This window comes from Lutra lutra, chromosome 12 (assembly GCF_902655055.1).
Source record: "Lutra lutra chromosome 12, mLutLut1.2, whole genome shotgun sequence".
Lineage (NCBI taxonomy): Eukaryota > Metazoa > Chordata > Mammalia > Carnivora > Mustelidae > Lutra > Lutra lutra.
The window spans coordinates 13428102-13716459 of record NC_062289.1 but is presented as its reverse complement, the minus strand read 5'-3'; the positions used below and the strand labels follow the sequence as shown (position 1 = coordinate 13716459).

The following is a 288358-nucleotide window of genomic DNA, read 5'->3' as shown; positions in this document are numbered from 1 at the left end:
GAATGAAAGGAGACTCCCTTAGATGATGCGCGTGGACCCCTGTGAGCACACCTCAAGTGATTTTTAGACAACACTGATCACAACTCAGTCACGTATAAACCACGTCCCACAGAAACGAAGAGATCATTCCACATCGCCAAGTAAGGATTTGCATGGGCGATGTTTCCTTCTTCCTGGCCCTGATGGATTCTAGAAGAGTCCTGGGGCTTTAAGAATCCCGCAAAAGGATTCCAAGAGTTCACCAATCTTGAATGCTGGCCACAGACCCTCCCTCGGCCCCGCGGTGTGCTCACAAGGAAAACAGCCCCCCAGGCTTCGGGTGCCAGCCGCTGCTCCAGGCACACACCCCATGTGCGATTTCACTTTATTTCCACAACCACCCCTGCTTGAACCCCTCCTCACAGGTGGGACAAGGGCAGAGAGCTAAAGAGACCTGCCCCAGAGTAGCCCCCCAGTAAGTGGCAGAGCTGAGATGGGAGTCCATGCAGCCTGGCCCCAGGGCACATGCCAGCAACAGAGAGGCTCAGTTACTCACCCCTTGAAACCCAACGAGAGCAAGGATGATTTAGAGGGAAGACGGGGAGGCAGGCAAAAGGAAATCCAGGTGCAAGAAACAGGGGTGAGCAATAAACTGAAGAGGAGAGGCGCGGTGCTGTCTTCCTCCTGTGGTTGGTCCCGGGGCTCCCATAACTTCCAGCCACCGTGAGCAGCACGCGCTCTCCCAAGAGAGAGGGGGACCCCCGGGTTCCAGGCTGAGCACTCAGCCCCCGTAGTTCCTACCTGGGGCAAATAACTTTCTCTTTTTTATCATGGTAAAATACACACTTTTTATCATGGTAAAATATACATTATCATGGTAAAATACACATTTTATCATTTTTTTCTTATGTTTTAAAGTGCATGAGTTAGCAGCATTAACCACGGCCACCGTCCATTTCCAGAACTTTTCATCATCCCAAATAGAAACTCTGGACCCAGTAAACAGGAACGCCCCACCCGCCCCCACGCCCATAACCCCTGTTCTACTTTCTACTGCTGAGAACTGGACTAGTGTGCGTAGCTCGTGTAAGTGCGATCATGCAGTATTCGCCCTTTTGTGTCTGGTTCATGTCGCTTAGCATGATGTCTTCCAGGTTCCTCCCCATTGTCCATGTATTAGGATCCCATCCGTGTTAAGGTTCAGTAATGTGTGCATCTACCACACGTTGCTGATTCAGTCATCTGTCAATGGGCTGTTTCCACCTTTGGGCTGTTGTGAACAGAGCTGCTGGGGACACTATACAGGGACCAGCTTGAGACCCTTCTTCCAAGGTTTTGAAGTCTATGCCTCGGAGTGGAGTTGCTGGGTCATATGGCAATTCTGTGTTTAACATTTGGAGGAGCCGCCAGACTCATTTTATTTTTAGACATTTTTTTTTCTTCTCTCAGAATCCTGGGCATAAATAAGCTTCCTAATTATTTCCCTGGGCCAACAAGCAGATTTTTCCAGCCCATTCTCCAGGAAGCATCAGCCCTTGCAATGTTCCTTAGTCCAAGGCTCCTCGCGGGGGTCTGCTGAGTGAAATGCAAGCACCTGCCCATATGTCCTCTCCCCTCCTTAGCTTGACTTTGCAACAGCCTTTGACCCAGTGGACTCCTCTTCCTTCGAGAGCCACTTTTCACATCTGTTTCCTTTACAGTTGCTCCCTCTCTACAATATAAGTTCTGTGGGACAGGGACATTTTTTTCTCTTATTTTCTATTATATTCTCAAAGCATAATATGGTATCTGGCACATAGCAGGTGCTCAAGAAACACTTGGTGAAGAAGAGAAAGTAAGATCTACTTCTATAGCCTTTCTATACGTTGTCTCATTTCATCCTTGTAACGCTCTCTAAAGGGACACTTAGCCCTACTTCACAGTCAAAAAACAGGACCAGAGAGTTTAAATCACTTCCCCAATGTTGGCATGACTAGAAACATTTATTTTCTACCTGTAATCCAAGTGATAATGGCGAAAGTGTGCACCAGCGTCACTGAAGGAAAGTGGTTCTCAAAGGACCCCCCAGCTATTCCTGAGGCCCTAAGGAGGCTGCCCCTGGCAGTGGGCACGCTCTTGCCCCTTCCTGAGTCTGGCCTTGAGGACCTGTGGCAGAACTGCCCTCCAGGCCCCTCAGGGAGGACCTTCTCCATGTTCCACACAATGCAGAGGCCAGGCAGTGACACTTAACGGAACTGTCCCGACAGTGTGAGGATAATGAAAGCACCAACTGGAAAATAAACTACAAACATCCTGGGGCTCACACCTGCACCCAGCGCTCCTCATGGTGCTGCCCGGCCTCACTACCAGCCTGGCCCTTGGTCCCCCGCTAGGCCAGGCAGCTCAGCCCCACCAACACAGCCGAGCCCCACCCCCAACCCCAATCTTAGTTTGTTCCAGCTGCCATAACAGAGCACCGCAGACGGGCTGGCTTAACCAAAATGGATTCTCTCACATTCCTGGAGGCTGAAAGTCTGAGATCCAGGGGTCACTAGGGCGGGTTCCTTCTGAGGCCTTTCTCTTGTAGAGAGATGGCTGCCTTCTTCCCGTGTCCTTGCATAGTCTTCCCTCTGCGTGTGTCTGGCTATAATCTCTTCTTCTGAGGATACAACATAACGGATTAGAGCCCCTCCTATTGACCTCATTTTACCGTAATGGCCTTTTAGAGCCCCTATCTCCAGATACAGTCACATTCCAAACCACTGGTGGTTAGGGCTTTAGCATATAAAGGGGGGTGGGGACCAGACACAATTTTGCCCAACACAACTCAGCCCTGAGTGCACTTCTCCACTCTGTAGGAGGAGGGCACCATTTTGCTCCAAGTTGCATTAATCTCGATGACCTCCTCCAAAGATGACTGCAAACAGATTGATTCATCTCAGTTCCTCCTATCAAGTGGGGAAAACGCTCAAGGCACACGGTTATGTATAAAAGAAAGTGTGTCTGGTGAGGACGATGAGCTAAAGGTGCCCACTGAGCTGTCAGACTGTAAGGTCTTCTATTCCCAAAGTGTTTCTGCAGAATACGAGTTATGAGATGATGTGGAAAGGGGGCAAAGTCGAGGTAGGACGCTGAAAAGGGAAGTCTATGCTCAGTCCGGAATTCTGCTCCTCCTAGAATCTGAGCCCCTGAGTTTAGTCCCGTGAATGAAGCTGCTGCCTCTCCTGGGGGACCGAATACCTTGTTCCACACGTATCAGTGCAGGACCACAAAGCACGGCTTTCTTCCTCTCCTGGAACCATAAATCAAGGTCTGTTCTTCACTCATCTGCTCGCCAGCTCTTGGCGGCGTTCTCTGGACCTTGGGGCTCTTTGAGTACTTACAGTCTTTGTTCAAATAAGCAGCCTCCTGATGGCTGGCCCAGATGTGAAGCCCACATCTGGAAACTATCCCTTGTCTTGGCCCAGGCGTTCAGGTCTGGGAGGCGTGTGTGTGTCAGGTACACCCACACCCTGCCTGGGGATCCACATACAAGGCCCGGGGCAGGACAGAGGTCTTGGAGGCAGGCAGCTTGGACTGGAGACAGTGTGTTGGGTTAAATCCCAGGGGGCAGTCATTTGGAAAATTCTGGGACCTGCCAACACAGGGGTACTCCTATCCGATCATCCTTCCTTGGTTTTCTTGGCAGGACCCCGGGTGCCAAGCCTGCCGCAAGCATCTAGCATGCAACCCATGGAACTTGTTGTATCTTGCTGATGCCCCGATTTTGGTCCATGGATGGGAAATGGTTTTCCGAGCTTGGGACCCAGTCTCCTAGTTTGGGGATTTATACCTGAGATTTATGGTGCAGGCATGTGAGTGAGTTCAGGGGGCTCCTATTCTTAAAGAAAATGCTGTGCTATGAAGCCAAAAACATAGTATGACTTACTTTGGACCAACAGAAGGAAGGAAATGCTCTGTTCACCATTCCTAAGGAACAGCGAGCACCAAAAAGTGGTTTGTGTGCCAGAAGGAGGGGGCATTTCTCCAGAGTTTGAGCAAGTGCTTATACCAGGTACTTGGGCTGGTCCTCACTCACAGATTTAGGGGGTCTGACTGACCCTATGAACCAAAAAGATCCTCATGGATGTGCCTGCCTGACCTCACCACCACCACCTTCTTCTTTTTCTTTTTCTTTTTCTCCTCCCCCTCCCCCTCCTCCTCCTCCTCTTCCTCCTCTTCTTCTTCTTTTTTTTTTTTACCTTGAATGCATTTTAAAATTTCTCAAGTAGAAAGAACTTAAAATACAGATCAAACAAAAAAAATTATTCCTCAAATTCCAACAATAGGGATAATTACTGTTAACATTTCAGTATATATATGCCAATCCATTTCTCCTATGTATGTAGAAATACTTCCAAACTAATGAAAGGCAACTGTATAATACCATACTATAATACCATTCTATAACCTAATTTCTATTAACTATCTCATATTTCTGTATCAAAAATATACATCTGTGGTCTTCACAGCAGTACTGCTGCTCAGGAGAGCGCTAAAAATCTGAGAAGGCATTTTTAGTTGTTACAATAATGGGGGGTCAGAGGAAGGGGTGGGAGATAAGTGATGGGTGGTTAGAAGGGAAGAGACCAGGAAATTAGATTTTCTACAATGCTTAGTTCATCTCTAATTTGTAATGTCCTGATGGATGTTCATGAAGGTGGGGGAAAAAAAATAATGATTTCAGCTCAAAACCTAACTCCATTTAACATATAAACACAAAATTTTTGGCATGATTTTAGTATACCCCAAATTTTATAACAATGCAGCTCATGAGTTTTGTTTTGTTTACCCTTTTCACTATGAACGGTCAACTCAACCATTTGGGAATCTCATCAGCAATGGCAAAGCCACCCGTAACATCTGAGTCACCAGTACAACCACCGGGATCTCTCTGTGTGTGAGTCATTGCTTTCATGGTGATTATGCATACCTGGGAATACACTTATTCAGCCTTTTCTTCCCTAAAGTCAGATACAGAGAGTGTCTGTAAGCATTTAATGGAACTTGGTCTTCTATCAAATCCCAACTTATTTAAATGCAGATTCAAGCACCTGGCTTCTTCATGTTATCTTCAAATGTAGTTGTACCTAAAAATTTGCAAATTGAAACTATCATCTGCTGGCTCGCCACCCCTGGGCTAGAAACCTCCACGCTACGGCTTCCAGATTCCTACCCCTCTGACTTCTCTGAGGGTCTACAAGTGGGAGGCACTGGGGGATAGAAGTGATCAGGGAGACACCATTTTCCCCTGTCTTCTGGGTTATGTGGTGTGGACGGTGACAGCCACAGTGGCCTTGTGACCAGAGGCCCTGGGTGACATCATTTTCCCCTTTGTTTCTCCAGCTCTAGGGAGCAGTGAGTCCCTATAGCTTTTAATCCTGTACAACCCCCCCTCCCTTCCTCTATACGCTCTTCCAGCCCTTCCCAAACCTTATAAACGATTCCCTGGAATAATTTACTTCTGTTTGAAATACTTAGAGTGGTTTGTTTTTCTGACTGGACACAAAAAGGATAAAAAACACTTAAGATGTTATTCTGTTTAAATTGTTTATATTATAGTCAGGCCATTATATCCTTTTTTTAAAAAAAATTATGCACTTGGCAGTGAAAAGGTACAAACTTTCAGTTATAAAATAAAGTCATGGGGAGGTAGTGTACAGAATCATGATTATAGTTAATAATACTGTATTGCAAAAAAATAGTAACAATATTATATTGCACATTTGAAAGTTCCTAAGAAAATAGATCTGAAAAGTTCTCATCACAAGAGAAAAATCTGTTATGAAAGTAAGGTGATGAATGTTAAGTAGTTACTGTGGTAATCATTTTGCAATCTATACAAATATCACATCATTATGTTGTGCACCTAAAACTAATATGTTATATGTCAACTATTCTGCACTTAAAAAATTATGCACTTGGGTCAATATATTACCTATGAATTTAATTTTGGGTCAGCAAAGAGCGGTATTGCAAAATATTTATTACTGTAAAACAGTGGTGTTGGAAGGACCAGCAAGGACGTGGAGACAAGGGGAAAGCTGTGCTTTGTTATTGGGAATATAAATTGGCACAGCCTTCATGAAAAACAGTATGGAAGTTCCTCAAAAAATTAAAAATCGATCTCACCACGTGCTTCAGCAATCCTACTTCTGGGTAAATACCCAAAGGAAATGAAACCGGTGTCTGTGAGGTGCCTGCACTCACTCCCAGGCTCATTGCGGCATTGCACAGAGCAGCCGAAGATAGTAGTGCTGTACGCCCGCCAATGGGTGGACGCCTAAAGGAAATCTGTATCTATCTGTAATGGAATATTATTCAGCCATGAAAATTAGGACTCAGAAATGCTGGCAGAGGAATAGAGGCCTAGGAGCTGGGGATCGGGTAAGGTGGGGAGAAGCTGGTCTTTGGAGCCACGCTTGGATGGGAGGTGGGTAAGTTCCAGGGGATTTAATGCACCGCGGGCGACCGCGGCTAACAGCACTGCACTGGGTATTTTAACTGTGCTCAGGGTGGGTCGCAAGTGTGCTCCCCACGCCAGAAGAATGGTCACTGGCGAGGTAGTAAACGTGAGTCAGCTTCGTGTGGTGATCGTTTCACAGCGTGCAGCCTATTGCACTAGCACACGGAACTCCTTAAGCACGTGCATGGGGGAGGGGTGTCAGTGAGACCTCAGGGAAGCTGGCAAGGATTTGTCTGAAGAAGTGTGGAGCCTGAGAGCAGAAAACAACTCCTCTGTGTCACCAGCGGCTTTTCCACAGCCCGTCAATGCCCCTATTTCAGGACGCCGACGCACTTCAGTGACTCTCCTCGTACTTACGGCTCTCAGACCATTGCCAGGCCCGCGACGACCGCGCCTAACAGAACTCAGTTTCGCTACAGTCTCTCCTTCCTGGATGTGCGTTTTCTTAAGAAAGACCAACAAAGGCCGCCCTCGGGGAACGCACGGCGGTAGCCCGCGAGGCTGGGGCGCTGGCGGCCTCGAGGGCGGGGCCGCGCGCACGGAGCACGCAGCGGGCGCGTCCACGCCGCTCTGCCCGCGGCGTCGTCGCCCGGAGCCCCGCCCCTGGCCGGAATCCCTCCCCCGCCCCCGCGCTCTGCGCAGACGCGGTGCACACGAGCGCCGCTGAGTGAGGTCCGCCACCGCCTCCGAGGTGGCAGGGTAGGGTGTGGTGGTCCGACTTCGCTGAAGCTGAGGCAGGGAGCAAACGCAGAAAACACACTCCGGCCCTTGCTCGATCTCTGCCTTGAGGCCAAGGTCGTCTCTGAGCAAGGGATTTTGCTTTGGCGCCTAGGTTCTGAAGATAGAGGTCTTTCTTCTAAAGGGAGCTACCATTCTTGAAAGGGCTTCAAGAGTCGCTGCAGAGACGCATAAATCTTCCAGCTTTCAGCACAAGCCTAAGGAGAGACATATCTACTCAACTCTTCATCTTCCCACCATATTTCATGATCTCCACCCGAAATCTTGTGAAATCCTTGGCTTCCCCTTCCCATTCACCCACCGGATCCAGCCACTCGTCAAATCTAGTGGTTTGGACAGCCAGGGGGTTTCTAGACGTTGTCGCTCTCTCCATCCCGCCGTCACCTTGCTAATTCTAATTCATCCCAGGGATTACTACAAGAGCACCCACTGGCTTCATATTCCAGTTGGAGTAAGCTTTCTCAACTCAAATAAATGACAGCATATGGACACTGACGACTCTCTGGGCTTCCTAGTTTTAAGATAAAGTTCAAAGCCTGTAATAAGTCTCAACTAGACCCATTCCTTATGTCTTTAATTTCTTCATCATTTCTGTATCCTTTATACTCTACCCATTAACAGACAAACGATTCCAGTTGATTGACAATAACATTAACATCTAATTTGTGGGGGAAAGGCTAATATTAAATAAAAGGCAACAATAGCATATAAATAGGGGCATCTGGGTGGCTCAGTGGGTTTGGCCTCTGCCTTCGGCTCAGGTCATGATCTCAGGGTCCTGGAATCGAGCCGCCCAAGGGCTTTCTGCTCAGCGGGGAGCCTGCTTCCCCTGCCTCTCTGCCTGCCTGTCTGCTTATGATTTCTCTGTCAAATAAATAAATAAAATCTTTAAAAAAGGATAATTATAGCATACAAATAGGGGCGTGCATGACTGGAATTTAAGCTTTCTACATTTCTCAATAGTACCTCAAAGTTACTAAATTTTGTTGAGTATTCATGCTAACACTTGAGTAACCACCAAAGACCTATTGCACATAATTTCCAAACAAAATGGAGAAGGGAGAAATAAAATGATAAAAAGAAGGAAAATATTTCTAAAAGCAAAAGGCCAAAACCAAGAAGACAGTAGAATATATAAATAGCACAGAGATCCAAATATATCAGTAATTACTATATATATAAAAGGACTAAATTCTCAAATGAGAAGATGACGATTATCAGACTGGACAAAAAATAAAGTTCAGCTATATGCTGCTTAAATATGTACTTAAATATTTACTTCTGTTTAAATAAGAGTAAGAGTAAGAAAACATAAGAGTAAGAAAGATTAAAAGTCAAAGGATAAAAACATTACATACTAAGAAAAATAACTGACCAAAAGATAAATCAAATAGTAATATTGACATCAGAGTAAGTAAACTTGAAGATGAAAAGCTTTATTAGAGATGAAAGTCATAACATCATGAATAGTAAAAAGTCCAATTTTTCAGAAATATGTAACAGTTATAAATTTGAATGCAACTAACAGCAGAATATCAAATATATATATGCATATATATATACACATATATATATATGACAAAAATCAATGGCTTTATGGGAGATATTGCTAAATTCACCATCTCTCTGGGAAATTTTAACACACCTATTTAGTAAGTATTTTAAAGGACTGACATATAGACCATAATCTTAAATACAAATAAGAAAGGAAAAACATAACTAAAAACACCATGGGTTTGGAAGCACTTAAAAATTGTTCACATACTAAAAACAAAATTAAATTGAAGTTAGAAAATATTCAGAACTAAACAGTAACTAAACATTATGTATCAAAATGTGTCAATGCAGCCACGGAGGTATGTAAAGAAGAGTTTGACAACCTTGGATGTTTATATTAGAAAAGAACAAGATCTAAAACTTAATAAACCAAAGAGCTAACTTTTCAATGAGAAAAAAAAAATAGCAGCATAAGCCCAAATAAAGAAGAAAGACAGTAAAGGGAAAAGCAGAAATTAGTGAAATAGAAAATATATATTAGAGAGGATCAACAAAACCAAAAGTTGTTTTGGGGCAGGGAAATATAGCAGTATTAACCAAGAAAAAAAAAAAAACGCAAATAGTAATAGAAATTTTAATTAGCAATAATCGCGCCTCGGATAAACCTCATTGGCTACGATACTGCCACTGCGCAAAGCTAGTAATAGAAATTTTAAAAGGATTATAACAATAGGAATTTCAAAGGTGCTGCAGATGTTAAACAAATCACCAGAGGATATTATTAGCAACAGTGACTGGTCATGTTGCCAGTTAGTGACCTTGGATCAGTCTATTCCTTTTTTTTTAAGGAGGTTTTCTGTGATTTTAAAAAACATTTTGTTTATTTTAGATTTTGTTTATTTATTTGAGAGAAAGAGGAGAGAGTACAAGCAGGGGGAGTGGCAGATGCAGGCTCCCCGCTGCGCAGAGACCACCCCCCACCCCCCACACCAAGCTCTATCCCAGGACTCTGGGATCATGACCTGAGCCAAAGACAGATGCTTAACCGACTGAGCCACTCAGGCACCCTAAGAATATTTTATTTTTAAGTAATCGCCACACCTAACGTGGGGTTCAAACTCACAGCCCTGAGATCGAGAGTCACATACTCCACCAACTGAGCCAGTCAGGCACCCCAGTCTATTTCTTTTCCAATAAAATATTTGAATTAGTCTTTCTCAAATAGTCTGTAAAGCAGTGCTTCTCACAAGCTAATGGGAATTTTGTTAAAATGCAGATTCTGATTCAACAGTTCTGAGAATCTGCTTTGCTAATAAACCCCCTAAGTCCTGTAGATGTGCTGGTCTGTGTTTGAGTAGGAAGGCCTTAAGGCATTATCATCCTATACACCGGTATTACTGTCTTTTTTGACCAGTTCTATCCTGCATTCCCTGCTGCCTTTTTTCCAACTCACTCCCAAACTCCCAAATCCTTCCCCTGCCACCCAGATACAGTAAGGCTCAGATTCATCAGAGTGGAAACCTTAAATAACCTTTAAAGAAGGAGGAGAAAAACAAAACAAGCCCAGTACCCTCTAATTTTACTACAAGTTGCAACTAAAAGGACATCGTTCCTAAAAGAGGACACCTGCAATTAAGCCCCTTTTTGCTTTTTGTTTTGTTCTGTTTAGATGAACCTATTTACTCTGTATTATGGGAAATGGGTGAATTGAAAGTGCTATGTAGACATGATACCTGCCAATAATTCATTTGTAATGACACAAGATAGTATAATGCTTTCGTTGACAATAAGCACCTGAAAATTCCTCTTTTAATTATGTAAGTGGAATCTCTGTTTGTCTTCATACAGTGTTTCAGAGGCTTATCTTAATTATCCCAATATCATTCACAGTTGGATAAAAAGTCAGTTTGATGTGCAATGTGGGAGGAAAAAAAGTCTCCTACATAATGCCATCTAAAGCATGAACTTTAACTTCAAATTCCCTTTGTGCAAGCCAAGGAGAAATTGATGAAGTCATTTTGCTTGAGTACACACAATGAAAACTTTCTTTTACTTGCAGTTTCTAACAATAATAAGGGTTGTCGTCTGTAATATTTGAGCCCAAGGCTGGAGGGCGAAAGATATTTATACACATGTCTGTACAACCTGGCAAAGATTAGTTTTCTGTTCCCACATACCTGGAGCCAAGCAGAAAAATAAAACAGGTTGCTCTGGCATATCCTGGAAAATGTGTAAGCTTTTTAACAAAGCATGACATTGTCACTGGTGTGACCACCACCCTGGATATCCCTCTTTCTGTTGCTGCTGGCTCTTTCTCAATGTCTTCACTCCAGTCTTAGGCCAGGGCTGAATGAGCAGGAGAAGACTGTGATAGAGGTCAGGACTGTCACCGGAGCATTACAAGTAACAGGCCTGCAGGAGTGGCCAGTACTCATGCCATCGTCAGCCCCCTTCTCATGAGCTGCACCTCAAAACAAAACTCGCTCCAGACCCAAGTAGGACATTTACAAATCCCAAGCACCCAAGATAAACAGTTACACATCATCCTAAGACACAAGCACTAGATAATCTGAGTGAAAGACCCAAGGCCTATACCACAAAGGCCCTAGCCACTGAGAGCACGGTTTTGTGGTGACCTCCTCTTTGGCCGTGGAACTCCAGCAGAGACATTTGTGATGAAGGCCTGGCTGGGCACAGGATAAGTGGGAAACTGCTTTCCATGCAGACAAATTTCTCAAGGCTGTGTTTTCAGAAACCTACTACAGTTTTCAGACCTCTCAATAAACTTTCCCAAGGAAGTCTAATCTAATACCTACTAACAGACTTTTTTCCATATCTGGTTTTAGAATTGTGACCCAGAAAAGCAGTCATATGAAGGTATTTCCTCATGAGATTCGCCTGATTATCCATGAGGTAGGATTGCTCCAATCCTGAGCACCGTGAGGCCCAGACAAGACCCAGGATTGTTCCATTCATGCCGAGTACTTCAGACTCCGAAGCTCATGGGCTTTCTGCTTCCCTACATTGTCCATCTTGCAGTAACATAACACGGCAACTCACAGATGCATTTGTCCCTTACAAGTGCTAGCAAGCTCTAGACAAAAGTCACAAAAATCATACTGTCAGACCATACCTAGGAATAAGCCTGTTCTTCCCCAGAGGTATGGTCTTTATGCGTTACATAATCTAGTCACCGAAGTCTTTTCAACAGAATCATTTGTTACTCTTTTCAAGGCCTGCGAGAGGGGAGAAGCTGTTTCTCTTGTTCACAGCCAAATCCTATGACCAGGTAATTCCTGGTACATAGTTTGTGCTCAGCAAATATCTGTGACTCTTTGCTTCACAACTACCTGTTGAAAGAATTCATTGCTGCATGAAAAACGAGTTCATGGAAGAACAGAAAAGTCAGCTGTGAGGTCATCCAAAAGATCTGGGTTATGTCATAAGCCTAGTTCTAGGACGGCCCATATGGGGAGAGAAGGGATGGCCTAGTTAATATGGTAAATCTTTGGGCAAGAAATTGTTTACTAGTGTATTAATTAGAAAACAAAATTATGAAAATATGTATCAGACCCAATTGTTCAGTATTGTTTACCTCTTTCTAGAAGCCTTCACTGAATAACCATACATGTTATTGGTCAGTCCCTCAGTTTCTGAGCCTATTTAATTACTTATTCAGAGTCTACATATCCCTCAGTTATTCATCCACAAAACATTTAGTGGACATTTTCTAGAGACCAGACATTGTAGTTATAAGGGGGAATTAGGCAAAACCCCGGGGCCCAAAGAGTCCATAATAGGTGCACAGACAAGTGAACCCAGTCACGTGATAGACTTCTGGTCAAGGTGGTAGAATGAGTACATGTGAAATGTCCTCTTTCTAATGTTAAACGATATATTGTAGCACATATATTTAATAAAACACAGCCATGGCAGAAGGTATCTATTTAAAATTATAGTGCACGGTCATTGCATTAGTTTCCTAGTGATGATACAACAACATAGCACAAACTGTGGGGCTTAACCCACAGAAATTTACTTCTCACACTCCTTGAGGCTAAAAGTTCAAGATCAAGGTGTCGGCAGGGTTAGTTTGTTCTGAGGAAGCATCATGAAACTCTAGACCTTCCAATCAGCTTTTTAGAACTTTGAACTTTGAACTGGACACCCGAGGATCCTCAAACACACAAGGAGAACTGTAATGTGAAGAAGGCCCAAGTAAACACCACAAAAATGAAACCAGAGGAAATGGAACTAATCAGAGAAAAGAGAACATTTAAAAATAGCCCCAAACAATATTTTTAGAGCAAGAAAACACTGCAGCTTTAAAACAAGGGTAAAGCACTATAAAATGGTAACAATTAGGGGTTAAGAATAAACTCGTAGAAATTTAAAACAGCAATGCAGCCAAAATGAAAATATTCAACATGGGGTTTGGTAGATAACACTGAATAAATTCTTACAAATGCTAAAAAGAGGGAAAATATGAGAGAAAAGAGAAGAGGCAAGGAAGTTTATTCCAGAAGGCCCAACATCTGACTAAAAGGAGTTTCAGAATGAGAGAACCGAGAAAATGGACAGGAAAAAGTTATTGAACATTTTCTTGAACTGGGGCACAGACCAGGAGCTGACCGAGTAACCAGCACAACAAAGGGAAAAGATCCACACCAGGTATGCTGCTACTGACAATAGAAATAAAGGAATGTTCCCTAAAATTCTCCAAGGCGAAAAGAGAATAGCTTGACGTCAGGCTTCTCAACATTGGATGCTAAAGACGGGGAGGTCCATGCCTTCCAAATCCTAAGAGAAATGGTTTCAGTCCAGAACTTGGTTCCCTGTTAACCTCACTCAGATGTGAGGCAAAACAGACTTTCAGGCATGTGACAGGACTCAGAATCTCTACCCTCCGTTTCTTCTGTCACAGGAAGTGGGTGGACTTTTATGCTCTGGAAAGATGAAGGAGTAAACCGAGACAGACAAAGAAGTGAGATCCAGGAAAGGGTGGGTGTCACCTAGGAGAGGCGTGAGGAGAAATTTCAGAGAGAGAGAGAGAGAAGAGCATTAGGGCCGACCTGAAACACCAAGATGGAGAATTCAGGGGGACACGACTGAGAAAGGGGGACTCCCCAGGATACCCGAGATGGTGGGTCACTAGGGCAAGATAAAAGACAGACGGATGATAGAACTGACGGAGTGTTTGAAACCAAATGAGTAATACCCACATCGCCCGAACATGTGATTTAATTTGAAAGAGTGATCAGTCATAACAGATAAGAGATACCATCTAGAATGGATGAATCAAGGACAAGCCACGTATGCTTATTACCTAGTAAGGTAAAGGCAGTTGCCGGAGGCAGTGGCTGAATGAGTTCAAAGCAGTTGTCTCCAGGCGGCAGAGCTAGTGTGCCAGAACGGGCAAGAAGGGGTTAAGGATTGCCATGATTTATTCCAGCCTTTGGGAATGATTTGATTTCCAGCTCTATGTATATGTGACCTGGATAGCACATTTAAAACTAAAGAGGAACAAGCCCAGCGTGGTTAAGTGCTCCAAGAGGGAGGGGAGGAAGTGGCTCAAGCCGTGAGTGTTGCATCAGGAGGGAAGCTCTCCTTGAAGAGGTTGGTCAAGGTAACGGATGCCGAAATCGAAGGCCTGTTCCGTTCATCTATTCATCCGTCAGGCTCCAGACCATGTTCTAAGTTGTGCGTCTGTCTCGGAGTAATGGGCCGAGATGCTGTCTGCTCTTCTCCCCAGCTGCCCATGAACAAGGGATGCTCACGTCTTCTCTTACATCCCCGCATAGCACTTTGAATAACCCTGTGCTGACATGGCCAGTAAAGAAATCCTGGGCACAGGAGTTCATGAATGCACGAGACCCCTAAGCCGGGCGGTCCACAGCCATGTGAACAGGCAACTAGTTGTGAGGATAAGGAGCAGCTTCTGGTTGGGAAGTATAAAGAAATTTCTCTTCTAATCAAACAGCAACAAGTTGAGAGAAAATGGAGAAATCCAACCTCCCAGACAGATAAGCCCCAGATCTCCACCTAGCTCTGTAACTGTATGGCATTAGTTGTCATTTCATTTCTCAATATTACAAATGTCTCATCCAGGGATGCCTGGGGCGCTCCATTGGTGAAGCATCTGCCTTCAGCTCAGGTCATGATCCCAGGGTCCTGGGATCGAGCCCCGCATCAGGCTCCCTGTTTAGCGGGAAGTCTGCTTCTCCTTCTCCTGCTGCTTTGAAACAGAAGCTCAGGGAAAGGTGAGAGAAAAATTGTCCCGTCTTGTCTCAAGAAACCCGTGTCTCCCAGAACCATGGATTTCAAAATTTTCTCTTGTAAGCTCATAGAATAATTCAAACCAAATAAAACCGGATTCCCTCTCACCATTTTTCAGTTGACATTCAAAGTGTTCATTGTAAGTTACAACAGTTACAAAAGATAGGCTTTCCAGTGTGTTGTAAACACTGGCATTTGCGAAACAGATGGTTGCAGAACTTTTAACTATACAGCATGAAGTGTAAATATCAGAAGAGTCAAAAACCTCCATCATTCATTTAAAAAGGATGTGAACCACTCTTGTTCAACTCTTAACACAGCTGTGTCGTTCCCTTTTCTCCTTGAACCCACACTTCTGCTTCTCCGACAGAATTTTACTCCCATGTAGTAGGTAGCTCCCAGGCAGTAACTGGTCAGTACTGCGCATCTCCGACACCGATCTAGGCATACACACTGGAACCTTAAACTCTTTAAATAGTGACCTTAAACCTTAAACTCACTTTAAATAGTGACAGTAAGTGACCTAGCATTCCTTTCTATCTGGACTGACTGACTGCCGCAATCATTATTCGCTCAACATAGATTGAAACACTGTAAGTATATTTCAAATGTTGATCTATAATTAGTACATACAGAAGTAGAATGTTCCTGGAAATGTCTCTCTTCAAGAGATGCATTCATCCATAGGTGAACATTACTGATGGCCCGAGCGAGCCTGTGTTCGGCTTCAACTCTACTCCCAGTTTTCTTTCTAACGTGTGTTAAGTTCTACGACTCTGACAGATAAATAGCCAGCATTTTGTACAGCAATGGCACTCTGTTCTTGAGCTCCTTCCAAGGGATATTTCAAAAATCACATACTAATCCATCTTCAAAAATTACTTTTATTAATCTATCCCTTGACAACTCAATTAGGTCCTCCTCCAATTTTATTAAAAACCAAAAAAAAAAAAAAAAGGGAAAGAAAGAAACCATCCGATTTACAAAAAAAAAATACATTATTCCATCATCAGAGTCATTTAGTTTCTCAATTTTGGGAAAATATAACCAAACAGTTTCGACTGAAGACTTAGTAAATGATGATTAATTATACCCATTATTTTTTCCCTTAGGCATTTTATTTCACCCAATATTACCAATAAGATTTTTAAAGATCTAAATACTGTTAATTTCACTATGCCTTTAACAACAGAGTGTTTTTGGTAAAATGCTCTTACCTCTTCAAGGGCTTTAAAGCTATTTATTTGGGATGTGGGTGCAACCCTTGGCTCATTTAATTTACAGAGATGACTGTCATATAAATGAATTGACAAAGTCAGTCCTCATTGTCCAATCAATCAGCCAAATTAGACTTCAGCCTTCTGTTACAAAGAATTTACCTTCCTTCCTCAGTTCCAGGGAATGTGTTCAGATGTGTCTCTGGGATCACTTCTCACTTTGCAGAGAACAGTGGAAAGAAAGCGTGGAGCCCTGTCCCCACTGCCTGTTTTCCTACTTGTTCGCTTTCTGTCCAATGACAAGTGCTGTGCCAATAGTTCGGGGATGAAAGAGGAGATATCCTTAAAATAGTCCAAACAGTTAATCTGGACTGAAACTCCCACCTCAGCAGCTGTGCTTCCCTTGAACAGAAATACGAAGAGACAGCACGTTTAGGATGCCTGATTAAATGCTAATTTGCCAGATTGCCCTTGGCTTGATGCAGCACTCTAGTTTTCTCATTCTGAGGCACACATGAGAAGTATGGAGGAGGAAGGGCGGTTGGAAGGGGGAGACTGGCCAAGGAGAGCTAGTCCTTTCTCGGGCAGGTCATTACCAGACAGAATCCCAGGGAAGTTGGGGTTTTGAGAATCCATTTGCCTTACCCGAAGTCTGGAGTGTCTCCTGCTGTGCGAGCCCAATGACTTGCAGGGGAAGTTACCAAGAGTTGGATTAATGAAAATGCACCCCCAGATCCCCAGCCTCCTTGGGAATCCTCCTGGTCCTGATCCACCGGACAGAGTTTCTAGCACCACACTGGAGGGGAGGAAGTGGCCCTTCTGCCCATCCTCTAAAGATTATGGATGAGGCCCAGAGGCTCCTGATGTCCACTCCATGCCTCCCACCCAGACCCTCTCCAACCCGAGGCCCATGGCGGGGAACAATCAGGTTCACAGTGCCTTGGAAAGTGCACTACAATGTCCCAAGAGGTACAAGTTAGGGTCAAATGATTAAAATATGCTCTGATCCTGGGACACAATAAGATTACTGAAATAGTACGGCAAATTTTAGTTCAGCCTAAAGAAAGTCCAAAATATTACTGGTCGAGGTTCTAAACCAGACTATGGAGAGACTGCTAGATTCACACATTAGTGGTTTTGTTCAAGGCATGAAAACCCCAGGAATCCAGAAAAGAACACCCCAATAAAGCCACATGGGGAAGTTTTGGCTCAACCCGCCTTCAGAAGTCTTTGGAAAAAAGACAGCAAACCACCATGAAACTTTTCTCTCCTGGAGCAGAGGTTAGAGCACCTCTCCCAGGAAGGTTTTGCTGGAAGTTAATTATGGAAGGAGCTAAAAAGGCCCAGGAGCGCCACAGGCACCCCCCGCGGCCAGCACTGAAGGGAGATCAGCTCGCCTTGAACTGGCTTGGAGGACGGGGAAGTGGGAATCTGTAGGAGGCAAAAGAAAAGAATGTGCTTGTCAAGTTTCCGTGTCTCAGTGCTTCTGAAAGAGGTGGAAATTATAGCTCCAGTCCCTTCACCATGGGAACATCTGGAATCTAAGCACTTCTGTGCATATTAAGAGGACTATTTATAGTTTTCTACGAATGTTAGGGAAGGCAATTATGTAAAATACTACTGTATTATTAGGTATTTGAAAAATACCAGGCTTGCAATAACTGCAAAGAACTACAAGCAATTCAGACTTCCACGAGCTGTCTACCCCAGGTCGGAAAGTACTGGTTTATCTTCCCGAGGCAGCGGCACCTCCCAACAGCAGCTCAAGTCTCTGCTGACACTGATAAGTGATGTCACCAGGCATGTCCACCCTGCCTAAGTCATGTAGGCACTGGTTCTACTCTCACACCTAGCCGAAGGCAAATGGGAGCCCGAGTCACCTCTGGGATCATTTGGAAAATCCCCCTCTCCCCCCTCCTCCCCACTCTCCCCCTGCATAGGAGGGTGGCTGCTCAGACTGAGAGGAAGTGGCTGTGCACCCCATGAACCCCAGCTAACAGGGCTCCCGCCCTTGAACACCACGCCGGCTGCCCAACATCTTCTGAGACTTGTCCTCAGCTTTCTTAGATATCTACATCTCATCTTGGCTTCAAAGCCCATTTTTAAAAAAAATTAATTACTTGAGAGAGAGAGAGTATGGGGGGGAGGTGGACACTGAGAGGGAGACAAGCTGAGTCCCCGCTGAGCAGGGAACCCATTGTAGGGCTCCATCCCAGGACCCCGAGATCACAACCTGATCCCAGCCGGAGCTAAAGGCAGAGCTTAACCGGCTGAGCCACCCGGGTGGCCCCAGCCACACTTTAAATGCCTGGTTGTCAAAGGACGTTTCTGTTGCGGCAGAAAGTTCTATGGGACGGCGCATGTGAGATCTGTCAGGAGGGGGCATTCAGTACTTGATGAATCAGAACACAACACCGTTCGGGGGAAGGTCTCACATTTACTACTGAACCGACCTACTGGTGTAGAGGGACGGTCACAGAAAAGTCATTTCCCTGATAAAACGTGTCTGTTGGCCAGGGAGGAGGGATGCTTACGGAGTGATGGGCTGGGAACATGACACCGTCGTGCGGCTTCAAAACGTGTGTCAATGGTGTGGGGAGCTCACCTGTGGCGCCTTAGAGCCCCAGCTTGGCTCCGCTCCAATGCCTCCTCCGGGCGCTCTACCTGACTGTGCGCCCAGCTTCCATCCGAATCCACTGGGGAATGCAAGGATTTGGCTTTTCTTGTTTCTTGGCCAGGAAGCACTTGATGCCGAAAGTTTCGTAAGAAGACATGGCGAGGGACAGTCAAGCCCACACACCAGGCGGTGAGAAGGAGCTTCCAAGCACCCTCTGGTGCGTTACAGCCTGTGAGACTGGGACAGCAGGCACCGACACGTGTGCAAAGCCCCCAAGGTTCAGCTGCGTCATTGCTTCACTGGCTTTTGGACAAACTTGTGCTTGTAGTGCCCTCTCACGTTTCTCAGGAGCTGGTGGGAGGGCGGGAGGAAAGTCGGGGAGAGGCCTGAGCCTGAGCTCTGGTGGGACTGCCCCGTTTCCAACCCTCAATGGCCTTTCACACACACTGGGTATTGGGAGAGCCAGGGTTCTGGGCCTGACGGGTCTTCAGCTTCTCTAGGCCTTAATTTTACCGGTAACATCAGTGCCTGGGGATTCCTGAGATCATTCTTAACCCCGAGTTCCTTATTGGTGAGATCAAGCATGGATATTTGGCTCATTCGAGCAACATCTCTGCAGGGGAGGAGCTCCATCCCGCACTGTGCAGGAAGAAATCAAGAAGCCAGAAAGTGGGGCGCCTGGGTGGCTCAATGGGTTAAGCGTCTGCCTTCGGCTCAGGTCAGGATCTCAGGGTCCTGGGATCGAGCCCCACATCAGGCTCTCTGCTCGGTGGGAGCCTGCTTCCTCCTCTCTCTCTCTGCCTGCCTCTCTGCCTACTTGTGATCTCTCTCTCTCTCTGTCAAATAAATAAGTAAAATCTTAAAAAAATACTTTTAAAAAAGCCAGAAGGTACAGGAACAAAGATGGACATAAGTACACACCATGGTATTGTTTAAAATAGGAGAAAGCTGGAAACACTGGTATGGTTAGATAAATGATGGGCCTCTCAGAAGACAGAGTAATACACTACCAGGAGGGATTACATGTGTGTAAGTATAGGCAAAAAGGTCGTAATATACTATGAAGTAAAAAGAAGCAGGCTATAAATAGTACACACAGCATATTCCCATTTTTGGAAAAAAAATATACAAAATACATATGTGTGTGTTTTGAAAGGAATCCTAGGAGCACCCAGGTGGCTGAGTCAGTTAAGTGATCAACTCTTGATTTCGGTTCAGGTCGGCGCTGGGTGTGGAGTCTGCTTAAGACTCTCCCTCCTTCTCCCTCTGGGCCCCCCGTTTCTCCCGCTCCCTCTCTAAAATACATATATACATACATAAGTACATAAAATTGAAAGAATTTTTAAAACATTAAAATGTTGACAGTGGTATTTCTGGGTTGTGAACGACTTTATAATAATTTCCTTGCACTTGTTTGTACATCCCCTAATTTCCCCTAACTTATTTTCTTTAAGAGAGGGAGGGGGTTTGGAGGGGAGAGAGAGAGAGAGAGAGAGAATCCCTAGCAGGATCTCTGCCTAGTGGGGAGCCCAATGTGGGGTTTGATGCTACAACCCTGAGATCATGACTTGAGCCAAAATCAAGAGTCAAGCTTAACTGACTGAGCCACCCAGGTGCCTCTCACCTAAATTTTTATATCAGAAAAACAGCATTAAAAAATATTTTATTTATTTATTTATTTGAGAGAGAGAGAAGGAGAATGAGTGGGGGAGGGAGAGAATCCCAAGTGCACTTGGCACTGAGCGGGGAGCTAGACTCGGGGTTCGATCCCACAACCCCGAGATCATGACCTGAGCCGAAAGCAAGAGTCAAATACTCAACCAACTCAGCCACCCAAGCACCCCAGAAAAATATCACTTTAATTAAAAAGTTAAGCATGTAGGGCAAAAGAGTTGCTGAAATGAGGCAGCCAGAGGCATCCCAAACAGATCTCCAAGTCCCAAATCTCTGGGGGTTCTGAGCACCAAGAGCGGACACACCCCGGGAGCATGCTTTCCAAACCAACCGACTGAGAGGATTCACTTGGATCAGCCTGTGGGGAGCCTGGTCCTGCAGCCCCAAACCTATGTCTTATGAATCCCACCGAAATCCTTGGCATCCAGGAGACTGAGAAAAACCGACCTAGACGTTTTTCAGAAGCAACTGAGTTTAAAAAAAAAGAAAAAAAACTTACGATGTGGGGCGCCTGGGTGGCTCAGTGGGTTAAGCCGCTGCCTTCGGCTCAGGTCATGATCTCAGGGTCCTGGGATCGAGCCCCGCATCGGGCTCTCTGCTCTGCAGGGAGTCTGCTTCCTCCTCTCTCTCTACCTGCCTCTCTGCCTGCTTGTGATCTCTCTCTGTCAAATAAATAAATAAAATCTTTAAAAAAAAAAAAACTTACGATGTTATCTAGCTATTTTTTACTTCTTAATTTACCTTTTTCTATTTAAAATACATGTATCGAGTATCTGACAGTATCTGTACACTGTGGTAATCACTTTAAAATTGTGATCTTTTTCTCAGGAATTGCCAAACCATTATAAGTCTTAAGGACATTTTTATTTATAACTGTTTTATAACTTTATATACAAAGTTTTATAACTTTCCACAAGTTTGCCCTGGTCTTTTGGTCATTTGATAACTGATGTTGAGTTTAATTTCCATACTCTATTGCATTTGACCAAGAATAAAGGATATAGAGGGGAAAATTCCTAGGTCACAGAGCCTCTGTATTTTACACAGAAGATTCCCACTCACAATTCTATTGTTAGCAATGGACAAAGGCTAAGATGGGAGTATAATAACACGTAATAATAACTAGCAACTGGTTGAGTGTTTTCTGGGTGTTAAGTCTATTACATGTATTTTCTCATTGGACGAGGTTGCTCATAAGGTGGCTCACCCAGTAGAACTCACGTTATGCCCGTTTTACCAATGAGGAAACGGAGGTTAGTGAGTGGTAGAGCTGAGAGTCAACACTGTACCTTGAGAACGGCATAAGTAGTCTGTGGCCAGGGGTTCACGCTGGACACAGAGAAGCTGGGAGGACACATGTGGGGCCACTTGCCAGGAGCTCTCCATGTAATGCCAGAGTCCTACGCTCAGGTTTGAAATCTTTACTGCCAAAGTTAGAGTAGACATGTGTACATGTGTGTACACATAAACATATATTTTTATCCAGATATATATACAAATTCAATACATATGTGCATCCCACTCCTCCCCATAAACCTGGAAGCACTACTTCTAAATCACCACCATGGAGGGTGTGTTGGTTTCCCGGATTTCTTCTCGTTTGGGTGATGAGTGGCTGATGCCATTCCTGGTCTCTCCAGAGAGTGTTCTTAAGGAGTTGGCATCTTCTTGCTTCCCTGGCTGGGTCTCTCACCCTTTTTGTGGGACTCGAACAGAGGACACTAACCACGGGAAAAGGAGAGCCCCCTTCGGTGGTTTGGTCCACAGCCCGCCCCAGGCGCGCACATCTCCTGAAAGGGGACAGGATGGGGCAGGCTTTCCAAGGTACCGCTGGGCGTAGGGAAGATTCTGACACATTCACAAATCAGAGCTGGAGGCTGGTCCTTTGCAGCCTCATTTTCCGAACCCTTTGCTACTTCTTGAACATCCCCGTTAGAATCAAGACCAATTTTCTAGAACAACTCATGACAACTCACAACTCTTGCAAACTTACCCCCTTTCTGTTGCTCAACAAAGTGTTCCTTAGGACTTTTCAATAAAACTGTGACCCTTGATCTCACGGGGAACGTGAGTGTGCCATCTCCAGGGTCCTCCTCCCCCTTAGCCTCTGAAATACACAATGAATGATGGCTAGAAAGAAGAAATTAAATTTGACAGTAAAACTGTAGAGCCGTGAGAAGGGAAAAAGAGGCTCTGGAGAAAGGTTGTCTAAATCCTGTTGACCTAAGAGTGAGATGGAAAAACATAGGTGTGTAAGGAGGATTACAGAGCTATTAGGGGATTGGTCATGAGAGCGGCAAACAGACCACTGGCTCCAGACGGAGCAGAGTCGCATCACCATGGCAGAAAGAACTAGAAACTATGAACTCGAGAAAGAAGGTCAGGGACGGCTTATGCGATTTACTGTCACCTGGAATCACCCCAGTCCTCTGTCGCCTATCAGGTTCCACTGACGGGCCCTTGTTTGTGGAATTCTTGTCTTTGTGAAAGAGGAACAAAATCACAAAGGCCAAAGGTAACGACATTTGAAATAAACTCAAGCCACCTGTTCTTAAATGCATCTTCTTAACTTCAAGACTCCATTTTATAATTTTATAAATACTGAACGAATATCATCCCCACCCCCAATTCTAATCTTTCATTTTAACAGTTGAGGATGGGGCAGCCACTTGGTTATTATTTTTGTAAATCAGAAATATGACTTAAGCCATCAAAAATGTGGTCACATCCTCAATCAAACAGAAATGCAAATTAAAGGTCTCAGAGAAACAGTTTTGGAGAAATATCTTACAGAAACGGTATTTGATATTCAAAATTTCCCAAGGAACCTGAGTGCCAGGGTCCCGGGCTGGCCTTTCTTCCAACTGTCAAATAAAGCCCAGCTGATGTAAGGGGGGCAAATCCTGCTGGATCTGGGGCGGAGAGACACGTCATCCTTCCTGTGGTGTCTCCTCTGTGTTCCAGAGAATCAAGAACATCTCCTTGAGCAGGAAACACAAGACCCGACTTCCTGCCATCCAAATCTGGAGCTGGAACGTTCCCCTTTTGGAGAGAAGGTGGGAAAGCTTCTCTATCGTGGCCTCCCAAAGAGAAGATGATTTCCCCAGGAAAAAGTCACCCCTAGGGTTCCCCTGAACAGTAAATTCTGGCATAGCATATTAAACTGCACCCCAGGGGCCTAAGGGAATTATGGAAACTGCCTGATTTACTTTTACAAAGTGATTTACACCCGGGAGTATCATCTGTCTCAATCTATCTGAAACGTCTACCGAACAAACAAGCGCCTTCTAAGGTGATACAAAGCAAGGCGATCTCCATGCTATGGTATTCATCATTACTCCCTTCAGCTCCCCTCAACACAAGCTTCTGGAATTTATGCTGTCACAGGAAGACTGTTTTCTCATGTAATATAATAAAGAGAAATCCAGCCAAAGAAGAACCTCTCTCCCTCTCGTCTTTTCTCTCCTTCCCTAGGCACAACGCTGAGAGGCTCCGAGGTGGCCATGCTCTCAGACACTGCCGGGGCGATTTACAAAGGACAAAGGACAAAGGACGTGAGGCTCTCGTGCCCACCAAGGACAGAACAAAGGATGTCTTCGTTTCGACATGACTGCCCACCATCTCACTCTCCCCCGCCCGTCCTTTGGTTCTGCAATTCGATTCATAATGGAAAGGTGAATCTCAAGTTCAATTAGTAAGGCAATTCATTACCTTGCAACCAGAAACGGCAGCTCAAAACTGATTTTAAATAAGATCTGTCTTCTGCGACTTCATGGAGTGAGACTTCAGTTCACAAAACTCTTTACCAATTTAATATTATCGTGGGTATTTCCCAAAAGGGTATTTGCTAAAGTTGTTGCTGCCAGAAGCAGAAAATGTGGTTCACATAAAAGCAGTTTTATTTATACAATGAGAGAATATTTATGTCACTATTATCGATTAAATGTTCAGCCCATTTTCTTATCAGCAGAGTATCTCCCCAAAATGAAAAGTGGTGATAAGAAACTGTGTGGACTGGAACGTCCATCAGGTTTGACAGAACTAGGCCTGCATTTAGGAAAGATGCGAAAGTCTGGAAATGGCTGCCCAAAAGGGAAACATCTCCTCTGTAGAGCTGATCATAAAAAGCGCTGATCAAACTCAAAATCGTAAGACACACTCATGCAGACTTCTTCAGACAAATTACGTCTCTTCCTGAAAGTGGGTCTTTTTTTTTTTTTTTAAAGATTTTATTTATTTATTTGTCAGAGAGAGAGAGGGAGAGAGAGCAAGCACAGGCAGACAGAATAGCAGGCAGAGGCAGAGAGAGAAGCAGGCTCCCTGATGAGCAAGGAGCCCGATGTGGGACTCGATCCCAGGACGCTGGGATCATGACCCGAGCCGAAAGCAGCTGCTTAACCAACTGAGCCACCCAGGCGTCCCGGGTCTTTAAGTCTAAAATGTCAACAAGGACTCTAGCCATTTCAGAGGCGCATTCAAAAAAACTTTTTCCTTCCCTACCCTCCAGTTCTTCCCAATACAACTCAGTACAAGCCCACAGCCTGCTTTGGGGCTAGAGGCTGCCTTGTTTCTCAGCCAGCAGGAGGGAAGTCTGTTGAACTGATTTCCAAAGTACAAGCAGCAGCTCAGCCCTTGGCTGGGCACGAATGGCAGCAGATACAGGACTCCCATCATCCGAGCAGGAGGAGCCTGGGCAAGGTGGCCCATGACCCCTGGACCAAGGACAGAAGCCATATCTGCAACCCCACTGCCTCTAGTTCCTTAGCAATCTATCTCAGTTTGGAATCTGGCTTCCAAATTCCTAGGAAGATTGGGTTTTCCTGTTGGCAAAGAGCCGCCTGGTTGGGTTTGGTTTGGTTTTGGTCTTGGGAGAAGAGATTCCAGATTCTGTGAAAGATAAGCAATATTAGTTCACCCCCTCCACAGTACTAGAGAAGCCTTATTTCTTATGACTCATTAAAAAAAAAATCATAAGAGCTGCTGTTCATGAAATCTGTTTTGATTTAATTTTATTTTTTTAAATTTTTTAATAAACATATAATATATTTTTATCCCCAGGGGTACAGGTCTGTGAATCGCCAGGTTTACACACTTCACAGCACTCACCATAGCACATACCCTCCCCAATGTCCATAACCCCACCCCCCTCTCCCAACCCCCTTCCCCCCAGCAACCCTCTGTTTGTTTTGTGAGATTAAGAGTCACTTATGGTTTGTCTCCCTCACAATCCCATCTTGTTTCATTTATTCTTCTCCTACCCCCTTAACCCCCCATGTTGCATCTGCACTTTCTCATATCAGGGAGATCATATGATAGTTGTCTTTCTCTGATTGAAATCTGTTTTGAAAGATACGCTGGGCTTTCATCGCACAGAGAGGCAGTTAGAAAATAGAGATTTGTACACCGTGCGGTTTATGTTTTATTTTTTAATTTTTTATTTTTTAAGATTTTATTTATTTATTTGTTAGAGAGAGATAGAGCATGAGCACAGGCAGACAGAGTGGTAGGCAGAGGCAGAGGGAGAAGCAGGCTCCCCGCTGAGCAAGGAGCCCGATGTGGGACTCGATCCCAGGACGCTGGGATCATGACCTGAGCCGAAGGCAGCCGCTTAACCAACTGAGCCACCCAGGCATCCCATATGTTTAAAAAAGAAGTTGGCTACAGAGCGATCAAACTTAGCACTGGGATAGCCAAAGATTACCTGCTCTCCGACACGATGCAGTAAGCACACACGTCCATCACCTGTAGACACTTCTGGCCCGAAATGTTTAACCTGAGTCTAGTCATCAGGGAATGGTCAGACACATCAAGGATGTGGGAGATTCTACAAGACAACTGTATGAATTAAACAAACAAACAAACAAAAACACAAGTAATGTAAAATAGACAAAGACGACAAAATGAAAAGCTAGAGAGACTATTCTAAGTCAAAAATTTTTGAGACTATAAGAGACATGACAACCAAAGGCAATGTACGAACCATGGCTATATGATGAAATTTCTTAAAGCAATAAAAGACATTTTATACATATGTATTTATATATATATTTTTAAAGATTTATTTATATTATATAGAGGCAGTGCAAGCAGGGGAAGGGGCAGAGGGAGAGAAGCAGACTCTGCTCTGAGCGGGGAGACCAGTGTAATGTGGGGCATGATGCGGGGCTTGATCTCATGATCCTGAGATCATGACCTAAGCTGAAACCAAGAGTGAGCTGCTCAACTGACTGAGCCACCCAGACGCCCCTGAAATACATTTTATAAGAAACTCTTGTGGTAGTGGACTATGACTGGACATCAGATATTATTAAATTAATGTTAGTTTTCCTCAGTGTGATAACAGTATCGTCGTACCGGAGAATATCCTTTGTGGTAAATGATTGCTGAAGTATCCAGAGGTGAGTGTCATGATGTCCGAAACTTTCAAATGGTTCTGCCAATGCATATGTATATAAAAGAAAAAGTCATATGCTGTCTATGGAAGAGGTAAGCCAGGCTGTAGTTTTCTTGAAGGATTGAGTATATTCTGAGGAACTCACCTGAGCTGGTTTTCACCTTTGCTCCTGGCAGCAGATACAAAGAATGCTCGATGATTTGATTCATACCTGGGAATGGATTTAAAATTGCAGCTCTAGGGAACCACATATGCAAATTTAGGTGCCAGAAGTGAATCTATCTCTCTCAGAAATGGGACTCTACTAGTAGCTTTATGGACTATAGGTGGCTGAGTCTTGTTTTAATTTCTCAGTCTGAACGGAGAATCAGTCCTGTTTCAGAAGACTGGAGGAAGACCGGTAAGGCTTGTCAAAGTCAAGACCAACATGGTGGATGCTAGGACCATGGCCTCTGGCTGGCATGATCATTTCCATTTGAAAAATATGAAGCATCCTCTTACTCTTTTGAGGATGGACTGGGAACAAGAGGAAACCACTTCTTTTCAGAGTGGCTTTCCATTTCTCACATGTCCCAGGCATGTTTTGGAAGCTGGAGCCCAACCACCCTTCTGACCCCTTCTGCACAGGCCACCGTGGGACTGCTGATCAACCCGGAGAAGGCTGGGAGCGAGACGCGGTGAGATGTCGCACTGTTGGTGGACCAGCCAGCAGCAACTCAGGGCCACCACCAGATCTGAGATTGGGGAAAAAGGCACTGGGTTGTAGTGGGCAATTGTGCAAACATTAAAATAAACGCTCTTTCAGTTTATAACCCTGGACGGTCACGGGACACCCTAAGAGGCTACAGAAGCATTGGTCCAGAAGGAGACACACACATGCTTTTGTTTAAGACAACTTAGCTGAGCCGATTTCTAAAAATGATAATAATTTGGTTGAAAATGAATAATCTCTAATCACTGTTGGCTTTGTGCTTTTTCTTTTTACAAATATTGCCGATTTTTCCGAATAAAAGGGCATTTTTATTTTTTTAATTTTTTTTAAAGATTTTATTTATTTATTTGACAGAGAGAGAGAGAGAACACAAGCAGGCAGAGAGGCAGGCAGACAGAGGGGGGAAGCAGGCTCCCTACTGAGCAGAGAGCCCGATGTGAGGCTCGATCCCAGGACCCTGAGATCATGACCTGAGCTGAAGGCAGAGGCTTTAACCCACTGAGCCACCCAGGCGCCTCTAAAAGGGCATTTTTAAAACTTTTATTTCTTTAAGCAGTTTGGTCTGTTTTTTTCCAGAATTTTTCCAGTTGTTTTCCTCCTTCTCCCCCCTCTCCTTTATCCTAATTTATTTTCATCCAGTTATTCTGGCTTTGTGTTGGTCTGTGAGGGCCAAGTTGGAAGCAACCAAAACGTCCAACAATAGGCGTCTAGTTGGAAACAACTCAAAATCTAACAATAGCAGACTGCTTAAATGTGATGGAAAAGGTGTTTCATATTATGCACAAAAACTTTTAAAATGTGAACTGGTAACTTGTAATACTCCATTTTCCCCAATACTAAAATTTCATGAACACATTCCCGGATAAGCAAAGCAGGTTAAAAATTTAATTAGAAAACAACAACAACAAACGAGCATTTAAACCCTGAAAAGTTCCAGATAGGGTTTTTTTTTTTTTCTATTTAACCGTATTTGGTTTCAAATTATTGTTATTTTTATAAAATCAGCTAACGTTCAACACATTAAAAGAGGTACTGTCAAGCAAAAAGTATTTCTAGCCCTCCTGTGGCAGCCACTATTGTTATGTTTCCAAAAGGCTGATTTTCTGCCACTGAGTGGGGTCACTCGAATTCCTTCTCTGTTCCTTCCGATGGAGGAATTAGGGGCGGAGTTGGGGGCGGAGCTTCCAGGCAGAAAGGTCCTAAGGCAGCAGGAGATGCTGGGCTGAAGCATGGAACACAGGCCAGGCTGAACTGACAGGTCTGGGTGTCTCTGGCCCAGAAATTAAAGGCGATGTCCCAAAAGCAGCAAAGTAGATAATGGGGGGCGGGGAGAGCCAAGATCTGGGTTCTGAGTCTTGGTGAACAATGACAGGTAGGGAATCGGAAGAGGGAACTTAATTAAAGCCAAGTCTTGGGGTGGCGGTGGGGAGTTGGGGGGCAGAAGGGGCTCAAAAGAAGGCAGAAATTATGTTAGCACTGCATAGGAAGTGAACTAATCCTTGGGTTTTCAAATTTATTTCGATGTTTGCTTGCGCAAATATTAAATCAGTAGGCAGAATTAATGGAAGAGGTAAGAGCCGAGTTCCTGTGGTCGGCGGACTCTGAGGGACCTCCGTGGGGGGGGGGCACCCCTGATCCCTGCCTCTTGTGGGAACTACTGGCTTCATTCTCTCGTTTATTAAACTGTGCAACTGAGGTTTAGGGTTGGATAGAATTTTGCTCAAAAGAAATAAAAGGATCTAGCTGTGTCGGATTAGATCATCACTCCGGCTTTAACAAAGAGGTTCTATAATTTAGTGGATCCTCAAATCTCCTCCTTCAGAATCAAGAGGGTAGAGGTCTCTCACCTGTCTCCCCATTATCCAAGCCAGCCCCTCCTCATCCCTGAAGGACTCATTCAATGGCATCCTCACCTGCTTCAACTTCGAAGTGTTGACTTCCTGCCCCGTGTCCTCTGGACCCAGTCCCCCTCACTTACTCTGTCCTGGCTCCAAATTCTCTTTCATTACACCTGAGCCTTCCAAGGGCTGAGGCTATGTTTCATGATTCCACACAGTACTGGACACAAAGTAAGTGATTTATGTATTAAATTGGCTTCAAAATAAACCCCTAGAGGATGAAGAGCAAATGGATAGAGAAAGAAGGCAAGACAATGCATCCGGGATGAGCAAGCAGGACAGAGGAAGAGATCTACGTGGCAGATGGACATCTTGAGACACTAATTTATGTTTATCCTCACTTTGATTTTCCTTACCCTTATTCCCAGCAGGTAGTCACAGCAGGTAAGAAAGTGGGAACTCCTTCAAGACAGCCCCTTCTTGGCTACTGCTCTCCTTGAGGAGCCTGTGCTAGAAGTGGGTATCTGTGTGGAAAAGGAGAAAGAGAGAGAGCTCTAGATTAGGAAGGGCAGAGGTTGCTGAGCTGCCCAAGTTGTGCTCTATCGGAACTCTTTCCACTGCAATTACAGACTCTGATTTAAATAGGCTGACAGTTGAGAATTTCATGGCTCACGAAATTGTGGATCTAGCTTCAGGCATGGCTGAACTCTAGTGCTCAGAAGGACTTGCTGTCTTTGGATCTCTCTTATGGTTCATCTGCTCATGGAGCTGGCTTCAGTCTTGGGCAGATTCCCTCCGCGGAGGAGAATCCACTAAGGAAAAGTCTACAGTGCACCACGCTAAAGCCCAGCAGACAGAAATTCCCATAGAGGAATCCCAGGGGCTGAATTCCCATGAGTAGGACTGGCTGAAATCTTGGGTCAGGAGTTCAGTCAATCACTTATTAACCTCATCCATTCCAGGGTGGGGAGAGATGGTTTCCCAAAGAGAAACTGAAGTGCTATTGCTGGAAAAAAGAGAAATCTATCAGGCAGACAAAACTATCAGAGATCCACGGACATATTAGGTACAAGCTAACACCACCCAAGGAATTGACAAAGCCTCGGAGGAGAATAGCAGCAGGTGGTAGCCTATGGGGGCTCAGACACTCCCAACCTACGCGGAGATCCCCGTATTCCATCTGGCACAGGACCTAGACCAACTGGATACCCATATGGAAAAAAATGAAGCCCAACCTCTCTCTCACTCCAACTCATCTTTAAGGGACTGCTCAGGCTTGATCCTTAAGGATATTATCAATCCCTTAATAGACAGGAGCATAAATGTCCCACTTCCCACCTTGCCCTCCCCTCCTCCCATAATTTTTCAACCTCCTGAAAAAAAGATTCTTTTATAACCACAGGGAGGGGAAAATCTCAGGAAAGACTTGGAATGGTCTTCTCACCAGCATGGTAAAAAGGAGGTATAAGGCCTCAAAGGCAAATTGAATTTTCATTCAAGAAAATAAAACAAGCATGTCCTTCATTTTATTTGTGGAGGAAGATTTATGCTTGCCATGCTGCTTACTTACAGTGTTTGAAAATATTTTCCCCCAAAGAACTATAATTCAACAAGCATGTGCTTTATTTTCTCAAAACCAAGCATTCCTTCTTAGTTCCTTTTAAATAAAGCCCAAGGGTGAGGAAATCTTGAAAGGCCCACTCTCTAGGTAACTGTGTTGCTCAAAAATTACATGTTAATGGCTCCAGAAACAGACCCACCCATATACAGTCGACTGGTTTTAACCAAGGTGCCAAGTCAGTTAATTGGTGAAAGGTCTTTTTAACAAATGTTGCTGAAAAGCAGACACGATGGGGGAAAAAATGTACCCCAACCTCCACCTTGCTCCATAAATAAAAATTAATTTGTGCTGAATTACAGACCTGAATATAAAATCCAGACTGTAGGCTAATGGAAGAAAATACAGGACTTATGATCCTGTGGCAGGCAAAGATTTCTCAGATAAAACCCAGAAACCAATAATCATCAAAGAGCAAAACTGATAACTTAGACATTATCGAAATTAGAAATTTCTGCTCATCAAAAGACATTATCGAAATTAGAAATTTCTGCTCATCAAAAGAAAATGAACAGATGAGCTTGCACGGGCTGGGGAAAATATTTGCAGCACAAATATCGGACAAAGGACTTGACCCCAGAGCTTATAAATCAATGGCAAAGAGACAAATGATCCAGTTTTTAAATGAGCAAGACCAAAATAGACATGACACAAAAGAAGATGCACTAATGACCATGAAGGCAAAATTCAAGGACAAGAGGTCACACTTCCTTCTGTCTCAGAGCCTTTCAGATGTGGCTCGCCGGTGGAGCTCAGAGGTGTTGGTCTTTGAATCCTCGTTACATCTGGGACAGGAAGAAGCATGAAATCAGCCATTTGTTCGGCACACATTCCTCTTGCAGCTCAATCAAAGGTCTAAGAGCTCGTAGCCCTCCCCCTCTTCAGACAGTGAGTTCTAACCCGTGCAAGGTGGACTCCCAGGGAATGTGTATACAGCAAGTAACAAGGTCGCTCCTGGGCCTTCCTCCAAGAGCTTGCTGTCTACTGAGGGACAGAGGGCAAGATAACAACAACCGTTTAGCAAAGGTAGCTTATATGGGGTAGATGTCACTGGGTCACTGATGTTCTGACCTGGTCTTCAAGGACAGAAGGACAATGAGCAATGTATATAGGAGAGGAAATCAGTTTGTCTGGAAGAACTGATGTGTGGGCTGAGAGGCAAAAGGGGTCCGGGGTGGGGGGAGAGTACCCAAGGTGGTGAGGGGTGAGCAAGGTCTCAAATGAGTGACAGACATCTGGACAGATGGCGGTGCTAGCAAAACTAATCAAACATTGGAGTAAGACCGAAGGGAATGACCACACTGCCGTGAGTCTCCACCTGGGACCTTGCCAAAAATGTCTGACTTGCGCACAACAGCGGTTCTCCGAAGGTCAAGTGCGAGTGTTAACATAAAATGAGTTTTTACAGTTGTTAGAGATGTGGGTTCTTTTGTTCAGGTAATCTTACTCATCTAGACTGCTGGCTGACAGGTAGTTTTTAGTAATACATTATAGCTTTATTGTTGCTCTTCCTCGACTAAGTTTTTTTCTTTTTCTTTTTCTTTTTTTTTTTTTTTAAGATTTTATTTATTTATTTGACAGAGAGAGCCAGAGAGCACAAGCAGGGGTTGGGGGCGGGGGAGGGCAGAGGGAGAAGAAGGAGAAGCAGCTCCCCGCTGAGCAGGGAGCCCAACCTGATGCAGGGCCAGATCCCAGGACCCTGGGATCATGACCAGAGCGGAAGGCAGATGCTTAACGACTGAGTCACCCAGGTGCCCCCTAATTTTGTTTTTCATCTTTCAGAGACAGCATGCCTTTTTCTCAGCAGTATATTCTCTTGTTTTGAGAGTATTTTCATGAGTATCAGTTCACCGGAGCCTTCCATTCAAGAGGGCAGGCCGAGGGTCGGGGAGGCCCGGTGAGCTGCCCACAGGTCCTACGACTGGGAAGGGCAGAGATAAGGACCCAGGCCTTCCGTTCTCTACACTGGCCAAGAATAAGACATTGGCCTGCATGGGCCTTGGATGCGGTCATGGTCTTCCGTTCTCCTTTGATACGAACCTGCTGATAATTCCTTCGAGATGAACTGTGTTTGGCGATCTCGGTGGGTGCCGGCTCCCTGCTGTAAAGCCCTAACAGCTCTATTGGGTAAGACCAGCCCTAATTTATTGCCACTTTAACCTCTCTGTTGCTCAGGCAACTAATATCCTGACTTCAGACTCGGGCTATTTTAGTTAAGTTTAAAAATTTATGACCTTACAACCACTCAGCCCATCGCTTTGCTCATGTCCTACTCCTATGAGTCACGCTGACCCCCTAAGAACTGCCTTGAACTCTAAATTAACGGAGGCCCTGTGGGGCGGGGCCTGTGAAGAGCCTGGCCCGGTGCATCCTGACTCACGTACCCGGAGCGGCCTGTCACCTCCGTGCTGAGCTCACAGGACAGAGCAGACAGAGCGGACAGAGGGCCTCTCTGGGGAGATCTTTCCAGGGCCCATCCTTTACTGCAGGGTCACAGCTACCGAAGATTAGGCATACTGACTCCACAATAACCGGAGGGCACATGGCGACTCTGTCACAGAAAAGGGGAGCCAGTGCCCTGGGTTCATGAAGAAATGAGCACACAAACCCACTGCGTAATGCTGACTGGGGAGGTGGTCTTGGCTTTGTCCTCTCCCTCGCCGCCGGTGGGACATACCAAGTCCTTTCGCTTCTTTAACCTTCTTTACTGAATTGTCCCTTTTCTCCCAGCACCCCTTGGCTGGACAACTGTGTAAACTTCTGGTCTTCCTGTCTCTAGCCGTGCTGGCACACCATTCATGTAACCAGCCTTCATGCCCATTCTGCTCTGTCCTCCGTGCTGGGGACACTGTGTAGCTCACAGTCCCGTGGAAGAGGGGGACAAGTGCCAAGGGAGCACATCACTGCAATGCACTTAAGAGACCAGAAGCCCGGGGACTGGGACCATGTTGGTCGTATTCTTCGACCTGAGCAATTTTTTTGCAAGTTATAACTAAACATATGCTTAACAGCTCTGAAAATCTTCAGAAGGCAGGGACTGAGTTGGCAGAGGAAAGGCTGGGCCAAGTAGAGGACAGGGGACTCTCTGCAAGGAAGAGACACTGAGCCTGGCAGATTGCCCACAAGTTCTGCATCCTCCAAAGCCCTTCCTGGCCATTCCAGTCCCTGGGGACTCTTCTCTTCGTAAATGGGCACTTTAAAACATTTTGGCACTTCATATCCTTAGTGGCATTGTTTCCTTTTTTACATGGATGTGTCATGTGTCCCTAATTAGAACACAGTCTCTTTGAGGGACCAGAATTCATTTCCAATATGCAAAGACCAGGTATTTGTAACAAAGATTTTATTTACTTATTTGACACACAGAGAGAGAGATCACAAGTAGGCAGAGCAGGCAGAGACAGAGGAGAAGCAGGCTCCCTGCTGAGCAGAGAGCCTGATGCGGGGCTCGATCCCAGGACCCTGAGATCATGACCTGAGCCGAAGGCAGAGGCTTTAACCCACTGAGCCACCCATGTGCCCCAGTATTTGTGACTTTTTTTTTTTTAAGATTTTATTTGTTTATTTGACAGAGAGAGATCACAAGTAGACAGAGAGGCAGGCAGAGAGAGAGAGAGAGAGAGAGGGAAGCAGGCTCCCTGCTGAGCAGAGAGCCTGATGTGGGACTCGATCCCAGGACCCTGAGATCATGACCTGAGCCGAAGGCAGCGGCTTAACCCACTGAGCCACCCAGGCGCCCTATTTGTAACTTCTTAATGGGATGTATTCTATGTGGGGGAATGCCTTTCTGTACAATTTCTTGACTCATAGGACAAAAGGAACAATTCCCTTTAAATACCAGTTTCTCTGGGACCAGTAATTGTCAATTTATAAACCTTTAGTTACTTGCTAGAGTCTGGGATGGGGTCAGAAAGAAATTCTAAAGTGCCAAGTATAATTATCGATTGTGGTTCGATCAGAAATGTGAACAAAGTATCTTTAAGTAAAAGGGAAACCATTATTTGATATACCCAACACTTTGATTTCAAAAATACATCACCGAAACTAAAAAACAATTTTAGATAGCTTTAATACTAGCGAATACATTACTTGTCAGTTTCAGCAAATAACATATCAAAGAGATCTCACGAGTATAAGTACAGCAACTGATGCCACGTAGCTGGCACTCTCACGAATTTAACTCCCAGAGGACTTTGTTCTACGAATTTGTGGGTCCTCACATTTTTTTTCACAGTTCCAAAATAATTTGCTTTTGTTTGACTCTGGAATGTAATTCCTAAAAGACTCAGGTGACTTCAATATGTGGTATTTAAAATCCAAATTAAAGAGATTTAAAAAATTAGAACTTGAAAGATAAGATTTGAACCTTAAGCCTCAAATAGTCGTCATGTGTCTGTTTATAACAGAAGGGATTTCCTTTTTTCCCCCTTTCTTTATTCATCTCAACTTAAGTAGAAGTCTATTATAGCAAAAATGCAACAGTGGCATCCTGTGGTTTGCCTTGTGAATGACAAGTGTGTGTCACAGCTGTGGCCTTGGGAGACCTGGATTTGTGTCTACAAATTGTGGTGCAAAGAACATGGCTGTACCAGTGGAAAAAACAACCATTCATTATTTTTAAAGACCTAAAGTCATTACAAATGAATCTTTGTGGACTTTTATCTTCATTTCAGAAGGCTGAAGTGCATGTATAATTTAAAACTGAGTTGAAAATAAAGCTACAGGAATTTACTTAAAATTTTTAAAAAGATTTTATTTATTTGACAGACAGAAATCATAAGTAGACAGAGAGGCAGGCAGAGAGAGAGGGCGGGAAGCAGGTTCCCCACTGAGCAGAGAGCCTGACGAGGGGCTCGATCCCAGGACCTTGAGATCACAACCTGAGCTGAAGGCAGAGGCTTTAACCACTGAACCACCCAGGTGCCCCTTAACATTTTTTTTAAAAGCTTATTTTTTGGGGAATCCAAGAAGGGCTTTCCCTCTGTAATTTTATACAGAAAGTATGCCATTATTTCTCGCATGATGTTATCGCCACATCCTATAATATAGAGAGTGAAAGGCGAGTTTGTGTTTCTCCCATTTGTAACAGAAAAAGAGGGGGCACATTTAACAAATGATAATTCCTATGTCAAGTGTGGGAAATGGTGTAGAAAATCCAGACGGACCACTAACAACTGCCAACTTTTTTCCCCCAGAAACAAAATGCAAGTAAATCTTTGGTGTTCTTTGACTGACAGCCTCAGTGGCCTTTCTCTCTACCTCCAAACATCTCTGTCATAGTTTCCTGTAAAAGCTTCCAGCTTCTCACCTGTTTGGTTCTTGCATTTTTAACATCTTCATAAATAACCTGGGTTGCTTTATTTTATTTAAAATTTTATGTACATAGAATTCTGGTGTTCACACTCTATATATTTTTATACTCAAGATGCAATTGAATTCTCATAAATGTCCTCCTTGAGTGAAAAAAATGTATAGACTAGGAATACCAAGGGTGCCTGGGTGGCCAACTAAGCATCAGACTCTTTATATCAGCTCAGGTCTTGATCTCATCGGGGTCCAGTTCAAGCTCTTCTTGGGCTCCATGAAAAGGATTCTATTTACGTAGTCTTTTAAATAAAAAAAAATATATAAATAAAGGCATTTGGATTTCCACTTTTGAAAATTACCTGTTCTCATTTTCCCCCCACTTCCCCATTGGGGTGTTTCTATTCTCTTCTTTAGGTTCCTTCCCCATTACATATAAATTCCCTGATAAAATAAATAAATATTTATCAATTCTTTTGTTATGGATTCTGCAAAATCACTTCTCCGAGGATTTTTTTTTTGGTTATTATTATCTCTAATTTTGATTATGGTATATTTTGTTATAAAAATGCTTTCAGTTCAGAAGGGGTTGTATGTCCGTTACTGTTCTTAGTTGTAAACAATGGACTCTAGTCTGACTAGTTTAAGCAGAGGAGAAATTTATGCAAGACAAGTGCTCACACAATATCTGGGAGTGATGAGCAAAGAGGCCTCAACTTCAATGAAAGGATCATTCCCAGAACCAACTAGCTCTTTCAGGAATCTGCCACCAGTCCCAGAACCACACCACCTCTGCCCCTCCAAGCTCCAGTGAAACAGTGGAGGTCTCCGGGGGTTCCCCGAGGTCCCCCGAGGTCCCCAGTCAGCCTGCTTCCTCACTTCCGCCTGAGGCCTTCTGTGGTGTCTGATTGGCCAGCCTGGGTCACATGCTCCACCCTGGTCGGAAGCAGTCTGGGTAAATACTGCTTCCTTTGAGAAAGCAAGCCTCCCTGTGTAGGGAACTAGCACAAGGTGGCCAGGGTAGCCAGAAGATCTTGGTGCATTCAGGAATGGTATATTCACTCTAGGTTGTAAAGATAATCTCCTACACGTTCCAGTAGTTTCTATGTTGTAGGTCTTCATGTAGAGGTCTTCAATTCCTCCAGAATTTGTTTTTTGCATAATTGTCATAGGAATCTAATGAAGAGCTTTCATCCTTTCCTCACTCATCTCTACCTTCACTGCTGTCATACTCCATTTTCCTGTATGTACACGGGGTTGGAGTGGGCGTTCTATTCTGTTCCAGCACGTGCTCCCCGGCCCAGACCTCCGTATTTTCACTTCTGTAACTTGGTTTGCTATCTGCAGGGCAACTTGTCTGCCCACCTCACTGTTCTTCTTTTTCAAAATGATATTTCTTTTCCTAATTTCTATACGAATTTCATAATCCATTTAGAAACTCAAAAAATTCTTCAGGTTTTGTTTGGAATTTAGTTACATTTAGACAGAACTGACATTTTAATGCTTTTGAGTCTTTTTATCCATTACTCAGATCTTCTTTTATATCCTTAATAAAGTTTTATAATTTTTTCCATAAAGCTCTTAAACATTTTATGTGATATGTGTTCCTTGGGTTCTTAACAACTTTTGCTGCTGTTGTGAGTTGGCTGATTTTTTTTTAAATTTTATTTTTTAATTTGTTGTTGCCGAAATATAGGCAAAGAAACATTGAATTTTATATGTTGCTCTTGTAATGAGCAACCTTGCTGAATTCTTTTTTTCACTTCCAATAGTTTATCTCTTGATGTCTATGCATTTTTCTACGCCTGAAAGCAGTTTTTCATTTCCTTTCTGAACGTCACACATTTTCCCCTTTCTTTTTCCTTCTTTCTTCCTTTCTTAGTACATTTGCTAGTATTTCCTGCATAGTGTTGAGTTGTGTCAGCAATAAGTACTGTTCTTGCCTTGTTCTTGCTTTTAATGGGAATATTCCAGAACTGGAATGTTACTGCTCTAGGTTTTATCAGATTAAGGAAGTTCCTTTCTATTTCTAGTTTTTCCAAAGAATTTCTCTTTTAAATAAGAGGAGATATTAAATTCATAGAGTAAGACATGTTATATTATTTCTGTTTAATCTGCACACATGGTAAACTTTCACTGGTGGTTATTTCTGATGTTCTCACAATCTTGGGATAAACCCAAACTAGTAATGGTCATTTAAAAAAAATACACAGGTTGGATTTAATTTGCTAACATTTGTTTAAGACTTTCAGTCTCCACATATAAGGGGTATTACTATACAGGTTTCTTTCTCTTCTACAGGCTTACATACCTCAGAGATGCTGCGGATGTGGTTCCAGACCACCACAATAAAGCAAATATCACAATAAAGTGACCCAAGTGAATTTTTTGGTCTCCCAGTGCATATAAAAGTTATGTTTATACTATATTGCAGTTATTAAGTGTCAAATAGCATAATGTCAGAAAAAACACATACCTTTATTAAAAAAAATACTTTTATGACTAAAATATACTAATGGCCCTCTGAGCTTTCGTCGAGTTGTAATCACCCATCACAGATCACCATACCAGCTATAATAATGTAAGTGTTTGAAATATTGAAAAAAATTGCCAAAATGCAACACAGAGACAGGAAGTGAGCAAATGCTATGGAGAAAAAGGGAACCTGTTATAGACTAGTGGCGCGCAGGAAATACTGGTGAAGATGTCAGCCTGCTTTTCCACAACTGATCACAGGAATGAGGTTGGCTGCATAGCCGTTCTCTCCACATTGTCCCTACCTTTTGCCAGCATTTCAGCTGGCTGAGATTCGTTGCTTGCCCAGGTGACCCAAACCCTAGTCTTGAGGAGTAGGACTCCTTGGCAATTCCGCCCATATGGAGATGATGTAGTCCTATGCTACCCTTGACCATGGGGCAGGCAGTACGTACAGACACCCTAAGGCATACACCCCCAGCTTCCATGAACACTGTGCTTGCCCCTCTGTGTGGTAGCTCTCCTAGCTGCCCTCGACAGATAGCCCCAGCCCTCCAGCGATCACCCCTTTTCTTACCCCTTCATGGCTTCAGGACAGTGACATGCCAAGTGGCCATTTTAGTTCCAATCCAGGAGAGCTAGCGATGGGTCCACTAACAGAAGATCAAGAGAATCTACAGCTGTGGGGATTGTCACCTGTGCGTGTTAGGACGCTGGGGGAAACTGGATGTGCAGAGTAGAGCTCCAGCTCTTTGAGGCATCAAACGGTCTTCTCACCATTCCACTCCTATTTTTCTGATGGATATTCCCCAAGAATTGGAAACAGGTCTTCAAATAAATACATGTACACGCATGGGTACGCACATTTGTAGCAGCACGAGTCACAATCGCCCAAAGGTGGAAACAACCCCAGTGTCCACCAGTGGGTGAACGGACAAACAAACGTACAGATGGTGGACTATTAGCCCCCAAAAGGGATGAAGGGTCCATACACGTTACAGTGTAGACGAGCCCCAAAATTCTCACGCCAAGTGAAAGAAGCCGCACGCGCTCATCGCTTCCTGCATGATTCCACTGACAGGACGTTTCCAGAAGAGCTAAGTCTACACAAACAGACAGCAGACTGGTGCTTGCCAGGGGCTGGGAGAGGAAGGATGGAAGAACCATCACTTACTGGGGAAGGGGTTTCCCTCTGGGGTAAGGAAAATGTTCTGCAGACAGAAGTGGTGGCTGCACACCACAGGGAAGGTACTGACTGCCACGGACCTACTTGCTTTCAAAAGGTGAATTTTAGGTTACGTGATTTCACCTCAACAAAAGCAAACAAACAAAGCCCTCTTTGGTCCTATAATCACTGCACATTGAAGAGACAGATTATTCCCAAGCTGTATTTCCTCTCCTAGATGTCCTCTTCTCTCCCAACCCCCCCTTTCTATCTTTTGTGGATACCTCTGATTAAATGTAGGTTTGGAGCTGCTCATAATTTCAGGATAAATGTTTTAGATCAGATGCAAAGGTACCTGAAAACAGAAAAACAGAGATGGATAGAGTCAGCATGCCTCTCTAGTGTCACAGACATCTAGACACACTTTTGAGAAGGCTGTGCTCTTAGTGACTCTAGATAAAACCACTTTTGTTCATCATAAAATTATCATTTCTCAGGACGCCTGGGTGGCTCAGTCGGTTAAGCCACTGCCTTGGGCTCAGGTCATGATCCCAGGGTCCTGGGATCGAGGCCCACATCGGGATCCTTGCTCGGCAGGGAGCCTGCTTCTCTCTCTGCCTCTGCCTGCCTCTCTGCCTGCTTGTGCACTCTCTCTCTCTCTCTCTCTGACAAATAAATAAATAAATTAAATCTTTAAAAAAATGATCATTTCTCCTATGCCTGCAGCCCTATGAGACACCTGTAACCGTGCAGAACCACTTCAGGTGAAAAGGGACTTGAAGCTAAAGTAACAACCTAAATGTTAGAGGGGCACCATCGGGCCATTTGAAGAGCTGAAGCTCTGGGAGTGGGAGCAGACCCCCAGAAAGCACAGGGGCCCTTTCCATAACGAGCCCCCCCACTTCAGGACCATAATACAGACCAATTAGGTGGGGGCAAACCCAGACATATTTCAATTTGTCAGAAGCCTTGCTCTGTTTCCCCCACACGTTTGGGGTCTGATAAAACCCATACATGGTCTGGCCCAACACATTCTTCTCGGTATTGACATCCCGAGGGGAGTTTTAACGGACATTTAATCCTGTTTCTGGTTCATTTTCCCTTAACTCATCAAAACAAGGTTATGAACGATTGCTTTGATCTCTAATAGGACCTGTTCACGAGAGACATGAGGCCATTACTTTCAAAACAGAAAGCTATGCTTTGCCAAGAGTTCAGGGAGTTAACAGCATGACGTTGAGCTGCATCAGAGCACCTGACCTTTGAGAGCCAACTGGGTCCTAAACTTGGCTCAGGGAGGCCTCCCGCCCTCCAGCCTAATAAAGCCCATTAATTAACTGTCAGACCAGCTGTGTAACAAGTGAACTTTTAGTGGCTATGCCATTTTCTTGGTTCCAGGCCAGAAATAATAGGTATAAAACTTACACCATTAGTGAGACATTTCTGAGAGAAATTAGCATTTGCATAATGGAAGGTTGCCTTCCAAATAAAATGTGCATTGCGGGGCACGTATTTTTTAAAAATTAAAATGTAAATAAATCTGTTCACAGCAGCCTTCTTTGGGTTCTTACCAATACCATACAGTCTTGAGGATGAATGACTATGAGGCTCCAATCAGATTCACTTGAACTATCTTCTGATGAGATCATATTATAAAAGGCACTAGACGGGGGCATAATTAAAGTTCTTTAATTTGTCAGGAATAGAAACCACGGCATGCCAAGTATGAACAAAAAGAGGACTTTGTCGTAAAGATATGGGGGGTATCTCAGAGCGGTGAAGAATGAGCTAGACATGACCTTTAGGAAGGGCAGGAGCAGGAGGGCAGCTCCTAGCATTTCTCATTTTTAGACTGAACTGAGAATTACAAGCAGAAACTTTGCAGAGGATTAGATGTGGGACAAGATTCCATGAAATGTCAAAAGGACAGGCTAGGTAATCCCAGCTCTCATCCCCCTAAATGAGGTAGTTAAGTATTTAAATGACCAGAAAAACTCTTGGAATCCAATCCCAAAGTGTCCTTTGATGTCACCACTTCTTTAGCTCAGACACCTGGACACCCAACATCTGTTTGAAAACCTCCCATGATGGGACACTTCCTACTTAAAGGATGACCTAGTCAATCATTGGACCATATGAAACATGAAAAGGTCTTTTTTAAAAAAGATTTTATTTATTTATTTGAGACAGGGGCAGGGAGGGAGAGAGAGAGAGGGAGAGAGAGAAAGAATGAGCAGGGAGAGGGGAAGGGGGAGCAGGAGAGGCAGACTCCCCGCTGAGCAGGGAGCCTGACACGGGGACCATGACCTGAGCTGAAGAGAGATGCTTAACCTACTGAGCCACCCAGGTGCCCCGAAACATAAAAAGGTCTCATACTGAAGTGAAATTTGGGTAAACTTTGAAATTTGAAATTTTGAAATTTGGGTAAAATTTGAATTTACCCTCTGATTCACTATCTAGACTCTGAGCAAACAGATCAATTCTTATGCAATGTATACATGATAATCTTTTATATGTGAAGATGAATCCATATTCTGTCCTCCCAGGGTTTTCTCCTATTCTGGCTACGCATGTTTAATGGCTTCCGACAGTCTTCATCTAATGGATTTTTTCGTCCTGTCCAACCTCTTCTACCCATCATTTAGTCTCAAGTGGTCCTCTTCAAATGCAGCAACTAGGATAGAATATATACTCCAGACATGGTCTGAACAATAAACTGCTATTAATGCGGCTTTGGACTGTATTAGCATTATCTTGTTGACTCACACTGTGCTTGTGGGCCGTGCGTGAACTGTTGCTAAATCCGTTCCCCCTCGTAGACTTTTGTGCAATTAACGCTTCCCGTAGTGCAGACAGTACAGGATTCAGGTCGAAAAGGAACACTGAGGAGTTATTGTTTAAGTTACTATTTTTAAGTGTCACCCTGCCTTCTGTTATATTAACTATCTTCCCACCACCAATTGATAGGCATGGATTCTAACTCTTACTCCAAGTCATGGGTTTAAAAGAAAAAAAAAGTAGAGCTGAGCAGGGACAAGAACAGAGCCTTTTGATCTGGACTAGAAACGTCTCACCAATTAGCACTGAGGAGTATTCTTGGCGTAGTGCCCAAATGCAGGGTTTTTCAGAATGTGTCTGATGAAGGAACTGTTTCTCTAAATATTAAGATTGACTTAAAAGAACAAAACAAAACAAAATTTCCCAGGTGCCTGAGAGGCTCAGTCGGGTAAGTGCGTGACTCTTGATTTCGGCTCAGGTCATGATCTCAGGGTCATGGGATCGAGCCCTGGTGGGGTTCCACACTCAGTGGGGAGTCTGCTTCAGATTCTCTCTCCCCTTTCCCATTGCCCCTCCCCGCCCCATCCTCTCTCAAATAAATGAATCTTTAAAAAAAATTAAAAATGAAAATAAATAAAAAATCTAAAACACCCCAAAGTCTCAGAGTATAATTATGCCCAATGAACTGTTAAGAACATGGAATGCTTATATCTGTACACACAGACACAATCTTGCGGAATCCCATAACACACGGTTGGGAAACACTGCTGACCCAATTCTATCATCCTGCAGCGTGCAAGCTGCCAATCTGTTCCACCGAGATTTAAATGAGCAGCTTTATCAAGCCCTCTGCTCTCATCAGTGTATCCTCGGGTCCACAGCTTCTGTGCTTCCAATCTCTGAGCTCTATCAAAGGAGGAAGTGAGGAAAGAGACTTAAGAACTGAGACAAAGGACTGAAGAATGTATGTTAAAGGTGTAGGCTGGCTGCGGGATTTCAACCACACCAGATCCCAGATTTTTTTTTTTAAGATTTTATTTATTTATTCGACAGAGAGAGATCGATCACAAGTAGGCAGAGAGGCAGGCAGAGAGAGAGGAGGAAGCAGGCTCCCCGCTGTGCAGAGAGCCCGATGCGGGGCTCGATCCCAGGACCCTGAGATCATGACCTGAGCTGAAGGCAGAGGCTTAACCCACTGAGCCACCCAGGTGCTCTGAGATCCTGGATCTTGAAATGGTCAAAACATTATGTTGAAGAATGAGAAACAAAGGTTCAATCAAAGGTTGAGCCAATCGACCAACTTCGACCCAGAAAAAGCATAGAGGTTGGGACAGTTTGGTGTAGTCAAGAGTGGAGACAGCTGGGTTTTAAGTCAAAATCCTAAGAAACTTCTTTCTCTCTACCCGCTGCTAATACCCTGCTGTCTGCCCCATTGGGGTCTAGCTATCTTTGTTCTTCTAAGCTAGGGCCGACAACACAAACTCCTTTTGTTGTTTTTAGGGTATCCCATGGGCCTTGATTCCTCGGGGGCTCTAGCCTTCCTGACATTCTTCTCCCTCTCCCTCCCTTCCTTTCTTAGTCATTTTTCATTCTGTCTCCCCTCTTGCATCTTTGCTGCATATTTTAATCTTTTACAAGTTTTATGTACTCAGCAGCACCTACATTTGTCCTTGGACCATTCCTACTCAAGCTGCAGTACCCTACAGCTGGATTTCTTTGTATAGTGAACGTATTCCCAGAAAAAAAGAAAGGGAATTTCAGTCAACTGGATTATATGTGTAACACCATGGGGAGTTTGAAATGTATAGATACTTCTGATGGGATACTTCTTCTATAAAATTGAAGAATGCTTTTGTAAGACAAATAACTTCTCATTTGCCCATTTTATAAGTTTGTAAATTTAGCTTTCTTAAGTCATGGTTAATCTAAATCAAGAGACATTGCATCTTCAGGTTTATTAAAGTACAATGTATCTGGTCAGTTGACCAGAATTCATTGATGTGATTTCATAACTGAGTTCCACTTTACAGTATGATTTAAGTTCCACACTTCGTAAATTAAATGAGATCATTTTATAAGTACTCATGGTACTGACTCAATGTGTGATGTGCGTGACGGATAATGAATCAACACTTGCCCAAATGGTACTTTCTGTTGTTGCCCTTCACACTGCTTACTCATTCACCAAACTCCACTGAGTTCCTAGAATATTCTAGAAACTTGGAACACAAATGCCCCTGGTTTAATTCACAACAACTGCTTAGAGTAATTCACTGCCAGGTACCCAATCCTACGTACCTGTGCATATGTTAATTACTAATTAGATGATCCAAGGAAACAAGCAAGCCTAGAAGCATTCCGGAATCCAGCCAGAAAAAAGTACAGATGAGAACTTCACAGATGTTGGAACACCACCATGGGCTCCTTCCTTGCACCTGGAAAGACCAAGAATCAGTGGCAAGTCCATGGGAGAGGGACAAGCAGAAGTCCAATTCTGGCCGTGTCTCAGCAGCCAGAACAAGGAGAAGAAATAACAATGTATTAGAACCTGTACCCCGTGAGCCAGCCGCCATTCCAAGCACTTGGCTTGTGCCGGTTCATTCAGTCCTTATGACACCCTCCAGAGGTAGATGCTGTCATGGTTTCTATCTTGTAAATGAGGCAACTGAAGCACAGAGAGGTGAAGTATCTTGCCCAAGGTTGCACAGCATGTAAATGGCAAGGCTGGGGTCCATCCAGGCAGTCTGACCCGAGAGCCCATGCCCGGTTGGTTACGGGCTCAAAGTGAGGTGACAACTGGTAGAAGCTTCTGGGCTCTGTGACGCTGCACAAGCCCAGGGATTATTATTAGTGCTGCACATTGCCCGCCTCGGACAGTAGACTCACCCGCACACGAGCTCCTGACTTACCCAGCCATAACTTAATCAGATGCTTACACACACCCTCTACGGTTGGAGCAAGCACACAGCAAACTGAGTTCTGATATGGTATGCAACTGAGAGATGGAAAAAACCCAAAGAACTTGTGGAGAAAATAGATTTTGCCCTGGGACTTGTGATGGAGCACCTCAGGTCAGAGGGGCCTCAAAGGCTCCCCGACCAGAACTCGCCCCCCACTCGACTACCTCCCACATCCCCATAAATCTGAGCACGCTGCGTGTCTGGATAATGAATTAGAGAGTGGTATTGATGGGTGTGTGCCCACGAGACAAGGCCTATAAAGAGTGACTCATTAAACCCACACAACCCTTTACCGCTGACAATATCAAAGCTGGGCGCGTCTTTCCCCAACCAGACTGAACCACAACTCCTCTGCCGAAAACATGCTAATGGCTCTCCTGTGCCACCAGCTAAATTCTCCCTGTCAGGCTCAAGGTCCTTGGGGAGTTGACCCCTTCCCACGACTCCCCCGGCAGGCCCTAATTCTTGCACATTCCGGGGGGCTCCTGGTACCCCTTGCCTCACCCTCTTGCTCCCCAGGTCCAGCTTGGCTCTGCTGCCCACAGTCCAGGCCGCCAGACTGGCGGGGCTGGCCTCTGCCCTTACCCTTGGGGCTCTGCGGAGCTGTGGTCACACAGCGGAGTTGTCTCCAAACCCCACCAAGGAGGGGAGGACACCCCGTGTCCTGCTGGGTAGGGAGCTCACTGGTTCTGGAGCCACGCTTGTGGGAACAAGGGGGCTGGAGCTGGAAGAGGAGGCTCCGAAGATATTACTAAGAACCCAATAAAGGGGTGCCCATGGTGCCTGGTAGGAATGGGGGGGTGGACTTCCCAGAACAGTCCTCTGACTCCTTCATGGCGTGCCCCCACACACCAAGAGCCCACTGACCACTCCTGAGCCCCAGAGAGAGGAAGGTGAGGTAAAGTACACGTCAGGTGGGCAACCAGGTGGCCCCCCACGCTTGTTCTCAGGTCACGGTATTCTCCTGCATTCGCCCTTCGTTCAACAAGTCAGCCGTGGGCTGTGTCCCAGGCACCGAACTCTGGGCTGGGACCAAAGGGAAGGACAGGCCCTGTCCCCCGGGACTGCCAGGCCCCTGGGGGACACGGGGCTGATGGCTGGAGAACAAGGTGCGGGGAGGGGACAGAGGGACTCCCGGCCCCTCCATCCAGGGAAGTGCTGGAACTGAGGCCTCAGGCTGGCCCGGGGCCCTGAAGGCAGCGTGGAGGGCAGAGGGCCACTTCCAGCTGGTCAAGGGTGAGCGTGACTTCTTCCACATGTGGCCATCCCAGGCTGCCCTCCCTCCTCTGGGCCATTCCCTCCATCTCTTCGGTTCATTCCACTTGTCCGTGGGGTCCACCCCACATTCCTTCTCCTCTAAGAAGCATTTCCTCCTCTGGCTTCCAGCCGGAGGGAAAGCCTCCCCCTTCCCTGAATTTCTGCAGCCATAAGCACCTGTGGCATAAAATCAAGTGCTTTAAGAAACTGCTACATTTGGATTTTTTTTTTTTTTAATTGGAAACTACTTGGGCATAAGGATTAGGTGTCCTACTTTGTTTTATCCCCAACAGGGCACAGCACAGAGTCAGTGCCCCACACCTATCTGCGGCTGATAAACACACTGCAGAAGAGACTCTCTGCCTCTGTGTGTCTGTCTCCTTGCCTCCGGGGTCCCAGCGGGAAGACCGCACAGGCTGGCATGACCCACGCTGTGTCCCCTTTCTTGGCTTGCCCAGGAGAGCCTCTCTCGGGGGAGCTGCTCTGGAGGAGGGAAGCATTTTGGAGATGGAGGGCAAAATCAGGCTGCGGGCTTCTGGAGGAGGCAAAATTATAATTTGCATTTTTCTGTGGAGTGAGAACTCTGTAATTTAGGATTTTGCCTAATTGCTGTTTAGAGTTCCCAGGGACTGTCTCTCCCCAGGCGGCCCCGCGCTGCTCGGAGAGGTGGGCTATTAATGGCTCTGCTCTCCACCTCCATCCATCTGCAGCTGAAGGTAAGATGACTCAGACGGGGAGCGGGTCAGCCCTGAGTTCTGCTTCTTTTTTTTCTAGAATCCTGATTCATTTGGCCCCTGGAAGAGAGGGAGTGAGCAGTGCCGACGCGATTGAGGAGCCGTAAGCACAGAAGTGCAGGCGGTGGCTTTGGTCTGTGGCCACTTGGATCTCAGCTCTGAGCAGCTGGTGGCCAGAAATGAGGGGACGGGACGCCAGAGGTGGGCACAGCGCGTTCTCACTACAGCTGGGCTCTCCTTGCGTGTGTGTGAGGCTGCAGCCTCTCTCTTTCTCGTTTCCACTGTGGACAGTTTGGAAAGTCACCCACTTACTTTGCCAAGTGATTTTTTGCGTGTTCCTAAATGGTAGGAAGAATGACAAGCAGCTGCTGGGGGACCTGGGGTGGGATCACGTGCTCACAGAGCCCCGTGCTCCCTGGGATCCCCACGCAGACTCAGACTCACCCAAAACAAACCCACGCTGTCGCCCTCTGTCTGAATTTGGGGTATCACAGCAAAAGTTGTTGTTGTTGTTTTAATAAGGGCACGTGAAGAGAAGAAGTTAGGCCACTTGTACCGACTGGGCAAACACCTTGGCAAAGAGAAAACGATTGCACTTTCTAGTCAACTTTTACAACTGGCACCCCTTGTGGTTCTAAGTTCAGGCCACAGATGTTAAAGCCACAGGGAGCAGAGGCCACTTTGAGAACATCGTGTTCGCCAGCTGTCCTACCTCCTGGGCCATCGCAGGATCTGGAGCCCTTCCTGTTGGGCCAAACCTTTCACCCAGGTCAGGCCTGGCAGAAAACGAACATTCTGCAAGTTTTGAGTTGTGGGGGGGGAGCACATCGGGCTTTGCTACAACATAACACAGGGGTACACACAGAAGAGTGAGTGCGTGCACGTGTGGGCGGGGATGGGCATGCAAGGAGGCTGGCACTGTGGACAGGCAGGGAGTTGTGTGGACAGCCAGCTCGCTCAATACTGCAAAGGAAGGACAGCGGCTCCTACTTCCTGTTTGCCTTCTCGGGGCCAGATGCCATGCACACATTGTCTCAACCGAAGCTCTCAAATAACTCGGTAAGTGCCACAATCCCATTTTATAGATGAGGAAATACGGATTCCTTTGTCACTGGCTCGGGCTGCCTTCACACACCGCGTGGCTTCCCTCAACGCTCACGCTAGGGCCTGGAAGTCTGAAGTCAAGGGAGCCACAACGCCATGCTCCCTCGAGATTCTGGACAGAATCCTCCCTTGTCTCTTCCTGCTCCTCGAGGTGGCGGCTGTGGCCTCCTGGGGTGCTTTTTTTTTTTTTTTTAAGATTTTTTTTTTTTAATTTTTTTTTTTTTTATTTGACAGAGAGATCACAAGCAGGCAGAGAGAGGCAGGCAGAGAGAGAGAGGGAAGCAGGCTCCCCACTGAGCAGAGAGCCCGATGCGGGGCTCGATCCCAGGACTCCGAGATCATGACCTGAGCCGAAGGCAGCGGCTTAACCCACTGAGCCACCCAGGCGCCCCTCCTGGGGTGCTTTCTTTGCAGCTACATCCCTCCATTCTGTCTGTGGCTCCCTATGGCCCTCTCCTCCTGTGTGTCCTGGCGTCTGTGTCTCCTCTTGTAAGAACCCAGCTCATATTGGAATAAGCACCCACCCTCCTCCCATAAGACCTTACCCCAACTAATTACACCTGCGTGACTCTATTTACAAGTAAGATCACATCCTGAGGTACTGGGGTGGGGGGTAAATTTTCGACGTATCTTTTTTGCAGAACATAATTCATCCCACAGCACATACGCACAGTATCTTGCCTCAGGTAACACTCCCAGCAGGTTCACAGAAAATCTGAACCAGCACCAACTCCCGAACTCTTTTTCTTTCCCGTACGCTGATTTATGCAATGGCATTAATTGATGCATGAGAGATGCTCCAGTTTATTCTAGCTTTGTATTTTCTTACCCACAACCCGCTTTGCAGCTCCAGTTACTGGTCCCTGCAGTGGGGAGGTGAGAGGGAAGATGGCGGTCAGGGCTGAGGAGGTGAGTCAGGCTTAGGAATTGTGTCTGCATCAGAGGCCCAGTCAGGAAAACAGAAACTTCAGTCAGTATTCCAGAGAAGATTTAATACAGGAATTTGGTTATCAAAGCATCAGAAGGACTAAGGGAAGAAAGAGTGTGAGTGAGAGAGAGAGAGAGAGAGACGACAATAGGAACAAAAAAAGAGAGACTATGGTAGGAAGTCATGTGGGCAATATGGCAGCCTGGGCTTTGAAGAAACCTCCCTTACCTAACTTTACAAATGTATGGTTAAGGGAAAGGTAAAGAAAGGGAGACTGTTAAACCCCTGAAATGATGTCGGAGAAAACCAAAGCTGCCATTCACCTCACAGGCATTTTCTATCCACAGTGTTCTAGACCTTGGGTTTTAAGAGGTTACAGCTCTGGCAGCAGTGGGTAGAGCCGAGGACCACACAAGCTGAAATGTCAGATCAGAGAAATCCACCCGAAGCCGGGGCCTCTGACGAGTGCCACTCCTGAACTAGGAAAAAACCACCAGACAGAAGAACAATAAGAATGCTTGCTTGTCTAAATCTTGGCTCCCAGTAAAGGAAGACACAAAACCAAAAGTCTCCTACGACAAGGCTCCCAAAATGTCTCCCAAGAAAGTTCCTAACCACAAGCCTACACTCATATGGTCTGTGGCCACACTTCACAGTTTTCAAGGCCCTCCCAAATCTTAATCCCAAAATTTTAAGAGGATTCCAGGCTCACAGCATCCCATGTGGCAGGCAGACGCAAACACAAAACCTCTCCTGAAGGAACACACCTCAGATCCAGGCTCACCCACAGGTATAGTTACAGGGGACATGGTTCACAACAGAGATCGGCAAACATGGGAGGAGTCATCATACGTAAGAGACGACAGAACCAGCAGCCACAGAATAAGTCACAAAGATGGCAGGTGTTAGAATGATTAGAGACCAATGATGAAACTGGTGGGTTCCATGCGTTTAAATAAACAAATGCAGGTTAAATTATAATAAACAACAGACCATAAACCATGACTCAGCCTTGTCTAGGAGGTATTGATTGCAACGGGAAAATGGACGTTGGCTGCGGACAGCCTCATTGTGTTCAGAGAAGTCTGACTTTCTCCAGGAGGTTAAGTTGAAGACCAGGTGCAGGGCGGGGTGTGAGGGCGTGTCCCTTTGGGGACATAGGCAAGTAGCATTACTTCACCATAACGTGTCTCCAACTGGACATGACTGGAGAGATGCTGAAAAGACAGAATATTTGGGGGAGGGCAGGGAAGTTCTTCATTGTAAAGAGAGAGGTGGGCGATGGGAAGACGGCATAATGTATCCGTATGTGGGGACCATATGTGTGCAGTATGGTGGCCTCCCCTGAGAAGGAAGAGAGCCCAGTCTTTGCTCCCTGGCACTACCTGGTTTTGTGGGTACCTGATGAGGCTCAGTCTTGGACCCTGGGGTTCCCAAACTCCCCTGCCAGTCAAGAATGAGATTAATTTTTCTGCCAAGGCCAGTAGAAGGGAGGTTTAGTCTCATTTATTTGGGTAAAGATATGTTATTTCTTTCACATCTGAGTTTGTGGAATGAGATTCACACATACCATACAGCACTAACAATCTCTCTACCTCTGGGGAATTTAAAAAAAAAAAAAAAGCTTTTCCCTATTTATGCCTGGGGGACAATCCTGGCACTTCCTATGCAGAAAAAGGGGGTGCCTGCCTCTCAGAATGAAATTCTAGGTCCCCTGTGAGCTGGCTACAAGAGGGGCAAGGCTTTCTTTTGTCTCTGGTATTTAGGGAATTGTAAAGCTGGTGGGAGGGCAAGAATAGGAAGGAAATTCGTAAGATGATAGGAAGGTAAAAATACCAATACACCTCCTGATTACAGGCTCTCAGCTCTCCCAAGCACTTGCCCTATGAGTGACTTGGTTCCATGAGGGTTGGAATAGATAGCCTGAATATTCCATTTCATGTTTAGAAACAGAACTAGAAATCAAGTAGCCTGGTCTCATTTCTTTAATGTTCGGTTCATTTAAGATGCTCGGGATATGTGATCCAATGTCAATGCCTTTGACGACCATTGTTAAGGAATCACTGGCAGAAGTAATTTCATCCCAGAGCTATTCTGTTTTGGCAGGATTTCTGGTTTCAGCTATTAATTTTTTTTTTTTTTTTTTTTTTTTTGTACTGCCTCTTCCTGGTTGAGAGAGCTCTTTAGGTTATAGCTGGTAGCAGGAAATTCCTGCCCAGGAGAAAATAGGTTAGTTGCTTGGGAAAAGAAAGTTCCCGAAAATAAAAACCTTTGAGATTTGTTTCTTTGCATTCTATTAAAGCATTCCTAAGCAGGATTTTCATACTTCTTCTATGATAAGCTTGTTTTTCTTGATGGAAAGAATATTAGGAATAAAAAAAAAAAAAAGGAAAGAAGGGAAATGGTCATTTAAAAGGGAGTATTTGGGGGCACCTGGCTGGCTCAGTCGGTGAAACACATGACTCTGGATCTTGGGTTCACGAGTCCGAGCCCCACACTGGGCACAGAGCCTACATTTAAAAAACGAAAGAGGGGCACCTGGGTGGCTCAGTGGGTTGGGGCCTCTGCCTTGGGCTTGGGTCGTGACCCCAGGGTCCTAGGATCGAGCCCCGCATCGGGCTCTCTGCTCAGCCGGGGGCCTGCTTCCTCCTCTCTCTCTCTGCCTGCCTCTCTGCCTACTTGTGATCTCTGTCTGTCAAATAAATAAATAAATAATCTTAAAAAAAAAAAGATAAAAACGAAAGAAAGAAAAGGGAGTATTTTATCCATATGCTCACTTCCAATAGCTGAAGAGAGGAAACGTTGGCACATGAGCCTCCAAATTCACGTGGCTACTCTAACCTCTTGTCCTCTTCGAACAGACAGCGGAGGTACAGTAAGAAGCTCTTTGCTTATCTTCGATGCCAGGGATTTATCCTAAGAACTGACTTTGGGCATGTCGGTGAAGTGCTGCGGAGCCTGAACGGAACCATCAAAAATAAATGTTTAACAGTCTCTTCCCACAAGGGGCACTGACATACTGAAAGGAGGCATCCTCGTGGGCAGAATGAAGGCAGGAGGAGTGCCCCCTCCAGCTCGCAGGTTCAATTCATAAATCTCCAGGAGCCTCGGAGCTACAACCTTGGCAATTCCCATCTCCCACCTAGACTACGGCACTGATCTCCTGGAAACGAATTATGAACACGAGTTTAAATTTAAATATTGTGTCGCCCACATCGAATGTGCTTTCTGTGTCGATACTGGTTCAAGTGGACATGCCGAGTTGCAGATCTGGCTCCATTGGCAGAGGCCTTTAGCCTAATCAAGAAATTTATGGGCAGACAAATATGCTAGGGAGCCAGACGTCTTCTCTAAATCGAGACATCACAAGTCATTTAGCAGCTGATCTACAGTGTCCCCGAGCTTCCTTGAGGTCAGTTAGAGGACCTTATCCATTTAGTTCAGCTTTATGACTTTAACAAATGACTTGCTGGGGGGTTTTCCTTTCTTGCTTGCTTGCTTGCTCGCTTGCTTACCAGAACTAATAAAAACTTCATGGAGATTTAGAGACACCTAATGAAATCAGGAGCATTTGATTCCCTGCCTACCTGTTCTAGTCTGTGTTTGGAAATTCCATCCCCAACTTTGAAAAACCGGATGGACACCAGTGAAGGATTTGGGTGAATCACAATCCGGCCTCCATGGACGCAGGAGACTTTGGAAGGTAGGAAGAGTGACATCATGGTACGTCTGATGCCTGCCACTCAGCCTGGAGCCAGCCACTCACGGATGTGGTAACTTTTCTGGCTTCTGCCTCTGAAAACATGAGGTAAAAGCTGGTGACTTTGCTGGTATTTCAGACAAAGAAATGAGGGCATGGATTAAAACAGACAGGGCTCTAAAGCTTTAAGACTGGCAGCTTCAGGTCAAAATTCCAACAAAAATAGTTTTCAAGCTTGCCCTCCCCTCCCCCTTTATTAAGGCAACAGGAGAGTTGAGATCAAAAGTTCTACATAACCCCTCTCTTTGGCACAGTTTACAACATTCTTGGCAAGGCTCTGATCTCAGGTGACATTAAAGGTGACTACAGAGATATATACACGATTAAGTCAGCTTATAATTAATTTCTGTTAGATTTACTAGTTTAACTGCATGGGGTTAAAAGCTTCTGCAAGACAGAGGATACCAAAAGCAAGTCGATGATGACAAATGACACAATGAGACACAAAGTGCTAATTTCCTTAATATACAAAGAGCTCTCACAATTGAATAAAAAGATAAGTTAACCTAATCATGGGCTTTCACATATGTTACAAATATTTTAATCTGCCATGACATTTATTCTTTGATTATATTATTCTGCAGTTTTCACAGGCTTGTATTTTATGTGCTTAAATCTGTATGTCTATCCCCATTATGCTTCGAAAGACATGCCTCATTCTGAAAATCATCTATTTGATTTTGAATTTAGGAGGCCATTAATTTCCAATCCATCTGTAGAATTTGTGGTGGGTGGTTAATAATACAAACAGACTCACATTTTCCAAAATAACTGGCCACATTGTTCCAGTTTCATATTTATGGTCCTTTTTTCCCCCACTGGTGTGTAGTGTAACCTTCATCATATATTAAATGCTTATGTGTGCTAAAAATAAAAAGTAATTTCAGTTGAGTGCTGTGAATTCATCAGTGGTACTTACAGGGGTGGGGTTTGCAACATGTGGATGTCCTTCCTTTCCCCTCGGCCCTACCCCCTTCCTCCCCAGAGACTGAAAAGAGAGGGAAGGAAGCCAGGGGAACATTAAACAAGGTCTGCCATTCTGGATAATGTCTATGAAGAAAATGAGCAGGCTGAGGTTTTATGATTTATACTGCTTCGAGAACCCTTGAAAAGTAGGAGCGCCATGCACTGAGCCTTCATTCCACACCGGGCACTGTTCTAGTACTCACTGGGAAGACATCAGTCCATCCTCATGGCCACCCACCATGTGGCTGCTGTGATCATCACTCTGATTTTACAGAGGACGCACCAAGCCCAGAGATGTCCTGTCACTTTCCCCAGAACCCTTTGGGAGGGCAATGGCCTAAAATGTGGCTCAGCCAGCCCACCCACAAAGGTGATGGGAGCATTCCCTTCCTTAAAACACTTCCTCTCAGCACAGACAAGTGTCCACAGACAGGCTGAGGAAGGTCCCCGCAGATGGGACCTGGGGAAAGCGCTATCACGTGGCTGTGAGCCTGAGCTTGAAAGTGATCAAGCCAGGCGAATTCTCTTCTGAGAAAAGCAGACCGCCACTCATTTCCAGGTACTCATTTCACTCCTGCCTTTTCACAGCAACTCTTCTCCTTTCCAAGAAAGCTAAGAAGGCAAGAGCTTTTCATCTGTTGGCTGGCTTAGGAGGGCAGGGAGAAAACCTTTCTACCACGAGATCCCACGGTAGCATGGACAATTCTGGCTCTGAATCTTCGGAGGTTGGCCTCCGGGTGTTTTCATTATTTATGGTCGATGGTTGAGTCGGTGGACTCTCACTGAGTGTCCCCATGGCCCAGTAAGGAGCCAGGCAGGGGGCAGAGGGTAAAGTGGTGAGATAGCCCCAGGCCATGACTGTGCCATCTGGCCCCTGTGATGATGGCTCTGGAGGCTTCTGCCTTGGGAATCCTTTGCTTCCTCCAAAATGGGGCTCTGTTTACAGAATTCAGAAGCAGCACACACTAGATTTGAATCAGACATCAGGACTTGCGGATTCCTGGGCCCGCTCTCCATCTTGCCATCTTCACAACCATACCCTACTCAGTGTTCTTCTCCGGACACTGCGAACACCAACAGAGCTCTGCCTTTCTCTCAAGGTTACTGCAAACCCCAAGTGTAGGTGAATGTTTTCTGTGGTGTGGAAGCTGCTAGATCGATACAAGGTTTTGCTATGGGAAAACAAGAACTGGTGATGATCCGTCTGCTTTGGCTTGTCGGTGGTGATTGCAATCGTGTGTGTGTTTGGTGTCATTCTTTACCATCTTGGTTCGAAGGGACTGGAGTGGCTGGTTCCGGCCCCGGCTGGCCAGTTGGCTCCAAGTCAGGGAGACACAGTCTCGCCTCATGCCTTGCAATCACTTCCAACTCTCTGAGGAGGAATGGGCTGCTTCATTTTTTTGTCCGTTCAAACCACATCCTGCCCATTTCCACCTTCCAGAAGACAGCTCGTGACACTGGTGATTTTAAGATGCGGCAGGCTTCTTGGTGAAGAGATAGCAGAAGCCTTTTCACAGAAGTGAAAATAATTCATCCAGTGGTTAACGTGTCAGGTCTGGGCATGAAGTTTACCCCCCACCTCCAACTTGATCCGCATCCCTGATTTGGAGAGTGAATTGCTGTTCAGTATTCTCTCACTATCTTGACCCTGATAGCTTTCTGGATAAAAGCAAGCACGAGGCAGGCAACACAGGGCCCACCAGGAGAGGGCTGCATGCTGTCCGGAGCTGAGGGCCAAGGCAAAGACCGCAGTAGTTGGGAAGGAACCTCACTGAGCTTTTAACCAGTTTACAGATGAGGACACATCCTCATTGTACCACTGAGGAAACTGAGTCCTGGGAGGCTCAGTGCTTTGACTGAGGAGACAGAGGCTTTTAGAAGCAGAGTTTGGACAGGTACCTTGGTCTTGCAGACCCCTGCTTGAGCTCATTTTAAACAGACCAGCTTTACCCATTCCTGCAACTTAAGGATTACTGGAGTTGGAGAATTGGACCTTTTGATGGGCTGGGGCCGGGTCACATCTCACAGCTGCAAGTTGTGAGAGACTGAGGACAGAACCAGCACCAAGCAGCCTGGGAAGCCACCAGGCAAGCAGGGACAGCAAATGAAATAAATGTTTTGGAAGACTGTGACACTTGAAGAAGAGGAAAAGGAGGAGGGGGACGAGAAGCCAAGCATTATTATGCAAGTAGTCGTTATTAGAAAACCATAACTTTGGAATTTTTAAACCGATGGAATCTTTATTCTTAAAGTGCACGATCGTAGACACCACACTCTTTCCGTTGTTCACATGAGGCAAGGGAGAGGGGTGGATGGGACAGCCACGGCCGAAAGCTGGGCTGTAGAAGGAATCAGACCGGGGCTGCTGGAGTCCAGGATTCGGGGCCAGCCTGAGGGGCAGGGATCCGAATGCACACCCCATGGCCCCAAGAGGTCCAGTAGGTGCATGTGACCTGTCTCTGTGCCTCTTCTGGGAGGCCGTGGGAGAGCCGACACAGCCCTGACTGTAGGAAAGAGCAAATTTTCAAAGACATCTCCCCCAGAAACTTCTGACCTTGGACAGTGTTTATGGCCAGGTCGAGGGCACCCCTTATCTTTCAAGGCTAGAAGGCGGCTTGTAAATGGTTGACTTATTAACTCAGCTTCAGTTTTCAGTGGGAAGCCAAGGCCTGAATGGGGTGGGCGCCCGGGGCAGCTCTGGGTGCCCCTCAACTCCAGTCTGTGGGCCTCTAGCTCACAGCCTCACAGTTCTCCCGTTGGCAGGGAGCCCAGTGCCTGGATGCAGAAGGCGCATGAGGTTGGTGGGGGGGGTGTTGCAGGGCCTCTGAGCAAACAGCCAGCACCTGGAAGGGTCCATCCCCGACCCATCCCAGCTCAGAGCAGGAGCTGAACACAGCCCCGTGGTCGGGCTCCTTCCCCTGCAGCGGTTTAACTGACAGCCCAAACAAGAGGCTGGGCCGGGCTCAGCTTGCACCATCGACCACAGTGCCAGCCGAGGGAGGAGACGAGCCTTTTCCTACCCCTATGGTCAAAAACGAATTTCCTTTATGGCTGTCCTCTCCACCCTCTCCTGTATATCCCCTATTTTTATCTCAAGTTGGTTTTGTGTGTGTGTGTGTGTGTGTGTGTGTGTGTGAGTGTGTATGCGCGCGCGCGCGCGCGTGTGTGTGTAGGATGGTGGATGATTCTCCTGGCTTCCTTTCCTGACTCAAGATGTGCTGGGGGCTACTGGTCACCCTTGACCAACATCGGTCACCTCCAGGTCCCAGGACACAGGTGGGGACACAGGTGCCCTGTGGGGATGACCCCAGCCACCGGGCAAACAGTGAAGTCAGGGTTGGGGCATGTTCAGTGCGTTCATGAAGCCTTTCACTCACTGCAGAAGGAATATTCTCTCTGACAGCTGTGTCCCCAGGCTTGTACCCCATCAACTCTCCAATAAGGTCCTCACCCGCCATGAAGCTCTCCCCACAGAGAAGCAACCAGCCTTCCCCTCGGATGAACCCCACCTGCTCACCCCCTCCTGGGCAACGGCTGTTCATCGAGTTCATCTCGATCTTGGGCATCTGCGTGGCACCACGTGCAAGACCTCACGGAAGCACCAAAGACAGAAAACGCGCGTTTTTACCTGATGATAAGCCGATCCTGCCAGGCGATCGTGGGCGCCGTGGGAGCTCTCCGTGCTTGTGTGTCACACAGAGGAAGCTCTGTGTCCCGGGGCAGCGGCGCGACCATCCTGGGCAGGTTCTTGTTAAATCCCAAACTGGGATAAGCCACGGCTGGGAGCACAGGGTCAGGACCTCAGGCTCAAGAAAAAAGAAACGAGAGTAAGAGCGGCAATGAACGCACCAACGAAGGAGAAGGGGAAGCAGCCCGCCCCCACACACTTGGCACAGGTGCTGCCCTGCTCGTGGGCTCGCTCTGCCTGAGTCGGTGGCCCCGGGGCAAAGTGACCCAAGCCTGAGCCCAGGAGAGCCAGCAGGAGGACAGCCCGCGTGGGGGTGGGGGTGGACCTCTGAGTCCCCCTGCTCGGGGCCTGTGCGGGAGAGCGCGCCGGCGTCGCCCCCTGCTGGCGTGGAGGGCAATGACCGGCTGGGACGCCCGCGGCGGGCTCCCTGGGGGTGGTCAGGTCACCTCCGCTCTCTCGAAGACATCGAGGGGAGGAGGCTCGATGAAGCTCCAAGTCCCTTAACAAAAGGGCTTTGAGGATTCCGAGGAACGGTCAAGGATGTTGAGGCTCCCCCCGGAGTAAAGGCTGCCAGGACCACTCAATGCTTTACAACCAGTCCCCCCACCCCCCGCGGGGTACGCAGGTGCGGACGCACACTGCCCGCCCACTGCTCCCAGGTCTCACCTGGGGGCCCAGGTGAGCTGGGGGGGCCCAGGTGAGCTAGCTGCCCTCTCTCCCTGCCTGGATCCGGCTGCTTGGATCCCACACTGGCGATTGCCTGTCTCCACGAATCCCTTCCGATTCCTGTTCTGTGCCGGACCCGGACCCCCAGTAGCGCTCAGCCTTGCCGGGTGCTGATGTTTTACCGCTGCTGAACTTGAACAGCTGTGGTCCGGGTCAGCGGCCCCCAGCCTGCCCTCCCTGGCTCTGCTCTGCATATGTAATCCCCAACCCCCCACCATCCATCATTCCCGGCCCGCCATCTCTCCCCTCCTGCGTGACCACCGGTTGCTCACCAATAATTTGAAACTGTCTGTGACAGAGACAGTAAGTGTCAGCAGCTTATCTGCTGTGCTTGATTCCAGGAATTAAAGGTTGGGGGCGGGGGGGGCGCGGTCAGGGGAGACAGTGTTGATAAGAACGATAGAGTTCGCTGGTAGCCTATAAAGGGATTCCGGGAAACCACCCTCCGCCCCGGGACTACTCAAGAAGAACAGACTCTTCCCCACTGTTCCCAGTGACCTTCATCGTCATGGCACCTTTTTTCTGCTTAGCTGGTTCTGGCCCCTCTGGGCGTGAGGCCGCCTCTGCTCCTCCACTTCCGGTCACTGCTCTCGCCGCTCCCAGAGCATGACGGGAGCTTTCTCACCTGGGCCCACCTGGGAAGCCCCGGCTTCTTGCCACCACGCTGTGGGCGAGTAGATGGACATCTGCGGTGCGAAAGGATCCTCCTGGGGTCCGGCGGGTGGGGGCCGAGAATCTCCGCATTTCAGATTAGCTCCGCGGTAACGCAGAGGCGCGGACAGACATAGGGCAACCCCTACTTTCTCCGGTTGAGCGCTCGGGTCGATGCTGTGCCGAGCTGTCTGCACCTAGGATGAAGGTTGGCGGGAGGATGGGGTCGCAGACGGGGATGGGGACTTGGTGTGTGCACGCACGTGTATATGCACCCCTGAGTGTGCCTGTAGGTGTACATGCACACGTGGGAGGGTGTGGGGACACACTTGTGTGCATGGCAGCAGTTGCACGCAAGTGTGAATATTTTAGGAAGAAGGAGAAGGAGCAGTTGAGATTGCTGGAGAAGGCTGGAGGACTGGTTAGTGATCAGGAGGAGAGAGGAGGGAAGAAAGGACATGGTTCTGTTGAGCCCGAATAGAGGGCGGAGAATAAGAAACCACAAAAGCTTCTGGTATTTGGAATATAAAAAATTAGCCGGTCTGGGAGTTTTGTTTTTTTTTTTTCCTTTTTCCCTATATTAGGCCATCGAGGTCAGGTTTCAAGAGTTATAGTAAAATGAAAATTAACAGGGCTTTCTAAGAGTCAGGAGGAGTATGTACTAGGTTCACCCTACTGTGAGTACATAACCCGGTCAGCTCCCCATCCTTGTAGGGCGGGGGTCTGTGGGTCCACACAGGCCCCTGCTCTCGAGAGTTTGCTGTCTTCCTGGGGGACGGGGTGACTGTGTCTGGAAGCATTAGAGGACAACTCAGGCCAGGCATGTGGGAGTGGGGATCCTGCACATGTGTCTTCAAGACAGGATTCAAGCAAGAGGTGAGAATGAGTTGGGCCCAGGAGGATGGGATATGGTCCAGGTAATGGAGAAGGGAGGGAAGGGTTTCTAGAAGGGGTGTGTATGTGTGTGTGCGAGTGTGTGTATGTCTGTCAGAAGAAACCCAAGACTGGAAGTAGGTTAGCAGGGGATATATATATATGGCTCGGAAGAATGGTCAACAATCTGGGGGCTTCCCATGTTCCAGGCCATACATATGCATGTGTGATCTTCCCCCACCCTTACAACAGCCCTGAGACTTTATTATTCTGCTCATTTTGCAGAAGAGAAAACTGACGTAGGCCACAGGGTCCATGGGGGAAAGAACTAGAATTTGAACTCACAAATATCTCCAAACCCTTGTTCCTTTGTGTCTTTGCTTTTGAAGATTGGATTTTGATTTTTAATTTTTTAAAAATTTAATTCCAATATAGTTTCTAAATGTTACTTATACTCCAGTATCATTAACACACAGCACTATATCAGTTTCAGGTGTCCAGTGCAGTGGTTCAGCACGGCCATGCGTCACTTGATGTCCATCTTTTTTTTTTTTTAAGATTTTATTTATTTATTTGACAGAGAGAGATCACAAGTAGGCAGAGAGGCAGGCAGAGAGAGAGAGGAAGGGAAGCAGGCTCCCTGCTGAGCAGAGAGCCCGACGTGGGACTCGATCCCAGGACCCTGAGATCATGACCTGAGCCGAAGGCAGCGGCTTAACCCACTGAGCCACCCAGGTGCCCCCTGATGTCCATCTTGACAAGTGCCCTCCCTAATCCCCATCACCTATTTCCCCTCCCCCCACCCACCAAGCCCTCTGGTACCCCTGAGTTTGTTCTCTTTAGTGAAGAGTCTATTTCTTGGGTTCAAACTCTTGTTCTTTTTTTTTTTTTTTAAAGATTTTTTTATTTATTTGTCAGAGAGAGAGTGAGAGAGAGCGAGCACAGGCAGACAGAATGGCAGGCAGAGGCAGAGGGAGAAGCAGGCTCCCCGCCGAGCAAGGAGCCCGATGTGGGACTCGATCCCAGGACGCTGGGATCATGACCTGAGCCGAAGGCAGCTGCTTAACCAACTGAGCCACCCAGGTGTCCCGAAACTCTTGTTCTTAATCACACTTCTCGTGGGGCCCACCTGGCGGAGGTTGATAGAGAAGAGTTGAGTGGGGACCGGTGGGTGGACGGGAGGGAGATTGAGTGTCAGTGTTGGAGCTCTCAGAAGATTCTAGCGTTACTGCAGGAAGCCATAGGGAGACTTGGCTGGTCTTGACCACTGTGGGATGTGGAGAAAGCGGTTCTGAACAGAACACATGAGCTGATGGGGGTTTACTGGAAGATGCTAGAGAGCAGGGAGAATGCTTAGGAGTGGGCATCATGGACCTGACTAAGGTGGAGGGGTGGCAAGAGGGAGGACAGGATGAGTGAAAGGGCATCTCAGCATGAGACAGAAGTCTGCGTGAGGGGCGTAGGGCAGAGGGGGGCTGGAGAGGTAACACCAGGAGCAGAAACGAAACTCTCAGGAGGGGCAGCGCCCGGTTCCACTCAAAGGAGACTCTGCCCCACTTTGAATTTCTGGAGCAAAATAAGGGTTCCCGTTGTGGCACTTCTCATAACTTTTGATATGCCCGTGTGACTGATATGCCAATGTGACTCTATAAGAGGGGAATGTAACATGTGGTATTTCTCCAACCTATTGACAGTGAGACCCCATTTCTACAAAGTGCTTCCTGGAGCTGGTGTTCCCCAGCACACTCTTTGGGAAACACTATAGTGGCCAACCATGGGAAACGTGAGTAATCCGCTAACTTGGAAATGTGGACGCAGAGCAGAGGCTCTCATTTCACGAACCTGTGCAGTTTACCTGTTTGTTTTGCGTTCCTAATCTTGCTTTGTCCTCTTCTAGAAGCCAGGATCGCTTCCTCCAAGTCTGCTGCTGAGGGGAGCCTTGGGACAATGCGTTCGCTGGCCCCATGTCTGGCCTGCGGGCAGAAGTGGGCTCCCCTGGACAATGACCGTCCTCGAGCCTTCCTGAGGACGGGGATGACCTTGCCCTGCTCAGCCCTCTGGTGTCCAGCCTGGGAGGCCCACCCCCTGGCCTCCATCCTCCACCATACCTGGGGAGAGCCGCGCTCTGTCAGAATAACATTCGGCCTGGGGGAAAGACAACCAACAGGGACTTTAGAACAGCCTGGGGGTTACAGCCAGATCATAGCAAAAATAATAATGTGACTTATTTGCTCTAGAAGAGAATTCAGAACAGGAAGGATCTTGGACGCCGTCCAGGTGGTGTTAGTTACAAAGGAAGCGAAAGAACCACTTGAGAAGGTCTCCCTGGTGAGGCAGTTTGTAGCCCTTGGGGACTGGAGGTGGTGAAATGGGGAATATTCAGGGAGAGGACCTGTCTGTCGACATAGCTACCGGCTTGCACAGCGCCCCGAGGCGTGTCCCCACTGGAGACGGGAGGATCAGCTCCAGGGACGAATCAGCCACTTGGGAGTCTAGAGACCTGGACATCTAACCCCAGCCCAGCCACCGATGGGCTAGCTGACCCCAGGGCAAAACACTTTGTGTGGTTTCCTCATTCCGAAAGAAAAAGAGAGAGGGAGAAAGAGAGAGAGAGAGACAGAGATAAAATCTGATCTACCTCTCAGAGGTTTGGGTGGTTTCTGTTTTGCTTTTTGTGAAGAGCAACTAATAAAATGATACCAAACCCCTCTGAAAATAAATGCAGGCTCTATGCGTTTCTAGCAATAATAGCAAGTATTCTCGTTGGGACCGTGGCTCAATTTACCATGATAAAATCGCTGGTAAATTTCTAAAAAGTTACTCCTTTGTGCACATACCTTCTCCATAGCAAATGGCTTTCTGTTTGGGGAAAGTGAAAGGACACTCCAAGTCATTCATGTGGGGGTTTATGTATTTCTCTCCCCAGCTGAATAGAACTCTCTCCAGGTTTCCAATTTGGTCATATTTCAGAAATGGTTGAACTTCAGATTCTGAACTTTCGCTCAGAGTGCGGAGTTAGAAAAAATAATGAGATTAGCAGATAAGTAAACAAACATTTTAATTGAGACTCAAGGCTGCAGAAGTACTCTGGGCAGTATGGAATTACATGTTTCCATATTCTTTGTTGGTCTGCGTGAAACCAAAACCCAGAAGGTTATATTAAACATAATCGCCTAGCTCCACGGGGCCCTGGAAAGAGTTTTTCATGTGGTCATTTAAAGGCCAGCGATTGTACCAAACACAATGGCACGAATGAGTGTGTCCCTTGCTTCTGTTTCTTTCAGAGAGTAAATGAGCTCTGGGGGAGGGTAGAAAAGTACCACATTTCAGATCCCACCCCCACCCCAAAAAAGGGGGACGACCTTGATGGACCTCATTGATCCCTCAGGAGAGGTGGATTTGAGCTCAGCATGGACTGAGGTCTTCATGAAGGTTTTAGGTTGTGAGAACCTAGACTCTGGCCCTCAGGAGTGCTTCTAAGCTCAAAACTTCACTGCATTTGATTTATTTTGGGGGTGTGTATTTAATACATTTTTCATAGACTCCCATCTTTTTTTTTTTTTTTTAAGATTTTATTTATTTATCAGAGAGAGAGAGGGAGAGAGAGCAAGCACAGGCAGACAGAATGGCAGGCAGAGGCAGAGGGAGAAGCAGGCTCCCTGATGAGCAAGGAGCCCGACGTGGGACTCAATCCCAGGACGCTGGGATCATGACCTGAGCCGAAGGCAGCTGCTTAACCCACTGAGCCACCCAGGCGTCCCTCATAGACTCCCATCTTAAAAGCTTTCTGATTGATTGGCGGCAGGGAGCCAGCTCTCTTACCTAACTAGACAAAGTTCTCACTTTCTCTCCAAAAACCCAAGACATTCAGGAGAGGCCCAAGGAATCCTAGAAGACGTTGTGCTGTTCTTTCTCCTCAGATGCCGTGCGCTAGTGGGTTGGATCTGAAAGTGTCACCCAGTCCCTCTTTCCTTTGAATTTGAAGCGGTCTTGCTGATCACAAGGCAGGCACGGGCTTTCCTGGGTCCTACACTCTTCCCTTCCTCCACCAGCTACCATTGTCTGAGAGCATGCTCGTAGCAGAGGAGTGGGTCTCCGTAGTCAGAGCAGGCTAACTGTAGATCCAAGGCCTAGAATATCAGCTTCGACTTCCCTTTTCATTTTCCTTACAGCTGCCCTGTCCTATACAGAGCCACTTGCCACATGGGACAACTTAAGTTTAAATAAAATTAAATTAGGGCGCCTGGGTGGCTCAGTGGGTTAAGCCGCTGCCTTCGGCTCAGGTCATGATCTCAGGGTCCTGGGATCGAGTCCCACATCGGGCTCTCTGCTCAGCGAGAAGCCTGCTTCCCTTTCTCTCTCTCTGCCTGCCTCTCCGTCTACTTGTGATCTCTCTCTGTCAAATAAATAAATAAAAAATCTTTAAAAAAAAAAATAAATAAAATTAAATTAAAGATTGAGTTCTTCTGCCACACTAGCCACGCTAGCCGTGTCTCAAATGCTCACGGTGGCGAATAGATCAGGAGGCATTCATACAGAACATTTCCATCATTGTGAACATTTCTGTTGAACTGCACTGTCTCGGAGTGTACCCAGCCAAGACCTTCACTTTTGTTGAATTTTAAGAAAATAATATCCATAAAGGTAAATGACATTTCCAAGGATCTCTGGGGACGTATTATGAAAACATTTCTTGGCTGTCTTGGAATCCTGCAGGATGTCCTTTATCTTAAACTTTATTTTTGAAAGAAATTTTCTATATTGAATGTATATTTGATTTTTGCAAGGGAAATAATCTAACATAACAATGGTCTTGAAATATAAAAACACTGATTCTTTTGGGGGGTGCCCGACATGGTATAGTCCATGATGTTTAAATTATTCATCAATTTCTAGTGACCTGTGAATTTCAAAAGAGAGAGCAAGACTGGAATAATTTTCGGAGAAACATGGCTATATTTATTCCTTACCCTGGATTGTGTTGATAATAATTGTTATGCTCCTAAAGACACTTGGGAAACTGTAATCAGTCACATGAGAAGGCCACCAAGTGAGCTGAGCCCTGGAGTCACAGGACCTAGAATTATATCATTGGTCGGACTCAGGCTGGGAGGACAGTGGTACAGGCTTACGGCACATGTCTCCACAAAAACACGTAGGCACTGAGCAACAATAAATGTCTCCCTCACTCGACCGCATCCACGATTTATACAGTACTTCATGCAAGAAATCACGGGGGGCCAGAATTCACTGTGGGTGGGAAGGCTTAGGCCTTGCTCAGCTGCAGAAAACAAATACAAAGAGTCATAGAGCATTAAAGACGGGGAATTCAGGACTCAGGGACTCTTGAAAAAGTTCCCCCAAAGGAGAGGACCAGAAACTTCCTGTGCGAGCCAGCTTTTCCACTAGGCTTCCCTGTATACACTTGGCCCAAGTGGAGATCAAAGGGAATTCTGGGCAATAGTTTTAAGTTATTAATTAAGTGAAATTGATCTGCAATTATTCTAAGAGTCAAGTGAACCATGGCATAGAGAGAAGATAAAAGAATCTGGGCTCACCATGGTCTTTATTAATTTCCTCTTTACAATGAATACCTCTCCTTTCATTCTTCCGAGCCCTCGTCCATCCGTGTGCAGTAAAGAAATACAAAACAGAGCAGCAGAGCCTCAATCTTTGCACAGTGGCAGGAAGACCACATGGGGCATGGAGTATCCATCCAATACTACAGGTCTGGCAAGTAAGGACCAGAACCCAGAAGGCCCAAGAATGAGCATAGGCAACAGCGGTATTCTGCTATCTTTTGTCATTCTGCCCTGTTTGGCTGAGCACGGGCTTCCTGAGTTTTCTTATAGTCCAGAGGAAGGGTTAAGGAGGGACAGAAGGTCAGGCCTTTGTGGCAGTGCCAAGAGTACCTTCCTCTTTCCCAGGCGACTGCGACTGCCCTCCCCCCAACTTGCATGGACTCAGGCTGGAGATGGGCCGTGCTGGTTCCCAGAACAGGTCACAGCGCCCTGACTAGCCAATTATTGGCAAAAGCAGATATCCTTCCTGACCCCTGACCTCTCATCAAGAGGAAACAGAGAGGAGAAGGCATTATCCCTGGGTGCTCCCGAGTGCTCTGATGACAGCACCACGGAAGAACCTCAAGGGGGTCAGAGTGGAAGTGAGGTGGTGCGCGGAGGACGAACAGGAAGCAAGAGGAACCGAAAGCAGAGCCAACTGCTGGGCTGTGGCTGTGGCAACAGAGGCCGAGCTTTCAAGAGGGGCCCCTGCAGCCGCCAGACCTTGTCCCCACAGACGATGGTCTTCCCGGACGCTAGAGCTTCCGGACCAAGAGGTGCAGTTGGCCAGAAAGCTGACTGTGCTGGCTGGTGTCGATGGGACCGACAGGCCTGGGCACATGCAGGGGAGGAGGTCATGGTCTGCACATGTGACAATGTGCTGAGTTCGGCCCCTAGGTCATTGCCGGTGAACTCAGAAAGGGAAGTCTGATGTAGGTGGAAAACACAAACCTCAGCTCCGCTACCATGAGCTGTGAGGCTTCGTCAAGATGAATTAACCTCTCTGATCTCAGTTTCTCTACTGAGGAAAGCTGAACAATGCCCCCCCTACCAACCAAAGATGTGCCCGTCCTAATTGCCGGAACCTGTGACCCTATCACCTTACACAGTAGAGTGGGCTTTGCCAATGTCATTTAGTTCATGACCTTGAGATGGAGAGGCTTTCCCGGATGTCCAGGTGGGCTCGGTGTCACATAGGGTTCTGTGAGAGGGACCCAGGAGTGCCAAGGCGAGGGAGAGGTGCTGACGGAAGCAGAGGCTGGAATGATGTGAGGGAGGGGCCATGAGCTCAGGGACACAGGTGCCTCTAGAAGCTGGGAAAGGCAAGGAAACAGAGTCTCACCCAGAGCCTTCCAGAAGGAGTGCGGCTCTGATGACACCTTGATTTGCCCAGTGGGACCTATAACATTCAACATGAAGGGAACCTACCTCATAGGATGTCTGGGACAGGTGAAATGATGCAGTGTATCTAAAGGACTTAGCAAAAAAGTATCTGCCCTGTAAATGTTGGGTGGCTTTCTCATGAGTTGTTTTGTTTCTTTGTTTGTTTGTTTGTTTAAGATTGTATTATTCATTTGACAGAGAGAGATACAGCAAGAGAGAGAGCGCAAGCGGGGGAGTGGGGCAGGGAGACACAGACTCCCCACTAAGCAGGAAGCCAGAGGCGGGGCCCTATCCCAGGACCCAGCGATCATGACCTGAGCTGAAGGCAGACCCTTGACTGAGCCACACAGGCACCCACCAAGTCTGTCTTAAACCCCACCCACTACACTGTCCTGAAGACAACTTGGGGCAGTTGGAAGTAGGCACAGCTCCTTCAAAGAAACCATGGCAAAGCATTTTAGAATTGATGAACCCAAGGAGATACTTCTAAGTCCTTTACCTCAGGAAACTCTGGAACCCCAGAATCCCCTCTGGGTAAGCTGTCACACAGACAACTGACTGAAGTCCTGCATTCCAGCCCCGCACAGCCATGCCTTCGTTGGTGTGGGTGGGACCACAAGTGCACTGGAGGCCCTTTTTCCATGAGGTGGCAGGGGAGACTGGAAAACGTCACCATGCTCTGCAGCTGTGACATGGGTAAGGACTCAGAGGATGTCATTAACGAATGGCTAGGCTGCCGTCAGGGTGTTGCATGACTCCAGTGACCTCATCTGATCATTTCCTGATCACTCGTGTCAATCCCCTTATAGATTTCTGCCATCTTCCCTGGCTTTGTTTTGCATCAAGAAACTGAATATCTAGATGGACAATGGCCAGACCACATAGAAACATTGAACTCTGACCTCCAATCTACAGCAACCAGCCCAGGAAACCAGCCCAAACAATAATCAGGCCAGGAAGTTGGCCTTTTCTCTATAAATCACACTGTAGGACGTCAGACTTCTATCTCTAGTAACAATCCAGGAAAGGATAACCTCCGAAACAATGGGTCCCAGATGACAAGGACCTGCTTAATAACCATCAGCCTCCCTTATCGATGTCCCCACCTCCAACTTAGGACTAGCCAGAGAAAGCTGCATATGCTTCCCAAGTGATCACATAGGATGCTGACTTCTAGTTGGCCCTCCTATGGCTTCCCTGAGCCAACAGCCTCCAATAGGGGCGTACCCAAAGCCTTCCCTTCTTTCACTGTAAAGCTTTCCCTCTGTCTGCCGTTAAGTCTCTGCCAAACGCAAGTGATGGTGGCTGACTTCCTTGCTATATATAGCGGTCTCTGAATAAATAGCCTTTGCTTGTTCTCATTTGGTTGGTCTCTGTCTCCACATGTCATACGATTGGCAAGTGTGGATTTGGGGGTGAGAACATGCTCTATGCTCCCGGACAAGGGCAAACTGGTCACATGTGGTTGGCTCAGCATGACAACTGTGGCCTCATGAGGCCCGAGACCCCTCTCAGTTTCTATCTTTGTAGACTATACATGGCTTCCCCTGGAGCAGGACGGGGGTGTGATGAAATAGTGACTAAGTTCTGTTGGAACCTGAATTAGTTATGGTACCATTGGGTGGAACAAAAAAGAAGTAATTAGTGAAGGCAAATGGGAAGAGTCCAAAATTGGAATTTTATTTTAAAGGAACACTTGGGAGAGAACAATTTAGGAAGGAAGACAACATATTCCCCTAGTCCCCTGCACACAGCTCTCATTTTAAAGAAAACAATGAGAAGGTAGGTTTTAAGTGGTGTCATAGGGAATGTTAGAAGCTAATGTTACTAATCTAAAAGCTATCAGGGCAAGGAAATATCCAGGTGGTTATGGGATAGAGATATTGCAGGAAGTCTCTATAGACATCTCAAATTGTTGGTCTTTGAAAACAAGGTCCATGTGCAATGTTCTCTGCAGTGTCATTGTCAAGATTATTACTAAGTTTATAGCTGGGCATCATCAAGATGAATTCTCATGATGTGTACTTGGCTCCTAGGACCACAGTTGATTATTATTCTGGGGGTCATTTATCATCCTGTGTGTGTGTGTGTGTGTGTGTGTGTGTGTGTGTATGTGTGTGTAAATAAAAATGAAAAGTCAGGGTTTGGTAATGATTAAAAAAAATTGTTGACATTGTGGTTAATTACAAGAATTTGCTTCTTTGATTCAGTTTCTTACAATTTTTTTTTTCAGTTTAATTTAAATGGCTACCCCGTCTTTGTAGCTATCGGTGGGTTTAGTGTTTTCTGTGGTTGCACAGCTTTTAATGGTTTGGAATAATAAATAGTTATTTTCCACTTCACATGCCATCATGACCCCTCGCATCGCCATTTTGATCTTCCTCCCCCACTGCCCTTAGGAGCCTGGTAGGACACGGTAGAACAAAGGATACATCCTGTTGAACAGAGGAAAAACTTAAGACTCAAAGAAGCAGAATGCTTTAATCAAGCTTATGTTTTTAGTAAGCCAGAATTCGGGGCCCAGACACCAAGCATTCGAAGTCTGCCAATAGAGCTTGAAACACTTCCATCGAACACAGTACAATCTAGTTTGCTTTCAAATGACAGCAAATGTTTCAAAACCAAGAACTCTTTTAGGTAAGCCTGGATTTCAGAGACTGCATATAAAAAAAGAATGGAAATGACCTCAATAGTTTTTGTATGGATTAGAGGTTGTATTGCATTAAAAAGAATACATTATTAAAATTAATTTCGTATATTATTTTAATTTTGAATGTCACTACTAGAAAATGAAAAAATCACATCTGTGGCTGGCATTTGATTCCTACTGAACAGCACTGGTCCAGAAGTTTCCTCTTTGGATAAGACATCACTTGGTAGGTGAGGGTAAGTGGGGCCAGGAGTCCAGCTGTGAGTAAAACAGGACAGAGACTTGCAGCAAAGGGCCAAAGGACAGCTGGTCCACCGTGCCCTTGGGAACAGGGCCCTTCTTATGCAAGACATTAAAGAAGCAGCAAGAGTTCCATGTGACAATTTCAAAGGAAACATTTTCATTTCTGCAACCTAGTTCTTTCCTAAACTCCGCCCAAGGCAAAATGGATTATTGCTTCCTGGAAATGGAACCAGGGGACTTGAAAGTGTTTCATATTAAAAACAGAAAAGCCGAAGAAAAAGAAAAATAATTACATTTCTAAAAGCTTTTAGAACAAATGCTTGCTTGTGAGAAATAATTTTCCTATAAATATTTTATTCCTCCTTTTCTTTCTTTTGCTCGCCAGCTGAGGAGTTCCACATGGATATAGGAGGTGATGTTCCCCTTGGGAGGGAAGATCAAAGCCAGTCTGGGTCTACTTTCCACTGAGTTTGACGTAGTCTTTGCCCGCCTGCCTGAGATGAAATGGTCCCAAAACTTTGGAAAAACACAGAAGGAATGCAGAGAAAAATCCATAGCTACATAAGCATGGAAGCCAGTTGTTTCTGAGAAAGATTCAAGGTTTGGTTAGCAAGAAAGAAATGCTTATTGTCTGTGGGAACCTGCCCCTAACAACCCATTCTGAAAGACAACATGTAGTCCTGTAAACAGCAAGTCACTCCTGACTGATGCTAAAGTTGCGCCCAGAAAACAATGAGCCTATTAAATGGGACTTGATAAATATTAAAAAAAAAAAAAAAAAAAAAAAAAAAAAGCAAATAGGCAAAACACGAGAATGAGAATGAGATTCCCGGAGGCTGAAGACTGGATCTTAATCATTCCTAAAGCCTAGAGCCTGGCCCCACACCTGTGCTTGGAGTGGAGCGCCCCAAATATTTGTTGGATGCCTGGATCCATTAATCAACCAGTCCAGGGGCACCGGGGTGGCTCAGTGGGTTAAGGCCTCTGCCTTCAGCTCAGGTCATGATCTCAGGGTCTTGGGATCAAGCCCTGCATCAGGCTCTCTGCTCAGTGGGGAGCCTGCTTCCCCCTCTCTCTCTGCAGCCTCTCTGCCTACTAGCAATCTCTTGTCTGTCAAATAAACAAATAAAATCTTAAAAAAAAAAAATCAACCGGTCCTAAGAGCACTGAGTGGGAATGATGTGCCAAGGCGCTTAGCATGGAAAACTGGGAAAGGATAATGCCACTGACAGCAAAGGAGAAGCTAGGGAAAGACCTCATCTTGGGACCAGATTGTACATTAGATTTGGTCGGTGTGTTGAGGGGATGGTAAATATCCAGTTGCCTGTGGACAGCAGGGGGCTGAAAAGAGATTCAAGGCTATCTTGATAATCAGCAGCATCATGTCAACTCCTAGCTAAGGAACGATGATCATATTTGGTGTAATCTTACTAAAGAGATGTCATGATACATGGGGCGTGTCCATGCAGGACATATTTCTCTATCTACACATAGATGTATTTTGCTGACTTGGCATTCAGGGGCCTGACCTGCAGCAAGGGTAGACTTCTTCTGTGCTACTGCTGGAGACGATCCACCATGGTTTCCCCACGTTTCTGCTCATGTTGCAAGCAAGGCACTGATTGCTCTTTCTTCCAGACTTCCCAAGGCTGTCTGTACAGCAAGGACGGACACCATGCCTTCTTCCAGAGCAAAGGCCAGACGTGCTTACTGCTCATTATAAATGATTTGAGTTGCCTAAATTCCTAAACTCTGTTCCTCTCCTGTATCCCAATCCACTATGTGTGCAGATGTCTTCTGGTCCTTTTCACGGAGTCTTGTGGGAATTGGTGCTTGGGGACCAGGCTCAAAAAATGCTGATATTTTGGCTACTGCAAGGGCTGTGAGTTAATAATCTGTCCTTTGTCTCTGACTCAGGAACCTCATGTTTTCAACGAGCATCCATTAAATGGTGGCAGGCAGACTTGCTGGCTTTCAAGTAGGGGGAGGGGAATCTCAGGCTTTTCACAGTTTTTGACACCCTCTCTGAGATTCCCACTCTGGGTCCAGGGAGGAACTATAGGAGACTGTAACTATAGAACTGCAGAGGGCTGGGATTGAAGGCAGCTCAGAGAGTTTTTCTCTAGGGGTAAGAAAAGAGAGAGAAAAAGAACCAGGCCTGATTGCTTTGGGGCATGCCTTTCATTCTGGATGTGGGCTCCGATCTTTCAGCAGCAGAAATTAAGGATGGTAGAAGAGCATGCAACCAAGAACACACAGACAGAGAATTAAGTAGGGTACAGTGGGCAATGAGGCTGCAGGGTTTTTAAATGCAAAACAAACTCCCCCCACCCCAGAAAAGGAATTTTAACATAAATCTGCAACCAAAATAATATATTTAAAATAGATTAGCTTCTTCTATTTTTTACCAGTGCATTTAAATGAGTAAACCAGTTTACTCAAACCATTGAAAAGTAAACCAGTGCCTTTAAATGAGTTTTTTGTGAGCTTAAGGCTTTATTGTTCTTATTTTTTTTCCTGGATGAGTACTGATTGCAATTATTATTATCCATTTACCTACTTCCTTGGTGCTGACAGAATGATTTGCTTCAATACCAAAGCCCCTGACGGGTCCTGGAGGGAGGGAGTGTATCTTCTGCTTCTCCCCCCACCCGCTTTCCTCTAGGGAGCTCTCAGTAGAGTCTGGAGGACATGCTGAGAGGTGTCTTCTGACGAGTTGCTGGTGTGCCACTGAAAGAAGTTTTTTAAAGACAAGTTCCGCCCTCGTACATGTTTAAGTTGACATCTAATTTTTAAAATTTAAATGTAAACAGTTGCAAAGGATTTAATTTCCAATGCATTGTTAATAGTATGTGAAAGAAAACTGTCCCAAAACAGGCTATGGCAGAACATTTTTGCATGATGTAATTTACAACCCCTTCTGTGAAGTCATTATGATTCTTGATAAAATGCTTGAGTAATTTCCAGATAGACTTTATGGGATTAAGAAATTCTGAGAAGTTAGGGTTCCCCACTCTGCTATCTTTAAACAGGTCAATCAAACGTTGGCCGTTTTTTGGTTAATGGCACATTTCTTGCTTTAAAGGTCTTTTCCAAGAGAGAACCCCAGATTTGAAGTCCATTAAAAAAAAAAAAAGTATTTATTTGAGAGAGAGAGAGAGAGTGCATGTGCACAAGCAGGGGGTAGGGGCAGAGGGAGAGGGAGAGGGAGAAGCAGACTCCTTACTGAGCAGGGAGCCTGATGCCCGGCTTGATCCCAGGATCCTGGGATCATGACCTGACCCGAAGGCAGACACTTAACTGACTGAGCCACTCAGGCGCCCTTATTACCCAGTTATTAAGATGTACAAATATGTTACAAACTTTGATAATTATTAAATATAAAAAATAATTTTAATGGAAAGACGCCTCTTACTGATATGAATGGGGCTGGATTATTCCCTTCCACTTTCTCCCTGCCAAGATAAATAGAAATTACCTATTACTAGAAGGAGCTAGAGTCACCATTGAGTCTACTCTTGCTTTTTGTTCTTATGGATGTAAGCTGTGAACAGTGTTGTTCACCTAAAAACATGTGGTATAGTGAACAACCTTGTCATCAATAAGATATTGGCTTTATTTTTCTGGAGTTGTTCTCATGAATTGGTACAATATCACTCATACTCCATTGGTTTTCTTCATGCCCAGTGAGATGCATATTTCACAGTTGTCCAAAGTCTGGCCTATGAGCAGAGTCATGAACAGAGTGATTCTTTGGGTAAGGATAAGGGACTTGTATTACTACTTACCTAATTCAGTTTCACACTTTTTTTTTTTCTGTATTCTGCATAATAAGTATTTAGAAACAGATGTCCCTACCAACCAGAAGTTTTCATTAAGTCTCCTGTTGGTTAAAACAAAATTTGTTTAAATGGCCATTAGATATACCCAGACTTAAAATATATACCATTGATGGTAAGTGTTTAAAAGAGAGTTGGGGGTGCCTAGGTGGCTCTTCATTTCGGCTCAGGTCATGATCTCAGGGTCCTGAGATCGAGCCCCTTATTGGGCTCCACACTGGGTGTTGAGCCTGCATAAGATTCTCTCTCTCTCTCTCTCTCCCCCTTTTAAAATAAAATAAAACAGCTTTAAAAGAGAGAGCTAGGGGCACCTGGGTGGCTCAATGGGTTAAAGCCTCTGCCTTCGGCTCGGGTCATAATCCCAGGGTCTTGGGATGGAGCCCCGCATTGGGCTCTCTGCTCAGCAGGGATCCTGCTTCCTTCTCTCTCTCTGCCTGCTTCTCTGCCTACTTGTGATCTCTGTCTAATAAATAAATAAAATCTTTAAAAAGAAGAGAGCTAGACATCAACATTCTGATGTCTCTAGAATCTACACATACTGCAGAGTTTAAAAATATTTCTTAAAAATATTAAAATTAATATTAAAGTTAAAATATTAAAAATATTTATTGCAGAAGGTCCTTTGCAGAGGTATCACATAGACCCTTGTAAAGGTTCCACTTGCTTCCATTTCATACCCCACAAGCCTGGCTATTCTGAAAACCTCCTAATCCAGTCTTGGGAATGTTCTGCTACTCCGAAAATTCTTCCCTCACATCCCGACAACAAATGTCCTTTGTCCCATAATAATGAAAAAAAAAAAAAAATCCCCGAAAGATCCAAATTGAATAACAATAAAGATCTGATTGGAACCTTCATAAGCCTGACAATGTAGAATTGTATGTCTTAAAAAGTGTGTAACCACATTTGTCTGGGCTGCAAAAGACACCACAGAATAAGATCAGAATAGAATTTCAACTGACTCCCTAATTTCCTTAGAATGGCTTATATTTCAAACCCTTCCTGTTTTTTTCTGATAGAGTAGGTGTCCATTACTAACTATAAGTGATAAGAAAGTATAAAAACAGCCCCTTCCCTAAAAGTACAATTGAAATTAGCACTAAAGTTCACATTTATAAATTAGTCATTTTAGCCTAAGTTTAATTGTAGACTACTTATTTACGTTTAATCCTCCTCTTGATGATTATAACTCCTCTTGATTTATAATCGCTTCCTAATTTCCCATAATGGACCAGGCCTGGGTCCTCAGACGAGAAACAATAAACAGTTACTAATGAAACACAAGTCACATCTGAATGGAAGGTCATACCTGAATATGCAGAGGTTAAGTAGGCTGGGGCAGAGGATGTTGGTGGTGATTTTGTTTTTTGTTTTTGCTTGAACTATAGCAAGGTGCTTCCTTAATTTGAAATGTGACTTTACTTCAAATCTTAAACTTATGAGAATTTTCAGCCACTGCAAAGTCGGAGTTGAACTGTGCTCTGGAGCATGTCATTAGTCATTTGACCTGCCGTGACGGCTTGGGAGGGCCGAGGTGGCTCCTGGGTGCTTTGCTCCTTGTGGCTCTTTTTAGAGTCCTTGACCCCAATTTGGAAAATGTACGTGTTCTATTTAACCCTGACATTGGCCCATATACACACCACATTGAGAGTAACGCAGGTACGAATCCCTTCTCAACACAAAATCGGTAGGAATACTTCTCAGTGGTTTGACCGCAAATTAATGGACACATTGAAAGAAAGGAGGGAAAAAGAGGACTAGTTGAGGCTTTTATATACGTTCATTGCTTCTAACATGTTTTTTAGAACAAGAAAAATGCAACATCGACTACTCTTATTAGAGTGAGTAGAGCCACAATACTGTACAGTTCGGGGGTTCGGCAGCCAGGAACATTTACCATTAAAACCAGAGAACAAGAGCCCACGGCAAAAGAAAACCAGCCAGAAATTAGCCCCCATGACCTTTTTTTTTTTTTTTTTATATATATACATTTTTAGAATACTCTGCCTTTGAACAATACAAACAATAACAACAACAAAAGACAAACAGGCTTTATATTAAAAATGTCTGTGTTCTTCATGGTTACTTCTAAAGCAGCTTGGAGGATTTTGCCACTTGGAGTGTACTGCAAATTGACTCCACTACCATGATCTTGGAAGGATAGCAGCACAGGATTTGATATTCCCTACTCATCGCTTTTGACAATGTAAACCTTTCACAAAATAGTATTTTGCTTAAAAATTAGAATCATTCAAAGGGTCTGATCATTCTGTTCCCTGAGGCCTGCCAGGGAGGTCTGGCTTCATACCATGGGTTTCCTGCTTTCTCAGAGTGGGGCACAGGCGCCACTGCATTTCAGGAAGAATCCGAAGGACAGCCACTGAAAAGGGCCCTGTGGAAGGAGGGCAGGAGCGCTCTAGACGGGTCTCTGTCAAAGCAGACCACATAAAGCAACCCTCTGAAGGTCAAACCGTCATGGCCAGAATTTAATCCCCTGGTCATTTCCCGTCTGGATTTTCAACTGAATGAATCTCATGGGTTTAACCAAACATGTATGTCATCCTAAATAATGTGTTAGATTCTGATTTGCCCAGGGACTAGGAAACCTTCAAGGAACAAGGTCAAAGAGACAACAGATATATCCTTCACAATAAACAATTCTGTTGACGTGGAAATGCACATAACTGGGTTGAAGCGAAGTTCCACAGTGGCCAACGTGCTCCGGGGTTTTCAGCAGCTGAGACCCGGGGCTTCTCTCACCTTCTCAGAAATGCTTTTAAACAACTGAGACAAAAATCTCAAACAGAAAAATGATAATTTTTGCTAACGAAAAGTGTGGAGGCCATAACTAAGTACAATTTAAAAAAAAAAATGCTGAGATGCATGTATCTTTTTTAAAGCAGCTTTCAAAATATTAACCACAGCATTAAACATTGAACATAGTACATTCCAAAGTTAATACAGATAAATGGTATATAATGCAATAATGCCACAGTTATTCCATGAACGTCTCAAAGCTGATTCTAAACTTGAAAAAAAACATTTTCTAGTTTGTTTGCAGGAGATTTCACTTCATTGCTACTTCTCTAGAGTTTCCACCTTTTTTTTTTTTTTTTTTTTTTTAATGCCCCAGGATGTACAGATAATTTCCACATTCCACACCTGGAACTTTTTTTTCCCCCCTCCTCTGTCAGGTTTTCCAAACCAAACCAAACAAAACAAAACTACAATGACAAGGTAATGTTTTACATCGAAACTCCAGAGACGTGGGTCGATTAATCCATAACACCTCATTCCAACACTTCCTTTAGCATTTACGACTTTCCCCAAGGTCACTTAAAGCCTTGCTCTCAACTGTGCCCACAGGCGGGCGGCCGCGCAACCAACACGCATGCGCTGTGGCCGGCACGCATGCGCTGTGGCCATGCGGCGCCCAGGATGCACTTGTCTCCTTCCGGGTTTCCTGCCAGTGGCGGCGACGCCACCTCCCTCCGCAGGGAAAGGCTCAGTGCCTGTTTCCTTCCCTCCACAGTGATAAACGTCTTAAGAGCCTTGGCTCCCAGGTTCCCCGCTCCACGAGGAAAAGGGCCTAACTAGGGGGCCCGAGGGAACAGGCCCAGGGCCACGACTGTTCTTTCTCGACAGCGGGATTCTGAGCTCTGTTGGCTTCCAGACGTTCGGAGACCGCCCTGCTCTGTGTAAAAGCCTACGAGCAGGCCAGCGAGCGCCCAGGCTCCGTTCCAGGACAAGGCCTCCGAGCTGGGGCAAGGCGGGACTGCAGACCGTGGCCTCTTAGGGAAACGCAGGCACTTGTGGCGGCCTGATGCTTCTGGATAAGTCACCAAAACGTTCACTTCCTCGCCTTCTGGAGGATTCTGTTTCATACACAGAAAGAGCCAGTATCTGGGGGAGAGTATCCAAAATGTCTGAATATACACATCAGGGCTTTAAGGTACTGGATGCTATTGGATAAATTGCTAGAATGCTTCTCGGCACAATTGGTAGCTTAAAAAAATACTTTCCTATGGTTTCACGGCATTTTCCCCATCACTGTCCTTCGGTGTGGAAATCTTGGTGGATGCCAAGTCCATCTGAAGTTCCCCAGGTTTTTTTGTTGTTGTTGCTTTTTTGTTTTTTCTTCCAACTGGGTATGTACCATGTGAGCCAAATGCTAAGTGTCTGTTCTTCAGGCCAGAGAAGAATGGACTTCCCATCGAGCGCCTTCCCTCTCTTCATATCGCAGCCCCCAGGGCAGACAAAAAAAAAAAAAAAAAAAAGCAAGGAAAATGCACACCTTCTTCCTAACCTCCAGCAGCCAGACACCCGGCTTCTGGAACTGTCAAGTCCTCTGTCAGTCAGTTCGTTTGCTCTTCAGATGGTGAGTCAGTCCAGCCAACAACATGGAAAACAAATCCGTGTTTATAGGCACAGGAGATCCAGGTGGAGCTGCACAGGTGGGGCTTGCCAATTAGTGGCAAGGTTTCCAAAGACAGGAGGTTCAATGGGGTGGTCTTAAATAAATAAATCTTTTTTTTTCCTTGATAATGTAAAAAATAAACGGTATTTCCCTTTGGCAGTAAATAGCTGATTCGACACTGAGCCTGAAAGCTGTTTTTGTTTTGTTTTGTGTTTTGTTTTTAAGAGACCACAGCTTCGTTTCATGGTACAGCACTGGCAATGCATATATTTCTACTGCTTTAGTGAACCTTTTGCATATTTGTTTCTGGCAGGCCTACTGACTTCACTTGTGGCCCAGGTAGGCACCCAGGGTGATGCAAGCTCCCACCAGGGCCAGACTGAGCAGGGCCTTCAGGGACAGCCAGGAGAAGTCAAACAGAGGCTGCACGCTGGGGCCGTACAGCTCCACAAAGGCATCCTGCAGGGGGAGAGAGGGGGAGATAAAGAGAATTAGAGAGAGAGAGAGAGAGAGCACGGGATGCCGGCCTATGGGGAGGGTAGCATCCAGCCCCAGGAGCCGAGCGCCTTCCGCAGGGCATGAAGAAAAGTGAAACGCTCTTCTGGGGCAGTGATTCGGACCCACTTTTCAAACTCTCATTCAAGAAGTATTCCTCGAAGTCCCGTTGATGAGCCAGGTACCACAGAGACACAGCAGTAGGGGAAGCCGACTGAAAGTTCCTACTTCGCCAGGCTTTTATCTGGTTGCGGGCCATAGACGGCAAACAAAATAAATGTATCAGAGAGTGTGTGAGAGAGCGCTAGGTGCTAAGGAGAAAAATAAAACAACAAATGCAGTTAGAAAATACTGGAAGCTAGCAATTTTAGCTAGCATGGCCATCCCTAAAAATCGTAAGAAACAGTAGGTACAAGTATGCTCCTTTATGGAACACTTGCTATAGGCCAGGCACTTGTAATAAATGCCTCCAATTACTATTTTATTTATTCTTCATACCAATATTATGGAGTCATTTTTTTTGCTTCTCTTGTGTAGAGGAAAATAAAACCTGTGTGGAAAAAACAGAGGTTAAGGGATTTGTCTAATCAGCGGCGGCACTGGGATTCGAACCCAGATCCAAACCAGTGCTCTTGAGTCGCTCAGGCCCCCCCACGGCTCATGGCACCTCTGTGAGAGTGCCTGCTCTGTCCAGGACGCTGGCACAGTGCACACAAGCAGGGTGGCCTCCCCTGGTGGCATGCCTAGACTCTGAAGTCAACAATGGGGTTCTCTTGGGTAAAAAAGCTGTCTCAGGGTTTTCTCTGGCAGTGGCCAGGCTGGATGACCACAACCTTGCATTTAACTCAAGTTGTGAACTTCGCAAAGCATGTGGTCACTTATGGTCAGTTAGGTGTCACTGAACACACACGGACCCGAGGAAGGAAGATGGCTCCTCCCATCCTTTCTTATTGCTGCCTTGAAGTCAGGTCTGTAGGGCTACGATGGGAGTCATGGCCAAGTTATCTGGATTGTTTCGGATTGGACTGAATGCTCCTTTCTTAGATTTGTTGGGGGACATTTGTTGGATCCAATGAGTAGTTGGACAACTCTCTAAGTATATCTGCATATATAAACCAGTAATTAAAATTCTTTTTGCTTGGTACGATTTATTCAGGCATGAAGAGAACAAGACATACTTCCAGTTACTCCCAACAACGTGGCATCAGAGCACACGAGACAGTAACACACCCACACCTGTAGCGTTGCTGTGTGGAGGTAGTTCTGATAATGGTCAGTGTTTTTGTCTGTTTAAGGCAAGTGCTGCACGAGGGAGCAGGGATCAGCTTTGTCTCTCCGGAGCTGTTCCTGGTTTTGGCACATGGAAGCACTTAATAAGTATCAATCCAATTGACACTTAATATTTTCTGAAGTCAGTCATTGGTTTGAATTCTGTCTTTGGCCTAATACTTCACCAGATGTTTCTTCTGCCTGTTTGAAATGATTCCTTCTATATGTAACCTCTGGGAATCTTGGAAGTGGTCTTGAAGGTGAGCGTTTAGGGCATAATTGGGGTAACTTCTCATGTTATTAAATATAGATTCACACAGTCATTTTCATGACTGTCTAGTATTCCATGTCATATATTCTGTCCTCGGTTTAACTGAATCTTTATCTTTTTGGAACTTTCATGGTCATAAATAATATTATGATACACTTTTGTACACAAATTCCTTTCCATTTGCTAAGTTTGCTTTTTGGGAGCAAATTCCTAGAAATGAACCCAAATGATCAGTCATCAAAACTGCTGTTCCCGACGGTCACAAAATGTTTGTGATGAGATATTCTCACTCTCTCACTGGTTGCCCTTGACCAAGGACACCCTGTACAAAAGGCAGACAAGGGTTTAGGGCAGTGGTTCTCACTGGGGGTCATCTTGGCCCTAGGGGACATTTGGCAATGTCTGGAAACATTTTTGGTAGGGGTGTTATTGGTGTCTAATGGGTAGTTGGCCAGAGACGCCGTTCTATATCCCACAATGCATAGGATAGTCCCCAGCCAAAGTGCCAACAGACTTGAGGCTGAGAAACCATGTGAAGAAAGGTGTAGGAGAAACTCTGATCACAGACCACAGAAACCCTACTCATCCATCTCGTGTGTCAACGGCTTTGGTCAGATTAACGCAAGATGAGTTAGCCCAGACAAGCACTGCTCCCCAGGAAGTGGGTGCCCTGGGCTTACAGACGCACTACGTTAACTTTTGCCAGGAGAGGGCGCAAGGGGTTTCTTCTTTTTTAATCCATTGTTGACATTTTCTAAATTTGAGCCTTAGGAACGCAAAGCAATACACATAAATGAGATATGTGTGTAGTGCTCTCAGCACAAAGCTGAGGTAACAATCCTGATTGCTAGTCAAGGAACATACCTTCCCTATATATAATCAGGTACAAATGGGGCAGGAATGGGTCAGGACAGATTTACAAGCAAGAAAAGCTCTGCTTCTTGTAAAGTGCGTCCCAGGATCCCACAGACACGGCTGCAAACAGCTCACAGCCCACCCTTCCAGGCTGCTCTCTCGCTGGAACCTCCTGCAGCAGCTGATGCCCGGAATCCTTCAGGACCCAGGCCTTGTGCTGTAGGCAGCGTGGCTCAGCGCTGAGAAGGTTGATGGTTGTGTTCTGCCTTCCTTTAATTACCAGTGGGGTTTTCTTTGGCAGAACGGGAAAGAGACTAAGCCCCTTGCCATCTGACCTTTCTGGCCATGGAGCCATTCTGAGAAAGTGGGGGAAGCGGGGACAAACTAGGGCTGGCATTTTCTCCCTCTTCACCTGGGACACGACATAGATACCAGGGGGCACAAGACATGCCTCTCCCAAGGTCCCTACCTCTCTGTGGCTGAGCGATTTCCTCTCCCAACCACCATCCCCTCACGTAAATAACTCTGCTCCTAATGGACCCGATGGGCCATTTCTGGTGTGCATTAGAAAGAAAAAAACATTTCTGGAGTGAGATGAGCTAAAGTAGCATCTCCTGACTCAAAGAATGAACACAGAGTTGCTGACGCAGCCCTAGGGGTCAGGGGATGGCTCTCAACTTGGGGAAGGAGGTCTGGGTGAAATCCCAGTTTTGACATTTTATTGCTTCTGACCTTGAATGAATTATCCAACCCCGAGCCTTATTTATTTCATCCACAAAATTGGCTGCAATGAAGATTAACATAGGTGACTCAGAGCCCCTCGTAAACGTGGCCTCGAATGTGAACTAGTGGACGTATTAACTTTTTCGCTGGTCTGCCCTCTTGCAAACCTGCTCCATCCCTCGTACACCTGGCCTGCCCTCCAGAGGGTCTGCCGAGTCCCCTCTTTCACAGGAGCAATTTACTAGCTCCCCGCGGCCCCAGCCCCGAAAGGAGTCTGCTTTTGAAGATGCCTGGTCATTGCTATAGAAGTTATGAGTTAAAATGTACAAATATACATGTGACATGTTCTGGTCAAAGACGGGAAGTGGTCAGTGACGCACTGCCCATCTCTACTTCCTCAGAAATCACGAAGCCAGGTGGTAGGGCCAACGGGCATCATTTGACCCCCCCCAACCCCGAGACTGAATCTGGCCCCCCAGCTTTGCCCATCCACGACGGCGAAGTGCAAAGCAGGCGCTGTCGTTTCAGGACTGGAGGTCCTAAAAGCTACTTTTACGGAGCGTCTTCTTGCTTTTTCAAACATCCTGATTAGGGCGATTTCCGAAGTCTGTTTGAACAGTCTGTCATTATTTGTTTAAGTCTGAAAGCTGTTTTAAATAAACACATGCTCATTTTATGTATTAAAAGCAACAAAGAGGGAAAAAGAAAACCTGAGCCATCATCATGTGATTCGGATAAAATCCCAGTCTGTGCACTTGGAGGGCACCACAACCCAGGCTGCATGGGCAGGAGCGCTGCCTGAGTCCCGGAAATGCGTGGCAGGTTCCCAGGTGACCGGCCTTTCTCCTTTAGCTGACCACCCCCCCCACCACTTCCCCATGGAGGAGGTGGGCTGGGCCCCAGCTCTGGGTGCTCCTTCACAGATGGCTTCTCCATGGACTTCAAATTCAGAGGCCACAGATGGTCTGAGTCTGAGTCCCACCAAGAGCTGGCCCACCAGGGCAGATGGCTGGACTCCCCGACCCCAGACCCTCGCTACAGAGTTGGAAGTAAGCCAGGGAGGTGTGGACAGGAGCAGATCATACTCAAGACTCCCAAGCAGAGAGGACAGCAAAAGTGTCCTCAGCCTTCCTCAACTTTGCTCATGGGACCTCTCCCACCTGATTCTCTCTCTCTCTCTCTCTCTCTCTCTCAAAAACACACACACACGGATACCTCTCCCTTGAGGCAGATGCTCTCCAAAATTTTCCTTTTCCCTCCAGTACCCTTCAAGAAGTTTCACTTAAACCTGATTCCAAATAAAATGAGATTAAACACCAAATGGGTCAGATTGGCAAAAACTGAAAAGAATACCGAGTTTCGCCGAAAAGGATGCGGTGGGAATTAGGGGTGGGAGGCCCAGATATTCTAACACAATTGGTGGACTCCCAGGTAAAGATAAATTGTATTTGCATTTGGCAAGGCATATCAGAAGCTTTAAAAATATTATCCTTTTGTTAGGAATTCCACTCCTAGTTATTTAGCAGGAAAAAATAATAAAATGCACAGGTTGGTTATAGGAGATAAAACCTGAAGAGGACTGAAACGTCTGAAAATATGATTGGTTAGGTAAACTCATGGCACTTCGATACAGTGGAATGGCATTCAGCCAATAAAAACTGTACCCTATATTTACTGGCCAGGAAAGACGTTCCTAACATAGTTCTGAGTGCAACAGGTAACAGCTAAACCAATGTCAGCCAGGTCAGGCCCCTAACTCGTGGTGGCTCAAAGATCTCCTTAAACACTGGGAAAAATAAATATGGCCCTGTTGGATATAAACAAACTAGAAATTCAGCTACATTCCACAATCTCTGAGCTGACTGTGGATATGGTGTTAAACAGTCATGGGAGATCCCAAGGGGAAAACCAGTCTGCCCTCACTAAGCATACAATCCAGTGAGAGATGATGTCTCTGAGGGACATTTGAATTAAATGAAACCAATGCATGCTGCCATTTTGTATCCTGCACAGAGCAGAAGATCCTGTCAGCAGTAAGAGGAAAGTAAAAAGAAAATCAGATAGTGCCAACAGGAAATCGAACACCGCTATAGAATGTCTTTGATATTTTCTATTTTTCATGGCTTTATAATGTTGTCTCCATGGGTGACCTTCTTCTTGTCAACCTCAAGGTTAGGGAAGGAAAAGAAAAAGAAGAAGGTGAACCCTAATAATGGCAAAAGCTTTAGCTGGAAGGAACCTCTAAGTAAATCCAGACCTGCACCGATATAACAATGTCCAGTAAAGACATCAGCCCTTTTTGTAGTAGTTTGAGACAAATGAAACCTAGACAGGCACAGTGAATTTAACTTCCAGTATGCACTGATTAGCAGATGCGAGGTGGAGGAGGAGAGTAGAAACTGGGTTTGTCTCCTATGCTTAATAGGTCAGAACACTGGCCAGCAGTTGGTTCTTCTACCTCCCTGGGCACCTCCCCCTACCTCCCTCAGCTTGCTTCCTCCCATCCTCACCTTCCTCTTGCCTCCAGCCCCGACCCCATCCCACAGCAGCCTCATCTGGCCTTCCAAGGGTTGCTGAAGTAGTCACCCAACCATGCAGCCCAGTACTGCTCTAAATTCATGGTCTCTAGACTCAGTGAGTTCTGGAAGCATTCCTTTTCTCTACCCTGGGTCAGATCTTTTCTCTGCTCCCTTCCATGACCATTCTGAATAGCTACCATTTTCCTCCATGTTGTCACCTGAGGTTAGCCCCTTCTCTGAGAAAATCGGGGCCACTGGGCCAGAATCACCACAGCTTCCTGTCCTGGCACACCCACTGATTACAACACTATCTCTCCTTCTCTGCTCCTTTCCACCTTGCATCCTTATTCCACTGTTTCCCATTGCTTCTAGAACCTTCTTCCATCTATTGTTCATGCTCTCAACTACAATTTCAACCCCATTGTTTCTTCTCTTTTTCCTTGGTATATAAACATTCATATTTCCTCAAAATGTCCAGGCTGATGCTGTTGCACTTTAACTATTGTCTCTCTCCTGGTCCTCCTGGACAAGCTACTAAACCCACACTCACTTGCTCTCTTCTCACCCACATTTTAATTCACTCAGCCCAGCTGCTTCCCCCATTGTACCTCTGAAAACACCCTCCAGAGACCACCAACACCATCCTCATGGCTAAATTCACTAGATGAGTCTCAGGTTGCATCTACTGAATGCTTTGGCACCTGGACACAGAACCCACCGAAAATCTTTGCATCCTGAAGAATGTCTTCTCTGCCTCCTTCATGGGCACCTTCTCCTCTGCCTGCCCTGATAGATACTCAGTGCTCCCTGGGCTTCTGTCGGGACCATCTCTCTTTGACCAGTATCCTTCCCTCTCATGGTCTTACATATACCATTCCTCTGATGATGACTCTGAAACCTTCATATCCAGTCCCACCTGCTCCTCTGACTGCTAGATTCCATTCCGGTTGCTTTCTATGATGTCGCACTGGAAGTGACAAGGTGGCCTAGCCTGTCCCCAACTGGAATTATCACCGTCCCCTCAAGCAAGCCTGCCTCTTTTCCTACCTTCCCCATGCCCGTGCTGTCAAGTAAACCCACACTCTCAGACTCTCCTAGAGGCTTTCCTCTTCCTCACCCCCTCCCCGATTCATTGGTAAAGCCCACAGTCTGAGGCTGGGTTCTCCCAGAGCCAGACCCCAAGATGAAGATTTGAGTGTAAGCAGTTTATCTGGGAGACGATCCCAGGAAACTATCAGGGGAGTGGGGAAGAAGCCATGAAGTTCTCTTATCAAGCAGGTCACTGCTGTTGGCACCTGAAGCTTAATCCTGCTGGGAGAACTGGGGGCCTGCAGATCAAGTACCTTTTGTCATCCCACTGGTAGGCTGGGGAGCTGGGGTATTTATACACCATCACTGAGGACTGTTCCTATGGAAGCATTAATGCCCCAGCACTTTAGTCCAGGTGTGTACATAGACAAGTGGGTCCTAGAGGCTGTAGAAAGCCCTCAGGGAAAGAGAGGCAGATGCTGTATCTTGTCGCTAGAGGCCAAGCCAGTGAGGACCAAAGGGAATCAGACAGGGCAATATAAGTGCCACTGCTGTGACCACCTACGTATTGCTCCATCCCCATTACCTTCTCTCCCCAGGACTGTGGCTATCACTTCCCACCTGATCTCTCGGCCGCCCGTCTGGCGCCCTGACCTTCCATCTCCTCTCCATTTTGCAACCAGAGTGCTGTATTCAGAATCACCTCTGTCTCTTCCATGTGTAAGTCTCAATTCCTTAACAAGGCACCTGCGACTCAATATTCTGACCCCAACCTAGCTCTCCTGCTCAGCCTCGGTCACTAGTAAACGAACTTTGGTTCATTCAAGGATTCAGTGCAATTATTTTCTCTAAGCCCCTAGGTTGAGCTAGGTAATCTTCAGCTATTCCTTGTTCGCTGTATAATCTGAAGATGATCTGTTTACGTGTCTGTCTTCTCCTGATCAACTCTTAGCACCAGGAGGTGCAGGAAATACATCTTATCCTTGGATCCCTGGAGCCAGTGTCTGTCACATATTAGGCACTCAGCAAATGTTTCTAGAACTGAAATAATGGGTTCCTTTCATTATACAGCAAGTTTTTCCAAACATATCTTAATAGATGATCTTTTTTAAAGGAGGGTATTCAAAGGACAAGTACACAATGGGCTAAAACAAAATTTAGTTCTTTTTGGGGGGGGGGCATCCGTCTCTGGTATCTTCCTATGAGGAGCTGATGTTCAGCCAGATGGGAAGTCAGCATTGGATCTGACTTGTCAGTGTCTGTTCCATACCGGTTATTCAATATTTTGAATATTATCCCTACCTGTGTGCCTTGAGTCTCCAAGAGAGGGATAAGATGTGCATTTTTCAAACTCCTTTGACCATTTATTCTTGTCAGGGAGCTTCCTGCTGTGTTATGAAGACACACTTTGGAAATCCTGCCTGGAGGTAACAAAGCAATAATCCTGGATGCTGGCAAGAGAGGCAACATTGGTGCCCCTTGTACAGGACAGGAGGAGGGGCTCAGAGGTCCCATGCTGTGTGTGGACATCTATGGGGACATAAAGACCACACCCCCCCATGGTAACGAGCTGGCATTCCACGAAGGGGTGTGGGCCTCATTCCAGATACTGTCTTTATGACCCCCCCCTCCCCCCACGGGCCCAGGCACACAGCCTAGGCAAGAGTGAACATGCTGGGAGAAAGAAAGGACGCAAAGGTGAGAGGGAGGGAGGGAGGCACGCTCAGCAGAGATGAGAGCTCTCCCTGAAGCCTGAGGAGACAGCGATTCTCTGGACTACAACTTGGGCTGAGATCAAAAGGGGAAGCAAGCTGCCTGGGGTTCTGTGAGTCGTGGCCAGCAGAGCACACGCGAGGAAGTGAGGACTTTTTCTACCTGAATACAGCAGCTGGTGAGGAAGTGACTCCATTTCCCCCTTATCGTGGGCTCGGCAGGATTTCCTCCGCAGCCACTTTGTGCTGAATGAGTCTTGAGGGTTCCGTGTACATGTCAGAGCTGCTTTGGCAGTTGCCAGCTTCGTCCCCTGTGGCTCTTCCTCCCTTGCCTCCCCCCTTTACTCCCAAAATACTGATTCCGGGTTTGGGGGAAAAGGAAAGGGGGAAAAAAAAAAAACAACGGCCAGGGAGCACATAACTGAAGGACACACAGCTGTCTGGCGAAGAGAAACCCAACGTGAGAGCCACAGTGACTCCTTCTACCAGACTTGCAGACCTGCCCCCCCATCCAAAGCCATCTGCAGTGAGCAGGGCTTCACCCTGGGGAGACCCTGAGTCCGGGAGGACGGGCTTGCTGCATCCCGGGCCAAGGACATAAAATGAAACCTAAGCTATGCGTCATCTGAATGTAACTAGAAACTTGCTAGAGAAATGGCAGGAGATGAAAAACACAAACAAAACACAAAACAAAACTTGCCCGCCTCCCCAAGTTGGTCCAGGGATGGTTGGGTATATTTTGTGATGCAAACTGAGTGGAGGATGCAAATCAGGCTGGGGCCCCCCTGCAGGAGCCAGGGAGGGCAGAAAATGAGAAGCCCAAAGGTTTCTGAGCTGGGCACGGTATGAAAATACTTTCAAGGGGGTCTGTTCTGGGGATCCTGAGGCCATGGAGCTAGGTTCCAGGCCAGGTCCACCTACTGGAGGAGACCTGAGCTGGCCGTTCCTGGGCTCTCCCAGGTTCTATTAGTCTAACTGCCATCCTGGCTGCGGTAGGTAGGCGGGACCATCAGGAGTGAGCTGCATAGACAAATCCACCCCCTTTCCCCACCGCATGCCAGCTATGCAAATACTGCAGGGGGCGGGCACAGGCCACCTGCCCGCCTTGGTATCTCCTGCCAGGAGGTGCGAACAATTCAGGGCTGCAGAAGATTGTAGGTGGAAATGGGCAGTGTGTGCTGAAAAGATGCTAACAGCTATGCTGTTTGGTTCACTGTGTTCATACAATAAACCCAAACGGTGGAGATTAAAGGCCACGTGTACGCTAGACCTTGAAATCTCATCTTCAGGTTGAGTATTCATTCGTAAAACATTTTTGTAAGATGCTGAGGAGTCTTTTTTTTTTTTTTTTATAAACATATACTTTTATCCCCAGGGGTAGAGGTCTGTGAATCGCCAGGTTTACACACTTCACAGCACTCACCATAGCACATACCCTCCCCAATGTCCATAACCCCACCCCCCTCTCCCAACCCCCCTCCCCCCATCAACCCTCAGTTTGTTTTGTGAGATTAAGAGTCACTTATGGTTTGTCTCCCTCCCAATCTCATCTTGTTTCATTTACTCTTCTCCTACCCCCTTAACCCCCCATGTTAGATGCTGAGGAGTCTTAAAGCTAAATAAGACACAAGCCCCGCCCTTTAAGGCTCAGTCAAATGTGTATATATGTGTGTGTGTGTATATATATATATACACACACACACACACACACTCTCAAGCATTCATAGTAGCCTTAACGCGCATGAGCGCTTTCATTTTACATTCAAAGTACTTCGTGTATGTAGGCGCATCGATTCCGCAGTGCTCTGGGGAGCAGAGAAGAGACACGTGCTGTTGACCTCATGGCCCACCCACGCCCGTCCAAGCCCTAAGCAGTGTGCCCTTACCCGCACAGAGCCACAGTAATCTGCCTTGTCATGTTTTGGCTTTAAAATAAAGTTCCTTCATTTTTCTTCCTTACCTTCCTCAGCCCACTACCTTCTTTTGGCTAGAAGCCTCTGAGTGCCCTGCATTTTCTGGCACTTGGCCCCTTCTTGCTTCGGGCCCATGCTATTTTCACCGTGTGGGCAAATGATGCTACTGTGTTGCACATGGAAGTGTGATTATAATGACTCAACAGTAAAAAGACAGATAGCCCATTTAAGAAACCAGCCAAGACCTGAAGAGACATTTCACTGAAGAAGACACAGAAATGCCCAAGAAACTCACGAAAAGGTGGCTCAACATCATTAATCATCAAGGAAATGCAAATCAAAACCACAATGAAATGTCACTTCACACCCACAGAGCACGGCTATAATGTAAAAAATGTAAAAAAATGTAAATGTAAATGTAAACCAAAAAAAATGTAAAAGATGGACAATAACAAGTGTTAGCAGGGAGGAAGAGAAACTGGAGACCTCACACACTGGTGGGAACAAAAGTGGTGAGGCCACTGTGAAAACCAGGGGTGGTTCCTCCAAAAGTTGAACGGTTACCATGTGATCCAGCAATTCCGCTCCTAGATAGAGACCCCAAGGTAATTAACAAGAAATGTCCACACCAACACTTCTGCATAAATATTCACATCGGCATTATTCAGAATAGCCCAAAGTTAAGAACAACCCAAGTGTCTATCCCCTGGTGAACAAGGAAGCAAAAGGAGGTCCCTCCATACAAAAGAATATTATTCAGGCACAAAAAAGAACGGAGCATGGATCCAAGCTACAACACAGAGGAACCTTGAAAACATGATGCTCAGTGAGAGAAGCAAGGCACAAATGGTCCCATACTGTGTGATGCCATTTATATGAAATGTGCCAAACAGGCAAATCCATGGGGAGAGAAGTACATCAGTGTTTGCCAGAGGCTGGGGAGAGAAGTGAATGAAGCGTGGTTGCTCATGGATATAGGGATTTTCTTTTTTCCTGGAGTGATAAAAAACATTCTGGAATTACACAATGGTGATGACTGCACAAGTCTGTGAATATACCAAAAGCCAATGGGCCAATCACTTTAAGTTGAATTTTATGGAATGTCAATTATAAAAACAAACAAACAAACAAACCTTAATTACATTTCTCATGCTACACGAAGGGGACTCAACTCTTTTTACACAGCTTGGAATTGGACAGAAACACCCATTGTTCTGTAACCCTTGCTTTATGGGTATGTGGGAGGAGGGCTCCTTTGGTTTGAAAGTCTGCACCACTGCTGTCTTCCTTTTCATGAATTTTTACAAACGTGGGAGGTGGCGTGGTGAGTGAAGACTGTCCTGGATGAGAAGTCAGGATGGCTGGTGCCAATCTGGGTGAGCAACTCACTTGATCATCTGGGCACTAGGTTTCCCTGATCTGAAGATTTACTGGTCACAATCTGGGCATTTGTCACACAGATCTCTCTGCCTCTCACGCCAGTTATAATTAGAACTGGCGATGTCAGAGTGGGGAGGAGCGGGGGAAGCTTTGTTTTTCCTATGTAGAAGACAAGACCCTCCACCGCCTGATGTGGGCAGGAGATACCTCGGGCAAACTAGTATTTGGAAGACAGCCACCAACCATTCTTCCTTGGGATCTGGGGTCACCGGCAGGGCTCCCTCCCCACAGTCTGGACCTGTCTCGGTACAAGTGAGCGTGAACGTCATCACCACGTGCCACATGGCAGGTGAGTGTGTTCCCTGCAGGTCACTGTCGGGGCCAAGCTCTCAGTGTTCCACCACGCCCACCCCTTGGCCTGCGAATGCAAGACACGGCCAAGGTCCCAACCCCCCCTCGCTGCCACTGTAAGAGTTAATTCATGAAAATATGCCAAAAATGAGAACTGAAAGCAGATGCTTTTTGAGTTCTGCAGTGTGACCTAATTGCTGTCATCAAGACACCACTGCTGGGGGGCAGTGGGGGAAGGGGGTCCTTCATTTATTAAACGTGGAAGGCCAGAGTTGGGGACCGAATGTCTGATGCTCACTTGTTTAAATCAGCAAGTGTTGACTGAGGTTAGTGACGCTGGGAAGTACAAAGAACCCACATTTCCTAAAAGGAACTTGCTGAAAGTGGCCTCAGACCTGGAGGGGGCAGCTCAGAGGGAAAAGAGCAAAGCAGAATAGGTCTTCCAGGGGTGCCAGGCTCAGCAGGGCACCACCAGCTAGCTTCCCGGGCCTGGCCTGACCCTTGCTTGCAGGACTGGTTAAGAAGTCAGCATGGACGTCTATTCTGGAAGCTCCGTGGTGCACTAGTTCCAGGGTCCGTGCCTGGCCGACAGGCTCAAACATCTGCTTCTCAGGCCAGATCTGCCCCTGACGGTGCCGGTGCAGTGTTCTCAGTCTGCAGCAAGGAAGTTGCAAGCTCTGCTTAAAGCTCCCAGATGCCGAAAAGGATCCTGTTCCAAAGTATCCTGAGATGTACTAAGCCTTACCCTGTTCCCCCTTCCCCAATTCTGCAGCCCCAGGAGTCACACTGTGCAACGGCTAAAACAAGCGAGGCAATCCCCGTGCAGCCCACGGGAGAAGCCTGTCCCCTATACTGTGGGTCCGGCCTCTGTAGAGGACAAGCAGGTATGCCTTCCCTGCTCTGGGGAAGAGGCAGGAGCACGGTGGTGAGCCCACTTCGTGGGTTCCCTATGGACGTGCTACGAAAAATCTGCTTTCATTTTGTAGCCTATGATTTAGTGCAGCTCACCTGGAAAGACTCAACGTGAATAAAAACAGATGCATTTCAAGGCGCACTGCCTGGCTCTTTGACAATTCTCTTCCTTCCGCATCAGACCGTCTTCCTGTGTCCAGGGAGGACAGCGCACCTCTCGTCACAAGGAAAACGCAGCCTCTGTCAAGGGCAGCAGCTGTGCGCGCCGGGACGGAACCCCGGGCAAGGTCATTTGGGTGGGTGTGGATTCAGGCTCACGCACGCAGGGAGGCAGAGAGGCTGCCGTGGCTTCCGGCGGTAGAGGTTTACCATGGAGGACTTCTGACAGCAGAGGATCCCCGTTGCCAGAACCGTACAGAGCCCATGTGTGTAGAGGCCGAGACAGAGAGACGCACACACACACACAGACTCAAAGAGAGGGACACACACACGCACGCACGCGGAGCCTAAAAGCCATCACCGCGGAGCTGCCGGTAGCGGGGGCTGAAATCTCCCATCAGCACAGCTTCCAGGGGGAGAGCTGCCCGCCGCCTGTCCCGCTGTGGACATCCATGAGGTCAAAGCATGACACGGGCTCGCCGAGAAAGGCCTGTCCGTGTGGCTGGACACTTAAAAAGAGAGCAGCTGTGCCCCGGGGAGCCTGACCTCCCAGGCAAGCGTCGTTGCCCATCGTGTGCTGGGACGCAGCCTCGGCTGGCAGCAGGGAGCCCACGGGAGCCGGCCAACGAAGGTGCTCACAGAGCTGCTGGCGGGACCCAGGATGGGAGCCGAACCACACCCCCCGCATGGCCCCGCTGGCTCCTGCCATCTCTGACAGCCTGGAGAGCTGGTCAGCTCCAGGGGACTTTCATGAGGCCCACAGGCACGGGGCCCCTGCTCTATGCACAGCCCGGCACTCGGTGCTGCGGCTGGGGGTGGGGGCAGCGAGTGGCAGGGGTCGGGGCCTGTGTGTACAACCACAAGCTCCTTAAACCAGATTTGATGCCTGACCCAAATCCAAAGCTCTACACTCTTCCAGTGGGACGATCAGAGACAGCAGTGGCTCCCTGGAAATACGGTTCACCCCTAAGGTCGGGAGAAGAAGTCCAAGCCTGGGCTGGCGGAGCCTTCAGGCAGGGCTTTGGGTCCGGCTAATCGTTATGGCCAACGGAAGCCCTTGGCCAAGTACATGAAGCTTGGACCCACGTGCGACACGCTTTTCCTAACAAAGTGAGTGCCAGCTCTGGAGGGCTCGGCTGGCCCGCCTGGGTCCTCTCTTGCCAGTGTGGCCCCGAGTGCTTCTGGCTTCGATCTCTCCTTCGGACGTGTGGGCATCAAGGAGTCAGCCACGGCCATACCACTCAGGGAAGGGTTTGTTTAGTGTCTCTTCCTGAGATGAGGAGAGAGACAGCTCACTGTGCTGCTAAGCCCCACGAGGTGGCTCTAATCAATGACACTATACAGAAGAGACTGGGGCCAGAGAGGTTACACAACATGCCCAAGGTCACACAGCTTATTGTGGTACAGTTGCAATTTGCATCAGGGCCTCGGCAACTCCCCGGCACATGCTTTTCACCACACTGTGCTTCTCTTGGCGGAGACAGAAAAGACGAAGGAGACGGAGCTGTTGCGGAGACGAGCGGTAAGGATGCGAGGCTCCACAAAAAGCCTGAGGAGTGACAGGGAGCGCTCAGGGAGTGCCGCAGGGGTCCTTGGGACGGGTTGCAGGGGACAGGGGCTGAGCCTGGAGGAGGGTGCGTGAGGGAAGGGAAGGAGGGACGGCATCTCGGGACAGGGAAGCAAGGTGGGAGTTCGTAGCCAGGCCACGGCAGGTCCCAAGGGGGGCCTGTGTGTGCAGCTGGGGTCTGGGGAGGCAAGCTGGAGCGAGCAGGGCTCATGGGCAGAAAGCAGCCCCGTGATTCGGAAGAAAGCACAAGCCTCGGGGACCAGCCCTCGCCACCAGCCCCGGGCGCTCTGCGGAGCTGGATCCCACGGGAACGTGTGGGGCCTCTGTGTGTCCTCGGCTTGCGGTTTGGCCCCGGTGGCCGACTCCTCACGCGCCACCTCCGGGGTATTTAAAAATGCTGTGAAGACAGAGGCAGGAATCCCAAAGGAGAAATTCCTCCCGCAGCATTCAGGAAGAGCCTCCTGTTTACCGGAGCGGCTTCACGGGGAATTCTGGAATGTGAAGGAGGCAAGATTTCCTGGAGTCACAAAAACAAATCAGCTCGAAGCCTATAGGTGGCCCGGAGCCTCCAGAGCCATAACCGGGTTTCGGTCCCTCCGAGGGTGTCTGCTGAGTTAAAAGCGACTGAGTCCCCAGCAGGCAGGAACAGGAGCAGCTCCTCCACCACAGGCAGAGAAGGGGGTGAGGGAGGCACAGCCCCCAACCCCGACCACCACCCTGACCCCGCAGCAGGCCCCCAGCCAGCCACGCCGGTCTTTCCCCTACCAGACACCACCAACTCATCTCATGACTCTAACAGCTTGCTCTGCTGACTTAAATTTGGAAAATTTTCATAACTTAACAAAGCCAGAGACCTTTAAATTCCTAGGAACCTGCCCACAGAGCATTTTACAAGAACCCATCTGCTCGCTGGGTGTTTAATCCTTTAATGTTTGGTTCGGTTTGTTTCTGGAAGGCGAGTCTGTAGGGCAAGCTTGTGATTGTGGCAGTCGGGCCAAGCAAGCCAGAAACGCTTTCTTTACAATGTCAGGAGTTGTAAGACAAGAAATATGTTCAGCAGCAATGGCTCCATTACTCCAAACGCCGGACGGAGGTGCAAAGCGCGAATCCCTGGGTCTGTCCCTTTTGTGCCAGGGGCTCTGCCCTCAACTCCCTCCTCCACACGGACACCTTCCATCCTGCAGGGTGGGTTTACTCCCCAGTGATGGGCAGAGAAGGCTGGGCCCAAGTCTGTCCTCCGACACCTCACCACCGAGCTCCAGACCCCATTGGAACATACGCAGGTGGCTCGTCTCACACCCCAGACCCCTTCCCCCAGCCCCCAAATTCCCTGTTGTTCTCTGTGGTCTTTGACTGCTGCTTTGCTGTCCTGGTCCCTCCTCGTCTTGCTGAAGTTCATTCCTCGGCTCTGATTCTTTTGTCCCTGGTTTCCCTTTGCCTGCTCTGCATTTTCTGGAAGACGGTAATTCCCCATCCTCTCAGACCGGGAAGAAGACTGTGTATTGGCCAACACAAGACCTCCGCAGCCCCGGGAAGGGTTTGTCCATAGCTGCATGGGGCCCTGCCAGCCCTCATCCTGGTGGAGGGACCCTGGTCATGGGCACGACGGGAGAATCTGGGCCGGACTGAAACCTGCAGGAGAAGGTACGAGTTCATGGGCGGCGGTGTCCTTGCTGCCTCTGACTGTGGCGCTTGGACCGGATGCCAGGCCTGTGACCCCGGCTGGAGTCTGAGCCAGGTGCTTGCTGCACAACCTCTGTTAACCCTTGCGGGTTTAAATGCTGACTGGGTAGTGATGGGACAACCGGAGGGGGACATGTGGTGGATTAAAGAGCAGAACAAAAATGTCCAAATGTCGCTTTTTCTGAGTTTTTAACCTCTGCCTACTTCTTGACGTTCTTAACCTTACAACTTAAATACTTCTCATTTCTGTTTAAACCTGAAACGTCACTGAAATGCTTTTTGAGGTACAGGTGCCTGGCTGGCACAGCTGGTTGAGCATCCAACACCAGATGTTGGCTTGGCTCATGAGCTCAGGGTCATGGGATCGTGTCCCACGTCCGGCTGGACAGAGTCGCTCGGGGAGTCTGCTTGAGATTATCTCTCCCGACCCTCCTTCCATGTGCACAAACAAGTGTGTGCGGTCTCTCTCTCCCTCTCTCTAAAATAAACAAATCTTTTAAAAAAAATAGCTAAATGCCTTTTGAGGTAATCCTAACCTACAAAAACAACTTGAAAAACTGCGAAAAAAATATTCGAGTTATTCCACACACATCTAGAGGGTTTTGAGAGAGGTTTTGCTCTGGACATAAGCTTATGGTGGATAAGTTACAGTTTCAAATAGGTAAGTTATACTAACTCGGTACATCACTTGGAAAAGATCATTTTATTAATGGTAATCTTAGATATGAAAAAATTATAATTTCATTTGCATGTCCACAAGACATTCTGCTCAAACTTCCAGACATAAAATAAGTCCTATGGATATAGTGCACAGTGGTGACGACAGTCAGTAACACCATATTGCATATTTGAAAGTTGCTAAGGCAGTAGATTTTAAAAGTTCTCGTCCCAGGGAAAACATTGCAATTACTCTGTGGGATGACGGATGTTCACAGACTTATTGTGGTGTTCCTTTCACGACATAAATAAATATTGAATCATTGTTTACACCTGAAACTGATGTAATATGTCAATTATATCTCAATAAAAAAATAACGAATGTACTGCCATCAAGTCTATGGGATCTTCTGATAAAAGAGTAAGAATTCCAAGTTTTAACGTTTGACAACGGAAGACACCCTTCCAAAGGCACAAGCCTGAGCACAGCCGTGTGTTGGCTCAGAAGCTCATCACACATTGCCCATAATCCACACAGTGGGCAAGCTGTGGGGTCCGAGTGTCCACAATGGGCTTAGCCTCGTTCTTTGCTATCAAGGGAGTCACCTTTCCAGGTTTTGAGAGCCTCATTAGTGACAGGAAGAGAAGGCCCCACATGGCCTCTGCAGGCTCTCTGGGGATCCAAGTTTACACAACTCGTAGATTTGGGAACTCTGTTTTGTGTCTGTGTGTCAGAAGCAGGGAGGATGGAAAGGGTTATGTAACTGGGCCACTGGCAGACACACAACCACTAGGACCTTTCTGGATCTCACTAAAAATCCCAGAGTTGCCATTCTGTCTATTCCAGGTGCAGAGGGAAGCCTGAATCCTAGAGCTGGTTTCAGGAGAGGAAACCTGGGAGGAACTGCCCTCATAAAGAGAGAAGTCAGGAAAGAGCTTGATATTCTAGACATGATTTGAAACAACTGCCCCAACTGCATCAAGGCACCAGAAATGAGAATTCCAGGGATGGTTCCTAAAGTCTCAACCCATCTATTCCAACAGCTCTGTAAGACTATGGTTCAAACGGAATGAGAGCCGTATCTCAGTAATGCAGAGATGACTTTATGAAGAATTAACAGATACTTTCCCTGGATGTGTCCTACTTATCACACTTTAACAATATTCATTAGCGGTAAGTTAACGCATCAACCAAATGAACTTCATGGTTTTCAGTCCTGTTCCTCAGACAATAGGATCATGTTACCCCGGATAAGCGTGTTATTCCTTTCTAACCCCTCCAGCATTTCTTGGATCTCCTAGAGCACCCCCTCTGAACTGAAACTTTCCGTTTTTAAACATTTCCCCCCATATCCCTCAGGCTCCCACCCACTGTTAATTACAGAGAAAATCCATTCAGTCATTTTTGGGTTATCAGACTGTGGAAAATTTGTTTTTCAAGCCTCAGAAGATTGTTGAAGTGCCTTTTTCTTTTTCTTTCTTTTTTTCTTTTTTTCATTTCAGATAACTCAAAACTGGTTTGGATCCATGACATCAACCTTGGCATGTACAAAGTATGAGGAATGAGGACTTAGCCTTGTTTGGAACCAAAAGAGAGGAATATCCACTCTCTCTTTTCCATTTTCATTAGGACAGTATTTTTTCCTTTTAGTTGGATGATGACTACTTTTAACATTCCAGGAAAAAAGTGCCAGTGATATGCAAGTCATAATAAAAGAAAATCAAAAGAAATGCAATTACAAGGGACAAGGAACTTCATCATTTTTAGTACGAAATGCCCTGAGGAAAATCTAATTTTAAAAATTACCAGTACCATAAAAATGAGAAGAGAATATATGAAAAGATGTGTTATTTTAAAACTTAACTTAATCCTTAATCTTTCTGGCCCTGGGACTTTTATCCTTATTTTTAAAGGCCAAAAGTTATCAGGTGCTGGATAAGGACTAAACGTCATGCTAAAGCAGTGTCATAGTAGGAAGTGACAACGAGTCCTCCTGGCCTCGGGTTTGCTGGCTGGAACATGGTGGGACACAAAAAGCGTTATTAGATAAAAAGTGAACATACACTGAGAATGAAATGATAGCCTTCTCTTTCCCAATATTATAGAGGTACCTGTTGTGAACGAAAACAAGTATTCCCCTGGCGTACTGTAGTTGATAAAGTGCTCCCCTTATCTACCAATGAGTGGGAGCCTCACAGCAACCCACAGGTAAGTTAAGACTGTTGTCACCCCCATTTTACAGATGCTCGAGAATATGTAACTTGTCCCAGGACACACACACGATCGATAGTGGAACCAGGACTCAAACCCATAATTCTGACCTAAAGTACCTTGCCTCTCCACTCTGTCACACAGTCTCCCTAAACAGAGTAACAACACCCAGCAAAATGGGCTTGCCCAGAGCCAAGATGTCATAAGCTTGAATGCGGCAGGGACTTGCTCACATATAACATCTCTCTTTGGAAAAAATTAAATTATGAGAAAAAAAAATCAAGCTAATTTCTATCATAAATGTTGGTTGATAATAGAGGGTTTTGACTCATTTCTGCACAAGTCACTATTCTAGCCCAGGGAGACTTCAGTCTGACACCCTCAACCCATATTTAAAAAAAAACCTGGCAGCGTTCATGTGTTCAGAGAGTCCAAATAGTAATGCAATAACACAGCCTTCCTTTAAAAGCCTTTTCTTGATGGAATCTCCAATTTTCCTTCCCACTGTTATTACAGTGGCCTGGCAGAGGCTTTAGCAGCGAGGAAGAGAGGAGATGCCATTAATAATATGGATTTCTAATCCTTTATCTAGTTTTTGTTTGGAATCAAGCACAATGCTTAACTATACGCTCCCTCCAGAAGGGGTTCTCTTGACATGGGCTTTTAGATTTAGGGAGAGAAGTTTCCTTTGTCCAGATACAATTTTCCCCCACTTTGCTTAAGTCAGCCTGAAAATGAAACGAAACAAAACAAAAACCAAAAACAAAACAGAGATCTGGTAGGAAGATTGCTGTGGTGCCTCTCCTCTCCCTTCGGCAATGCTGCTTCAAGAGTGAGTTCCACAAAAAGCACCTGCTCTCATCTTCTAGCAACAGTGGTGGATCCAGGAGGGCCCAAACGAAAAAAACAAAGCACAACACAACACAACAACAACAGAAAAATCCAGAAAAACCACTTTTTTGGGGGTCCACTGGGCATTGTAATGATTTTTCTTCTCTTATTGCTATGTATATCTACTCTTTCTTTCTCCCTCCCTTATCGCTATTAATTTATCACCCTTTCTCTTCACATTTGTCTTTGCTCCTCTCGTTCTCCTCTCAAGTTATATTCCCCCTCGGCTGTGAAACTGTCATTACTAAGCCTTCTCTGTACCCAAGAGCCCTGAACAAATGCTAAAACCAGACTCCGCTTGGCTTTCAGTGAGCTGTTTCAGTCTGATAACACAGCAGTCTCCATGGAGGAACAGAGACATAAATTCACACAGGGATGCCTCAAAAACCGAAAAAGCTTAGCTAAGTCACTGTGCAGGACTCTGGCACTAACAGTTCTAGGAAGGTCGGGCTGCAACTTGAACTCTGATGCTTGCAAAGGAGTTCTCTGGTTGGGAGAGTGGGGGTCGACTCTCCAACCTCCCCTGGGTGACTCCAGTCATAGTCTTCTAGTTTGACAGGCAACTGTTTTCAAAGAGTACCAAGCCATTTCTCCACTGAGCAGGCAAATGGGCCAGCCTCTCTTCACCCCGACTACACTGAGTTCTCATTTTAGCTTCAACAAATTACTTGATAAGTCATCCTGGTTTCCCCTTCTGTAATGCAGTCAGGGGCCTTCCCTGCTTCTCTTTCATCTCTCTCATTGCTCAAAGGGAACTTTCCCCTTCTTGTGCTTTTTCTACAAATTAGCCTGGTTGATCAAATTAATCTGTTTAGATTTCCCCCCAAAATTTCCTTCCCCACACTGACAGTATCTATGATGACCCTAAGCTATTTTCCCCTCTGGCCCACGTACCTCCCACCACACCAGTGCACCCCCTGCCTAACTGTTCAGCCCACATTACTGACTGGGTACAGTTATGTGACTAGCATGACCTAAACTCTGAGGTGAACGCGAGAGAGACCACAAATATTCTTCTCCCTCTAGTCGGAGACACATCTGTGAGAAGCCAGGAGGGAGCCATACAAAAAAGGAAAGACCTAAGCGGCCTGGAGACATGGGCCTTGGGGTGAGGCGAAGGATGAGGCGAAGCCGGCCAGCTCATCCAGGCAAAGTGGCCACAGCGGGGAGAGTGAGGGGATGGCACGAGCCGGACGCAGAGGGGGAAGTGTCTACCCAGGCCTGACTGCGTGGGTTTAAAAACAAAATCTCATGAAGAAGATAATGGAAATGAAAGTCGGAGCTTATTCAATTTCTGTAGGCCCAACCCCATTTCTCATCATTCCCAGTCATGTGGATACATGCTAATTTCCTTGGCAGCCTTAGATAAAGCTCTTAATGTGATTTGAGTCCCTTAGAGATTAGCACTATTATAAATATAAATGTTCAAACACAAGCAAGTTGGAACCAAATGCCCCCCGAACACTGGCTCTCTGTTGTAGGAAGGTTTTCTGTGGTGCACTGAGCCCTTGGATAGCTGAGCTAGGAAGCAGAGTTAAATGGGCCCTGTGGCTAATTCTCAAGGCCAGGCCCCTTCCCAGGAAGGAGCAAAGCTTGTAGCGGCCCTCGTCATATCTAATCAGCAGCAGCTGGTGGGACAGCTTTGGAGGACATTCTGGAAAGTACTAATTCAGAGCAGCAAGTAGGGGCTTGGGTAGGAGCTACTGAGACCCTGATCAAAACAGTCTCTACTCAACGGCCAACCTGCAAAACATCTCCTTCGGGTTCTAACCGCCTTGTATAGCTCACAAGAGACTCACTAACAAATAGTTATAAATAGACCTCAAGGAGTTTGTTTATCTAACTCAGAGAAAACAATGTTCAGCTTCTTCAGAAACATGTATTTGACACCAAACTGATGCAACTGTTAGGGGACCAGAAACGGAGCACACCATACCGAGCCCGGTGTTTTGATGTGGTCATTACTCGCTACGCGGGGCCTCCGCTTGGCAACAACACTCCGTGTGTGCCCAATTCTAGGTACTTGAAATTTTAAAAACAGACTCTTCCAAGAGATTCTAAAATTAAAGGGTTTTTCTTCTCCCCAGTCATTGGCAAAAACCTTCCCCCAAATTCATCCACATCCCTGAGATTTTTGCTGTTAAGTGAAGTCAGAAGGAGTCGTGATGATGAAATCTGTTCTTTGATTTTTCTCGCATTTGTGCACAGGGCTTTTTGTCAAACTAGCCAACCCATCTATCTGCAGAGTGTTGCCCCGAAATGTTCCTACTCCTGAATAATAAAGTAGAAAGCATTCCCAGGAGACAAAAGAGTAAGAACTCACGGGCCTGCCCTCAGCATCCACTAGAGGTTCCTTTCTTACCTGAAGAAGTGATTACTTGGGTTTGGGAATACCCATTAGAGCGGGATGGTGGACCGCTCAGGCGATAAGGCCGCCTTGTGCCTTCAATTCTGGTATATTCCACCTAGTGGACAGTGGCTCCTTTGGCAGAAAATGTAAGAGGCTAGCATACCCACACCACTTCAGCTCTCCCTCACCCGGCAAACGACCTCCCTCAGTCTCTGATTCTGTGCCTCCTCCTTCCACCACCATAGGACGAAGCCTGATGGAGGGGAAGGAGCACGAACGCTCGAATAAGGCAGATCCAGGCTTGAATGTGGACTCTGCAAGTTACCAGCTGCCTCAGTGAGTTGGACGAGTTACCTGTTCTCCTTTCTTTCCCAGGAATACTTCCATCTAACTCATGTGAGACGAGGTCTTCAACGTCCCTCAGCCTCCATTTCTTAATTCATAAAACATGGAAAGTTAAGACTCTAGTTCTAGAGTCATCACCAGGATAAGGGACCTCTGTGAAGCACTCAATACAGGGGCCGGCATCCAGTAATTGCAATTCCCTTCTATTCTTCTCTCGTCTCTAACTGTCCGAGATCTCAAGGTCCTTTTCCCAGGGACTTTCTTTATAAGGAGGTGGTAGGAAATGCACACATGAAAGTAGCAATGTGCAAAGTCTGAAGCTGGTAGAGTTCTCTTTGCAGGGCTTGCTTGCTGTTTTTTGATCTTTGAATCCTATCGCCTGACATCATTAGTCAAGGTGATTCTTAAAAAAAAATTCAAACTAGACCCGATGCCTTTGGGTCAGCTACAAGCCCAGGAGAAGAGTTCTGAGTCAGCAAAAGGTACTGCCTCCAGATCTCAGTGCAGAAAGGCCAGCCTGGTCCTCATCAGGCAACAGAAAGGACATCTCACTGTACTAAGCCATCAGGGCCCCACCTGGAATGCTCCACACAGAGCTGGATACTTCAAAAAGCCAAAGCCAGATCCAGAGGCAGATGGACCGCTGGCATCGTCAAGAGGAGAGGAGCCTCCCACAGGACAATAAAGTTTACGAATCACATGTGGCCCTGGAAAGGGGCCGTCTGACTGCAGAAGTTGGGGACATTCGTGAACTCTCAACGGTGCAGAAAGGAAGGAAATTATTTATTCATCACCTCCCTGAACCTTCCAACTGTGGATCACTCCCATCAACCTGGAGCAGGAAGCTTAGGGACAAAGATAAGGCAGTAAGGACTGTTCTGCGCAGAGGGACGGACTTAGGGAACCAGCCGCCCCAAGCGGTAGAGACCTCATTCTCTTTCCTGATTTCAGCTACAACTTTGCTAAGGGCCCTTTATGCCCATGGCTGCCCAATGAGCCATCGAACCTTAATCTAGAACCACATATACATACAACTCAGACCTAAGGCCCACCTTAAGCCTTCCCAAAATCTGTCTCTAAACCCCAGTCAGGCCCCGGCAGCCTACCACCTAGTGGGAAGCCCAGAAGTGACTCCCAATGTCTCCTTCTCTTTTCCCCACTCACACCTTCTCTGCTACATGGACGGCTCCTCTTTCCAGTCTTCTGATGCCAGATCCCTTCATCCCACATCGCTCCTCATGTGTCTACACTGTCCCCCATGTCCCTCCAGCCTGTCCTTAGCACTGCTGCTGGGAGTTCTTCTTAAACCACAAACGAGCGAGTCCTTCTCTCTCATTCACATGCCCCGAGTGACTCCCCATTACCCAGGGGGTGAACTGGCCCTCGAGCCCCACCCAGCTCATGTCTTAAGCTCCACAGACCTACAGGCAGCGTTGGCCCAAACCGCACACCACCAGCTGACCCCAGCTCCCACCACATCCTCGTGCCTCTCAGCACTCTGCTCAGACATTGCCTCCTCTGTGAAGTCCTTCTTGACTAAGCCCCATCACCTCCCTACCATACCCATCTCTGCTCACTACCAGGCTTGCTGTTACGGCCACCTCCTTCCCCTCCCACGGGAAGGGCCCATCCTTCATCCCTGTCTTGTAGGGGCTCTCACGGTGCCTTTGTTTGGGGAGTGAGTAAATAAAGGAAGCAAAATTCAAACGAGTTCAACAGCACAATCCACAAAGACTGTGCTGTGCTCAAGGAAGGCGGACCTACCACATGTTATAGGGAGTCACAGGGCCTCGTGGGACTGGACCGGCCATGGGGGGGTGTGGTAGAGTCTAGAATGTCGACTTGGATTTCCAGATCTACTATTCCTTAGCTTTAAAATCTCGGCCAAGATGTCTAATGCCTTTGAGCCTGTTATTTACCCATGATGATGAGGGGGTGATGGCATTGTCTGCGAGGCGGGGGCAAGGGTGTGTCCGAGGAGACACAGCCGTGCCTTCTCCATCAGACCACCGACCCAAACACAGACTCCGGGAACAGCACTGGCCCAGGGCCTGGGGGAATCAGCAGGGGTCAGAGCCGAGCTCCAGCCTCCGGGGATGGCCAGGCAGCCGGACGAGGCAAAAACAGCCTCATCTGAAAGGTTGAGAAACTACACTGCAAGTCAGTAACATCGCGCGAGTCACCAGCCGGAACATGATCCGTGGCTGGGAGGGCGCAGGGTGTGCGGTGCGCTGGGTGGCGTTGCGGGGGTGGGGGGTGCTCTCCCGGGGTCCAAGGGTGTGGAGGGAGGCTGGTGGAGGAAGAGGGTCTCAGAGCACCAGCTTGCTGGGACAGAAGCCAAAGGGTACTCTGCAGTCTAGGTGATGGGCTGGTTCCCAGGTTGGGTTTGCTGCTTGGGGTTGTCAGCTGCTCTCTGCTGCCCCCTGTTGGTGTGTAGAGGGAAGCGTAGGACAGGAGCTGGGATGGAGAGAGGGAGGGGACAGGCCGGTGAGGCGGTGGGGGTTAGAAATGCAGCAGCTGGGGGCCTGTGGAGGAGGTGGGGGGAAGACAGCGGGCCGGGCCCGTGGGCGTCCCCTGCAACCTTCTCCTCCTTTCTTTCCCTGGAGCGCTGGTCACACCCCCTCTCCTCTGCCCCCTCATTTTCTCTTTGCGGGTCAGAGGCTCATCCTCTGTCCCCCAGGAGGCCAGTACATGACCACGGTGTGACCAAGGTGAGGTGCACTGCGTATTCCTGGGACTTCCGTTCTCACTGTCTTGCCTGAGGACATTTCTCAAGGCCAGAAACCATTTCATCCCTGAATGCCCAGTAAATATTCATGAAGTTTGTGGAGAAGAAACAAGAAAAAGAAGAAATAAAAAATTCTGAGGGAAGGGCAGAGTAGTGCGGGAAGCTCTAGTTAACACAGTCTTATCCTGCCACAGAGCAACAGTGGCCTGTCCCTTGAGGGGATAAAACTGCAAATAACTTTTCCCATTCGTCCCAGCCCCGTGCTTTCAACTTAGCAAATACGACCAGCCCTAGGACTTAGATCAGTTGACATTTTGGGCTACATAATTCCCTCGTGGGGGAGGGCATCCTAGGACGGAACAGCATCTGTGGCCTCTACCCACTAAATTCAAATGAAAACCCCGTGCCGGGCTGGAACCACCAGGCGCGTCCCCGGGCCTTGCCGACAGACTGTCCACTGCGGGAAGGTGCACTCAGCCCGGGGGGCGAGAAGCCGAGACTCAGAGGATGGTAGGCCCGCCCCAAATGCCCCGAGCTCTCCTTCCCCCGTCCCCCCACCCTCACCTGAGCACCGCAAGGACGCCGTGTGTCCACCTGCCCGGCCACGTGACATTCACAGGAACAGAAACAGAGGCCCACGTCCCGGGCTGAGGGCCCCTCTCTTGCTCTGCTCAGTAACGGCAAACCAGGGGGTTTCATAAACCTCACAGGGGCCCTGCACCCAGAAGCCTGACTTCCTGGCCAACCAGAGATTCAGGTGAAAGGGTTTGCCCAGACGCTGCTCCGGGGTGGAGGTGCGAATGTTCCAGACTTGCTGTCCAGCTTCTCTGGCTCCTCTCCCCGGAGCTGCCTGCTCAGCAAGAACAAGAAACAGCAGCGACTTCTCTGAACAGGAACCCGGGGCCACCCTCCTTCAAATTTAGATGGCAAGTTCTGGAGTTAAATAAGAAAGCCTTTGCACAAATAAACAATTAAGTTAATTGTGTTCCCCCGTCTCAGGAATTAAGTACCCAAATGGCGTTAGGCTTTCAGGCTGTGCCTCCAGCCAGAAAAAAATCCAGAATGCAAGAAGCTGAAGGAATGGGTTCCAAGTCCCTTTATTTTTTAAGCGAGGAAATGGAGTCCCAAAGAAGGGAAATGCCAGCCAGCAGAGAAGCCAGGACAGACCCATCAGCTTGCCTTATTTAACACAAAGTTCCAACACTCCCTCCTCTAGCGGGGCAGGGGGAACGCAGGCACCAGGGGGGCTGTCCCAGATGGCGTCCTCAGAGCGAGCGTCTGCAAGTATTTCTACGCCTCAAGAGATGGCTTATTCCATGCAAACCCTTTGCCTAGAGCTGCTCTGCAAAACCATGCAAAGGGCTACTGGTCAGAGTCGCTTAGAGGGGGCCCAGGGCGGGCTCTGGGACAGAATGTTTTCAGTGACAACCCGTATTAGCTTTCTTCAGCTTGAACCTTCAACTCCAGCTGGTTTGATCTTCTTTCACTTATTATATTGTAGCTCTGTGCACGGTGTAAAGGTCACACCTGTGTTTATACGCCATGTGCCATCAAAATACCGTGAAGAGAACACTATGTGGTCTCTATCAGAAGATCAAAAAAGAAGGGGAGAGGCAGGCTTTGCTCCTAAGTCAGCTCCTAAGTCAGGGCCATTGGGTCCTTCTCGAACACCGCCACAGGCCCGTGTCCTCTGTGGCTAGCAGCAGTTACTTCTGGGTGAAGCACACACTGTTTATCGACAGAGAAACAAACAGGCACCTGTCCGGTTTCAGGGTGACTAGGGAGTTTCCAATCTGGAGATGACAAAACTTTTACCCTGTACCCAAACATTCTTTTATTTTTAAAGCCAAAATTAGAAAGAAAACAAACATATAGAGGGCTCAGTGTAGCAGGAAAAAAAAAAAACCTCAAAAATCAAGACCTTTCATAAGAAGAGCTCTGAAAGCATCTAAACTCACCTGGCCTAGAATCTAGGGTTCCTTTGAGGAGGGAACAGGCTGTGTATCCCAGCGGCCTGGGAGGCCAGCTGTCCTCGGGCCTCCGAGTCCCCAGGTAGGAGGTCTCCCCAGTTTCCCATGCTGGAGGAGTGGATTGTGAGGATGTTGGGGGGCGGGGAGAGGAAGTCAGAGAGAGTTGCTGGAGGAGTATTTTTCTGGGTTTACCTAGCGGTGCCTTGAGGTGTAATTAATAAGTAACCGCCAAGAACAACTCTGCAGCGAAGGCCTCAGCCCAGCCCCTCCGTCTGTCTGCCAGGGCAGAAATAACCTGATACTCCTCACCTGGCCGCCCAGGGACCTGACCCGAGCACCGGCTCTGCCAATTAGCATAGTCCTTCAAAGCCCAGCCTTGGGATTGGCCATCACTGTGCTCTCCACATTCCAAGCATCAGTCTGGGCTGGGCCCTCCGGGGCCCCCCAGGCAGCCTGCCAACCGGTCCCAGGAGCAGCAAGACCGCCCTTCCTGGGTGCGGGAGGCCTCCTTCCACCTGTGGGCCCCCACACTGGCCCCGTCCACCTGGGGGCACATCGGACACCAGCCTGTCCCAGCACCAGAATCCAAGGCCCACAACCTTCAGAAGGCATCTTTCTGAAGCTATGTGGAAAGAAAAAAGCATTTTGCTTTAAAATAAACTGGCTCTGCTCTGACTTGATCAGGCGGCTTCGATAAAGCCAGGCTGTGACTGGGACTGACCATGTACCCGAACAGAGACTCCCAGGAGACGTTCACACTGCTCCCTGTCTGCTCCCTATGAAGTGGTTCGTTAGTTCACGGAAGATCCATCAGTTTATAAAAGATCCTGGATAAGTTCATTATTTTAAATTGCGTGAATATGGATTTCTGCTCCATGTATCTACTTTAAAACCAAGTACCTATATGAGACCCTTCCCCCTCAAGCAGCACAAATCAAGTTTTCACCCCTTGGCTGTGTCCAGGCAGCCCCATGTTCTAGACAGCACAGATGATGCTTAAGGAAACCAGAGGCAGGGCTGGGCAGAGTGATTTTAACTAAACTCACAAAAACACAACTGAAAGAGAACTGTTCTTAAGAAAGACTCATGTACCATAAAAGGGGAATTTCCAGAAGGCTCTGATATTAGCAATTTGCCCTTCCATTCCCTTCCTCTCTAGTTTCAAGATGAGATGATGACAAAATAAAGACTTTCAGAAAAAAAAAACAACAACAACCATGAAACTCTGTATACAAACGTATAAATGGACACAGTGTAACTGGTGGGAAATTCCACACCTGCTCCCATTCGCCATGAAGAGGAGGAAAAGCAAAGGTACCTTTGCCCTCACTCGCCCACATTCAGACATAATCATTAACTCCGTTTTCTTGCTTTAAAATAACTATCACGACTTAGGGAGTACAAGTTTTCTTTTCCTTGTGGGGCAAAAGTAGTTTTTCCAAAGTTAAGTTCCGAAGTGGGATGTTTTTAGAAGCAGAGAGCGCTGGGAATTTTCTCAAAACTAGCACAAGTATGGATGTTTCTCCTTTCGCTTTCCAGTCTTACATCGGCATTCAAGGCCAACACGCGCTGGCTAATTTCAGCATAGCGTTCCAGAGGAAGGGGAAGCACCGCATCTCGGGGTGAGTGGACATTTTTTGGGCACTCACTTCTCGCCAGCCTGGGATGTTAGGTACTGTGGGGGAGTCATAGTCAGGAAATAGAAGACAAAATCCAATTGAACAGGGAAATGAGCCAAACAAAAAATGGACATAAAGATTTAAAAAAAACCAAAACATGAAAACACAGACTCATGCACATAGCCAGCTGTCCTATCGGTGAGCTGGGCCTGATCTGCTCACCTTGCAAAGATTTCCCGCACGGTGGGGACTGCCCACATACACGCATTTATTAGTTTCTGCTGGCGGATGCTTCTGTCTCTAGATCTCTTTAAATGGGGTCATTTACATCACACCCACTTGTTTTTTTCTAAACTCAAGCTGCTTTATTATTTTAAAAATTCCCATCAAGGTACAATTTACATAGAGCAAAATGACCACGTTTTCTGTGCACCCTTTGATGAATTCTGACAAAAGCATACACCCCTGGAACGCATTCCCCCATCAAGATACAGAGCATTTCCATCCCCCCAGAAAGATCCCTTGAAGCCACTTTGTTTTTAAATTATTTGCATCTGAATGTTTTCGCGTGGAGATTATCAAAGCCAAATGTGTGGGAAGAAAGGCTAATCATCCATCATCTCCAACAAACACAGGTAGTGAAGGTTCTAAAGACGTTGCGGGAGCCTGCACAGGCATGTTGGCCTGGGGTTGGGTGCTTTCATTAAATGCCAAGGGGCTTTTCAGGGACAGGCACGCAGGCCCCTCTGGGCAACCCCACTGGTGTTTGATCATGTGACAGACTGCATGGGTTTTTCTGGTTTGGTTCTTTAGGCATCGGGGTTTACATGTTTAGAAAGAGGGAAGTTGAGCCTGGGTAGTCAAATCTACCCTAGTCTCAGAGGAGCAAATCCTCTCCGGTCAGGAGGGTGCAAGTGAGCCGGGCTGGGAGCACGGCACTGCTTTCCAAAATTCTGTTGCAACATCAGAGGGAGTTCACATGATCGGGCAAATTAGACATTTTCTTAACATTTCCTGTTTCCCAAATTTCAGAGACCAGCAGGGAATGTCTGGCCCAGAGTAAGGGACAATACTTTGACATGGTGGTGCCCTGCTGGCCTGTCCAAGGGGGAAGGGACTGGGCTGGGAGCGAAACCAAGGCCCCACGTCTTTCATCTGGGGTGGGAGTGGGGGTTACCCTTGCTCCAGTGACCCGAACTAGCAGAGGAACCAGGAGGTGAAGGACAGGTAGAGTAGCAGCCAGGCCCCTCTACCCTTCTGGGCATTCATTTTTCATCCAAGGCTGAGCATGGGCCTTTGGATGGTAGGTCTTCAAAGCAAACACAGAATGAAAAAAAAATCCTAAAATATTGAGCAGGAAGTAGTTTTTTTTTTTAAATCACTTTTCCAAAATGGTACCCCAGGTAATCCTTTCTTAATCCCCCAGCAATCAAAACAATGTGGTTGCAAAAGTTTACAAGTTTAAAACCTTTCAAAGGTCACCTCCCTGCCTTACACCCCGTCGCATAAGAGCTTAACGGATATTTTGAGTCACATGTATTGTTCTTTGTTCATTTGCATTTGGTGAAATCCCTCTTTTGGACCAATTTAGTAAGTGGTGCCTTGGGCTCCCTTGGTGACTGTTCTCTTGTCTTGTATCTCTATTTTTTATGTCAAAAAAAAAAAAAAAAAGTGGACCCCTGCCCAGCAAAAAAACAAAAACAAAAACAAAAACTGTGAGTGCGACCTCTATCACTTCTACTTTCTTTTTGTTCAGATGGTTTTTCCATCTTGCTTGGGCTGCAACTGCTTCTCCTTCCCAGCAAACGAAGCCCTTAGAGGCTCTAATGAAGACCCTGCCCTCCACAACGCTCTCAGACCTTTCTCTCCTTGGCCTCTCCCTACCTGACCTCGGGTCGAAGGGACATACTTTTCCATACCTCAGGCTCCCTTGGCGTGGTCTCCACCACCAGACCGACTTATCGAAGAGTTCTAGTGCCAATCACAAAGCCAGCCCGTAAAAGAAAGATGGGCTAACTTGAAAATTTATCCCAAGCACCCAGCCCCAGCACCGGGGTGGGGGGGTGGGGTCTTCACCGAGGGAGATTCTCCAAATACAGTGTATGGCAAAGAGCTCTCTGGGCCCGGGCACCCTTTCTTCCCACCAGATGCACGGTGCACGGGTGCTTTCTGAGGCTGCCTGCTCCCTCCCTCGGCTCCGTGTATAAGCCAACGGTGCTGGTTTTGAGAAACATATTTCTTGCTCTATGAGTTGTTTAAAAGTGAGTCATGCTCAGTTTCACCAGCCGGTACATGTGACCCACCGTGCTGGTTAAGTGTATCTATAGATGTATAAACCAAAGCAGTTCTTAGAACACAGATTTCCCCCTCCCACGTGCTGTTTATTTCCCTTCACTTCGCAGGGGCTGAGCGATAGGACACAGATGAGCTGTTGGGGACTGCTGGCTCCCTCCTCGGGCCCGGGATGGGCCCCCGCAGAGGAAACACAGCTCAGCATCCAGCAAGAGAAAATAAAAGGTCCCGAGGAAGAAAAGAGGCAGGCGAACGACCTAATAAACTTATTTTGTATTAGTAGACCATCAAGAAGCTCTGAGAAAAACCCATAAAAATCTAATACGATGAAGAGCCACATAAACAAAAACTCCTTCAGTTCTGTTTCTTTCTGTCCTTGTAGATTTTAGACTTAAAGTACAGCGCTCTCTCGCTAGCTCTCTCTCTCTCTCTCTCACACACACACACATGCACACGACCCACCGTATCTGCATTTCTAAAGCAGAAAAATATCCCTGGGATCTGCTGCGGTCTGACTTGGTAACTCACACATCTTAACATGTTTTTATTTCTCCAGCTTGTCTTTATTCCTCTGTCACTGGAGAAGGTGCAAGGCCCAGCATCGCAACATGCCTGTTGCAGGAAGGACGTCGGGTGACACAGATGCCAAGCACCCTAGATAGTGTTTCCTACCTCCTTCTCACTTCCTTTTTTGCTATTAAACCAAATCTAAAAACTCCTTTGCCTGCTATCTTCCCATGGACGTCTCCTCCGCTCCTGCCATCCTTCACTATGTCTGCCCCCTGGTTTTATTTTGCTACTGATTATGAAATAGTCATGTCGCTCCAGTTTGATGCAAGTTCTCAGAGGTGGAGAAGGAGGAATTTCACCCCCAGCATCCAGCCCACAGAAATGGGCACATTAAGCTTCCAGATCAAAAGAAATAATTCTTTTATTTTTGCCAAAAAAAGCGTAATAGGCGAGGTTTGCCTCATTTTTCGCCCTCTGTGACCCGGGCCAGCTGAAAGGCACACATTCCTGCTCATCCTGGTCGGAGGCTGTGGGGAGAGGAGTACACGCGTGGACCCTTCCACAAAAGGACAAATACAGACCAGCAGAGGCACTTACGTGGGACCACGAACAAGCATCGACTTAAGTATCCAACAAATATCAACTGAACTTCTTACCGACCCAAGGAAGCAAGCAATGTTATCGAAGTGAGGCGACCAAGGCAGAGTAGGTAATCGATAGTGGCCGAGCTGGATTCAAACCCAGACCACGTGGGTCCCCTGTGCTCCCGGGGGCTCTGCTACATTCTGCTACGTGTGCCAGCTGTGTGCTTTGGCCTGTCCTCCCCACCGATGTGTGGGTGCACTAACCTGTACTAAAACCCACCATTGCTCAAGCCCCACGTAAAGAAAACTAATGATGAGACGTCATCTGCCCCGGAAACTTCAAAAAGAAACATGGCGGCAGGGCAGCCAAGTCAACAGCGTCTTCTCCACGTGCAGGGATGCAACTCTCCCAGTCCCTCCCGGGGGGACCTGCAAAATGGCACTGACCATGCTCCGTGGAGCTGCCAGGTTCAAACCTCCAGACAACCTTGAGGTGAGGGTCCCTTCAGGCCAATATTTTACTGTACACTCCACAGAGTCTTCCCAAATCCCTAACGTTTCAACACACGGAAACTCAACACAGCCCCACTCATAGCTGCACTCGGATTTGTTGACAGTGTTTTAAATATGATTCTCAAGCAAGCCCGCGCACATGGCAGGCTCGAGAACTCCAGATTCGGTGCAAGAAGAAAAACCTCATCCTGGTGGTCAGATCGTGGCAGGAAATGATGCCACCGGCAATTATTCACGTATTAGCAGTTGCTTAAGCACCGTAAGGCTTTTAGGGGAAAAGACTGGGAGGCGGTGGTTGGAAATGCAGCCCCATTATTAATGTAGTCAAGCCATTCAGCTGGATTCAATAAAGTAAAAAGCCCTGCCCAGACCAGTGTCTGTAGTAGAAGATGCTAAGAGCTGTTTAAAAAAAAAAAAAAAAAAAATCTGGCTTTATTGAATCCAGGCTCGATACACAGCATTCCTTCTTCCTGGATGGCTGAAAAACCATCCCCTGCATTTTAAGCCATTGGAGAGGAAATGGACTTAAGTTGTGTCAAGAAAGCACAGTTAGATTTAAGGGAGAGCACTGCATAACGTTCAGGGCGATCGAACCCTTGGTAGCCCTCTGGGTAAACTGTCAGGCTGTGCAATCCTCCTATCAGTTCAGCTCAGGTTAAAAACCATGACTGGGAGCTGACTGCGGGCCTGGCCCTGGGCACGTCCTACAGGTGCCACCCCGCCCCCGAGCGCAGCAAGGAGAACAAAATCTAACCCCAGCTCCCGAGGATGCCACCGCCCAGGGAAGGAAGCAGGAGTCTGCACGGACAGACACGTTCCAGTTTGGATGAACATCCTTTGGTATCTCTGTCTGTGTGTCTGTCCCTCTCTGTAGTCTTACTGCTGTCACTCTTCATGTCTCTAGCCCTGTTTTCATTGTTCTAGGACTCTTTGGTCCCCGTCTCCCAGACCCCAAGCCTCAGGCCTCTCTGGCCTGGGCAGCCCGCAGGCATCTTCTGTGTTTATCCCTCCAACCACATCCTTGGCTGGCTGCAGCTACTGCCTCCATTCGCCAGCTCCGTGGCCTAATTCACACCACTCGGTAACACCGAGAGACCTTTCTGATCCCCGTGTCTCTCGCGGAGTTGGCTGCAACCCGATGGGAAGCCATGAGAGGAGTCTACTCCTTGGGCAAAGCCATCAGGCCGACATGGATCACAGTCACTCGCTCCAAGAGCCCCAAGAGCCCAGGTACAGCGGGCGAGGAAAGAGCGATCCAGTAAGCCTCTGTCCCCCAGGACTTTCTGATGTAGTGAAGGAATAAGAAAGACCTCAGCCCAAGGGAAAGCACAAATAAAATATATGACAATGTTAAAAATGGCAACGACTCCCAGGACGGGTCTAATTGGTCCCGACAGTGATCATCGAAAAGCAATGCCCCAAATGGGCAGAGTCCTTGTGTCAGATCGCCTGACCGGCCATCCTGTCTACCTGTGACAAAGGCCATCCCTTTTCTGTTAAACCAGGGACCTTAATTGACTCAACATGGGTTATGGATGTGCTTGGAGGCCCACAAGACACAATGCCTGGCCCTTGGTGGGAGGAGCTGCTCACCCTCTGCAGAAAGGATCTGTGGTGTGGTGGGCATGCCAGGCTTTATACACAGCCCAGTACAGTGCCCCAGAGAGAGAGAGCTAGCAGGAAAAGAGGGACACCAGGAGGTGCTAAAGAGAAGAGAGACAGCTCCAAGGGAAGGGGAAGAATATTCTTTATAGGAGGAGAAGCTTGGCCAAACCTTGGATTGGGCCTTAAAAGATGAGAGGATCTGGATCTGGGAAGGGAGGGGGGTCACACCAGACAGATTTGCTGCCAGGAGCTCTGGAGGGAGAGGGCTAAGGACTGCATATCTTGCCTGGCTCAGGGACACAATCCTGGACACTCAAGGTCCCTGAAGAGTGATGTCCCTAGCATCATACTCTTGTCACCTCCTGTTACCCTAAAATCCCCACAAAGTCATGCCATGCCTGCCGCTCTCGTTCCCATTCCCTTCACAGTGACCCTTCCAGGCTAGGACACCGGTGACACCTTTTTCCGGGCCCCAGGACTTCCTGGAGAGCTGAATTGACAGCTGGCCTTTGCCCATTTCCCTTAACCTCCCCTGATGGCACTGGGAGCTGGCGCTTTCCACTCCCACACCTCTTGTCAGCCATTGTACGTCAACAGTAGAAAGAGAGTCAGACAAGACAGAACACACACAGTGCTGGAACATAACGGAGAGGACACACTGGCTGGGAACATTTGCATAAGGTACAGTAATAGTCACTGACCCAGAAGATACGTTGCAGTGTATCACACCAGCTCACACAGGCCAAGACTATGCAACAGTACCTAGGTCATGGAAAAGGTACATATATAAACAACAAATTCAAATGAAATATATTTGGGGGGAAATAATTTCTGCGCCAAATAACATTACAAGGAATTGGTGTTCTTAGGAAGGTGTCAAATGGAGGTAAGCATTAACAAATCCAGTCCTGGGCAGGTTATAAATCATTTCGACTTTGAGTGTAACAATTTATGGAAGGAAAATGCGACATCAGGTTAAGTCTGGGTGGGAAAATGTTAAGGACTGAAGCGATAGGAATGAGGCACTCCTTAAAGGATCTGAATTTATATTGCTTCACCTACTTACCTCTGTCCCTCCCTCTCTCGCTTCCACGGAGCGAGACACCAAGCTAGATGCTGAGAGGACACACGGGAATAAGACACGGTCCTTGCCTCAGGAAGCTCTCACTCCAGCCAGGGAGACCAACAGCTAACAAATTCTCATGCTGCAATCCAATAAGGTGTGGTCGAGGAACGTGGAAAATGCCCCAGGAGCATGAAGGAGGGTGGCATCTGTTTCAAATGGGTTGTAGTGGACTCCTCTGGCACTTGATTCTGTAATAAGTATTTCTCATGTGTCCCACTGCTCTGGGTTTGACTATCTTTCACAGTTATCTTTTCTCTTTCTGTCTGTCCCCCTCTTTCTCTCTCCTTCATTTTCTTTCTTCACCCACCATCTATTTGTCTATTGCCTCCCTCTATCTATCTGTCCATCTATCTGTCTATCATCTCTCTGTGGAACATTTTAGATCACACAACTTTCTAAGACAGGTTCCTCTTCTTGCTGCCGGGACAGCCAAGCTAGCAAAGATCATTCTGCTGAAGTAAAAGTTGACAAAGGGAGTTTGCAGTTCCCTCTCTGCAGGTCCTAAAACAGGATTGTTCTCATCTGGCTGGGGTGGTTGGGTGGTCTTGCCTAAAGGCAGCAGGGCCAACCAGAGGACTTTTCAAGGGCTCCTGGACATTCTTGTTTCCCTCGTTGCCAAGAACCCGTAAGTCTCTTTGGACCCTGAGCAGCTGTTACCCTTCCAGTACTGAGCCTGGCTGCCCAGGCCAGAAGCTGAGGTGAGGAATGGCGGCCCCGAAGGGTACATTTCCATGGTCTTAGAGGTCATTGTTGCAGCTGGCTGCTGTTCTGAGAAAGACTGCCAGCTCTGCACTGAGAATCACACCAGGGTTATAATCATCCATAACTGACATCAAGAGCCAAAAATCCGTGAAATGCTTGAACTCAGAATTTTGTTATGTAGCTTGCATTTTCTAATGCCCTAAAGCTTCTGATCTGTTTCCAATTGGAGGGAAATGTAAACAGCTCCTCTCACTGGTGAATTTGGCCTCTGTAGCATAAATTTCCAAAAGTTCCCTCATGTTCTGTTGAGTGAAAAGTCCCCGTGGAAGGACAAGGCTTGCCGGGGGGCGGGGGGGGGGGGGGGGGGGCGGGCGGCGGTGTGTGTCTGCATATCGGTGGGAAGAAGAAAGGTAAATCCAAGGATGTTATCTGGAAACTCTGCCGACCAATGGTCACTGCGCTTTCTCTACTAGAACCCAGGCCAAACGGCGGGACGTAAACACCATTTCATACACACTGAGCAGGCTTCACTGTCTTTGATTAGAGCTGTTTATTGGCCAACAAGCAGAGTCAAGAGGCCTGATTCTGAGGTTCTGGTTTGCCTTCTTGGATTCTTAAAGTCTGACAAGGGCTTCACGGGTCTACAGGCCTAGACAGGCACCCAATAAAGTCTAGTGACATTTACTCCCTAGCTGATTCCATGGTGGGCTTCTCTGGAGCTGTCAGCAGCAACTAGCCCTTGTTTTCCAAATTTAACGCAGATAGGAGCTGCATTTTCTTTTCAGGATAGACACCAGTGGACACCACTAAGGTAATTTCAATCCTCTTTTAAATTTTATCTTTGCAGAGAACAGAGATTATCTCTTTATTCTTTCACCTTTTTCAATGTAAACCCATATAATCAATGGCCGTATTATGATAATAGTCTCTGGAGGGGAAGCCTGACATGGTGAGTGAGAGCACGAACACAGGGCTGATCCTGGCTCAGGCACAAACTAGGGCTGTCATCTTGGGCAAGGTGCTAAATGTGTCACTGTGACTCAGTTTCTTCATCTGGAAAGTGGTGATAAGGATAGGACATACTTCATTCGGTCCTTATGAGGGTTAAGTGAGTCACTACATGTAACATGTTTTGTTTTTTTTTTTTAAAGATTTTATTTATTTGTCAGAGAGAGAGGGAGAGAGAGCAAGCACAGGCAGACAGAATGGCAGGCAGAGGCAGAGGGAGAAGCAGGCTCCCGCTGAGCAAGGAGCCTGATGCGGGACTCGATCCCAGGATGCTGGAATCATGACCTGAGCCGAAGGCAGCTGCTTAACCAACTGAGCCACCCAGGTGTCCCAGCATGTTTAAAGCAGTACCCGGAACACGTTAAGTACTCTGTTAGCTATTAGCATTACCATCAAGAAGGAATAAATCACAGAGCCCATCAAAACCAAGCAGACGAGGCAGCTTCTAGGAACCTGGGTTTTAAAAGGGGCACAGTACTACAAAAAAGGGCAGGAATGGTGCCTGGGACAGTATGTGCTTGATGTTTGCGATTCATGGGCACCTGGGCCCTACTTTTCTTTTGAATTATTGTTTACGACCTTCACTTACCCTTGCAGAGCTCTAGGGAGGCACATTACATTTTGCTTCCTCTCTGCCTCTCTGGTGTTCAGGGAGAAAAGGCCCAGTCCCCAGCCCCACGTCGGAGGGAATCCTCCACCAACAAAAAGATTGGTTCTGGTGTAAAAACTGTGATTAGTTCTTCCCTTCGTTTTTATTCCTGAAAGAAAGGGCACACCTAGGATGGAGAAAAATTCTGTCGCAGCCTGTATGTTACGGGGTTCCTCGTTAAAACCCGTGAACTCCGAAAACAGTATTTCCACCTGGACATTTTGGGTGTTATTTGTTTAAACATGTTTGTTTTCTTAGTGAAGCTAAAAATATTTTCCCGTGGTGTTTCTGAAGAGACATTTAGACTAAAATAAAAATAAAAATAAATGACATGTTTAAAAAGTTATATTCATCAGACCTGGGACAGAGTACAGCAAAAGGGTGGAGGAAGTGAATGTTAGGACCTGTGTAGTAGTTTTCCTATTTTGGTTGCTCTAAATAGACATGGAAAAACAAATTGAAAGAAAAAAGTCCATCTCCACCCTGTACAAGTGAGGAATGAAAAAACATTTACTTGTATTGGAGTTAAGCTTTGGAATAAATTAATATACATCTGTATAATAATTTTCCCTTTAAATATCAAGCCCTGTTACTATGAACTATAATAATTACATGAAACTGCTTTTTTGTACCAGACCTTTTTTCATTGGGTACAGTCCTGACAAAAGGAGCAGGAAAATTTCAGAGAGTGGTGCTTATAAAGAAATATTTATGGTAGAATATTGACTATGATAAAATTTGATTTGCAGTTTCTTTTTGAGTGAATAAAAACACAGAGAGAATCTTAGCAAAGAAAGGGACATTAGACCCAGGGTTTTCTCCCATGGATAACAGAAATCCTTTATTAGGAAATTTCAGCTTTGGGGAATCCATTTTTCCCTTTACATTTCCAGGCTAAATTTCCTGTGTCTGTGAATTTTTCTGGGGAGAAGGCACATAGCTTTAATTCTCAGAGATGTAGATATGAATATTTATCATACACACACACACACACATTTTATATTGTGGAATTCTGTTAAGAACCACGGAGCACACCCCCTTTTAAAAATGATTATTGCTTGCCATGTCACGGAAGAGGTCACACCGAGCCACAGATCAAAGGTAAGGGAGACCTTGACATTCTACAGAATTCTGCCATATTATGTCTGAAGTCACCTTCCTCAAATCAAAAGGCCACCATGAGCGGCCCTTCAGACACTTTCCAAGGCTCAAGTACATTTCCTTCCCTAGAACTCCAGGAAGCCAAGTCATCAGCACTCCCAGAAAATGCTGGGTGAGAAGGTCTATGCTTCAACGTTGCAGTCATTCCCCTTCATTGAGCTGCGAAGGATATAAGCTAATTTGAAGATTCTTCATTTGTCAGCTGATGAAAAAACTGTACACAGGGAATGTATTCTAAGTCCGACTTGGGAAAGGCAGCTACTCCAATGGCCCGGGGCAAGGAGCTAACGGTGTGCCATTCTGTCTGCAAACTCTTTCACTCAAATTACTTCCAGGAGTCACATTCGAAGTATTTAATAGCCAGCACGGGGTGCACCCAGGCCAATCAGAGCCGACTCGGGCTGGCTGTAAACAACGAACAGCCGTGCGGGGCCATCCCAGGTGAATTCCAGCCCTGGTTCGTTTCTCTGAGGTCCCTAACGGTGCTAAACCTGTTTTGCCAACGGGTTCAAGAAGCAGCTCGAAGGTGAGGAAGCTGCGCTCGGAGAAGCTGAAGGCGGCCGGAACCAGCTGGTCAACAAAACACTAGAGATGAGATTCAAAGCATATCCTAGGACCCTTGCTCTCCCCTCCTCCCACTCTGCAGGTGGGGGCAGGGGGAGGCTAGCTTGCCTGGAGCCCAGGCCACAGGGGACAACGAAGCTACCGGGACAGTCAGCGGTCTACCGACGTACACACACCTTCAGAGCCCACAGGACAGGTGAGCCCTGCTCTCGACCTTTCTGTGGGGCTCGCACCTCTCAGAGCAGAGCAACCCGGGGCTGGTCAGTGGCACCAGCTTCGCCAGGATGCTCAGAGCCTGAGACGTGGGAAGCACTCATAACAGAGATGTGACTTAGGATGACGGGAAGGGAGGTGACAGTTGGGGATGGTACGTTCAGGCAAAGGTAAAGCTAAAAAATGATCCCGGCTCCAACTATGGACACGGCCGTTTGGTTGTGAACCTTCCCAGACGAGCCATTCAGGGTGCTCCTGTCAGCATTCTGCATGGTCCACTGACAGGATATTCCTTTATGAGGGTGGGGGGCAGTGGCGGGAACGAAATAGAGTGTTGAGAGAAGCTGGAGATACAATCACTTGTAGGCTAATCAGAGTTTTGCATAACGATGAGACCCAACCTGAGAAAAGTGGCTCTGTCTCTCACTCTTTCTTCACACCTTCTGGACACCAGAGACCCACACTGAGTATGTGAGGGAGGTTTAGGGGGCCCATGGGGGAGTCAGGCCCCTGGGGACCAGGTTTCTAGAACCTTCCTGCTGTTGACTCATAACAGGAAGTTTGTCTGCCTCGCAGTGCCCAGTGTGAGGAAGCACTTGCTCAGGAAATGTTTGTTGATTGACTGAATGAATGAATGAATATGTGAAATAAAGAATGGATGAGTTATAAGGGAATCAGTGAATTTGTCCAAGGACAGGAACACTCAGACTTGGGTCCATTGCTGGGATTCCCTCAGAGAGAAGGTACCAAACGTGCCTTTCCTAAGGGCAGGTGAAGTGCTAAGTATTCAGCTGTTCCTTTGTCTAGCCCATCTAATTCTCCTCTACCAGCCTACCTCTCCAAAAATGAAGACTAGCAATGAACACTTGACCAAAAAATCCCAAACAGCTAACGTGGGGCATGTGACTGCAGGCAGAGCGACCCAGGCAGAGCGTCCCCTCCATGGCAGTATGCCAGAAGGTCCCCTTGCCATCCTCTGAGCACCCACCCTGGGCCCTCCACCACCATGCTGTCCACCCAGCCTAGAAAGCTCTGTCCTCCTCCTCCCTGCTTTCCTCAATAGCCCACCTAGGAGACCACGGACAAGTTCCACGTGGCCCCCAAAGGCCCTCCTCACACCTCTGTCATCCACCGCCCCTGGTGCGCGCTGAAGGTGGCCGTGGCCTGGAATCTTTGCTCACATTTCAAACTGGATTTCAACCTCTCCAGTGTCAGAGAACCTAGCACCAGGCTTGACAGGTGGCTCTTTGGGGATGAGCAACAAAGACACTACGGCAAGCTCAGCTTTTTCCCCATGAAGGGTTTTGGCTTTTATGTTTTTAATGACCCTCACAAAACAGAGCCCTGGTACGACATGACAGCGGCTCACGGCAGGGGGGTGCGGGGGGGGGAGGGCTGGAGAAGTGGGGCGGAGGACGTGTCCAAGGAGTCCAGCTCCCAAGCTGACCTGTGTGTGTGCAGACGGACAGCTGACCATGGAAGCGCTGGTGGGCACCCTTGTCACACGCTCCCCCTACCTCCAGGAAGAGACAAGAGTGGAAAATTAACTCACCCGTCCTTCTCCAAAGAACAGCACCACTGAGCCTGCGTCATGGGCGTGTGCACACCGCTCAACATCATTAGCCACGTCTCTGAGCGGACAGTCCCGTGTGCTGGAGGGGTGGGAAGAGAACTGGGGGCTCTGGGGCTCTACTTCTAGCCTAGGTCCTCTATGCAAGGGGCCTCAGGGTAAATCAGTGGGAGACTGGGGGCCACGAAGGTACCTGGCTGCGGCCTAAACTACCAGCTAGTTAGTAGCTTTGCTTAAAAATGGCACTGAGTAACCGAGTTTGCCAATTCTCATCCTTAGGAGATCACTCGCCTGCTGGACATGGGCAGCCAACTAATAGGAAAGCACTCGAAGATTCCAAGACTATAAGGCTCCTGTTGTTTAGAAATATAAATGGCCCTGGGGTGCCTGGCTCAGATCCTGATCTCAAGGTCCTGGGTTCAAGCCCCTTGCCAGGCTCTGTGCTCAGCAGGGAGTCCGCTCCAGATTCTCTCTCCCTCTCCGCCTGCCCCTCCTGCTCGTGCTCTTTCTCTCAAATAAATAAATCTTTTAAAAGGAAATGTAAATGTCCCTAAATTATAACCAGAGATGGAAATGCATCTAGGGGCGCTTTGGGGGTGGGGAACGTTCCGTAATCAAGTCTCGGGGTTGTCTGGCTTCTCCCAACACACAGGGCGAATGAAAACCGTTTAGAGATGGGGTGAAGGTTCTCAGAATGAAAAATGTCCATTTCCATCTGAGATTAAAATGCAGTTTGGGAAAACAATTACCTGCCTGGGATCCTGGGAAAGTAAAACTTCCTGGTCTCTGTGCCAAGAAGAACGATTGTAAAACAGGCCTGAGAATCTCACAAACAAGATTTTAGAATTTTATCCAAACAGCTGCAGTTCACCTTCAAGGATCCCAGACGCACTTGGGTCTGATGGATGTTGCAACACCAAGTTTGAGGTCTCCCCGGTCTGGTGCCAAGAGCTGGCCCCACGAGACAAAGGCAGAACAGTTGCTCTCTTAATGGGAGCAGAAAACAACCCCCCCGCCCCCCGCCACACACCCACCACCCAACCTCTCTGCTTTGTTGTGAAATTGTCACTGTGCCTTTGAGGAGAGATTAAAACCCCAGCCATGTCAAATTTAAAGGGCAGGTTCCCAGGCAGGGAAGGGAGTGGGGTTTGAGTGGGGGGTGGGAAAGCCAGTTGCAGTGAATTTACGGAGGATTTGGGGATCGCAAAAGTCATGGGCCTTGACTCAATTAAAATGAATGGAAAAGTACCAGTCCGCAACTTAAAAATAAGAGTAAAATAAAGCGGCAAGGATATTCTGGCTCGTTCTCTGCTTTCACTCTTGAGCCTGCGTGGGAATCCTGGAGCAGGTTTCCCAAGGCACAGCATGGATGCCAAGGAAGCAGCCTTTTTTACCTACTTTTCTGCCCTCGACACACAAAGATTCTGTAGTAGAGAGTGAGGACGAATGGTCCACCCACGGCTGAACATTTCCCAAGGGCCAGGGAGGTGCTCAGCAAAGTTGCTGGCATTGGTGGGGGGAAGAAAAAGAATGTGAGCTCTCAAGGCATGGGCAGGAAAGACTAGAGAGTCTGAGAGAGGCTGCCAGAAAGCTCCCTGGCTTGGCACCCTTGCCAGATTCTCAGACTACACAGGACACCCTGCCTTCAGGAAGACAGCTCTGAATACCCCCAGAGACCCTGATACTCTCATCTGGTTCCAAATCTTTAGAAGTGGCCGAGCCGGCTACATCTATGGGGTTCCCTCCCTATTTCCTCTCCTGGCTCCATTTGTAAAATGAGGAAAGATGGGCGACACCGAAGAAGTTCTCATCCCATGGGTTTGTCCCAGAGAGCTACCCGTTGGGGTGCGAGACAGAGGCCCCCGCTCCACCTGAGGGAGAGAATGCATCTCAGCCAAGGTCCTGGGCCATTTCCAGGACTGAATATTCCCACTGCTCTTCAGATGGACGCTGACATCGAAGAAATACTCCTTGCTTAAAGAAATCTTTTGATTCAAGTCATGAGATGGTCATCGTGGGCTCATCCTCCTTTCTGAGAGCACTAAGTGCCTGCGTCACAGCTTCGGGTTCTTATGAAGATGACATGAGCTCACGTGTGTGGTGTTTTGAATGGAACCTGGCACTCAATGAACTTTTGACACATATCACAAAGGTATTCTGATGAATGTTTAATGTCCCCCTTCATTCAGGAAAGAACTCCAGGGTCCCCAGTTAAAGAAGCATATGGCAGGCTGTCTATGTTGTCTACCAAGCAAGCACAAGTTTTGACATAATTTAAAAAACCCTTCCTTTGCTGCAACTCTCCTGCCTTCATTTCCCTTTTCTCCTTTCCTCTCCCTTCCAAATCCCCTGGAGAGTCCCAGCAGGTATTTCTCCAGCCCCTGATAGGTTATGGAACATGACTTTCAGCAGCATGAAGATGAATGTCACGTATAAAGTCGCTCGCCAAATTGCGAAGAGCAGGGGGAGAGAGCGACTGAAATTCCTCCCCAAAACAGAAGCCCTTGGTGTTGCTTGGAATTCTTGTCCTCAAGCAAAAACTGCAGCGGGAATAGCCTCTTTCCCTTTGTGGAATGGAAGTGAGAGCTCGGGCCAGCGGCCTTGTGCTTATAGGGCTCCTCCGGTGGGCAATGGCGTTCATTCCCCTAGAGAGAGGAGGTGGGAGAGGGCTGGCTGCCTGCCTGCCCCATCCGGGCTCAGTCTTCTCGGTGTTTTCCGCTTTCCCAGGCCAACCAGAGCCCTGTGAATGATCACTATCCACCAGCTAAGTAAATGGCTAGGCTGATCTGGTGAGAACTCTGACTCCAAGACGCCACAGGGATTGCTATTGCCATGAGGAGCACAAGGGGCTCCCACTAATACTCAGCAGACCCCCTTCCTGTGCTGGGGCCCCATTGCCAGTGCTCCCTGCCTCTCCAACCCTTCCGAGAGGGCTGGGTCTTCAGAGCAGGGCCCCTAGAGAAGCTGCTCCCATGGGCAGACACACCTCTTTTCCTATTACAGTTACAACAAAGCAACGAGCAGGAAAGCCACTGAGGGTGCTGGTGGGCTCTGCAGATCGGCCCTCTCACGATGCCCATGGAAACTTGTCAATGCACAGATTCTTCAAGTCACTGGTCCAAGAGGCTTCTCGTGCCCTTAAAGGTAATATTAATGCCGGGGGGTGCTTTGTTTCGTTTTGCACTCTCATAGCTGATGACTGAAGGCTCAGTATCAAAAGGGAGAGACACACTCATTTTTGCCTCCCTAGTCAGAAATGAAGAGATTTTTGCCTCCTTTGGCTGGAGGTTACTAATTTGGAGGCTGCCAGTTTTAGAGTTCATCTCAGTCTGACTTGTAAATGAAAGGTGGAATTACCCTGCTGTGAGGCTGCCGGCCCCAACATGCCTCGTAACCCGTTTTCCATGTTGGGGTGCGGCAGAAGTTCACAGACATCACTAGAAGTTTTGGGAAACTAGGAGGTGGGAGATGGTGAGGCTCAGGTACAGAGCATGTCCTGGGCCTCCCTTGTAGAGAAGGCGAGGACTTGGCTTTCCCTTACAGAAAGGCCCTTGGCGTGGGCTGTATCAGAATCACCCAGGGACCTGGTAAAAATACAGACCGGCTCGTCCGTGAGCCCAGGCCTCTGTACTTAGAGTCAGCCCTCCTAAACCAAGAACTGCAGAACCCTTGCCTTTTAGGAGAGCACAGAGAAGTCACTGATGAGAAGAGCTGGTGAACTTTTATCAAAACAGAAATGTAAATCTCTTCTAATTGCATTATCAAGCTATTATCGCCGATAGCCCGGCATGTGCCCAACTTCATGTCATTCCAGCAAACCCATAACACAGCCCCCTCCGTGGGACCGAGCATCCCTGTTTCACTGGTAAGGACTCCACAGCTCAGAGAGGGTCATGTGAACTGTGTCCAGGGATGCACGGCCAGTAAGTGGGAAAGCCCAGAAGTGTTCTCGCACGACTGAATCCCAGAGCTGCCTCAGTTTCGCACATTCACCCCTCAGGGGCTGGGCGGGCACGTGGCTCTCCTGCAGGGGAGTGGAGGGAGGCGGGATTTGCTGGCTGTACCACCCGCCTCACCACACCCTCAACCACACCCGGGCAGCCTTAGTCACTCCCCTTCTTCCTGATTCCCTCCTTCTCCCTTGTCTTGCTTTGCCGTCACCGTTTCTCCTTTCTTCAGAGAAGCTATGCTCAGTCTCAGTCTCACGCAAGTGATGTCACTCAGAAGGTTCTGAGTGTCACCTGCTGAGCGGCTGGTGGAACTGGTTTGGGATGTGGCCTGGACATCAGGATTCTTAAACACTCCGGGCCATCCAAGAGGGGTGCCGGGGTTGCCCAGCTGGAGAAGCATCCGACTCTTGATTTCGGCTCAGGGTATGATCTCAGGGTCGTGGGATCCAGCCCCATGCCAGGCTCCTCGCTCAGCGGCTCATCACGGAGTCTGCTTCTCTCCCCTTCCGGGCGCTCTTTTTCTCTCTCAGGTAAAGAAATAAATCTTTAATAAATAAATAAACAGACAAAACACTCCTGGGTGATGCTCACGAGCTGAGGATCACGGAGACCTGCTTTCTTGAGGCCGGCCGGATGCAACCTGCAGAACCAGGAGTGTCACCTGGACACGCCCGGGCCGAGAAGGTGGTTGACCACATGCCCGCTGTCATAAAGAAAGGCACCGTGAAGAAACACGAGGCGGCCTCCAGTGACCCTCATATTAGCTGAGATGACACCCGGCTATCCTGGAGGCACATGGAGCACAAGGAGTGAGAATCCTGACACCTCAATGGGCAAAGTGTGGCCTGGCTGGTCTCCGCTGGGGACCAGGTGACGGCCACAAGTTGGGCACAGGGAAAGGGAGCAGCAACCACAGCCCCCCGCAGCTTAGCCCCCTTGAAATAAGGGGTGCCTGCGCCCATCCAGCTCTCCTGGTGAGCCCCATACCAGAAAGGAGACCTTAAAACTAGCCTTACTGGCCCATTCTGCAAACCAGCTCCCTGGTTTCATTACACACACACACACACACACACACACACACACGCAGACGTGGCAGAGGATGGAAACTTTTACATCGAGCCCTGCTTTGCACCACTCTCCTTAAGGCGGTCTTTCAGACTGTTACCAAACCCCATGTTCCTACCTTGGGCATTCGCCTGAGGACAAGAGCAACTCACTGCAAAGGACAGTGTGTATAACATGGACTGTGGCCCACTGGCGACGAGCAGGCTGGAGACAGAGCATTACTCAAACAGCTGAGGCTTCCGCACCCCACAGAAGTCAGGGGACGGCTGTGGAAAGCACACACTCTATCCCCAGCTCTTGGCACCAAGCCTGGTGCACGGAGGTCACCACTGAATGAGCAAATGTGTGTCATACTGAAGGTGGAGTTTAAACCCACTACTAGCCACAGACAAGGAAATGCTGAGAAAGGTTAACACGCAGAACTTTCTATGAGGAGCACGCTCAGCTGGCAGATCAGGGTGCAGACGGGGCAAGGGCACCCCCAGAGTGCAAGGCACCAGGGAGAGCTGGGAAAGACCCCTTGGGATGCCTCTGTGCTTGGCTCTGGGCCAGGAATGAGGAAGAGAAGAGCAGAGCTGGTGTGTCTGCTCCCCCGGCTCCTAAGGTGAGGAAAGCGGGCCTCCGGCAGAGCTGGTGTCCTGGGACCTGTCCCAGATCCCAGAAGGCTCCCTGTGGGCTGCGCCTGTGCCTCGAGGAGGTGGGTGCACGGAGATGGCAAGGGACAGAGGTGTCACTCACTTGGCTTAGCACAGCTGTTCCTCGTGAGAGACAGCTGCAGACGGGGCCCCGAGCTTGGCCACCCGCTCAGCTGTGCCTGCGGGTACCTTGGAGACTTGGGGCAGCTTCTCAATGAAAGGGTTTCCAAAGGCATCAAGAGTTAAACCAACTCGAGAAAGGTGACGGAGGACAAGGCGTGTGGATGGCCACGTGCGCGGCAGGACTTCAGAGGGGGAGGACACCCTGGCCGTCCTCTGCGTGGGTGGGGGGGCCCTGGGAGAAGCGTGCCTGAGATCTCCGCACGGAGAGCTGTGGGAACAGTAAGCATGCGCTGGAGAGGCTCCCTTGCTCTCTTCTCTTTCCCATCTCTTGTGTACTTGAAGCGGTGCGATTTGTTTTAGCAAGAACAACTCTGCTTCTCTGTTACTGACCGACTTCGAGCTTCTTTTGAAGGGGGTGCACCATGAAGCACGGGCCCCAGGGCCCTGCCCCTCTAATAGGCACCATTCCGGGTTCACGCTGGCACAGATACGGGGCAGCCGAAGCAGTAAAAAGAAAGGCACCTTAAAGAAACCGAATGGAAGGGATCCTGAAAGGTGTGACTACACCCCAATGATGCATTTAGGGATGACTACACCAATCAGAATAGAGGCTTGTCAGCTGCTGTTCCGTCAGCTGGAAAGGCCAACATTGGCAGTGTTCCCACCAACCTTTCTCCTTCTCTTAGGAATAAGTGCGTGACATCATCTTGGTGCCATTCCCTCGACCACCAACACAGTCTCCTAGCTTCCTTTGTTCAGACTCTGGGCTCAACACGTGACCTCAGGTCACCTGACTTCCCAAGAAAATCCACCCACAGAGAGACCAGGGGCTGGGGCAGGTAAGTACACGTGTCTGCTTACAAATCAATATGCTGGCACTGGGGTTTGAACACCTGGCTGGGCGGGGGGTGGGGGGCATTAATGGGAGTCAGGCCCTGAGAGATGGATCTGTCTTTGAGGAATGGACCCATCCAATCTTTGAAAAGCCAAGATGAGGTTCAGACCCTGTACATGGTGAATCCCGAAAGTCACATTTCAGAAGCCTCTTGGAGTCCCACTCTCAGTCTTCCCGTGCAGGTAGCCCAACACACTATAGAAGACCTTTCATGGCTACTTCTTGAATTTAGATACTTTTCTTGAGTGAAGGCTAGATTCAGAAATGACCAGAGTTTCAAGGGCTTGGACGCTGTGCATAATTTCCATGGTGCAAGGAGCAGCGAGCATCTGTTCTACTTCTTAGCTCCGTGGGAAATTTCACAGTGGCCATAAATTCTGGTGTTTATTCCTTCAACCATCCCTGATTCTACTAGGATCAGACTGAGTTTCAGTCAGAAGGGTTGCCCAGAAGGAGTCTGAGAGATGCCTGCTCTCAAAGAACACAGGATCTAGTTGGGGAGGTATACGCAAGAAACAACCAAACACCGTCAGTGGCACAAATAAAGACGCAGCCCAGGCCGATAAAGGAGTGAGCCAGAACTGGGTGGAAGGAATCTCAGAAGGCTTTCTGTGAGACGTGTTCTAAGAAAAAGCTGCTCTGTCTGTTGCGAGAAAAGGTGGGGTCTTGAAGTCAGATAGACCTGGGTTCAAATGCTTAGCCGTTTGTAACTTCATAAGGTACGGACGAGGCTGAGCAGGGTGGGAGCAAAGTGCCTGGCACAGGGGAGGTGCTCGAGAGATGGTCATGAAACACACACGCAGCCGGAGAAAGGAGAACGGCTTCCGCTCGTTCTGCATCGCCCGCTATTCTCACTGTCTTATCGCTAATGCGCATTTCACTGCGACAAGTTTAGGAGGTGGGGACCACTATTGATCCCACTTACTGATGAAGAAACAAGGAAGGCCCAGAGAAGTGACTTGCCCAAGGTCAACACAGCTGGGATCTGAATCCAGGCAGTCTGGGTCCTGCTTTGGAATATTAACCACGTCCCTGGCTTCTCCCATTACATTTGCTCTACCACCTCTCTTCAAGTCCTATTTGTTATCAGACAAAATCGTCAGAACATCTTCAATTTTTAGGATGAATACTGAAAATGTCATATATCCCTGGCTCGTCAGGGAGTGGCCACTGGGTGCCATTTCTGTTGCTCACTCAGTGATCTATCCGAGACGCTGATGTGTACAGACCCTTTTTGTCTCAGTTAATATAAAACACCATATAAACATTGACTCAGCTGCCGAGCCTGAATAATAAATCACCACTAGACCAAGTGCTAAAATAGCACTTGATTTTCTCTCTGCCTGAGCATGCTATCTATTTATACTTTGCTTACTTCTGTGGAGTTCAAAGTGCTTTATACACATTTCATCATAACTCTGCTTATGTCGATTTATTGTCTTTATTACATACATGTGACTAATGTATCCAACAAGACCTCATATTTACTACAGGATTCTTAGTTTTCAACTAGCTTTTTTATCTAAGGGATTTACTGACTACATTTAATTTATAATTAGTGGAAATCTGCTGACAATTAGAAGAATCGCATTTTGCTGGTTCTTTTTTTTAACTAAATTCATTTTGTACATGATACGACCACTCTTGTCCCTGAATAGTAAACATGTATTATTTCTTTTTTTTTAAGATTTTTAAAATTTATTTTATTTTGACAGAGATAGATCACAAGTAGGCAGAGCAGCAGGCAGAGAGAGAGGAGGAAGCAGGCTCCCTGCTGAGCAGAGCCCGATGCGGGGCTTGAACCCAGGACCCTGGGATCATGACCGGAGATGAAGGCAGAGGCTTTAACCCACTGAGCCACCCAGGTGCCCCAACATGTATTATTTCTTATCCTTCACCATTCCATGTATGACTGACTTTGAACTGGAATAGATCTGTCATTTTAAAACCTCAAGTACAATTGCCTTTTTCACTCAGTGGACTTTCTGAAGTTCAATATACATACGATTCTTGTGTTTTCAGTTTGATGAGCACATTGGCACACATGCATGTTCAAATTTGGTCTTCATCTTTTTGGTTTTCATATTCATGGGCAAAAAATAAATTTAGATGATAAGGTAGAGTAAGGAAAAGAACTGCGGAGAAAGGCTTCCTTAACTGGCTGGAGGACAGACAAGAGCCCCAAATTCTGGTGTGTACAAACTGCAAAACTAGGTTTGTGCATTGTGAGGGGTTAACAGAACTTAAGATTTAGAAGCAGGCTTTAGTGTCAAATGCATAAAGAGAAATGAAACAAGAGTTGTCATTTGATGTTTCTGTTGGTGACACATAAAAATAGCCCAAATGCTTAGCCTCTAAGGCTGGGGTATTCTGTTTCCTTTCGTCGTCCCCTCATGTGAATATACATCTTCATTACTGAAAACAGAAATGTCAGCCTTAAGCATTTCCTTGTTTTAAAAAACAGGACATATGGGGCGCCTGGGTGACTCAGTCGGTTGAGGGTCCGACTCTTGGTTTCCGTTCAGGTCATGAGCTCAGAGTCGTGAGATCGAGCCTCACGGGCTCCTAGCTCAGTGGGAGTCTCCTTGAGATATTCTCGCTCTGCCCCTTCCACCCACTCACACACATGCGCGCCTGTGTTCTCTCTCTCTCTCTCTCAAATAAATTAAATAAATCTTCAAAAAAGATAAGGAGAAGGATGTTAGGCTAACAGTTCCTGTCCAGGAACCAGCAGTTCTTCCCTTCCAGAGGCATCCCTAAGGTTTTGCCCTTGCCCAGCTGTGTCATCTGCCAGTATGAATTTAGGAAGACGACACAGGTAGGACCAGCCACGAGAGATATGAGTCCTAAACAGCCTCAGAAGCAGCGGTGGGTGTTGGAAGGATGTTTAGAAACAAAACCGCTTATTCTAGAAGGTTCTGTACCCTGATATTATGGGCCTTGAACCAGGTCAAGGAACTAATCCGTAGTCAATATCCTCATTCAAAAGAGCAGGTCAGGCCCTTGGAGCCTCGCAGCTTCACGATGCCGCATTCTCTTTTGCCTCCAGGCTTCTGCACATTCTGTTCTCTCTTTATAGGTAACTGGGCAATTTGATTATTTTTTCCTGTAGGACTGAGTTTAAAAAATGTTTTCCTAAGACTGGATTGGATTCCCTATTTGGCAGGCCCAGTCCCATAGCTCTGCCCACCCCACTGACCTTAGAACGTTGCAGGATCACCTGAAGACCAGGTCTCAGGGAAGGGTTGAATGGAAGAATGGATAAAGGGGGGCAGAAGAGCAAGGAAGGGAGATGGAGGCTTAGAAGGGGCTTTTTTTGCCCCTCTTTTAAAGATTTTATTTATTTTTACTTGAGAGAGAGAGCGGGGAGGGAGAGGGAGAGAGGGAATCCCAAGCAGACCACCTGTTCAGCGCGGAGCCCAACCTAGGGCTCGATATTATGACCCTGAGATCATGACCTGAGCCGAAACCAAGAGCCACCAGGCACCCCTGGGAAGGCCTTTCTCTGACTGTGTCTGTGACGTGTACGCAGCCACCCTGCGTGTTCCCGACGGAACTGCGGCAATCTCGTAAATCAAAACCAGGCCAAGCCTAAAATTAGTTCAGCTAAGAAAAATTACATTACTTGAGTGTTTCAAAAGCAGCTTTTGCTTTTTCAAAAATTTTCTTTGTTCTTTATCTCAAGAAAAGAAACCACGGTATGGCGTTCAAATCTGAATCAGGTCCAACCCTGAAGGCAGGAGCAGCGTTCAGATGGAGGGCTCCACTTGGTCCTGCTAACGCAGGGCTGGCATTTCCACTATGGAAATATCAGCAGAATCAAACGAGCTTGGGAAGTTTCCATTAGCTTCATAGTTATATGTTCAGAGTTCAGACAAATGTGAAGAACAGAATAATAACAATGGTGAATGGAATGTGCTAGAAAGCAAGAAAATAGCAAACAAAGCATGTGTTCTGTTACACATTTTTTCAAATTTATCTTTTTCAACAACAAAACAGACTCTGAGAAATTAACTCACCAGTGCCATACCTCAGGCAGAACGGCATATGGAAGTAGCATGGTCTTTGGCGGTAGGCCGTCGATGAGAGCTAGCTCCCATACTTCCTGGCTACACAACGTTGGCAAGTTACTTAAGTCAGTGGGTATAGTCGCCACCTCTTCACCATCTCTCAGGATTTCGTGAGGTTTAGAGAAAATATAAGTGCTTAGCACCTAGTTCAGTAATAATGACCAGTGTGATCACCATTGTCTTTGACACCATTGGTTGAACAATAAAAACATCAATTTGGAAATTATGAATGACTCTAAGCTGGACTGAAGTTTAATTGTTTATGTGATATGCATAAGGGCTGAAGAAATAAATTATAATGCAAACCAGAAAGTAGCTAACATACGTACGACTGATAACTTTTAAGCATTTTAATAATACCCATTTTACTATAAACAATATGGGTACGTCAATGATCTTCTTTTGTATTAATTTAGGTCATAATTATTAATTTTAATTTATAATACTCCATAATTATTCAATTATATTACTAGAACAGTATTTTTATATCTTTCCAGAAAAACCTATGTATGTGTACGTATATATATCCATCTAATTTTTTTTCTCATCTGTGAAATCGTACTCTCCATGCAGACTTCAACTTTTTTACTCTACAGTGATCTCAGACATCTTTCTATGTGAGTTTATGAACATCTATCTTGTTTTTTGATAGCCGTATTTAATTTCATAATATCAATTGACCATCATTTAGCCAGCCCTCTACACACATATTTCTTTTTCTTCCCCAGTTAATTTGTTTTATGCTTCTGCTGCAAAAACAGGGTAAAACAATGCTATGATGGATGTCTTTCATATATATAGGAAAAAAACACTAGAAGTGAAATTGCTGAGTATTTTCAAAACTGAGGTCAAAATTGCCCTCCAAAAATTCATGAGATTATACCTTCCTTTAATGGTATGTGTGTATGTGGGAAAACCCCAAAACTGTGTTTTACACTTGCTTCTCCTAATTCTCTCTCTTTCTAGATGTGCCCCAGAGAAGAAGGTACAACCTGAGGTCATAATCTTAACTGATTTAAATATTTACCCTTCGATATTTACCCTTACTTCATGATAGTCTCTTACATTTCTCATCTGTAGATGCTTCTTTTGGAAATGTAAACAACGCTGGAGGTCAAGAAGGTTCTCCTCCTAGCTTAGGTATCTACGTCCCTCCAGCCAAGAAGGAGGCCAGGAAGAGCTCTCCGGCCCCCACAAGAAAAAAGCTACAATAAATCAAACCAAATCACAGATAAACGCATCTAAGTTACCTTGCACTTTCTCAAGGTTTCTCCGTGTGTTAGGCTCAGCACTGGGTACTTCACAGACATTATCTCACTTTAGGGTCTATTTGTAAGTATTTATAAACCCAATAAAAGCCTCACAGATCACCCGAGGAGACGTGGAAAAATGGCCGTCCTTCACCCCTGGTGACAGCGATGAAGATAGCAAAGCCTCTCCCCACCATTTCCCACTCTCCCAGTCCCCACCCCAACTCCCCCCAAGGGCAACACAAGTGCCCCTTTCAGCCAGCAGTAACAGGCCAGGCTTCTATTGGCCCCCAAATCCTAATAACTGCTGTTTCCCTTGATAACCCGAGGCTTGGTGAGATCCAGAAATATCTTCTGACCATTGAAAGAGATGAACAGGTGTTTGGTATGGTTTTGGTGTCACATATAGTTTGACCTATGTGAGTTCTATAAACACTGGCCATAGAGAAGTGGTCTTTGGGATACCTCTGGGTGAAACAGAAAGTTGAATTAGGGAGGACACCTCACTCTTCTTTCGGCTAACTGGAGAACTGACCGTACTTAAGTCTTGATGTCGCTCTTGCTCCCAAACTGAGCACAAGAAGAGATGCTCCCCTCCCAAGCTAAAAAATGTGAACAAGACGATTACCCTACTCAGAGTCCAACACAGCTCTGTCACACACGCCCTGAATAACGATGTCCTGATGTCCCGCTCAACAGCTGCATCACTGAGGTTAGACCAAAAAAGTAATTGGTTTGGAACGCAGAGCTTGCCGGCAAAACGCTACGCCGCAGTGTATTCTCTTTGATTCGCTAATGCCGAGGCACCCGAGTATATGAAAAGACATTTTTTCAGAAAGTTTTCCAAATATCAGGTTTTTGGAACTCAATCTACATTTTCTCCCCAAATTAACAAGACTCCCCCCACCCGAGTACAAATGTGTTCCGTAAAGCATCTGAAGCCGGACACCAACATTCTTGCGGGCCTGAGTGAAGCCCACCTCCCACGACCGCCAACCCCTCGGGCAGGTTTCTCCCGTCTCCCCTTCTGAAGGCCAAGTCCCTGGCAACGGTGTCTGAGCTCGAGAAACGACGGGGCTGCCCCCAGAAAATGAAACCACTTTGAGAATCTTTATTTTAGTAACCATAAATCCCCTTGATCTGTCTGTGACAGGCCACTCTTCCACTGAATTCGACTTTCTAGCCAGAAAAATTTTAGTGAGATTCCGGTATATTCAGAAACAGCTCATTTGTATTCAAGAGCGTCACTAACCTACTCAAATGAAAAAGTGCTTTTCGTGTGTGTGAAATACATCAAACTCTCTGTAAGCATCTGAAGCAGGATTCTGTGAAATCACTTGCTGTGGGTACCCGTGCACAGCGGCTGCTTTCTGAAGAAATGAAGCCAGCCTTGGAATTTGGGAGAAGCCCTGCAGGTTTGTGATGCATTAAGTAGAGATCCTGAAATCAGTGCCAGAGAGTAAGGTTTTAGGACAGTTCGTTTGCAAAGGTTAAAACAGCAGTGGGTTTGGGTCCCCTGAGGACAGGCTGTTCCCGTGTAATTAACTAATCGCTGACCAATCGGAAATTGCTAAATATCGAGGTGAAATGGGAAATGAAAAGAAAAAAAAGAAAAAAAAAAAGAACTAGTTTTTCTTTTGCAATGTTAAAAAATCACCTGAAAGTATAGTTGTGACATTTAAGTCGCCTGCTATCTGGGTGCCTCCTTCCTTCACTTGACAGCTGTTCATTCAACTACTACGTGCTCCGTGCTCTAGGGGCTGGGGATGTTGTGGCAAATAAGACAAGCATGGCCCCTGCTTTCTTGGAGCTCAAAAACATACACATAAAACAATGACTGCGTAATATGAAAATACCCGGTGAACGGAAGTGGGGTGACAGGAGAGGGAAGGCCTGAGTGAATCAGGGGGAGCTTCTGCGAGGAAGTGACATTTCAACATTTGAAAGGCCAGAAAGAGGGGCGCTGGGACGATCAGGAGGAGTGCGATCCAGGGAGAGGTCTCAGGTAGTGGAAGGACCTGAGAGAGGGGTGAGCTGGCTGGGTCACAGGATCAGGATTTTGTGTGGCCGGTGAGCCACGGGCAGGTGTGCACAGCTGAGCTCAACAGCTGTAAGTTGGATGGTGGCCCAAGGATGATGGGAAGTATTTTGGGTGATAGATAAGCCGACATACATCCCTTCCCAAAGTCCTCAAACTAGAGAGGCGACCAAAGTCTGTGGAGAGGAGAGGGCCTGAAGCAGCTGACAGCCCCCAAACTAGCGGCGAGGCTCTGGGGAGCCCTGATGGCCGCTGGGTTCTTGCAATAACGTCAGCACGTGACACCACAACCACAGCACGTGCCATTACATCAAGATCCAAGTCAACAAAAGACCTCTCCTTTCACCCCTCAACCATGTCTCAGCTTCCAGACCTAATCCAGCCTCTTGCCCCTTGACCCTGAAATCCCATCCAAGTCTAGCCTCTGTGTTTAGATACACCAAAGGGATAGGGTCCCCAAACCCTGGCAGCTGCCACACTTCCCTGTTCACTACTTCTGGGGACCAAAATGCAGGGAACTATCCTTGACATGCTTAACGTGTCTCATCCAAGAAATGAGGCTCAGTTATTCGGCAGCCATCATGGGCCCGTTTCATAATACGAAGAGAGAAACTCCCGAGTACCGGCACCCCATGATGAATGTCACACTCAACCATTAAAGACCTATTTTTAGCAAAGTCAACCACTAAGCTCTGAGCCAAATGAAAGGTCATGTGTTATCCGAGAAGCACATGTTATTGTGGTCATCAAATGGCTGATCTGGGGGGAGGTGTCTGTGGAAGAAACTTGTTATGAAAGTTGAGAGTACTACAGTGAATGCGTACTAGAGTGCATACAGTGGTTCAGAAACGTAAACCAACTGACACAAATGGTGAAGGGAACTTGGACTTACAGCTTAGTCTCAAGTGACATTTCAAGTGAGTTCAGTGACATGATCTTTCTCTCTTTTTAAGATTGACTTATTGAGTGAGTGAGTGAGTGAGAGCAAACACATGAGTGGTGGGGTGGTGAGGCAGAGGGAGAGGGAAAAGCAGACTCCTCGCAGAGCAGGAAGCCCGACTCGGGCCTCGATCCTGGCACCCAGGATCATGACCTGAGCTGAAGCAGACGCTTAACCAACTGAGCCACCCAGGCGCCCCCTGACATGACATTTCTTGATATTGATTATTAACATGGGCAAAAATGTGTGTCAACTTATTTTTCCACGATGTGGCCGTACAGCAAATACACGGTTCTAAATGCATATGACCACATCTAGAAGGGTCCTGAAGACACCAGAGTAGATTTATTTCCTTACTAGCGTGACCTTGAACAAGACTGATTGCATTCCCAAGCCTTGGTTCCTCATCTGTAAAGAATAGTGATCATCATATTCATCTTTCACAGGCACCCAGCCGAGCACACGACAAAGCTGCAGACATCCAAAAAATGTCAGTTCACTTTTGTTTTGGCTTTCTGCGCCAAGGGTCATCCCAACTTAGAGCAAGCTAAGTGTTTTAATCTTTTGGATACATTTATTCACATCATCCAGTGCCATATATGTCACAAAAGGACTGGAATGTCTGTCTGTTCAAAGCTGTAACTACAGGACCCAGACAAGTGCCCGTCTGAGAGCACAGGCTCACTCAAGAGGCACTGAATAAATGAATGGGAGGTTATAGTGACATGAGGTTGAACGTGAACGACAAATCATCTTCATCGCTGACTTGCCTGTATTTTTGAGAGAAGAGATGTATTCGGACATGCATTCAGATAATCAACTTAGACATGCAGCCATCTTACTAAATAAAGGCTCAAATCATCTATTAAAGACAGCAGTGGCTTCAACTATATCCTTCAGCCGCAGAGCATTTATGGGAAAAGTCTGGTCCCAAGGACTCATGGATCAGCAATGATCCCCAGCAAAGCAGGAATCCACGGCTGGTCAGAAACCTGGGGATCAGGAGTTGGCTGAGCCACCGACAGGTTGTGTGGCTTTTTGGGAAAGTCATTTAATACTTGCTCAAACACACTTCGGTTTCACCACGTTTCAATGACCGACACTGACCTAATTTATTTCTTGAAGTTCAAAACTCCCCGTGCCTGGGATGATGGCGGGCCAGGCTGGTATCCACCCACACGGCTTCGCTGTTGTGAAAAATTACATGTATCGAAACTGCCGATGAGAACAGTGGGAGAAAACCAGGAAGAAAAATCCACTCCTCTAGCCCTCGTTTCAAGAAGCATTGCTCACAATTGCTCACATCTGGCCTGCCTCGATGGTAATCATTTGCAAGTTTCAAAAACGTGGAACCTTGAAAGTAAAATAAGGAGTTCTACCTTCAAAAGGGAAATTAAAGACCTGGAGCAGACCGCTGGGGACCTTTTTATTACACCTGGATAATGGCCGGTATTATTACTCGATCCAGCAGTGTGTTCTTATGAATAGGCTAACACATGCCCTTCGGCTATAAAATAGTGCTTTAGGATATAACATGTGGATTCAGATACAAAATAAAATAACTGTTTGTATGGTCGCTTTTAATGAAAAGTCTAAAATCATGCCTATTTAACAAACTTCTATTTTTATAGAGCCTGCCTATGAAAGCCTGCTTTAAAAAAAAAAAAAAAATCCAACTACGGGTGGTCTCACACCCAGGAGGGGTACAAGAATCCTTTGTCAGACCGTGTGTCTTAATTTTGGGTACGGAAAATGTGGTCACCATAATTATAAGCTTGGGAAAGCAAGGGGTTTTAAAAATTCTGTGCAGGAGGGGAGTAATAATTCGTTAGCATTCAATAAAACTGTAATTTAACCAGCTTTTAGGTAGGTAGTAATCAACATTAAAATTATAGCACTTGACAATTTTCGATTTTACCTTATGGCTATTTGTTGAAGTGTCTCATTTCCTTGACGAGACTTACGTTCCTTGGGAACAAATGCCATGTTTCCCTTATCCCTCCAGCCTCACCCAGCCTGGTACACGGTTTGTTTTTTGTGTTCAATGAACCACAAAGAATGTTTCAGGAACGACCTCAGGAAAATAGGCGAGAAATAATTCAGGGTAAGAGGAAATCAATGCGTAACTTGTTTAAACACTATTCTCTTAGGCTTCAAAATATTTCAAATACGTAACTTTAAAAGGTTCAGCTACAGGAAAAGTTCGTTTCTGCAGGTTTGGAAATGGGATTTAGCCAAGAGTCAATACTAATTAAGTTTCGGTAAAGGAGGCGGGGGGAAGGGTAGTGGTCTAATTTAGTCACTTGGTTACTAAAACCTTTTCTCTGATTAAAAGGCATCATTGGGGTCAAACGACACACACTGGAGGAGATACAACATGATCCCTTCTCCCTCCATATGGTCTTTTCGGGCCTCGAAATGAAAAGATCAAAGCCAAGTGAGCCCGTGGAAAATTAATGAGAAGCTGAGCATCACACGCGGTAAACACGCTTAGTCAAGCCAGGCAGCAGGAAGCGCGCGGCCTTTACCACAGGAGAAGATGCGAACGGCCTCCTGGAGGCCTGGCCAGACAGGAGCCTGCGTTCCCACCCCTGGATGCATCACAGCTATGGGCTCCTTGCGGCTTTGGCTAAAAATGTACATTTCTCAGATTTCTGAATTCACATTTTAACCTCCTTTTAGTCTTCATCGTTAAAATAAACATACAATCATTAATACAAATCCCAAAACTTGAGCATCTCAACTCGATCTCCTGGGCTGTACTTCACGATAAAAACCAATCCTTTTTCAAATCTATCTCCTTCACGTGTTGCTCCTTCTTAGAATAGAAAATTGGACAATGATCAACACCCAGTGAGGAAAAGTAACTTTTTTTTTCCCCAGACAGGGAAGAACATTTTGGCTTGGTGACACGTGGCTACCAAATTCATAGGTGAAATCGAGGGTATTAAAGGGCTCGGCTTCTTCCGGGGCGGCTGCGGGGGCCAACAGTGTGGCCTTTGGAGGCCAGTCTGGTCCAAGGCCCAACCCGTCCCTTCCGAGCTGTGTCCCTGTTGACAGATGAGTCACTTTTTGGGGCTTCGGTTTCCTTGTCCGAAAATGATGAACAATTCTCATACCTGCCAGTGGGATTTCAGGGCTCAGGGGGGTAAGGAAAGCATTTAGCCCAGGGTCTGTCACGTGGTGAGAACCCCTCTCTGGGGGCTGTCCCCATCAGCACGTGCTGCTGTAGTCTGTCCCGCTCCAAATGGGCAAGTTGCCACTGAATGCTGAACTACTCCTTCATTTTCCACAAAGTTCCTCAGGGGCGGCTGCCTGGGAGGGAGGAACAGTGCCTGGGAGGTGGCTGTCCCCTCCAGAGTAGGCCTTGTGCTGGCTCACATCTGGTAAATCAGACCAAACAACAGGCAGAGTCATGGAGAGGAGAGAGGGAAGTGGCCGGGGGGGGGGGGGGGGAAGGGGGGAGGCAAGCTTTCATAAGATAACGTAATAGTCAACCTAGCTTCTTCATCCTTCTCCAAGGATCACTGAATATTTTAAATTCAAATGAAAAACCACTATCAGGCAGATATGGAGAACCCCAATGTGGAGTCTGTGAGCCGGCCCTCTTTGTAGGGGGTAAAAAAGAAGTACCAGCAAGCGAAAGACTCAAGTCTTGTCTGCCTTCCTTAGTCTGGTGCGGGGCTTTTTCCATGGAAAATTTCTGTTTTTTAATATTGGGTCATGAGGTGGATTTTATTTGAGCTCTTCAGGTTACCTGGTCTTTAGTTTGTGAGAAAGTGGTTCTATTTGCTTTAATAATAAAGCAAAGTGGTTTCGGGATGAGGAAAAGAGAAGCATGACGCTGAAGGAAGGTTTAGCCTGACAATGCTGTGTACCTGCGTACACACCAACACACACACACAGTCACACTCACAGAGACACACAGACACACACACAGACACAAGCATACACACACACACATGTAGAGACACACAGACATAGAAACACATACACAGATGTACTGAGACACACAGACACACACACAGAGATAAGGAGATACAACACAGACACACAAACACATACACATGTAGAAACATGCACATGCACGTCCCAGCTAGGCCCATCTGGAATCTTCCGTGGTGTGGGAGACCGAATCTTATCCTCCCTCCACTTTCTATCAAGAAAACCCAGACATTTCCAACTACACATGGGTTAAAAATGATAGTAAGAACCAAAAGCAAAACAATTAACAACAAAACAACACTACCAAAGAGAGAGAGAGAGAGAGAGAAAAGCATCTTTTTAAGCAAGCAGGTCTCCAGTGAAATATTCGAGGACCAACTCAAAACCCTTACTGTTTGAGAAGCGTGCATTTCCCTGCATTCAGACATATTCCTGTTTTGTTTGCTTAGGTTTATTTTTGCCTTCGTTCTGCGGGAAGCTTCACAGATATGACGGGGTGATTTAATTCTGTACAAACCTCGCCTCCCTAAATTCTTAGAATGTAGATAGATACCACTACCGGTATTCTTAGAGTTACACAGCCTCTCACACCAGCTAGAGCAAAGCAGCGCCCGCATTTCACTGGAATCCCTCCTTGTCGTTCTTTGCAGGTTTTTCCTCCACGACACACAGGAAACCAAATGTGAAACACAGTTGCAGATTCTGATAAATGGGTTTCTAAGCCATTCTCCATGGCCAGCAAGACACCTATGGACCTATACCCAAAAAGGGAGATATGACTCATCCTTTACACCTTGGAGAGGAAAGTAGGAGTCGAGACACTCTTTTGGCAGGTGTCAAAATGTTGTGATGACTTGTATCTTAGCATCAGGCTGAAGTTTCCCTATCAGGTCATCTGCACCTTGAGTAGGTAACACATCACGGTAAGAAAGTCCATGTTTTCAACCAACGCTGACGTTGAAGACTTTCTGTACGATGGCCAAAATGCCTTGAAACCCAGATTCCTGAAAGTCTCTCAGAGGACACTAATCGATTTGTCCTTATAAACTACCTCCCCCCTTTCCTATCATCCCGACGGAATGTCCCTGGGGTGATCAAAGACTAGTATGTAAGTAAATGAAGTAGATGACCCTATGCGACATTCCTGAATGAGTGGTTTTTAAAGAAGTTTCTTTAAAAAGGAAATTAACATATTCCTTCATTCACTGAACCCTCGTTAGAAGATCGGCAGCACATCTCTATGACTACTGACATCATGAGGAGTCAGAAGACCTGGCCCTGCCACAGCACACTATGAGACCATGGAGCCAACCGTCCTGTGTCTCAGTGTACCCATCTTTAAAATGGTGAGGCCCGGACAGGATGGTTTCTCTTTTTAAAATTAATTAATTGAAAGAGAGTGCGTGCGCAAGAGTGGAGGGTGGGTGAGGGCAGGGAGGGAAGGGGCAAAAGGAGATGGAGAGGGAGAATGCCAGGCAGACTCAGAGCCCAGTGTGGAGTCCGACACGGGACTGGATTCCACAACCAGCCGATCATGACCTGAGCTGAATCAAGTCAGATGCTTACCTGACCCAACCACCTGGGCACCCCGACAAAATGGTTTCTGAGTCCACCTTACGCCTTAGAATTTGGGGAGCACACATCTATGTGGATTCTGCTCTATACAATGCACCTTGTTGGAGGCCCCAAAGGAGACAGACATGAAAGACCCCATTGGGTTGGGAGGGTCACCGCTTGGCTGTATTCCCAAGCTTCGGGCATACCTGACGTTGACTGGGCATCAAAGTTCTGTCTCCCTTGAAAATGAATGCCTCCCTTTGAAGTCGAGAGATTCATCAAAGGGGTCCATTCTCATCCCCACAGGCTTGGCCGAAGCAGCCTGCCATTTGCCTGCACTTGACATTTCTTCTGCAATTTGGTATTCATGGCCTGGCACCCTCAGGAGCTCACTCAGCAAGTACAAACCTTGACCTGAGCTGCCATGTTTCAGGAATTCTAGAAAGTGAGGTGGTTCCTGATCCATGCAGCCTGCCCTGCTCCCCAAAGTGTATCCTTTCTCTTCTCTCCTCCCTCAAGAACAAGCATCCTGGCCCACAGCCTGCAGCCTGGGGATGACAGACCTGTTTTAAAATCTGGGCATGTCGAACCTGTCAACATCCAGGCTCAGGCAAACAGGCTGCCCTTGGGCAGAACAGCTTTGCTAATCAATCATGCTTCAGGGAAGTGGGTGGTTTGTACGTGGGGCCCACTTTGCCGTGACCAAGCCCCTATGAAAATGTCTGAGTGTGAATGAAAAAAAGAAAACAGTCTACTTTCCATGCCCGCTGCAGGAGGGCCAAGACAAGGTTTTATTTAAAAATAACTCCTCTTTCCTAAAGGCTGAAAGCTAACATATGGGCTTAAAGAGAATTCCTCTTTCAAGATTTACTAGTGACTAAGATCAGCAAGGGAGCTCTCAATGTGGACAACGATACCACCAGCAAAACAAGAGAAAACCTTAGGGATGCTTCCCAAGGGTTTGGAAATTAGAAACAAACTATTGGTCATTTTTTAAAAGAGAGCTTCCTTTGTGGTTGTGATATATTAGCATGGCAAGTCAGCAAGTAGAGCGAATTAATGCCAACTGAAGCTAAGCTAGGACACGAGACACAAATCCCTACAAATGAGAATGGGAAAAGGTCAAGGTTATTGTTATAGGGCTGGGGATATATATATAGATATAGATATCTATCTATCTATCTATCTATCTCCTGGCTATAACCCACTGGTTGGGGGCAAGTCATGTAACTTCTCTAAGTCTTAAAAAATAAACACACATTATATATATATATATATATATATATATCTCCCAATATACAGATATGGGGCCAATTATACCCTTAACTCACAGAATTATTGTGAGAAAGAATTATGTAAGTTATCACAAGCAAACTGTTTTTATACTGTAAGTACAATAGTAATGTAAACCATTATAATAATAGGCCTATTTATTCAACTGCATGTTACTTTATTCAACATTATTTGGTTTCTAGTATAGCTTTTTTTTTTTTTCCCATTTTAGGAATGAGTTTCTAATTAATTCAGTTTATATGCATTTCCTATCCAAACTTTTTTCACATTTTCAAAGCTCCTGCACAAGTGACAGAAGGACACAAGCTTAAAATAACCAGAGAAACAGCACCACAGAAATAGAATAGATAGATAATTTAAAAAGCATTTACCCTTTGCCCCAGCAACACACTTCTGGAAATTTATCCTACTCATGTATGAGTCGACTGGAGCGTTATTTGTAACGCTGAAAGACTGGAAATAACCAGGTGTCCATCCATAGGGTAGTTATGAGACAGGTGTGGGAGACAGTAACACAGGGACGTCCGATGAACCCCTCCCTGAAGGTGTTCCCTCCCTTGTGAAGGTCCTTCCCACAGTGGCTCTGGGCTTGGCCCCACGACCTGGTAATGGAACATTAGCGCGTGAGATACGAGCAGAGGCTTAATAAGCCCTCTTGCACTGGGGGCGTGATTCTTCTCTGCCTTTGGGATCCAGGCACCGCGGGAAGTAGACCCGGACTAGTCAAGCTAGTCCAGCTCGTGGTCCCAATCTATCACTGACATGTGAGTCAAGCCATCTTGGGCGTCTAAGCCCCAGTCAGGTTGCCAGATAACCTCAACCATTTGAGTAAATCCAGGCAAAACCGGAGGAAAAACCACCCAGCTGACCCCACACAGCTCATCCACAAAGTTGTGAATAAATAAAATTGTTGTTGTAAGCCGCAAAGTCCTGGGGCAGTTTATTATGTGGCAACAGATAACCCATCTACTAAGGCATCTCCGAAACAGTGGGATGCTGTGACGGTGTCGTCCTACGGACAAAGAAAGGGGGAGATCTACTCTGCGGACTGACATGCTAAGGCTCTGAGGTGAACTGTTACATTCACAGGCCAAGTGAAGAATAAGGCAAATAGTATTCTGCCTTAAGAAGGAGGGAAAATCTAAATACAAATGTAATTATTTTGTATGAAGAGACACTGGACATCTATACTCAGGGAATTCACGTACCTGTTTCAGTGGAATAGGAGACTAGCTGCTTGGGTAGCTAGGGACAGAGGTGGCAGTGAAATGTATCAATAAAGACCTTTCTAAATTGTTTCAGTTATAAACCATGTGAATGGATGATCAGAAATAATTTTTAAGTGAAAAACCAGGCTAATATAGGACGGAAATGACAAAGCTTGAAAAAGTAGAATTTCAAAGTGGTTATTACAAATTCTCCCATGATTCTCCACGATGGCCTTCCTTTGAACTAGGATAATCCTTTTTTTGTAATACATTCTATCTTCCCTCTAGACTATAATTGACTTGAAAGCAGAGACCATGTCTTACACATTTTGTTTCCTCTGCAACCAGCAAGCACGGGGCAGGGCACAGAGCAACTGCTCAGTGAATAGTTGTTGAGCCAAAGAAATACAGAAGAACATTCTGACGATGCTAAAAATGTCCACTGTTAAGGCTGGTGAGTTCCATCAAACCCTCAACAGCCTACCTTCTTCCATCTGTGCACATACTCCGCACACCATCTTCGAGGAAAATGGTGAGCATTCATTGTGATTTGGGGCTTTGCTTCTCTTGTAAACATACTCTGAACTACGGGGCAGAGTATATACAAAAGGTAATTTGAATGCCACGAAAGGAAAAAAAAAAAAAAAAAGCAAAACAAACTCCTCCATTTAGAAAGAAAACAGACCCATTTGACTAGAGGAAGTCTAGAAAAAGAAAGATCTCTTATTATTTCTCATAAGTAACAAATTTCACTTCTGTGGTTGAGTAAGCAGCAGCCTGCAGCCAACTCCCTGCCACGCAAACGAAGCGATCCAGCTAAGTGGGCTGTGGAACGGAACACTAGCGGCCCTCTTTCCTATCCTCCAGCTTCTGGAGAAGTCTGTGCTCAGGCCCCGGTGGACGGTTTGTCTCTTACGACTTCAGCATTTCTAGGAAAGAGGGTGCCAACACGCATTCTCTGTAACCCATTTTGGGGTTTGACTATTCTCACTAGAAACCTTCCCTTACTTTGAATCTGCACCTTTCCTACTGTGCCTTACCCTCTCCCTCTTCTATTACAGTTTGCTGCCTCCAGGTGCGACCCCAAAGAAAACTTGACCTCTTAGAGGAGGAAGTCTGGGTCACCTCCACAGCTGGGGCCACATCTCTTATTCTAGGATGCACTTGGTGGGCTGGCATGAAGAGCCATCCCAAACCTGGTGTGTCCTGGACTGCACCGTCCACCAGCACCACGGGGCCTTGGTTATGTCTGCCCACCTGAATGCGACACAAGATAAGAGCCAAGGCCAATAATGAGGTAGACAGTAAGGTTCTAAGTATTAAAGGATGTGCATAAGTCATGGTGAAAATGAAGAGCGTGTAAACAACGGTCTCAGGAGAGGCAGGCAATCTACGCAGTATCCCACTGTGAACTCTCACCATCTTGGGTTCTCCCATATCAATAGTTCCATTTCCTTAATTTCCCTTGTGGATCTCATTTCCCAAGTTTTTGATCCGTTTCACTGTTCGCCGCCATGCTGCACTGGTCCCAGCACGACAACACTAGGGACTGTCAGGGCGGGGATCACCATTTGGAGGTTTTGCAAGGTAAAGATAACAAGAAAGCTGAGGCTGACGATCTAAAACCCAGGTATGCCTTCGCCACAACAGATCAAGAAGCATTGGTTATGTGCAAGGAGCTGGGTCAGATGCTCTCGGAGATCTAAAAGAGTAAGACACCTTCTCTGCCATGTAAGGAGAGGGACATCCATTAGGTGGGATTTAAAGAAGGGGATGTTGGCTTGGATGTACACAGTTCACTGGGAGGGCTGAGGTCACGGCGTGCCCACCAGCACCAGGTGGAACGGATGCAGTGCAAAAGGTAAAGAAGGAAAGAATCAATGGGCAGGTCAGAGGAAACCTGAACACTGATTTCTGGGCACAGACAAAAGAGGAGTGTGTGACCTGTGATGGTTTCCAGATTTGGGGGTTTGGGGGAAAAAAGGAAACTTGGCCTGATCCTGACAGAGGAGGGGAGCACTTGTGAGGAGCTGGTTGGCCTGGGGACACACTGATTCTGGGGGAAAGCAAGAGAAAATTCAGGACTACAGACGAGAAAATAAAATTGGGAATATAGTTTTATGATTGAAACCATGAGGAAAAAAAGGCCTTTCTGAAGGGGCAAGAGCACGGGGGAGAGAAGGAGGGAAAGGTCTTGGGGAGCACCGCGAGAGTTCAGAGTTCCAGATGGAGGAAGGAGAGGAGAGGAGGGGTGGCGGAGGGAGCCCCTCAAGAGCACGGACATGTCCCATTCGTTCTGTATGGATCCATGCACCTAAGCATGGCTCCGGCCCCCCAGCAGGTACTACAGAAATGCTTCGGAAATGCTGGTAGAAGGAGATGGAAGTGCGGTAGTCGGAAAAATGGGAAGAAAACCAGCAACAGAGCCATGCAGCCTAAGTCAAAGAAGAATAATTTGAAGTCGTTTAAGGGCTAACAGTGTATGGAGAATTATGTTTCCTGAAGACCAAAGGTAGCTCCAGGGGATCTAACACCTAGGGTACTAGACGGCCTGGGTCTACCAGAGGGCTGGGGTGGCTGACCAGGCATGAGGACGTTCTGTCTTCTGTGCAGAGCCTGCACAGTGCCCCAGGGGTGGGACGCTGCCTTATTTGATCAAAAAAAAAAAAACAAAAAACAAAAAACAAAAAACAAACCCCAGATTTATCACATTTTCAACTTAACTTTTGTTTTGATTTTGACTCCGAGATCTGGAAACTTTTAATAAAACTTGGGAGTGGTCAGGCCTGACAGACTCCACTGACATGTCTGGTTATTCTAACGCCGACTTTGGAAAAAAGGAGAAACTGGCACAGAGATTACTTTTTCAAAGAAAAGACTATGCAAACGTGCTGAAAGTTTATTTCACAGCCGAGGGGAGGTACTTGATTAGAGGGACCCTTAACAAGAAGAATTGAAGATCTAAGTAAATATTTCCCATCTGCTCCTGGTCCCACCACCTGGCCATTATTGCTCCCGCTCTGTGGATAGGTGTCAGCCAACCAAGTCTGTTTCATTTGGGCAAGTTGAGAGGCCACCTGTCATGGAATTTACGCCCGCCATTAAACAAAATGAACATTTCTTATTTCTGAGCTTCCCATATGATTTTTTAAAACACAAAGAACTCACTTTCACCCTAAGCAGATTTCAGAAAATGATGACTAGGAAGGACAGGTATAAACAAGGCAATCTTTTGTTGACGAAGATTGGGAACGACCCACACCTCGAAGGACCACTTCTATTCCCCTAAGACTGGTGAATTAATCCATCCACGCTTTCTTGCTCATTCCCCTGGCTGTTACAGACCAAAATGCAGAAAAAGGTTTTACAAGGGGACATGGCATATTTGTGCTAAAAACAGGCACCACACAAATCCAGAGAAGGGAGCCAAGAAGAAATACCAGATGGAGGGAACGGCGTGAGTAAAGGCAAAAGCGAGAGGAAAGAAAGCATGCCCTGTGTGGCGGGCTGTACGCTGGGATGCGGAGGGCACAGGGCAGAGGTCTGGGTTGAGGACTTGTGGCCAAGGAGGCTGCAGAGAGGGGAAGAATTCTCGGTGGACAGTTTTAACGATCAGGCTAAGAAGACTGGCTCTTTCCCAGAACCAGGCACCCGTGGAAGTCTGGAGCCCAGGAATAAAATGGGTGGAGACGTGCTTTGGCAGTGTCGAGGACGGGGAGGATGGCCAGTGCCCTCCACCTGCACAAAGTGCCGTGGGTCCAGCCCGACGAAGTTCAAGCTGCAGGGATCACCTCACCTTGGGCGGGCGACCCCCAGCAACACTTTGGGTTTTCTGGGATTAATGTCCGTTCAGAGTGAGTGTCCCAAAATCCTCAAAACGTCTGATTATTTTCTTTTCCCCAGGGCACAGTTGCTCTGATCAAAGGCTGGAGGACCCTCTGGGGAAGACTGGGAGAAAGATTAAGAATATACATTTTGGCCGTGTAATGGGGGACCTAGCCGCCCCCAGTTAAGGGTTCTGGGTCTGCAAACTGGCTCAAGTCTGGGAGTTGACGGAGGGGCCACGACTCTGTTTTTATGATTCCAGTTAGACTTACGTTCACTTGACCTAGACCTCTTTTGCTTATACAGATCAAGTAAGGATGTAATAGACTAACCATCCATTTTCACTTCTAGAACACCATGAAGACAGAGTCTGAAATGGAGGACATGACAGATCAGTGAGGTATAGACACAGGAGAAGGTAAGATGGAACCAAACATGAGTGAGATGCGGGGACCAGGACGTGGTGCCCCCGTTACGGGAGACTGCTTTGGAAGAGGCAGAGCAGGGTTCTCAACAGCAGTGGGTCAACCATGTTGCTGGGACCAGCAGAGAGCTGGAAATCCGGCATGAAAGCGGGAGACCTGTCAGGTCTGGAGGTGGGGATGTGGGAACACCTTGCATCCACGTTGAAAGGCTTAGAGGGAGTCCGTGAGATCTCTAGGAGCGAATAACCAGAGAGAAGCAGCCCATCCTGCCCTGGGGCCGACGTCTGCACTCACCAGGTGGGCGATGCTGCACCAGAGGCTCTGGTCAGGGAAAGTCCAGGAACAACCAGGCTTGTGTAACAGAAGCAAGAATGTGGGTGTTTCAAGGGAGACACTTCCCCGGGTTCCGACTGCCACAGAAAAGGAAAACGTCGTGACTCTGGATGTCGTCAGAAACGGGTACGTGACCCACTAGGGAGATGGCTGTTTTGTGAGAGCGACAGAAACGCAAGCCCCGCTCGCTGGAGGGCTGGGAGGACAACGGCGAGTGAGGAAGGGGACTCAGAGGCCATGCAGCTTTGCAGGAGCTCAAAACCCCACAGGAAGCCGGCAGCAGGGCCGAGGAGCTGCGGGATGGAAGACAATCGTTTCCAGGACGCGGAGCCCGGAGCACATGCAGAGGCAGTGAAAGGGAGATGGGGAAGATTCTGGAAGGTGAGGGAAGCCTGGAGACCCCTGGCAAGGCCCGGACCTGTCACTCAAAGGGAGGACAGAGGTAGAGGGGACAGAGGGTGAGTGCCCAGGTAGCGATTCCCGGAGGCCTTCGTGGGGGAGGCCTGGAGCAGGGGTAGCACGGACTTCAGGCCCAAGACAGAAGGAGCCTTTATTCTTCACAAAATAGCGAATGTAAGGTTGGTGCCGTGTCTTTATTACCTCACCAAGGGCTTCAAGGGGCGCTGCCCTGTTCCCTGTTCTCTGGGTCCAACTCCCTTCATTCCTAACATTCCCGTCAGCTAACCACTATTCTGGGAGCGAGGATATACATTTAAATGCCTTTGGCTTTGTTGTGAATGAACTACAAAGACATTGAACTTGTAACGAATGAAAGACACCGGATTGAGGGAATATTTTCTCTGGTTTCAGCTCAGTCGTGGTCAGAACGCGCTTATCTTGCCCACGAGGCTCTCCTGCCTTCCTGGCTGTTCAGCCCCACCTGCCGCCCCCCCAGCGCTGTGGCTTTGCTACTTTCTTGCCGACCCCCTCCTGCACGACTCTGCTATGGAAACCCAGTGGTTTCTCTCTCAGCCCAACCCTGGAGACCTGGGTCCTCCTGCTGGACCTATCACTCACACTCTGGATCCCCACTCAGGACCGGACTGTCCTGACTCGGTTCCAGATCTCCTGTCCTTCTCGTTGACTCCAGTACAGCTCACTCCAAAGGTCAAGTCCTCACCTCATGGCTGCTCTGTCCTCGCCGTGGCCGCTCATCATTCGTGGCCTCTTATTTCTTCCCATCTTTCCAGAGCCTTCCGAAAACTGTCTCTTGAGGACAGTTTTCTTGACTCGAACCTCCATGTTCCGGATTTCTGAGCCCACGAGAGTCTCTGAGTCCACGAGAGCCCACAAGTGGTCACTGGTAATACTTAGTGAATTCCCGGAGGCAGAGCTCGGTAGTTTTGGAAGCCCCTGAGTTTTTACATTTTGTTTTAGGGAGTCTGGCCTTATTTTCAGTCCTTCAGACATGTGCAGCAAAACGGGGACTCGGCAATAAATGATGCTGACAGGTGGCTCTTTTTCTTCCGAATAGAATATATCATGGCATTCGGCATTACTCTAACTCGGCTGTGATCTCTGTCTGCCCATAGTTAAGGACACATTTGCCAACACGGCACAGCCACCCTGTGCAAAAGGCCCTTCTCCAGAGGCACCGGAGTGAAGGTCTGAGATCCTGGGAGGCCAGGGGCATGTGTACAGTTGTCCTGTTCCTTGCACAGCTTTATCAGGATGTAATCAGATTTTATCAGAAATGTCACCGCTTTGCTCCATGGAGGGGGCAGATTTTAATATGATATTAGAATATGGCATTTCCAGTTGTCTTCTTTTGTTAGGGGCAACTTCTAAATGACCCCCAAAATACTGCATTTGATAGTTTTGAAAATTCTGAGTTTCTCTAAAAGAAAGAAGGAAAGGCAGGAAGTTATGGTGCTTTTAACAGCCACATGAGGTAGGTAGGGTAGGGTGTCCTATTTTAGAGATTAGAAAACCAAGGCTAGAGGGACTGTCACAGTAATACGTGGCCACAAGGCACAGGTGGGACCCAGGTATCTTAGGTGTGAATTCTAAGCCATTTCAAACATAGATTGCTATTTTTACATAAAGGATGAAAAATTATGGGAAGGACTTGGGGAAGGAGGTATGAGAGAGAAAGACTATCTGGAAATGTCAAAGTTGTTAAGGTGCATGTCCCCTAATTTATACACTGCAATTGATTAGGACTAAGGGACCTGAATTCGTATGAGCCATGCAAGAGAAAAGCAGGTAAACAGATTCATGCTGACTGTCCGTGTCACTTTCCCTCCCCAAACTATAAAGTTTGGTTTCAGATTCACAAACAAAAATGTATAAAAAATAGTAAAACAGGAAAATCTCTCACTCTTGCAGCCAGTCATAGTGACCTGAGTGCTTTCCTTGGCAAATATTCAAATGTCACATGCCAGCATCACATAATACTATTTTAGTCAACATGATTTGTGTTAAAGTCACCGGAATCGGGCAACTGTTTGGTCTTATTATTACAAACACATCCTCACACAACACCCCTCACTGCTGATGAGCTCACGAGAAGGACTTCAGTTTAGAAAACTGGCATTTTCTTAGAAAAGGAAAAAAAAAAAGCAGTTCTCAGTAAAAAGATAAACCACAGAGCTACTGTGTTCAGACAAGTTGTACATATTCAACCACACACACGCACACACACGTGCATGCACACACACACACACACACACACACACACACAATATCGGAATAATGTTTAGGCTTTGTCTAACCTACAAATGTGAGCAGACTCAGCATTAAGGCGTTGAGAGCAGAATCCTACTCATGACTGCCCCTGACACTGAGAACAGTCATTGAAGAACAATGAAACAATATTCTAGATTACCTCATTTGTTCTCTACACAGTTCTAACAATCCATAATAATCCAAAGGTTCTTTACTTGGTAGGACAGCAGCAGCCAACAGAACGGCTGGTCAGAGCTTGCTCAGAGATAAGATCTATTTCTACCTCAAAGAACAAGGAAGCCTCAGGCCTGCAGGGACTCAAGGTTCCTAAATGATGGCAGATAAAACAAAGTTAAGGGGGTATGGGAGAAGCATCTGTGTCAGGTAGGGGGTCTTTCAACAGAAAAATTAGGAATGAAAGCAGCTAAGAGAGGCCGATGACCTTGAGGCTGCACCCAAAATGATGTGGGAGGGTGGACTTGCTGGTCCAAAAATGCAATCTCAATGGTTGGCAACAGCTGCAAAAGCCAAGCCTCTTTGTGGGAAAGCAGAGAAATATGGGAGAAATGGAAGGAAGAGGGGCAGAAAGAACAAAGAAGGATAAGAGAAGCAGTGGCAGATCTTGCAGCCAGGATGAGAACAGAAAGCACCAGACAGTCCATGACATAGAGGCAGAGAGGCCGTGAGGAGGGAGAGAATGGGACTGTGTTGCCATTTGGAGGAGAGGAGGGGAGACAAACATCCCTGCACAGCTCAGGAGGTAGTCTGTGAGACGCAGCCCTTCCACCTGCTTCTAACACCACATCGACAGTTATTTTAAAAGCATTTAAAATATAAACCATGTTCATGGAAACTTTCACCAGATCTCACCCTGATATACATCCATCTGCATATTTTCAGGGTTGACTCAAAGTTCAAAAGTTATGTGTGATGTTTTTACCTCTTCAGTTCTGACAAAAACTGTAAAGAAGCAAATTAAAGCCAAGAGGGAAATTTCTAGCTGCAATGCTAGGTTAAAAAAAAAATCATCCTAAAAATAAAATAACACTTCATTTCTACAAATATTGGTTCCCCCAAACCCAACTCTAGTAAACCATGATCTCCTCCTAATGAATTCTCTTCTATATATATCACTGTGATGGTTTTATTATGGCCCCATATTTGTATCTAAGTTTGAAATTTCAAAGGGATGCTGCCCCCCATCCTTTCTGCAATTTAAAGGCACTGCCCCTTGGTGGTAACAATGCCATAGCCACATGGAAAGATACAGAAAAAAGTACTTTCACACGCTGTGGGTGGAAACAGATATTTCTGTGCCATTTAGAAAGCAATCTGAAAATATCTACCCAAGTTTAAAAATACTGCCATTGGTCAGGCTGTATCATGCCTACATGAACAAAGGGATGTTCACTATAGTGTTATTATAGAATCATTTACCAAGCCATGCTACAGACAACTAAGGAGTAATATGCAGTCATGAAAAAGAAAAATGTGGGGCACCTGGGTGGCTCAGTCAGCTGAGCGTCTGACTCCTGATTTCAGCTCAGCTCAGGATCTCAAGGTCATGAGATTGAGACCCTCATTGGGCTTTGCACTGGGCGTGGAGCCTGGTTAAGAATTTCTCTCTTCCAGGCACCTGGGTGGCTCAGTGGGTTAAAGCCTCTGCCTTCGGCTCAGGTCATGATCTCAGAATCCTGGGATTGAGCCCCACATCGGGCTCTCTGCTCAGCAGGGAGCTTGCTTCCCTCTCTCTCTCTGCCTGCCTCTCTGCCTACTTGTGATCTCTCTCTCTGTCAAATAAATAAATAAAATCTTAAAAAAAAATACAAACTTATTAAAAAAAAAAGAATTTCTCTCTTCCTCTTCCTCTGCCCCTCCCTCTGTCTAAAAAAAAGAAATAAAAAGAAAGAATGGAGGAATTTAAACAACATATCATTTTTAAGTGAGGAAAAAGCAAGAAAGAGAGAAGACAAATGCTATAATCTGATTTTATAAATCAATGACAAGAATCACAGCAAGTATGTGTGAATATCTATCTCATGTCTGATATAATGACAAGAGCGTGGAGTAAAGCTCAGAAGGATATACGCAGGGTTGATAACACTGGCAACACAGGGGAGAGGGAATAGGGTGGAGGGAAGAAAGGAAGTGGGAGGGAAGTAGTAAGTGAAAATGAAAGATGTCAACCATAAAAACCACATGGATGCTATGATCTCATTTATAGGAAATCATGTGTGTGCACTCAGGCACATGGAGGTGAACTGAGGATGATGGGGTGATCTGCAAAATATCAATGTTTTTTATTGCAGGAGGTTGAGCTGTTTCAGGAGATAAGTCTTATTTATTCCTTATATGTATGAAAAAAAAACTTACAACCACATTTATTATTTATAGAATCAGAAAAAATATCATTGAAGGGAACATATGAAAAAATCCCCCGCAAGGCAGTATAGGTCCCCAGAGCAAAAGCAAGCAGAGAGGGAAGGTTGTAACATCGAGCTGGGACCACACTGGGAAGCTTTTCAGTGCCAGGCAAAGAGGAGAACAACTTGTAGGATGTGTACCAACAGATAAACAATAGGTTGGGGGTTTTTTTGGCAGTGGTGGATTATGAGTGATTTGTTTCCCTTCTTTTTGCTTATTTCCCCAATTTTCTGCAAAAAACACACCATATCTTGCTTTCATAATCGAAATAACATACTATTTAAAAGAATTATGCCATGAAGGCTTTCAAGTAAGATGGCGTCGTCATCCAAGGGAGGTTTTCAGATATTAGGCATTGGGCCCTGGAGGCAAAAATTAAAACCCATTTACGAAGCAGGCGTGTCAGTGGGGGTTGTTAAAGGCCCCAAATAAAGAGGAAATGGTGGAAAGAGTAGGCCTCTGATGTTTTCTAAGTAAAGCGATGGATGAGTGAAATGCCGGAGGAAGAACAACTAGGTTTCAGTGGCACTTCGTAAAGTTTTCTATGAATACCTGAGGCCACCCAGCCACAGGTCAAAGTCAGGTGATGTGATCAAAAAATTATACGGAGCTGTCATTGCTTTTGAGACTGGCCCATTTTTAGTAACAAATCTCGGAATGCAGACACTTCTTGGAACCCATATCAAGACAATGCATGACACCCGAAGGAAAAGACAAAATAAATCAATGGTGATGAAGATGAAGAAAAATTACATGAGAAGATGACCTTATAAGGCTTTCTCCACACAAAAAAGAAATACGTCATCAAGAAGCACTGTCTCAGACAGACTCTGGGATTTTGTAGATCAAATAAAAACATTCCTAGGTAACTTCAGGGTTGCACTCATTTCATACAGTGGCCAAACATCACAGGTGTGGAACCAGTGTCAGGAGAGGTTAACTTGAAAGTTTTTATTCAGCTGTGGTTTGCCTTTTCCTAAAAAGTTGGCACATTCCAGAAAGTCCCTTCAGGAGAAGCATTCAGGACGGGGGTTGGTGGCACCAGGCTGAAGAAGGTGGCAGGAGAAGGCCTCTAAAGAACTTCCTGCTTCAAGACCTTCTCATTCAAGATGAGACACCATGCCAACTGCCAGATTTTACACCTTCCCTCTCTCTGATGCTCTGAGGCAACTGACTAAGCTGTGTTTCTGTTTTCTAGCATTCTTGAAGAAGATGTGATAGAACTGAAGGCAAACAATTGTAGCAACCCACTCCATGCATTACCTTCTAAAAACGATGTAATTATCAAGCTAAAATGTTTACGCCATAACCAAAGACTGAGGCCAAGAAGCCAAACGAAGTAAAACGTGATTTGTTTCCCTTCTTTTTGTGAAACGAAGTACTGGCCGGTACTTCCAACAAAAGGATTTATTGGGTTATCCTGAAACGACTACCCAGAAAAAGTCAGTGTGACTTGATTTCTTAGTTTCTTGCTTGTCATCCAAACGGTCAGAAAGAATGTAGGAGGAATAGGGCTGATTATTACAGGGAACAGGGTTCTCCTGACCAAATTTCAGGAGAGGCTCATCAGAAAGTAAGCAACGTCCTCCGCCAAACGACTCCCCCATGGCTCACCCAATGGCATTTCTCCACATGTGGACACTCCCTCCATGTCAACCAGCACCCTTCTTGCTCCCTGGACCGGTGGTGTGTTCGAGTCTGCCTTCTTGCTTCCCTCTATCTCCACAGGCCCTCTTCATCATGCCAATTCTCTCTCTTCCTCCAAGTTTGGCTTGAAGCTCACCTCTGTCTGGCCCCAGCAAATTCTGGTCTTTTGCTTTTTCTGAGCTCTCTCCTGGTCTGTATATCCAACTGACATGAAATAATTAGCAAGTGCATTGATAGGAACAGCCCTAATGAACGATTCCTGCTGGATCTCCTAACACCCTAATTGTCTTCCCTGTTATGGTACAATGTGGAGATTGGAGTTCCCTCCTTCCTTTCTCTCTTTCCTTCCCTTCTTTTAATGTAGTGTTTATTAAACACCTACTTTATGCAAAGCACTGTTCAAGGCTTTTTTCATGCACTAGCTCACTTCATCTCCTCACAAACCTTTCCAGAAATATCTACCAGTCCAACTCTGCTCCCCTCTGGTTTTCCAGGGTCTTTTCATGGAGTCATCACTTACTGAGCTCCCTGGTGCTGAGCTTGGTCCTTCCCTCCTCCTCAGCCCACCATCCAACCAACTGCCAGCCCTGTATTTTGTATCTGGCTCCTTCTTTTTATCCTCCTTTCTTTATATCTCTCCTAGACACAGCAGCCTCTTCACGACTGGTCTCCCTGCCACCAGGTTATCAGTCTACACATGGGTCAGTTAATAGCCCTGCACTGCACAAAACTACGTGATTCCAGTTGTCTATATAATATAACCTGAGTTCTCAAGTTTGACATCAAGGGACTGAAGCCTTTCGTATCCCATCACCCATTAAAGCTTGTCTTCCAAACATGTAGGGTTTTTTGGGATTCCCCAAACATACCAAGCAATTGTCCTCTGATAGGTTTTTGTTCATGCTCTTCCCACTGTGTGAAATGGTCTTCTCCCCTCTCTGGCCTAGAAGAAAAATCCTACTTTTCAAACCTAGCTCAAATGCCCCTTAGCTCCCCCAGATCAAAACTGATTGTTCTTTCTCCTGAACTTTCTTAAGACTTAGTTGTTTATGCTCTGAAGCTGCCTCTAGATCATAAGATACTCGAGGGAAGAGATAGTATCTGTTTTTCTTTGCATTCCAACACCACGGCCCAACCATGGCAGGACTTCCTAAGCATAGGCAGAAATGAAGTTACTAGCACTGGTAAGTGAGTTTACTTAGCTACCACTTTCTTCCAAGTGTTTCTCAGAATTTCAAGCTAACCCTTACGGAGCATCTACTATGTACAGAGCATTATGGCAGGAGCTGTAGAAGCAAGCCAGCTAGTGAGGCATGGTGCTGTTATAATACATCTTGTTAAAGACCTACTCACCTCACTATGCTAAGCCACTAAATCCACCATTATTTGAAGACACATCCACCCTTGTGGATCAGCAACCATTCACAGCACTTCCCTCTACACTAGGTAGACCAGAGGGAAGATCCTATGCTTCATAAAGCACCCAAAGAAGAGAAGGCTCATGACTCTAGAAATCAGGGGTGTTCTTTTCTTCCAGGACAGAGAGTGGGTTGATGTGGAAAATAAAGGCATCCATCTCTCAGCAGTACTGAGTCTCAAACCCCATAATTTATGTTAACTTCAGTTACAGTGAGCATTTAAAGCCGTGAAAGTAGCTGAGAAAACATGAAGGTCTGGGAAAACTAAAAATTTTATTACCTGTGAAGTTGTGCTAGTTGATGAAAACGTGTGTAAGGAATGATAATTTTGGGTTTGAAAACTGGTATTTTGATAGCAGCTGTGCAAATTTTTCTGAAGAGCCCAAGGTGATCTATGACATAAGGTGGCCATATGTCCCAGCTTGTCAGGGAGGATCCTGCTTTACACCTGTTGTCCCTGCAAAATTATTAATAGTGCCCCCTTGCTCTCATAACTGTCGCAGTTTGAATGACAAATTACATGACCACTCTATTACGAGTGTACTGTCGGACTTCAGTGGTCTGTCTATACAAGGTTAGTTTGCTCAAATACAGGGAGTTGATGCTAAGAAAAGGGGCAGAATCCAGGCTTCCTGACACCAAGCCCAGGCTCTATCTCAGAGAACATATTTCCTCTAAGTTGTTTCCTCGTCAATTAATCAAGAAAACCACTTTGGGGAATGGTAAAGATGCATAAATAGGATTTCTACAAACTAGCCATTACAATTTAGTTGGGGTAAGCACATACATATCCAGTAATTAAACAGGGTGAGAAATATTCATAATATGCTACCAACTGTGAGGTTCAAATGACAATTTTAAAAGGAGTCAGAGAAGAGAAAAACCCTCCCTGGGCTTCAGTCTTCAGGGAAGGTTTCTGGAAGATGACAAAAACCTGAACTGGGCCCTAAAGGAAAGAAAAAGAAAAAAGGAGAGAAAAAGATACTGTTCTCTAAAAAATAAAAGTAGAAAACAAAATTAGAATAGGAATAAATGATTTAAGTGATCCTATAAGCATTATTACTTTCCATTCCAGAAGATAAAAACAAGACAAGAGAAACACAATGGTATATGGGGCTTTCCCAAAATCTTACAGTGATTTAAGTCACAATCATCTGATCGAGGTGTCTTGCAACCAGACAAGTGCTAGCTGTTAGATGACAGTGCTCCTCTCTGTGATGTGGTGAGCAAAAAAGTGGCCACCCTCCGAGATCTATCCCCAGCCTTTTCACTAACTGGCCAAGTGTCTGTGGGCAAGTGGTTTCATCAGTTTTGAGCCCGAGTTTCCTTAAATAAAATGCTAGGGTTGGATGAAGTAGTCTCTAAGAACCTTTCGATCTGGGGCAATCCATGACATTCTACATTCGACTCCAGCTTTTGTTTAGTATGTTCTAGGTGTAGCATTGTCAATAGTGGGTGTGAGCATCAATTTCCAACAAATGGCTAACACTGGGCTGACTCTGTGGGTCTCTTCCCATTACAAAGACATGAAATTCTCAAGAAAACATCACAGAGCAGAGCTAGGAAAAAAGGAAGGAAAAGAAAGAAGCACGGGATACAGGAATGAAGATAAAAATTGAAAACAGACGGGCGCCTGGGTGGCTCAATCAGTTGGGCATCCAACTCTTGATTTTGGCTCAGGTCATGATCTCAGCCAGGGCTGTGAGATCCAGCCCTGCATTTGGCTCCATGTTGAGTGCAGAGTCTGCTTGTCCCTCTCCCTCTGCTCCTCTACCTCTCTATCTTAAATAAATAAAATCTTAAAAAAAAAAAATTGAAACCAGAGCTTTAATGAAAAGTTGACTCCATTGTACCCATAGAGAGTTTCAGACTTACACAAATGCCCCTAGAGATCTGGGGATTGTGATTAGATTCTAATGCTCGTGAACGGGCATGGTCTTGGTCCTCTATGAGGCAGGGGGTCCAGAACTGAGCCCCATTCATGAATCTCAAAGCCTTAACAAGACCTTATTCATGAAAAAGAAATTAAAAGCACTCTGCCCACTAGGCCAAAGATGAAGGGCAGAAAATTGCCTTATATCCAGAGCTTAGGACACCTTTACAAAATCAAAACCCTAAACATGAACCATATTCAGTTGTAGAATCAGAATTTACACTATCTATACATCTAGGTATAGTCCTAAACCTAGATTCATTCATTATGAGAAATGAACATAAACACAATTCTAGGACCACTAAAATTCCTTAGATTGCCAGAAAAAAACAAGTTTGTGGCCATCATGTAGGGACAATGTCACAACTCAGGACTCATGATTCCCACAGAAAAGAAATCGGGGTGAGATGAACTTGCCAAAACACACACACACACACACACACACACACACACACACACACAGGGAAATAAACTACCATGATAGATGTAAAGGGAAATTTTGAAAAACTAAAATCTAAGAACTGGAAAAATACTAGAGTCTGAACTGGACTACAAAATAAGACTGTGTAAAATTATTAAAGTGGTATAAGAAAGACTAAAAACCATAATGAAATAATAGAAGGAAATGAAAAAATAGGCAGATTTGAAAAAATAAAACAAAATACAATTAAAAAAATAAAACTCTTAAAAATAACTCTGGAAAAGTTAGATAGTAGAATACACAAATATAGAACTAATGAACTAGAAGAACAGATTTGAAGAAATCAACTAAAATGTAACAAAGGACTTCAAAATAAAAACAGAGAATTGAACACACATGTCTATTGTTGGTCTCACATGAATCCTCACTAAAACTAGGGAAAACAACTATTTAAAAGACGTAAGCCCATGAGGATAAGGAGAACAGGTGAAGAGAAAGTCGTAACGAGATTTTGGAAGATGGAAAACAGATGGACAAACAGCAATAGAAGTAGCACATCAAAGGAAGCAGAATTCCAAACCAGGAACAGGGAACATTAGGAACCAACCAGCAGATGTTCCAAAGGTCCAGGAACAGAGAGCACTAGTTATCTCTGGAATGGGGGAGGGAGAAGAGGAGAGAGGTGACTAAAATGAGAATGGAGTGAAAGATTTTTAAGAACCAGTTATATTTCCAGATTTCAGGTCCCCTCTTCAATTCCATCCTACTGGACAGCATTTTCTATCCCAACGGGTAAAATGGAGGTTTGGTCTCTGGAGGGAAGATTCCTGGATTATGAGATGCCATCCATCAAACAAAATAGAAAGTTGTATTCTGAATACTGACCCCTCCAGTCTTATTCCTCCCTGAAGCTCTCAGCTCTCACAGGAAAATCTTTACCCTCCACGTGAAAGTTTGGAAGAGTGTTCTCTGGAGATTCTGGCTATCTCTGATATTCCCCCTTTTTAGGGTTTGACTTTAGGGATCCCCAACAAATGGCATAAACATATTATTCCACAGTGACACTCAAAGTTAGCCAGTCCCTCACACATCCTCAGGGCTTCTAATAAGCTTATTAATTCTTCATTCTTGAATAAAGGCGGATAGTCAAGGGTTACCAGACATGCAAGGAGACCATCTACATGAAAAACAGAGTTCAAAACAAAGAAGAAAAGGTAACAGGGAGGAAACAGAGATCATGAAGGGAGGAGAAAATTTCAAAAGAGAATATATATATATATATTTTTTTCTCAGAAAGCTAAGAGAATGTCATACACATGAAAACAGAACAGAATGCTTTAAAAAAAAAAACCCAACTATTTATAGATGAAAAGAGGAGATTTAAAACAACAAAAAAGAAAACCCAACAGATAGGTTGGAAATTGAAGTTTAAGAAATCCCCCCCCAACCCAAAGAGCAAAATGATAAAGAGACAGAAAACAGGAAGCAAAATGTCAGAAAATCAGACAACTGGCCTAGAAAGTACAACACCCAAATAATAGGAGTTCTGGAAAAAGAAAAAACGGGCTAATAAAGAGAAGCAAATATCAACAGATTGGAAGAACACACTCAGTGCTCAGTACAATAAGTGAAAACAGATTCATGAAGAGGAAAATTATATGAAATGTAGAATCCTGGGAAAAAGGCAAGATCCTATGAGTTCTAGGGAAAAAGAGAAAAAAAATCAGGTACAAAGCATAAAGAATGAGAATGGGTTTAGTCTTCCAACTGCAACACTGGGAGTTAGCACACGTAAGAGCAACATCTTCAAACTTTAGAAGAAAATGTATTTTTGACTTAGATTTCCTTGTGCAAGACAGACATCAAGTAAAAAGAAAGAATAAAGACCTTTAGAGACATTCAAAATGTGGATTTAGATCTCTCGTGGATCCATTTTGATAGGCTATACAAGCTGGGAGCCACAAAAATGAGTGAGTGGAAAGAAGATGGAATTTTATGCAATTCCACTTAAGACTGAGGGGCAGAGGGATGAAGTTGAAGGGAGCAGACAGTTGGGGTCCAGGCACAGACAGCAGTCCATCCAGACTGGGCCAGGTGGATCAAGAGAAAGACATACTGAGGGCCACCACACTGCACTGGGTTTTAATTCTGATGACCTGCTGGAGGGCGTGATCCCTTAAGCAGTGGAATAAATCAGGAAAGGGGGTCCAACTCAGAAGAAAGGCAATGGAAAGTTCCAGAATAACAAGAGATATCCCAGCATGACAGGTGTACAACAGGCCTAGAGAAAAGTTCAGTTAAAAGAAAAATGGAAGTCTGTAGAAAGGATGTCGCCAAGAAAATAAGTGGAACCAACAGATTACTGATGGAATTAGCTTTGTGGCAAAATGTACTTGTGAGGCTATGCAAGATAGAGGAGAAATCTGCAACAGGTATGAAGAACACTAAGGAAATGAAAAAACAAGATAGATATTAACTTCATGAAAATAAAAAGTTCCACTGATAATGCTATTTACATAGGCAAAATAGGGAAAACACTAACGGTTGATTTAATTAAACACTGCAATATAATTATCTGGGAGAAAGCAGAGGGTAAGCAGTGGATACAGTTATGTAAGAAAGCTAGGTCTTTATTTACTAGAATAAAGTTATGGCATCATGAAGAAAATTGATAAAAAAATTTAAAAATGTATACATATTACTTAGGCATATGGTGATATATATATATATATATATATATATATATATATATAAATTTATATCTGTCTGAAGAAAAAGCTAAAATATGGAAAGTGATGTTCTTTAGGAGGGGGACTGGGCAAGGCAGGGTAGGGAAGAATTTGTTCCCACAGAAATGAAGGAAACAGCCCATAAGTAAATATGTACAAGGATGTTTTTCTCTACAATGTTTATGGAGACATAAAACAAATAACGTTAAGTGTTCACCCATAGTGTGGAACAGCTCAATAAATCATAGAATAGCCATACCTTAGAATTTACTTAGCTATTTGTAAAAACTGGTTAAATTTCTATCTATTTATCTGGAAGGATATCATGAATATGTTACTAAAAGAGCAAGACAGGTTGTGCAGTAATGCATATGGTATGTTTGCATTTTTTTGCAAACAAAACCAAAATACTGTTATTTAATTTATATGGATATATATGTGCCATTAGTTTATATGAGCTTCAAGAAATGTGTGGAAGGATGCATGCCAGATGTTTACGTTGCTTACCTTAGGAGGACAAGAATGGAAAGCGTAGGGGAAGATTAAGAAAAAAAATCAACCACAGGAAAATAGAGATATGAGAAATATAAAAAAATGGTTAGGAGACATAAGGAAGAGAATCCCAAAGTCTAACATACATGTAACTGTGGGCTAACGAAGCTGTAACAAAGACAGCTGGGGAGAGACAATAATCAGAGATTAGGATTGAGAATTTTTCGGAATTGATGAATATTAGGAATCCTTAGATTTAAGAAGCATATTGAAACCCAGACAGGATTGTGGTGAAACTGCTGATCATCAAAGACAAGGACAAAAAGAAAAGAAATCTATAGAGCATTTGAAGAGAAAAAAATAGACACATCTAAGCAAACAACAGACGAGTCAAAACTCCACCTCATCAATGACAGGTGCTGGAAGGCAATGAAGTAATCATTTCAAATGCCGAGGAAACGTAGCTACAAAGAATTCTATACCTAGAAAATTATTATTCACGATGGAGGATAAATTAAAGATATTTTCAGATAGAGATTGAGAAACATAGTTTAATATTCTCAAATCCATGATGAAATAACCACCCCACAATGTACTTCAGTTAGAAGTATTTGAACTGAGAAAGGATGAACAGAAGCATCATCTGTAACATTCACTGAGGGCTTACTCTGTACTTTACTGCATACCAGGCACCATTCTAAGTAATTTACAATAAAACTGGGATTCAAGTTCAGGCAGTTTGCTTTTAGATCTCATGCTCTTAACTACAGTGTAAATAAAATGGCATATATTTTGATAAATTTGAAAAAGTAGATTTGTTAAAAGAAAAAAGTGGTTGGGGACAAAAAGAAACAAAATGAAAGATGATAAAATATCCAATGGTGTCCTATCAGAACACATGAGAGAGAAAAACTTCATTAAAATGTTCTAAGGAGGCTGTTATATTGCTTTGGAAGCAAAGACAGAGATAGAGATAAACTTTAATTTTATTTTTTTTTAAAGATTTTTTTATTCATTTATTTGACAGAGAGAGATCACAAGCAGGCAGAGAGGCAGGCAGAGAGAGAGGAGGAAGCAGGTTCCCTGCTGAGCAGAGAGCCCGATGCAGGGCTCGATCCCAGGACCCTGAGATCATGACCTGAGCCGAAGGCAGCAGCTTAACCCACTGAGCCACCCAGGCGCCCCGATAAACTTTAATTTTAGACTCTGTTTACTCAAATACAATTTTTAGGTTTAAGGGTAGCAGCTAAAATAATGGAACAAATCACCTACATTACAACTCAAGAGGAAAACAGCAATCCTTTTTTTAGTGGTATAACCGTATTTATTGTGCCTGGGACATAAGGTGAAGGAGAAACCTCAAGGGGAGGAAGGTGGGGAAAGTCTGGAGCTCCGGGTGAGAGGCACGAATGTATCTGCTGGGTTCATCACATAATGATAAGGAGGGCTCTGAATCCATCACTCCCTTTGTTTCTCCCCTGGGCTTCTTGAGCTTCCTGAACATGGTGGAATCTCCATGACCACCCACCCAAGTCCCGTGACTCTGCCTCATCCAACTCACATACCAGCTCTGGATCACCACACCCATGGGACTGCCTGCCTACGCTGCCCCATTCAGAGGACTCCTTGGAGACTGGAGTGTGGGAGGCTTCCAGCTCCGGGTGAAGGGTGATATCAGCTCACACACCTCCTGCTGGACCACCACTGCAAAACTGACCCTCTCCTCAATCTAAGGTGACCCCAGGTTGGGATCAGGCAGACTGCTCAGTGACATCCTCAGTCCCAGGTGTCAGGTGCTACAAGAGGATCATGACCTTCTTGCCATTTACTGGGCTATGGAAAAATCTCAGCCTTCAGCTTGCACTTTCATCTTTTAATCCATTTCTTCCTTCTCCTGTAGTTTCTTCTGCTCTTCCTTCTCTTCCCCCTTCACAGGATCAGGCACCAGAATATCCAAAGGGGCCTTCATGTTGCTCAGGTTAGCTTCACTGAGAGCTGGATCCTTCACAAATTTTCCCAGCTCAGAAGTCTTCTTGGGGAAATAACTCCTGAGTAGGTCCTCTGTCTTCACAGAACCTATCCACTTGGGCTTGGGATTCAGGCTAGACCCTGAGTGTGGTAGCCATGGCCAGGGGGCCTAGCACTGCACAAAGAGCAAGTCGTAGACACAGGGAAAGGAAAGCAACATCAACAGGGAAACTCAAGCCATCTAATAAAAGAATAGGAAGAAAAATTAAGTAGAGAAGGAGCACGGCATATCAAAAATATTTGAGTTCCTAGTGAATTCCAAATATATGGACTTATTAAATAAATGTAAATGGCTTAAACTAACCTATTAAAAGGCAGAAATCTTCAGATTGAGTTTTGTAAAACTCTAGTTGTTTACAAGAGAGAAGCCTAAAACATAATGTCACAGCAGCACTACACATAAAATAATGTGTTCAAATTATAAGTGTCCCTACAAATAATAAATATTCAATAAATATTTCTTTTAATTGAATAAATAAATGAGTCCAATCAAGTATACTTCAAGGCAAGAGCATTTGCTGGGGAATAATGAGGGTCATTGCTTAACAATAAAAGCATATTTACCAGGAAGCCTGCTGTATACCTATCAGTACGGTGTCAAGTATATATATGGCAAAAGCTGAGTTAATTCTTTGAATGTTACAATTCAAAATCATAGCAAGAGATTTTAGCACACATCTCATGAAATCAATAGACCAAGCCAATAAAGAAGAAAAAGATACAGAAGATTATAAAATGTATCTTAAAAACTTGATCTAATGGATATGGAAAGAGAACCTTCCACCCAATAAAGAATATACACAAAATGTTTACAAAAATTTACCAGGTTCTAGACCACAGAGTAAGTTCCAACAAATTTCAAAGAACTGCTAACATCAGACCACAACCATCAACCAAAATACAATAAAAGTTGAAATCAATAAGAAAACCACAGCCACCAAGCCCAAGTACATTTGAAATTTCAAAAACACACTAAGTTATTAATATGAAGTAGAAATGAAAGTATCAAAACATTTAGAACTGAACAATAGTTGAAACCCTAGACTTCAGAAGAAGGAATGCTTAGCATTAAATGCAGTATCAAAAAACAAGAAAAACTTAAAATTATGAAGATAAAGAGCAATAAAATAAAGACAATGGAAGAAAATGCTTTTCCTACAAATGGACAAAGTAGTAGGAAGGCAATAGTAATAACAACAACAAATCAATAAAACAAAGAAACAATATAGAGTAGGAAGAAAACAAAGGTTGATTTTTTAAAAAAGACTAATAAAATAGGTAGATATTCAACAAGAATGAATTAGAGAAATAAAGGAAGGCAGAAACAAACACTATTAGGCATAAAAAACCCCATAACTCTAAATACAGTAATTATTCTTTTAAGTATGAGAATTCTGTTCTCTGCTTTAAAGCAATAAATCTAAAAACAGATGAAATAAAAAATCTCCTAGAAAAATATGTTACCAAAATTGACACACAAAAAATAGAGAAACAGCAAATGCTTCTCAATGTATTTTTATAAGTTCAGTCTAGAGCTGGATTTTAGAAATAGACTGACAGTCCAAAAAAGGAAAGCAGTAAGTCAATCTCAGTTCAAAATATCAATGCAAAAATCCTAAATAAAATATCAGCAAACAGATTCAGGAGTGTGGTGTGTGTATAAGTCTATACTATTTCTTTAAAAATATATACGATTTTTAAACTGACATATATGATGTATCATATATACCATGTTTATCACATGATTAATGTGTGATAGTGTGTGTGTGTGTGTGTGTGTGTGTATTTGTGATGACTTAGTAGGGTTTATTCTGGAAGCTCAAGAAAGATTTAACATTAGCTAATGTCATTCAGCACACTTACAGATTAAAAAGGAAAAACTAAATAATCATGTCAATAGATGTAGGAAAAAGTATTTAACGAAATTTAACACCACTTCACAATTTTAAAATGCAATGAAATACCTAGCCAACCAAGAACAGAAGGAAGTTTTAACTAAGAAGTAATTTCTATGAAGAACCTACAGTTAACTTCAGGAACACATTTCCTTTAAAGTCAGAAAGTAGACAAATACGCTTTCTTCAGCACCCCTCCAGGTGTTTTTTGACCTTAATTCTTCTATGTGAATTTTTTTTTCTTCTATGTGAATTTTTAAACCAGCTAAAAATGTCCATGAAAAGGCTTTCTGGGATTTTAATATGAATTACATTAAATTTATATATTAACTTAAAAGGAATTAATATTGATGTTGAATCTTCAACTCTCTGAGTGTGATATATATCTGTTTATTTAGGTCTTATGACTTTCAGTGAAGTTTAATAATTTGCTTTAGATTTATTCCGAGGTTTGTCATAGTTTATTGCTATAGCTAATGGAATGTTTTAAAAACTACATTTTCTAATTGATTGTTGCTGATAAGGATGTCATGAGTGTTTGTATATTAATCTTGTCTCCAGTGTTCTTGCCAAACTTTCTTATTACTTATAATTGTTTGTAGTTTCTTTTGGATTCTCTTATGTAGACAGTCTTATCATCTGCAAATAATGCTTCTTTTGTTTCTCTGTTTCTAATCCTTATTTCTCTTACTCCTTATTCTTGCTTTATGCATCAGCTCTGTATCTCAAGACAATATATTTTTTAAAAGATTTTATTTATTTGACGGACAGAGATCACAAGTAGGTAGAGAGGCAGGCAGAGAGAGAGGAGGAAGCAGGCTCCCTGCTGAGCAGAGAGCCTGACATGGGGCTCAATCCCAGGATGCTGGGATCATGACCTGAGCTGAAGGCAGAGGCTTAATCCACTGAGCAACCCAGGCACCCCCCAAGACAATACTGAAAAAGTGGAAAGTGGGCACTGTCCTGCTAAATATTAAGACATTAATTTAAGCCTTATAATTCAGACACATTAGGATTGGGGCAGACATAGATAACTACACCAGTGTAATAGAGAGAGCCCCTCCATGTATCAGAACTTGAGATGAGACAGAGGTAGCATCATAAAACTGTGGGAAAGGTTGAACTATTTAATAGATGGTTTGGGACAACTGGTTATCCATATGGGAAAAAAATAGACTCAAATCCACCCTATATGCACAAATGAGTTCTGAGAGAATTATAGTTAACTTTAAAATGTTAGGAAAAAATACAGTCACTATTTTTATAATCTTGGGCTAGGGAATGATACAATGGAAAAAAAAAAAAAAGGAAAAAAGTGGTAATAAATTTGATTTTAAAACTCCAGTGACAAAAGACACCAAAAAGACAAAGTTTAACTGTAAGAAATAGACTGAGAGATAGAAGATTAAAAAAAAAAAAAAAAAAAAAAAAGCCAATTGGGACAACATCAAAATAAAAGGCTCCTGTAGAGCAAAGAAAACCATAAAAAAAACTAAAAGATAACCTACAGAATGGGAGAAGATATCCACAAATAACATATCCAATAAAAGGTTAGAATCCAAAATATATAAAGAACTTACACAACACCAAAAAACCCACAAACAATGCAATTTAAAAATGGGCTGAAGACATGAACAGACATTTCTCCAAGGAAGACATCCAGATGGCCAACAGATACATGAAAAGAAGCTCAACATCACTCACTGTCAGAGAAATGCCAATCAGAACCACAACGGGCTCTCCCCCTCACCTCTGTCAGGATGGCTAAAATCAAAAACACAAGAAACAAGTGTTGACACGGATGTGGGGGAAAAAGGAACCCTCGTGTACTGTTGGTGGACCGGTGAACTGGTACAACCACTGTGGAAAAGAGTATGGAGATTCCTCAAAAAATTAAAAAGAGAATTACCATATAATCCAGTCATTCCTCTACTGGATATTTATCCAGAGAGTATGAAAACACTAATTCAAGAAGATATCCGCACCCTTGTGTTTAGTGCAATGTTATTTACAATAGCCAAATTATGGAAGCAGCCTAACGTGCCAATCGATAGATGAATGGATAAAGAAGATGAGGTGTGTGTGTGTACGTACATAATATATTCCACACAATGGAATATCACTCAGCCATAAAAAAGAATGGAATCTTGCCATTTGCAGCAACATGGATGGGTCTAGAGAGTATACTGCTAAGTGAAGTCAGTCAGTCAGAGGAAGGTAAATACCATGTGGTTTCACTCATGTGTGGAATCCAAGAAACAAAACAAATGAACAAAGAGAAAAAGAGACAAACCAAAAAAGAGACTCCTGACCACAGAGAACAGCCTGAGGGGAGGAGAGGTGAGTGGGGCGGGGGAAACAGGTGAAGGGGAGTGAAGAGTACACTTTAGACGACGAGCACTGAGTAACGTACAGAAGTGTTGAATCACTACGCTACACGCCTGAAACTAATATAATACTGTATGGGAACGGTACTGGCATTTTAAAATCCAGGATTTTTTTAATTTATAAAGATAAAAACAATCCACTACAAAAAAAAATGATCAAAGTTTACGAAGAGGTAATATGTAGAAAAAGAAATCCCCACCACCAACGTTCACGAGGAAGAAAAGCAGAACCTCACCAGGAATCAGAGAAATATAAATCAATACCAGAGTAAGATACCTTTACAGTCCATCAGATAAGCAGCACATAAAGGCCTGATGAGGCCAAGCTGGAGAAGACACGGAGCAAGGAGACCCCCTCCCCCCACACTGCAGGGAGAGCAACCTGGTAACGTCCACCGAGGTTGATGATGTTTCTGCCCTCAGACCCAGAAACTGCACGTCTGCCTCTACACCTTTGAGAAGAAATGATATCAGGGTTAGGTAGGAAGAGACTAACTGTAACATTTGCTATTAAAAAAAAAAAAAAAAAAAACCTTTAAGATTTTATTTTGGGGGCGCCTGGGTGGTTCAGTCAAACATCTGCGTTTGGCTCAGGTCACGGTCTCTGGGTCCTGGGATCAAGGCTCACAGCTGAGCAGGGAACCTGCTGCTCCCTGTCCCCCCTCCCCTCCTCCCCTCCCTGTGCTTGCTCTCTCTCAAATAAATAAATCTTTTAAAAAAAGATTTTATTTTTCTTAAAAGATTTTATTTATTTATTTGACAGAGATCACAGGTAGGCAGAGAAGCAGGCAGAGAGAGGAAGGGAAGCAGGCTCCCTGCCGAGCAGAGAGCCCGATGTGGGATCATGACCCGAGCTGAAGGCAGAGGCTCAACCCACCGTGCCACCCAGATGCCCCGAAAAGAGATTTTATTTTAAGTAATCTCTACACCCAACATGGGGTTCTAATTCACAACCCTGAGATCAAGAGTCACATGCTCTACCAACTGAGCCAGCCCAGCACATCTATAAAAAAATCTTCAAAAAATGTAGTACACACACACACACACACACATGCACACACATGCACACATCCAAAAGAAACCCTTCCACAAGCGTCCAAAGCACGTGTGCATGTTGTAGCATTGTCTGCAATGTCACGAAGTTAGAAACGAGTATAATGTTCTTCAAAAGGGCATTTTAAAAAGTTAGAAACAACTCTAATGTCCTTCCTCTGATTGAATAGTACACAGCATGGAACACGGATGAGGTAGCGGGGCCATCTTTCTCAACAGATTAATCTTACAAGTATAAGGCAGAACACAAACCCAATGAGATCACTGAAAGCTTAAAAACATTTAAAAACATACAGACTGCCTATGGATACATGCATGTAAAAGATGCTGTCGCTCACAGTAATAATAAGCATCCAACTGAAACTGACGCTGGGAAGGGCGAAGGGGAATGGGACTGGGAAGTGCTTTCTCTCTCTTTTTTACAGATGGGTGGGAAGGTGTAAAGTACATATGGCATAAAGATATGACAAAACGATAACACACACGCATTTGCTATCTTATTCTCCATATTTCCTGTTTGCCTGAAATTGTTCATAATAAAAAAATATTGTGTTCAGCACATTATAAAGATACCAAGAGACATCATCCCTTTTCCTGGGAGCCCTCTAAGGCAGCCGGGGCAAGTGGTACTCTCAGGGACCGATGACGAAGGTGAGGGAGGAGCAGGCAGGCGGGCACACAGTTGACCGCCCGCGGGCTCGGAGGCCCTGGGCACCACAGCGCGACGCTCACTCCACTCATGCAGTCATTTATGTAACACAGGGAACTGGGACATGGCGCAATTTAGGATAGGGTCGGGGGCTGAAGGAGAAGACAGGCTCTTCACTTCTGGAACAAACCGCAGCCTGGGGAAGGGCCATGACATAACTTGATAAAAAGGGAAGAAGACAGGCTGGCCCAGTCATCTGACAGCTTTTCAATGAATCCGTAATTCTTTCATGGAGAGGCTGACCCTTCACTGTGCACCTGCTGAGGAGGAGGAAGTGAGAAAAGTGACCTCGGTTCTGGCCGCTTCGCCTTCGGAGCCCAGCACCCCGGGCAAACAGGATGCTGCCATCGGGATGCAAGCTTCAGGTCTGGGCCGGGATCGCTCCCTTCCATGCTCTGCCCTTTGGCTCTTTCAGACTGAGAAGGTGGACTGCCATCTCGAGGCCAGTGAAATTCTAGAATCTACCTCCCCTGTTTTTCAGGATGTGTTTTCTCGTTTCTTTTAAAATTTGAAACAGAGCTTCTGCATTTAGTATTTGCACAGGGTTTTGAGGCTCAGTCCTGGCCATGTCCCAGCGATGTTGTTTCCCCCTGGTGACATACACCGAATGCCCAGTAAACACCCCTCCTGCCCCCTGCTCCCCAGTGCCGTCCCCACTCTTGGAGTCTGGGAACTGTTAGGTATGGAGATCACAGGACTGTAGCTTTAACTGAGCAGCAAGCAATAAGCCCCGTTCCGTCCCTATAATCACACACGCCAAGGGGAGGTTTGGGGAGCGGGGCGCCGGGGTTTCCGACCAACAACTCAGGCCCTGAAGCAGCGCTACACCCACATTTTAGGCTGGGAATAAGAGAGAATTTCCTGGTTGTAGGAACTGCCAAATCGTAGGGTGGGTAACCAAGGGAGGTTCCAGGATCTCCTCTAGAGATGGTTAGAAACCCCATACAACTTCACGCATCGGAGACGACTTTCTGCAATCCTGCCTGGAGACAGAAGGACCCTGTGTCTGATCGGCCCTCGTTCCCAGGCACCGGCTCTGGCCTCTTGCCTTCCCCTACTCTTCTCATTATTATATATGCTATGCTAATATATATGCTATATATATTACCTATTATATACATGTACATGTACATATAAAATATATCCTGTAGATCTTCTTACACTGCACTGTCAGCCCACAGGCTTGTTTTCATGCCACCCCTTGCCTCCCCACACCTCTCCTCGTTATTTTACGGAAAGCTGGGCAAAGGTCAGAGTTGCCCAATTACCCACACATAGTTTGGTGGTAGCATCAGATACCCAGGCAAAACAGAGCAATGATTCCAATTCCAGTCTCAACCCCAAAGCTGGATGGCAAGGGAGAAAATTAGCTGTTGCTAACAATCCGTGATAAATGAAAATAGGAGCCCAGTAATTGATTTTAAATAGATTTTTAAAAGAATCGTTGGCCCTATTTCATGAAGAATACAGAGTTTCAAAAGCGTTCATTCCAGGGCTGGATTTTTTTTTTTTCTTCCTCTTTCTTCTGGCTTAAACCTCAAATGGCCAAGATCCGAGTCTGAATAAACAGTGTGGGTGGTGGCCGCTCTGTGAGGCCCGGTAGAGGATGCAATCACTTTCTTCCTCGGTTCAGCATTAAATCATGTGAAACTAGCCTGATCGCGCCCCAGAACTTCTACTCAGTACATGGAGGGCCGGAGAGAGTGTACGCTTCCCTGCTTCTCAGGGAGGGGAAAAAAAAAAAATTAATTCTCCCAGCAGCGAATGTTTAATTATGTATAAAGTTCATTGACCCCACAGGCGGCTGTCAGATGATCTTGCGAAGGCCTGTGAAGGCATCCCAGGAATGCAGTGATGTGGGCAGAAACCGAGTGGACTCATGCCACCGAACGCTTTTGCAACGGGACAGAATCAGCGGCCGTCCAGAAAGGCTCCAGTGAAAACAGGGCTCTGGGATAATCAGTAATTTAATCTCACCTACGCATTTCTAGGCCTTCAAAAGTGAGCGTTCTAAATCAGAACTAGGGAAAGATCCCACAGGGAGGGAACCCATGACGACGGGTGAAGTAATTCTGTTTGCTGGTTACGGCACAGCTGGCTGGAAAGACAGGCATCCACAGGGACTTTTCCCCCCCGTTTTAGAGGTAATGCTTTCTGACTTCCCAGCTACTGACATGAGAAGACGATGACGATGAAGCAATCCCATTCATAAGTATACTGTGGGGCTTGGAGGGGACGGCAGCTCTCTTGCTCTAGATGGTTTGGACAGAATGCGGCCCTTGAGTGTGCACGCGGCGTGTATGGGTTTGTCCGAGGCTGGACAGCCCCCTCCAGGCTAATGGATGGGAAGGGGACAAGTCAGGTGGCCTTCTGGGGCCCGTCTCCCCCTTGCAGCCTCTAACCAGGGCACACTCCTGAAGACTGGTCCGCAGGCTACAGTGAGATCCAGCAGTGGGAACCATTCAGAGACAGGATGGTTTGGGCTTCGTGGAAAGGGGAGGCCAAGGCCCCCAGAGACTTTCCTGGGGCCAGCACCGCGGGTTCTCCTACTTAGAGAGAGGCAATATGGAACATTCGGCCTTGGTGCTTCCTAAGATTCAAATGACCTAGTAGGGGTCCAGTATTATTTTTGAGTCGCTTTCGCACCAGCCAGGGTCCGTCAGTCAAAACACTATGCTTCCCGTGGGGAAAACGTCACAGGGTCGTACTCCCAAGCCCAATGAAGCCGCATTCTCTCCAGCATCTTCATCGTTATGAGTACAGAGAGAATGGACGGCCAGAATTTCGCCAACAATTCTGCTCCTCTAATGGGAGCAGGATGGAAAGAGTCTCACTTGTTTCTTTTTTTAGACTACCCTGAACTTCTCAGGTCCTTTACAAAAATCAGCCACTTCGCTTTTGAATGCACCATGTAGGTCTGCATTCAATTCATGTGAAACCAATAGATATTTGGAAAACACAAATAACGGGGTAGGCACTAGTGGTGATATGAAAATCAAAAAGGCATGAACCCCGTCCTCACACAGGTCAGGAATGAAGAGGCAGACACTGATTGTGGAAGGGTTCAGGAAGCTTCCTGCACGCAAACTTCCCGGGGTGTGGTGGCATTTGACCTGGACCTTTACCCAAAGCAGCATGTCCACGTGTACACGGCGGCACAGTGGAGAGAAAAGAGAGAAAACTGTCACAGAGTCATGCGTATTCACAGAGGCATTCTGAAATTTTACCTCGTTTTAAATTCATCTGACATGAAGATCCCTTCCTTAAGGCCCACACCATCTCAGATTCCTTGGGTCAGTGAACAGTTAGTAAAAAAGGAAAAAGAATTCCTTCTGTTTTCCCACCTAAAGAAGAAAGCCTTCCTTCAAACCTTTAAACATTTTCTAGAAATATGATTTCCCCTTAACTACAGGGGAAACATGCTTCCAGATAAAGAAATTTGGACGCTAAGTAATATCCTAAATCACTTCCACCTTTTGGATACTACAATTTATAAAATTCCATGAAGGAAATGACTCTTACTTCTCGTGAAGTTCCCACTGGGAAGTCGCTGTGAACCACAGTTCCAAAAGCGATATCCTCTTGCTGGTCCCAATTCCTTCCCTTTGTCGGGGGCCTTCATCCTCTGAACCACGCAGCGACTTAATTATTTCTCACCCATAGTAGGTGCTGCAGTCTACCTGGTTGGATGGCCCTCAAAGTACAAGTCTCTGTTACACTCTAAATTCACGGACATTAGGGACTGTTTTATTCATCTTTATATTTCCCTGGAGTGTCTATAACATAGTGTTCAAAGAATCAATGAGTAAATAAATATCATGGAGATGTCTATGGCAGGGCTTGGAAAACTTTTTCAGTAAAGGGCCAGATAGTAAATATTTTAAGATATATGATCTTTATCATAACTACTCAACTCTGCTGCTATTATAGGAAAACAGCCACAGATAATCCATAAACAAAATGGGCATGGCTGTGTTCCAATAAAACTTTATCTACAAAAATAAGTAGTAAGCCAGATTTGGCCCGCAGGGCATGGTTTTTGAACCCCTGATCTATGGTGATTATCTCTGCCATAAACCTTAGTATATTCTCTAAATTTTCATATGTTCCCTATGAGTATCAATAATTAGATAAAGTGCAGAAAATGTAAATATTTAAGAGTTGTTTTGGAACTCCGTATTAATGAATCCACTTACTAAAAAAAAAAAAAAAAAACAACCAACCAACCAACCAGGAAAGTACATACAGAAATTAGCTGCTACTTCAAGTATATTTCATGGCGCCTTATTTTGTTTATCATATGCCTTTAAAAGGAACAATTCTTATCCCTCAAAAATGGGGTAGTAGTTTTGCCATTGACCTCATCATTACTGAGTAAACTTGATATAAGATCTCAGAGTTACTGGGTAAAGAGTCTGGTGCTGGGGCATGGTGAACTTGACACTTTCCTGGAAAGGGGGATAAATGCACCCCCCTCGTTCCCGCTCTCTACCAGATCATTTGGTCTGATTTTCCTGCCAAAGGTTATTAATGCAGAAGATACATCCTCCTTTCTCTTGATGACCCTCTGGAAAACATCCAGCTACAGAGAGCACAACAGAATTTCAAAAGCCCAGCAAACACACAGAGAAGTAAAGGGCAGCTACGAGAATTTGATGAAAACAAGATGTCCCAGGCTGATCACCCTGACCTGGTTTGCGCGTGCCCCACACACCCTTATTCGTCCTCTCACCGTCCAGCTACCTTTGCACACAATACAAGCCTTTAAGCAGCAGCTGCATTGGAACGGTGGTGGGAGCTCAAAGGATACAAAGGCGAAGGTCGACTGCTTGGTTTGGAAAAATTCAGCCAGTTGTTTTTGTATGAGAAAATACACAGCAAACAACATACACATGGGCACCCACAGACATTTTTTGAGACGTGCTCCTCTAAGGTGTGGATCTTGAAACTGTGTCCAGCATCCCCAGGGTATCATGAAACAGTTCTAGAGGCTTCTTGTAAGAAAGGAAAAAAAGAAAAGGAAAGTTTGAGCCTTTCCAAGCCTCTCCTCAGCACCGGGACCAGGTTCAAAAAATCAGAAGGATTCTGTGCCTCAAGAAAATGAGGAACGACTGACTTGCAAAAGGAATAGGAAACACTAACCGCAAATAGAAGGTACTCAGGTCAAAAGACCTGAGTTCAAATCTACCACACTGAATCTACGTGAATTGAGGCAAATTATCTGACTTCAATGTAGCTTGTCCTTTTTAAACACAGGGCTAAGATATATTTATACATATGTCTTAATAATATATAATTATATATTGTATGTTTATATATTATTAATATATTACAATATATCAATACAATGCAGTAAAATTATATATATTATTATATAATTATTGATCATATATATATATATATATATATATATATATATATAAAATGGTGAAGAAATGTGCAAAATGGAGAACATACCAGTGTACGGCCTGATTTATTTCACCAAATGTTGAGAATCTATCACGTGCCCATGTCAGAGTAGAAAACGAATATGCCACAGATTCTGAGCACAAAAAGCAAGGGACCATCCTTTACTGCTTCTTCCGCAACACCAGCCCAAAAACCATCCCCAATTGCTCTCTTCTGTTTATTCAATTTCCTATCCTTCTAGTCTTGCTTTCTTACACGTCCCTCCTCCCTGCAACAGCCCCCTCCCTGCTACAAAACACGGAGGCCGTTCTCCTCCCTGTTTTGCAGAACAGAGCTCCAGCCAAGAGCATCATGTACCTGGAGTGATATGATTTACACAGACTTCAGTCATATTTCCTAAAATTGCCAACTGCTATGTCCTGTGTGGCCATGGGACACTGGAGTCTTCTTGCCACCTTGGTTGGGGGTTAGATGTGTAAGATTCAAGACAGGAGTTCAGAGGGGGGATCATGTGGAGTAGACACCGAGAGGGAATTATAAAGCCATGGCATGTCCAATGAGGCTGCTGACAATACTTAGGACAGCTCGGTCCGTCTGCATTACAATGGTCCTGGTGACATTCTGCATGGGAAAAGTCACTGACCATGAACTGTACACGAACCAGCCACTGGCCAGGAAGGTCGTGTGAGCAGCAGAGTCAAGGCCCAGGAGCGAAGAGCAGAACTCATCACCCAGGACCCTCTTCTGCTTCCACCCCGAGAACCTGGCATAAGGTTGTAGAATCTCTGATCTTTATTTTCTTTGAATCAGCCTTTTGGGCTGTGCCCACAGGACACAAACGAAGGATTGAAGAGAAAAAAAAAATAATGCATGAATCACGGGACATATTTGACAAGTGTGATGCGCAATCTAGCACTGAGAGAGAGAGAGATGCTCTTGATCTTCCCTGAGGCTCCATGAGAACATGACTTGCTTCTCTCTTCTGGGTTCCATCTTTTTTAATACCAAAAACAACTTCTTGAAATGCAAGATCTTTGAAGAGTCCATCTCGAGATTTCCAGAGGGTTCATTTAAGCCAACTAAGTGGGTTCCTCTGATTAGTGTGCCTAGAACAATACAGGTAAAAATGTCTTTTAAATCAATCATTTGAAAGGTAGCTGCTAAGGAATGCTAGTTAGGTTTCAGGAAACGGGCCCACGTGAGTTTCTTCCATCAGCCCCTGGCAGCATTCTGGGCAAAGCAAACTGAAAAGCTCGAGGAGAAAAAGAAACTCTCAGAGCCCGTGCCGGGCCCCTCTGCATTCCTTCTCTAAGCATCACAAGCCTGACGCGAGGCCACAGATGCAGCTTTTGGATGTCAGAGGCGGTGGGCAGATGTTTTCCCTTAAGTCCGCTGTCTCTCCCTCAATCTGTTTATAGCCGCCTCCCTGTCAGCCTGCACCTCTGGACCTCACTAAATGCACGTCCTAGAGGCTTCTTCCCGCCACACACGAAGAGGCACTTTTCAGTAATTTGCTCTCTCTTGTAGAAGGAGGAACGGATCCACTCACCAGGTAAACTGTTAACCCGTTTCCAGTGTGTTCCTCAACCATCTTTAAGAAATACTATAGGAAAAGTCCCCGTACAGAGGTTATGGCCCCAAAGTTGTGTGGCATGAAGGGGTCTTGCTCTTCTTAGAAGTAAACAACTGAGGTCCCATGATGGGTATGAGCCTCTTAAATCAGTTGGGTATCACTGATGGGCTCCCAGGATGGAAGTCAAGAGTGATTTATTCAAACCGGTGTTTTTGTTTTTTTTTGTTCTGGGCTTGCAAATGCTCTTCATACAAGTCAGACCAAGGATCTCCACCTATAAGTCAATTACAAGTACCACGGAGGCAAACCAAGTGATAGATTGCACAGACTCATCCAAGCTCGCTCAAGATTCCTCCAGAATATGACCCGCTGGAGACGCAGGATGGTGTCCAAGGCTGTTCCTCATACACAAAAGTGCCACGAAACAAGGAGTTTCTTGGTAGTGATGGAATCGTTCTGTATCCTGAAGGAAGGGGTGGTTACAGGAACCTAGACCTGGGGTGAAGTGCACACAGGGGTCCACACCCCAGTGAGGGCATGTGCGATCTGAAGGAGGTCTGGAGATTTCATTCGTGTCAATTTCCCGGCGTTGGTAAGGTGTGTCCTCTACATACATTAGACTCGAAGCTGGAGTTAGCCAAGATGCTACCACTGGGGTGGGGTGGGGGTGGAGGGGCTGGGTGGCTCAGTTGGTTGAGCGACTGCCTTAGGCTCAGGTCATGATCCTGGAATCCTAGGATTGAGTTCCGCATCGGGCTCCCTGCTTGTCAGGGAGTCTGCTTCTCCCTCTGACCCTCCGCCTTCTCATGCTCTCTCTCTCTCTCTCTCAAATAAATAAATAAAATCTTCAAAAAAAAATATGCTACCACTGGGGGAAGCCAGATGAAGAGTACATGGGACCTCTCTGTGCTATTTTTGCAACTTCCTGTGGAGTCTATATTTACTGCAAAACAAAAAGTTTAAAAAGTGGCATGACAAAGTTAGCACTTCTCTGGCAGTAGCTCGCCCACCTTAGCTTAATTGTATTTGAAGATCTAGGCTGCTGCTTTTTTCTATTCATAGTATTTTGAAGTATTTCCTATGACCTTTCTCTAAGAAACAAAATCAACCTATCTTCTCATCTGTACATCGTGGCCTCTCTGAATAGGAAGACGGTGGAGAGGGGCCAGGGAGGGATCACGGGTTCTGAATGGCTCACACCCAGCTCACCAGCATCGGGCATCACAACCAGCGTTCTGAGAAGACAGCATCTTTCAGCTGGTTCATGGGGATTTCTAATGACACAGAGGTTTAAACTGTAATCAGGTCCTCGCTCTATGAGGCAAACAGAGATGAGGCCATTAGCTAAGGCACGGGGCGGAGAGAGGAGTCTAGGTCAGGCCAAGACCCGGCTCCTTTTTTTCTGTCTTCAAAAGCTTCTCCTAGGACTTCTCATGGCTCTGCTTCACCTTACAGGCCTGGAGCCAAAGCAAGATCCCGTGACACTCTAATCCGGATGTGTCTTCCCCCTGCCCCAGCGACCGGGCATTATTCTCCCGTTGTGTGCCATCACCTTACCGTTCGCTTTACTCTTTTATCAGCTCTACCTCTGCACTCACATATGTGCTCCAGGAGCAGCCCGTCCCCTCTGTTCGCCAGCATATCCCCAACACTGAGGACAGGGCAGTAACTATTTACTGCCTAAATGAGCGAGAAAATGAAGAACACATCTCTAAAACAATGGCCATTAGACCATGGCAATTCTCAAACAGATCATTACTAAATGACAAAGAGCCTTCATTAACAATCATTTGGGCTGGTTACATATACCAAGGTCATTTCACACTTGGCTAAGGGAGTAAACACGACAAAAATTTGAGTGGTGGTTTTTAATGCTAACAGCGGAGTTCAAGAGCTATGGGAATCCCAATGGAAAGACATGATTCCTGCTGAATTTTCTGTTTGAGGTAGAAAGAGACTAGTAGCGGGTGAGGAGATAGATGGGGAGGAGACAGGAACAACTATCCGAATACACACACACACACACACACACACACACACACACACAGACTCACACGTGTGTGTGTGCTCTCATTTCCAAAAATGTAATGGGATCTTGAGGCTTCCTCCACCCTTGTAGGTCAGCCTGCAATGAACAGGGAGTCTCTTGGCAGGGGACAGAAAAGCACCAGGGAGACAGGGATGGCGGGGATGGTGGCACAGGGAGGCAGAAAGAACAAAGGAGGAGCCCCTGTGAGACACTGAGAGTTTCCTGGATGATGTCACCACCTCCACTGCGTGGACTCCTAAGGGTCATGAGAGCTCAGGAATGAAGGCTGCCCTGTCCCCAAATCATCAGTCTGGAGATGTCTTCCCCTGGAATAAATCACATCACTGTTCAAAGCAGGAAAGGCTTTGGACAACCCACCATGCTCAAGATGTCAGAAGAAAATTCCTAGTGGGTTGTGTTTTTAGATGTGGTGACGTGTTTTAAGTACATGATCTGCTTTAGTGAGGGGAAAAAAATGGTCCCCTCAAAGACCCCTTAAAATCATGGAAATAAGAAGCAAGGAGGCCAACAACCCCCTAACTTTAAACATATACCTGAAGCTGAGGAGCCTGAAGTTAGGTTTCTGATACCAAAGTCAGCCTGTGCTGACTGACTCCCCTTCATTTCACGCTTCTCTTAAAAGAAAACAGGCTGGACTGTTTCAGTAAATAACAAAAGGTCAGAGAAATGCTGCTCACAACATGAGCAAAATAACGGTGCAAACTGCCAAAATGTTTCCTCAGGCCTAAGAGGCAGAAAAAGCCAGTGGTGAGTGAGTCCACAGACCCGACTGGTGAGAAGAAAAGGTTCATCCCAGTAAACTCTGCCCCAAGGCCCATGTCCCATTCATGAGAAATGAAGACAGAGATGATGCCATCCGGGTCCAGCCAACATTTCAATTCCGCATCCCCTCATAAAGAAGCAGGTTGCCTATGTGTGTAGTTCGTTTTTTTTTTTTCAGGTTTCTCTTCCTAGATTATATTTTGACTTGGGAGCCAAGTGTTGAAATGGTGGTCAAACCACTACGCTTTTACTCAAAAGCAAAACTCAGACTAAATTTGGTTAAATCCCCTCCTGAATGAAACTTCGGACTAGTTTCACTCCAACCACCTAAGCTGTGACACTATACATTCATGGTATCTTCAGAATTTCTCTGAGGTGAACAGGATGCAAATACCATTATAAGAACTTGAGAGAGAGAGAGAGATACATTCAAGGCAGAAGCCAAGACCCAATGCCCTCAGGATATTGCCTCCATTGATTCCATGTCAGTAATCTGCTGGGGTAACTGTCTTCTGGTCAGGGCATCCTTACTCTTAGACTTGTGAACAACACAACACCATACGTGAAGCCTTGTCACCAGACTTATGGCAAAGACTGGATCTCATTCATCTCTGGCTTCCATGGGACCCTGTAAGTGCTCAACACTCAGTACGTTCAGTCGGTGAAGTCAACAGTATCCATATTCTACACCATTCCTGGTTTAAATCCATAAAGCAGGGGCGCCTGGGTGGCTCAGTGGGTTAAGCCTCTGCCTTCGGCTCAGGTCATGATCCCAGGGTCCTGGGATCGAGCCCCACATCGGGCTCTCTGCTCAGCAGGGAGCCTGCTTCCTCCTCTCTCTCTGCCTGCCTCTCTGCCTACTTGTGATCTCTGTCTGTCAAATAAATAAATAAAATCTTTTAAAAAAATAAATCCATAAAGCAGCGTTTTGCAAAATACATCCCATAATATCCTAGTTGGACAAGATGTTACTTGGAATAATTCTGTTTTCAGACTGAGTACATTTTGGAAATGCTTCTACAATTACTTACATTCCCCCCACGTCCAAATCATAATGTACATGCATGTAGGAAAGCTGCTGAGAAGTTCTACAGAAAAGAAACCTGTCCAGGTCAGCATTCCTCAAATGATTTTCAGAAACTTTGTCACAATTAGTGTCTATTACCGTCCTGAGGAACTAGTATTTTGTAGAGGATGAGTTGGGGAATGCTACCTTACAGTAATTTCTGATGAACGGCTAATCTTTTCTAATCTGTCATTAAGTCTGATTGATTCTTCCTTCAGGATGTATTATTGGGGTTGATACCACCCATTTTTTTTTTAAGATTTTATTTATTTATTTGACAGAGAGATCACAAGCAGGCAGAGAGGCAGGCAGAGAGAGAGGAGAAAGCAGGCTCCCTGCTGAGCAGAGAGCCCGATGCGGGGCTCGATCCCAGGACTCTGAGACCATGACCTGAGCCGAAGGCAGCGGCTTAACCCACTGAGCCACCCAGGCGCCCCTGATACCACCCATTTAATACCTTACTGTTAGTTTCTTATTCTTTAACCTGTAGCTCTACAATATCACAGACTCACAGAAGGTCAGGTCTGGAAGTACTCTTAGAAATAATCATAAAGTGAAGGTCACCCCCTGAATTTAACAGAGTTGTTAACCAAGGCCTCTGCAGTGAAGACACTGGCTTAAGATGTCATCATACAATACGTTTAGCTCCCTAAAAGCAAGGGTGGTGTCAAGCACTTCTGCTCCATTCTCCCATCCACACTGGATGGACAGGAATTACAACAGGGGGCCCCAAGTGGGAAGGAGGGAGGGGGGGTTGCCAACGGAAGCCATGGAAGACCATACGCATACACCTTGGTCCTCTCTCTAAGCTCCTGACCAGCTCTGTGGGTCAGGTATTTACATGACAAGGAAGCTCAAGACCACACAGCAAGCAGGTCGATGCCCCAGGATTTGAGCCAAGAACAGTCTGACTCCAAAACACATACTCCAACCAGTGCGTTCTAGTCCCTTCACAAAGAGGCCCTCAGTAAGGGCATGTTGAATCACACATCAAACCAGGAATCTTCATATCTGAAGTTAGGGGCAGAGACTATCGTCACTACTACAAGGAAGAACACAAAGTTAACCTTTGCTTCCCATCAAAATATTCCATCATTTGTGAATATGAAGAAGAACATAAGTTTTTGAACTCACTATTAAATGAAATGAAAAACTTTAATGGGTGAAAATGGAATCGAGTCCGTCAAATGATGAGAACTAAATTCTGGTATTATTGCACATCACAAATAATGTATTTGCAAAGTTTTACACAACCACTCAACATTAGAACTGACCAGCTTCTCCTGACAAGTGCTGACTTGCTTTAGTTATGCCTCTTGGAATCCATGGTGGGCACAAGTCCTGTTAATATGATGATGATGGCAGTGACAGCAATATATTTTCATTTTACATACCAAGACATTGACTACTCAAAACTATTATAGTGCTAATGGGGAAAAGGAGACTCCCTGCACATGTGATCAACTGTTAAACTATGAGAGTCTTCTTTTTCATATTTATCTGTCAGTAATCCAAATTTAAAAATTCAAACTTCTTTATTTGCATTTTTTAGGTACTTTGAATACTAGTAAGCAGTTTTTTTCCACTTACTAGTGTAAGTACTGTCTTTTGGAGAATTTCTGAAGCAACACATGGTTGTTATGACAGCAGGGGCACCTGGGTGGCTCAGTCGGTTAAGCCTCTGCCTTCAGCTCAGGTCATGATCTCAGGGTCCTGGGATTGAGCCCCCCATCGGGCTCTCTGCTCAGTGGGGAGCCTGCTTCCTCCTCTCTCTCTGCCTGATTCTCTGCCTACTTGTGATCTCTCTCTGTCAAATAAATAAAATCTTTAAAAAATAAATAAATAAAATAAATATTTAAAAATAAAAAGACGGCAATAAACTATGGTCACAAATCCACAAGTAATCAGGTTAAATAAAACACTGGCTTGGGAGGATTTATGTTGCTCTTTAAAATAATTACTGTGCAACTCATCTTATGGATAACACAGAGTTTCAATATTCATAGAAGGAGAAAATTTTAATTTCAGTTTTTAAGTCAAGCCTGATTATGTAACCTTAAGAAAAAAAGTGCCTAAGAAAAATATTTTGTATTTGAATGCCGAGACAAATTTTCCAGTCAGTACTGGTGGTAAATTTTAGCATTAGGCTTATCTGGAAATTAAAAACAAAAGCGAGGCGACAACAACTTATCTCTCTACCAATCTCTTATTCCTCAAATATGAGTGATGCAAATTTTCCTCATACCTCAAAAAAGACAGCAACGAGATTGTCATTCACTGAGATTTTGAGATATAATGAGGAAGGAAAAATTTACAAGGAAACAGAATTGTAAAATCTTGACCATTCCTGTCATAGCTTATGGACAGCAAAAGTTACTTTCAAGGGAATTGACAACACCTGCTTGACTTTATCCTCTGCTTCATGAACATTCCAACCTCCCTTTATGGATCCAGGTTCCACCTATGTCCTCATGTGCTCGTGGGAGAGCTCTGACTGGCTCCTACTGATCAGCTCCCCTTCGTCCCATATCCAAGTAAATGGGATAGGGTCAGTTCTACAGAGGTTCTACATAGAGAAATCATGCACGAAGCAATCTATCAGACCGAGACCCAGACTAGAACAGGGAGCAGGCACAAATTAAGAAGGAAGCAGGAAAGGCAAAATAAACAACTTCCTAGCACCTGCTGTTTCAGATCCGATTTTTTTTAAGTGAATACGCAGAGAGCAGATACCAATTCTATAGACAAGAACATATTTTAATGGTAATATAATTATTCCTGGGTTGAGTATGGTTTGGATTTGTTCCTTGTTTCCCTCACCGTGACAAAGAGAAAAAAGAGGGGCTGCCATTTCCGTGGTGTTTGGGGCGCGCTGGGCACAGATCTAAGCACTTGCTTCACATTAGCGCACAAGAGCACTTAGAAGGCAGGTACTGTTAGAGTGGGCGCTCTGCAGATAAGGAGGAGGGAGCATCAGAAACCAGGCACCAAAGAGCTGAGATCAGAATCTAGGCAGGCCACAGGGCCCCACGCGCTAAGACCTGACACCTTATTATCAATTATGAAGTTAGCAGGGTGTACTATTGTGACATGCTTGGATAAGACAAATTTCATGTAGTCAATAATCACTTCCCATGTAAGAATATATTCAAAGTAGTTAATAGTCGCTTCCCATATAAGAATATCTTCATTTATTTTTTTTATTAACATACAATGTATTATTTGTCCCAGGGGTGCAGGTCTATGATTCATCAGTCTTACACAATTCACAGCACTCACCCTAGCACATACCCTCCCCAATATCCATAACAGCCATCCCATCCGTCCCACCTCCCTCCCCTCCAGCAACCCTCAGTTTGTTTCCTGAGATTAAGAGTCTCTTATGGTTTATCTCCCTCTCTGGTTTCATCTTCTTTCATGTTTCCTTCCCTTCCCCTATGATCCCTGCCTGGTTTCTCAAATTCCTCATATCAGTGAGATCATATGATAATTGTCTTTCTCTGACTGACTTATTTTGTTTAGCATAATACCCTCTAGTTTCAACCACATCATTGCAAATGGCAAGATTTTGTGGTTTTTTGATGTCTGCATAGTATTCCATTGTGTGTGTGTGTGTGTGTGTGTGTGTGTGTGTATACATAGATATAGATATAGATATCTTTTGATACTCTGAAAAGGGTTAAAATTATCTGTGGTCCTACTTCTCTATGACATAACCGGGGCAGCCGTCTCACCGGATAGGCCTCCTGAAGGAGGTTTCTGAGGCTCGTTCAGAACGTCAGTGACGGGCCAACCTCTCCTGAAGGACGTCAGCTGTTTACAGCATAACTTTGGGAAGGAAAGTATCTGAGGTGGTCGGAAGAGACTTCTGTAACGACAACTGAATGACCCTCTTGACATTCCAGGTAGGAAAACTGAATAATTTAATTGCTGGAGTTAAAGGTTTGTCTGTTTTTAGGAAAATGAGATTTTTATTTGGGATTCCCCAGTATATTAGAAAGATGATTCTTAGTATAATTGTGGGCAAGAAGGAAATAATACACATATTTGTGGCTATGAGCAGCTAACCAGAAGAGAAAAAAAAAAAAAGAAAGAAAGAAAGAAACTGTCTGGACTTGCACAGTTCCAAAAACTGCTGAATGTTTTCTTTTTTTTTTTTTTTTCCACCCAACTAAGCATTTCTTTCTTATCGAGGCTTCATTTCTCACCTGTGTCTTTTAGGTTTTTGAAATACATATAAAGTTAGTGTTTATTTTCCTCCCACGGAAAGCTTGTTTAAGTCATTCTTTCTCCGGGCTTTACTTTTAGGAGTCACAATTTGCTTGGCAAGCTTCGGTGTAAGAGAAAGCTTCCTTTTATGTACAGCAAACTCCTGACTATTTAGAATGTTTGCTTGGGAGATAAAGGGATGCCTGGTGGTTTTTCTGCTTTATAACAATTACCATGTACAACATGATCAGACAAAAACTAAAATGTGCTCAAACTGAATTCCACCTTCCCTTGGCAAGTAGTGGGATCACGATCATCGATGGGTGTTGCTGAAAACTTCCAAATGTTTATATCCTAAATTAATACATATATTCCGAATACGGGTTATGGACGAGATGCCGTTTGTAGCCGTCCAAACCTTGGCACTGGACTATCCTCGTCCTTCACACTGAGGGTTAGGGTTCAGTAAGCGAAGATCGCTTCTTCAAGCTGGTGACCAGGGGCACCATCCTGATGGCACCCGTACCACACTCCCTGGACGTCAGCAAAAACCATCAGATGGGAACAAACACACTATGACCATGAGGGCTTCCGAAGGTCACACAAGTGCAGGTGAAAGGGAGAGGGGCAGAATGCATAGCTGTGAACCTGGGCCCCGCCTGTACCTGGATCTGGCTGGGGACCCTCCTGTGGGGTGTGGAGCCCCGGAGAGCATGTGGTTACAAGTTTGATTCCTCTTATGGGCATTTGGAAGAATCAAGAGACATGCAGCAGGAAGGTCTCCTCCAATCCCTGCCTCGGGAAGTTAGTATCATTTCCCCCGCTCTACTGGGGGTTCGGCGAACATCCAAGAGCGGAGGGACACAGAGCAGTGCAGGCCAGCACTGGTCACCTCTTCCTGCTCCACAAATTCTAGGTGACTCTCTTCTGGAGAGTACGTTACTGGTCACAAATGAAATAGAGTGACAGTGTGGACCGCTGTATCCTGACCATTGCTTCCAATAAATGACCAAACTCAGACATGCTCAGGGTGCAGAGCCCCTTTTCCTGCCCTACCAGAACTGGACCTGGACCCCAGGAAGACAACAGCCCTCAAGGGACAAGACTCTCTGTGCTTCTAATTGAAAGCAGATTCCCCGCTGAGCACAGAGCCCCATGCGGGGCTCAACCCCAGGACGCTGAGATCATAACCTGAGCTGAAATCAAGAGTCAGACACTTAACCCACTGAGCCACACAGGTGCCCCGGAGGGAACTCTGTTCTTATTTGGGGGATTTCACAAAAGATCACATTAAAGGGGCGCCTGGGTGGCTCAGTGGGTTAAAACATCATATTAAAAACATCAACATTCTGAAAACTAAATTCAACAGCAGGGGAACCCCCTGAAGGAGAGTAACGGCGATGTCCCAAACTACAAGTCCTTTAAGGAGAGGAAAAACTGAAGCAGTGGTTAACTGACCAAATGTATTTGATGGGACAAAGGTCATCAGTAACCTCATTCTGTCTGAGATTTAGTTGAGTGTGAAAATACTCTGAAGATGTTGAGTTCGTGCATCTGCTGAACGCTGAGGCTTGCCAGCTGTGACACGTCAGCCATGGAATGACCCTGCCTTCTGACCACTTAAGGAACCAAGAAATTATTATTATTATTATTATTATTTTTAGATTTTATTTATTTGAGAGACAGTGAGAGAGAGCATGAGCAAGGAGAAGGTCAGAGAGAGAAGCAGACTCCCCGCGGAGCCGGGAGCCTGATGCGGGACTCGATCCTAGGACTCCAGGATCATGACCTGAGCCGAAGGCAGTCGTTCAACCAACTGAGCCACCCATTAATGAGTCAAGTGGTGACTTACTCACGAGCCATGTCTACGAAAGTGACAGATCGCAAATTCCACTCGCCTTTTCCCTCCATGCCCAGTACCCCACATTCGTGAGCTGGCTCAGTTGGCCTGGATGAGGGGTATGAAGTTGGGGGACAGGGGTCCATTTACAGCTAAAGGTCACAAAATAGGGTGACCAACCTTCCCATCCCACATGGAGCCTGTCCCCAGGCCTCAAGTATCATAATAGGCTTAACCAGCCACAGAATAAGTCAAATAATGAAGATTTATGCTCAACATCCGCTAAAACCAAATATCTCTCTATCAAACAAGACTGACCCAGGAAACCCAAAATTAGGGGAGGGAGTGGGTTTTGTTGTTTTTTTTTTTAATTAAATTCATTCCATTTTAAAATAGTGTCATTTACTCTGAGATGATGTTTCCCCTATCTTTTTGGTGTTAAACATTCTTTACTTACCAGTGAGAGCAAATAGTAGCTAATTTCTTAATATCCCAACTTGGCAAAGTAAAAAGTTAGCATCTATGTGTTGGTCCTTAGAGTTTAAAAGAGAGAAAGAGAAGAAAGAGAAGAAAGAAAGAGAAGGGGGAGAGGGGGAAGAAAGAAAACAAAAGTTTTGAAATCCAAAAGTTTGACTAGCACTTCCTTAGAAGAAATTACATGCCGTTAAAAACTTATAAAGAGTAGAGACCCACATCAGTATTGTTTCATGTGATTGAACATTTCCTAATAAGAGACAAAGAGCTTCATTTCAATATGTAATACAAATGGATTTCAAGTTGTACTAATAAACTGAGTTTCCAAACAGTAACACAGAAGTATGCTGCCGTCTAAAATTAAATACAACATAGATTCTAAAGTACTTGACAAACATACATTATACTGTCATTCTTCAAATGGCAGAAAGCATTTTAATGAAAACCCAGAGGGCATACAAGGCAATGTAACCCAGTAGACATCGGCATAATAACAACGAATGAAAACGCTGTTTACCGGTTTTCCACTCATAGATCCTCTCTACAGAACTACATGCCAGTATTGATTCTGCACCTGAGGATGGATGACAGAGGATCTAACCATTCAGTTAGCCAGGAAGAACTCCGGTGTTGGCGGCCCTGAAGCAGGTGACAGACACTGGGGGGGCGGTGGAAGAAAAGAGGAGTCAGGAGCACTAATGGTCTTGTTTTTAATGGATAATTAAGTGATGTGCTCTACGGTTAACAGAATAAGAAATGAAGTGTCAAGAATTTGTTTGAAATTTCTGCAGAGTCCTTTAAGGGGAGGGACTGAGAAGACCAACATAAGTACAGGCAAGAAGCTCAAGGCGAAGATGGGACTGAATAAGGCAGAGAAACCTCCTCTGTCCTAGAACAAGGTCAGCAAAGCCAAGTGTTTAGAAGATGGAAATAGTGGCGGTACGGGTTGAATCGTGTTCCCCGAAAAGAGATGTTCCAGTGAATGGGACCTTTATGGGAATCAGGGTCTTTGCAGTCACCAAGGTGAGATGAGGTCATTGGGCGGGCTGTCATCCCATATGGCTGCTGTCCCCCAAAGAAGAGGGAAATGCCACGTGAAGACGAGGACTCCCTGGGAGAGTGGCACGGGGCAACAGAGGTAAGGACTGGCGTGATGAGTTACAGGTCAAGGAATGCCAGAGATGGGCAGCCACCGCCAGAGTCTGGGAGAAGCCAACTAAGTCCTCCCCAGGGCCTTCAGACAGAGCCCTCTCTGTGAGAGAAGATGTTTCTATTGCTTGGAAGCACCCAGCCTGTGGTACTTGGTTACCTCAACCCCAAGAGACTAGTACACATATATTGCTTAAAGATATGAAGGTGATCACCAAGAGGACTTTGAAAAAGGGTGGGAGGGTTGGATGCTGCCTCTGGGAAGCGGGCCAGAGGGGGAAGAGGAGCAACGCAAGGGCCACTATTTTTCATTAAATGCCTTCTGGACTATTTGGCTTTTTGCCATACACATATGCTACTTTGATCTTTAAAAAAGTCTTAAAAAAATACCCATGTGATGTCATCAGAGCAGCCCGGTCAGCTTTCTCCAGAGCCGATGCTACACCCTGTGGACTGATGACCACCTTCTCCACTGGGCCCCCCAGCCCCGCCTCCTCCACTCCAGGGGACACCCCCACCTCCAGGACCCTGTCCCCTTCTCAGGGAAAGCCGGAGCCCAGCCTGGAGGGAGTGAGCTGGGGTGGCTCGGTGGCTGGGTGTCTGCGCCCACGGCCCGGAATCAAACGCAAAGTATTTTTGGACTTTTCCTGGGTTTGTATGATCGATGATGGTAATTCTTCCTATTGATTCAGAGGATTAAGAATCGAGTATAATGAAAACAGAAGATGTCACAGGCTCGTCACTGTCTTCTTTCGTAGATTAAGATGCAAAACCGTGTCTGACAAAGATTTCAGCTATTAGGTGATGCATTATCTGAAAACCTCACAATAGAGCTTAATCACAAACACTGGCTCATCAAATTTTATTTAGCCACAAAAAAGGAAAGCTAAGTGCTCCCCCGTGGCCTCGGTCGAGTATCTTTGCTGTGGCGCAGGCTGTGACTTTCCCGGCCGGAGGAAGGCCCGTGCCCTCTGCTCACTCCAAGAAGAATGCTCACATTGAGCCCAGCAGCCTGTAATGCCACAGCAAAATGTGTTGTCACCTCCCACATGAACAGGCCTATTGATGACTGTGGGGAATCCAGTTCAAGGGCACCAGCCCCCGCCACAGAACGAGCAAGACAGTGCGATCATGTTCCCGGCATGCCCCACGACAGAGAAGCAGAACGCAGCAGACAAACGTGGGGTGAGGGTGAGTGTGTGTGTGTGTGTGTGTGTGTGTGTGTACACCGAGGGCCTTTGCTCCACTCTGTTTGCAGGCAGTTCCCTGTGGCAGCTGGGGAGCCCCTTGCACTTGGCACTGAAGCCGTGCCCGGTGGATGAAAACTGAATGAACGGTCTCACAGTCAGCACAGGGATGAACACGCAGGGAGCAGAACAAAGGGGCAGCATTTTATCAGGAGGAGAACCCTGACCACAGTCGATCCATTGCCCAAGGGGAAACAGTTTGCTTTTATTTTCATCCCAGCCTTCAGTTTCTGTGGGTAACGCCGCAGAGCCACCCAGGGGGTTCCCTTCCCTCCCCACCTGGATGTCAAACATCCAGACTCAGCAAGTGTTTTACCTTCCGCGTTGCAGGCGGCAAGGTCACCCAGAATGGACTTCCCAAGCCAGGTGTGAACTGTGCTCCCCAGAAAGCAAGTCACAATTCACAAAGCCACCAAATGTGTGGATCTATGTTGAACACAAAGCATAGAGGGGCTCGATTTTTATTATGTGACGAACTCTCCCTCCGGCCCCCAAGACAGGACAGAGTGTGGGTCCTGGGAATGTGGCCGACTGCATTCAAGTGCATGCATCTGCTTTCTAAGTGTCTCAGTTACCATTCCCTGTAGCTGGCCTTTTCTCCTTTCTTGCTTTGAAAGCATCACCTCTCAACATATCGTGATGAAAACCAAACGCTCAGATTCAGATGTTCCAGAAACCTGATATATTAGTTGTGCTTTGATCGTGCCTGGCTACTCCTCGTCTGCTTTGTTCTTGGTCACATTACTACTGTTGTAAACAAATTCGGTCCTATTAGTTATGGTAGAAGTCTAGTGAGTCCTTCCCTATAGTACCTAACAATGGGCAGTCTCGTTTTCCCCATTCCATACATACACACACATGCACGCACACACGGACGCATTCACAGAGCCATGTATCATGTGAGGACATGGGCAGAGTTCCCTAGCAACATAACTAAAATCATGCCAATACCCTTTGGATCTTCAAGTTCTGGATTTATTATGTAAATTGTTTAACAGGCACATGATGGAGGGCTTCACAACCTCATTTTACCAAAAGAGATCTTCATCTCCACTCTTCTGTAGAACTTTCTTACAGGACTGGGTACCTCTGGAAGGAGCTACCCTGTTTCTGAGCCAGGCTCGCCCTGGTCATCAGGCACACACAAGGGCACAGATCCCAGAAGGATAATCAGGCTAGGAAGGCCTTAATCCTTAGGAATGAATGCAACACAACTCCTTAGGGGTCAGACTTATAAATAATGAAGCTCCGTATTGTGTAACAAACTCACTAGGGAAGAAGGGACCATTTTTGAAGATGTCCAGCCAACTGGTTTTGACAATTAAAAAAAGAAACCAAGTGCCCCCATCTCTTCCCATATGCCTAGCAGATGATGGGGGCTGGTAAAGCGACAGAACTAAGAGGAACAATGACTGTATAAACAAGAAGAAATAAAAAGAAAAAAGAATAATAAACATGGGCTGGATCAGAAATTTAAAAAATCAAAACAAGCAGAAATGATCTTTTGATAAGAACGGTCTTACATAATACAGCACCTACCACAGGAGAAGCCACTTTGCACTACAAACCACTTTCCCACAAAGAATTAGAAGAAGCAGAATGAACACAAAAATCAATTAAGGTCTGGAGAAGGGTTCCATTCCCCCTTGAGGGGCTTGTCCTTATCCAAACACTGACTAGTGCAGGCACTATCAGGCTGCCTAGAAGACGGTAGTTGAGCTTGTCTGTTTGGAGTGATTTCCCCATTTTAGACTGCAAGGAAAGATTGAACAGGAGGAGAAGAATATTCTTCCACTTAGAAAATAATCCAATCCATCCCAGTGCCTCAGGCTCAAGGGGCCTCCCATCGGGGCAGCTTCCCAGGAGAAATCCCGGCTGTCCCAGCACCAGCTTCTGGCTCGTGCGTGAGAGCCAACCTCCTGAGAAAAGCATCCACGATGGGTGCCTGGGTGGCTCAGTGGGTTAAGCCGCTGCCTTCGGCTCAGGTCATGATCTCAGAGTCCTGGGATTGAGCCCCGCATCGGGCTCTCTGCTCAGCAGGGAGCCTGCTTCCTCCTCTCTCTGCCTGCCTCTCTGCCTGCTTGTGATCTCTCTGTCAAATAAATAAATAAAATCTTAAAAAAAAGAAAAAAAAAGAAAAGCATCCACGACGTCCACCTGCTCCCATCAGGAACGAAGCAGACATGGAGAAGACCAGCACGATCCTTGGCCCCCAGGAAGTGTAAGACAAATATTCCCTGAAGAAATGAGGAGCAAGAAACTCTTCTCTGACCCCAAATGATAAAACACAAGGAGCCAGCACGCTTTGAACCTTACCCAGAAATATAAACACTTGGGGGCAATAAATAATATTTTTATTATGCTGTCTATGCCATTTATGGGATGTGGTGATAAATTTTCTATGGGGGAAAAACTGTCCTACTTTGTCTTAAAAAACTGAATTTTGATAATATTGGGTTTGCCTACAGAAGAAGACACATATATTTCTTTATTTTCTTTGGAGTAAAAGTCCAAGCACTCTGTACGAGTACAAAAAGGAAAATAATCAGAAGTTTTTTAACCTTAAGGTATTTGTTCTCAGTCAGTTGTTGCTGACCAGGCTGACCAACCTGTGGACGGACAAATGGGTTTGGGGAAAATCAAACACCAGAGGTAGGGAACTCATACCAGGTCACAGCTCAGCCTCTGGTTCCGAGTAAGGAAGGTTTTTTGACCAAATTAGGCCTTCTTGGACCTCTGAGGCAGCCCTCCTGCATTTCCAGGAAGGAGGTGGATAAGTGACTATTTTGGTCTGTCTGCCCATCTGGTCTCTTGGTAGCTGGTTGGCTCAGCCACTCGGTTCAAGGTCGGGCCAGCGGGTTAGCGGCCTGTGCTCTGACCAGTTGGTCATCCCATTATGCCATGGGTCACTCACGGGAGGCAAGAGGGACGAAAGAAGAAAGTCCCCAGAGGGTAGGCAACCACTCATCACCACTACACTCGTGCAATTCCAGGCTGTGGGTGTGGGACGTCGTCACTGGAGAAAGTACATCAGAATCTAAGAGGCACAAACACCAAACTGTTGTCCCCAAATAAAGAACCCGTATCAGCAGGGAATATAAAAATGTTATTTAGAACTTCTGTTCTCAGACGTTTAATACAAAGGAGAGATTGTTGTACCAGGGAACAAAGTGATCCGATATTCACAAAGCAGGAATTCTCCTACTGCACACTTTGTTTCCAAAACACGTAGGAATACAACAAGATTGCAAGCTGGGGTAAAGAAGCTACTTCTAGAAGAAACAGAGGAGATAACTGACATCTTTCACAGAGGGGCTGAAATCCTCCCAAGAAAATTCCCCACTCAGAGAGAATGTTAACATTTAGGGGCACCTGATGTGGACAGTGAAATGACTTGCCCCCAAATATGCACCAGAGGTGTCGGTGGTGGGAAGTGAGGGCCGCGAGGGCAAGCTCCAGAACGTTCTAGTAACATCCCAATGGAAGTCTGGAACCTTGAGCATTTTTCTTTTTTCAATGAACCCGTTGGGCCCAGGGTTCCAGGCAGTCGAGTGTAGTTTTACTTCCACTGGGACCGCTGCCAGAGGAACAGGCCGTGCTCCTTTATTACATATTTTAAAAACCTGTTTTGTTACCTGCAGGTGAGTCAGGTGGTAAGCAGACTTCTTTGATCAAGGTGGGGGCTGGGGGAGCAGGACGGCTGATGAGTGACCTTTCTCTCCTGAACGCTCACCATATTGAACAGCACTACAGAGCCAGAAGCTCCAACCAGAAAGAAAGCCCAAGGGCAACCGTACCTTTCTCTCATGCTCACATCATTATTTTTACTTTTCCACCGAAAACAAGTCACATCACTGTTGGGACCCACTACCCTTTTCTGGACCTTGCATTCTTGGAAGGCAATGCAACATACCCAGACGGCCTGGGCTTTAAAACCAGGTTCACCCATTATAACCATGGCTCTGAGATCACTCTGGGATCACAAGTCACTCAACTCCCTGTCAACTCAATACCCTTATCCATAAAACTTGGAATAAAGTTTCCCACCTTTTAGGATTCTTTGCAAATCTCGAGTATAAAAATGTAAGGATGGTGCTCAGTACCCAGGAGGTCCTGCCTTTGGTGTTGGGGTCTGTGACTTACTCATTTTTGGATCTCCGATGGCACCGGAGGCGCCCACAAAATTAAACCAACTTGATGTCCTAGTTCTGGGTCACTTTTTTCTTTACAATTTGTCCTTTGCTTTTGCCCTTCGGCTCACTCCCAGACCCCACCCTGGCAAGCTTTGGATTAGTCATGACCAACAACCAACAGACCCCACCATGAGACCCACCGCTTGTGCTCCAAGCATGATTGTACTGGTGGCGAGGATCGTGGCAAAATTAAACGCGAGATGACTTTATTTGCTGCTCCACTGCATTTCCTTCCACTGGAATGGTGAGGGGCCACTATTAACATTAAGCACACAAAGGAAATACTGAAAGAGGCAAAGGAGAATTAAAGGAACCAACAGAGATAAAAATCAAGAAACGAAGGCCTAACTTTTGGCTCTGCCTCCAAATTACTGGTGTCTTTGAACAGCCTGCACATTAAATATCGTAGTAATTATTTAATCATATTAAATATTTTAAAGGAGTTAAGTCTGACGGCAACTAACCAAAATTGTAATAAGCACGAACAGACGGGGGCAGCACAGAAATTTTTAGGGGGATCATCCACGAAACGCCTTACTACCTTGGGTGATAGCGCCCCACGGGCTCCGCGGGAGCGGAGACCCAGCCCGCGGCGCCCGGCTCTTGCCATAAGCTCCTGCACCCAAAGGCTCACTCCTCCTGCTCCTTCGCTCACAGAGCTTACTGGGCACCTACCACGTGGAGCACAGAGGAGCAAGTCCCCTCCGAGCGGGACTGGAACAAGGAGGGCAGGAGCCCGCAGAGATGCAGGGATGGGAGGTGAGGCGACTGTTGACACAGCCAGAGAAAGAATGTCCACAGGCGGAAGGCACAGACGCAAGGGCGGGGGAGGGGGGGTAGGATGAGGGGCTGTTGCGCATGCTCACTGATGACCCGGGGAAAGAAACAAAACTTCACGGTCGGGTAAGGCGCCAGGGTCCTCGAGGGCCTGGAAAGACAGACCCCTAGCAAGTGAGGAGTCTGGAGAAGCACCTGTGGCACTCCAGGTGGCTCCGGCAAGAACTCCAGCCCTCTCCCGCTCAGATCAAAATAAACATGAGGCAATCAAAATGAGCGCTCATGTGCTTCCAGCAGAGCACGGGCTGAGGCTGGGAGCGCCCCGAGGATGGCAGGAGGAATGCAGAGCAAGAGAAGAAAGGCCTTCTGTCCTCCTGCAACGATGATTGCATTTGGAAAAGAAATAATAACAGAGTAAAGGCCGCTCTCAGTAATTAAACGCAAGACACGTTCCTATTGTCCCAGCTGATGTTCGCGGTAACCCCGGGGCAGAGGCACCAATAACGGATCTAAACATTTCTTCCAGGTTTGTGGAACTAGTTAGAGATGAAGCCAGAGGTAAGAGTTAGGTCAGTAGGACCCCAGGATCTGTTCTCTAAGCTTGTATACTCCACCGATTCTCTCTGACACAACTTCCCGCACACGTGCAGGCACATGGAAGAGAATTTTACCAACGAGGCATGGCACAGGGCAGTCTCCCTGTGACTCAAGCCTCTGATAAACCTGGTTACACGAATAACCTGTTAACCTCTGATAACCTGGTTACAACAATTTTCTGCCCAGGGAGGTGGGGGGAGCACCATAAACAAAGACAAAAGACAAATGACAAACCAGAGAACTATTTGAAACATAAATCAGACACAGAAGGCTAATTTCATCAATATATAAGGAAAGCCTATAAATGAATAAGAAAAGACCCAACCAAGCCAAATGAATAGTCAGCTAATATAAAAGAAAATCAAATAGTTCACAGACACATTAAAAGATACGAAACTTTACTCATAAGAGAAATGCAGAGTAAAAGTTTCAGGCGTGGGGAACATCAGAACGTTTCATCACGTACACATCGGCAAGGGTATGAAGAGGTACTCTCATAAATTATTACCCAAAGGATAAGTACATACATCCGCTACGAAGACAATCTGGTACTATCTATCAAAATTATCAGTGCACTTACCCTGTGACCCCAAATTCCAATTCCAGGATTTTATCCTGCAGATAAAACTCATATGTGTGCACAATGGTACCTGTAAAAAGCCAATCTTTGCAGCTACGTCTGTCCTAGCAAAAGTTTGAGAACAATCTAAAGATCCCACAAGAGCAGACTGATTAAATAAATTACATACAGCCATATCATGGCCTATTATTTAGCCATAAAAGGAAGAGGAAGCTCTTAATATATTGATATGGAACAAGCCCCAAGGATTATTGCTAAATAAAGCAAGTTAAAAACGGCAAGAAGAATATGCTATCACAAATGTAAAACAGAATTATATGTTGCACACATCTATCTTTATATACACACCCTGGAAAGATACAGAAGAGACTCATAGCAATAGCTGTTTGGGAGGGAGAAGTGGGTAGGATACAAGGTTAGGATGGAGGCCTCCTTGTCGCTGTATGTTTTGTATCTTTTAAATTTAATAATATGTGTTTATATTACCAACTCAAAGAATAATACACATGCACACGTACCCATATGTATGGATACACACATGCATATACGTATAGATAACACGCTACATACAAAGCAAAATCAAGGGCTAAACAGTGGCGAAAGATGGCTTCTGGCCCAGCCTTGTAACCAGCAGACTAATGAGAGAAGCTACTTTATCACTCAGAGAAAGTCTCAGTTTCCTCATCCATAAAATAGGGATAATAATCCTTTGTTTCTCCTGAGGTTTTGAGGGGTAAATGAATAAATATACGTAAAACCCATAAAACTCCTAGCACATGGTAAATGTGCGCAAGGGTCTGTTAATTAAGAGCCGTCTAAGCTGAGATCAGAAATATCAGTAAGAATCAGACAAGGAAGAGGGAAGCATGGGGGAAGCAGAAGGAACAGCACGTCAAAGTCAGGGGGTAGGAAAACGCAGTGGTGCACCTGAGGGCGGGGGTGGGGCAGGGGAGTGGAAGGGGGGTTACCTGGTGTGTGGCCTGAGAGGATGCAGAACAGCAAGAGGCATGGGTAAAGGACTGAGTGTGGGTCAATCAGGCCAGTTTCTCTAGTGGGGGATGGAAAACAAATGGAGTATTTCAGGCAGGAGAATTCCACGATTGGACAGGTTTTCCTAGAAAGCGTTCTCTGGCAACAATCTAGAAGACAAGTTGGAAAGAGGCAAAACCTGGGTGGCAGAGGCCTCTTGGAGATTGCTGCAGCACTCAAGAAATAACGAGGTTGTGAAGTGAGACTGTGGCAGAGGGCAGGTCAGGAGGAAGGATGGGTGGGGTGGGAAAGGGGTTGCAGGTAGAACTGGGGACAATCCCAGAGTTCTGACCTGGCTTCTTTAGAGGACTCCGATGCAACTCAGTGAAAAGTTCATATACGGAACGGGATGAGGAGAAGGGAAGATGGTAGGTTAAGCCCCAGACCTGTCGAGGTTCAAAGGCCACAGGGGTAATCCATATTTAGCTACTGGTGTCTAAACCTTGGATGAAGGGCTTGGGAAGCTAATACAGCTCTGGAAGGTACAGGACAAATTTTTAATACTTAAAAGTTCTAGACAATGGTTAGGGCAGCTGCCACCAAACAGTTACGGTCCCTTTGGTCCAAGAAGAGACGTTTCAGAAGGTATGTGGCCTGTGTGTGAGGCGGGTAAGACCCATGCTTCCTCCCTCTGCCCCTCTCTCCTTTCTTCCTTTTCTCTTTTTCTCTTTCCTCTGTCTTCCTTCTTTCCTAAAAATAGAATCAAAGTCTTCCCAAGAGGTTTCCCAAAAGCTTTGCACAAAACAGTGCATTTCTAACCAATCCCAGATAATCAATGGTGATGCCTTCATTTTTTCCCACATTCCCATCCTCCTGCTTCTCTCTTCATGCACAGCTGAGGTCACTAGAAAGTTCTCATTGTACCATAGGGGTATTTTCCACACCGTGGGGGACATTCTTGAAGACTGTGTTTCCCCATAAGCCTGTCTCAACAGGTCACTGTCTAGATGTTTCTTAGAAAGGGCATTCTGTGGTTTTCTCCCGAGGAGGGTCTTTGGCAAAATCAACCCTACTTTAAGTTTACCTACCAAAAGGTTTTACTAAGAGAACTTAGAACTGATTTATCGAGAGCGTACATTTTCTAGTTTTATTTTTTAATTTTTTAAAACATTTTTCTAGTTTAAAAAAAAAATCATGTTTAAGCAAGACTTCTGGAACAATCCGCCAGGTGAGGTCTGGGGCCAGGATTTAAGAATGCCAGCTTTGATCCTCTCTCACCAAAATGATGCTAAACTTCTCTCAGCTTCAGTTTTCTCTCCGATACAACTGAGACCATCTCCATGTCTCCTTCTAGCTCTAAAAATTTATGAGTCTAGATATGAGGGAGGACTAAAATTGGTTTCATGGCAGCATGGATTACTTCAACAATTCAAAACTGTCATTAAACATTCAACTGACTTCATTTTTAGAGACTGGTTGATTTCCTGGTTGGGCAGTAGAAATATTCCCATTTTACCATTCACAACGTTTGTTTCAGTATTTGCAAGTTTGTGGCAAGTATATTTATCCCAAAGGGAAAACCCTATTATTTCTCATGCAGCAGGTGCTCAGTTTTCAAATTTCGTATTTGTCGTAAGAAGCCATGTCTTTTCATGGCCTGAAGAAACTGGAGGCAGGGACTTCCAGGGGAAAGAAGACAGCATCCATGCCATGGACAGTACCCATCTCTAACTGTGCAACTTATTAGCTTACCTTTAAACAATGTAAGATAGAAAGTCCAGTCTATCGAGAAATGAACAATGTATTTTCCAATTGGTAGAGATTTTTGTAACTTTTTTTTTAAAGATTTTATTTGTTTATTTGACAGAGAGAGATCACAAGTAGGCAGAGAGGCAGGCAGAGAGTCAGGCAGAGAGGCAGGGGGAAGCAGGTTCCTTGCTGAGCAAAGAGCCTGATGTGGGGCTCAATTCCAGGACCCTGAGATCACGACCCGAGCTGAAGGCAGAGGCTTAACCCACTGAGCCACCCAGGTGCCCACGTAATTTCTTTTTTTTAGGATTTTTATGTATTTGTCAGAGGGAGAGAGAGAGAACACGCATGCACAAGCAGAAAGAGAAGCAGGCTCCTCGCTGAGCAGGGAGCCTGACATGGAACTCGATCCCAGGACCCCTGGGATCATGACCTGAGCTGAAGGCAGATGCATAACCATCTGAGTCACTCAGGCGCCCCAGATTTTTGTAACCTTTGAGAGCAAGTAAGGAACATGGGCCAGGAGACCTAACCCAAATAACCGACTTCCTGATTTCTCTCTCCATTGGGGGTCATGGTATCATCTAGACGGATGCAGTTAGCATAGCAAGACAACAGTCATTACAAATAGCCATGAGGGACTGCCATCTAAAGCTCAATACAAAGAAAAATATCGAGGACAGGGTGGCCATTTTTCATCTAAAATGACATTTTTCCTATCGTTATCTGTCAAAATGTGTTTTCTCTAGAATCCATGTACTTTTCACAAAAACGAACATATATGGAGTTTAATTGACTTAAAATACTGTATCTTAAAAGATATCAGATAAGGTACCCCTACAAATCTAAGTTTAATTGGATTAGTTAGAAATGCATTATTTTGAAAAATAATTTCGGTTGAAATCTGATTTCAGCAATATGCTTTGGGTAATCCTATAAAGGACAGGATTAGGTATCTTCCAGCATTTGTAGCACATAGGCTGTCGTTAACATAGCAATGTATAAAGTTGCTATCTAATTTATTAGAAACCAGAGTTTACTGGTGTTTGAGGGGATAGAGGAAAAAAGCACAGAGAGGTTTCCATCTTTGAAATGGATGTACATACAGCCAGGTACAGGTATTTTCCTGTTACTTTGAATGGCTCACTCTAGCCAGCATCACTCAAAATGAGATAAAGGAGACCAATGAACTGAGAGAGCTACTTCACCGGTCACTGTCACAAATGTACACAAGGCTGTTTGTAGCTGTCGGAGCAGTAAAGTGCTCACTTCTAGGAGGGGCAACTTGACAGCATCAAGCAAAATGACAAATGCACTCGACTTTGGGCTGCAGCAATTCCATTTTTGGGATTTCTTTCCTGTAGATACACACAATCATGTGATATAAAGCGATTCACAGCATCATTGCCCCAGGAAAAATGGGAGATAGCCTAAATGTCTGTCAGTAAGGGACTCGTGAATAGTACATCAATACAACATAGCTTTAACAAAGAAAGAGGATGCTTGCCCCTAACTTCCTGATACACACTGAATCCCAAAATACATTTAAGTGAAAAGCACATATGCAAAAGAGCATGTATGTTTGCCATGCTCTGTATAAAAAAGGGGGAAAATAAGTATATACATATACATAACTCATACATGTACATCTGCATGTACCCATATATATACACACATGTGAATTACATAAGTAAACACACACACACACACACACACATACACACACACACAATACCTTGATAACATAGATTCTGGAAAAGGAAACCTGTTATCTGGGGATAGCAGCAGGAAGAAGATTCTCCCTTGCACACCTTTTGGGATTTGGGGATCTTCTGAATTTTGAATCATGTGACCATGTTACCTATTCAAAAATAAATTCACATACGTCAACAAACATGAATAATAATAAATTGTCTGCTGATAAGCTGCAAATGTGCATTACTACTTGGTAAGAACTTGGGGTGCCTGAGTGGCTCAGTTGGTTAATCATCTGTCCCTGGCACAAGGTCATGATCCCAGGGGCCTAGGATCTAGTTGGCGTCGGGCTCCCTGCTCCATGGGGCTCGGCTTCTCCTTTTGCACCTCCCACCTCCCCCCACTTGGTCTCTTTTTCTCGGTCTCAAATAAAAAAAAAAGACAGAAAGAAAAAAAGAACTTGGAGGACCACATCTCTTAAACAAAGAATATGGGGAATAAAAATTAGATGTTCATCCTCTTTCCATTCTCTTAGGGTTCTTATAAAATAATAAATGACATATAACCATTTGGAGGAAAACCAATTAAAGGGACATAAATCATCATTAACCCCTTCCCCGGATGAGTGACAAAGAGACACATGTTCTAATTAACACCGAGCAACACTGTGTAAAGAGCAGTTTGCAATGGAAAGGAACAGATGGCGGACAAGCATGCGAGGTGCGGGTTCCTCGAGAAAGAAAACTTGATCTGATCTGACACTGGAAACTTCAAGCAACCACAAGGAGCGGCACCTGAACCAAAACCGCTCTGGAACAAGACGGCCTCCCCCTGCCAACTGTCTCTAGCGTTTAGGTGCATTGAGCTTTGCCTTTTTCTGCATTCAGGCCCCTCCGAGACAATCCGTAAGGCGAATGGTGTTCCAAAGCCCGCCCCACTTTCTACATCCGCACCCACACCCACACCCCAACCAGCAGGCCGCCTTTCCACAACAGAAAGATTTCCCAGCCCCAGGCAACGAGCCGCCCCGGCACCTGATCTAGAATTTCAGATTGGCAAGAGGTTTCGGACGTCATCTCGGAGTTTGACGTAACAAGGGTGGACCCGGAGGTTTAGGCTTGATACACCAATTTCTTTTCTTCCTTGGAAACAGAGATTTAGGACAGGAGGTAGAGAGAAAGAAAGAGAGAGAAGACTTGCAGGGTTGCTGAATCCTTCTGCGATCCGGACAGAAGGTACCCAGGGGTACGAGCCTCTGACTTCTCTTTGCGCAGAGGCAGAGTCGGGAGAACCCATGAGGAGGAAGACCTGGCTTCCTCTGGTTTCCAAGTTCATCTCGGGCTTAGACCTCTCCATGGACACCAGGGTGCCCCACGCAGTACGGTTTCACTAGCTGAACCCTCAGCAGAGAACCTGGGATGGACCCCACGCGTGGGAGCCCCAGTCCAGCCAGCAGATGCTAGGTGTCTCCCCACCACTGACCAAGCCTGGGGAGACGGCACATTGCAGAGAGGATGACTCCCAGTCATGATGCAACCCAGGAAATAAAAAAATCTGCACAAGATCCAAAACCAGGATCTGGTTTCTGCCAATTGTGAACAACAGAGACCAGTGGCGAAAACACTATCATAACAGAAGGTATGATGAATTTATGCATATCTAACACCAGCAGACACGTCATACTCCCGTCTTCCATCATTTTATCTACGGAGAGCATTTTAAATGTACATTCTGCAGTGATCCACAGCTGGAGACAAAACACAAAACTGAGTAAACATCAGATTCAGTGCTTGCCCTCCATGTGAAAAGCAGAAAAGGTCTCTGCTGATTTTGAACTCCAAGTAAACTACTCAAAGAAAAAAAGGCAGACAGTGGGCTAATCAAATCACCTTTAGCTGTATCAACAACATTTAAGGCTAAGAACTGTAAGTAGAGTTTGTGCAGTCTGAATGTTTTTAATCGGACACTTTAATTCATGTGTTTGAGAGGAATATACCCATCACATCTGTATATACACATATACACCACAGGTTTATTTTATACAAAGCAGACAATTTCCATCAAACTATTATTGAGATACTGGGACTCAAACTCAATTCCGTTCCCTATCTTAGACAACAGACTCTTCCACTTTGAGGATATTTTTAAATATAAAAACTAATTATCCTATCTCACTGCCTATAAATTCAATTTCTGTTTCTGAGGCTGCTTCTGCTGTACATCTCTTGGTAGACCTTTAGCATTACATCTTCTTTATAACATAGTATCAAATCACAGGAAAGACAGGGACCAAATAAAAATAAGCCTCCCAACCTTTTAGGAGGGTTTGGTAATGCAGCAACATTTCCATAACTCTCTATATATTTTAAAAAAATAAAGTCCATTTTCTAAGAAAGGATAGTTCTAAGTGGCGAATTTTAAAGACAAAACAGAGAGTATAAATTGGACGCATGAAGAACAAAGCCAACGCTGGGCCGGAACGCTTTCTCGTGGTCAGATTTTCCTGCAAAACTAATCAGCCAGTGCACCGGAGATCGCACCAGGCAACCTTTCACAGAGCACCACTATCCGGGTTTTCCATTGTGTCAGCCTACTAGGAACTTCCAAGGTCACCCTGGATTCAGTTGCAAAGTAGAGCTATGCAATGCACAGCACTCTGCCTTCTCAACCCTACCGATTCCTTAAAAAGAGAGTCCTTCACAAACATGTCAAAGAGAGCAAATTAACAACCACAATTTACGCGTTCAGCGGGGGCGGTGAAGGTCAAAGGCAAACCAAAGTAAATTGACACATAAAGAATTAAAACAGCCTATGGTTTTTAAAAAAAGAAAAAAAAGGACCTCCGAGTCCTTCCTACTTTCTGTGTCAGTTATATGAGCTTATCTGAAGAACTTCAGAAAGTTCCTCATCAAAAATCTACCCTTAGATGGCTAGCTCAGACACCAATTAGCTCTTCAGGCCCTGACAGTCTCTTTAACTCTTTAGACTTTATTTTTCTTATCTATGAAATGAGGGAGTTAACAAGGTGACTCTGAGGTTCCTTCCAGTTCTAAGCGTCCATGGTTCATGATCAAAGGCTGTGTGGCTCCCCCCTAACTCTGGACTTGGGAGACGATAGTAGCAGACAAAGCCGAGATCTTTCTCAGACCTTCCTAATCAGGATGCTTTCTGCTTCTTGGGTCCTAAGCATCTCAGATCAAATGAATAGTAAGGAGAGGATAAAAGGATGAACCAAGATTACTGAGATGCTATTTCTCAATAAGGAAGAAAAACACATTTGTGAAGAGGGGAAAAGGCACTTTGGGGAAACTCTGAACTTTTTTTTCAAGAAAGGCTCTAGGAAGCCATGTTCATAGTCTACGTTCTCCGTCCTCATTCTCGAGGCCCTGATTCTTCTTACTTCCAATCTCACTCCAGATCAAAAAGAAGGGAAAGATATTTTTTCTCTCTCTCTTCTGATTTGGCCAAATTTGGATCATTCCTATCATTTCATACACTGATACCTGAACTTCCTGCTAAACTCTGATTAGGCCCATCTACCACGGGAGTTGACCTTTTCTAAAGGTATTTTAAATAACACTTTTCCCACACTGGATACCCACAAAGGTCAATATTTGAATTCTTCCCACTCTTAATTTGAAGCAATAAAGTTTTCTTCAACCTGCCACATATGAGCGAAGGCACTGTGTGGGGGGCGGCCTGTGGTGATTTCCACCCGGAGCTCCCCTCCCTCCAGAGGAAGAAACTTTCAGGAACATGGCTGAATCCAAGCATTCGTCCATCTAGCCGGTAAATCTACATAAAAGCATAATTTTTTAGACAGAAAATTCCAAGTCCAGCAATGCTCAAGCTGTGAAGTGTACAGTCCTGCTATTATTATCTTCTTACCTTCTAGAACCCAGACATTTGTTCACAGACATCCTGAAAAACGGAAGGAGATTCTGCCTTCCTAAGTGTGTGTGTGGTCCCTGAAGAAGTATTTATTCAGCCACTATGGTCTACACATTCATTCTTTTGCTCCAATATCCGTGACTCCATGACCGACAAAAAAATCTGGAAATAATTTTTGATGGCCAAAGCGCGGGTGACCTAAAGACCACTGAGTTACTGAGGCCAGGTTAAATCATGTGAGATTTCACTAGCACGCACGCGCGCACACACACACAAACACACAACAGCAATGATCACATGCTCCTCTCCCACCACCCCTGCACCCAAACAGGGTGAGCGTTGAGCAGCCTTCCCCTCACCATCCTCGCTGACCTCCCCACACCCACAGGTCCACAGGCTGGAAGGGAACTCGGACCGTGCCTTTTCACTCTGGTGCTAAACACGATACAGCCCTGACTCTTTTCTTAAACACGCTTTGAGAGGGCCCCTGAATTTCATGACTAAATGAGTTTCATTGTTGTTGAAAAATAAAGGACTTGCTTAAGTAGTTTCATATGTAAACAGCCGAGCGAGGAGGAGCGCGCACTACATTACTTGCAGTGTTCTCTTTTATTGTTTGCAGTTTCCAGTTTAGGATTTATCCAATTATCTATCTATTGTCTGGCAGGCCTGGCATGGGGGATTCTGGTTACAGGAAATGCTCCTGCGACTGCAGGCCCAAAGCAAAGCCCGGAGCACAGGGCAGCCTATCCAAGAGGGGTGTGTATGCTCTGGAGGGGGAGGCCGCCCCGGCAAAAGAAGCCAAGTGTGAAGTTCAAGTACTTAGAACTGCTTTGCATAGATCTGTCACTTCCTGCAGGAAGGGGAGTAAAACCTGATGAGGGGTGTGATGGTGGGAAGCTACCTGAGGGGACAGCCAGCACCTGTGCTTGGAAAGGGTCTGGGGCACAGGTGACACCATGGGGCCCGTATGTTGAGGTGGACAGCCAATTTGGCTGAGCTGCTTACAGAAGCCCTCTGATGGGGGATTTGGGAAGCTCAGGGTTGGACAGACAGCCTTTCATGGAGGAAAGACTGAGGTCAGCTCGGCCCCTTTGCAGCTCTCTCTCAGGGGACAAGTTCTCACTGAGAGACGCTGAACCCCAGTCTCCATTCTACTGATCGTCAGGAGATTCCTCCAAAACCTAAGTCAGATCGCCTCACTTCTCTCCTCAGAACCGTCTATTGGCTTCCCATCTCACACGAAACAAAACCCAAAGTCCTTCCGAGAGTGTGCCAGGGTCTACAATGTTTCTTGAGGAGAGCAGACCACCCTGGGGGCGTTTAGGAAATCCATGGGGACTGTCCTGGTAGTCACTTCACTGATGCTGTTTAGAGGATCACAGCCTAAATGCATGGGATGGCCCAGCCTGATCAAGAAATGTCCCACATCCCCTAGGACTTTCCACCATCCCCTGAAAGTCCCTTCCAGGGAGAAACGGACTCCATTTCACATGTTAACACAAAGTGTTTTCTCTGAGATCTGCATAAACACACAATCCAGGAACGCAATAGGGAGCAATCTACTTTGTGTCATGTAGAACTTCCCTCAGAAGTTCCCTCTGTTCACCACTTCAGAAATCTCACATCACTAAAGGCCACACTGATTGTCACTAAGTTGCCCATATAACACATCTGCAGCACCTGCCTTGAGGGCTACCACATTTCCGGGGATCCTACTTGGGGATCCCGAACATGTGACCACACCATAATGACGTCTGGTGTGGCTGTCCCACCCAGACACCCAGACATAAAATGAAACAGTCATTTTATTCCAGACACAGATGAAAAATGGGCAAGAGACTTGAACAGGCTTGTCACAAAAGCAGATGATCAATAAACATGAAAAACAATTAGTAATCAATAACTGGTTGTCAGAGAAATGAAAAAAAAAAAAAAAAACCCACCATGTGATGCCACTACGAACACACTAGAATAGCCAAAATAAAAAGACTGACAATTCTAAGTTTGCAGTGTAACTATCAGGAACTCTCAAACACAGCTGGTGTGAGTATCAACTGATAAAACCATTCTGGGAAACTGGCTGGCGTTGCCTCGATGACGGCTCCACTCCTCGATACGCACCCAACAAAAATGTAGTCTACACATACAACAGAATATTATTCAGCCTTAAAAAGGAAGGAAATTTTGACACACACTACAATGTGGATGAACCTTGAAGACATAATGCTAAGTGACACAAATATGATTTCACTTATACGAGGGACCTCAAGTCATCAAATTCCTAAGAGACAGAAAGAGAATGGTGGTTGCCAGGGGCCAAGGGAGAGAGGAGAATGGCAAGTGAGTGTTTAATGAGTCCAGGGCTCCTGTCTGAGAAAATGCGGGAACTTCTGGAGGCAGATGATGGTGACGGTGGCACGAACGCCACTACTGAACCGCTCTAAAATAAAGTAGTAAGTTTCATGTTATATATATTTTGCCACAATTTTTTAAACTACTTTAAAATTCAAAACCAGAAATGGTAGCAACAGTAATTGTGAGGAATGTCCATAAGCCAAATAACTTCAACATGTGCACGACTGAGAGAAGACGCCCATAGAGGCTCATGGTTTATCCATCTGGCTGTTGGTAGTTGCTGGTTTTTTATGACTCCATCCAAGATCAGTGAACAATTTCCCTAAGTTATTCCATGTTTCAACATAAACACCAACAGGAATTTCTAATGGTAAGGAGTGAAGTAAAAGGAGTCCACAGCAGTAACCAATATTATCAGCTTTACCAAATACTCTATTTGTAGCGTAACCGTAGCCCATAGCCGTCATCAGCTAAGGTAAACTTAACGCCGATGGCTAAATTAAAGATTCTCGTTGATTATAAGGGCTTTAATATTTCGTGACCTAATAATTCAGTTCAGTTAGCGCCATTACCCCCAGGTTCTCAGCATACGTAATTAAGAAGGCTAAGTGACAGGTCACCCTATAGTGGTAATTAACTGCAACTCTGATTATCTTTAAATAGCAATTTCAATCCATGAGACGCAACTAGTACTTATTTCTCTCATCAGCCAAAAGATCAGAATTTACCCTGGAAGTTTATCAGAACTGCTTCGAATCTTCAAAACCCAGATTGGCTTGCAAGAGCCTAATCGTGGCCTTGAAAATGAGCCGCCCCCATATCCACTTTAAACCTTGGTTCAAGCAATAAAGAAAGCTGACTTCGTTTATTTTCCGTTTCTCCTCCTGAACAGAGAGATCCCATTTATAAAGCATGTCAGTGAAATGAAAATCTTATTTTCAAGCGTGGCTTTACCATCTACCTAAATAATACTTGAAACGCCGTCACAGGTTTTACTCGAAGCACCGAAGAGTCGGCATGATGACTCTTGTATGATCTACTAATGACTTCTGTGAAAGGTTCTGAATCTCTGTCATCTTCGAAAGTGAAATCACCACAGTCAAAACACTGGCTCTGGCCCACAGGAAAATGCTTGATAAATGGCAATAAATAATATAATAATAGCAGGAGCCGAGCGTGCGTGGTCCATGTAAGCTAAATGTATTATCCCATTTTAGCTGAACAGATTTTAGAACAGTGCGCGATTCCATCCCATTTTGTAAATTACCAAGCTGCACCAATTCAAAAAAAATTCTTCTGAAACTCAATTCCCAGGCATTTGGCTTTTGTTCCTGGGATTTCCACTGCCTTAGAGGATCCAGCTTTAGTGGGCTCTTTCTGAGAAATCTTCCTTCGGTTCTGAGAAGTACTTTTATCGAACGCACCATTTAACTTCATTTTGCAATTAATGAAACTCTCAGGACATATTTCCCCTCCCCACCCCTTTTTAATTCTAGTTATTTTTTTCTTGCCTTTTGGGTAATTAGGAGCAGAAAACTACTCCCACTTGGAACTAAAGGCAATAAACATGGCAACAAAAACACCAAAAGCCAAAACAAATGTCATTTGCAGAGTTCTGCAAAGCCCATCCTCAGAATTAAAAACATTCTGTGTCACCGCTAAAGGTCTTTTTGTTTGCTAGCTATCAAACGGATCGCTTTCTGATTTCAGTGAAATTCGACCAAATAGTAAAGCTTTTCAAGTTTTTGGTCCTCCTTGACATGAACACTTAACCTTTCACAGCCTGGGAGGTAGACTCTTTCCTGCCTCTGCCACTCGACCATTTTGGTAATAAAACAAACCACCAATTTAGCTGTTTATTTTGTTAGCCTAAAAAGGTTTGCATGGTTAACTGAATGCAAATGTACCGTGCTGCTCTTCTCCTTTTAAAGTTTTAGACAAATCGTCACTGGACAGATTCAGCCAGGAATGACCCCTCCCTCTGCTTGTGAGACCCACGTCCCAAACCAGAAACATGACAGAAAAGCGGGCAATTTATAGAGACGCCCATTCCCTCCAAATCACTCTTCACTGGGTGGTGAAAAACCATTTCAGTCACTTTCCCAGTCACCCAAGTGCACGACCCCAGAATTTTCCGTTCAATTATATACCTAGTAAGCCCCAAGGCCCCTCTGGTGATGGAGAAAACCATCAGGCTCGGGGCAGGGGAAGCGAAAGGCGCACTCGAATGTGAGAATAAATGGCTACCACAGGCTTCTCTAGACTTCCTAGTTTGAGGTGGATCAAGAGCACTTTTAAAATAAACTTGGCGTTTGTGTCTCAGTCCAGTGGAAACTCTGACTTCAGACCCTTCAGTGACACAAAAGCAGCTTTCCTTTCCTGTGCAACCGGGATTCAGCTTTTGTCTCCCTAACTGTATCCGGTCACCCAGAGGGGTACCTGTGTGCCACGGGAGGCTTGGAAGCGTGCTGTTGGCAATCTTCGCCTGGGGGAGCATCTGATTCCCGGGTCCCACCCTCCACCCCCATATATCCTGATTAAATTGGTCGGAGGCGTGGCCTGGGATTTTTAAATGTTGCCTTGGCGATTTCAATGCGTGGCCAAGGTTGAGACCCCCAAGTGTCAGTCAGCCCAGGCTGCTACCGGAGAAGAGCATCCATCCAGTGCTCTATGAACAACAGCAACTTACTTCTAACGGTTCTGGGGAGCTCTCTGGGTCTCTTTTATAAGGGCCCTAATCAGATTCACGAGGGACCCACCTTACGACCTACTCATCTCCCGAAGGCTATGAATTTTGGGAAGGGACACAAACATATAGTCTATAGCAACCAAAAATCAGGTCAAGATCCCCCCATGCCAAGCTAAGGCCTGGGGGGGGCCCCTTGGGCGCGGAGCCCACTCAAGTGCTCTGAGGTAAATGACGTCAGGGCTGAGCTGAGGGTGCCGGTGCTCGCAGGAGCCCCAGGATCAGATCAGCCATCGCCTTCTCCCCACTCAGAAGCCTAACAGTTCCCCAAACAAGGGCGAGGGACGGTGGGGGTAGGGGGAAGATCACACATAATTCTGCAGGGCTCTCGTGCAAGGACCCAGATGTGGTCCTGATTATAGTCTCCCTTCTCTGGGGGCCCCAGAAGGAGATACTCCCAGGAACTGAGTTGAACCAAAGGCGTCCAGACTCTCCACAGGGGTCATTCCCAACAAGGTGGCCGTGCACGGCTGTGCCCTGGGCCCCCCTGCCTGGGCGTGAGGCTCCCTATCCCTCCCTAGACCACGTGTGCGGCCTCTGTAGGCCCTTTGTGGCAGGGCTTCTCCCAACACTCTATGGGGACCTTAAAACCAGCTGGTTGCTTTGAAACTTTAGATCCAAAAAAGTTACCTTCAAACACATGCCTCAAGGGCCTAAAATTCCAGAGCCGAGCCCAGTACTGCCCCTAAAGGTTCGAACACATCAACCGAAAAGGTCATGGGAACTCCTGACTACATTTCTGATTGCAGCGTAGTCTAGAGAAGTGTGAGTTTTTCCTCCCCCAGACCCAAGACAGGCTTACGCAGCTCTGGATCCAGACTGTGAGAACCCAGAAGGTCACAGGGGCTAGATCCTCTCAGGCTCCACTCCAGCGAGTGTAGACGCCAGGGAAAAGGGAAAGGAGTTGCTGGCAACGAGTCGCAGAGGCCCAGAGCTCTCGGGAGACCAGGCTCCCCACCTCTCACTCTGTCTTCAGGGCCGGCCCCGGCCCGCTCACCTGCGGCTGCGCCACCCAAGGGACCCAGAAGGGCCTATAAGCAGCAGCTGGAGGAAAGGGGGCTGGAACAAGGATTCGCTTTAAATGGAAAAACAAAGGTCATTGAGGGGAACTTCTCACTCGTCCAAGAGCCTTGTGTACTCAACTCCCCTGGCAAGGAATGAGGGCTTGTTGTTCTCTGCTGAAGACCATTGCCCTGGAGATGGGCTGGGTGGGAAGAAAAATGTCGGTGGAGGCTCTGCCCTTGCTGTGTTCTGTCTCTGGCTGACCTCTGGAACTGAGCCCCAGGCGGTGGAAGGGGCCCTTGCGATGCTCCAGACGTCTCCCCAAGGCTGCACGGCCTTAACTGGGGCCGTATGTGGGTAAGAGAGCACCCCCAACCCCGCGATCTTGTGAAAGGGGAACATATGCAAATACAACATGGGTTATGGCTGGGGAGGTGCCGGACGGAAGAAGTGTTCTAGAGGCCTGTGTGGGCCACACACTGAACATATGCGAGCCATGTGCTGCGGCTCGGACACAGGAATGGAACGCTGAGCCGGGCTTTCACCAAGGGGCTCACTGCAGAAGGGAGAGACGGTGAGAGCAAGGGGGTGCTGGCAGTGGAGGGAGAATGAATGGGGGGGGGTACTTGGAGGAGGCTGGAAGTGCACCCACTCGATTTCACTCACCAAGCACATCTCTGTATTCCCTGCCTTCTGGTAGCCACTTACACCCGACGACAGACAGACTACCGGAGGGGGGTGTGGGAAGGTGGGAGGTACCCGTATCAGTTCCCAGCAGCCATTAAGGGGGGGGGCTTCTGCACCCACTTTCCGCAGCAGCAGCCTGCCAGGCTCCATCAGGGCCAGGATGCCCGTCCTGCACTGGGTGTATCTGGACTGCGTCCTAAAAGGGTCTCCTGGGGGGCTCTGACCCTATGACAGCTGTTTGAAAACAGACCACAGACACGTGAGGTAGTCACAGCTTCAGGACATGGGTCAGATAAAATCTGCCCCCAATCAGGCGAGCTCCCTATACACAAAACGGGAGCACCATGTAAAAGAACGGCCTCGCTGTTCCTTTTACGATCCTTAAAGTTGCTGCGATTGTCCAGGAATGAATTTCAGTTCGTCAGATATGAACTGAGAACCTCTTACCCAGTTGGTGGGGGAGGACACACAGGGACATACATGAATGATTACGATCCAAAGCTACTGTGCCTTATATAAACACCGAGAGAACCCAGACAAAGGGAAGGTTAATTCTCATTGAAGGAGAGACTCCACGAAGAGATTGGGGCTGTTGGGGGTGGAGGGGAGAGCAGGAAGGAGAGAGGAGACAGAAGGGGAGAGGTAAGCTCGAATGAGGACCAGTGCCAGCCCAGAAAGCCCCTGCATAAGAAGCTATAGAGTTAGGATTTGGGCGCAGTTTCGGGGCGAGGGGTGGAAGGTGACATGAGAGGTTGGGGGTGGCACCGAATCATGGGAAGGAGGTCAACATTTCCTTAGGACCCAAACCTCACGAAAACTCAGTGCCCCAGGGGTAGATGTTACTACCCCCATTGTGGATCTGGGTCTCCTGACTCCGTGACAATATGAAGACCCATCCTAAAGGTGTCCCACACAGCTCTGAGGGCCTTAAAGGAACTCAGGTCTCCAATGCAGGACACTGAGGAGATAACCAGCACATTCCACAGCAGCACTCACCCTGAACCACCTCTGCACACACCTCTCCCCACAACCTCTTATCGTCTGTAGCTGTCCTATTGTCTCCCTTACCTTCTTTCTCTCCTACCCCAGCAGCTGCGCGGGACGATTTCTTGCTCAGAGCAACTGACTGTTTTTCTGCTCTTCCCACCAGTCACCTGAACTGGGAAGACAAAGGGGCTCTCCAGGAACCAACTTTCTTAGAAGGTATTAAGAATTTTGGGGGGCGCCTGGGTGGCTCAGTGGGTTAAAGCCTCTGCCTTTGGCTCAGGTCATGATCCCAGGGTCCTGAGATGGAGCCCCGCATCGGGCTCTCTGCTCTGCAGGGAGCCTGCTTCCTCCTCTCTCTCTGCCTGCCTCTCTGCCTACTTGTGATCTGTCTGTCAAATAAATAAATAAAATATTAAAAAAAAAAAAAGAATTTTTGAAGCTAATAGTTTTATACTCTTGACCAGCCACAAACTAACAAGGAAACAGAAGCTCCAAGAAAATGAGGATTTCTCAAGGTCTAGAACAGGTGTTTTAGAAAGATATTTTGGCAAAGAGAATGAACAGGGCTGGGAACAGGTGCTCAAAGAGAGTGAGGCCAATTCAGAACTCTCCCCGTGAGACCCTTCAAAGGTGGGCTTGAGATGTGTGGGGAATTCTTGTCAAGAAGGAACCATGGAACAATAGACTATAGATTTTAGAGCTGGAAAGGATCTCCAGACATCATCCAGGAAAGTTCTACCTCACAGATGAGAAAACAGAGTTGAAAATGATCTAAAAGTATGGGCTTTGTCTGGGTGGATGGTGATATCATTACCCAGACAGAACAGACAGAGAACAGCAGCTCAAGGAGGAAGTTGATGAGTTCACTTTTGGACATTTTGAATTTGGAACATTTATGTCACCAAGATTTCTTTTTTTAGTTTTCAGGAATTTGAAAACAAAATTGTTGGGTTTTGGCATTGAAAGAAATATCTTTCCACAAATACCGTTTCACTGCAGCTACGATAAAAAAGAACTTGTGGCTAGAGCGTCCTATGTGAAGACAGCACATTATTCCAAGTCTGTGTGTTGTGACCAACAGTCACTCAAAATCACAAATAGAGAATGATATGGATCCAATAAAAATTTTAGGCACTTTCTCCATAAATCTGTTTCCCACGAACACTACCCTATTTTCATATACCTATACTACAAAGGATAAATTTCTTCCTTATTGGTAACATACAGATCAAACTTTGAAAAACAGTTGTTTTCCATTCTTACTGATGCCCGGATGTAATTCACTGCTGTTTTGTTTTTGCTTTTGTTTTATAATATGTAGCAATTAACCAAGGAAGATGAGCACTTCCTTGCTCCTACTCCAGGGGCAGCGGTCTAGCAAAAGTTTCGATGCTGCAGATTAAAAACAAAAACAAAAACAAAAAACCCTCAAAGTCAAGGAGACTTTTGTCACTCTTTCAGAGCAATTTGCAAAATGCCTTGATTTGGTTGTCAGGCAGCGAAAAGAAGTAGCGTTTCCAACCCCCTCCCAGCCACGGGGATACGTCGCCAATTTTAAGAACAAGATCCTCAAAGTTGCAAACCACCAAGAAGGCAGAACTTCTTGGCAGAAAGGTTTATTCACAGAATAACAAAATATAAAGTTAATAATATTGAAAATAGCTGCAGTTCTGTTTCTTCAAGAGCTGAGTAGGGGGACTGCAAAGATGGGGAGTCTTGGCAAGGAGGCAGAATGGAAGCACCTTCTGGTAGAGATCTTGGCTTTGCTTGCTGCTGGAGCTAGATGCCTGGCACTGAGGCGGGCACTCACTAAATAATTGCTGAACGAATGAATGAAGCCAGGAGGGAAGTGAACGAATCTTAAAGTAAGGGATGGCAAGACCACTATCCTTCATTCACTGATTCATTCCTTTGGCAGATGTCCTTGAGTACCCATTAGTACGAGACCACCAGGCACAGGGGTGAACAGACAAATGCAGAAGAGGTGGGGCTGGGCCTCCACATACTTCTTGCCTAGGAGAAAGACAAGGAAAGCAAACATCTGTGCCTCAGAGCGGAATCAGAGCTTGGAAGGGAGGCCCAGGGAAGGCTGGAAGAATGGTAGAGATGTAGAGGTGAGCGGAGTCGCTTTCAATAGGGACACCTTCCTTCCTCCAGGGGAACTGAGCCTAAGTGGATGCAGAATTTTGGAAAACGTGGATGGAAGCAGAGCACTATGAGCATTAAAAACAGCAGGAACAAAAATGCCCAGAGCAGAGAAGACAGGATGGGTCTGAGGCCTGGCCAACCTTGCTACGGAGCACCAGGAGCAGCTGAAAGACGAGCATTCCAGCAAGGGAGGAACTTAGCAGCAAGCTCCTTTTCCTTCTTGGAGAAGAGGAGCCTCTTTGTTTTTTAATCAGGGAAGAATTTTCATCAAGTCTGTTATAAGGCATAAACTGGAAGGAGCAGACACTGGAGCAGGTTAATGGGATCTCCGAGGCAAGAGTTACTAAGGGCAGTGGCAGCCAGCCTAGGAAGTCACCGAGGATGGCAGGGCTTGGGGCTCCATGCATGGCCTGAGCAGAAGCACAAGAAAGGCATCCTAAGTCCTGCCTCTGGGTGACGGGGATGACCGTGCCCACATGGAGCCGAACGGTGGAGTCCGAGGAAGGTTCTGGAAGGATAATGAGTTTATTCCTGCATTAAGTATTTGTGATGATATGTTACGTTTGTGCTGCCCACAGGAGACCTGGGAGGAAAGGTTCATCAGGACACAGTACACACAGGCAGAACTGGACTCTGCAGAGACAGTCATTCGAGAATCAGCCACCTGTACACGCTACTGAAACTGTGGGAGTAGAGAATGTCCCTGGAAAGAAAGTCAGGAAACGAGAGGGAGAAACAGTATTCAAAGGCCTTCCAAGCCATCTACTCAGCATGCTCCCTCAGAACATGGTTTTCAAAGCAAAAGAGAATTCCTAACCCTGGTTTTTAACTTGGAACAAAGAAAATGCTGCCACATCTTACCCATAATAAGGGCCAGAGCAGCAATCCTTTTCAACAAAACCCAAGCTGAATCCCACTGGTGGCCTTGGACCTGAGAGAGGGAGCGCGACGGAAGGAGGAGCATGTTGCCCGCTGCTCAAGCCGGCCCTCCTTCCACGGACTTCCTTTGCGCTTCGCCCAGCAGGCCAACAGCCCCTACGGGCTTCGAGAAACCCTCATGCCGGGTAGAAGGCCAGGGAAACGAATAACCTGATTCACCTCATCTGCAGCCACCACAGAGAGAAAAACAAGAGAAGATGTGCACGCTGTGTAGGAGGAATGTTCCTTTCTTACTCCCACCCACGTCCCACCCGTCTCTCTGTCCCAGGTCATTATCAACACATTTCAAACGCCGAGAAGATGTTGATAAAGCCGCTCGGCATCTGCTCCCTCCTCCACAGCAGAGCCCTGCGTCTCACCACCGAACCTTCCCACCTCAGCGTGGAACAAAAAGCCTGACTTCTACCCCCGGCACCTACAGCTATTTTCCACGAATAGAAAGAACCCAGCCAACCCCGCTGGCTCTTTGAAGGTACGATATCCTTTTCCTGTGGCCTAATTTAGCTGCACATTGAAAAGTGCAAAAAAAGCAAAAAAAGCAAAAAAAAAAAAAAAAAGGATGAGGTTTTCACAAGAGTTACTTAGTGGGATGAAGCAGATTTTCTTCCAATGTCAAATTCTTGAGGCGCATGTGCTGGGTTTACATTCTTCATTTGTTCCCAAAGTGTATTATCATTTTGACCGAGAGCTGGAAGTTCATGGCTGTGAGAAAAATATTCTGTGTTTTTCAAAAAGTCATCACTCTTCTTATCAAGGACTCACAGGACCGTGTTGATGGGAGCATTACCTAGCTGGACAGCTACCGGCACATGCGGCCTAGCGCCCTTCAACAGGCCCTCATCAGCTCTGGAAACCGATACTTGTCAGGTGTCCAGGGCTCCACAAGCCTGCTGCACCTGGCATCATTCACAGAAGGCGGAATAAACAGAGAAAACACCCTCTTGAGGTTTGCAGTTAAACCAAGGTGTCCTCTCCCAACGTGCAAAGGTACAGCACCCAAAAGCCCATTCAACAGCATGAAGGTGAGCAAACGGCCTAGAACTACTTCGTTCATCTGGAACCTTCTCTGTCACACTATCCACTGAGGTCCTGGACTACTCGTGAGTATTCTTTTTTCTTCCTCATTAAAACAGACCAGAACATGAGTGTTTTAGATGCTCTCCCTTCCCATGGAGGAAAAGTGGAAGGGGACCATAATGAAAGAGACATGGAGCCTATTTTATGTCTCTTTTTCCTAATCTTAGTCTCCTAAACAAGGGAGTGTATTTGTGAAGCAGAGGAATGCCACGGGAAGAAAGCTGGGTTCCAGCCCAAGAAGCCTGGGAGCAGTGCTGACCTCCCAGGAGTGAGACAGAACGGGAAAGCTCCATGGGGCTGTCTCTTTGGCGTGGAAACACAGAGTCCAGACAAGACCCAGGGAAAGATATCACAGGTCAGTTAGAGTGGTTCTCAGGGAGATGTTTGGAGGGTGGTTTGTTCCAACATGGAAACCTACAAAACAGTCCCATTTGGTTTTCAGAAAAATGCAGAAAGGATTCAGCACAAACTTTTTTTTAAAAAAGTAATGCCTGATCCTTAAGAAGGTGAATACATTCAGGGTTATGCCTATAGCTGCCCATGCCTGGGAGCATCCCAGTTTCTCCCGATGTCCCAGTATAGTAATTAATAACACCTCCTGTCACCCTTCTAAGGTCCCAACTTGGACAGTAACCTTTATGGTCATAGATATGAACGGACGGCAATCTGATATATTAAGGTGGACACTGAAACAAATACAATATTTTAGAAAGGTTTTATTCTTCCGAACTAAGGAACATGGGTTAGAAATGATGCAGGCTTTACATATCACCTTACATCCACAGTTCCAGGCAGGGCCTTGTACTCCGATCACAGAGCAGGGCTCCCCCACAGAAGAGGGGCTCATGCGTGGCACTGAGCAGGTGAGAATGGCAGAGCCATTCTCTCCCACATCTTAAATGAATGGTCCTTCGGCCACGAGATAGGGCACTGAGGACTGGCTTAACAGTTCTCCCTGACTCTGTGGGTGAAACGGGTGTGTGTACGGGGAGGGGGAACTGTCAGAAAAGGCTTCTGCAGCAGAAGTTTCCATGGAGTGAAGCGCTCTCCCACACCATGCACCAGGAAAGAAAACGAGCTCCCTACTGAGCAGAATGGGCTCAGAAGCCCGAAGACGGAAGGTCTTCACGATCTGGCATCTTCCCGTTGCGGATGACAAGTCATGTCAGCAATGGCTCTCCCACCGCAAGCCGGTGTTTGCCGGAGGAGCCTCGCTTTGGCAGGGCAAGTTCAGAAGAGTGGAGCTGGGCTGGAAGCCTCCAGTGCAGCCGGCGGGACCCAGCCTCCTCCTACCAGCATCCAGCCAGACTTTCAGCGGCTGCTTCCCCTGCACGCTCTCCCCCTGCACCCCCCACCGCGAGAGAGAGAGAGAGAGAGAGAGAGAGAGAGAGAAAGAGAACACCCAAGCAGCAGGACTGGTGAGACAGGTCTAATCACATGAAACCAAAACACTTCTCCGGACCATACTACCCAGAATGAAATGCTCTCTGATCCCCGGAGCACTTTAAACCAAAACACCCTCAAACCCTGAACATCAGCAACGCACATACTTCTCTTTTTCGGGGTTGTGAAGGGAGGGTGGGGTGTGGCACAGAACAACAATTTTCATCAGAGGAAAATCCCCAATACACAGGCTGACACCTGCTTTATCTATTCTCCTCCCAACCAAGTTAAATCATCACAAACAGTCTTGACAAAATATCCTCTGCGGGTCTGGGGGTGACGGTGACCGGGCAAGGTCCGGGCATGTGTTGGGTGGCATACATGTCAGCGTGGGGTGTGAACGGAGTACGCTCCCGACAGAGGCCCAAAGGGGGTGAGTGCCTGGCGCGGACATTTGGTTATTCCCCAGCCTGTTGGTACAGGGTCTGGGGGAAGATAAGCACATCTCAAAATCCTCCTGACCACGTTTTCACTAACCCACCCACAAAAACAAACTGTAGCTAGAAACTTCCAATGTCTCATTTCAAAATTTAAAACAAGATCTCGAAATGGGAAAATATAAGAGACCGCATAAATTTATGGAGACAAATCCCCCCCCCCCCGCCATTCCCTATCTTCTACAGGTACCCACTCTAAAAGAACTCATCTTTAGATCTTTTTCTAAGAACTAGCTGCCTACCAGAGATCTTCACTTCGAGACTTCTTTTTTCAAATCTAGCATCTCCTTGCCATGTGATACCACGACACTTAGAGCTGGCAGAGAGAAAGCCTGTCATTCTTAAAACACGAAGAGAATAATTCAGCGCTTTTTTTTTTTTTTTTTTTTTTTTTTTTGTGATCACAGAGAATGCAATTAATACTCTGGCTGCCTTGGTATAGACCAAACCTTCTGCCACAGTGTTTTGTGCTACTGCTGTCTCGGGCAGCTCTGCCAATCTTTTCATTCCAACAGAAACGATGCCAGGCTTCTCAGCGCTCGGCAAAGTATAATGAGGCGGAAGAGGTGGCTGGAACCCTCAGTGGGGGAATGTGGTCCTGGGGTGATGTTCTACGAAGTACATAGCTACCTTGAGATCCAAGGGCTTTTGTCTCCCCACACCTCCCAAAAGCAATTAAAACCTAGTCTTTACAAAGGAAAGGAGTGAAATTCTTAAGTCTTCATGGATAGCCCAGGAGCTTTCAGTTCATAGGCGGTACAAAGCAGGAAACACAGCTGCAGACAGAGAACGAGCAGTGATTTTCTACGGCATCTGATCAACGTGGGGGAGAGTTACTACCTGCACAACAGGTAGACTTTCAAGAGATCAGATAAGAAATAATTATGACTCACAGAAAGGACAGGGGTGAAGAGAAGAGAGCCAGGAAAGAGAAATACGTATACATGTTTGTAGACATTACGCTACAACACCCGTGCACCGGCCAAAGCTCTAAGGGAATCCTAGACCCAACCCCTGACTCATTCAGGGCCAAATAACTGGTCCAAGCCAGTGATGGTATTTACCATGGGTCCCAGGGGCCCCCGAATATATTAGACAAAAGAAAAAGCAGTAAAACCAAACCCCAATGCTATCACTGATTGGATATTAATACCACTCTACTTGATTCCCTAGCCTTCGAAACTTAGAGAATCACAAAATCTAGTGAGAGGCCCTCTAATCCAACTCTCTCATTTGCAGATGAAGAAACGGAAGTTCAGAGGAGCGTGCGACGCACCCAAACAGCAAACGGCTCAGAAGGCTGGGACACGACCCAGGGCTCTTGGCCCCCGGCCCTCAGTGCTGGGCTAATCTCACCCGCCAGACCAGCCACGGACTCCTGACCTTGATAGCCTCTTCTTCGCTACAAGTGTACCTCCTCCATCCTGTGTCTGGATTGAGTGTGTGATATTGTGATATAATAAGAAATATACATTTGGTCTTCACCTCCCGTTCCTGGCACAGAGCTCCTAAAACTCCTGGAATTTCCTGAATGACAGCAGTGATAGCGGTATCTTTTGTTATAATATACGCAGCCTCAGTCCCCAGTTCCTGACACAAGAGCTTCTAAGACCCTTGGAATCTCTACTGATGAGTGTCTTTTGTATGCTAATTAGATGGTTAGTGGCCAGTGGTCTTGTATCACCTCAGGATGGAGGGGAGGCCTGTCACCAGAAAGTTCAAGACCTGATGACAGGGGGATGGAACTTTCAGCCCCAATCCCCGGAACCTTTTCTGGAGAGAGAGGGGCTACAGAATGAGTTAATCACTACAGCCAATAATTTCATCAGTCATACCTACTACATAATAGAAGCTTCATTCAAACCCCTAAACTGTGGGGTTCTGAGAGCTTCCCGGTTGATGAACAGTCCAAGAGGGCATGAAAGCTCCCCGGCACTTCCCCCATTCCTTGCCCTATGTAATTCCTCCATTCGGGTGTTCCTGAGTTGTATCCTTCATTACAAACCAGTCGTGGTAAGTCAGGTATATTCCTGAGTCATAACCACTCCAATGATAACCATTCCAATAAATTATCAAATGTGAGGAAGGGGTAGTGAAAACCTCTGGTTTATAACTGGTGGGTCAGAAGTGTGGGTGGCTCAGACACTGGTATCTAAAGCAGGGGGCAGGCTTCGGGATCTGATGCTAGCTCCAGGTAGTCGATGTCAAAACTGAATTAAATGGTAGGACGCCTAGCTGATGTCCAGAGATTCAGAGAACTGGTTCCTGGGGCGAGGAACTCCCTTCCACATCTGCTGTTAGAAGTGCTGGGAGTCCAGTAACTCACAAGGGACTCCTGGGATCTGATCCCCTGCCTCTTTTGTCCAGGGTAGCTGCTTTGTCCTTCCATCTTGTGGACAATCCAACTCAGTCTCAGAACTCTCTAGCAGGTGAGATCTGCTGGCCTTGCTGCACACTGCCAGGAACAGGACAGGACCCCAGCTGACTTCCAACAGAAGAAAGCATCCCCTTATCATGACAACACGCACAAACCCTTCCCTAACTTTGACCTGATGGTTCCCAAAACACGAGTCACACCTTTCCACTGAATACTGGCTCCAACCCTGGATGAATGTGTCACATCAGTCAGTGGCAGGACATGCTACATTCACAAACACAGACATATTTACTTCTAAATAGGATCCTGTCCTATTGTCTCCAAGTAAATATTCCTACTGGAAGGTTTTAGTTTATTTCTAGCAGACATCGGACTAGCGGTCGAAAGTCTGATGTTGTACTCCCAACCCCAACTCTTGAGGCAGGTGGGCAAGCCTCCTCTTTGACTTCAAGATACTCACCTTTAAAAGTGTGGCCAGGCCCTCCCTGAATGCACCAAACGTGGGCTCAACGAGAACCTGGATGCGAGTACACTTGGGAAAGAGTCACACGGTGTGCCACAAAGCTGTCTAAACTATACCCCGTCTGGGCAAAAAGGAAAGCTCTTTCTACCTTCCTATGTAATAATATCCAAAGATGGGAGTAAAAAGGTGACCACACTGTGTAATAAATGGTTAGCAGTCTAGACCGGTGCTGTCCAATAGAAATATAACCAGGAGCCACATGTATAATTTTAAATTTTTGAGTGGCCACATTTAATATAGTCTTATTTAAACCAATATATCCAAAACACTATCACTGCAACATACAATTAACATAAAAATTAACATAAAAATACTAATAAAACATTTTTGCATTCATCTTTTCACACAAAGTCTTTGAAAGCTGGTGGGTACTTTATACTCCAATCACATCTCCATCCAGGCTAGCCACATATCACATGCCCAGTGTCTACGGCACTGCCGGACACTGGAGGGGATCTGGGACACACTTCATCACGGTTTCACGCTTTGAGGCTTGTGAGTCTTTTTTCGATGCCTAGCATACTTTTTTAAATGCCCAGTCGATATGTGTGAGAATGGTAAGTGTTTGGATGTCTCCTGTGATCATGGAACATCACGGGATAAGAAGAGCCATAAAGGACTTGAAAAGGCATTAGTCCGTGTTGACCTTTTCCTATTCTTGAAACCCAGAAGTCCTGGCTTGCAGGCTGCCAAAGGGAAAGCTGCTGCTCCTGGTGAAATCCCAGGTGAGGTCTCTCCTGACAGTGGGAGCCCCTCCCTCCCAGCTACCTTTTACCCAACACCCCCCCTCCCCCGTGCCTCTACAGGGGCTGCTGCCAGAAGCCCAGGGAGAACGCTGCAAACAGATGAGCACTTGTCCCCCCCACCTTCCAAATTACTATGAAATCATTTGCATTCTGTTCGGCGAATTTGCATAAAATGGGAGCCAAGAGAGTCTGGCTGGCTTTCCAGGCTACACTCTCTCCATGCTGCTATGGCCACCACTATTTATCACCACTTACAAGGGTGGGAGAGCCAGGCAGACCCCTAGTTGGAACCAGCATAAAAATAGAAGCCCTTCCCTACACTGCCACGATCGAAAATCGAGTCCTCTGGGGTAAAGGAGTGGAGGAGCTCTGAGATGTAATCTGGCTGCCGCGTCCTTTGTTATGACAAGAGTTTATTTTATGTGACTCTGACCTATGGCATGACAACAACAGCCTCAGCCAGGGCTGTAACGATCCATGACGGCGCGCTCACCTGAGCCGTGGAGCTCACGTTCCGGCCCGTGGGCCACCTGGGAAACCAAACTCACTACCCTTCATTCCAGAAAGCCACAGGCTTCCATTCCAAAAGCAATGTTTCCCCTAGAAGACCCCTTCCCCTTCCCGCCAGGTTTGTTGAGGGTCAACTCAAGGTAGGGTGCCCCTGCCCCTAGATGCGCATGCTCCTTCCTCTTCCTTTGGGTCACGGGGTGGGGGAGGGGGCAGGCGTGGGTGGGGGTGGGGGACAGATCTGTAGGCTCCAAGTGGACAAAGTAAATGACACAACAGAGAAGGCAAGCCTGCAAGGGAAAACACACAGAAAACAATTTGATGCTAGTTTACAATTTGTTATTTTATCTCAAAGGCCCATCTCTTTCTAGGACTCTTTCCCAGAGAAATTCCATTTTCATTACAAAGCTGGCTTCGTATGCCAGGGAAAGGACTGCAGCGCTGTTATTACTGCCATTGTTGTTTCTACTAAGGTCATCTCAGATGGTATGTCTACGTGAGATAAACAGTTTCCTAGGCAGGCTTCTGTGCCTCCCGCCGCTGGTTCTGTTGGCCTGCTCATCACTCCTTGACACAAGCAGCTTCCGGGAAACTCCAGAAGGGGAGAGGCCATAGTGCTGTGGAGAAGGGCACCGAGTACCCTGTGGATGCCTGAGTTCAAATCCCGGCTCAGCCACTGAAGCAGTGGCGTTAGTCACCTCTCCAAGCCCCCATGTCCTCATCTACAAGGACAAAAGCACACCAAGCTCCTGGGACTGTCCTAAGAAATAAATGCGTCCATGGAGATAGGCTGTTTGGAAAGCATCCGGCAGGGAGCACACACACAGCACAAACAGCTCTTCTACCGTGATACGGCTGGGCTGTCCCTCTGACGCGGCCGGTGCTGCTCTTATCATCCACGCAGACAACTGTCCAGTCAGTCAGTCAGTCGGTCAGCGTCTACTGGGCACCGCTGTGGGCTTGCCCTGCGCTGAGCACCGAGTAGTCAGTGATGGTCAAATTGCATCCACATTCCTCAAGTCCTATGCACAACCTTACAGATTCTACCTTTGAAATGTCTTTCACAGTTGTCCCATCCCGGTGGGAAGAAGAGGCAGGTGTCCAGGCGCAGGTGCTCAGCCCCGTCCCGAGAGGGACACCTGCCCCTTCTTCCCACCTGGACTCCCTCTAGCCCGCTCCACCAAAAATTACTATCCTGCTAGAAACCTTCACCGGCCCTCTACCGCATGAAAGACCAAAGACCAAATCCAAGTTCTCGGGGAGACTCTCAGGGCCTTGGTGCATCAGCCTTGCCTATTCCCCACCCCCCCCCCCGCCCCCAGCTTCATCTCCTTGCATTCCACCCCACAACGCCTATACTCTGGTCCTGCTGACTTCTGTACCACCCCCAACTCGTCACAACCTTCCCATGACTCTCTGTACTTGCACACAGGACCCTCTCCCATCCCCCGCAGGGCAAGCTCTTATGTAGCCTTCAAGACCCAGCCTGCAAGGTGCCACCTGCGGAAAGCCATCCTTAACTTCCTCAGGAAGAACTCACGGATTGCGGGATTTCCCATGGAGGGTCTGTCCCCCCAGGCAGCTGCCCTCCACAAGGCCGGAGACCGCCCAGAGAAGCCCCGCAGGCACTGAGCCTGCTGAACAAGCGAGTGGCCGCATGTCACTGACCCGCAGTGGAAACACAGTCCAGCGGCGGATGCTCTGAGTCAGGGCACACGAGCCCCTCCAGGACACGTGGCAGGGTGCCTGGTTGTTCCAAATATGCCAACAATGTCCCTCTGGCAGAGCAAGGATAACAGCCACAGCACTCCAGCAGAAACCCCCCCGAGATACCAACACCCACATGCCCCGTAGTCCAGATCCCTTCCATGCTCAGTCCTAGAAAGTGAGGCCGAAGAAAAGGAAGGTGCAGATGAGCCCACGTGTGAGGGTGCCTCGTCTGCTGCTTCTTTTTCACGTGGCCACTGCCTTGCCTCCTCCCTCGCCCTGCGTTCTGGAATGAATCGTGGCCCATAAGCCCATTTTTCAGATGACTGAACCCAAAACTTTTAAAAAATCTTAACCATTTGGAAGGGAAACATTTCAGAAACGGACTACCCGCTTTCCCTGAACTCTTCAACTCACCCTTATGGAAAGGGACCCTGTCCTGCTGACCCAGCAGCATCCAAAGCCTGGCCTGAGCCACAACCCGGGGACAACCTTGAGGACTGCTATGACCTTCGTCACCATCCGCCCCACACGGAGGAGCCTCACACGGCTGGGTCTGGCATTCCTGAGCGGGGCTTCGTGGCCTTGTTATCCTCTTCCTTACAGTCAGACTCTCCACGTAATTTTTCTAATAATTTGCAGGCTCTGCTTCTCACTCGGGACTAATGGACTGTCTGTGCCATTTCTACAAACCAGAAAAAAATGGTAACTGACCTTGTGAGAAGATGTATTATTATAAATAAAAACAAAAACAAAAAAACTCTGAGTGGAAAATTATTTAAGCTAAAGATACAAATGTAGGGATCTGAAGGGGCACGTGCACCCGAATGTTTATAGCAGCAATGTCCACAATGTCCAAACTACGGAAAGAGCCCAGATGTCCATCAGCAGATGAATGGATAAAGAAGATGTGGTATTTATATATAATGGAATACTATGCAGCCATCAAGAGAAATGAAATCTTGCCATTTGCAATGATGTGGATGGAACTAGAGGATATTATGCTGAGCAAAATAAGTCAATCAGAGGAAGACAATTATCATATGATCTCTCTGATATGAGGAAATTGAGAGGCAGGGCCAGGGATCATGGGGGGAAGGGAGGAAAAATGAAAGAAGATGGGATCGAGAGGGAGACAAACCATAAGAGACTCTTAATCTCGGGAAATAAACTGAGGGTTGCTGGGGGGTTGGAAGGAGGGATAGGGTGGCTGGATGATGTACACTGGGGAGGGCATATGCTATGGTGAGTGCTGTGAAGTGTGGGTAAGACTGACAATTCACAGACCTGTACCCTTGGGGCAAATAATACATTATATGTTAATAAAGAAAAAAATTTTTAAAATTCAAAAAAGGGAATGACATTCTGACAGAGGCTACAACATGGATGAACCCCGAAAACATATTGTTAGTGAGATAAGCCAGACACAAAAGGACAGATACTGTGTGATTCACTTGTATGAAGTGCCTAGAATGGTCAGATTCACAGGGACAGTAAAAAAGTAGTTATAGGGGGCCAAGGGGAGGAGGGAATGGGGAGTTTGTGTTTAATGGAGTCAATTTTAGTTTGGGGTGGTGAAAACGTTCTGGAATGGATGGTGAGGGCGGTGGGACGACACTGAGAATTTATGGAATGCCACTGAGCTATGCACTTAAAAAATGGTTAAAATGGTAACTATCAGGTATGTCCATTTCTGTCTCTTTCTCTCCAAGCCCACACTTGCAGGCGCACGCGCGCGTGCACACACACGCACACACACACACACACACAGCACACAAACCCCAACTCTGTTAAGAATGATGGCCCAGCTCTTATGACTAATGGGTATGACCTTCGGCATGTAACCTTTGTGTTACCCTTGTGCATAGCAGGGGCTGAAATTACTTCTTAGTTCTTAGTTGTGTTTAGAATCATCATAATTACTAAACAGAGTGTTAATGGACTTTGAGGTCATAAAGACTTTTCATCCACCAATTACAATCCTGGTGACAAACGAGTGCTCTTCGTTTCCACGTCAACATTATAAATAATCGCAGGTACGACTGAGGCAGAGAAAGGAAAGAGCTTTCTCCTCTTCATGCTGGACAGGAGGGAGCCCGTCCTGGGCACAGAATCCAAATGTACCCCTCTCTTGTCCCAAGATCAGTTGCTACCACTAAGAGGTCACACAGAAAGCCATTAAAAAACAAAGGTCCTAATTATCTCAAGTCCTTGAGATTTTAAGAATTTGTAAAAATACATAAAGCAGACTTTTAAACATTATCATGTTGGGTTATAGCTTATAAATTAAACACTTTAATTATATTGGACCCACATTTTTAAAGCAGGCTAGTCCCCAGAAGAGAGCGGAAATAGCTAGTGGGGTATTCAGTTCAGCAAACACAGATCCCAGGGTTTGGGGAGCTTGGTTTTGAACTCTGTCTCAATAAATAAAAGGTTACTATTGTCCCTCTGCCTGAATAATAATTTCCCTTCCTTTTTTGCTTCCTTATGAAATAACATGAAGTTCTACTCTAAAAATTATAACGTGTTGTGCCTGGGAGACACATTTAATTTAATTTTTTATTTACATATGCTTTCTTAAACAAACCCCTTCAAACAATTTTTTGTTTTTATTTTATGCCTTCTGAATTTGAGTTACTCATTTAGCACATGAACTTAAGTTAACTAGTCAACCGATACTGTTTAATAACACAAAGAGATACAGAAATTAATAAGAAAGCAAGGAAAAACAGAGATACATTTAATAAGGAGCCTCGTAAGAGTTTCCTATCTTGTCAGGTCTTAGTGTTTAGGTTTCTTTTAAGAAAGTCGTTTCCTGGCCCACTCCGAAACTCCCTGAACCCTGCAGAGGAGCCCAGCAGCATCCTGTTCAAATGTTATTGTGGAAACACTGTGCTGTTCTAGGTCAAATGTATCCAAATTAAACCAAGGGAGATGGAAACAACTCTCCCTTGATACACCGGGGTGGCTGAAAGTGGGTTTGTTTATGAGTAGAATAAAATTTACAGCTAAATATAAAAAAAGGGATACATCATCATCTTGTAAGCTTGAGTAACATGTCATTCCACCTCTGGACTCTGGAAAAAAACACTAAGGTCATGCCTAAAATAAGACAGCAGAGGGCTGAGGATGACATAAGAGGTAAAACCACAGACTTTCCCACCTCCTGATTAAGGCATCAGGTAGGTTACAATTGGACAGTGAGGTCATTTCTCTTGAACCAGGAACGCACTGCAGATTTGTTATTCCAACACACACACGCTGACCCCTGGGACAGCTTCAGAATCAGGTGTCTGGTCTCCAGTATGAAGCGGTGATTACTACTTATTTTTCAAAAGCTATTTACACAGACTGTTGGAGCCAAAGAGGAGAGAGACGGAAACAAAATGTTTCTCTCTTTTTTTTTCCAACTATGAAAGAACTTTTAAAAGTACGTGTTATGAAAGATTTCACCTCCTCGTTACTAAAATAAAGATGACTAATTGGCTTCCTAAGGAAACATAAAAGAAACCAAAAAGTCACATGCAGTCAAGTGTTACTTTTTAATAGGTTTCTATTTTACATTTAAAAGAAAAAAATTCCTGAAGTTTTAGAGGATATCCCTGACCACTTGGATTGCCTAAAAAAGGATCTGGTTTTGCCTCTTTCTGGGGAAAATTCCTTGATTTTGCAAACCTCTGCTTCCTCAATCTGTAATTCCACTTCCTACCCTCAGAAGAGGTTATGGGGGTTGAATTATCTCCTATCCATTGCAGCGCTAGCCCAGAGTCTGGCATGTGGTGCGGTGAAATCAGTTCCTTCCTTCCTCCTGGCTTTCCGTGACCGGGGCCATTGAACAACGTTGTGATACATGGAAATGTGGGAAATGAAAAGACCAGTAGGGGTAAGGGGGGAAAACGTTCCAAACATTTTGGCCAAAATTGAAAGTCTTCTCTAACTCTCTATTGTGCATGTAACCCCCCACCCCCACCCTTGAACTGACACACGGACTGTGTTATACTAAGGTAGAACATTGTGTTTTCAGCCATTTACCCTCCTCTGTGTAATCTGCGGTACCACTAGAGGAACCCCAGGACTCCCACAAGAGTTAATGAGGCCCATCGACACTCTCGTATCAGTCTGTCCCCTTTCTGCTATATTGTAGGCCCTTATATGGTGAATGATTTGCCTGCTTGCTGTGCTAACTTCCACACTGGATTCACGAGAGGGTCGAGGGACCGCTCTTGACTGCCACGTTTTCTGCTACAACTCCAGCGCTCTTCTCAGTATTTGCTGAATAAATGAGGTTGAACTAACATAGCCACATGCCCTTTAGACGCTCCGGGAGCTTGCTGATGAAGGCTCCATCGCTTTTTAAATTCAGAAGCCGCTTTCATCGCCAAGTTTATGTTGCTTACCTAAAGAGGCCAATCTTAGGAGTTAACAAAAACGCGGATTGCTGGTTAGATGCCAAACAAGCAAAGTGACTGTCGACATTCATATAATTCTACCTGCCCTGCTGTGTCCCAGAACCCTCATGCTGAGTTTTGAGAACTCTTCTGTCCCTCACACCACTGTCCCCTTGGAGGTGCTGCCTGCTCAGTCCTACCCAGCTCCCAAGCACAGCCGCGGCATCGTGAGCGGACGTGTGGGCCTCACAAGGCAAGGGGTCAGGTGCCCCTCTGCTCATCCCATAAACATGAAGCCCCCTTCAAAAGCCAAATCGAAAGGGGGAGGGGGGAGAGAAACCTGAAACAAAAGACTACATTTTAATTTCCTTGACATTTTTTTTGAGGTAAAAGGCAGCAGAGGATACTACTTTTCAAAATCAGATATACCAGATTAAGTTTCTGTTGAGGAATCTGGTGTCCTTGTGAAAACAGACCCTGAGAAGCAGCACAGTGTAAGGACAGAACCACTGGATTCTGAGTCTGAGAACGAGTACCAGCTCCTCTGGCCTTACTGGCTCCCCCGCAACTCCCCAGAACTTTCTCTTTGCATGGGAACAAAGAGAGGACAAAAAGGGTGTGGGCGGAGAAAGTGGGAATATAACACCTGCCTGGTCTAGGGTTGCCATGAAGACCAAAGGGGCCAACAGACACAAAATTCCCTTGGAAACTTTAAAATCCTCGGTCGAGGGGCACTTGGGTGGCTCAGTGGGTTAAGCCTCTGCTTTCAGCTCAGGTCATGATCTCAGGGTCCTGGGATCGAGCCCTGCATCGGGCTCTCTGCTCAGCTGGGGGCCTGCTTCCCCCTCTCTCTCTGCCTACCTCTCTGCCTACCTGTGATCTCAGTCAAATAAAAAAATAAAATCTTTAAAATCCTCCATCAAGGTGAGATCCCACTCTTGAGATTTTTTTCATGCGGAGGAAGATTCTATGAAAACTGCTTCTCAAAATTGAATTATTTCTTTCTTCAAATACAGTTTTGTTAACTGATTATTAATGACGATTTATTACAAGGAGACTCCTAACAAAATAAAATTTCCAGTCAGGCAGGGTTAACTGAAACAAATGGGAAATAAGAAAAACATATATTTTCATGTATCTACTACGACGAGGACCATATTCTTTTCAAAATGATTATGGAAAAAGAGCCCTGTAATTGAAGGAGAAATGAGCCATGTTCTGAAGCATTCAGTCCATCACTCTATCTTCCTAAATAAAAATCTGTCCGTTCTAGTCCTAATCACTGCTTAAAGCTATCAGCTTCTTACTGTCCCTACTACCATTCGTCCAGGTCAGGTACAGGTCTCTAGCTCATTTGCTGAGCTAGCTTCTCCCTGTCTCATTCACGGCAGGACCTTTCTAGAATAAACCCTTCCATGGTGCAACTCCCGCATTGCCTTTCTGATCTGCCCCCTTGCACTCCTCCCTCCCTCCAGCCCAGCTGGACTCCTGGTTGCCAACAGCCCACCCACCACAGGCTCTTGGCGTCCCTGACCTTTGTTCCCCAGGTTCTTCCCACTGGTCACACTTCGCTCCTCCTTCCCCGGTCTCTAGGTTAGCTCTGGCTCCTCCTTCAGGCTCCAGCCCCCTCTTCTGGGAAGATTTCCTGGACTCTAATAAGTGCCCCTGCTGTGGTTGTCTATCTTCTCTCCTGGCTCTCTCAAGGCTCCACATCATCGGGGTGATGATCTCCACCCCGCAAACTGGGAGCACTCCCACTTTCCCAGGGCCTGGCCTAACCACGTGCTCCATTAAAAAAAAAAAAAAAGTGGAACAAATGAATAAATGATCCCTTGTTCTGTTTGCTTTCATTGTATCATTCAGCATAAAATAGAACAAAACAAAACACCCCAGTTATTCTCTAGAAAATACAGAAATGCCACTGGGTCCTACATCGTAAGAATGAGGACATCCTTTTCAGTACCGTGCTGAGTCAAACAGGTAGCGAGGTCTGAAGGAAGAGTCAAGGGTCTCAACTCATTAAGTTTCCCCCAAGTCCCCACATTTTAAAAGCACTAATTTCCTCATTGGTCATGCCCTTTCAATATTCCTTCCAAAGGTATTTTCAGTTTCCGTTTGACATGTACTTTCATCAGTTAATTTTTAATTGAGCCAAATATTAAATGCTCACATTAACCAGACAAAGCGTGTTTAGCTACTGATTTGCAGTGACAGCTGGTGTTATTCTCACACACAGGCCAAGCATGAAATAGAAAACTAATAACCCCTTAAGTGTGTTCTCAAAGTATCATTTATGGGAAAGAAGACGACTTTTCAAAGGAGACTTGTGCAATGGCTGTCATTTTTTTTTTTCCCCGAGCCACAAGCTGTTACAAAGCAGGGAAGCTCATTTTCTCACGGATGCGGACAAGCTCAAGAATCCCACTGTCACTCGATGTGTTCATTAAGAAGGAATCTGGCAGCAGCACGGGGGACAGATCCTTGGGAGAACAGGCCAATTATCTGGGTGTCCTTTATAATTTGAAGTTTCTGAATTCACTCATAGATAAGCCACTTGAAGAGGGTCTGGCAATGGTAACGTAATGCACAGATGGTCACTAAAGAAACGAGAGGGGGGAGGGGAGGGAGGAGAGAATTTGCTTGTGGTTTCATTCATGGGGACAAATCTGCAAGCTGACACATCCTTCTTTTTAAAAAGCCCCTGGAGAAGTATGGTCAAGCTTCATTACAAGTAAACAAATCATGCGATCTTTCTCAAACAGATGACAAAGGATGAGCAGTAACACTTTGAGTTTGCTTCATGCCAAGGGATGAGGGTTCTGAAAATGCAAAATTCCACCAGTTCTTAAAACCACAGAGAGGCAGTGATTCTGGCTTCAAGCAATACAGAGCATTGAGTCCAAAGCTGCCAGGCCAGTGGTTTTTATCCAGGACGCCCCCAGTGGTCTTCTTGCTGGTCAGTGTCTAGAGAAGTAAAATCTTAGGCTCTCTCACCTCTGGGAACACTGAGCTCCACTGACTGCCACCTTTGACGGTGGCTTGTTTTCGTGGGAGAAGAACTAAGGGCTCGTTTATCGCTGTGACTTCTATGCTGTAGTTCTTTTATACTGGAGCTACGACACTAATTAGGGGAGGGAGGAAACCACCTTGTTCCCACTGTGAGAACCCTGGACGAGCCCTGATTTCTTTAATGATAAAGAGATGAAAATCTCAGCCATTAAGGCTTCTCCTGGGCTTGAGATTTGAACCATGGGACTGAGAGTAGCTAAGCACATATGTAGAGGCTGTGTGTCCTCTTTGTATAAACAGATCTAGTGTCTAATATTAGCAGTCTAGTGTCTAATATTAGCATTAAAGACTTTTATTGAAGTTGAATGTTTAATGTAGATTATTTTCAATTTAAATTTTAAAATACATTTAATGTAAATCCAGACTTCTCTTCAAGTATGAATGACAGACTTTTTCAATTCCGTGATAAGTGATGAAATCAAAATACTCCACAGGTGTTTTCCTTTTTCTCATTTCTATTAAATCTGTGACGTGGGGACATTTGGAACACAGACACACTCTACAGTTAAGGAAAGTAGGAAAACATTAGTTGGTTGGGATGAGTTAGATGCTCAAAGTGCCTCTTCCATAATCTTTTATTCATTCATTCATTCAATAAACAACTATTGTGCATACCTACGATCTACTCTGCTAGGTGCCGGTTAAATAGGATAGGAGAAATATTTTTCTAAATAACGAAGTACCAATGAAGGAGAACACTTTGATTGTATAAGATCTGCACAAATGGGGATTATTATTAGGATATTGGGACAACATTAATATGACTCAAGTTGAATTACTGTTTAAGTAAGTAAACTGGTAGTGGAAAGCCAAGCCCACATTAATCACCTCCATCCAATCCACAGAAGTCTGTAGAGGACTTTTGGGGAAAAACAGTATAGAATCAGCAGGGGCAGTTAGGACCACTTCTGGAAATGCAGGAAGGAAATGGGAAATCTACCTGGCTTGGGGGTAAAAAAGCATATCGTAGCCTTGCCCCAGATTCTCTCTTGAGCTCCAGATCCTCAAGGTTAACTGCTAATGGGCATCTCCACTTGGATATCCTACTGGAAACTCAAGCTGAAAATGTCCAAAATTAACTTCATCACATTTGCCCCCACAAAACAGCAACTGTTCTTATCTTTCCTCTTTCTCTTGAGGACAATAACACTTTTTGAATGAGCTGGGTTTCAGACTTGAGTCTTCTGCTTCTGCAACCTGTTGTAAGTCCTTTGCTTTCCCTTCAGCACTGCCCCCCACATCTGCCCCATCTTTTCCATTCCCCACTCTGCCACCATGGTTCAAACCCCTTACCTGGTCTCTCACTGTCCAGCATTGTTCTGCAAGCCCACACGTCCCGCCTTGCCTCAGAACCCTTTTGATACTCATTTTAATGTCTACCAAGTTTATTTAAACGTCACCAAATTTATTTAAATGTCTCAACTTAGGACCCAGTCATATCTCATGAGAGAGCTCTGTGTCCCAACCAAGTCAGACTCTTTACTATTTGCAATATTGTCCAATTAGGCTTCATCCATTCCTGTCGGCTCTGACTTCTCCAGTCCAGGTATCTAAAATGCCTCCTCCCCATACCTCTATTGACCACCTCCTGCATGAAACTCCTCCAGGTCCCCTTCCAGCTGGACCAGATCTCTCCATCCACCAGAGAGTGGCAAAGATTACAGCAACTTACATCTTTTTAGGCAAGTTCCTTGCAGGCAAAGTTGATCTTACACATTTTTTTACTCAACTAAAACACCTGGCATAGAGCCTTGCTCATAGCAGACCCTGAGTTATTGGGTTTTCAATGAAAAAAAAAAAAAATTAACATGTATGATATGTGAAATCACAAGAGCTTCATTACTCTTTTCATTTCCATCCCTGACTTTTGTGAGTTAAATTCTGTGAACGATTGCTCATTTGTTTTGATAAGACTTCTTCATACTCTCTTCTTCTTATACTGTTACTTTAATATTTAGTAAGTGGCTCTGCCTCACTATACTTACAATTTTGTTATTACAAAAACTCAAAACCACTTCTAAAAGCATTCAGTTTTAAAATGAAAGAGAGAGAGAGAGAGAGAGATGCTAGCAGGAATTCATAAGGGAAATGACTAGGGGGTAGCCCTGAAATTTTAGACTCAGAAGTGCCAAAGGGCATCATTTATGGGCTTGCCTTTTTTTTTCCCTTAAGTAGAATGAAATATCAATCTCTGAAGCTGAGGATATAATTTGCAGTTAATTGCGAGAGGGTAATACATACAGCAAATAGGGAGTGAATGAAGAGGACTAAGTATCTGTTCCAGATTCTTCTGGAAAATTCAAATGCACCTGAATGGCCTGGGCTGCAGTTCAATTTCAGGGTCACTACACAGACACAACATTCACGGTGCTGCCAGCTAAAGCCATCTTCGTCCTCTGCCCAGAAGCGGTGGAGATAGTCAAGAAGAGACAGCCTGCAACACTGATCCTTTGTTCGGTGCTCCAAGCATTAAAAGTCGCAAACTCCCGATACTTCCAAAGCTTAAGAAAAGATAGTTAAAAAGAGAGAAATACAGTAATTGGAACTGTCACGAGAAAGCTGTACTGGCCTCGATGGAAAAATCTCCCTTGAAATATTAGAGCTTCACTTGACGTCGTGGGTCCTCGGGTTGTTTTCAGGAGGCATAGTAAAAGAGGAGAGTGGGATCAGTCATAAGCTTCTGACTCATTATGTTGAAGCCCCAGAGAGCCGATGAGCTGATTATTAACTAAAAATGGAATATGGCTCTATCCCTGACATTCTGAAGGCAAAACAAGGAGCAGGATGAAAACACAGATTTTCCAAACAGTTTCCCAGGGAAGTGCGTGTTCCATGTGTCACGGGGAAGAGAGGTCCCCATTCTGTCAAGAAGTTTCTCACAGAATCCTGTCAATCCCCCAAGAAAAATCACCCAAGTAGCTCTCAGTATATCGCTACAAAGAGTCACCCCAGCATGGCAGGGACGTTCCCTTTCAAACATGTTTAAGGGGCGGGTGGGGAAGTGGTCTTGAGTAGAAGCTATTTTAATTAAGTTAGTCAAAACTTCTCTATGGCCAGGGAATAACCCCTCTAATCTCACACTGCAGAGATCTGAGCAAGCGAAAGTTCTGCTGGCGGATTCGATCTGCCCCCACTTCCCAGAGCGGCTGGAATTCACCATCTCTAAGGGAAAAGCGTCACCTTCTGTGGACAGAATTGTGCCTTGCCCTTCTGCCAGCAGCAAGACTGAAGTCGAGGTTATATTCTAGCTCTGGCCACAGCCCTCTTTAGATCCCTCTTGCTGGAATGCAGGCAGAACATTCTTTGCTTCAGGTGACTCCTACCCTGCGTGTGTCAGGAAGGCAGAGGAGCTACATCCTGGAGGCTTCCCAGCGGTGGGATGATGGGCAGCTAGGGGACGGTCATGGGGCAGGGTCCCTATGAGAAAGAGCTAGAAACAATCATGCAATCATGATTCTTACTGAAGGACAGCTGTCTGTCCTTCTGTTGTCTGGCAAGTAAAAAGCAGAGAAACAATGTCAGCACTATGGAGCTGAGCATATATCAGATCAAATTGGTGAAGGAAAAAGGCTTGGTTGTAATTTCAAAAGTTTTACCACCTTCCATCTAAAGAAGGAGGACCACGAGTGCAAGCAGTTAGACAGTACAAGACCTGCCTTTCGGGAACACAAATGCTACAGTGGACTAGAAATTTCTATAAACAGATTTTGGAAGAGAAGCCTCTTAATAAAGGGAACAGTACTATAACCTACAACAAAAGAAAACAAAAGCTTTTTTTTTTTTTTAAATCTCTGCCAAAGGAAGAGCCCATGTTCTGTTCAAAATCAACTTGTATTTTCCTGCATACAAGGATGATTTAAGAGAGGCAGTTCTTCAAATTAAGTTAGTCTAATCACCCTATTCAAAGCCTTGATTGTCTTTTAAATACAAAGAATTACTGAAATACCTTAAAAATTGAAGACAGGTGTTTATTAAGTCTTCTTAATGTGTATTAAGGGTGTTTAATGGGTAAATATTTAAGAAGGGAACTCCCCTGGCCTTTCAGTTCTCTTAAGTGTGTGTTTGTATTGTACAGTGTTTTTTAAATTACCTACATTTCTCCTCCTATTTAAATCAGACCTAATGCACACATGAACAGCCATATGGTTAGAAGTAACTTTTTTAGACAAAGATAGAAGTGTATGCAAAATAATACATACTTGGGTTTTTTTTTTTTTCTTTTCTCTCTAAATCTGAGCCTCTAGGATCATGCTAATAGGGTTGCATGTAACTATGAGTTCACTTAGACACCTATGACACTAGCCCGTGAGGTCACCCAACGCAGGGGTAAAAGCTGTCTTTGCTGTGTCCCCAACCTAACCCAGGGCCAGGTACATAAAGACTGGCAATCACGTCTGTCGAAAAGCTGTCTCAGTCCTTGGATGATTTTCATCATTAATCCTCTTTATATGTCAAGCACTAACACTGTTTGAATCAAACCAAGAAGAATGAAAAAGAAAAGCTTCCTAGTGAAATAAATTCATGGAGTGGTCTCCTGTATGTAGCTGGGGGAAGGGGTGACCAGTTTGCAAGGTTACAGCTATGACTGAATAAGGTGATGATACTAGATTACCTTAAAAAGGTTTAACAGAACCTTTGAACCTCAAATACAATCTATCTCAGGGCAGGGGGTAGGGAACCTTTCTACTTGTACACGACAAAGACAGTGTTGTTTTTCTAGCACAATTGCACTTGGGCTGAGATACTGCTTTGCGTGACTATCGCTAAGACACGATGAGCGACCTCAGAAATGGGCATGGGGACAGCTGAGCAGGACCACTAGTCATACACACAGTACCCACACACCTGCTTCCTGAGTGAGTTTACTCTTCCTCCAAAAAACCAACTAGGACTAGAAGCAAAGATAAGGAAAAACTCTGAGAGTTTGCTTTTAACAACAACAACAACAACAACTTGTGGCTTTCTGTTACCTGGCCTTCTGTGCATTTAAACAATCTGAAATGTACCAGGTCAATTAAGGACTGTTAAAAAGATCAATCAGTTCTCACTAGAAAGCACAGCTCAAAGTAACAGGACACACAAAAGAAAGCCATGTTTGCAACAGACATTGAACAGCAAGGAAAGCCCTAGAACAGAAAAGTGAACTAAGTGAACTATAAAATTTTACAAAGGTCCACAAATACAATCACTGAACAGCACATGACTTGCAAACTCCAGGGGCAACCATGTAGTTTTTTTCCTACAGAATAAATTACTGCAGGGAGTCACGTGGTCCTTAGCAGGGAGAAAGATGCACTTTCCCAAGGAAAGTTCATCGTTAAATATCTTACTTAAGACTGGACCATCTTCAGACTATTTTTAATCCCTATCATTTTGCTGCCAAAATTGGCCATAAGCAGCTGATACTTGGCTGCCAGGAAAATGATGCTTTTTCCCTTATTTCCTACACTGGCATGAGAATGGCATTGCTTTCTAGTTAATCAAGTGTTTTGGTGGATCTGGACTGCCGACAGAAGATAGAAACTGCTTGCCGACCAACTAATAAAAAGGAAGCTAACCTCTACTGGATGTGGAGAAGTAAGTTCCTGTCTTCCTAAACCACAAAGACCAAAAGACCAAAAAAAAAAAAAAGTCACGCCACCATCTCATCAACAGAATGAAGCTAATCTCCCATTTAAGCCTTCTCTTTCTTTGAGTAGCCCACACATCACTCTCTTATGAGACAGAAGCTGAATGTTCTCGGCCTGGAGGGAGCTATCAACCTCACTAATGGTCAAAGTGCCCTTATCTCGACACTTCCCCTCCAAGAGCCCCTTCGCCTTGAAGCAATCTTAGTCAACGCATCCACAGAACTCAAACCATGTTACTAGGGGGTAAAATAATAACTAATGGAGCTATCAAAAGACAGAAATCCCCTGCCTTTAATTGGAATAGAAGGGCTGTGTTACTTACTTTATTGGGATCAGTAATGCCAATGCAAACTGTATAGCTACCATGAAAAACATTCTTGAGAAGATGGGAGCTTACGATAATTTATCTCCTCTCTTTCATTCCAGGGTATCTCATCCAAGGACCAGATCACACTAGTGGACATCTGGGAAATACTCAGTATTCTAGGTAATACTAGAAACCCAGGAGGCTACTGGAATGGGACAGTGGAGGACCCATCCCACACTGTCATTCTTCCTAAAAGATGGCCCCAGGAACCAATGGTAGATAATAGTCAACATCTCTAATTTTTATGTGCATATGACAACGTGGATCTCACAAGAACCACAGGTTCAGACTCATTGGCTGTGGGGTGGAACCTGAGAAGCTGCATCTCTAAGAAGCTCTCAGGTGATGGTCTGTGAACCCCACTGGAGTTGCGGGGTCTCAGACATTTCCTAGAACTAATGGTGTCTTGTACTCCCTCTGTCCTGCTTCTCTCACAATGTCTTATTCAAACTTAGGAATAAAGCTACACTCTGTTTTAACCCAATTTCTTCTTTAGTCTTTATTTAATTTGTAAGCTTCTGGGGCTATGTCTCAGACGCCTCTCCTCCCAAGACACTTTCTCCAAGCTATGGAATGCAGAATACGAACAGTTTTCCTTAACCTCAGAAGGCTGATTTTGCATCAACAGCAGCAAAGAAAAAAAATGACTTCAGATCCGAAATGCCCATTATTCTACATGCAGTCTGATCCACTGAGTCCTAGAAGCCACACAAGTCATTGTCAAAAGTCGGAAGAATGTACTAGCTCTCTTCTGACATTTGACAATGGGCATTCTGAGTACACTGTAAGACACAATACAGTATTAAGGGCGCAACTCTGATTGGTGCAAATTTCGGCGGCGGGGTGGGGTGGAAAATCTGTCTGTTTGCCATATGCCTAAACCAGACGTTTAGTTAGTCATAACCATTTGAAAGGATAGGTAAATCATTTGTAACTCTCAAATACTACCACTTTGATTCCAAAGTATCCACTTATGATTACATTTCCTGATACCTGCTTTTTTTGGCCAAATTCCTTTGTTTTCCTCTACAGTCATCCATCAACATGTTGTTCTGAAAACAACACATTTTACCATCGGCTATTTGTGCCTCTATATGATTTATGTTTACTCTGAAAGGTTTTGTCAAAAAAACCTTTTTTTATCATGTTCTACGGTATGTCATTGTGGTTTGGCATCATAAAATACAGCCTCGACGTTTATCTCAGATACCTGTTGACCAGAGAGACAGGCTCTACTATGAAGACTCTATTTCGAAAGGAGTTAAAAGTGAGCCTTTACTTAAAAGGTAAACTCAACTGCATGAGATGTTAACAGAGTAAAATGCAACAAAACAAAGGCCAAGGTTCTATCTTAATTTCTATCATAAGCATGTCTGTTGCCTAGCTTTTCATTAAATTTCTTAACAGATGAGAGTTAGTACCTTGGATTTCTTTCAACTAGAAAGAAAATTTTGAAATTTTTTTTCGTAAAAATATGAACTGTCAACTTAAGTTTTACGTTGGTTTTAAAAAGATCCTTTTGGGAGTCTGGAACTCTCTACCTTTTTGGTTATGGTGGTTAAAAATAAAACCACCTACTTAACCAAACTTTTAACAAAAATATCCTTCTACCCTTTGGTAAATTCTTCCAGAATTACTAAAGATCTGACAATATAGGATCTTGAAAAGACAATTCACAAGGAGCATTCTAATTGTTAGAAATTTAAATGGGGATATTTTCCTTTTAAACACTGAAAGTGGCATCGGAATTTTGTCAACTTTGATCAAATAGGATCAGATTTTCACGTCAGCCATCTACTTTCTTGGCTTTTTCTCTTTTTTCTTGGCCTTAATATTAGCATGCTTGTAAACTGTAGTAAAATATGTAATGTGCTTCTTGAAATTGAATCCATTTGTAATAATTTTTAGGCTTTGTGGTCCTGTTAGGTCCTATAAAATAATAACATCAGTAATTCTCCCTAGAGACAATACAAGGAAGAACTGCATTGCATCCTTTTTCAGAAATAATTCTTCACCTTCAAACAAAAAGTCTGAAAAAATTTCAGACAAGATTTCTCTTGTACTTTTCCATAAATTGGTAATTTTACATGTAAGATGCAGATCTCAATTACAATTCTTCAGTCTTAGGATCTGGACGCCCTCCCCCAAAGAATCATACAAAACAATACCTTTATAATAACATGATGGAAGCTCTATCTAGCACCAGAAAAAAAATCACTGCACAGACGTTCTTCAAAGCTACAGGCATCGATCAGTACAACTAACCTCAAAGCATGACAGCATCCACAGCTGAGAATTAATGTGTCTACGCTTTCTACGGATACTGTAGATGCAAATTTTTCCAGCAAAGACCACCAAATGATGTGGACTCTAGGTGGCGAAAAGTAAAAAAGATACTAAAATTACAGTAAACTTTAAAGTCATATACCCGGTACAGAAATAGAATGCAAAGTATGCAACCTGAACAAATTATGCCACTGATGAGATAAAGTATCCATGGCCCAATGTTCTTCAAGACACTCAGTCATGCCCACTGGGAACCATGTGGCACACGCCACAGGATGGAGTTTGTGCACTTTCCAAAAGTCAACTTACCTCTTTACAAACACATCTAGGTTATCCAGGGAAAGCGGGCTACACTGGATTTCCTCTTAGGATAGATCTTACCAAGTGAGTCAGGAAAGGCATGCCCTTGGTCCTCTGGTGGAGTCTGTTCTAACTGGGTAGTTCCCAAATTGTAGTACAAATAAATTCCCAGGAGAACTTGTCTAACACGCGGATTGCCAACCCAACCTGGAGTCTAGCTCATGAGTTGTCGGTGGTTGGGGGTGGGGGGAGGATCTCTGGACCCCCCAGTCTAAGAAACCCTGAAAGGATACCATTTATCCCGAGATCCCACTGGATAGCAAATGCTGGATCTTTAACCCTCCAAAGCTGGCAAGCAAGGAAAACACTTTTGGCCAGAAGGAATCATCAACAATAGGTCTGGCAGCAGGACCTTCATGGGGGGCGGGGGTAGGGTGAGGGAAGCAGGCACCCTGATTTTATTTCCCTGGCTCATCAGCCTGCCCTTGGCCCAGGAGCCCACCCACACTCCAACCACGGATTCTCAGCCCCCGACTGGAAATGTCCAGCCCAGACGCACACTCAAGCAGACGTGCACTTACCCAGCCTCCGTTGTCCTGGATCCAGGTGTGCAAGTGCCGGTTCAGGTACTCAGTCATCCATAGGGCGATGTTGTCCACCAGGGGCGACATCTCCCGGTTGACGCTCTCCACACACATGACCCCACCGAACTCAAAGAAGGCCACAATCCTCCCCCAGTTCACGCCATCCCTGAAGAGCTCCTCCACCACCGTGGCAAAGCGTCCCCTCGCGGTGAAGGGTGTCAGGTGCAGCTGGCTGGACATCTCTGCGAAGTCGCGGCGGTAGCGACGGGAGAAGTCGTCGCCGGCCTGGCGCAGGGTCAGGTGGACCACAGGTGGCACGGGGCTGAGCGTAGGGCCCGCGGCGGCAGCGGCGGCGAGGGCGGCGGGGGGCGGGGGCGGCGAGGTCCTGGCGGGCGCGGGGGTGCGCCCGGGCTGCGAGGAGAAGATGCCCGGTGCGGGGGCGGCCCCCGGGGGCGCGGCGCCCGAGTCTCCGGCATCCCACTCGTAGCCCCTCTGCGACAGCTTATAGTGGATGTACTTCATCACTATCTCCCGGTTATCATACCCTGTTCTCCCAGCGTGCGCCATCCTTCCCCCGAGGAAAAGCAGCCGGGTACCAGCAGCACCTCTCGCCCCTGCTCCCGCCCCACGGCCCCGAAAGAAAGAATAGTTATAATCCAGCTATTTTATTGGATGTGCTTCGCATTCTTGGATGAGGGGGTGTCTTCAGTCACGCGGAACACTTGATTCTGGTGTTTCCCTCTTGGCATGAGATGCAGGAAATTTTTACTGAAATTCCTTTCGGATCTTTATTTCATGAGGCACATTATTATTAATTATTGTTAATATCAGTCTACTTCCTCTGCGATGCTGAAAGGTCAAAAAGAAAACTAAGTCAAAATCAGGTGCATTTTCCTTTATACACTGGGAAAGAACGCAGGACATACACACTACAAGAAACACAGCTTAAAAGAATGTATTAAACTGTCTGGAAATTAAACTTACTCGAATGCACTTAAAGTTAAAATCTCAATTGTTTCCATTGAAAGTTACATTAAACCAATTTCCTGTGCAAAGAACTTACTTGTATTTTTTAAGGACAGCATGATCCTCTGTCAAGTTTCCTTTTTTGTGAAAACAAAACAAATGCATAAGGCAAAGATTCCATCAATCTTCAGAACTCTCCAGTTATAGCTGCTTTGAAACTTCCAAATGAATCAGGAGTTGGGGGAGGGAGGGTAAAAAATTAGGAGAATTTCCAGTTTGATTCCCAGACTTCTCCGTCACAGAAATGTCAATCCGTAGGAATCCCAACCGGAGATCTCAAGAGCACGAGGAAAAAAAGGCAGCGGCGGCGGCAGATGAATTACAATTTTCAGTCCCGTATTTGCAGAAGTCCTGTGATTTTCCCCCTCTCGGCAATTTACACACGCACACACACGCGCGGGCACAGACATGGATCTCTATCCGCGGGACCGCTTCACTCCTCCACGGGAGACAGACAGGGACCGGGGGCCGCCGGGCGAGCCGGGTACGGGGGCAGGAATCCTCTTCTGATTAAACTCCGAACGGCAAATGCATTTTCCGAAAAGCTGCTTGATAACGAAGGCAGGACGCGCCCGGCCCGCCGGTGCCGAGCGCGAGAAGCCCGCGCTGTGTGTGGTGCGGCGAGGGGTGGGGAGAAGGAGGTGGTGGGGGAGGGTTTTATTTTTTCCCTCTTTTCCTAAAAAGGATGACTGCTACGAAGTTCTCCCCCCTGGACCCCCTCTTCCGCTGCACCCCACCGGCGCACCCCGCCTCCGGGCTGCGCACCCTTTCTCCTCCTCCTGCTCCTGCGCGGCGGCGCTAGCGGCGGCCGCCCCCTCCGCGCTCCCGCCGCGCACCCGCTCCGGGCGATGACGGCCGCGCCGGCGGGGAGGGCCCGGCGCCCGGCACCTTCGCTGGCAGCGGCGGCGGCGGCGGCCCGGCGGGGAAACCGAGAGCGGCGGGAGGGAGCGCGGCGGGCGGGGGAGGGGGCGGGGAGGAAGGGGGCGGGCGCGGGGCGGGGGGGGGGTGGGGGCTGGCCTCTTACTTCATTCTCTCTAACCGACTGGTTTCCTGTACGTACGTCACACGGTTCATTCAAAAAAAGAAGAAAGAAAGAGCCCTCCTCGTGAGCCGCCCCGCCGCCCCTCCGCCCCGCTCCCCTTCTCGGGTTAAAGGAGCCGCGGCCGGGCTCGGAGCAGCGCGCCCCGCGGAGGACACATGGCGCGCAGGGCCCGCGGCCGGGGAGGGCGCGCCCGGGACGCCCCCGCCCGCCAGGCCAGCTCCGCTCCACCCGCCCGCCCGCCCGCTGGGCCCGGCCGGTGGGTGGCGCGGGCGGCGCAGGCCTCCCGCGCGGCCGCGACGCGGTGGGTGTGCGAGGGGCCTCCTCGGGCCTGCAGCGGGCCCGGCGCGCTCTCAGGGGCCCGCGAGGGGCCGGGGGCGCCCCGGGGACTGCACGCGGCCGGCAGGGCGGTTGCCGGGTGGGTGCGCCAAGGGCGCAACCGCCGGGAATCGCTTCTACCCTTGTAACCGAGTGTGTGTGTGTGTGTGTGCGCGCGCGCGCGCGCCGAGAATCGCTTCGACCCCTTTAACCGAGTGTGCACGCGTGTGTGCGCGCGCGCGCGTGTGTGTACGTGTACACACCGTGTTGCCGGCTCCTGGCAGCTGCCAGGGAGGAGACCAGGCCCACGCTGACCCCGAGCAGTGGGACCTCAGCGTGGCCCTCCCGCGGAGAGAGAGGCAAGGGAAGCCTTGAGCGTGGTATTTACTTTCAAGTTGCTTCCTAGGTGTGCAGGCGGAACACACCCTGGGGACACCATCCGTGACCAAGGCCAGACAGCCCTCAGCGGGCCAGTGAGGGGCGAGTCGACGACGTCAAGGGCTCTAAGATGGCTAAATAAACGTTTTGCCTCCGCCCCTGACAGGACTGGCACTAGGTTGGGGCTGGTCGCTGCGGGGGGGCTACCGGGTAACTCTCAGGCCCTGAAAAAGGTCCCACCACCGGGTGGGTGGGTTTCCCAAGGCCTGTGGGGTCCCGAGCAGCCAGTGCCAGATGGCCGCAGCTTCTCAAGTTATCTGAACGCGCGCGTGTACACACACAATCACACACATAAATATATTACACACGCAAGCACATAGTCTTTTCATTCATCAGCCTGCACAGCCCCTAGGAGAAAAGCACAAGAGGGCAAACAAGTTGTGCTTGTTTAACTTTTTTTTTTTTAATCATCTCAGAAAGTCTTTGGCAAATAAAGGGCCAAGAAAACAAATGTTTACTGAAAGCCCAGCAGCTTACCTGATAGGGCTCAAATACAGATAGATAGGGATGCTGGGCTAGAGCGCTCATAGAAACGTGACAAATGAGCGTGGCAACGTGCACAAACGTGTTCCAACACCATCTTTATTTTGTCTCGTTCCTAGTCTCAAATCAAAGCATGTGCTCTTGAGCAAAATAAGCATAAATTATTTCCATTCCATTTATCATAGGCAACCAAACAACATGCCAACCTCTTGCAAGTAGGGATGGGTGCCTCGTACAAACTTCTTATCCCAGCAAGAAGGAATGAAGGAAGATGCTCCTTTCTGCTTTTTCATGGGACATGGCACTGGGTGGTGGTGGGGCTGGGGTGGGCGGTGGTGACGCAGGGTCTGGCCTGGAGATGAACACTAGGTATATAGACTGACCTGGGGTGTATGTTCTCACAGAAAGAGTAGAAACCTATACTAATGCCTCAGCATGATAGTTTAAGGATCTTCTCAGAAGCTTGTCTTAGGCCTCCAAAATTACTTAAGAGGAATTGAAAACCTTTGTGCTTCTGCGACCTAGCATGCGAGTGAGGAAACGAGAGGACAGAGCTGGAAAATAGATTGTACTTCTGCAAAGGGGTCCCCAGAAGGAAACGGGATTCCCCATTCCCGGAGAAAGAAAAGCCTCCTTTTTTTTTTTTTTTTTTTTTTTTTCCCCTCTCCTTTGCTCCCAGAGAGCCTCACTTGACAGATTTTCTCAGACTTACCCCTTCGGGGGTGGGCATCTTGGCCATCCCCAGCCGTTCTCAGGACAGGGCTGCGTTGCAGTCCTGGACTAAGATTATATATTCCCCAGGAATGTTCTGAAATTCTCTTCATATCGAAAGCGTGAAACCATTCCTCCATTCAGATTGGGTTATTAGCTTACACCCTCAAGTGTGAGGGCAGGTATTGTAGGAAGTGTGTGTTGTAACTATCTCTGGGTATTGGGGAGGGAGTGGAGGGAGACCTGACCAGAGCCAGGAGTCCTGGATTTGAATCCCAGATCTGTGCCAAAGACCTTCCAACACCCTCCCACCTGGATGCACTATAGGCTTTTCACTTCGCAAGACGCCTTCCACCTTTCAGAGCCAATGGACTACCCCGCTGGCAGCTTTGCCCGGCTGGGTTCTAGGAGTAGGGTGGCACCAGGGAGAGAAAAGAACGAGATGCAAGGAAGGGAGATCGTATCAAGAGCCTGAAAGGCCCGTGTTTTCCTTTATTCTCCCGTCTGCCAAACAAAAAGCTTTTTATTGCCAATTTTCGCCACCTACTGGTTGATGTTTAACAGTATCATTCAGAAAGTTCTCTTCGTCCGTCATGAATAGAAACACTTCCAAGGGTTATGAAATTCAAAAAGGACATTATTCTAATTTGGGCATACATGTTTTATATATAGGCATGTAGTAAGTCTTACTATTAAACTTTTTATTTAAAATGGGGATACAAAAAGCCCATTCATTAACTGAGAGGGAACTGACAATTAATAGATAAGGTGAGTTAAAAATATAAAACACAACCCCAAGCCATTTAGACAAACTAAAGTGGAAATACATCCATAAAGGAAATGAACTGACCAGAGAGGGTAAGAACAAAGAGTTCACATAACTGCATAAAAAGGAACTGCTTAAAAAACATCTCCCAGACAAGCAATGCAAAACACTAATTTCCAGTTTCAAATGTCTTCTAAATTATCATTTCCAGCTTTATTGTGATATAATTGATACAGCTTAGATATTATGAACTCTTGACACTAAATAGTGTCATGTGCGTTCAGATGGGTTGCATCTGTTGTTAGTCATTATTATAGGATACTAGTATAATACTAATTCCCAATTAGCATTTGGTACTAACAGTAACACTGTTCTCAGTGCATTAATGCCCCAGTGCCTGTCTTCTGCTATAGGACTGATTGCAAACGATTTGTCCACTATGTGCTCTCAAACCATCCTTGTCATCACAAGGAAACACTTTCACCAAATCTAAACCAACAGGCCTTGGTTTAACTGACAAACCTACTTAACTCATGTATGGTGGGCCCTAAACCTCAAAAAATGTTTGAAATAATTAAGCAACAACCTTTGCAGCTAGGCAAAAACTGCAGGTGAATCATTCTTTTGTGTGAGTTTGAGAGCAGGCAAGTCCTGTTTCCTTCTGGTTCACAAAGGCAAGGCAGGAAATATACTCCTGGCAATTCTTTTCCCTTCAAATCCATGACTTGGCATTTAAAGTGAAATGAAATAAGCACAGGGAGTTACATTTTTCAAACGGCTACTGCCCTCATTGGATCAAAACTGCAGTCACAGACCCAAACAACGGGATAACACCATTGTATGAAGGGGAAAAAGGCAAGGAATTGACATTCTTCTGTGCAATGACTTCTATTTTCGTATGTGATTGGCACAAAGCAGTGTCTCCCGGTTATTACTTACTGATGAACATGTTTAGAGAAATCGAGGTGACTGTTTTTATCTCCTAGGGCTTCCATAACAAAGTACCACGAGCCAGGTGGCTTGAAACAAATTTATTTCCCCACAGTTCAGGAGGTGTGAAGTCTAAAATCAAGGTGTGAGCTGGGCCGGGCTCCCTCTGAAGGGGCTCTAGGGAGAGATCTTTCCTCACCCTTCCTAGCTTCTCGTGGTGTCTGGCAGTCCTTGGGGGGCCTGGGCATGTACCTGCCTGACTCTGATCTGCCTCTGTTGTCACTTGGCCTTCTCCGTGTCTCTCTGGGTTCTCTTCTTGTAAGGTTGCCAACCATATTGGATTAGGAACTGAATAAACTCATCTTAACTCAGTTATATTGGTAAAGACCCTATTTCCAAATAAGATCACATTTACGGGCACTGGGGGTTAAGACACTGATGACATCTTTTGAGGGTGCACAACTCAACCCATAATTATGTGTGTCTAATATGGGATCTTCCAAACTAACGACAATGGTTTTACTCAAGGCTCAGGGCTCAGCAACCCCTGAATTTCAAGGGGCACCATGATCTTTTTAAAACTCAAATCTGGCCATTTTATATTTCTGCCCAAAGTTCTTCGGAGGCTAACATTGCAACTCCTCTACATGGCTTGATCTGGTGCAAATCTACCCCCCGGGGGCCCCGCCTTTCCTTATGCCTTCCCTTCCTGCAGCCATATTAACTCTGCGCTTTCTGGAATACACCAAGATCTCTCGTGCCTTTTGCCTTTGCACATCTGCTCTTCTACCTGAAACACACCCAACCTTCTCAGAGCGAATTCACCCTCATTCCTCAAGTTTCATCTTCAGACCCTCCCGCCCCCACTCATGAGACCATGCCTGACTTCCCTGCGCAGTCCTCAGAGCCCCCTTGTGCCACTGGAAGAGGGTTAGGACAGGGTATAGGCAGAAAACTGAATATAGGCTCCACAGCTTAGTAGTTGCTACCGTGGACTAGTTACTTAACCTCTCTGTGCCTGTGCCTCTGGTAAGGCGGATATGAAGAGTACCGCTTGAGGGGCAGCACATGATTGAGATGAATTCATTGTGATGCGCTCACGACAGTGACCGCCATGGGCTAGGTTTATTTGAGGACAGGGGCTGTATTTTTCCTTTGTGCTTTCCCAGCCTAGAATACTGTCCGACATTCAAACATTTGTGGCATAAAATTCAGAGGTTCCAAGCTGAAGAAAGGAAGTCCAGGAAGACTTATAAGGGCCTTCAGAGAGATGAAGGAGTGAGGAGGGAAGAAAGAAGAAATGTAGTCACCACCTGGGAGGGACAAACTGTTTGTGCAGAGTAGTATCCCCAGGGGCCTGGATGCCGAGCTCAGTAAATATATGTTGAATGAGGGGAAATCGAGGGCATAAAATCAGTAGTGGAACACTGTATTTTTTTCCTTTTTAAACATCCAAATACAAAAATTATAGAAGGGATATCATATGCTGCTTATGGTATATACAATGCTCAAATTTAGAGAAAGCTCAAGTTTGCAAACCAAGATGTCCAAGGAATCTCTCCATGATGGAAACCCATTTCCCATTTAAAGACAGGACTATTAAGGTGTGTTATTTTATATATCAGTCTTCTGTGTTCTTCAGAACCTAAGAAATATTGCATTGTTAGTATATGCAGGTTTAAAGTGTGGGAAATCTATTTGTTTTTATATGAAATGTATTACATCAAGAAATACTACTACCGCTTTTCTTTTCTACCACCTTTTACTCATGTTTCCCATATCTGAGTCACACAAACACAGAACATATTTGAAATAGGCGCTCTGAATGCCAAGTAACTTACTCTGAAAATATTAGTTCCTAAAAAATGATCAAAATCAAGCCCTGTCAATGTTTAGGAGGCAAGGTTAGGATAATATTGTGAAAGAGATTTGTGTTTTGCTTAAATGACTCTTAAACACAAATTTCTAAAAAAACAAAACAAAACAAAACATTTTCAAATCTGTAAAGCTTGTTCCCCATTTATTTTTTGTTGTGATTCAGAAATACAAGATATGAAAATTAGGTTACAATTTTGCCACAAAAGCATCTAAAGTAGCAAACACAAGTTCTAATATATATCAAAATAGCCAAGTGCATTCTTACAGTTTAAAAATGTCTTTAGAGTTGTCCCATCAAGCAAGTGTAAAATATAATAGCTATTATCTCCTCTTCAAAATATCAAATCTGCCGTCATTGCGCTGAACTAAACAAGATTTAGTCCAGAGTATGGAAGGTTATGGTTAGTGTACTTTTTAAAGCTGAGTTACTAAGAACTAAGGACATGAGAAAGATACAAGGCATCGTATTGTCAAAAACTATGAATATTTAAAAGTGTCCTCATGTGAGTGAGACATGTTTAAATTAGAACATGAGGTAATAAAATTAAATCTGTTGATGATAAAACTCAGTAAAAAAAAAAAATTATCATGGTATTGCCTTCTTCCAGAAAGACAAAGACATACAATTCTTCGAATTGAAGCTACTATTTCCAAAATGCTTTTATCATCTAAATATTAGAAATGCACTCCCAAAGTTCACTTCTAAGAATCAGTGATATATGGTTTAACCAGCAAATTTCTAACTGAACACATGTAAGTATTAATGCAAAGAGGCCATTATTGACAGTATTTTTCATTTTTTCTCTTTTCAGCTGTGAAAATTAAATTTTAAAAAATAACAGAAAAGAACAATTTCCTGGACTTTGTTTTTGTAAAAAGAAATGGGGGTTAGATCTTATATCTTTTTTAATTATAGAGGGTCCTTGAACATATTTTGGAATTTCTACGGATGAACGACATTCAACATTTTTTTTAAATAAATATACTCACAAATATACTATAATAAAACAGTAAAACCAAGCCCAGCAGAGGCAACCACTTCGGAACCAACACACACAGTAAACAGTAGCTGGTCACAAACAGAAAGCCAATACTTCAACAGCATTGGAATCAAACTCCTTCTGCCACAGGTAAGACACACCCACTTCTGGGTACAGTACAGTGTTGAATCAATGACCCCTTTAAAAAAAAGAAAAAGAAAAAGAAAAAAAAAATGGCAACAGTTTCCTGAACAATCTGATTCAGGGGGTTTTGTGTGTGTGTGCATTGTTGTTGGTGTTGTTTTTAATTCCCCTGAGCAGGCAAAAAAAAAAAAAAAAAAGACAAGTCAGTATAAAAAATGTACAAAAACTGAGCCAAAAAAGATAAAAAATAGAATTTGCCTTTGTAATATTTTCATGTTTTGGATGAAGTCAGATCTTTGTGTGACACTGCTAAATGTCCATAATCCTTTATCCAAACTGTTCGGGCCAGACTCATTTCAGAATTCTTAATTTTTTAGATTTGGAAAAAGGTGATGTGGGGCATATGCTGGATGTTACAAAATGTGTCTGTAGAATCTAGGGCAATACCTAGAATCAAACTCATTGTTGTTGCTTTGGGAAAAATTAATGAAGAGCCCATAAAATGGATAAATCAAAACTCTTAACACATCAGTTCAAGTCAGGTTTTGCTATCAAATGAATAATGGCATCAAATTTAGGAAAAGAAGGGGAAAAAAACCCCAACAACTTAGTTTTCAAAGCTTTTTGGATACAGAGCTTTGGCCCTTTAACTTGTCTGACAAAGAAGCCCATTCCTTGATGATATGATCTCCACAAAATCTGCTCTCATGCCCGAGCTACAACAGGCTTGAGGAAAGGATCTCCCACCACAGAATGGGGGCTCTTAAATTTGTTCAGGGAGCAGATTACCTGGAGGTGACAGTACAGGCTACGAGGAAACCTTGAAAACGCCTACGGAAGTAACTGTGGTCCAATAATCGTACTAAACGAGACACCATCTTGGGCTAGATTTTCATCTGGACCAGCAGTTGGAGGTGCCAACAAGGAACATTCACCAGAAAAAATAAAAGTGAGAAATAGCCAGACATTAATGTGTAACTGTTTTCTGTGAATTAGAGAAATAGAGCCATTATTCTATCTTAAGAGGCTGCGAGGTATGACCTAATGTAGTTTGCAAACGATGGCTACAGAAGACAGAGAGATTCATGAAACTGTTATGGCATCCACCCACCCCCACAAACTGCAATGAAGTCATTCCAAGCAACTTCTATATTAAATAATTTCTTTGATCTTTGTCAGTGTTAAAATATGCCATTCTCAGATCCTCATTAAAAGGATGCCAAGGATTAAAGCCATTAAATATCTCACTTTAAAAAAAATAAATCATCTTAAAGTCAAGAGGTTCAAAAATTCAAGAGCAAAAGAAGGTTTGCTGTAATTTTTAGGCCTTTAATCTTTTGTATACACAGTATATGCATACTGTGTGTGCAGGAAGGAGGAGGCGTAGCATTACGTAGCATTACGATGAAGGGGACTGTCCACTGTGTGTGGAGCACACACAGTGACAGGAAGAAGTAGGGAATGTTGGCCAAAACCCATGAGAGGCACTTATTGTGGAAATCCACAAACTGAGCAACAGAGCCTGTGATGTGAAAACAACATTCACGGGGCCGAGAGGATCCCAGGGCTTATGTTGCGGGAGTGACGATTGGGCTTCCTTAACGTGGTGTGCAGAGAAGGTTCTCTGATTAAATGGGAGTCACAGAAAGAATGGGTGATCATTTTCTTTCAAAAATGAGTATCTTCAAAATCGGCTTTGTCTTATCTTCTTTCTCTTAACGAGGAAAATGCAAATATACGATCATCAGCCTTTCGTAAAAGCTACATATATGCTACCAGAAGAATGTCACACTTTTTAATTTTTTTCACCTGTTTTAATTAATTCATGAGTTAATTTAAAAAGTCAAGTCAAAAAATTTTAACTAGTCTTTTTTTTATATATAAAAATATTATAGCAGTATCAGGGAAACAGGAGGGAGAGACGGGAAGAATGACAAGACACTCTAAAGGGATGGGTGAGCTCCGCGTCCTCATGGCTGTTGAAGAAATTGTAAACTTTTAAGCTTCTAAGATTTTATTTCTCTTCAGAAAACATTTTAGGAGGCTGCCTTTCCCCGTGAATGAAAAACAAAAAGTGCTCTACGCATTCGAGTCTAAAGAAGACAAGAAATCACTATTTTTCCTACTGGAAAACGCTCTCTCCTGCCCTTCCCCTGCATTGTTCTCTCTCATCCCCCTGTATTTTTATGGGATCAAAGAGAGAGAGAAGCCACGAGTGGCCACCAGAAGACAGTGAGTCAGGGACATCATCACACACTCAGACTTGCCCGCAATATGTAAAACTCCTCTTGAATAAAATACACCATGTTAAAAAGACCAAGGGGGGGGAAAAAAAGCCCCAGAAACCTATAAACTGCCTATTGTGGAAGGTTAAAAAAAAGTGCCCAAAGCTGCATCTTATATATCATAAGGTACATTTCTGGACTTAATCTCAATAGGGGGGGGGGAGAATAAATAGACACATGTAAATGATCATTCTGGAATCAAGGTCTTCACCCTGCTCACATGCTGTTCGTTCCCATAGGGTCATCACCTCCCCGCCCCGAGAACCACGGGTCTCCTGCTCCGTATTTGCATAGTGTTAATAACATCACCCGAGCCGCACGCCTCTCCCCTCGCCTGCAGCCAGGTTTCTGAAGAGCACTGGTCCGATCTCACATATTCAAAAGCGATACATACGTGCCAAAAACTGGGTCCCTTTTAGCAGCAAGCTGTTCGGTTATTTAGAAACAGTCTTTTCCCCAGGGGTACGGATTAGGCAGTTTTGTCTGCAATTTCCGATTTTGCTCTCTGCGTCATGCAGCGACGCACGATGCTGTCGAAGCTTCCGAGGTAAAACAGCGCGATGGTGCGGAAAAGGCCCATGGTGACCACCTGCGAGACACAGAGAGACCCCGAGCTCGTCCCACAGCACAGGGCCGCACCTCACCTCAGCGGGTTTCAAGGTCCTCTCCCATAAAGAGTTTCGAAGACATGTCTTCTAATCTGCTCCAAGGATGACGAAAACTCCCGAACTGGGGCGCCTGGGTGGCTCCGTGGGTTATATTTCTGCCTTTGGCTCAGGTCATATCTCAGGGTCCTGGGATCGAGTCCCATGTCCCCCGAGTCGGACTCCCTACTCAGCCGGGAATCTGCTTCTCCCTCTCCCACGTCCTCTCCTCCCTGCCCTCTCTCTTCTTTCTCTCTCAAATAAATAAAATCTTTAAAATAAAATAAAATAACTCTGTAAGCATCAGGAGAGCACAGAGGACAGAAGCTGTCCACTTGCACCCCTGGACGGCATGTGCCTGTCAAAGTTATAACAGCCGAATGTTTGCCCAATTCATAAATTCAAATTATACAAAAAGCAAATTAGGTATTCTTAGCAGTCCTTGGGTTCTAATAGCTAGAGAATATCCACTCTGGCATCCCCAATACCCAAACTGTCATCAAGGCTTTCTGGTTTAAGACTTATGTCCTGGGGGCACCTGGGTGGCTCAGTGGGTTAAAGCCTCTACCTTCGGCTCAGGTCATGATCCCAGGGTCCTGGGATCGAGCCCCGCATCGGGCTCCCTGCTCAGCAGGGAGCCTGCTTCCCCGCCCCGCTCTCTGCCTGCTTCTCTGTCTACTTGTGATCTCTGTCTGTCAAATAAATAAAATCTTTAAAAAAAAAAAGACTTATGTTCTGAACAGAAAAGTCAGACCCTATTCTAAGTGCTACCACCATAGTGAGAAAGACACAGGGCCTGCCTTCCACAAGCTTCTTTGATAATTAGAAAGACGACCAACTGGGGGAGGACAATTACTGCATTAGGCAGAAACAGGGGATGTCCATTAACCATCAGGATTCCTGTCCACACATTCTCACGGCAACACCTCAGACTGGAATTTTTTTCCAGATACAGAACTACAGGGCGCCTGGGTGGCTCAGTGGGTTAAAGCCTCTGCCTTCAGCTCAGGTCATGGTCCCAGGGTCCTGGGATTGAGGCCCGCATCGGGCTCTCTGCTCAGCGGGGAGCCTGCTCCCTCCTCTCTCTCTCTGACTGCCTCACTGCCTACTTGTGATCTCTCTCTCTGTCAAATAAATAAATAAAAATTTAAAAAAAAAAAAGATACAGAACTACAAAGAAAAGCATTTTCAAATACACTAGTTCTCAAATGTTGCCTCCCGTGGGCCCTTTTTCAGAAAAGCACTAGAAGACTAAAAAAGCCACATTGAGGGGTCAATGAAGAAAGGGAACGTCGTGTGACACAGGAGGCAGGGGACCCCCAAAGCAGATGACAGGCAGAACGGACCCCAGACATGGGACAGTGTGTCCTGACGGGTAGCTCAGAAGGCTCCAGGAAGGATTGCTTCCAGAAGGGAAAACTGATAGAATGTCTGATATTTCTGAGAGGAAATGAAGACTGTCATTATTAATACATAGAAAAAAGCCAATAACAGTTTCAGGGAAAACAAAAGGTTATACAAGAAAGGAAAATTAATTATGTATAATACGGAGTTCAGCTGTGAAGAGCATTGACATAGCTGTAACAACGATAATCTCAAATACAGATCTGACCAGAATCATAATATAAGTAAAAAGGGAGGATGGGAACGGAGGAGAGGCGGCTGTAAGCAGAAGGGAGAGGGCGTGAGGAAGAGCTAAATCCTCCTCTTTCTTGGTGGAAGCCCATGCCTGACCCCAAGCTGAGAAATCCGTGGAGGCGGCCACGTAAGTCTACACTCTGGGCGTACTCTAGATGGACACGTGGAGGCTCAGGCCACAGAACAGTGTGGCTATGTCTGAGAAGGCCAAAGGGGGGCCACTGTTGTTCCCACAGAGCCTTGAAAACACCGGTTCTCTGAAGGGTGTGTAAAGATAACTTTGAAAAATGAAAGAACCAAAGGGAAGCTGGAAAAAGGCAGAACGACAAGGACAGTGATGAGATCAGTGATTGCCAGGGGTTCAGGAGGAGGAGGGAAGGACGACCAGGAGGAGCACGGGTGAATGTGTGGGCTGGGGAATGACTCCATGTTATACATGTGGCACCAGACGTCCATGGCAGTGTACACTTGTCAAAACCCGTAAGAAGGTCATGTGATACCAAGAGTAAACCCTAATGTAAACCATGGACTTCCATTAATAATGACGTCTGCCTACTGGCTCATCACCTGTGCCGATGTGCCATGCTAATGCAAGATGCTAGCGACGGGGGAGTCTGTGGGCACAGGAAGAGGGGGTGTATGGGAACTCCATAATTTCAACTCAAACTTCCTATCAACATAAAACTGCCCTGAAAAATAAAGTCTATTATTTAAAAGAAAAAGAAAGAAAGGGAAAAAATCAAGAAAAAGCAATGAGAACACAGCACACCAAAATGCTGAAATAGCTAAGTCTAAGGAATTGAACAGTCTTGGAGTTTTCTGGAAAAAGCAACGCTTAACGTGAGACCTGAAGGAAGACCAGAAGTTGGTCAGACAGAGGAAGGCTGGGGATGGAGGCAGAGACACAAAGTCATGGGAAGAGGAGAAGGGGCAGGAAGGTGAGCAAGGTCGAAGGTCAGAGGGCTATGCCATGTGATGGAGTGGAAGCTTTACGTCAGTGGGCCTGGGGGGCTGCCAAGGGCTGCCCTGCAGGGTGGGTTATACAGTTTGGAAAAATGGGCATGGAACTGTGAGGGCTCTCGGATGCACCCAGGACTGGGGCAGGGTACCGTAAGGCCACTGGGAGGGGGGCCATGTCCCGTACAACAGGAGTGGCTGCCACCTGCCCCCGCAATTACTGCCAGGGGAGAATGCAGACCGTGTGCTGTTGGGCCTTCTGATTTTCCACAAAACATCTGAAATCTGGACTTTTCATGGACAATCTAATTTTAAAACCATTTTATGTCAACCTGCACACTTATATACCAGATGAACCACATGAAACATTTTATGAGCCCATACGCTCCCAGGTGACCCCTCTGACTCAGAGCATGAGACCCAGGCGGGGAGCTGACTGCAGTGTCCCGGGCCTGAACCAGGGGAGCAGCAGCGGGGCTGGGAAAGCAGGGGAGTCAGAGGAGAGACAGACCTGACCCCTCACATGAGGGGCAGGATGGGGTCCAGGATGACACCACTTCCTCGTCAAGCTCTTGAGTGAACATGAACATGGACCCCTATCACAAAGGCAGTACAGACTCGGTGATGGGGAGGTGGGGGCGGGATGCTGGGGAACACAGCTTCATTGCAGGCATGCGGAAGTGGGGATGGGAGGTCGCAGCCCAGGGAAAACACCTCAGAGAAATTTATACAGAACTGCAGCGGACGAAACAGCTATGGGCTGAAGTTTTCTGTCGGGCGTCACGCATGTGGAAGTAGGACAGGGGACAAGATGGCCACACAGAACGTGCTGACCTGAGGTTCCCACTATGTGCCAGGCACGGGCTGTAAGGGGCTGCCCTCGGAGAGCTTACACGGAACACAGCGTCTACCTCTAAGAGAGAGTCGACAAAGTCATGGAAGAGAAGAGCGGAGAAAGCCCACACCCAAGTCCTTCGGGTTTTTAGTCTGGACACGGCCTACCACACAAAGCTCAGTACTTGGTCATAAACTACCCAACAGTGCGGGCAGCCCCCTTCCAGGCAGCCTCCCAGCCCTCCGCCCAAGCTCCGCCATCCCTCATCGGGGCCGTGCAGAGCCAGCCCTTTGGGACAGCTCTTGTCCTGTCACACTGCATTCGTATCACCTCGGCCCGTCACTCCCACTAGACCGTGAGCCCGGAGGCTGCAGAGGCTGCGCTCCTGCGTCTGCAGCAGCGGACACGGCACCGGGCGCACCAACGAGCGGCTCACTTCTCTGTGGCTGGATGAGCCAGAGCGTGGGTGAGAGGACGGTCTGCGGTGAATCCTTGACTTGTACCTCCCTGCGCACGGTTGCCTGTGACCTGACTCCCCTGGAAGGGGGGTTCTGGTCTGATGCCCGGTACCCTACATCACTCTACCGCAAACACCTGCAGTTCTCACAAGAGAACCCGAGTGAACGTCCTGAGAGCAGAGACGGCATACCCCTCTACATCCACGGGGCCAGAGCACAGAACACTTCTCCCCTCTCTGAACCCCTCAGCTGCTGTCCTTCACCATGTCCTACTTTCTCATCACTGCCACAGCAAGGGAATCAACTTCACACCCACAGATAAAGTTGCAAGTCTTCCGTTAGCCTTTTCTCACTGGGTTTTAACGAGAGGCACTGTGTGTCTGTCTGTCCGTCTGCCTGGTTACAAGCACAGCTCACCTGCTGGAGCCCTTCAGTGATAGAAGTTACCGGAGCCATTCCACAGGTCAGGGACGACAGCATGTACCCGTCGGAGCCAATGGAACTGTTAAAATTCCCTTGCTGAAAGAGAAGGAGGAGAAAAGAGGCAACAGTAATAACCAGGAAAGGAATCAGCACCTCAGAGACCACGAAGTGTGTGGGACGCCTGAGTGGCTCAGGCAGTCGGATGTCCAACTTCCTATCTGAGCTCAGGTCAGGATCTCAGGGTCGTGAGCCTGAGCCCCGCGTGGGGCGACACGCTGGGAGAGGAACCCGCTTAAGGTTCTCTCTCTCCCTCTCCCTCTGCCTCGCCCCTGCTTGCTCGCATCAGAGCACACCTGCACACACTCTCTCTCTCTCAAAAAAAAATTAAATTAAATTAAATTAAAAAAGCAAAAACAATGAAGTGCGTCCACTTTAGGTGGCATGAGAGGGTAACAGAGCTATGTCAAAGCTCATAAACGAATGTGGCCTCAGCCGATGGGCCAGGATGGCTACGCAGGGCATTCTCAAAATGTGGGTCCAAGAACGGCTGGGGGTCCTGAGACCCTTTCAGGGGACCCAGGAGGACAAAATGACTGTCGTAATAATACTAAGACCTTAACTGCCTTTTCACTGGCGTTTGCACTGATGGGCAAAACTGCTGGTTCATTAGCACCCACCACAGTAGCGGCGTCCCTCCACGGCCACACACACACAGCGATAAGTAAAGGGAAATTTTTAAAAATCTTTCAAAGATTTTAAAAGGTCAGTTTTGCTTTAAAATGTTCTTGATAGAGCAATAAAATCAATCATTTTATTAAATCTCCACTCTAATGGGCAAGTCTTCTTAATACTCTGGGTGACAAAAAGAGAATACACACCCAGTGCCTTGTACTGGGTTCTGTCCCCAAGGCGGACAGCTGCCCTGCAGAAAGGCCCTCCTCCCACTGTTTAAGTCATGAAACTTAACCCACGGTTATTCAGACTTGGGTATTTGGAAGACATTTTGTGGAAAATGAATCAAATGAGCCTGTCACTTCAAGGAGAACTGGCAGCTTTTATAGTCAGTGTTAAAAATCTGAGCTTTCAAGGAAAAAATTAAGATTTGTGAAAACCTATCTGCCACTGTGAGATTGTCAGCTTTGTAATATGTAGACTTTCATGATCAGACCAGCAGTAATATGAATGGATACAATTTTTCTGATAACTCAGTGAACCCATATTTTCCAAATGACTAATGCCTAATGTTACAAAATCATGAATGGGTACAAAACATGCAGAGTGCAAAGACCAATGGAATTTAATGTAACAAAGAACAAAACACTTCATTAATGTAGTTTCCAATTCCACACGGTAATTAACCTTTAAGAAACTATTATTCACCCGGTTTGGGTTTAATATCAAAGAAGAATGTCCACAGTTATCTGAAAAGTCCATTAAATATCCCTCCCTTTCCTAACTACATATCTGTCTAAGGGCAGATTTTCTTTATATCCTTCACTCCAAAAAACAGATTACAGCCGACTGAATGTGGAAGCAGCAATGAGAATCCAGCTGTCTTCGATTAACACAAACATTAAAGAGACTGGTGAAATGTAATACAAAGGCACTCTTCTCACTGAAGTTTTGTCTTGGAAAATTACTATTGTAGAAAGATTCCATTAAAGTGTAATAGGTTTACTGTGCCTATTTTAAATGGATTAATAAATAAATATTTTTTTAGATTATGCAGTTTTGGGGCACCAACATGGCTCAGTTGGTTGAGCATCTGCCTTTGGCTCAGGTCATGATCCCAGGGTCCTGGGATCAAGTCCCGCATCAGGGTCCCTGCTCACTGGGGAGCCGCTTCTCCCTCTGCCTCTGCCAGGTGCTTCCAGCGAGTGCGTGTATCTCCCCAGAGCCGGCGTCTCCTGTATCCCACTCAGTCCCCGCCCGGGCTAAGCAGCACGTGCGGGCCTCACGGCAGCTGCATGGCTCACTGACACCTCATTCCGAGGGTCCTCAAACTTCCCACCTGCAGTGTAGACCTAATGCTCACCGACACCCCTCATTAGTGCATGTTGTGCTGGGGGCAGGTTCACAGGATGTCATCAGAAGGCTGTGGGGCACGTTTGTGGGTTCCACAAAATGGCAGGCACGTGGTTTCCACAGATACCACTTTTGACTCCAGATAAACTCATAGCCTGGATGCTCATAAGTGGGGGACAGGATGGTGCCCCAGTGGGTCTGGGCGCACAGCCTTGTCAGTGAACATTTGCAAAAATGATCCTGGGAAGCAGGAAGGTCAAAGAAAAAAAATCCTTAATCAAAAATCCTCAATCAAAAAATCCTTAATCAAAAAAATCCAGCATTTAATAAAGTGCCTAAAACCAATCTCTAACGTCAAGTGCTGTGGGAAAGCTGCAAGAAGGCAGCGGGCCCCCGACAGGATCTAGGACACACCATTTACACACACAGGGAAGTCTTGTGTTCTTCTGAGAGAAGAGTAGTTCCCCGGCATCCTTAGTCATCAATCTGTTCCTAAGGTTAAATGTATAATTAGTTTCTAGGAGCCTCCAAATCAACATGGAATCAATAAAGTATCTCAGGGAAGAAGACCAGAGTCCAACATTACATCTGAAGCGGACCAGAAAGACACAGTAATTTATGTTGTGAAATAAGCCCTGGGACAAACACAGTATTTCTTTTCAGAAATCTAGTGCTACAACCATTAAGAAAGAAAACAAGAATTGTGCTTACTATGGCGTCTTTAACAATTTGTTTGGCCACTTGCTCTGGTTTGCAAACAGATACGGTCTCTGAAATCAGGCGAGTCTCCAAAGGCTAAATGGGGGAAAAAAGAACAGGCTTATCAATCCCGTTATCACCCATTAAATTCAAGAACAAATAATTCTTACAACCATCTCTCCCCTACTTCATAAAGAATTCCAGCTTTCTACCTTTGAGCAGATTCCTACTCAGATCAGGAATCAGGTAAGTCTGGATTCTACATCAGTTTCTACCTGGTCACTGCATAAAATTCACCCCGGTGGCTGGAGTGAAACAAGGAGGCCCTTGCCACTCTCCATGGGACAATGTGTGGTCTCAGCTCCAGCGATGACCAGCAAAGCTGGCATGAGACCGCGTCACTGGTGCAAGGCTGGGGGCATCCTCAACTCCCAGGCAGATACCTGCGCGCCACTGTTTACACAGAGCCTGGACCACACGCCCTCAGCAAGTCTGCCTTATGACCAGCATCACCACTGCCACCATATTCCGGGCCAGCAAAGGACTGACATGTGGACGGAGCTGAGGCCCTGGGCAGAGCGAGGCCCAGCCCAGCCCCTATTCAACAACACAGCTGTGTCTTAAAAGACCTGCAGAGGAGGTAACAAGGAGATGGGACAGAAAACATCAACGGCCCTCGGGCATGGCTGGGGGTTCATTTATCAGACGGCTGTATCAGAACCCCAAATCCGAGGTGGTGAAAGGCAGCCACCTAGTTCAAAAGCCTTTCCTGAATTCTTACCTGAATTCTTTGTCCTCTCATCTCTGCATATTTCTGCCTTAATAGATATTACAGCTACAAGTGTATTTGCACTTTACCTCCTAAGTTCCTTGTGGACAAGGTCTTTCTTTTCTTTTTTTTTTTTTCTTTGTAAAATCTTCTTTACAGTGACATGAACATGTGCTCAGAAATTCTTTAAAAGGGAGTTTCAATTAGACGTTTGAAAACTAAAGCCTTAAATGGCAGGAAACTGTAACTTTTATTTACCATGTAGGCTTGAGAATATTAAAATAAAAGCACAGGATGTATTTTATTAAGTTAGAAAAGCACAGCACTTCATAAAAGTCAAATATTTTTGATGAACCTGAATTCAAAGAAGGGCTCTTCTGAAAGGGCCTGTCCCTTCTTCCAGACCAGTCTGGCACAACGCGGCCACACACGCATTATATTTAAAAGCACTATGGTGCCCCCTAAAGGGCTTACACACCAACACACGGTTTGATTTATCCGGAGAAGTCTGCTCAACACTACAGCTAGAGGGAAAAAACCCAACTTAACATCAAAATCCAGTCTTCACAGGGAAATCACCACTCCTTGTCAGCTTTGGCTTCCAACGAAAAAGACTGTTACCAAATGTTGCAAATCTGCTTAGCAGACCCCTGCTTATACTAACACAGGGCACTTGGCTTAAATTTACTTCTTTGAAATAGTTGTAATCTTAAGAGGCAGAGCCAAAGAGAAATGAAAAGGGAAAAAAACTTCTAAATCGTAGACATTTCTTTGCAAATAGTCTATGGCGCATAAGTGCCAATTTTTATGCCGCAGAGCCTCACACTTACTAAGCATTGGTATAAAGGAGAAGAAAACCAATCCACGCCCATTCAAGGCAGTAAGTTCTGATCCATTCCCTTCTTCTCCACTCGCTTCCTCTGCTCGCAGGGTGTTTACAGCACATCAAGGCTAAAGAAGAGGCTCCTTTGAACAAAGTGCGAAGTTTGCATTCAGCTCAGCAGGACTGTCGTTGCATATAACGTAAATGTCCAGTGGCAATAAGCATTATAAAGAAAAATAAAGCCAGAGGAAAGGACGGTGAATATTCCAAGGGAGTGACCTTTGAGATACAGAGGGTCAGGGAAGGCCTCTCAGGGTGAAGTCTGTACAGAGGCAGAAAGAAGCAAGGGGGGGACGCCCTGGTGGCTCAGTTGTTAAGCATCCACTTCGGCTCAGATTATGATCCTGGGGTCCTGGGATCGAGTCCCACATCAGGCTCCCTGCTCAGCAGGAAGCCTGAAGCCTGCTTCTCCCTCTCCCACTTCCCCTGCTCTGTTCCCTTTCTCACTGTGTCTCTGTCAAAAAAATAAATAAAGGGGCGCCTGGGTGGCTCAGTGGGTTAAGCCTCTGCCTTCGGCTCAGGTCATGATCTCAGGGTCCTGGGATCGAGCCCCGCATCGGGCTCTCTGCTCAGCGGGGCGCCTGCTTCCTCCTCTCTCTCTCTGCCTGTCTCTCTGCCTACTTGTGATCTCTGTCAAATAAATAAATAAAATCTTAAAAAATAAATAAATAAAAAATAAAACCTTTAAAAAAAATTCAGTTTTATGATGGGGAGTCCCACTAGCCACATTTCAAGTGTTTAAGAGCCACAATGTGACTACCATATTGGAGTGTGCAGACCAAGAACATTTCCGTTCTAGAGAATTCTATTAGACTGTGCTGCACAAGAAGGGTCTTTTTGTTTTCGTTTTGCACAAGAGGGGTTTGAACGAGGGAGTGACAAGACCTGACTTACTCTTTAAAAGGATTACTGGCCCCCATGTAAGAACAGATGGGGATGGGAGGGAGGGGAGCAGAAGAGGCTAGTCCTGATAATCGCAGTTTTGTTTTGTTTTGTTTTGCTTTTAAAAAAGGTCCAATTCAGGATAAGTTCTAAGAGGAGAGCCAAGAGGATGTGTGGTCAAGCGGGTGAGTGGTGTGGGAGAAGAACCAAGGCTGGCTTCTCAGTTACTGGCCTGAGCACTGGGCGGACGCTGGGCGCCAGGCAAGGAGCTGAGAAGTTAATGAGGGAAAATGAGGGAATCCTAAGATCCGTTTCTGAAATGCTAAGTCAGGATCGGCAACCAGGTGTTAAGTTCAGAGGAGAGAATATTATTGTTAAAGAATATCATCTCGTTAGTTAAAAATACAGGCCATACTCAACCTCACAAAGAAAATACCTTATTAATTAAGTAAGCCCTTGAAGATTATTAGCAAAAGTCATGGCCTTGGGAAATACAGGCTGTGTTCTCTAAGACCCTACATGGAAGGTCCAGAAAGTCCAGACACGTCTACCTAGCACATTAGTTGAAAAGAACTCAATTTTTTTTTAAAGATTTTATTTATTTATTTGACAGACAGAGATCACAAGTAGGTGGAGAGGCAGGCAGAGAGAGAGGGGGAAGCAGGCTCGCCGCTGAGCAAAGAGCCAGATGCGGGGCTCGATCCCAGGACCCTGGGATCATGACCTGAGCCGAAGGCAGAGGCTTTAACCCACTGAGCCACCCAGGTGCCCCAAGAACTCAATTTTCTGACTGATGAAAATTACTCCAGGCTGATGCGTGGAAAGTCAGAAAATTGGGAAAGGGGTTTACAACATCAAAACAGACACCAGCAAACACTTACCTTGGTTTTGTTTTCTTCTGCAAACCCAGGGGTGTCTGTGTCTGGCGGGTAGGCAACTGTGACATAGACGTTGTATGGCTTCACCTGCATTTCAGAAACAAAACGTGCCCCTTCAGTAAACAAAGTACGATCCCGCCTCTTCCCTTATTTTCCTGCACTGACTGCCAGGGGCACACACGACAGATGCTGCCCCGATTCTCTCAGAAGCTGGCAAGACCAGCAGGGTGATTCTGCAGGTGGAGAACCAGCCCTCACAGGGTCCGAAAACTCCGCTCCACGAAGATCATTTAGGAAGAAAGGCAAAAAGCCCACCCCAACAACTTCTACTTCAGAAGGCGGCTGGCCCCGAGGTACAGAGATTCACCTTCTAAGTTTTGCCCACCCCGCTGGCCAGGTGAGGCCCTGGGTGCGGTCCGGGAGGAAGGCCAGCAGCTGAAAGGCAGTCTATCCGTGCCCCCTCCCCGACCCCGACAGCACTCAGGCCTTGCATGCCAGCCAGTGGGACGAGTCTGCTCCTCCGCCATCGGACTGCAAATCTGGCTTCCTCCACAGCTACAAAATACATGACGATCATTCAAAACCCTCTCCCTAGGCCCTTCTCGCGCCACCCAGACTCCAGCTGAGAAGTAGATGGATCCCGGAGACACTGGCCTGATCAAGAACCCCCCAGGCAACCAGCCTCCGCCCACGAGGGCATCAGAAGTTAATCTGCCCCCCCCACCCCACAGAACCGGCCAACAGGATTCTCCCCGCTGGTGAGTCCTGGGCCAGACGGGCCAAGCACCTCTCCGAAGGCCACCTCATCCTTACTTAGATGCAGAAACTCCTTCCCCAGCTTAACGCGGGCTCTTAGGCTTGTTTACCTCACCACCAGGCCTCCACTGAAATTCTCTACTCATCAACACACCCCGAACAAGAAGACTCCAGAAGATTCTCCCACTAGTCAGCCAGGACACACCCTCCCAAAGATCCTGCCCGTCAGCGGCCCTGCTCCACGCTCTCATCTGGCCCCGATTCTTAATGGCTCGAAGGGCGACAGCTCATACCATCAAAACTGCTACCCCTCGACGCACTGTCGGCTCGCTGCTCGGCCCCAGGACGACACGAGGGGAGCTGAGAGCGGACAGGCAGCTGGTGGTGGGGAGGCCCCCACGTACCTCAAGGGGGCTGAGGAGTGACAAGACCGCTTCCTCACACAACAGCCTCTCAGAGCATCCCGGGGCCCCATCTTTTCACACGGGCCTTTTTCTCCTGGGCTCCCTCCGTGAGGCGGCGTTCTAAGCCTGAGGGAGGAGCTGGAAGGGTCGGGAGAAGCATGGAGGCAGCAGATCCTGGCCGGCCACCCCGACGAGCACGCCAGCCGAGGGTGATGTCTCTGCTGGCCGAGCTCCAGCGCACCGCGGCCGTGAGAGAGCTCGTTCGCTCGGCTTCAAGGCCCAGCTACGCTCATAAATAGCTCTGGATCCAGGCCAGGCAGTGAGGTTGATGAGCAAGCGATTTCCCTTCCACTTGTTTTTGAGATAGTGACTTTAAAATCTGTCTCCCACGGCCTTGCCCTCTGTGGTGCACAGACCAGACAAAAATACCCCCCAAAAAGCCGAGAGAGGGTAACCGGTCCCTAGGAAGCCTGAGGCCGACTCTGCTGGGACAGGGTCGTTTCTCCGCTGCTTCTGTGCCCCTTCCTCCTGCGACACATAAGGACTGTGGCCTAAGCTAATAGGAGACAGTTCATCAAAACCGTGTTTCTCAAATCCAAGGTTACGGCTGAGCTGCCGAAGGGCTTAAACGACCCTCCAGAACAGCTTCATCCCGGGGTGGGCACAGATTGTCAGGGCTGGGAGAAACCAGTCCCACCCCTTTCCGGGAGTTGCTGTCATCCCTACCATCATGAAGCACAATGACTCTCTCCACCCACGGCTGAATACATCCAGTGGCTAATCACCTAATCATTTTATTTCTCCATCCAACACACTTGTATTGAGCGCCTACTGTGTGCCAGTATTGACCTATGAGTGAGGATACGATGTCAGCAACTCAGACAGAGTCTCCGCCCTTGTGGAGCTTACGGTCTCCCAAAACTCTGGGTCAAATAATTGGTAAAAATGAAAATACACCAAACTATATCATCACTTTCCTTTAATCAACTAACCCCATAACCCCAGCAGAAAAGGAAAGGCGACTAATTTGGCTTCACGTGTTCTTGCTAAGACAATGCTGACTCCCAGAGATCACCACTTTCTCTAAAAATTAATAGGCCGGGACCTCACTGGCTGATTCCCCTGCTTACCTTACCACTGTGCGTTTGCCCTCATTCCCACTGACTGACCATTCTCTGTCCTCCCACTCTGCCCCTACCCTCCCTTTATCGGTATCTTCCTCCTCCCTGGTCTCCATTTCAACGAGAAGGCCAACCCTCTGCTCGAGAACCAATTTATCATCAAAATAATCCCACCTAAAATGTGTAGTTCCTAATTCCAGCGAAATGAAGGGGGGCGGGGCTGGAGAGAGGAGCAGAGCTGTGGAGGGAAAGTTCCAGAAGGTCAGCTTCAGCTTCCTTTTCACACTGTGGGGAAAGATGTCCTTGGAGGGAAGCTTTTACCTGGTCTCTGCTACTACATCTTTGGCTCTGACCAATGTCAGGGGCGCCTGGGTGGCTCAGTTGGCTAAGCATCTGCCTTCAGCTCAGGTCATGATTTCAGGGTCCTGGGATCAAGTCCCACATCGGGCTCCCTGCTCAGTGGGGAGCCTGCCTTTCCCTCTACCTCTGTGCTTTCTCTCTCTAATAAATAAAATCTTTAAAAAAAAAAAATCTGCTTTCCAAAAAAATCTTTAAATCCTATATTTATACCTGAAAGACTGAGTTAAAAAAAAAAAAAAAAACCAAAAAAATGCAACAAAGCATTCTTTCAAACTTATTCATTGTACACAAAACATTTCTAGGGTCCTACTTTAGTTTGTGGGCAAAGGGTGGGGTGGACAGGAAGGCTTAAGAGTTAATTAAACCAGAAAGGATTATCAAAAAGTACCTAGAGCCTGAGAAATTCTATATAAGGTCTGTTTCATGCACAGAAAACACAACCACCCTGGCAAAGTCAATGGAATTAGCCAGGTTTCCAAAACCAGCACCGTACGTTTGTAGGGAAACAATGGTTTTGATGCAAGTCTGCTATGAATAAAACTGGATTTTGATTATTGAATTTATTTCCCTCATGGTACATGTTAATTTTATTCTGTGTTTACACGGGGACATTTTTCATGGAGTCTAAATATGGACCAAAGTCAAGCAGCCTTCAAGTTCAAACCAGTTACGAGCAGCATGTGAATCACACTTGTCCCAAAGAGGCTCTGGGGACTCTACTAGCAACTCACTTCCTTTCCCTCTTCTTTAGGAACATCCCATTCTACCCGAAGAGAAACCAGGCCACCCAGATTACACACTTTGCCCTCAATGAGCAAATCCTGGAGAAGCTCTGCAAGACAAGACTTAGGAACAAAAAGCCTTAATAAGCAGATTTTTCATTTCTAAAATAGCCGTTTCCTTAGCAGGTGTCTGAGACCAAAATGAACGGCTGAGACAACTAGCCAGACGAATCTGGCAACTTCTGACCAGAAGTGCAGACATATCAGCTGCCGTGGCAGACGGGCAGAGGACTTCAGTGAGGCAAGGACTTTGTTACTATTTTTATTGCAAAATAACGATGCCACTTTGAGCAATGCCATGAACTACTGAAAATTCCGCGTTCTTGTATCTCTAAGGTGGCGTAACCACATCTGCCCACATACCTCACAAAACCGTTCCAGAAATCAAGTGGTTATTTGCAAAGGGACTTTCAAAGTAAACATTTCAAAAGAAATACTGATATTCTTGTTTTGAAATTTCACAACCACATGGGCCTCATTAGCTAAACATTATAATGCCCTATTATTGATTACGAGTATTAAGCCATTTAATAAAAAGGAAATTGGGGACTGGTTCCATTTTGATGAACACGGCAGAGTCGATCAGTCCCTAAGAGGCACATCAGGATTGTGTCACTGACTGGACAGCTCATCTGTACTGTGTTTGTCCCACAGCTGGGCAGTGTGGTACTCTGTCACATACCATCAAGGACTCTCCTGGGGATTTTCTAAATCAGGGGTCAGGAAACTATGGCCTGTGGGACAAATCTGGCCCTCCACTTGTTTTTAAAAATAAAGTTTTATTGGCACACAGCCATAACTGTACACTCACATATCACACATGGCGGCTCTCCTGCTCTCATAGTGGGCTGGAGGGGTTGCAGGAGACACCATCTACCCCTCAAAGGCTAAAATACTTATAAGCTGGCCCTGACAGAAAAAAATTTGCTAACTCCTAATATAAATCAGTAAACACAATCCCCAAATCATACTCTGACTGAAAGAAGGTTGATCGCGATGAATTCTCTTCTGGGTTCTTAACACGATGTGGTGTTATTTTAATCTCTCTCACAAGAGAATTTTACCTTGCCTTTTCAGCGTGTGATTTGGGATGGGTATGTGGCCCCAAGTGTCCCCACTTGACAACAATGCAGAAGTCTGCTTCACACAAGCGAGGTTGTGTGAAGGTTGTCACCTCATGACAAGCACTTATTTTGATGTTAAGCCTCTTTCACAACACGCTCTATTAACTGGGAAAATAAAAAGCACTCACTCTCATCAGTATTTCTTTAAGACAGTAAGATGTAAGAGAGAGAGAGAGCCAAATGATATTTTTAGTCCAACTCTCTTGTTTTTCAGAAAAGGAAGCAGACCAAGTTAAATGATTTGTCTAAATGCTGAGAGCTAGACAGTAGCTGATTTAAGCTTTTCCCTCAAACACATGCTACGTTCATTATTTAGTCATTAAGGACACGTCTTTTTGTTACAGAAACACCGCCAGAGAATAAAATATCTGGTTAACCTGATGTATACTCACACGGAATGAGGCCAAAAATACTGTGTAAACAGTAGTACTTTGGTATTAAATGAAGCAAGAGAAACACCTCACCCCCGTTTTGCTTCTATCGTTATCTTCATGTGATGAAAAACGTTATCTGCAGAACGCAAGGGTTGGGCCGACTGCCCTTCACTGACGTCAAGTCTACAAATGTCTGAGTCGAGGCAACGGCGTGTGTAAAGCGGCTGCAAACTAAAGGGGAACACGCGCCGCTGAGCTGGGAGACAGACACGGGAAACTGAGCACAGCGCTTACCTCCATCTGCAAAGCTTCAGCCAATCCCCTGATGGCAAACTTGGAGGACGAGTAGGCTGTGAAGCCGAATAACCCCAGCTGTCCCGCCTGGGAGGAGACAAAGACGATCCTGCCCACGCGGCGCTCCTTCATGGTGGTGATCACGGCGCGGCTGGGGTACACGCTGCCTAGGTAGTTGACGCTCATGAGTCGCTGCAGGGAACAAAGAGCCACGTGGCAGGTGAGCAAGGTCCAAGCCTCAAGGCTGCGCTTCGTGCGGGTTCTGTCCGCTCTCCCGGTCTGAGTTCTGCAGCGGAGCCTGAGTGACTGGGAGCCGGAGGATGTGCCGAAGGAAGTAATGAGCCGGGATGCCCGTGACCTACCCTCTGAAGCCTGTCTCAGTCTAGTCTGCTATTCTCACCATGACCACAGGGATGTCTTTGCTGAAAACCGGTCAGGAGTAGTTTTCTCCTTACCAAAAGTACACTACGTCTTGAGGGTAACACTTTCTGAAAGACAGTCTTAGGAAAAAGCCCCCGAATGTTTCCTACCCGACTAGAAGATCACAGAAAGATCACAAAGAGACTAGGAGAGTGATTAATAGCATAGATTGGTTTGAAGCCTTGGCTTGACCATTTCCTACCTATTTGATGAGGAAGAAAGTCAGACATGCTACTTAGTTCTGCAGCTGAACCCAGGACTCACGCTCATACTAGCTCAGAGGGCTGTTGCAAGAATTGGACGAGGAAACCCAAGTCAAGGAGAGCTCAGCCCCGGGGCCGCAGTGAGCGCCTGACAAGCACTGGCTCTTAGACTATGGTGGGTAAGAGCGCACGCAGGTACCAAGAGTCTATTTTCCTTCATCCTGGGAACTCTCAAAAGCCTTACATTTTAACTTGGAAGTCTAAAAGTACTTGCATCAAAATGACTCTATATTAAAAGTCCTGGAAAAATACTAGATCTATCAGCCTGTGTAACCAAATACTGCGGAACTCTGAGTCAACCACGGAATGTTAACTCTACAGAAGTTACGTAGCTTTTAGAGATGGTGACCAGAAACACCAGGAGGATGGGGAAATAGTTATTCCGCAAGTTTAAAAAAGCAGAGGGCATACAATACTGTATTTACACTGGGACTGTAGCCAATTCAAATATCAAATAAAAGTACGTGCACACAGGTACCAAACACAGGAAGTACAGAAAAGGGTAAGTGATTGTGGGGTGCCTGGGAGGTGTAGGCAGTTGAGAGTCTAACTCTTGATTTTGGCCCAGGTCATAATCTCATGGGTCATGATCTCAGCCTCATGACAGGCTCCAGGCTCAGTAGGGAGTCTGCTGGAGATTCTCTCTCTCTTTCAGTCTCCCTCTACCCCTCCCCAAACTCATGCGCATGCTTTCTCTCTCCTCTCTCTCTCTCTCTCTAATAAATAAATAAAGGAAATTTGTAAGTGATTGTGTTAGGATGCTGGGATTCCTACCTTTCCCAAAATGTCTTTTGATATCATCACATTATTTTCATAATAAAAATGCTCTAAAAAAGTACTGAAAAAAGAAGGCATGCTGAACCCAAGTGTTAACCTCCACTCCCTTCAGAGACCCCACTAAAATCTTGGTGAAAAGATAACAATTTTTTTAAACGCCAACAACCCACAGAAGCATAGACAACAGGAAAAGAAAGAACAGTGAGAACATTTTGGAAGCTGAAAAAGAGAATAGTGGGCGACAACGAGCGTAGCAGACAGCCGAATGCTAAGCAAGGAACAGAGGAACTGAGAGCAGGCCTGCACAGAGAAGCCCCACAGGCCTGAGCAGCACCAGAAGCACCTCTGGGGGCAGGAGGCGAGGCATGGGGCTAAAACCCAGGTGTATCAGCTAAAAATCTGTTTACTTATTTATTTGTTTTTATTATTTTCTTTTGAGAGAGAGAGAGAGCATGCGGGCCTGCATGAGTGGAGCAGGGGAGGGGCAGAGGGAGAGAGAGAGACTCTCAAGCAGATTCCACACCCAGCTCAGAGCCCGACCCAGGCTCGATCTCAAAACCCTGAGATCATGACCGGAGCCTACATCAAGAGTTGAATGCTTAACCAACTGAGCCACCCTGACGCCCCTAAAAGTCTATTTAAAACATAGTCAGACAAATCCACAATTATAATCCAAGATTTCAATACCCCTCCTTCAGTAACTGTAAGAATAAGAGGACACAAAACCAGTCAGGACATGGAAGGCCTGAACAACATTTCAGCCAACCAGACCCAACAGACACTGCTAGAACACTCCGCCTGAAACAGCAGATACATGGTCTTCCCACGTGCACGGCCACAGGAGAGGCTGCATGTTCGGCCAAAAGCAAGTCTCAACAAATCTTAAAGGAGTCAAGTCATACAAGTATGTCCACTAGCCACAATGGAATCAAATCAGGAATCAGCAAGGAAGTGATTTCTGGAAAATCTCCCAAATATTCAGGAACTAAATAACACACTTTTAGATCATCCAAGGGTCAAAGCAAAAATGAAAAGAGAAATTATGAAGTATCTGTAACTGAACTGAAGTGAAAACACAACATATGAGAATGTGTGGGACGCTGCCTTAGCATCACTGAGCTGGAAATCTGTAGCATGGGTCAACTGCATTTGAAGAGGGAAGGGACCTCAAATGCATGACCTCAGCTTCCACCTAAAAAACTACAAAAAGAAGAGCAAATTAAAACAAAAGTAAGCAGAAAAAAGGAAATCACAAAAATGAGAGGGAATAAAAGAAATAGAAAAGAGAAAGACAACAGAAAATTAACACAACCAAAAGCTGTTTATTGAGAAGATCCATAAAATTAATAAATATCAAGTCCTACTGGTCGGAAAAGATAAAAGACACAAACTATCAATATCAAGAACCAGAGAGGTGGGGCACCTGGGTGGCTCAGTCAGTTAGGCGTCTGCCTTTGGCTCAGGTCATGATCCCAGGGTCCTGGGATTGAGCCCTGATTCAGGCTCTCTGCTCCGTGGGGAGCCTGTTTCTCCCTTTCCCTCTGCTTGCCGCTCTGCCTAATTGTGTTCTCTCTCTATCTCAAATAAATAAATAAATCTTAAAAAAAAAAAAAAATGGGAGAGGTGCTATCACTACAAACTCTAGATATTAAGGGGATGAGAAGGGAATATGATGAACAGCTTGGTGCCTATCAATTCAATGACCTGGATGAAATGGACAAATTCCTTGAAAGCCACAAGCTACCAAAGGTCACTCAAAAAAGAAATAGAAAAGAAGATAAAAATGTAGAGGCACCTGGGTGACTCAGTCTGTTAAGTGTCTGACTCTCGGATCATGAGATCCAGCCCCACATTAGGTTCTGCCCTCAGTGGGAGTCTTCTTGGATATTCTCTCCCTCTGCCCCTTCTCCCACTCCTTCTCTCTCTCTCTCTCTCATTCAAATAAGTATTTAAAATCTTAAAAAAAAAAAAAAGATACAAATGTAGCCCTACATCTATTAAAGACATTGAATTACAGTTAGAAAACTTTCCATAGAGATAAGGTAAGATAAGCCTTCACTGGTAAATTCTAGCAAACATTTAAGGAAGGATAGCATCAATTCTATACAAATCCTTCCAGAAAACTGAAGAAGAGGGACTATTTTCCTACTTATGCAAGATGCAAGCATTACCTTTACACAAAAATCAGAAAATAACATTATAAGAAAACAAAACTCCAACTAATATCCCTCAAGACCACAGAAAGGATTAATAGCCAAGTGGGGTCGAGCCCAGGAATGCAAGGCTGGTTTAACATTGGAAACTAATCAGTATAATTTACCATATCAACTAAAAAAAGAACTCTGTGATCATCCCAACAGATACAGAAAAAGCACCTGACAAAATCAACCTCCGTTCCTTATAAAAACTCTCTCAGCAGGGGCACCTGGGTGGCTTAGTCGGTTTAGCATCCAACTCTTGATTTTGGCTCAGGTCATGATCTCAGGGTGCTGGGATCCAGCCCTGTGTTGGGCCCTGCACTGGGTGTGGAGCGTGCTTAAGATTCTCTCCGTCTCCCTCTCTCTCTGCCCCTCCCCACCCCTCACTTGTGCATGTTCTCTCTCAAAAACATACAAACAAAAAACACAACCAAAAACCAAAAAACTCTCAGCAAACTTGGAATTGAAGTTTCTCAACTTGGTACAAGGCATCCGTCCAAACACAACAAAAGAGAACAGAACTACAAAACATCATACTTAATGGCCAAAAAAATGTTTTCTCCCAAGATCAGGAACACCACAAGCATGTGTGCTCTCACCACTTGTACTCTGTGCTGGACATTCTCGCTGGTACAACAAGGGTGACCAGATGGGAACAGAAAAAGTAAAACTAACGCAGATGACACGATTTTAAATGCAGAAAATCTAGACCAGAATTAATGCGAGCACTAGAATTAATAATGGACTTTAGCAAGGCTGCAAGATCAACATACAAAAATCAATTGAATTTCTCTACATTAGCAATGAACACTCAGAAACTAACATCAAAAATACCATTTCTAATGGCATCAGAAAATGGGAAATACAGGAAAATGAGGTGCAAGACCCATACACTGAAAACTACAGAAGACTGCTGAGAGAAATGAAAGAAAATTTAGATAAATGGAGACATATACCACGTTCGGAGGTTAAAAGGCTCAATGTTGTTAAGAATCAGCTCTCCCCATGTGGATTTATAGAGGCAATGTCATCCCAATCAAAAAGTGAAAATAATTATCATTAACAACCACAGGGAGATAAAACAGGATATTGCTCTAAGAATCCACGAAGAAAACCATTAAACAGGAAAATTAAGAGAGGTGCCCTGGCGTTCCCCAAGACCACCTCCAGTTTGAGTGATTCCCGGGATGGCCTCCCGGACGCCGCACCTCGTCGTACCCATGACTCAGATTTATGGCAGCGAGAGGGCACGAAGCACAATCAGCAAGGCCAAGAGGCACCAGGTCAGAGTCCAGAGGAAGCAGGCACGAGTTTCTAAGAGGCCTCTCTCCAGGGAGCCACGCGGCACGTGGTGAGGTCCCCCAGCCGTGAGCTGTAACCGCACAGTCAACCATCCTGTGCAGGGAACCCTTGTGATGGGGACCCTGTGAGCCTCAGTCAAGATCAAACGAGATAAGCAACCAAAACAACACAATCAAGTAAAAAAATAAGAGAGAATTCATGTTACATAAACATGAACTCTTGTCTCCAGAAAATGCATCAGACCTGGCAGTGTGGGTTCTGGCAGGACTTACGGACGAGGAGCCTTGACCAAAACACTGCGGGACCGAGATGTACAAGGGGAAGAGCGGGGGGGGGGGCAGGTGTGGGCCAGGCAGAGGGTCGCCCCCGAGTACAGTGGCCTGCTGCCTACGTTCGGGGCAGCTGGGAAGAGGCCTTGTCACTGGGACAGAGGCCACAGGCTTTGGGGTTACCAAAGTCTGGGTCTCGCTGGGGCGGGACCACTTCCAACAGCCCCTCGTGTGCCCCTCTCCACCCCCCCGCCCCCTCAGTCCGAGTTTACCCCTAAATGCCCCCACGTCACCATCCCCGCCCGGCCTCTGACACCGTCTACCCAGCGCCCTGCCACAGCAGGCACAAAGAGCCTCTCAACACCGAAACACACACCATGCCTGGCAGGGCTCAGGCCTCTTCAGAGGTTTTGGACTAAAAGCCAAATTCCCCATGGTGGCCTTCGAGGGCCCAGGCCTTCTGGCCCCTGCTCCGCCCCACAATGCTCCAGAAGCTGACCCCTCACCCCCCAGCCCTCCTTAGCCTCCACCCCCTGCCCCATACCGGCCTCCTGGTGAGTTCACCCCCCACACTCGGTCAGGGTGAGTCTGTGGATTCCCCCTCCGTTAGCTGCTCTCTCTCTCTCTGTCTCATACACACACACACAAGCACACACGTCACGCACACACATTCGCTCATACTCACGCCCGTCCACACACACTCCCATACACCTGACTGTGTGGCCAACTCCGAAGTCTCAGCCGTCTTCCCCAGCTGACTCTGCACCCAGCTGCTGGAACCGGCTCCCACCTCTCCCCCGATGACCTGCGGTCAAGGCAAGAGGGCCCCGACCACCACCTTTCATGCCGAGTTGATAAAGGGGCCGGCTGACACTCGGGCCCCAGATAAGGCAGCCCTCTGCTCCCAGCTGCCTCTGGACGCTCCCGACCGGACTTTAAATCAGAGAGTTCACAGCGCCTCCCCAGCCCCGCAGAAGCCCCCCCAGCGCCCTCCTCTGCAAACGTGACCTTCACGGAGTAAAACATCCAAATCCACTACGGCGGATCATGAAGGAAAAGACAGTTGAGGCAACGTCCACTAAAAAACTCTCCTGGACTCTAGAAGGACTGCATAACTGCTGTCCACTTACTGAGAGCGGACAGAGATTACTAAGAGAAGGTCCCTGGCAAATCTGTTTAAAAATACAAGCCAAAATAGGATGGGTTATCTTTTCGTCTTGACTTCGCAACCACAAAGAGTCTGCTCTTAAACTTTGCTGGCTTACCGCTGTTCCAAACCCCGACGGCTGAGGTGAGAATCCAGCATCTCTTGGCTCACAAAGAGCCTCTTGCAGAGAGGACCACGGTGAATGGTCACCGTGATGCATGTCAGGCTGGGGGTCGTACAGCCGGGGGGACCAAGGTCCAGGGACATGTCTAAGCTCTTAAGGTTGGATGGTCATGGCGCTGGGACCAAAACCTTGTCCAACCTTCCCCCAGCCTTCTAAAGCTTCTAGAAAATCCGAATGCATTTTATCTGTTTCAGTTGCAAAGCTTTCCCCTGTGGCCCTGCTCCGCTTGGAGTGTATGAGTTGCCTGATGAGCAAAAAGCAAATGGCCGGGCGCCTGGGTGGCTCAGTGGGTTCAAGCTTCTGCCTTCGGCTCAGGTCATGATCTCAGGGTCCTGGGATGGAGCCCCACATCGGGCTCTCTGCTCAGCGGGGAGCCTGCTTCCTCCTCTCTCTCTCTGCCTGTCTCTCTGCCTGCTTGTGATCTCTGTCTGTCAAATAAAGAAATAAAACTTAAAAAAAAAAAAAAAAAAGCAAATGGCTACTTACCTCAAAAGTACTAACTTCAAGATCTTCAAATTTTCCCGAAAGTGACATTCCTGCACAGTTCACAAGCATGTCTACTGGGCCCAGTTTCTCCTGTGCCTGGAAAAATTTATGAGAGCAGGCATGAAGTAAAAGAAGAGAAGAATCACTTTGTAGCAAATCAATGACAACAACTATCAAAGCGACAGAGATGACTTGTCAGTTCCCAGCCACACGCCAGAATGGGAAGAACCAACTGAAAGGCAAGTGAATGAGTTCCAGCTAGCCCAACCTCTTACTTGTTTTATGACATTCTCTACTTGGCTGTAGTCTTGAGAAACGTCAACGGATATACAAAGCACCACCTGTTAGGAAGAGGGAAAAAAAAATGATCAAAGCCACGCAGGTATCTGAAAGGAATTTTTAAAGAATTTTTTTAACGTCAAGGCAATTGTTTCCAACAGCTGGGAAGTCTGGATCTGGAGGCACAGATGGCACTGTTGGAAATCTGCTGACCGCGCAACTGTGGAGCCTAATTTTCTTGGCAGTTTTCAAAGAAAACTCTCTTGCGCAAACTCAAAAACATGTCTTAAGAAATGTGGGTCAAAGTACATGCTTTCGGGTGTAAGATAAATAAGTTCCGGGGGTCTCATGTACAGCACACTGACTACCAACAGGAACGACTCTAGTGCGTATGTGAGATCCCTGGAAGAGCAGATCTCAGGTGCTCTCGACACACACGCGAAGTAACCGCGCGAGGTGACGGGTGTGAATCAACTGGACGGAGCAAGGGTTTCACGACGCCAACGTGCATCAAGTCGTCACACTGTGCCCCTTAAGTGCATACAATTTTTATCAGTTTCACCCGGAAATAGAAAGGAAAAGAAATGTAAAAAGCTCCTCTGGGCACGCCTCTGATCTGCAGTGACTGACAGCAGCTCTGAGACCAGCTGCGGCCCGACGTGGAGGGAGGCCTGGACCACGAGGAGGTAAGTGGAACCCTGCGGGCAGGGACATGTTCCATGTCTGGATTTCAGCGCCACTTTTACACACGTATACATCTGTCAAAAGCCATCAAACTGTACTCTTCACATGGGTGTGGTTTACTGGACATCAATTACAGCTCCGGCCGTTAAAAAGAACACATAAATTACATAAAGAATAAACAAAGTATATATGAATTGCATCTCAAGTTGTTAACATCTAAGGTCGTTAAAAATAAAAACAATAAATCTACTAAATAAGCTCAAAAAAATACTCCCCTTGGAGCAGTCCCCGAGCTCTGATGGCCCTGCTGGGGCTCCGCTTTGTCAGGGGGAATAAAGACAAGCAAACACCACCTACTCGCAAAAGCCACCTTAGTTTGAGTCTGAGCCCAGTGACTTTATCTTTCAAGGCCAAGGGTCCCTCCGGGCTTGTGGGAGCTTGAGGTGCCTGACTCTGGACGGGCCGCCCACTCCCAGGGGTCACCAGTCAAGCCCCAGAGCCCACCCAGTCCGAATGTGGCCACGCACAGGGGTTCCCAGTACAGACAGACGCCAGGAAGAGCCCAGCCCGTGCTGGCCATGGAAAAGTTCCGTTCAGTCTTTGGAAAGGAAGAAGGGAAGGAAGAGAAGGAGGAAGGGGGAGGGGAAAAAGCACTTATTTCCGTGCTTACTTGGACAAAAATTGATAAAATAGCAGTTCAAAATACTAATGAGGACTAACAATGAGTTATTGTTTTAATTTCCCTTTTTGGATAACGTTTTCAAATCCAGAGCTTAGCCTCTGACATCGGAATGTTCTGTGTTCCAAGGGGGGTCGCGGAGAGAAGCAGAAAGGCATTTCTCCACTTCTCAGTCTTTCCGTGAGTTCTTCTTGGTGGAGACTGGCCACCGAGCTGGGGGACAGACAGAAGGACTGTGCACAGGAGGGCACGTCCACTTCCTCTCACGCGCCCGTGCGTGGCTGCAAGTTGAAGGGGGTACGGTGCAGGGGAAGGGGCTGGCGCGGGTGCAGGCCTGGCAGGCCTGGGTTCCAGTCCTGCCCCTTCACCCACTAGCTGGGCGGGACCCGAGGAGGCGGTGCTGGCCTCCCCTGCTCCGGCCAGGGTGTCAGAAGCTAGTGACCACAAAGCTCCCTTCCAGCTCTGAAAAGACGCAACGCGAGGAATAAAGCCACAACACGAGGGGGGTGCCTGACAACCTGATGCGGTGGGCAGGAAGTCTTATCTGATGCAGGAAGGAGCGCCATCCAAAGGAGCTAAATCCCTAAGGAAAGGAAACGGCCCCCTTCGCAAATGTGACCTGGAATATTCCAGAGGAGCTGCCCTTGGGTTTTATTCCTGTAACCAGGATTTTTATACGAGGCTTTTTATACAGTATTAGATCATTTACTATAAATAAAAGCTATCCCACAGATAAGCAAAATTTTAAAAAAAGGGGGGGGGTTCACAAATCACCAGGAAAAACGTGTTCCCGCTGCTCTGCTTGTGCTAAGGTGCACAGCGAAGCCCCTCTGGCCCGGCCCAGCCCATCCTCCCTTTCCCTGACGGAGGCGCCAGGAACTTGCCACATGACCTCAAGCCTTCTGATGGCTGAGGCGGGGGCGGGAGTCTGGGCGAACGAGTCCAGGGCAGGGAGATGCTGCTGACAGCAGGCCTGGCCTTCAGCCAGGAGCACGCGAGCGCCGCGGTTTGACAGGAGACGTCTTCCTCTATCAGAACTCACATGACTATGGAAAAAAAGAAAACGGGGAGATTTGCTGAGATGGCAGCTTTCCGATGCTCTCGGGCTCCAGGGAAGGGGGCACAGAAGCCAAGGTACTGGGGAAGACGCCGCACATGGACTCGAGGAGATGCGGACGAGGACCTCTACCTGCGGCACAGGGCGCCAAAGCAGAAGACACGGTGGCCGCACCGCCCGGGGGACGACTGCGTACCAGTGGGTCCCTAGACCCCTAAGGCAGTTACAAAAGGCGAGGCTGATTTATTTTTCTTGATGTGGAAAGAGCTCTCACGTATTTTGGAGGGGAAAAAGAGGCTACTAAAACTACAGTGTGGGGCACCGGGTGGCTCAGTAGGTTAGGCATCTGACTTCTGCTTTCGGCTCAGGTCAGGATCTTGGGGTCTCAGGTGGTGGGATCGAGCCCTGCACTGGGCTCTGCATTCACTCTACGTGGAGTCTGCTTGAGATTCCTTCCCTCTCTCTCCCCCTCTGCTGCTCCCCCTGAGCTCACACAGACACTCTTTCTCTCAAATTAATAAATAAAGTACTTCTTAAAAAATAATTTAAGAAATTCAAAAAACTACAGTGAAATACCATTTAAAACCCATCCGAAAGGCAAAAATTAGTAAGCCTGCCAATACCAAGTGTTGGCAAGGATGTGAGGCAACAGGAGGCCTGGAGCACTACAGGTGGGCGTGTGCCCACTCTGCTGAAGCGGAAGATGCGTGTGCGCTGTAACTGTACCTCCACAATTCCATTTCCAGACACGGCCCATCCTTGCACACATGCACAGAGACGTGGAGAAAAACTTCAGTAACAGCAAGATGTAAAACTAACCAAAAAGCTGGAAACAAAATATCCACCAACAGTAGAACTGATGAACGGGACAGGTCTTCTAAATATATCCGGGAAAATGTTACATAGCAGTAAAAATGGATAAACTATGACTTTATGCAACAATGTAGAAATATCTCTAAAGCAGTCTCTAGGGAAGAAATCAAGTTGCACAAAAATACCTAGAGAATGATGTCCTACAAATCTACAGAGGCAGAAAGCAGATCAGTGATTGCCTGGCGCCGAGGGGGGGTTGGGAGGAACGGGGAGTGACAAGGTCCCGACTTTCTTTACGGGGTGACGGGAAAGCTCTAAAGCGGTTCTGGTGCAGGTTGTGCAACTCTGCGGGTAGGCGCTGAATCGTACACTTGAACTGGTGAACTGAATGGTATGTGAAGTACGCCTCGAGAAGTCTGACCAAAAAAATAAGGATGGTACCATCAAGTTCAAAGAGAAGCAGAAACAAACAGTATCTTATTTAGGGTTGTTTGCACCCTCTAGTGAAATTATGGAAAGAGCAAAGGATGAATCAACATATAAATCAGGTTGGGGGTTGCCTCGAGAAATGAGACCAGAGGATATGGGCAGCTGATATGGGCTCCCAGAGGGCGCTCCGGGGGGGCCCAGTACATCTCTTTTCTTAAGCTGGGTGATAAGTGCCACAGTAACTTGTTTTTATGTTTTATACTGAATGATACATATATACATACACACCATTTTATTCATCAAAAAATACCGTAACCAAAAATATAAATGTAGTGCCCCTTTCCCCTTAAGTGTTTATATGAAGTTACCTTAAATAAATAACTGAAATAAAATCACTTTCTAGAAAAACATTATTTGATCATTGGTGCGTGTAAGTCAAAGTCTGTACGTTTTTGGTAACAACCTGAACTCAAAGACAATTCAAACGACTTTGCTTTTTATAAAACTGTCTAACATGTATCTTAACTAGGAAAATCCTCCCTGCTTTACATGAACTATTTGCAGTTCAAACAACACTTTTCTTCCCTCTACGCAGCTGCGCTGATTAGTTCAGAAAATGCATCCCGAAGATGGATCATACCTGTTTATCATTAATAGAGTGCTTTTCAATTTCTTTCTTTGCCTGCAGCAGCTTGTCCTGAAAGCAACAGACAACAATTAGTTCTGGTGATTGTCTATTTGTCTGCATGTTTGTTTAAATGGGCCAAAAAAGCAATTATTTGTGTAAGTATTTATTAAAGTACAGAAAACACTCAAGACAGCCTCTGTACTGTACAGCTATGGGCCACAGGGTATGAAAGAAAGGAGCTGTAAAGTTGTGTTCGGCTATGATTAAGTGACAGCAAGGTTTTCTGAAAATTACAGAAAAATAAATGAACTGCAAAATCCCAATTAACAGTACTAATTGCTGATGGGCACCATCTCAGTGCTAATGAATGTCTGGATCTGACATCAGTGAGTGTGACATAAACCAAGAACCCCCGCCTAGCCCTGCTATAACCTGTGACCCCACGTCAAGCGCGCTTTTGTGAGAGTGTCTGATATCTTCCTCCTCTCCCATAAAAGCAAATATACTAAAAAAATCACTCTTTTAGATAGATGGAGGAAACCTAATCCTGGCTACTTTCCGAGAATAATCCTGAACAAGAAAAGCCATCCCGTAACTGAGAGATTCTTCCAAGGTCTCAATTTTGCTTGTCTGGCTTATTTTTCAAGAAGAGAGATATATCAGTTGGCAGTTCATAATTTGTTCTAAAAGTTGTAATTTAAAAACATTAGGGGCGCCTGGTTGGCTCAGTGGGTTAAGCCTCTGCCTTCGGCTCAGGTCATGATCCCAGGGTCCTGGGATCGAGTCCTGCACCGGACTCTCTGCTCAGCGGGGAGCCTGCTTCCCCGCTCTCTCTGCCTGCCTCTCTGCCTGCTTGTGATTTCTCTCTTCTGTCAAATAAATAAATAAAATCTTAAAAAAAAAAAATCAAGACAGCTAGAGAAGAAGAGAGGAGGGGAATCCTCCAGAAAGACACGTGGGCTTCTGAACATGGATGTGTCTATAATAAAATAATATTCTATTAATAAAGACAGACACAACTTGCCTTTGTCACAATTGGAATAAACAATTATATTAGAAAATAAAGAATTTCTGGAAGCCAGAAGGCTCATCTGCTCATTCATGTCTAGCAATGCAAGGACCCACAGAAAGAGCTTTTGAGCACCTGAAACTTGGGGCCACCCCTGCTTCCTTTTCATCTACCTTGTATCAAATATCAACATTGTTTATATCTCAAATAATGCCATTTTGTTAAAGTTATGTTTTCTGGGTGCCTGGATGGCTCAGTTGGTTAAGCGTCTGCCTTCGGCTTAGGTCATGATCCCAGGGTCCTGGGATCAAGCCCCGCATCGGGTTCCCTGCTCAGCGGGAAGCCTGCTTCTCCCTCTGCCCCTCTTCTTCACTCATGCTCTCTCAATCTCTCTCTCAAAAGTAAATAAACAAAATCATTAATAAAATAAAATAAAGTGACATTTTCCTTCCCATAAAGTGGCTTTAATGCCAAAGCAAATTCACTGTTAGAGATGTCAGGATACAAACGGGAAGTAGCAATTCTGCCTTTCTTGATTTTAAGAAGAAATTATGAACATTGAAGCCTAATTCTGTGCCAATATATAAACATTTCCCCCCTTCCCGAGGTGCTCCTGGGTAGCTGTGTACCCCCACCTGAGTGGTCGGTCACCCCACTGTTGCCCTCTTTGGAATATGAGAATCCAAAGTCCCCCGGCAAAGATGCCACACAGGCGTCCCCATTCCTTCCGCCAGCCCTCCCTTCATGTCTCCATCCACAACTCTGTTTTGCGCACCCGCCAGGAGCCAAGGATGGCGCCAGGCACAGAACAATGGCAGGTGGCTGACAACACAGCCATGGTCGTCTCCCCCACCGTGCCTCCCCCCGCCTCCCCAGAGCGAGCGGACTCCACAGCTGTTCGTGTGAACACAGTGTCATCGCTTTGGCTGTGGAAACAACTTTGGCAGGAATAACAGACCCTGGGGGGATAAAGAAGAAAGAAAAAAAGAAAAGAAAAACAGACCTTGTGTTGACTTGACACAGAAAAACACACGTTTTGCTACAGTGCTGGGGAGCAACAAGGGTCCCTGGTGGAGTGTGGATTTCATTAGAGATGGACATCATCTGGATAATAAGCAAATTCCAGAGAGACACCTGCCCGTCCTGACCAGGACGCGGCTATCAGCCCTGTGATCGGCCCTGCCGCCTCCTCCTGGCAGGTGGACGCCCTCCCTGGCTCCCTGAGGCCTCTCCCACCCAAAAGCGCAGAGCCTCCCATGTTGCCTAACAGTCGGTGAAACTAAATAAATATTTGTGAAGCTGGCCTGGCTTCAGCCGAGAAGTCTTTGCCCCGAATATGAGAAACAACTAGTGGTTCAAAAATCACGCCTGGAACCAGAAATCCAAATCCCAGGACACGGGCACCGCCTCTCCCACAAATCTAGAGCCGGATAAGGAAGTGGGTAACGACACACCCAGAAGACTTACCTCATTCCGTGCCACCAGAGTTATGAACGCTCCTTGCTTATAGCACTCGATAGCGACACACTTTCCAATACCACTGGAGCCCCCTGTAACCTAAAAGCAAAAATAATCAAGTCTTCTTCGCTCTCGAAACTTCCCTTCTCGTTCATTTAAAGTGACAATGGGCTCAAAAACCCAATCTACGAGAACCAGACTTTTAGTGATGGTAGTTTCTTCATCCCAGACTTCACGAAAGAAGGGCAAATATGGAAGATGTCACTGTTAGCGGGTCCTGCTGCTGACTGTTTTCAGTACCGAGCTATTAACTGCACACCTATGTTTTCCTGCACTCACTGGAAGGAAAGTGCCCTATAAATTGAGCTAATAAATAATACATTAGTCTACCTCTGGGTCCAAATTCAGATGAATCTTATTTCCTTACTGCGTATCTTCTGGATGACTAACTTCAAAAGAGATGCAAAGAAGAGCCACCTGCACAGATCATCTAATGTTTTACATGACTGCTTATTATAAAAGAAATATATGATTACATGGAAATATTAAAAGGTAAAATCTTCCTTCTTGTACTATTCTGCTCCTCACAATCTAGCTCAGCCCTACTGGCTGTCTTTGAGTTCCATGCCCCCTCCAACCACAGGGCCTTTGCACATTCTACTTCCCTGCCAGAAATGCTCTTCTCCCCTCTTTTCATCCAGCTGGCTCCCATTCACCCATTAAATCTCAGCACAGGGGCACCTGGGTGGCTAGGTCGGGTGAGCACGGTTCCGACTCAGACCATGATCTCATGGGTCCTGGGATCCAGCCCTGCTTTGCCGGGCTTGGTGCTCAGCAGGCAGTGTGCTTGAGATTCTCTCTCTCTGCATGTTCCCCCCCGCCATCAAATAAATAAATCTTAAAAAAAAAAAAAATCTCAGCTCAAACATCACTTCCTCAAGAAAACCTTTACTGACTGCCCCTTCCCTAACTACAACCCACCTTCTAGCACTGCATCCTTTTTCCTTTATGGCACTTACATACTCAAACAGCCATGCATTTATTTGTGTAATTATTTGATTCACGGCCATTTCTCCTATCACTGCCTCATAAATGCCAGAAAAATACCATCTCCATTTCTGCTCCCACTATATCCCTAGCACTTAAGAGGACAGTGCCTGGCAAATAGGAAGGGCTTGATATACATTTAACTTCATAAGACAAATGCAGTATTATCTTTCTAGTCATTTTTCCTTTGAAATTATATATTATAGGGGAAGAGAATGGGGGCCCAGCATTGTCGGGTGAAGGGAGTGGGGAAGTATCAGAGAGGCATCTGACCTTACATGGTATCATATCCTACTTTATTTTTTTTTTTTAAGATTTTATTTATTTATTTGACAAAGAGAAATCACAAGTAGGCAGAGAGGCAGGCAGAGAGAGAGGAGGAAGCAGGCTCCCTGCTGAGCAGAAAGCCCGATGTGGGGCTCGAACCCAGGACCTGGGATCATGACCTGAGCCGAAGGCAGCGGCTTAACCCACTGAGCCACCCAGGCGCCCCCATATCCTACTTTAAAAATACATATATCGGGGCACCTGGGTGGCTCAGCTGGTTTGGCGGCTCAGGTCATGATCCCAGGGACCTGGAATCAAGTCCCACATTGGGCTCCTCGCTCAGCGGGGACCTTGATTCTCCTTCTGCCTGCTTCTCCCCCTGCTTGTGTGCTCTCTCTCTCTCTCTGACAAATCAATAAAATCTTTAAAAATAAATAAACAGAATAGAATAGAATAAAAAATACGTATCAAAATGTTTTATGTCAAAAAACTAAAAGGCTTCACTATATTACATCAAGGAGCGGTACTAAAACTTAGTTGACGATTTCCCTCTAACAGACATTTGGATTATTTCAAATGTTTTACTGTTAGATATAAATCATGCTGTAATGAACATCCTTGACCCCATCTCAATGATTTTAAAATGATCACGAAGCCACTTCTATACAATGTACCAGTCTCCATGGATGCTGAGGGTCCCCTACTTCTCTTTAGCCTCAAGTCCTCACCACTGAAGAGACCTCCTTGGCAGGTAATTAACCAATTGTCTCCAGAAGGTTACTGTAAAAATCTACCCGCTGCCCCAGCCAACAGTTGCCTCTGAGGAGCTCTTTGCTGCTGAGATAGTTCACGGGTGGCTTTGGCTTTTAAAATCTCACCAGACATTCCCATTCCACAGCAATTAATATGCCCCCGGCTGTCGTATGATGGTGTTACTGCTGCCTCGATGTCCCTCCACCCAACATCCCCTGCATACCTACCTATCCAAATCTTACCTACCCTGCAGAGGCCAGATTCAATGTCCCCTCCTCCAGGAAGCCTTCCTGACTCTGTCACTCAATCCTGTCCTTTACCTGTCCCTTTCCACTTTGTGTACACATCTTAGCTCCGTGACCAAACTGTAAGCTCCTTGAGGATGAGCACTGAGTCCAATCTATCCCCCCTACTCTGAGCACAGAACCTGGCATAAGCCGTTGCGAAATGAGCACTCAACCAACATTAATTTCCAAGAGTGGTGCAATGGTACCATTTCTCTGAAATAGACAATGCCAAAAAAATTGGAAGTAAAGTTTCCCTATCTGTTATTCGATAAATTAATGGAAGCTGAAGTTATAAGGTTATTGAGAAAACCTACATTCTCTAAAGTGTTACTGCTGTGATTGCTGTCCTTTTTCTAGACCGTGCTAGGTAAGCTGGCTGTGTCCACGCACTGCACAGATGAGAGACTGTTCAACCTGATCACTTCTAAGTCTTTCCTTAAGAGCAAGGGTAAGGCTTCGATCTTTCGGTCCTAGCTCGTGAGAAACTAACCTTCTAATTAAGCTAATGCTTAAGCATCTAAGACTATCTAAGAGTATACATCAGCCAAGTCTAGGCTGTGCTATTCTGAATGGCAGAACAACAAGAAGAGATTGTCCAAAGGGCTGAGAAAAGTGGGAAACACGGACGGAGTTGCCTGACAACTGGCAAACTGGGCCCAGGTGTTAAAGAAAACATCTTAGAGGCGCCTGGGTGGCTCAGTGGGTTAAAGCCTCTGCCTTGGGCTCAGGTCATGATCCCAGGGTCCTGGGATCCAGCCCCGCATCAGGCTCTCTGCTCAGCAGGGAGCCTGCTTCCCTTCCTCTCTCTGCCTGCCTCTCTGCCTACCTGTGATCTCTGTCTGTCAAATAAATAAATAAAATCTTTAAAAAAAAAAAAAAGAAAACAGCCTAATTTCCTTTCCTTATCATTGCCTCTTATGATTCAATGCAAAATATCATTTAAATGTTTCTATCTCTTTCATCACAGCATACACCTCTTATTGAGGACAAGAAACAGGGTGGTTTGCAGCACGAACTGCTCCCAGCCATCTCCAAAAAAGGAGGACCTGATTTTCCAGTTCTCCCCAAGTCGATTAAACAGGTTTTTAAACATAAGTACATACCCTGTAAGACTCCTACAGTATTACCGCTGTCATTAGGGAGATAACACTAGTATATGCGAACTGTTCTAAATAGAAAGCAATAATTGTGACCTAAGTCTGTTCATGCTTTCACATAAGGAGACATTCGAAATGTTAGCTCCCTCTCCTAACACCACCTGGTCCGGTCCTAACAACTCTCAAGAAAAAGAATGGCGCTTTCCCTCGTCTTGTGACATTAAAAAAGAAGACAGATGGTGACATCATGTGAATTATTCATGTCATCCTCACATTATTTATAGTGGCGCATTAAAATGGGATGGTGAAAATAAGAAATTCTTCTTAGTTTACCCCCAACAGACTCATTATCTTACTCAGGGCCTGCGGCACAATGAAGCGAGAAGGACTGGAGTCAAGGTTAAGTGAAACTCCCTTAAAAATACTGAATTGAAATGTTCACTCCTGCTTTTGGCTTTACATTTTTTCCAAGTTACGTTCTGCAAACGTAACTTCTGCAAGATTTCAACTTTGAAAGCCATGCTTCTGAGGCAGAAGTTCTCTTGAAGATGTGACACTTTCAGAATTTGGCCTCCGTGGAAAGTTTGGCTTCTCTCGCTCTCTTTCTAAATGAATTTACACTAACCTCATCCACCCTGCACATCAGCAACAGCAGAAGCAGGACCATGTAAAGAAAAATACGTTTTCTCATTCACAAACGTTTGTCCAGATCTAAAGCACCCTAAAATAAATGACCAGTCCAGCCTGGTCAGCTCGGCAGGGAGGCTCCGTCTCGACAGGCACCCGGCTCGAAGACGTCCCCTCTGGCAGGATTCCTGCCGCCCGCTTAGTAACTAACTCTCCTTATTCAATCACCGGCCACCTCGGTGTGCCTCGGGCTGGTGAGATCCGAATAAGAAAACCGATGCGAAAGCCACAGCAAGTGGCAAAGTGCTGCGCGCAGGTGAGAAGGAAGGTGCCGACACCTGCAGAAAAGGGATCTGTGAAGACACTCGCTTCCGGTAGGAAAGGACCCAACCCCACCCACACCTCCCGCATCCCTCCCGCACTCGCAGGTCGGTGAGCTCGTCCACCGGACTCCGAAATGATGGCCTACCCGGGGGCTGACTCCGACAGACCAGCCGTGTAGACGGGACAGAGGCGTCCGGACACCGTCGAGCCGGGACCGCCAGCCCCCTGCGTTCGGGGCGGTTTCCCCCCCCAAGGTGAGTCACTTCCTGGATTCCTCTGGCAACTGCTCCTTCTGTCACTCGCACAGGCCGTCTTCCCGTTCCGAGCTGCCTCGGTGGGTCCCGGCGGCTGGGACCCCTTCCCTGCCGCCCGCCTCCCCGCGACCCGGCCGGGACCGCGCGCCTCGCCCTGCGCGGCCACCGACCGCGGTGTCCTTGGCAAAGTTTCTCAGCCTTTCCGCTCCTCGGTGGACTCATCGGGAAAACCGAGCGCAGCAATATCCACATCCCACGGGTGCCCCGGGGATTAGCGAGCGGCTCCCGAGCCCCCGGCGCCCCGCTCTCCCGCCCCGGGGAGGGCCAGCTGCGGCGGAGGGCGGGGCCCCGCGGTCCCCCGCAGGGACGGGGCCGGGCCGCGCCGCGGCAGGTGGCCCTCGGCGGAGAAAGGGACGCGGGCGGCTGGGCCTCGGTCGCGGGCCGGCGCGCCAGGGGGCGGGCTCGGGGCGGCCGGGCGGGCCGGGCGGCGGCCGCGGCGGCGGCGGCGCAGCAACAGGAGGCCACTCACCACTACATGCGCCCCGGGCAGGGCGAGGGGCTTGGGGCTGATGAGCGGTGACACCATGTAGAGCAGCAGCACGAACGCCACGAGGAAGGCGGCGGCCAGCAGCAGCATCGCTCGGCGGGGCCGGGCCGGGCCGGGAGGGCGGGCGCGCGGGGCTCGGCGGTGCGGCGATCACGCGCGGCCGCGCGCAGCAGGAGCCTCTGTTTGGGTTCGCGGCCGGCGCGGGGCGGGGCGGCGGCCGGAGGGGAAGAGGCGGAGCCGGCCGAGGGCGCGACCGCGGCGGGGCGGCGCTTCCCGGAGGCGGGGGCCGGGGCCGCGAGGCTGGGGGCCTGTGGTAGAGCTGCGGGACCCGGCCCGCGACCTCCCGGCGGACGGGGTGTCCCCGAGCGCGGGGGCGGCGGGGCCCCGGCGGCGCCACCTGCCAGCGCCTCCCGAAGGGCCCGGGCGGCGCTCAGGGGTGGGGTCGGGGTGCTTCTTAGGACCGCGGAGGCCGGTTTCCAGGCCTCCCCAAGCCGAGTCTGGGGGTGGGAGCCGCTCGGGCCCCGGTTCCGCGCTCGCGCCCGGCGGCCGCCGGAGCCGGGGAACGCGATCCCGGACGCTCGAAGCCGCGGCCTGGGGCCCGGCAGACCCTGTCGCAGTGGGGGAGCCCTGAGATCAAGCCGACCTCCAGGCTCCATGTCAGCCTTCTAGGCGTGCTCCGAACCGTGGTCACAGCCCACGGTCGCGTTTCAGAGGACGAGAAAGCCTTACCGTGGAGCCTAAAAAGCCACTCGGATGGAATTTCCTTGAGCTTAAGAGTCCATCCCCGTTCCCAAGGCTGCGTTCAAAACAAAACAAAGCACAGCTTTATTGAGATCTAATTCACATCCCATACAATTCACCGATTTAAAGCACACAATAAACAGTTTTTAGTACTGTCACAGACTCCTGCAACCACTACCACAATCAATTTTAGAACATTTAGTTACACCCCCACACACACCCCCAAATACCTTGCATCCATCTGCACCCACTCCCTGGTTCCTCCCAAGCCCCCGCCCAGTCCTAGGCTACCACCCATCTTTCTGTCTCTAGGTTTGCCTAAGCTGGGTATTTCATATAAATGGAATTCCGCAATATAGGCCTTTTCTGTCAGGCTTATTTCACTTATATTATTTTCGAGGTTCACCCATGTTGTACAATGCAACGGCCCTTCATTCTTTTTATCACCAACTTCTATTCCCTGGTATGAGTATACCACATATTAGGTTCACCAACGGATGGACAGAGAGGCTCTTTCCA

The 288358-nt window shown here is 46.2% G+C and overlaps 2 protein-coding genes and 1 pseudogene across 8 annotated transcripts; all 3 read right to left on the bottom strand.

Annotated features, from left to right (window-relative positions):
• Nucleotides 1-9233: 9233 nt before the first annotated feature.
• LOC125082806 (uncharacterized) lies at nt 9234-9397 on the bottom strand (annotated as a pseudogene).
• A 66448-nt stretch (nt 9398-75845) lies between these two features.
• BCL2 (BCL2 apoptosis regulator) lies at nt 75846-242741 on the bottom strand. Of its 7 annotated transcripts, none has more exons than XM_047696358.1 (3): nt 241573-242730; nt 240507-241358; nt 75846-78965 (listed from the first exon to the last, which is right to left on the bottom strand). In XM_047696358.1, exons 2-3 carry the CDS (start codon nt 241074-241076, stop codon nt 78831-78833), a joined length of 705 nt encoding a protein of 234 aa, XP_047552314.1. In that variant the 5' UTR covers nt 241077-241358; nt 241573-242730; the 3' UTR covers nt 75846-78830. The 7 variants fall into 7 exon arrangements, with proteins under 7 accessions (XP_047552314.1, XP_047552313.1, XP_047552315.1 ...); XM_047696357.1 differs by lacking the exon at nt 75846-78965 and adding an exon at nt 142619-142976 and having other exon boundaries at nt 241573-242741; XM_047696359.1 differs by lacking the exon at nt 75846-78965 and adding an exon at nt 146442-150002 and having other exon boundaries at nt 241573-242738.
• Nucleotides 242742-248223: 5482 nt separating this feature from the next.
• KDSR (3-ketodihydrosphingosine reductase) lies at nt 248224-287212 on the bottom strand. Its single transcript, XM_047696334.1, has 10 exons — nt 287081-287212; nt 281905-281994; nt 279441-279497; nt 275135-275200; nt 274860-274955; nt 267814-268005; nt 262602-262685; nt 259199-259282; nt 256457-256558; nt 248224-252096 (listed from the first exon to the last, which is right to left on the bottom strand). The coding sequence occupies exons 1-10, from the start codon at nt 287186-287188 to the stop codon at nt 251977-251979; spliced, it is 999 nt and encodes a 332-aa protein (XP_047552290.1). The 5' UTR covers nt 287189-287212; the 3' UTR covers nt 248224-251976.
• Between the last annotated feature and the right edge of the window lie 1146 nt (nt 287213-288358).

Coding starts and splice junctions, on each gene's coding strand:
- BCL2 (XM_047696355.1), bottom strand. CDS start 241,076: ATGGCGCACGCTGGGAGAACAGGGTATGATAACCGGGAGATAGTGATG. Junction 222,466..240,506: donor TCCAGGACAACGGAGGCTGG/GTAAGTGCACGT, acceptor TTTCCCTTGCAG/GCTTGCCTTCTCTGTTGTGT.
- KDSR (XM_047696334.1), bottom strand. CDS start 287,188: ATGCTGCTGCTGGCCGCCGCCTTCCTCGTGGCGTTCGTGCTGCTGCTC. Junction 279,498..281,904: donor CTCTGGTGGCACGGAATGAG/GTAAGTCTTCTG, acceptor TGTTGCTTTCAG/GACAAGCTGCTGCAGGCAAA. Junction 256,559..259,198: donor AAATTGTTAAAGACGCCATA/GTAAGCACAATT, acceptor CTTCTCTTTCAG/CAAGGGAATTTTAACAGTTC.